The 211468-nt window shown below is 34.4% G+C and overlaps 1 protein-coding gene and 2 pseudogenes across 2 annotated transcripts; all 3 read left to right on the top strand.

Moving 5' to 3' along the window:
* The first annotated feature begins 7036 nt into the window (after positions 1 to 7036).
* Dmxl1 (Dmx like 1) lies at positions 7037 to 183033 on the top strand. 2 transcript variants are annotated; one of them, XM_076856669.1, is made up of 44 exons: positions 7037 to 7285; positions 30635 to 30760; positions 33194 to 33265; positions 37386 to 37464; positions 43255 to 43387; positions 45922 to 45988; positions 47190 to 47368; positions 50630 to 50819; positions 51966 to 52134; positions 55941 to 56153; positions 59157 to 59410; positions 59505 to 60189; positions 60278 to 60399; positions 66006 to 66095; positions 66175 to 66277; positions 69055 to 69174; positions 69471 to 69692; positions 70378 to 72060; positions 72974 to 73081; positions 81893 to 82062; positions 82561 to 82658; positions 83624 to 83789; positions 84754 to 85015; positions 87151 to 88232; positions 88944 to 89135; positions 91871 to 91947; positions 107573 to 107700; positions 108175 to 108423; positions 117631 to 117809; positions 122283 to 122428; positions 129559 to 129644; positions 130660 to 130861; positions 132476 to 132593; positions 135810 to 135872; positions 142550 to 142636; positions 152812 to 152933; positions 153298 to 153439; positions 157548 to 157608; positions 169339 to 169466; positions 174470 to 174562; positions 176135 to 176226; positions 177143 to 177195; positions 178920 to 179137; positions 180897 to 183033. In XM_076856669.1, the coding sequence occupies exons 1-44, from the start codon at positions 7199 to 7201 to the stop codon at positions 181119 to 181121; spliced, it is 9141 nt and encodes a 3046-aa protein (XP_076712784.1). In that variant the 5' UTR covers positions 7037 to 7198; the 3' UTR covers positions 181122 to 183033. The 2 variants fall into 2 exon arrangements, with proteins under 2 accessions (XP_076712784.1, XP_076712785.1); XM_076856670.1 differs by lacking the exon at positions 135810 to 135872 and having other exon boundaries at positions 7038 to 7285.
* Positions 18722 to 19653, top strand: LOC143399978 (protein zyg-11 homolog A pseudogene; annotated as a pseudogene).
* On the top strand, positions 24296 to 25357 carry LOC143399979 (protein zyg-11 homolog A pseudogene; annotated as a pseudogene).
* Positions 183034 to 211468: the final 28435 nt, after the last annotated feature.

Raw genomic sequence — 211468 nt, forward strand, 5'->3', positions numbered from 1 at the left:
GGTGGCCCAGATCCACCCACACCAGCCCGCACAGGGCACAGGCTCTCAGTAGCCCAGTTTACTCCTCCACCTGCAAGTCAGACATCCGCCAGAGCCTAGCCTCTGGCACAGGACTGCCCCTTCTGACCAACAGACTATTACTTGAGGTCAAGCCCAGTGGCCCAGATCCACCCACTTCAACTTATGCAGGACCCAGATCCAGGATGAAGTAGCATTCATTAAGGGACACCAGCAGGGTCCGGAAGCCCAATATCAAAGTGAGGTACAGACAATCTGCACAGGTTACAAAAATATAGGGAAGAAACTGTAATATCTCTGAACCATACTGCAAGAAAGGAAGACACATAGACAACATGAAAAAACAAGGGAGGAAACTACCCCAAACAATCCAGGACACTGTAATAACAGAACCCACCAACAGCAAAGTTGATGGAATGTCAGAGAAGGAGTTCAGAAGGTTCATAATTAAAATGATCTGTGAATTAAAGAATGACTTAAATGAGAAAATACACGCAAAAATTAATCAGATAAGAGAGCAAATACGGGTAGAGAAAGATTACTTCGAGAGAGATAGAGACACTGAAAAAAAAAAACCAGAAATCCTTGAAATGAAGGATACAATTTATCAAATAAAAAACTCAATAGAAAGCATAAGCAACAGACTAGATCACTTGGAAGAAAAAAAGTCAGATAATGAAGACAAAGTATACATTCTGGAAAATAAAGTTGATCACACAGTGAAGATACTTAGAAAACATGAACAGAATATCCAAGAATATGGGACAGTATCAAAAGATCAAATCTAAGAGTTATTTGGATAAAGGAAGGCACAGAGTTTCAAATCAAAGGAATGCACAATCTCTTCAAAGAGATAATATCAGAAAATTTCTCAGGCATGAAGAACGAATTGGAAAACCAAATACAAGAGGCTTACAGGACACCAAATGTACAAAATTACAACAGATCTATGCCAAAGCACATTATAATGAAAAATGTCTAGCATACAGAATATTGATAAAATATTAAAAGTTGCAAGAGAGAGGAATCAGATCATATATAGGGGGAGACCAATTCATATCTCAGCAGATTTTTCAACCTAGTCTCTCAAAGCCATGAGATCATGGAAAAACATATATCAAGCTCTAAAAGAAAATGGATGCCAGCCAAGAATCTTATATTCAGCAAAACTAAGCTTTAGATTTGATGAGGAAATGAAAACCTTCCATGATAAACCAAAGTTACAAGAATTTACAACTAGAAAGCCTGCACTATAGAACATCCTCAGCAAAATATTTCATGAAGAGGAAATGAAAAACAATGATGAAAATCAGCAGAGGGAGGGATTACACTAAAGGAAAATCTAATCAGAGGAGAAATCAAGTCATGTTAAATACCAAAAATAAAAATGGCTGGGAATACAAATCATGTTTCAATAATAACCCGGAACGTTAATGCCCTAAACTCACCTATCAAAAGACATAGACTAGCAGATTGGATAAAAAAAAAAGGTCCAACAATATGCTGCCTCCAAGAGACTCACCTCATAGAAAAAGGCATCCACAGAATGAAGGTGAAGGGTTGGGAAAAATCATACCACTCATATGGACTGCGGAAGTAAGCAGGGGTTTCTATCCTCATATCAAGTAAAGCGGACTTCAAACTAAAGTCAGTCAAAAAGGATAAAGAAGGACACTACATACCGCTCAAGAGAACCATACACCAACAAAACTTAACAATTATAAATATATATGCCTGAAACAATGAAGCATCTACGTTGATCAAACAAACTCTTCTGATGTTCAAAAGTCAAATAGACCACAACAAGATAATTGTGGGTGACTTAAACACACTTCTTTCATCACTAGATAGATCTTCTTAACAAAAGCTGAACAAACAAACTATAGAACTCAATAATATAATCAATAACTTAGACAAGTGACATATATAGAATATTCCATCCTTCAACGAGAGAATATACTTTCTTCTCAGTAGCATATGGATCCTTCTCTTAAATAGACCATATACTATGCCACAAACAACTTTTAGCAATATAAAAAAGTAGAGATACTACCCTGCATTCTATCATATCATAATGGAATGAAATTAGAAATCAATGATAAAATAAGAAACAAAATCCACTCCAACACTTGGAGACTAAGTAATATGCTACTGAATGAACAATGTGTCTGCTGTAGCAGACATCAAGGAGGAGTTTAAAATTTTTTTAGAGGTGAATGAGAACAGAGATACAACATATCGGAATCTCTGGGACACTATGAAAGCAGTTCTAATAGAAAGTATATTGCATGGAGTTCATTCCATAAAAGAAAAAAAAGTGAACAAATAAATGATTAACATTACATCTCAAAGCCCTAGAAAAAGAAGAAGACCTCAGCAGCTGGAAAGATCTCCTTTCTTGGATAAGCAGAATTAATATTGTCAAAATGACCATACTACCAAAGGCATTATGCAGATTTAATGCAATTCCAAACAAAATTCCAATGACTTTCCTCATAGAAATAGAAAAAGCAGTCATTAAATTCATCTGGAAAAATAGAAGACCCAGAATAGCTAAAGCAATCCTTAGCAAGAAGAGTGAAGTAGGTGGCATCATGATACCAGACCTTAAACTATACTACAGAGTAATAGTAACAAAACAGCATTGTATTGGCACCAAAATAGACTTGTAGACCAATAGAACAGAATAGAAGACACAGAGACTAACTCATAAAATTAAAGTTATCTTATTTTAGACAAATGCTCTTATTTTAGAGGCTATATTGGAGAAAAGATAGCCTCTTCAACAAAAGGTTCTGGGGAAACTGGAAATCCATATGCAACAAAATGAAATGAAACCCCTATTTCTCACCAGGCACAAAACTCAACTCAGAGTGGATCAAGGACCTAGGAATTAAACCAGAGACCCTGCATCTCATAGAAAAAAAAAGTAGGCCCAACTTCCATCATAGTGGAGTAGGCCCTTACTTCCTTAATAAGACTCCTATAGTGTAATAATTAAAATCAAGAATTAATAAGTGGGCAAATTCAAACTCAATAGCTTCTTCTCAGCAAAAGAAATGTTCAGTGAGGTGAATAGAGAACATACAGCTTGGAAGCAAATTTTTACCACTTGAACATCAGATAGAGCTCTTATCTCTAGGGTATATAAAGAACTCAAAAGGCTAACACCAAAAAACCAAATAACTCAATCAATAAATGGTCCAAGGAACTGAACAGACACTTCTCAGAAGGTGATATACAATCAATTAACAAATATATGAAAAAATGTTCAATATCTCTAGTAATTAGAGAAATACAATCAAAACTACTCTAAGTTTTCATCTCACTTCAGTCAGAATGGCGGCTATTAAGAATACAAATAACAATAAGTGTTGACAAGGATGTGGGGAAAAAAGCGCACTCATACATTGCTCGTAGGACTGCAAAATGGTACAGCCAATATGGAAAGCAGTTTGGAGATTCCTTGGATAACTGGGAATGGAACCACCATTTGATCCAGCTATCCCTTCCCTTGGTCTATACCCAAAGGACTTAAAAACAGCATACTACAGGGACACAGCCAAATCAATGTTTATTTCACACAATAACTAAACTATGGAACCAGCATAGATGCTCTTCAGCAGATGAATGGATAATGAAAATGTGGTATATATAGAAATGGAATATTACTCAGCAATAAAAGAGAATAAAATCATGGCCTTTGTAGGTAAATGGATGAAGTTGGAGAATATAATGCTAAGTGAAGTTAGTCAATCCCCCCCCCCCAAAAATGCTGAATGTTTTCTCTGATATAAGGAGGCTGGTACATAGTGGGGTTAAGAGGGGGAGCAAGGGAGAATTAGAAGAACTTTAGATAGGGCAAAGGAGTGGGAGGGGAATAGAGGAGCTATGGGGGTAGGAAAGATGGTAGAATGAGATGGACATCATTACCCTAAATACACGTATGAAGACATGAATGGTGTGAATATTCTTTGTATACAACTGGCGATATGAGACATTATGCTCTATATATGTAATATTAACTATAATGCATTCTGATGTCATATATAACAAATTAGAATAAAAAAATGGGCTAGGGGGCTGGGATTGTGGCTCAGCGGTAGAGCGACTGCCTTGCACGTGGGAGACCTGGATTCAATCCTTAGCACCACATAAAATTAATAAGTGAAATAAAGGTATTGTGTCCAACTACAACTCAAAAATAAAAAAGGGCTAGGGATGTGGCTCAGTGGTAAAGTGCCACTGGATTCAATCTCTAGTACAAAAAAAAAAAGAAGGAGGAAGAAGAGAAGGAGGAATAATAATGATAATAATAAAAAGCTTTTTAATTAGACTTCCAGTTTGTCTAAATGCTAAGTTAGATTACAGGTCCTTATGTATGGAATCAAGGAATAGAGCATCCTCAGACCAAATTTAGTTTAACATAAGGTAGTGTGAGTATTTCAGATGAATAATAATCAAAAGAATGCCTTTCCTTTTTAAAATATTTTTTTAGATGTGGTGAACCTTTATCTTATTCATTTATTTATATGCAGTGCTGAGAATTGAACCCAGTGCTTCACACATGCTAGGTAAGAGCTCTTCCACTGAGCCACAACCCTAGCCCATGCCTTTGCTTTTTATTAGCTTAGTTCATAGTTTTTGGATTCAGATTTGAATAATCTCAGAACTTTTGTGGCAGCCTCAAACATCATTGGGAAGTTTGATTTGGACTGAGACTGGACACTGGAAAGCCTTAGAAAGATTATGTCAAAAGGTTAGATTTATTTAGGAATAATCACAACAAGTGGAAACATTTATCGAATGCTTCCTATGCTCAGAACATTATTCTTATTTAATTATTATGATAATAATATGAGGAAAGTTTACTATTATCTCCATATTATAGAAAAGTAAAGTAAAAAGAGATTAAGTTACCTTTCAAAGAAAGTGGTAAGTATTACATTCAAATCAGGTAGTCTATCCAAAGTATATAAATCAATCTTGATTTAGGGTCTAAAATATAGGAGGTGTAGCTTGATGGTAGACTGTATGCTTAGTATGTACAAGGCCTTGGGTTCAATTTCTAGCATGAAAAACAAAATAAGGGCTGGGGTTGTGGTTCAAGTGGTAGCACGCTTGCCAGGCATGCGTGCAGCCTGGGTTCGAGCCTCAGCACCACATACAAACAAAGATGTTGTGTCCACGGAAAACTAAAAAAAAAAAAAATAAATATTAAAATTCTCTCTCTCTCCCTGTTTTTTTTTTTTTAAGAAAGAAAAATAAAATAAATTCAAAGTTAACTTAAAGCCACTTTAAGTAAACTTGAAATTATAATTATAAAACAAGTTCAGGGCTGGAATGGTGGTGCACACCAGTAATCCTGGCCATTGGGAGGCTGAGGCAGGAGGATCTAAATTCAAAGCCATATTGGACAATTTAGGAAGATCCTGTCTGGAAAAAAAAAAATCATCTATAGGTATGCTAGACCATAACAAAAAATATATATTTTTAAAAAGACAGGACAGAGGATACAGTTCAGCTGGTAGAGTGCTTGCCTTGCATGCACAAGCCCATGGGTTCAATCCCCAGGACCGCCCCCCCCCCCAACAAATTGTTCTGGCTTTCATCTTTACGAATACACCGAAATTAAGGGAATCACTTTCATCTTTCAAGTGTAAAAAAAAAAGGGGGGGGGGAGATGACTCTTAAACTTGTTTTTTAAATAACTTTAAATTGGAAGACCGAGTAAACATATACTGCAAAAGCGTTAGGAAAAGGAAATAAAATTACTAGTACCAGCCTGTGCCCTGCTCTCCACTGCCCCCAGTAGTAGTTTGAAGTTTTTTAGTGAGATGAAGTGTTTCTAATTATAGCTATTTATTTAACGTTTACTGAAGACTTACATTGAAACTGACACTGCTAAATGTTTGAGGTGCAGAGAAGAACAGGACACAATGTGCTTTTACGAGGCTTAGAGTATAGAGGGGAAGACGTATAATCTAATGTTTGTCAATAATAATACTAAATATCTGCCAAAATATAATGACACTTTTCATTTGGGGATTCTTAGGTTCTCCCAAAACAAATGCTCAAAGCAGGGCTGGCGCAATATTAGAACAATACCATTTCAAAACATATGTTAATTATAAATTTAAAAATACCACGTTAGCACTTGTCAAATGTTTAATCCTTTCAAAATTATCAAATTCTCCTGCTCCGCGAGCTGGAAAGGCGCACTCGCCCGGAGTAAACAGGACACTGCTATCAGATATTTGGAGGATCTCGTTTACCTAAGGATTCTCGTGAGTAGCCTGGAGAGTGGTGCATGTTGGGATTTGTAGTCCTAACAGGACAAGGACGCTGCAATTCCATTAAAAGGCACTTCTCTCATTGAAACTTTGTTTCTCAACAGTTAAATTAAATCCTAAACTAGAGCATAACTTGACAAGACTCACCTCTTCCTAGATTTATTAGTCTGCAGCTAGGCTCATTTACGTTCAAAGCTTAAACGGACAGTGAGCTCCTTCACAAGTCTCAAAAAGACTGGCCTGTTTTCTGTATTGGGCGGAGCTCCAGGTGGAACTGAGCTCATGATTGGCCAGCTTCTGACCAGAAGAGGCGTTTTTGTATCTACTTTGGGGAATGTCTTTTTCTATTGCACCATTTTTTTTTTTTTTCTGCTGAGGGAAATCTCGCGATATTTCGGCTAAAGGGACCCGAAGAGGCGTAGTGAGCGGCCCGGGACTGTGTGGGTGGAGGGCACCGGAGCCGGGAGGGCACAGGTCAGGCTGGGAGGCGAGCGCGTGCTGCCTGCGCCACTTGGGCTCGGTCAGGGCCGGCTGACCTGGGCCCAGAGGAATTGTACGGACAGCGCGGCCCTCCTGGCTGGTGAGTGGGCACTTGGTCGCGGCTGGTGAGTGGACCCGGAGCTTCACCTGGGCCTTCGCGCGCAGTGACAGGTGCGCCGAGGAGCGCGGCGCTCCACCGCTCGCCGACCCGCCCCCTCCGGGCCTTGCCTGCCTGGGCACGGGATGAGCCGCGGGCCCCAGCTGAGAGGCTCGTGCTTTTGGCGCCTATCACTGTCTGCGTCGCCGCGGAAGAGCGGCCGCCGCCCCTAAGGGAAGGAGGAGGGAAGCGGCCGCTGACCCCGGGCATGAGCCGGTTGCGGCGTCTACTGCTCGACTAAGGCGCCGACATGAACCTGCACCAGGTGTTGACCGGAGCTGTGAACCCTGGCGACCACTGCTTCTCAGTGGGCAGTGTCGGCGATCAGCGCTTCACGGTGAGTGAGAGAGAGTCCCGCGTCGCCCTAGACTGGTTCGCGCCCGTGAGCCAGCCCGGCTGGCCGGGAATGAAGGACCCAGGCCAGGAGCGCCTGGTCACTCCCTCCGGGTCCCCGTCACTTGGGGCCCAGGCGGACCTGGCCTTTGAGAACGAAGGTGGCAAAAACATTTCGTTCTTTGGGGTACCGTGTAGAGCCTGAAATCAGAAGTTAGAATGTGTTAGGATTTAAAATATTTTTAGTCTTATTTCCTTGAACCACAGTGGTTGCCAGAGTCATTTGTCCAAAAATCTTTGTTGAGTAATGAGTTGAGGGCTTTTTATTTTCCTTTTCCATAGCCCTAAATTGTCAAATGTAGAAGTATTTGAGATTGGTTTCGGTTTTTATTGTAAGTTAAAGTATCTTTGTAGTTGAAATGAGTGGGTGTCTTAAAACAATTACTAATTGTTTGCTATCAACCCCAGCACTGAGTGAAAGCTGCTTTTCATTTATTTTTCTTCAGATTCACTAAGGAGCAACTTTGGAAAGAAAAAGTATTTTAAAAGTAACTCATTTCTACCATTCTTTGAATTTCATATATAACAGTCACGTCTTTGAAAACTTTAAAGATTGTTCGAATTAATTACTGAAAGTTGCACTTTGTTTTTCAGTATAACTTCTTTTTGCTATGGAGTAGTAATTCCAGGTTAAGGGGTACTCAAAGTAACTTGATTTTTGTTGGTCTTCCCATGTATTATAAGGAGGACCGCCCCACATTTGCTGTTTATCAATACAGTGGCCTTTTCTGCCTTAAGTATGGTTTTTGCTATAGTTTCAAACTGTAAATCAGTGTTGTAGGTGATACCTTTTGTCTAAATATATTTGTAATGATGATGACTTTTGCTACAACTTGTGTAGATTATCTCTTTAGTTGTGATTAAAAGTAACACTTTATGTAAGTGAAACAAAGTAAATAGTTTAACAAATGCCCCAGGTTTAGGAGGCTTAAATTTCTAATCTTACTGTCTAACTTTGACTTTTTCTGTGTCCTTTGTTAGAATAAATACCCAACATTTAATATGGCTTAGGCATTTAATGCCTAAGTTCTACTTTTAGAGTTATGCTAACCTAGCATTTTGCTTTCAAATAAAGACTATTCCTTCCCTGTAGAGTGACTCATGCACACCTTAGTTTGCACTTGATAGTAGTAATTGTTGAAATTCTAATTCTAAATGTTTACCTAGGCAGAATATTCAGAGAAAGAATGAACTCTTAGGGTCTGAGCAACTGTGTTCTCCCTATAACTGGGCATTGCTCTCTATTCTTATTACTTAAAGGAAGGAAATAAGCCTCATTCTTAGGGGTTTTCCTAGTGGGGGATTATAGGATAGTAATGTTGCATTTTGTATCATCTCCTGGAGTTATATGAGCACTTTGTCCAATGTAAGATTTTTAAAAAAATTTTATATGTATGCATATATTTTAGTTGTCTATGGACCATTTATTTATTTGTTTATATGTGGTGCTGAGAATCTAGCCCAATGCCTCATACATGCCAGGCAAGTGCTCTACCACTGAGCCACAACTCTAGCCCCAATGTAAGTTTTAAGAAATTTTTAAAGAAGGCAATCAGAATCTATGTAAGTACTTTCAGATTACATATACAATAAATATTTAAGGACACATTCTTTAAAACCTTGGTGATTGCCTCTGTGCTATATTTTAGGTGAAGTCAGTTAATGTGCCAAGAATTATATGGTCATCATACACCATCATGTGGCTTGTTCCTCAGTTCTGTTTTTAAAAGTCTGTTTCCCTAAAGTAGGCTTTAATCATCCCCCTGCAAGCTTACTGCAGATTTCTCCCAGATTTCTGGAAACAAAAGCGTAAATAAGTTTATTTTTGTGTGTGTTGTTGCTGTACTGGAGATTGAACCCAGAGCGCTCTACCACTGAGCTACCTCCCTAGCCCCTTTTATTTTTTTATGGTTGAAACAGAGTTTCACCAAATTGCTGAGGTTGGCCTCAAACTTAATAATCCTTCTACCTCAGCATCATGAGTAACTGGGATTATAGGTGTGAGCCATTGGGCCTGGCTCAATAAATAATTTTTCTTTGTGTGTGTGTGTTTATTTAATATAAAGAAATTCCAGCTATCTTTAATTTGGGTGGGTACTTGAAGGATTATCAGTCATGTTTTCTCTATTGCAGCCAGTCAATCCCTGATTCTCTAACATTATATCCATGGTTCTGTTAGAAGCTGGGGTTCTTGCTCTTAATTTCCTGAATACTCACACACATCTCAACTTAATCTCTCTTTAAATTGCCCCTTTTTTCTGTTTCTCATGTTAAAATACAGAATCTATGGTTTACTCCTTGAGTATTGTTTTTAACATCTTAATTATTATCATTATTATTATTATTATTATTATTATTGGTGGTAGGGATCAAACCAGGGAGGGCCTGAATCATGCTGGGTAAGCACTCTTCTGCTAAGGTACACCCCTAGCCCAGATCAGTTGATTATTCTTTCTTTTTCTTTCTTTCTTTGCAGATAGCAAAAATTAATGGTAGATGACATGTGAAGACTAAGAATTGGTCTCAATTAAAGTTTTACTCAAGGGTAGGGATATGAAATCTTCTTGCAGTACCCCCTAGAAAATTCTTTTATCCCTTCTGGTGCTTTATGCCGTAAGATATTCCTGGGTTTGTAATTCCTCACTCTGCGTATTTCCAAATAACTCACCTGTTTTGGCTTTGGAAGATTCTAGAAGTGAGATCCTGTTTTCTCAATAAAATGTGAAAGGTTTTAAATTAAAATGAAATTGAACATCACTTACCATGTTTTCTAGATTTTAAAACATGCAATTATTAATAGAGGTTAGTGTACCTAATTTTAGATTTTTTAAAAATACTTAAACAGACATCAAACTATTTTGATTTTGCCCTTAGTTAGAAGGGTTCTAGTGGGCAGTGACCATGTATCACACTTTATTTGTACTTTTATTATATCATTAACTAGTCTTGCCTTGTGTATTTATTTGTGTGTCTGCTGTGGCTTCCTGGCAAGTACCTAGAATAATGATTGAGGGAGTGGTGATGCCTTATAGTTGAGTCATTACATGGCTTTAATTTCTAGCATGGTTCCTTATAGTTATCTATGAGCAAGTTCTTTTGCAGTCTTTTAAATTTCTTTTTTTCTCTCTGGTACAATGTGACTACAACAGTACTTACACATTGTTACATGAAAAAGTGCACAGCTCTAAGTTCATGGCTTAGAATATGTAAGACTCTTTAAAATGTCAACGTTTATGAAATTAGAGTTATAGTCATTATAATACCTTGCACTAAAAAGTGCTTGATAAATAGTGGTTGGGTTGATTGATTATATGGATAAAGAAGCCTTTCTGCAATATGATTAATAATTACTGTTTTAAAATAGCTTTATAATTTAGATTTGAACCTAAATAAAATATTTCTGTTAAAGTTTGTTTACATTTTTTCAAAGCCAATTGTTATGCATTTTATTATCAACATAAGTAAGCAACTAGGGAAGTCTTCAGTACACTAAATCAAAATTCTTTTTTCCTTGGTTATTGGAATGCTTCTTTTACCCTATTTCCTTGTTAATTTACTTCCGATTTTTTAGCGAAAATATGTGAGCTATCTGATCTTGATCTGTTGACAATTTTTGGTTTTTAGGAAAAAATATTGCTTATAAAAGGCAATAAGAGAGGCACTGTTAATTAGAATCTCTTATTTTTGTACATATTTCGAGTTGAAACTGTTTTGAATGAAATGGAAAGGGAGTTAATTACCAAGAGACAGAAAAAATTGTGCTAATATTCGTTTTCCTGATTTGGTATTTTAACACCTTAGCTATAGGAGGGAAAGGTTTCATTTAATTTTAGGCAACTCAGTGTTCCTAGCTAAGGGGACCCAGATTAGAAATCACAAGACTTGCAGCTATGTGATGCTGGTAGATAAATGGGGACTGAAACAGCATTCTCCTTTCTCAACTCTCTGTGACAGTAAGCAGGCTTTAGTTTAACTCTGTTTTGTTCACTGTAGGGATGCCTGATTGGGCATAATTGCTACATTGGGAGGATGGGAAACAATTTTTATTTTATTTTTTGGAAGGAGCCACATGAGTTTTTGTGAGTGGGGAGAATGCAGAAGGGGAAAGTTTGCTGTTGTTCATATCTGGAGAAATAAATACATTTGTGGTGATTATAAGGGCAATACAGAATTACTTTTTAAAAAATTTGGCTTTCTTTATAAAACATTATAAAATTAAAGTACCTTCAATACTAGTACTAATTCTCAGTATTTTAAAACAATAATAAACATTGATTACAACATACCAAACTATGTCCTAGTCATTTAACTAGGACATATACTAACAATAAATTCTTCAGGATCTTCACCTGATATGATTGGTTAAAACAAAAGGTCAGTGAAAAGAAAATCCAAGTATCTTACAGAAATCTAGGGTTTCCAAAATAGAATATTGACTCTTACAGTCTTGAATATTTTTTGAAATTTAGAATATTTGAGAAGATTCCCTGTCAAAATTTAAAGCTAAAAATAATATTTGATTATATGCTTGATAGAATACATTTGCCCCAGGTTTTCCTGTGCATCAAGTTAGCAAACCTAATGTCATGTGTGCCTAGTACAAGGATTTTCCATTGGTTATTAAAAGAACGTTCTGATTATAGTTGTTTTGATAGAAGCAGTTTGTGTACCAATTGTAACATAGGCATATTACTTTTTTGTTTGATAAGATAGTGCCATGTATCCTTTTTTGTTTATTTATTTATTTATTTATTTATTTATTTTTCATGTCGCTGGGGATGGAACTCAGGGACTCATTCATGAGCTACTATGGAGTTATTCTCCCAGCCACTGAACTCTTTTTCTAGTAGTTGATTCTTTTCTTTTTACTGTAGATTTGTGAGGTATTTAGATCACATCAATTCATATCATATCTGGGTTCCAAAATGAAAATAGCTATAGGGAAATCCAACCTCGAATCTTGCCCTTTTTAATTTTTGTTAGTATAGTTAGTATTACATATTTAGATTTTGTAATTTAGATAATTTGGCATGAGTTAATTTATCATCAATCTTTGTTGCAATATTCTTTAACTTACTCTTTATCTTTGCATTGAGTCTAATCAAATCACACAAACTTGATCACTTCTGTGTTCATTCTTACATCCCTGATTCTTTTTTATAAAATATTTTTCATCATATTTTTTATACTTGTACATAGATACAATATCTTTATTTTTATTTATTTTTATGTGGTACTGAGGATGGAACACCCCCCCATCTCCCCCACCCCAGGCAAGTGCTCTACCACTGAGCTACAACCCCAACCCTTTCATCTATTCTTTTTAATAATTTTATTTATTTATTTTTAAGTAGTGCTGAGGATTGACCCCAGTGCATCACATGTCCTAGGCAAGCTGAGCTATAACCCTAACCTTTTCATCGATTTTTTTTAATAACTTTATTTATCTATTTTTAAGTAGTGCTGAGGATTGACCCCAGTGCCTCACACGTGGTAGGCAAGCACTGTCACTGAGCCACAACCCCAACTGCACTTCCCTGATTCATGAGCACTCCTAGACCATGTAATAAAATTGTGTGGAAAATAAAGTCATGTTTGCCAACTTCAGATGGGACCTCAGAGCATCACAGGAATCCTCCCATCTGTTTTAACTTTAGTGTCATCTTCTGAAACCTCCCACCCCAACATTCTCTTATTTATATAAGCTTACTACCTGGAATCTGTCAGATCCTAACTCATTTTCAGTTTTAAGCTGAAAAATCCACTTTTATTAGTATCCATTCTTTCTCTCCTCCTGGTACAATTAAAGGGTTGTTTCCTGCATGTCCAGGCTTAATTCCTTTTTCTTTGTTCTGGATCTGCTCTTTTCAGTGTGTCTCTAGGACTTTAGTCCCTTCATTACAGTGTATATACTCTCCTAGAAGTTCTAAAACATGCCTAAAATTCTCATCTTAAAAAAAATAACCAACCAGAAAACTCTTGACAAGTTGTCTCTGACTTCTTAGCTATAATCCTTGAATTGTCTATACTTATTGCAACGTTCCACTTGCTTCTTAAGTCCCTAAATTCTGGCAGTGCTTGTCCCCTTTGTCACCAGCAATCACCTTGATGCCAACATGAATCAACAGGTTTTCTCCATATATTGCTTTCTCTTTGTCATTTGTCATGTTGAGCATGTTGAGCATTATGTTTCTCTGGCTTAGTTATACCATATTCAAAGCCTGTCCTGTAATTCCTTGTTTACTTGTCATCTACTTAGACTGCATTGTCTCTGGTGGCAATGACATCTTTTTTTTTTTGTTATTGCATTTCAAACAGCTGTCAGATAGGGCCTTGTACATACTGTGTGGACAATTGGAAAAAAGAACCTGTGCTGAAGTCAAAAGAGCTGCTCCATAGGTTAAGTTCGCCTTAGTCAAGGTCTGCACACCTTCTTTTGGGCTGCCTTGCCTTCCCCACATTCCCAATTTAGAATCTTCAAAATGTAAAATTTTGGCGACTTAAAGGTTTTAGGGTAGGGACGTGGGATTTTTAGCTTCCGTTCGACTTTCCACAAAAATAGCACTCTTCCTTTATTCATTATTTCATTCAGTTAACATTTATTGATGCCATTTCTTTGGGAGTCATTGTTTATTGGTAGTCAAAATTTTGAGTCAGAACTTTTTAAAAATTGAAACATAATATGTTAAAGGAAAAAAGCTAGTTGTAATACTTTTTTTGGCGGTGGGGGTGGGGGCGGGATACCAGAGATTGAACCTAAGAGTGCTTTATCACTGAGCCACATCCTCAGCCCTTTTTATGTTTTTTATTTCGAGAGAGGGTCTCGCCCAAGTTGTTTAAGGCCTTGCTAAATTGTTGAGGCTGGCTTTGAACTTAGGATCCTCCTGCCACAGCCTCCTGAGCTTGGGATTACAGGCATGTGCCAACACACCTGTCATGGTTGAGGTAATACTTCTATCCAAACATCTTCACACTTAAGTCTCTGTGATCAATTGGCTTCTGGATGGTGTTAGAGATGCAACCCAGGACCTTGTGCATGGTAGGCAAGTACTCCACTAAGCTGTATATTCTCAGCCCCAAATTTGCTTTTATAGAAGGAATAAGAACCTATCAGTATTGACCACACATAAAGTATGGATAAGAAAGATCTGCAGAGTTGAGGACCAAGGTAGACCTTACAATTTTATCCACAGTACCTCTTGCTTACCTTTTCCTTTTAACTAACTGTGGACAAATTGAATCTATGTGTACAGGTTTTCAAAAGCATAAATTAAGAAGGATTTAAAGAAAGTGTTCATTTGGAAATATTGGGTTTTTATTGCATTTGAAATCCTATTGTATACAGTGTGGGAAAGAATCACAAATAAGCTGGATTCTTGCCCTCCGGAGCTAACTGTTGAATTGCCTGGATTGCTGACTGATTTATTTCCCAGAGGAAATTTTTTGATGTAGCATTACAGTATGTATTTTTAGAACAACTTTGTTGAGATGTACATGTGCTATAAAAAGTTCACCCTTTTAAAGTTTATATTTCAGTGGTTTTAATATATTCACAGAGTTACACATTAGTTAGCACAATCTAATTCCAGAACATTTTTCTCATCCAAAAGAAATCCCCATTCACTAATAGTTACTGTCTATTCACCCCAGTCCTACTTACAACCATTAATCTTGCATATATTTCTTATTTACCTCTGTCATCTTATTGTCTCTATGAATTTCTCTATTCAGGATATTTCATATAAAAGAAATCATATAATAGGTGGTCTTTTATATTTGACTCTGTTCACTTTGCATATTAAAAAAAATTTTAGTTGTAGATGGACACAATTTCTTTCTTTATTTTTATGTGGTGCTGAGTATCGAACCCAGTGCCTCATGCATGAGAGACATGTGCTCTACCACTGAGTTATAACCCCAGCCTTGCATAATGTTTTTCAGATCTGTGTTGTAGCATGTATCAGTATTTCATTCTTTTTTATGGATGAATAATATTCCATTGTATATTTTATTTGCTCATCAGTTGATGAACATTTGAGTTGTTTCCCCTCCATGTTTATGATGAATAATGCTGTTATGAGCATTTCTGTTCAAGTTTTTATGTGGACATGTATTTTTAATTCTCTTGGCTATATACCTAGGTGTGAAACAGCTATGCATATGGTAACTGTGTTTAAATTTTGGGGGAACTGCCAAATTGTTTCACAGTTTTCGTCACTTTACATTCCATCATCTTACATTCCCATCAGTAATGTATGAGGGTTTCAATTATTCTACATCCTCACCAACCCTTGTTGTTTTCCTTTTGGAGTGTACTGGGGATTGAACCCAGGGGCATTTGACCACTGAGCTACATCCTCAGTCCTTTTATTTTTATTTTGAGACAGGATCTCACTAACTTGCTGAGGCTGGTCTCAAATTTGTGATTCTCCTGCCCCAGCTTCCTGAGTTGCTGGAATTATAGGCATGTACCCCTGTGCTTGACTATTTTCTCTTTAAAAAAAAAAAAGCAAAACAAAACAAAATTATCCTCCTAGCTATGAAGTGTAACATTGTGGGTTTTTTGTTGTTGTTGTTTGTTGGTTTTTTGTTTGTTTTGTTGTTGTGAACTCAGGGTCACTCAACCACTGAGCCACATCCCCAGCCCAATTTTGTATTTTATTAGAGACCAGGTCTCACTGAGTTGCTTAGCATCTTGCTGTTGCTGAGGCTGGCTTTGAACTTGAGATCCTCCTTTCTCAGCTTCCAGAGTTGCTGGGATTACAGGTATGTGCCCCGCATTAGCATTGTGGTTTTTGTTTGCATTTCTCTAATGAATAATGATGTTGAGCAATGGTTTAGTATTATCATAAGTTTTAATAAAAGGTAAACAAAGGGTTATCTTTTTTTCTTTGAAGTTTGACAGACTATTTTTAAAAATTTTTAAATTGATTTTTTAAAAAATAAATGATATCGGATTGTATTACAATTCTTATTACACATATACAGCACAAATTTTCATATTTCTGATATAAAGTATGTTCACACCAATTTGTATCTTCTTCATACATGTACTTTGGATAGTGATGTCCATCACATTCCACTATTCTTGCAAACCCTCTGCCCCCTCACTTCCCCTCCCACACAGCCCTATCTAGAGTTTGTCTATTCCTCCCATGTTCCCCCTCCCTACCCCACTAGGAATCAGCCTCCTAATATCAGAGTAAACATTAGGCATTTGTTTTTTGAGGATTGGCTAACTTCACTTAGCATTATCTTCTTCAATGCCATCCATTTACCTGCAAATGCCATGATCTTATTCCTTTTTATTGCTGAGTAATATTCCATTGTGTATATTTGCCATTTTTTTTTTATCCATTCATCTACTGAAGGACATTCAGGTTGGTTCCACAGTTTAGCTGTTGTGAATTGTGCTGCTATAAACATTAATGTGACTGTGTTCCTATACTATGCTGTTTTTAAGTCCTTTGAGTTTAGACCTAGGAAAGGGATAGCTGGATCAAATGGTGGTTCCATTTCCAGTTTTCCAAGGAATCTCCATACTGCTTTCCATATTGGCTGAACCAATTTGCAGTCTCACCAGCAATGTATGAGTGTACCTTTTTCCCGACATCCTCACCAACACTTATTGTTGTTTTTCTTCGTAATAGCTGCTATTTTGACTGGAGTGAAATGATACCTTAGAGTAGTTTTGACTTGCTTTTCTCTAATTGCTAGTGATGATGAACATTTTTTCATATATTTGTTGATTGACACTTCTGAGAAGTGTCTGTTGAGTTCCTTGGACCATTTATTGATTGGGTTATTTGTTTTTTTGGTGCTTAACTTTTTGTGTTCTTTATATACCCTAGAGATTAGTGCTCTATCTGATGTGTGAGGGGTAAAAATTTGCTTCCAAGTTGTAGGCTCTCTATTCATCTCACAGATTGACAGACTATTTTTTAACTGCATTTCATTTTGTATTACTATTAAAATTTTGTGTAATTAATCTGGAAATGGTGGTGCATGCTTCTAATCCCAGCTATTCAGTAGGCTGAGACAGGAGGATTGCAAGATTGAGGTCAACCTTAGCAACTTAGTGATACCCTGTCTTAAAATAAAATATAAAAAGGACCACCATTTGACCCAGTTATCCCACTCCTCAGTAGATACCTAAAGGACTTAAAATTATCATATTACAGTGATACAGCCACAACAATATTTGTAGCAGTTAAATTCTCTATAGCTAAGCTATGGAATCAGCCTAGGTGTTCTTCATCAGATAAATGGATAAAGAAAATTTGGTATATATGTACAATGGAATATTATGGAGCCATAAAGAAGAATGAAATTATGGCATTTGCTGTTAAGTGGATAGAACTGAAGACTATCATGCTAAGCGAAATAAGCCAGTCCCCCCAAAACAAAGGCCAAATGTTTTCTCTGATATGTGGATGCTAACACACATACACAAACCCAACACAAGGGGTTGGGGTAGGGAAGAACAGAAGTTCATTGTTTAGAAAAAGGGGAATGAAGAGAAGGAAGAGAGGATAGGAATAGGAAAGATAGAAGAATGGATCAGACTATCGGATGTAACTTTGGTATGTTCATATATGAATACAAGCCAGTGAAACTCCACCTCATGTACAACCACAAGAATGGGATCCTAATTAGAATAAGTTATACTCTATGTATGTATAATATGTCACAATACACTGTACTGTCATGTATATCTAAAAGAACAGATAAGAAAAAGTTTAAAAAGTGCTGGGTATATAGCTCAGAGGCAGATGCTCCTGGGTTCAGTCCCAATTACCCCCCCCCACACACACACAAATTAAAAACATTTTTGTGTAATTGGTTTCAGCCTGTTTATTTAATGAATTAATGAAAGTTTACCTAACATGTGTATAGTCTGCTATAAATATCTACTTGTTTGTGATAATGAATGACAGTGGTTGTATCTGTAACATGCTAGGTTTTTGTAGAGATGAACTGCCAAGAATAAAATAACTACTTAAGGAATCTTCTAAGATTTGTTAGTTGTTGATAACAAAACAAAACTGGAGAGAACAAGTTAATTACTCTCATAATACTGTCAGCTGTTTTTAACTTGTTTTGTGACTTCTATATAATTACAGAGGATCCTCTATCTGTACTATCTTATTTCCACAGTTGAAGGCATTGAGTGACCTGGAGTTTATGTATTTATCAGTATAATAAAGTGGATATTCATTTTGCCTTATCTGTTTCATGTGAAACAAATTGTTCGCTAATTTAAAACTGCCTTAGTTGATGCTGTCCAGCAGTCGCCTGCTGTGGACCGATAGCTCTCATAGGATCCCAGCCCCTGCTTGTAGCCTCTTCTCTTCTTAGTGCCCCATGGGCAGGGATCACCATGGTTCTGGCTCTGGCATGTGGTCCTGTCACCCTGGACTTTCTTCCTTCCCGAAGCCCAGAAAGGATGCTCAGGCTGGTGTGTGGTAAAAAGAAGCTGATTGATAGAATAGTAAGTGTTTTCCAAGGCAAATGAACCTGGAGATGGTTAATATCCCCAAAGCTAAAATCTCTGCATTTACTTTCATAAAAGCCTTCTGCCATCATATTCATTAAGGTAGATGTCACGCAGTGCACTCTGACCTTCCAGTCCCAAACATTGTAAGTAGACTTTGCAGCAGTAGCTGGATCTAGCAAAACCTCCAGTGTCTCCTGTTAGATTTAATAAGCATTTCTTAAGATTCAAGACTATTGTCCTTTGGTCATCTTACTGGTCTTCACATTTTAGGTGATTTCAGTGTTTACTTTCACAATGAAGACCTGGCTAATGTTTCTTAGTTACCAAACCTGGAAAACTTGGATATCACTAATACTCTGGTCATGAGCATATCTGCATTTCTTACCTGTAAGGATTGACTCAAGTCTCTCACACTGCACTACCTGAAATGCCTAACAACGAGCAAACCACAAATCCTTGCAGTCATCAGAGAACTTAAATGTCTGCTTTACCTTGATATTTTTGATCAAAGGCAACTCAAATCAGAGCTAGCTTTTTATTTGATGCAGAAGAAGGATATCCTGCCAAATATTTCCTTGGATATTTCTGGGGGCAGTTTCATCACTGATGGAGCTGTAGAGTTGTTTATACCACAGTAGCCCGTAATACAATTTGTGGGACTCTTAGATACAGATATTGGTTATTCTGACTTCTTTACTACATGAAGATTGAAGATTTTTGGAGAAGCCAATATGAGTTAGATTTCTGAAGCACTGAGCTGATATAGGAACAGGTCATGTTTTATGAACGAATCTCTTTATAGGTTCTTTTTTTAATATTTATTTTTTAGATGTAGATGGACACAACACAATGCCTTTATTTTTATGTGGTGCTGAAGATCGAACCCAGGTCCCACCTGCCGCAGTCTGGCTGGACACAAAATCACGAGCCATTCACAGCTTTGTAGATTCAAACAGCAATTCTTTATTCCCGATCTCACACCTGCCCTCTACAAACACATTCTGGGGAAATCCACGTTCTCTGCCCAAATCCACACCACCACTGGGCTTCTGTCTCCCAAAAATACTGTCTGAATCCCCTGAGAACTCAAGGGGAACTCAGGCAGCAGGATACGCCCTATTCCCAGCAGGAATAACCTTAAAACTGGAACCGCCCTAAACCCGGATTGTCCTAAACCGGGAACGCCCTAAATCCAAGGAGAGCTTTAAACCCTGATCCGCCCTAAACCCGAATCCGCCCTGGTCCTTGAGCAAGGTCACCTTACATGCAATGTCACTGCAAAATGTCCAAGGCAGGTCCATTTTACCACGAGTCCTTCCTGTAAGCAACATGGGGTACGCTGGCAAGGAAATTGTCATACCTACTTGGCTAATGGCTCTCAGCATCTCCCCCCTTCTGATTAATTAAACAACAAGCAATGTGGCTTAAGGACCATGCCTGGTAGGTTGTCCAATTCAACATATGGTTCTTACCCGTCATCGGAAAACTGACCTTTAGGCGTCAGCCTCCTGTCTTAGGTTGATACCACTGCAATTGGATCATACCCGTCACTGACTGCCGGTCCAGCATATAGCCATTGGCCCCCAAATTTTAGACCATCACTAGCAGAAGGGAGGAGGATACAGAAATGCCACGACACCAAGCCAATTGACGGCTCCTTTGGAAAAATTGCATCACTGGTGACACCATCAGCAAAGATATGCCAGCACTACCACAATTAACATGTGGTGCGCTGGCAAGGAAATCAAAATTGCATCACTGGTGACACCATCAGCAAAGATATGCCAGCATTACCACAATTAACATGGGTGCGCGGGCAAGGAAATAAAAATTGCATCACTGGTGACACCATCAGCAAAGATATGCCAGCACTACCACAATTTGCTGCACCAAACGATAGTTACATAGTCCAGACAAGTTCTGCAAGCAGTTCAAAGCGAAGGAATCTATCAATATGTCCGTTTCCTCCCAAAGTCCGTTTCCTCCCAAAGTAAGTTGACTCCTTGATTGAGCATTACTTGTTGAGTTATATTCATTGATGCATCAGTTTATACAGTTTACTGTGATAGCTATCATAGAAGCTGTAGTTTGGTTTTATCTTTGTCTTCACCGGCACTGAGATGAAGATAGGAATTCTGGCAATGATGCTAAAGAGACATTATCCTGAAAAGAATTGTTAAATATAATGAAAAGGAAAGGTGAAAGTAAACAAACAGATCAGTTAACCTCCTTTAAAAACAATCCTTAACAGCTGTTTACCTGATTTAAATTAAGCCATTTAAATCACGTGAATAGAAAAAAAAATAATTCAGATCCATTTTTTCATGAGCGCTCCTCATATATGATATATGGACATATGCACACACAGACATACAACACAAAACACAAATGTGCACACAAACGTACAACACATAAGACAATAATAAAGCCTTGTAGCTTTATGTAGGTGAAATCTCCATTGCAATGTTTAAAAACTCCAGTCAAAAAATAAAACTGATCAGAAAAACATTAACCTAGGTTTGTATGAGCTCAAAAATAAAAATAGAACCTTATGATGTGGAAAAATGCAATAATAAAGTAGATATTGAAAAAAAGCACCCTGGTTAATCACTGTCACAGATGTAAGAATAGCCAAGCTGGAGCTCTGGATATCAGCTGTTATGGATTTGAGTCAAATCATCTTCTTTTTGATCTGTAGAAATTGCTTTAGTTAGTCTCTCTGGAGACTAACTAAACTCTCTGGTTGCTGTTCTCCCTGTGGAAAAACACAAACAGAACCCCGACTCCAGACAATCACTGGGTCAGGACCTTTCCATTGTCCTGTTAGAATATCTTTCCAAAGTACTTTAGGCTTATGTACATTTTTTGGATACATATGCCTTTCCGCAGCACTAAGTCCTGATGAATCCAAATTTAAAAAGTTTAGAGTAAAAAGGGTTATTTTAAGTTTATCTTTGGGGGATATATACCCCTTTCCAATTCCCTCTTTTTGCTTTAATAAGTACGTTTTAATAGTTTGATGAGCTCTTTCAACTATGCCTTGTCCCTGTGGATTGTATGGGATTCCTGTTATATGAGTAATACCAAATGATGAGCAAAATTGTTTAAAAGGGTTAGAAGTATAACTAGGACCATTATTGGTTTTTAACTGTTTTGGAACGCCCACAGTGGCAAAATTTTGTAAGCAATGAGCTATAACATCTTTAGTTTTTTCTCCGGCATGAGGGCAGCCCATCAAAAATCCAAAAGAAGTATCAACTGTAACATGCAAATATTTTAATTTTCCAAATTCTGGCAAGTGTGTGACATCCATCTCCCAAATATGGTTAGGTATCAATCCTCTAGGATTGACTCCAAGATTAACTTGTGGCAAAACGTCACACAATTTTGACATTGTTTTATTATTTGTCTAGCTTGTTCCTTAGTTATTTTAAAACACTTTTGTAAAGTATTAGCATTGACATGGAACTTTTAATGAAAATTTATAGCTTGTTCTAGTGTAGAGAAAATATGTATGTCATGTGTAGTTTTATCTGCTAAATCATTGCCCAAACTAAGGGCTCCAGGCAATCCTGTATGTGCCCTGATATGTCCTATAAAGAACGGATCTTTTCTGTCCCAGATTAGACTTTGTATAGTGGAAAGCAAAGAGAAAACAGTAGAGGAAGGGGAAATCCTACCAGCATCTTCAAGGGATACTATAGCATTAACTGTATATACCCAATGTCTCCCTCTACGGCATCGTGGGCAAATACCCGGTATTCTACTCCTTTGATACCTAGTTTCATTAACCACTCCTCCTATGGGGCAATTCCTTTTAAAATGTCCTGTTTGTTCACAATTGTAGCATGTTCTTGGCCTGGCATCTAAAGCCTGTCTTACTGCAGCTGCCACAATTTGCCCTTGTTCATTAATGTCTCTGGCATCTAAAGCCTGTTTTACTGCAGCTGCCACGACTTGCTCTTGTTCATTAATGTCTCTACATAATTTAATATATGTGTTTAAATCTTCATGTCTCCATGGTCTAATAACCTCTCTGCAGCAACGATTTGCTTGGTCATAAGCCAGTTGTTTTATTAATGGCATTGCTTGTTCTGTATCCCCAAAAATTTTGGTAGCCATTTGAATTAGCCTATCTACAAAGTCAGCGTAAGGTTCATTAGCTCTCTGTATTACCTTAGATAGCTGACCTTGTAAATCTCCATGTCCTTGTAAAGTCTTCCATGCCCTAACTGCGTCTGCAGCAATTTGTGCATATATAGCAGGATCATATTCAATTTGTTGCCGCTGACCCTCATAAGGTCCTTGTCCTAACAACATATCTAGATTTCTTTGAGGATAACCGGCTGCTGCATTTCGCCTAGCTGTCTCCGCGCAAAATTCCTCATTGGCAACCTTCCATAACAAATATTGTCCTCCATTTAGCACAGATTTACACATGCTAGCCCAATCTGCTGGCGTCATGTCCAAGTTAGTAATGGACTCGACCATGCTTACCGTGAAGGGAGCTTGGGGACCATAGGTTGTTACAGCCTCCTTTAACTGCTTTACTGTTTTAAAATCTAAAGCACGGTGAATTCGCTGCCCTCCTACCTGTTCAAGTACAGGGCATGCTAATCTTTGAGGTCCTGTCTCAGGATCCCATTTATCAACTATGGGGTTTGAGGGCCACTCAGCTGTCTCCATTGGTGGGGCTGTTGGTTGAATTACGCCCTCTGGTGATAAAATGGAGTTAGTAACAGCCTCCTGTTGTGGCCTTTTTCCTAACAACCCCTTTTCCTTTAAATTTTCTTCTTCTGTCTGATTAGCTCGAGAGACCTTCTCTTTTGCTTGATCTAAAATGTCTTTCTCCATGGTCTGAACCTCTAACAATTTACTTAACATCTTTTCGGTTTGTTTTTCACTAATTTCTAATCTACTATAAAGATAACAACCCAACCCAATAAGATAACACAAAACAAAACCGAAACTGAATGAAACAAAAACGGAATAAAAAATCGTTATCAATTTTCTCTTCCTCAGGGCCGACAAACTTCAAACCATTTTTTCCAGTTTGCCTGAGAAATTTCTAGGGATAGGCAGCTTGAAACAAAAACAAAATAAATCAAAAGAAGAACACATTGTTTTTTGAAATGGTCACCCATTCTCTCGCCTTCCCTCAGGGGCAAGCAATTTCACTTACCCCCAAGCTTCAAGTGTTCCGCTTACGAGCCACCAAATGCTGCAGTCTGGCTGGGCAGAAAATCACGAGCCACTCACAGCTTTGTAGATTCAAACAGCAATTCTTTATTCCCGATCTCACACCGGCCCTCTACAAACACGTTCTGGGGAAATCCACGTTCTCTGCCCAAATCCACACCACCACTGGGTAGAGTGCTAGGCGAGCACTCTATCGCTGAGCCACAATCCCAGCCTTCTTTATAAGTTCTTCATAGAGGTATTTTTAATGCATATATCATGCCTGCCATTTCAAAGTTTGTTACTATAGGAATAAAGACTCATTAGGGATTTGCCAGTGCAGTTCACAGCCAGTGGTTGTGCTCTCAACACGTTAGGGCCTGGCTCTGATCAATGCTTGTTTACCTGTTTCCTTTTCAAGACTCTGAAAAGTTTTTCCTATTACCAACAGTTATAGAAGTGGTGTCTTCTTTTCTTAACCAGTTGAAGAATTCTTGTGGACATTCTATTTGACAGGGTTGATACTGCCAAGTTGGTTACATAAGCAGTGGCAGTGCTTATCATCTGGATTCCAGTACTGCAGCTGTCACCTGGGCAAATTGAACAACTTCAAGAAGAGCTCTTCATGGAAGTTAAGGAACTTCTAGCAATAATAAAACATAGATCACTAAGAATGTAGATGTTGTTACCCTCTTGTTAGTTTGAAAGCTTTTTATTATCTTACAGAGTTACCAGGTGACTGCAACATATCATTGAAAATCAAGGATTGGTGAGCTTTATCCAAGTTTTAGTGACTTTTTTCAGAGTCTTCAGTACAAAACAATGTACTTGGTCTTTTAAACAACATAGCTGAAGTCAAAGAGTTCTTTTCCAATAGTGACTGAAGATGTGATGAAGCAAATCAACAATTTACTTTATACCAAGGAATTAGTGAGCTATTCTGCTGTAGTCTACCTGACAAACAGCCCTGGTTATTCTTTGACTGGCAGATGCTTGCCAGGATATGCTTGCAACCATGCAGTATTGGCCAAATTCAACTTGTAAGAATGTTGGTAATGACGTACAGATCTTGCAATTCATTTTTACACTCCTTGGCAACTTCTCTCAACCAACAGTTCAGCCTGGGCATTGTGGGCTATGTATCATGTCTGCAGGAAAAACCCAAGCAGATACTTTAAAATATTAGTCGAAGAAGAAAGATTGCAGCTTTTGTATGGTATCCAGGAGCATAGTCAGGTAAACCCCCAAGTACAGTAGATAGCAATTTCCATTCTAGAGAACTGAAGGATGCATTTTATGAATTGTCAGAATCTGACTTTATTTGTTGAGCACCCTTCTTAACCTGAGGGCTTTGAAGGTGAGCTCTGTTCCTCAACTTCAAGTCTTCTTCCCTGTCAGTAATTGAATATTGAAAACAGTTGTTGGAGTTTGTGTATTGGCTGTCTCATTGTCCTTTTCTTGTTGGTTTTCTATAACTTACAGAAAGACTAGAGTTGTATGGTCACCATAATCCCTAATCACATCACAGTCATTTTGGGAAACCCCTTCAGCAGTAATTTGGAAAAAATCAAATACTGTGGACTTTGTGGGAAGACCTGGGGGCTTGTGTTGGAATAGCTGTGCCATTTATCTCTGGCCTTGAATAGTTTTTCCACTTTAGGAGTTTGTCAGGAAAATAGAATCTCTTTACTGGGAAGCGGAAGGACAGACCTACCAAGAGGACTTGGTATTTATGTTAAAATGTCTCAGTTGTTATTCCTGGTATGTGAAGCTACCAGAAAAGAAGCACATGAAAAAAAGATAAGAAATAATATATTTTAAAATGTTCTTTGGCCAGGTACAGTGACACAAACCTGTAAATCTAGCCATTTGGGAGGCTACGGAAGGAGGATCACAAGTTCAAAGCCAGCCTGGGCAACTTAATGAGACCTTTTCAGAATTAAAAAAAAAAAGAAAGAAAAGCTAGAAATGTAGCCCAGTGGTAGATCAAGCATTCCTGGGTTCAATCCTTAGTACCTGGGGGTGCAGGGGACTTTTTTTTTTTTTTTTTTTTAAGAAAATAGAACCTCTTTTGCAGGAGGAAGAAAAGATTTACTTTCTTTTATTTCCCCACAGACACCTGAATACTTTTCATTTGAGAGGTAGAGGGAATAGAAACGTGTGTGTAAATATATATATATATACATATATTTTTTTAATAGTAAATGCTACTTTATTTTTAATTTTAAATTTTTTTGTTCTCTGATCTCTATTTATTAATTATTTATTACAATATCCTTATTATTATTTATTATTTTTTCCTTACAATTCTTAATACACCTTTATACTATGATGTATATTTTTTTTCAAAAATTGTTTTTAGTATTTTCTTTCTTGTCTTTTCCCCAGCAATTTGATAAATTATACCAAGCTTGTATCAATATGCATACTTGGGATGCATGTGGCACATAGTGGGTTTAGAGCCTGAAAATGAGAGTGTTTAGAAGAAATATTATATGAGAATTGTAAATCTCAGTCCTCTAAAATTTAATTTGGTGGGATTATGACTAAAACTGGGAGGAAGAGGAAGGGCCAGAAAGACTGCTATACATTTTAGTGGGTGTTTTTAATCTAACATGAAGTCAAAAAGGGATGGCTTTTCTGAGATCCAGCTTTAATTACTGCACATAAACCCTTTTATCAACATGCTGCAACATGCTCTGAGGAATAAAGTATGAATTCCTTCCTTGCCTAAAACAGTTTAAAAATAAAAAATAAAATTGCCTTTTTCAGTATGTTGTGGATATTATGCCTTGGGGTTAGCATTAGTACAGTGGTATGGTTGAAATGAATTTTGAAATTATAGTTTCAGTAGACCCTTTATACTGTTACATTTTAAATAAGATGGGTTTCTTTTTCATTTCTAAGTTTTTCTGGATGAACCATATTTTAAAATTTAGTGAACAACTGTACTTTCCATTTTGGGAAAAAGTAAGACTAAGTGAAAAAAGTATAAAAATGACTTTGATTTTGAGAATGAGATTTTTTTTTTCTTAGGGTTTTTACTGAAGACATATTTTACAGTTTTACAGTAAAGGGTAGAAATCATAAGGACCTATCTTATTGAATTTTCACAAAGTCAGCGTCTATATGAAATGACTAAATTGATAAATAAAATATTATAATTTCTAAGAGCACTCACTTATTCTCCCTCCTAATCATTGTTCCCCAAGTAATAATTACTATCCTGATTTCTATCACCCTAGATTAATTTCACTTGTTTCTTGACTCTGAGTAAACAAAATCATAATTATGTCTTTATTTTTTAATGCATCATTGTAAAATTCATTCATATTCTTAACATTAAAAATAATTTTTTAAATTGCTACATAGCAGTGGCAAAGAGCAGTCTGTGGTAAGATCCTCTTGGAGGGTCCGAATGACCAAGTCATTTTCATAATAATGCCAAACTTATTTATTACTTCTCTCGCATGTATCCGTGTAGTTTTCCAAAGGCCCTACCTGGAGACTAATGGAATATCTATGTATTATGTTTTTTTAAGTCTTAATTTCCAAGAGTAAATATTGATAAGCTAATTCACAAAAAATAAAGCTAACGGGTGAAGTGACTGACCTCAGTACATTTCTACGTATAAAGGATTCTTTTTTTTTTTAAGAGTCCATCCTCCATCTCCTAAAACTTTAAAAACAAATTTTTTTTTAGTTGTAGATGGACATAATACCTTTGTTTTATTTATTTTTATGTGAGGCTGAGGATTGAACCCAGTGCCTCACAAGTGTTAGCCAAGCACTGTTCTACTTAGCTATACCCCAACCCCACGTAAAAAGGATTCTTGAGACTAGAAAGTTTGAGAACCATTACTTTAGAGTATTCCATTGTGTGATTATGGTACAATTTATTGTCCATTCCATTGTTGATAGTATTTGAATTGGTTCTACTTTGGCACTATTATGAATAGAGCAGTGAATGTTCTTGTACATATCTCTGGAGTACTCATGGACATATTTTGTTGAGTATTTTGGGGCAAAATTACTGGATCATAGGGTTTGTATATGTTTTCCAAAGTAATTGTACTATTTTACATTCCTGTCAACATTTATGGAGTTCCTGGTTACTTTACATCCAAATAAGGCTTTTTAATTATGAGAAGAAGTGGAAGAAGATTGTTTAATTTATACCAGTGTGTCTTTATAAGACATTATATGGTGGCATAGTAGAGGGAGTAAGCATGTGTTCAGTGGCTTTACTTTTTATTATTATTATTATTATTATTAATGGCTTTACTTATAACTAATTAGTTCTCTCTCACTCATGCATTGTACTAACTCGGAGACAGCCAATAACTCAGTCTAAGATATCTAATATTGAGCTGCACCTGGCTAAAGTACCTCCTTTCTTTATTGCATGACAAGATATTCCTAGTTCCTTTTAGTAGAGAATAATAGTAGAGAACAAGATCAAGATGCTGAATGTACTCATTGCTAGTAGAATGTCCTTGCTGCTTTCACTACATAGAATTAGCACATATCCACATCAACATGAAACTGTCAATATTTTGGAAAGTATGAGCTTATGCTAGTATTTCTAGTTGTAGTTGAACCTTACTGGCTCTATTATGCCTTTTCCACTTTCGTATCTTTGTACCTTCTAACATAGTGCAAACCTTGGCTCATTTGCTCAATCTAATAATACATTTAAAATTTAGTAATTGCATTGTCCATGCTATTACAATAAACAGGCCTACAAAAGGTTCTCAGAATTTATTTACCTCTCCCCACCCTGCTCAAGACTGAATTTCTGTGTTCTGGTCAAATTCTGTGTTCATAAGTTATTCTGTCCTTCTTGCTAGCCTTCCTTCTATGAAATATAGTATTCATTTAAAAGAGAATCAGTTTGTTTCACTTTGCTTTTAGTTATTCTTCATTCTTCCTGGTTTAATTTTTGAGTATCTGTCTATTATTATAACTAATGGATGGCAACAAACTACTGGATGGCCAAAAATAAAAACAAAAAAGATGATATAACCAACTCTACTCCACACTTCATGAGTTGATATTATGCTAGTGATTTATTCTAAATTGTTATATACGACAGCAGAATGCATTATATTTCATATTACACATATAGAACACAATTTTTCATATCTCTGGTTGTATACAAAGTATAGTCACACCATTTGTGTCTTCATACATGTACTTAGGGTAATGATGTCTATCTTATTCTACCATCTTTTCTATTCACATTCCTCTCTCTTTCCCTCCCCACCTTTGCCCTATCTAGAGTTCCTCTAATGCTCTCATGCTCCCTGCCCCCAACCCCATTATGAATCAGCATCCTTGTATCAGAGAAGACATTCGGCATTTGGTTTTTTGGGATTGGCTAACTTCACTTAGCATTATATTCTCCAACTCCATCCGTTTACCTGCAAAGGCCATGATTTTATTCTCTTTTATTGCTGAATAATATTCCATTGTGTATACATACCACATTTTCTTTATCCATTCATCTACTGAAAGGCATCTAGGTAGGTTCCGCAGTTTAGCTATTGTGAAAACCAAATGCTGAACGTTTTCTTTGATATAAGGAGGCTGATTCATAGTGGGATAGGGAGAGGGAGCATGGGAGGAATAGACAAACTCTAGATAGGGCAGAGGGGTTGGAGGGGAAGGCAGGGGGCATGGGATAATTAATGATGGTGGAATGTGATGATCATTATTATCCAAAGAACAGGTATGAAGACTCGAATTGGTGTGAATATTCTCTGTATACAACCAGAAATATGAAAAATTGTGCTCTATATGTGTAATAAGAATTGTAATGCATTCCACTGTCATATATAAATAAAAAAATAAAAAGAAAAATAAACGGATACTTGAATGTTGAAAAGAAACCAGCTAGACAAAGACTAGGCAGATAAAAGTCAGGTAAAGCACCTTGAGATGGCAGGAAGAACAAAAGGAAGGGTAGTGTAGGGACAGAAACCAATTGAGAGAAGGAAAGAATAGCCTGGACATGGATTTGTAGGACAGTAATTTGGAGTATTGACTACAATAAGGAATTTAGATTTTATTCTGAGTGAAGTGGGAAACTGTTCAAGGCATTAAACCAGGGAAAATTACCTAAATAAATATTTAAAGAAATCAGTCTAGGGGCTGGGGCCATAGCTCAGTGATAGAGTGCCTGCCTTGCAAGTATGAGGCACTGGGTTTGATCCTCAGCACCACATAAAAATAAATAAATATATTGTGTTCATCTTCAACTAAAAGAATATTTAAAAAGAAAAGAAATCACTCTGTGAAAATGAAATAGAAGGGAACAAGAATGGAAGCAGGCAATTAACAGTAGTAATGCAGGAGAAAGATGATGGTGGGTTAGATAAGACTGATAGCATTCAGGGAAGGTAAGAGAAGTGGAACCATTGGTGTACATTAGGGCTAACAGGATTTGCTGTTGGACTACACATAAGAAGAAAGAGAAAGAATTCCAAATAAAGGTTTTTTTGTTTTTAAATAAACCATTTAAAATTGGTCTGTTTAAAACACAGTACTTAATACCTATATGTTCTACATGATAATGCTTTCTTAACACTTTTATCATTTTTGTTTTATTTTACTCAGGCTTATGCATCTGGATGTGACATTGTAATACTGGGAAGCGATTTTGAAAGATTACAGATAATACCAGGAGCTAAACATGGAAATATTCAAGTGGGTTGTGTAGACTGTTCAATGCAACAAGGCAAGGTTTGTAATCTTGTGGTAATATGCAGATTTGTTTTGAATATAAGGTTTTTGTAAGGATAATCTTGAAGTATGACTTTCCTGTTTAGAGTTGCCTTGTTTCACGGACAAGGTAGCTGCAATTTTTTTTTTTTTTTTTTTTTTTTTTTTTTTTTTGCTAAGAAGCATTTTAGAGAGTCTCAGAAATTCTGTAATTATAAAATTTTAAAATACGGTATAACATTTGATTTGAGAAACATAATACTACCTTTAGAATTGGTCTAAAACTTATTTAAAAATCAATTGGATTGAGGGAAAGTAATGACAAATATTCAGTTTGTAGGCTAGGGATATAGCTCAGTTGGTAGAGTGCTTGCCTCACATGCATAAAGCCCTGGGTTCAATCCCTAGCATCATAAAAAAAAATTAAATTTGTTTATAACTTTATAATTTTTTTAAAACTATTTGATAAAGTCATTCTTTGCTAACAGGTAGTTATGTCCTTGTAACTTTTGGATAAACTTTGTGTTGAAAGGTTGATTGACTACTAAAATCTGTAATATTAATTTTCAAGTATATAAAAGAAATGAAAAACTTTGGCTGGACTTCTTTTTGCATATGAAAAGTTGAAAAGAAAACCTTGAAGGTAAAATAGCAACAGCAAAAACAAAAGAAACGGAGCATACAGATCAGGTTAAATACAATTCTGTGTAGTACCAGTATGTGAGTCCTACTAGAAGGCAATATATAAGGTTAAAAAAGCTCTATATGTTATAGATACATCCTTGTTTATAACTGGGCTGAATTTTGCCAATTCATTCCCTCCCTCTCCCTCAAATATTTAGCTACATTGTTTGTCTATTCCACTAGAATTTTTTTGGTGTGCCCTAGGACCTCATGCATGCTTAGCATGTGTTCTATCACTAAGCTATGCTCCTAACCTCACTGTAACATTTCCTGTGAAGAATAACATTTATTGTAAAAGAATCCACACCCCTCCCTTTTAAAAAAAAAAAAACTATCCTAATTTCTGATAAATCTGGCAGTTTGAAAAATTAGTATTGGGGACCTAAAAATAATCTTGGTAAAAGAATTGTGTATTGTTGCAGTTTTTACGTATTTGTTTTATTACTATTCTTTTTGTTACCTGCATCTCTTCAAGTTTCTCTCATCTTTCTCTTGTTTAGACATTTTATTATTTATTACTATATTCCAAATATGATCTTAGTTATAGAATAATAAAAATCCTTGAGATTTTTTTCATTCTCTTCATGCCTGATTGACTAGCTTTGTAATTTTGCACTTTTTATTATTGTATAAAACCTTTTTATATTATCCAGACTCAGAACTGGTTAATGTTGGAAATCTAATTTGTTATGTTCAATGAAAGCTACATTTTATGATGAACTAAACTACATGTTAGTCCACATTAGGATGAAGGAGACGCTGGGTTTTATGGTCATTCTAATAAAAGGCAAGAGTGAGGGGTGTAACTCAGTGGTAGAGTATGTGCATTAGACTCTTGAGTTCAATCTGTAGCATTCCATAATTTGTTTTTTAAGAATAACTTAAAAGACTAATAAAACAAAATGTTAAAAAAATGTATTCAGGGGGTTAGGGTTGTGGTTCAGTGGTAGAGTGCTTGCCTCTCATGTGTGAGGCACTGGGTTCAGTCCTCAGCACTATGTAAAAATAAAGATATCGTGTCCACCTACAACCAAAAATAAGTAAGTAAGTAAATAAATAAATGTATTCAGGCAATTTGCAAAGGAATAAATCTATGTTTTATTTTTTAAAGTTTAACATACACTGACAGAATCATAAACTTGAAGGATAAATATCCTTAAAAACAATTTTGAGATTTGTCAGATTCTGTATTTGGTAAGTATTACATTGATATGTTTTCTTCTAAAAGGAAAAGAATTAATATTGACTCTGTATTTTATATATGCAAAGTGTTTTACAAATGTTACTTTTAGTCCTCAAAATAGAACTGTTAGGCCAATGGGTTGGTAAACACTTGTAATCCCAGCAGTTTGGGAGGCTGAGAGACGAGAATCTCAAGTTCAAAGCCAGCCTCAACAGATTAGCTCTCACTCAACTTGTCTCTAAATAATGATAATTTTAAAAAGGACCATGTTTCTAAATAAAACATAAAAAAAGACTGGAGATGTGGTTCTGTGGTTAAGCACCCCTGGGTTCAATCCTTGGTACCAAAAAAAGAAAAAAAACAACTGTTAGAAAGATTGTTTCCCTATGTATTTTTATAATATCTATAATACTAAGGTTCAGTACTAGGATTCCAACCCAGATAGGATGGTCTTCAAACCTGACATTTTTAAGTATTAGTGAAATTGTGTGTAAGGACATATTTAAAACTATATTACTTATTTCTTTTGCTCTTTTGATATGTAAGTTAATATATTTATAATAATTTTTTCTTTTATCTTTTGAAAGATTGCAGCATCCTATGGAAACATTATCTCCATTTTTGAACCAGTTAATTTACCGAAACAAAAGAAAAATTTGGTCAGTAATTTATCATTTTTTTCCTTCAGGATTTGAAATGTCTTTAGTATTAAAAATGTATAAAATCAGAACAACCATCAAATAACCAGTATAAATTATACACTATAATTTAAGATACATGTTAAATCCCATTGCTCTTTAAAGTATATTTAAATTTTTTATTATAATATAGTAAATTATGCCAATGAATTGTCTTGAAATGCTTTACTTCTTTTTCTTCTAATATTTTTTATCTTACAATATATATTTTAAAAAGTAACTTAAAGTTTGACAGTTAATTTTATTACTCGTATCAAACACCATTGTGTAGCCTTATGTGGGACTTTATTGTTGGTTTAGATCTGCATTCATTTATATTTTCTTCTTAAAGTTACATGTTTTATTTTTAGGTTCTTAACATTTCTAGAACTTAGTTTCTTGTGCTTATTATATCATGTATATCATGTATGTAGAATATAATTCAATGACTTTTTCTTTATAAGGAATTGATATTCAGAAAAAGTTAAGAAATCTGGTTAATCAATAGTTAACAAATATTGGTAATTTATAGTAGATTTCATAGGTGCTTTAATGCTCTTAAGTATAACAAATGAACCACATTATTTTCCCTGTCTCTAGTGAAGATTAGTAATTTAAGCTATATGAAAGAAGATAGGTATAATGTAGTTGAAAGAACAGTGTGTTCAGACTCATAGGACTGGTTTCTATTTCTGCTGGTTCCTATCTCTTTGAATCTAAGCAAATCTGCTTAAGAAGTTTTTTTGTTCAACTCTGAAATTGATTAATAACTTAGGCATTTTTTTTAAAAAAAAACATTTTTAGTTGTAGAGGGACATAATAATTTTTTTTTAAAATGTGGTGCTGAGGATTGAACCCAGTGCCTCACATTTGCTAGGCAAGTGCTCTACCACTGAGCCACAGCCCTAGCCCTCATTCTTGATGTGGTTATTGTAAGGATGACATATTAAAGACTGTTTAGAAATGTAAAGAATTTGAAGATGTTTTATAGTAAAAATACCTTCAGATATTTTGTTCATTTTTATGGCATTTTCACTTAATTCATTATCTCACAAGTTACCTCTAACCTACTTTTCCTTTCTTTTTAAAAATGAGACAGTAGAAATCCAAAGAAAATAATGCGTTGACCAACAAAACAGCTGTTGAGCCAATTGGTGGCACATGCTTGTAATCCCAGCTACTCAGGAGACAAGAGGACTGCAAATTTGAAGCCTGCCTTAGCACATTTAGTCTACTCTAAAACACTGTTTATAATTCTTTCCGTTTCTATATAGTCTTTAATCTGTCATCCTTAAAATAACCCCATCAAGAATGACTAGGTATATTTGTCTTTACCTAACCAGCACTGCAGACTCCACATGTCAGTAGTTGATAATTAATATTTGTCTTGTTCTAAAGGACTGAGGTCAAATGCCCATGTTCACAGGTATAAGTTCAGATCCTAAAGATGTGTTTAAGTCTTCTGAAGTATTTTATTAAAACCAGTATCTTTAATTGCTTGAGAAGAGAGGCAAATCAACTAACTGACCCTTTCCTATGTCAACAGAACTGTGACATTTTCTTTGGGTCAGGCCCAGGGACCATTGGTTATGTAAAATAATGAAACACGAATGAGAAAATATTCAAAGGCTTGGTCATTCTGAAACCAGTTTATTTCTTGTTTCATAAACTAATTCATAAATATTATAATTCATAAGTATTATTTTTATGAAAATAAAATTACTAAAAGAAAAAATAATGCAATGAGCTCAGGAGGCTGAGGTAGTAGGATCACAAGTTCGAGGCTAGCCTTAGCAACTTAGCAAAGCCCTAAACAACTTAGTGAGACCCTGACTCAAAATAAAAAGGGCTAGGTATGTAGCTAGTGGTCAAGTGCCTCTGGGTTCAATTACCGGTACCAAAAAACAAAATAAAGCAAACAAAAAAAGACTGAATAGGTATTAGTCAGTTTCATAGTTGAATAAAAAACTGACTTGCTTAGGTTCAAAATAGTTATCTCAAAATTTAAAAAAATCTAAAAAGTCTGGGGATAGAGCTTAGAGGCAGAATGTTCCTGAGTTTAATCCCCAGTACCACAATAAATAAATAAATGAATAAATAAATTTAAAAGCTATCTGTATAGGTGTGATTACTTTTTTGTGTTAATGAAAAATATTTTCTCTGAGTTAATTGATAGCTGTCTTTAAATTTGGAAGGAGTATCCACAGTTCTCCCTGATTTGTATGTATTTTTTAAAAAATTGTTCTAATTAGTTATACATGACAGTAGTGATTTCTGTGTTTATAGATTATTAGTGAATCCAGTATTAGAGGCTCTTATAACCTTATGAATTAGCAAATTGGCAATATTAAAAATAAATTTTGAAAGTTGTTTACCCTACCCAGAACAAAATATTTCAGTAACTATATGTTGAACGTAAAAATCAGCTGAAAAACAATCAGTATTTTATGTTGAGATGCCTATATTATTAAGAGTTGAACTATGTAAAATATTCAATAAAACAGACTATTTGTAGGAAGCACTGACTTCAGAGAAGGAAATAAAAAAACTTGAGAAGGAGAGGAGAACTGGATCAAATGGAAAAATCACCACTTGAGTGGAAGATACACCAAGTCTATATATAATTTTAGAATATAGTTTCAGAGACTATACATCCTCATTAAAAAGATTATTCCATGTTCTTTATACATCCTGAAAAATTCTTTTGAGGTGCTGGTTCATCACTAGAGGTATACTTCAGAAATGTTGGTAGACAAGTATATAGATCCTGCCCTGGGAATTTTAACATCTGAACGCAAGATGTTCTTTCAGTGTATATATATATATCTAGTTGAAAGAGGGTTATGATGTTCAGGTTGATCAAGAGCCATTCTTATAATGTCAGTCCTTCATAAAAGTGTATTCTGTGTACTGCTTCATATTCAAAATAACCCAGGATGTTGGTTTAAAGTTCATGTTGCTGTGACATAAACTGGACCCTTTGAGCCTAAATTTTTGAGCATGGCTCTTGGAAATTTGATCTTTTTATAAAAATCTTAGGCTATTCTTTGTTATCCTAAACTATTACATTGAGTATTTATGGATTTTGGTCTATTAGTGGACAATGAAATCAATTTAGTAGGCCACAATTTGAATTTTAAAGGAAAATGAATTGAAAGGTCAAAATGTATATCATATGTAGGAAGGGTAACCCCAGGTTTCATATGTATATCTGTGTGTATGTGTGTGTGTGTGTGTGTGTGTGTGTATGTATGTATGTATATATATATTTACATATATACATGTGTATATATATACACACACACATCTCTGTGTATGTATATGTGTGTGTGTGTGTATATATATCTTTGTGTGTGTGGGTTTGTGTGTTCTGGTTCATGGTACAACATGTATTTTCTTACTGATTTGCAGACAAAAATAGTCTGAAGCATGCTGTTTTAAGAAATAGAAAGGCTTTGCCAGGTGTGGTGGCATACGCCTGTAATCCCAGTGGCTCAGGAGGCTGAGGCAGGAGGATTGTGAGTTCAAAGCCAGCCTCAGTTGCCTAGGGAGGCCCTAAGCATCTTTGTGAGACCCTGTCTCAAAATTAAATATTAAAAAAGGGAGGGGGCCTAGGATGTGACTCAGTGGTTAAGCATCCCTAGGTTAAAACCTGGTATGAAAAATAAAAATAAAAATAAAAATTTTTAGGCCTTATATAGGAATTTATTAAGGAAGTGCTATATGTCTTCTCAGTTTTCCCATGTACCATCATGATCTTGGATGGGGATGAAAAATTAAGAAAAGTTTAAATAGCAGAACCACAGACAAATATTTAAAATTAAACTTTTGACCATAACTATAAAAAAATAATAATTTGGTCTGAGGTTAATAAGATAGGTTATATAAGATGACATGTGCTTTATTGGTGGTTATCTAAAGAAAGAGTTTGGGGTATTCTCTCAGTAATCTCCCTCATATATTCTCTTATTCTGAATGAATTGAACCCTTCATTCTTAAAAATGACTGCATGTATTATTATAATAATAAGCCTGAACATACACATTTCATAGAAAATATGCTCATCATAATTATCTAAATGACATTTTTCTTCTAATTTTAGGAATATTATAGTCAGTGGCAGAAGAGTGGCCAATTTTTTCTGGAATCAATAGCACACAATTTAACTTGGAATCCCACAGGTAAGAAAATAAAGAGGATTAACAAAATATTGCTTGCCTGCAATGCTGCTTTTATTATTCTTATGTATTTCATGTTGTAAGATTATGGTGAATACTAAAGTAAGTTTAACACTTTGTGCCCATTTAGAGTTGTTACTGAAATGAAGTAACATTTACTGAAATGAAGTAACATTTCATATGCACTGTAATAAATTATAGGATATGATAAATACTGTAATGCTTATTGTGGGTTTTGGAAAGAAACATTTCTATCTGAGGAATCGTGGTGTCATTGAAAGGAGGAGCTTTCTAACCTGATCAGGTTTTAATGATGAGAGAAGGGTAGATGGAATAGGAAAAAGAAGAAAATTTTAAGATGAAACCATCAGGCCTATGTTCAGTTACTTTTGTATTAAAAAATCATGCCAAAATTTACTGGCTTAAAGCATCACTCATTTTATTGCCTATGATTCTGTGGATCAGGAATTACTACAGGGTTCTATGGGAATGGCTTATCTCTTGTTCCATGCAGTATCTGAAGTAGCTTGTCTATGGCTAGAGTATCCAAGAAAGTCTTCATTGATATATATGGGCCTTGGTGATTTCTATCTTCTGGAATACCTTTGTTTTTCTCGTGGCCTATTTCTTTTGCATGGCTTCTCTAACAAGGTAGCCTAGATTTTACATGGTGGCTGGATTTACAGTGTGAGAACACAAGCTGCAAGAGTTGCTAAAGCCTGGGCTTGGAAGTCCCAGAATGTTACTCCTTCTACATTATATGGTCAAAGTAAATTAAAGTCCAGTCCATATTCAGGAGATGGAGGAATAAAATCCATCTCTCGATGAAAGTTGTGGAGAAATCATGTTGCAAGGGGCATGGACATAAGCAGACATGATTTTTGAAAATGGTTGTTACCATTCTACCACAGTTAGCAAAGCACAGAAAGAAAGCATAGATATATTCTAGTATGTATCAGCACTTCATTGGAGCTGCAGTGAGCCTCAGTGAATGATGGTAAAACTATAGTCTATGATGAAAGACCTTTAAAGTCATCCTGAGGAATCTGTATTTAATTAATTAGTGTGTGCTTGTGTGTGCACACACACCATGTGCCTGTGCAGGGGATTGAGCCCTGGGCCTTGTGAATGCTAAGCACATTCTGTACCTTTGAGCTACATACCAAGCCCTATTTCTTTTTAATTTTCTAAAAACTATTATTGGGTTTTTTGTTATGATTGTGGTGGTGGTACTGGTTGTTTTGGTTGCTTATTTGTTTGGTTATTTTCTTGTAGTTCTGGGAATGAAACCCAGGGCCTCATGCATGCTAGACACATACTCTACCACTATACCCCCAACCCTGAAAACTATTACAGGTTTCAAAAGAGACAGTGCTGTGTTAAAATTTATTGTTTTTTAAGATTGGTCTATTAGCAGTGTGTTAGACTAAGGTAGGAGGAATAGGAGGCAGAGTGATCTTGGGGTAGGATGCATTCACAGTTGTCTAAATGAATGAGAGGTGATTTGTTTCAGTGCCTTACCTAGTAGGTACTCAATATTAAATGAATTAATAATGGAAGGAGCACACGGATTTGAAATGCATTTAGGCAACTGAACTGACGTTACTTGACAATTGGATTTGAGATTACTTTGAAAATATCTGTGACCACTAGAAGAATGATATATAGGTATTGGAAGTAGTGATACATAGATATTGTTTGGACATGTACAATTTGAAATGCTTGCATGTCATATGATAATAGAAACTGTAATCTAGACCATAGGTGTCTTTGGAACATAAAAGCCATAAGCTTAAATAGAAGAGATAATTTTAGTTTTTACAATATAGTAAGTGAAGCAGCTGAGAAAAATGTTGATTAAGAACCTCTGGAATTATTTTAGAAGATAAAAGATGTACATATTCTCTGAGAATTTTCATGTCATACAGCATTTTAAAACACTTCTTTGTAGGAGTTTGTAAGATTGAGTATTACTAGCTGGTAACCTGCCTGTCTTAATCCTTTTTTATTGTTGTTACGTAACAAAATACCTGAGCCTGGATAATTATAAAAGGAGATTTATTTAGCTCACAGTTTTGGAGGCTGAAAGTCCATAGTTTAGCTTTGGTAAGAGCCTAATGGCGTCATGGCTGGAGCCACTATAGAAGCGAGAGATCACAAGACAAGAAGCGGAAGCAATGTATAGGGGCCAGGCCTATTCCTTTTATAACAACCCTTTTGTGAAAACTAACCAAGGGATCTCATTAAGAGAATTAAGAGAATTATCTTAATCCCTTTTGAGGGTAGCACTCCAGTGACCTTCCACTGAGCTTCTCCTCTTAGAGTTCTGACCACCTCATCAAGGACTTAGGCATTAGATCAGAGACCATGTGCCTAATAGCCCAAATCTACATCATGTCAAATTTAGGAAGTTGTTAGGAATCAACTTCGTTAACAAGACTCCTAAAGCACAAGAAGTAAAATCAAGAATCAGCAAATGGGATGGAATCAAACCACAAAGCTTCTTCACAGCAAAGGAAACAATCAAGAATGTGAAGAGAGAGCCTACAGATTGGGAGAAAATCTTTGCCATACACGCCTCAGATAGAGCATTATTTTCCAGGATATATAAAGAATTCAAAAGATTAACACTAGAAAATCAAATAACCCAATTAATAATGGGCAAAGGAACTGAACAGGCACTTCACAAGAAAAGAAATAGGATAGGTCAACAAATATATGAAAAATGTTCAACATCTCTAGCATTTAGAGAAATGCAAATTAAAACTATACTGAGATTTTATCTCACTCCAGTCAGAACTGCAATTATCAGAAATACACGTAACAGTAAAAGTTGGCGAGGATGTGGGGAAAAAGTTACATTGCTTGTGGGCCTGCAGAATGGTGCAACCACTCAGGAAAGCAGTATGGAGATTCCTCAGAAAACTGATAGTGTAACCACTATTTGATCCAGCTATCCCACTCCTTGGTTTATACCCAAAGGACTTAAAATCAGCATACTATAGTGATGCTGCCGCATCAATGTTTATAGCAACTTCAATTCACAACAGCTAAACTATGAAACCAGCCTAGCTAGGTTCCCTTCAAGAGATGAATGGATAAAGAAAATGTGGTATATATTCACAATGAAATACTATTCATCCCTAAAAAGAAATGAAATTATGATATTTCCTGGTAAATGGATGGAACTGGAGACTATCATGCTAAGTGAAATAAGCCAGTTTCCAGAAACCAAAGACCAAAGGTTCTCTCTTATATGTGGATGCTAACTCACAATTTGGGGGTAGGGAAGAATAAAAATACTTTGGATTAGACAAAGAACAATGAAGGGAAGGGGAGGGGCAATGGGAACAGGAAAGATAGTAGAAGAATCAGACATTACTTTCCTGTGTGCATGTATGATTATACAACAGTGTAATTCTATATCATGTACAACCAGAAAAATGAGAAATTATACTCCATATATGTATAATATGTCAAAATACATTCTACTGTCATGTATAAGTAATAATAAGAGCAAATTAAAAAAAAAAAAGAATTATGACCTCCTCTACACCATTACACTGAGGACCAAACCTCAAACGCCTGAATTCTTGGTAGACAAGCCACATCCAAATTACAGCACTACATGTATATTTTATGTTCACAATAAAAAGAGGTTCAAACTGAGTTCAAATTTGTCATTTAATACAGCCTTTTGTATACAACTCTACTATGGGTAGTGTGACTTTTGTTCTGGTTTATGCTTATTGTCTTTATATAATTATGGACAGTTTAGCCTTTACCTTAAAAACGTTTTTGTTTGGATGATAAGTTATATGATTATTATGTTGTAGTAAATATTATAAATGGGTAAAGGAACTGAACACTTAATAGAAAAAGAAATAGGATCGGTTAACAAATATATGAAAAATGTTTATCATCTCTAGCATTTAGCAAAATGCAAATTAAAACTACACTGAGATTTTATCTCACTCCAGTGTATCCAATCTATCATAATTACTTGTTTACTTTCTTAAAATTTAGACAAGGGCAGAGATTCTAATTTGTTTAGTGTTTTATTTGTCTTCACAGCATATATTCAGCTCTCAATAAATGTTGACATATTGCTAGTTTTGTAATTATGAACATATTACTTAAAAATCAAGAATGGTTACCTCATAACTATATTAAAAACATTTAATATTTGAACTCAGTGATTTCTTTAAGCTTGGAATCTGTACTTGCTGTTTGTCATACTAATGCTTCAGAGGATAATATTAACATTAAATTTCTCTTAAAATCATTTTTATAGTACAGTATCTTTATTTTCTTAACATTTCTGGTAGTGGCTTATCAACAGCTTATGACTGTTGATTATCTTTTTAATCTTTTAAAATTTACATATAATAGTTCTTTGTTTTTCTTTTTAGTGGTTTGGTTGTGAAATGGGTTATTCCTATAATAAATATTTGGGAGCTCATAGTATATTAGTAATTTTATAAATTAACCTTGTACATAATTATTTATGAACAAATATAAAATATTTTAAGTGAAATTAATATTTTGGTCCTGATTAATATTTACTTATTATATATAGCATGTCAGGTATTAAGGCATACATTTTTTTTTTTCAGATAGTAAACTCCTTGTAGTGTCCCCAAATCCACTATTGCATCTTGCCTAAGTAATAACATTTTCTGTTTAAACTTTTTATCCTTTTTTTGTACTTTAATATCCACACTCTGTCTTTCACATTTTAAATCATATACCATATGTTACTTTACTTGCCTTTGTTCCATTCTATACCTGGGAGGAGGAGGATGATGATGATGATGATGTTTTTTGTGTCAGGGTCTTATTGCCCAGGCAAGGCTCAAACTTTTAATCCTCACTCCAGCATTAGCTTCCTGAGTAGCTGGCATTACAGACCTGTTCTACCACGTCCAGCCTTATTTATTTTGTACTCTGTGTTATTTTTTATTCTTTATTTTTTTGAGGTGGGAGTTACATTGTGTTGACCAGGCTGGCTTGGAGCTCCTTTTGTATATTATCTCAATGGAGGGAGATTAAGCCCATCTCTTTGTTATGACCCCTTATTCTAAGGTACAGGTACAATTATGTAAACCTTGCCCCTCTTCCTTCAAAACATTTTATTCCCAACTACTTTTAACAAAGTTCAGAACTCCTTATGAACTTGAAAAATGCTTTATAATTTCTCTCTAAAAAATTTTATTACAACCTTGTATCTTTTTCTGGCCTTAGTATGTACCTTATTTCTTCACCATACTAGATTGAGGAACTTTTGGGAATATATATTGAGTGTGTGCCTTCAGGCCTTTGTTCACATTAGATCTCCTTTCCGAAATGCCTGTCGTATCTACTACTGGTTAGTTGACTAAGGATCAGGTTGTATTTCATTACTTTTCCTGTTATTTTCACTATAGGTATAATTTTTCCCTAAAATCTTATACACAGTTCTGTCATGTTGATAATACTTTATATTGGATCATAATATTTCCATGTCTTCCTACTAGGATGTGAACTTATCATACAAAGGGATAATATTTTGTCATTGTATCCTGATTGCCTAACACAATTCATGGTACAAGTAAGATGCTTTTTAAACAAGTGATGAATTGAGAGATAGTGAGATATCTTTCTTTTCTAAGCTGTTTCAACAAAATTAAAATTCTCTTTTCCACAGTTATCTTTTTATTTTTAGAAGTTGTATTATCTTCATAGTATTTTGTGAATCTCTTGAACTCACTATTAAATACCTAAATAATACATGACGAATAATATTTTTTTTAGGTAGTCGTCTTTTGACTGGTTCGAACTGTTTGCAACTCTGGTCCAATACTAACTTGCACAAGGCAGCTGAAGGTGAAAATCCTGATAAAACAGATCTTAACTTTGGGGATTGGAGATGCATTTGGCATTGCAAGTAAGCAATTAATTAGGGAATTAAACTGATAAGCCTGTTTTATGATATTATAAATGCATTTTAGTTTGTATAAAACTGCACTAGCATTGGTATTTTTTTTTTTAGTCTGTGACATGCCTTTTTTTGTACATAACGAATTCACTGTATCCAATGTTCCAAAATCCATTAAAAAAAAAAAGTCAAAACAACTAGAAAGAAATAAAAGAAATGTAGAAGGCCTGTATGAAGATCATTAATGGGAAATTTGCTAAATTATGCAAAGGAAGCCAGACACTTTTCTTACTTTTTGAATGAAAAACTTCCAATTGTGAGGAAGTCTTTTTAAATTTTTTTTTTTTGTAGTTACAGATGGACAGAATGCTTTTATTTTTAATTGTTTATTTTTATGTTGTGTTAAGGATCGAACCCAGTGCTTTACAAAGTGCTAGGCAAGTGCTTTGCTGCTGAGCTATAGCCTCCACCTCTGGAAGTCTTTTTTTTTTTTTTTTTTTTAATATTAATCTATATATTGCTGAGGTGAAATTATACCATCTTAATCCCAGTTCAGTTAACAGTCTGGCCTGTGGTCCAAGGACGTGTATCTTTTTTCTTTCTCTGCCTTAAATTGTATACAAGATGTCAATGAGTATTTGAAATTAACCAAATTAAAATAAATGTCTGTAATGAAACTTGAAAACAAAAATCTATTTGTTGACCGTAAACCTTGTCAAAATCCCATTGGAATTTCTACTTTTGGGTATAGTTCTAAATTTCATTTGAAAGTACAAAATGGGAAAATCAAGGAAATTCTGAAAATAAAGAAGAATAAGAGTATACATTATAGTAAAGTGAATTCTAAAGCTATAGCTGTTTGAGCATTTTGTTTTTAGTATAGGAACAGATATTAGGTTCCAGGAATTGATTCAATTATGCATGCATACTCAGTATATTAATTAGCATTTTACAGTGGGACAAATTAGCTAGCTCTGTAGAGGGCAAAGTGAAATTAGAGTCTCTTATGTAGCTGGTACAAAAATAAGTGTCAGATGGAGAAAAAAATTGAATTTCTATATAATAAAACAAAAAGATGGGGGGTGGGGTGAATTTCCATGTTTTAGAGTGCCAGTGCCAGTGTGGTAGTAACTAACCACCTATTGCTATTGAACACTTGAAATGTGGTTAATCCCAATTAGGATATACAAAAAGATACACTGAGGATTTAAAACACTTTAAAATGCACTTATTACACTTAGAAACATATTTATTACACTTAGAAAAAATTATTTGTATTTGAAATGAAATGTGACAATTTCTCCTTGGCCTGCTTTGTAAATATGTTTAGTACAGATCTAGCTAAGCATGACTTCGAAAAAAGAAAACTAGAAAGCAATGATAGTGACAGGCTGTTTTGAAAAAAAAATTATATATATATATTTTTTGTTGTTGATAGACCTTTATTTTATTCATTTATTTATATGTGGTGCTGAGAATTGAACCCAGTGCCTCACACAAGCTAGGCAAGTGCTCTACCACTGAGCTACAACCCCAGCCCAGTGATAGGATTTTTAAGACCAATCTATGGGTGAGAGGGGAAGGCAGTATAAGCCAAAGTTCCTTTGAGAAGAAAAGGTAAGTATATACCAAGTAGATGGATGAAGTGGGCCAGTTGAATTCATGATTATTTCAAATCTCCTATTAACCCACACATAATTAATTAAGTAAATGTTACCCAAAGGAAGGCCAAATTCATTTTAAAATACTGGTTTATTGTTTGAAAATATATTTAAGAATATAGTGATACAGACTTTAGAAATTACATTTCCAGATTAAAAATTGAAGTAATTCTCTAAGGGCATAAAAGCTGTGACTTCTGTTTTATGCTTTAAAGATTTTGACAAATCATTACTTGTTTGATTCTTAGGGAATGTATTTTTGTTGTTAAAATCTATCCTTGGTGTTAGAGTTGTAGTTTCAGCGGTACAGCATGTGTGAGGCACTGGGTTCAATTCTCAGCACCACATATAAATATGTAAATAAAATAAAGGTCTATCAACAACTAAAAAACATTTTTAAGAAATTTATCTTAGTAACTTGTTCATATTTAGGTACACTTAAAGTGGTAGAGGGCTGGGGATATAGCTCAGTTGGTAGAGTGCTTGCCTCACATGCACAAGGCCCTGGATTCAATCTCAAGATCATCAAAAAAAAACCAAAAAAAATTAAAGTGGTAGAGCATGTGCTTAGCATGTGTAGGGCCCTGGGTTTAGTCCCAGCACTGAAAAAAGATAGTTGTACCTTTATAGCTGGGTCCAGTATGCCTATAGTCCAGGTTACATAGAAGGCTGAGGCAGAAGGATCACTTGAGCCTAAGAGTTCTGAACCACCCTGGAAAACACAGCAAGACCCAGTGCCTTAGAAGAAAATGTAACAAAATTATGAGTGTGAAACTGTATTGTCACAAAATTTTTATTTGAAGCCATGCTGAAGTATAATTTTGAGAATATTATAATTTTTCTTATTTTTTTTGTAAATTATTCGTTATCTTTAATTTTCAGAACTGCTTCCCAAGTTCATTTAATGAAATTTTCACCAGATGGAGAATTTTTTGCCACTGCTGGGAAGGTAAATCATGAAATGCTATTGTCAAATTGTGTGTTTATACTTTAATTTTAAACTTTAAGAATATTATTCAGCTTCATTTTTTTATTGTTTTAATTTGAAACATTATTTTGTATTAGAAACTAAATAGCAAAAATTGTTTAAATATAATGGTGTTAAAAGGCAGTATGGTATAATTGAAACACCTTAAACTCAGAGACAGATCTAGATGTATACTACCTTTTACCAACTTTATCATATAGGGCAAATTAGTCTCTTTGCACCTTCATTTTCTCATGTGTAAGATAGTATAATAAAACCTAGTTTATAGATCATTTAATCATAGGATTAGTTTAGACAGTGTATACAAAGTGGCATATGTAATTAATTTAGACAGTGTATATAAAGTACCTTCCACATGTTGTACAATCAACAAGCTATAGCTTTTTCTTTAGTGCACATACTTTGTTGTTATCTGTTCATTTCAGAGTAGTGTATTTTTTCTTGAAATTATTTTATTTTTAATCATTGGTTCACAGAACAGTTCATGAAGCACTAGTCGTCTGAAATTATTGTTTCCATGCCCAAAGCCTTCTGCACACTGAATATGAGACCCTGTAAAACCACAGAAAAATATGTTTATTTTTAGAGGAGAGAATTTGAACTGTTCTTTTTAATTGGATTTCTAAGTAAAAATTGAATTACCAATTAAAAGCAGCACCTAGTACTTTCTAGTCTCCCTTATTCTTTTCTTATTTTTTCAAATTAAGTGCAAATTTTATCATACATAGAGTATTTTATTTAATATTATTTATTACCTATTGTTGTCAGCATAGTCTTAGAAAATGAAGTGTTCTTTTTTCAGTTTTCAGCAGTCTTTGTAATTCTGTTGGTGATATTGCTTTCTTAGATGATTCTTGATTTAAGAGGAAAAAAGCCCCTAATTTCATCTTTCAGACTTTCCCAAATGATTCCATTTTCCATAGTATGTGGTAATTAGCAAGCATTTTCTTGAACACAGAATACACCCATTCACCCACTCCAGTTCTTAAAATTAAGGAATGCTAATAGAAAACTATCAGAATCAGAGATTTTTTTCTGTCCTGTTTAATACTTCTTCGAATCTCCAAGTTCCTGACATTGGGAAGGAAAATCCTACTTTTGCTATTTGACTTAACTTAAATTTAATTCTAATCTAGGCTTTTTTTTGGTTCTTTTCCCGTAGGATGACTGCCTTTTAAAGGTATGGTATAACGTAGAAAACTGGCGGACAGCTGTTAACTCTCCAGATGGAAGTTCAGAAAAACAATCCCAAGGAGAAATTGACTTTTCTTTTGTATATCTGGCCCATCCTCGAGCTATAAATGGATTTTCCTGGCGTAAAACAAGCAAATATATGCCTAGGTCAGTGGATTGTTCATTTTTTTCCTGTGTATTAAGAGAACTTTGTCATTGTGATTTGAATTGCTTTTCTCACTTTGAGAGTGTATAGCTATAGGAATTTTGAGCCTTTGAAGATTAGAGTACTATTACTTACCCCCTGGTATTTATACCTATGGCTATGAGTCAATTATGATTGATGCTTAGTATAAGAGCCATGTGAAAGGAGTTTAAGGTATGATAATTAGCTTTCATATTATATGTCTTAAGTCAGATTTGTGCATCTTTTCCTTCTCTGTGTTGTTCAGTTGTTACATCTTTTATTGTTTGAACTTTTTCATATTCATTTCCCCGTTTTGTGCCTTCTAGCACATATCTCCTCTGGATTCCTTTTTTTTTTTTTTTTTTTTTTAGTTGTAGATGGACACAATACCTTTATTTTTGTTTATTTTTTTTTTTTTAACATGGTGCTGAGGATTGAAACCAGTGCCTCACACATGCAAGGCAAGAGCTCTATTGCTGAGCCACAACCTCAGTCCTAGATTTCTTTTTTTAAATAGTATCTTTATTGAGAGGAGATAGCTTGAATTCCCAAGCATTTACCTGACTATTCCCAGTGTCTTTGAGGACATTCCTTGAACTGGGTATAGGTTTAACCATACAAACACACCCTAACATACACATATATACCTTTTAGTACTTCCTTTCTTTCCTGTTGTCTTTGGAAGACTTGATACCACACTGAATTTTTGCCTATACTTAATTAAGTTGCTGAAATACAGATAGAAATCCTTTTTAGTACAACATGGCAATTTTCAGCTTGGCTGTGCCATTTCACTTTGTCTCTTATTTTTTCACTGTTTTGTGAATTTTGTCATCTGTGTGCTATGTTCTATGAAACCTCCTAAGCTGTCTGTGATATTGCAGCTAAATCATTCATTAACTTTATTTCTGGGCCAATAAAATATATACCTAGACTTTTAGGCTGTAGTACAGTAGACACTGTTTTTCTTGTCCATCCCTCTGGTCTAACAAGGTATAGGTATAAGAGGGACACTCTAGGAAAAATAATAGTTCGGTTCTTAGGAAAATGTTTCAGATTCTTTGGGATAAGAAAGTGTGAACAATCTATAGTGTTAGCAAAAGCAAACTTAGCCCAGCTGTGTATGAGTACTATTGTTCTGTTACCTCTGAGACTGTTGCTTACCCATGTAAAAATGTGTTTAGAATAGTAAGGTCATGACAAAATATTAACTTAGTTTAAAAAGTTAGAATGACCCCAGTTGTTATCACCAACCCTACATTTTTTTGAAGCTCCCTGAATTTCACTTTTGAACTTTTGTCATTTAGAAAACAGCTAATCTCTGAGGTTTTTAGTTTTCATTTTTGTTTTACCAGCTTGCCTTTAAGTATATTGTGGGAAGGCTGACCCTTTCTCAAGAGAATAATGTGATTCCATCAAAGACTGTTACTTTTTCTGACATGTCATTTTCACTGGATGATACAGTTGGGTTTGTTTTGGTTTTTTAGACTGTGTGTGTTGCCCAGGTTGGCTCTGAACTCATGGGCTCAAGTTAAACTCTTGTCTCAGCCTCCTGAGTAACTGGAATACAGGTTCACATTACCATACCTGGCTTCTACCTTGTTTTGTTTTTCTATATAAAATAAAGATTCCCTCACTAATGACTAATGTATGTAAAGGGACTGATGGATTGAGAAAGAATGGACAAGTTTTTATTTCGAGCATTTACTTTTTTACTAATTAAAAATTGATAAATGTAGGGCAGGTTGAGAATTTTAATGATATCCCGAAAGAACCTCCAAGACTTGGTTGCAGGTATCAAGTTTCAAAATCATCTTAGGTTGTTGTTACATTAAAGTAAAACAGGTGTTAGGGACCCCTACTCATCACATGGTTATACCTATTGTTTTTTTTTTTTTTGTTGTTGTTGTTGTTTTGGAGGCTGCTATATATTAACACAATATGCCAATGAAGATAAGATACCTTTGTAAAGAAGTGAGGAAGAAAGATATTGCCAGGGTAATGTCTCAAACAGATCTGGGTAGTCCCACCATGCCTTTTTTATACCTCTTGCCAGTTGTTCACATTGAATATCTATAAGATATTCTGAGGGTTTTCACCTGGGGCTTCCTACACTTCAGCTTCTTGGCCCTCTCCTTGCTTCTGAATTGTGACCTTATTTCCTTGCTATTTTGCTTCTAAGTTCTTATGCCTCTTTTGATTCAGTTCTTTAATGACTACCTTCTGCTGTTCCTTAATAAGCCTTTTCATTCTACCAATTACTTATTGACAATATAAACCTGGACTTTACTTTTAATTTCATTGCCATAGTCTGTGTATATGTGAATATATTAGAAACAGAGAGGAAGGGAGGCTAGGAGAGGGATAGAAAAACATTTGGAAGCAGGGTGGGGAAAGGAAGGAGAAGCAGGGCCTTGCACTTGCTGAGCAAATGCTCTACCATTGAACTACAACCCCATTGAGTTATCTGATAAAGCCTTCTATTGATTGTTGGTTTTAGCCAGATATTTTGGAATAAGTACCTTCTACAAGGTATTATGTCTTTTTCTTTCATTTTTCTAAACTTATTGAATTACCTGGTAGAAGGAAATCTTCATTGATATGAATTCAGGCCTCTACACCTTGATGTTTAGAGGTTTTTAAAATATATGTATAATTTATTTTTATTTTGAAAGAGGTCACAGGAAGGAATGAACTGAAAGTCAAGAATAAGGAAGGCCAGTGGAGTGTTGATTTATCATGAGTGTTCTTGTTCTCAATTGCTTTAGGTATAGATAGGCAAGGAGAGAATAAATATACAAATAATTTTTGTAGCCTGTTAGTGACCAGTGTGTAGGTTCCATTACAGAAAGTCAATCCCCAGTAAACCCCCTTCCAAAAAAAAAAAAAAGAAAGTAAAACTGAAGCATTATTAAATAATTAAAGTATTATCCATCCACTAAATAAATCAGAAAATTTTATTAGATGATATAATTTTTTTGTTATCAGCTAAAGAATTATGGCTTGATCTTGGTCTTTGTTCTTTAAATGCAAGAAGAATCTTAGATTATTGAAACAAAAATTACTGAATTCTAGGCAGAAAAGAAATAGGCTGGCAAGCATTTATGGTGATAAAATCTACATATATGTTGACTTTTTTGTAGTTATATTCGTTATGTATGTTTATTTATAGAACTTTGTAGAGTATTTATGATATTGTGTGAAACTTGTATTCTTGCCTCTAAAATCTTTTTATTCCTTAGGGCGTCTGTATGTAATGTACTATTGACTTGCTGCAAAGATAATGTGTGTCGTCTTTGGGTAGAGACATTTTTACCAAATGATTGTTTGCTATATGGAGGTGACTGCAATCATTGGTCGGAACCAATTAATTTAACAAATAACTTCAAGAGAAATACTTCCAGTAAAGAACGAGTTCAAAATGCTTTAGAAGTGAGTGTTTTTATTAGAGATTATTTCCTTTGAATTTTAAAAACTTTGTACACTGCCATTTTTGTAACAGTAATATAAGAAATCTGTGTCTTAGGAAAATAATTTTCACAAATTTTTAGTTTTATCTTGTTCCAAAAACATTCTTAAGGACTTTGTATAGAGCATAAAACCAATTAATTACCGCATAACTGGTGATAACAAAAAGCTGATGATAATTGACTTAGCTGAGTTAACAAAGTAAATTAAAATAGAAGAATGCTAAGATTTAACTGTAATTTATTTCCTCTTTCTTAGAACTTGTGGTAGACTAGTTTATCTTACTCTTATCACTTGTTGTCTTTAGAACCACCAAAACTTAGAGTCTTTAATTAGTTTGGAAAGTAAAAGTCAACTTTTGATGTTTGATTTGATTAAAGATAGAATAACAAGACAGACTCATATTGAAAACAAATGGTTTATCTTTGGATCCTTTATATGATTATGGAACAATTCTTTTAAATCTGAATAGTATTCTAATATTTCCGAGTGTAAGTAAATGTATATTTCATTGTATACTCAACAACACATAGAATTGTGTATAATAATAGCTCAAAGAAGTCCTACCCTAGGAATCTGAAGAGTTTTTCTACTTTGGCTCTGCCTCTTGTTAGCTAGATGAGCTTGGGTTCTATATAAACTGTTTTATCATACAAAAGATGAGAATGACAATATTTGTAGTGTCTCCCTCATGGGATCAGATGAGATGATGTTGATGAAAATATTCTGTAAATTAATAAATATTCTAATGTATTACGGTAGTATTCAAAGCTTCCTGGACACAGGGAGTAAGCTGCGGACAAAGTTGTATAAATAAAGACACTGTTTATAGACACATTATTGGAAAAATGATTTTTTTCAGGAAATTAATTTTAAGAAAATAAACCAAATAAAAATTGCAAAGTGTTGTGTAGAGTTTGAGAAAGGAACTCATGCACTTTAAGTGTTAATGTTATTCTTCAGGATTCAAATATGCTATTAAAATATTGAAAGATGTTTTTTACAAATAAAGTTATTGGAAATAGGGTATATGTAACTTCAAATAACAGTTATGATGCAGACTACACATACAATATAGGCATTAGTTTTACTTTGCTTTTATTCACACAGGTAAATCTAAGACATTTTCGTAGAGGTCGGAGGAGATCACTTGCACTTGTAGCACATACTGGCTATCTGCCTCATCAGCAAGATCCTCATCATGTCCACAGGAACACTCCACTGCATGCGAATGCACTTTGCCACTTTCATATTGCAGCTAGCATCAACCCAGCTACAGGTAATAAAGCATAGCTCAAAACATGTTTTTGAGATTGATTTTATAACAAGTAAGCTATGCTTTTAGTTTTTGAATATATAAAACATTGGAGGTAATTGACTTTGCCAGTTTTTCATTATAGCTAGTCCACTGGTTTCTAATTATTTGCTTTTTAAGGCCTTGATTTGGTTTATGATATAAAATCTTAATTCATTATTAATTTTTCAAAAGTTGAGATTTGAACTATAGTTGTTAGTGCCACAAAAGTAATATTTTATAATTATAGTTGTTAAAACTATTGTTTGATGCTTTATCTTCGGAGTCATTTCACAAGTAGGTAAGAAACAATGTAAAAGTTATAATTGGAAGAATTACAAAACTTATCTCAATAGTTAAGTATGTATTAATAGGCAGACTGAAAGATCTAGAATATCTGGGTCTACCTATAAATTTGGAAATTGTTTTTCCCTTTTTAGTAAATAGTGTTGTCATATATAAAATCCATTGATTACAATTGAAGCTCTTAAGTGGAACTTTGGAATATTATTTAAAAAAGAATTAAAAGACTATATTTGTGCATGATAAATGTCAATTGTACAAAAGTGAAAAGTAAAAGCTTCTTTTCACGGCTATCCAAACTCCCATCTCTCTCCCTAGAAGAGAACTACTAATTTTTATATGCTGTGGAATATTTTAAGCATCAATTAAGCCTTAGTTGGAAATTACAATATGGCATTCTTCAAGGAAACATAGCAATAAGTATGATTCATTAGTTACTTGATTAGAATTTTGTTCAGCAAAGTGACAAGTGCTATGCTGTGTCAAAGTATAGAGATACTTGAAAAGTTTTTCCAATATTCTTAGCTTTTATTTGGTTAATACCAGTGGAGCTGTAAAGGAATCCATGAATGAAGAAAATGGGAGAGACTGTTGAATTTTTTTCATTAAAAAATTATATAGGATTGGGAAAGGTCATCACTTTTATCAAAAATATGTTGACAATGGATATAATACAAAATTATCTCTAAGATCAATGGAATAACTTTGAAGGTCCTTGCTGAATAAAGGGCAGTATTGGGCTGGGAGTGTAGCTCAGTGGTAGAGTGCTTATATATCAAGCACAAGACCTCAGATTCAATTCCTAGCACAGAAAATAAAATATTTTAAAAACAACAAAAAGGGTCAATATTTTGAGAATTAAGAAAGCTTAAATTCTCAGACTATGGAAAAAGCTGAGAGGTTACTGAGAAAGGAACCCTAAGTTCCAGTGTGACATCTTGACTAGCTTTTAATAAGGGAAACTCTAAAACTTTTCCTTCGATATTAGGTTGCTAAGGAAAGTGTACAGTAGATCAAATTAGTGTAATATTATTAGCAGCTAGATTGAACTTTATGGAGAATTCCTTTTCCTAAATTCGGTCTGGTGGAATGACCTTTCTGGATGGTATATTTCTTACTTAAAGCATAGCTTTTAGATTATAGTTACTTGCCCATCAATAGAAATAGCCACAGGAGAGGGTTTTGACAGAAAATGCTCTGTCTGTGCTAGATCTCATATCCTTTTGATGAAAATTTTTTATTAAAATGAAAAACAAATTATTAGAACAAAGTCAGGATATAAAAGAGGTTTGAGTTTCCTTTTAGTTAGAATTTTTCTGCTAAAACCCAGCTTTATTCCTTCCCTCTGTGTATTTAATAGCTAGGCCTGTGGTCCACAAAAGTCATTACTGATCTCATTTAGGTTGATTGTAAGTCAGATACAAGAAAATCTTACCCATAGCTTCTTGGGATTGTCCTCTCAGTTCCTGGCAGTACTTTGTATACATCCAGAAACAATAGGATTGGCAGCTCCTCTTGGATTTTTTTTTTTTTTAATATTTATTTTTTAGTTTTTGGTGGACACAACATCTTTATTTGTATGTGGTGCTGAGGCTCGAACCCGGGCCGCATGCATGCCAGGCGAGCACGCTACCGCTTGAGCCACATCCCCAGCCCCTTGGATTTTTTTTTAATATTTATTTTTTAGCTTTTAGGTGGACATAATATATTTATTTTATTTTTATGTGGTTCTGAGGATCGAACCCAGTGCCTCTTGCATGCCAGGCGAGTGTGCTGCTACTTGAGCCATATCCCCAGCCCCGGATTTTATTGAGTACTTATACCAGTGTAGAAACTAGAAATCGTGATAGGAACTGGAGATACAGTGGCCATCAAAATGGGTATCATACTTTTGTTATGAAGTATATAATCAGGTAGGTGATAGATAAATATTAATCAAGTAATTATATTAAGAAATGTATAGGTAATAAACAAAAGCTCTTGAACTGAATGTTAGAATTTGTCTTTAACTGAACAGTCAGTTCTTTTATCTTTTCTTTTACCATTTGTTTCCTGTAGTATTCTTCTGTTGGTATTTAACAGTAGACACATTATTTGAACAGATATTTAATTTGAATTATTTATTATTTCTTTAAAAAATAGATTTATTTTGGAGAAAATGGTTATATTCCTTGAATCTATTCCAGCCTTTACCATTCAGCAGGTACCAGCATGATCCAGATTTGATATAACATGATAGACTTGGATTTTTCTTTACCTGCATTAATTAGGGATAACTTGTCATAACCACGTGGATTTACTATACTTATCAATATACTTAATAGCAATTATATCAAAAGTAATATCAAGAAACTTTTTTTTTAGCTGAGGGTGGTATGTTTTGAATGCTTTCCTTATGCATGAGAAGGGAACCTCAATTTTGTACCTTCTAACTTCAGCTTGATGCTAATAAATAATATCAATCATAGATTTAGATGGTTAGATCATTACAGAAGTTAATGTGGCAGTCTGTTAAGATGTTGCTAACCAAATTCAGGGTATACTACTATAGTTCCAATAACTCAAAATACCAGCATCAGCAAGTAAGCGAGTCCCTCAGAAACTTGGTGAGACCGTCTCAAAATGAAAAATAAAAAGGTCTCAAAATGAAAAATAAAATGCCCCTGGGTTCAATCTGCAGTGTATATATTGCTGTTGAATAATATTTTATATAGGTTAACTGATATTTAAGAGGTTTAAGATAAATGTAATATTATTATTACTTTATCCAAATCCATAGAATGGTTCACCAAGAGTGAACCCTTAACTGTGTACTCTGGATGACAGTGATGTTCAGTGTGGGTTCATCAATTTTAACAAATGTAACAATGTTGATAATAGCAGAGACTAGGCATGTATGGGAACTGAGGGTATGTAACTCTTTCTGTACCTTTCTCTCCATTTCTGTGAATCTAAAAGTGTTCTAAAAAAGATCTTTTAAAAAACAAAGCAAAATAAAATTAAGTTAAATTAAAAAGCAGAGGGGCTGGGGTTGTGGCTCAGTGGTAGAGTGGCTTGCCTTGCACATGTGAGGCACTGGGTTCGATCCTAGGCACCACATAAAAATAAAATAAAGGTATTATGTCCATCTACAATTAAAAGCATTAAAAAAAAAAGTGGAGAGTCCAGGGGCAGTGGTGCACACACTTATAATCCCAGCAGCTCCAGAGACAGAGGCAGAAGGATCATGAGTTCAAAGATAGCCTCCTCAATTTATCGAGGTACTAAGCAACTGAGGGAGACCCTGTCTCTAAATAAAATACAGAATAGGGCTGGGAATGTGGCTAAGCAGTCGAGTGTCTTTCAGTTCAATCCCCAGAACCCAAAAAGAAAAAGCGGAGAAATACTTTTTCAGACACACAAAGATATGTAATAATCAAAATAAGAATTATGAATGTTTTATATGCCATTTGGTAAAAATTTTAATCTTGTGATTTTTTTTTTTATAGACATTCCTCTTCTTCCATCTATTACATCTCTGAGTTTAAGTGAAAATGAAGAGAAGAGTGGACCTTTTGTGGTACACTGGTTAAACAATAAAGAGCTGCAGTTTACTTTGTCCATGGAAGTCTTTTTACAGCAACTTAGGAAAAGTTTTGAACATCCATCTTCTGACGCCAGTGTAGAAGAAGGTAATCAAGCAGATATAAAATCTGAAGAAGGTAAAGCTTTAAAACTGAAAGTTTAGTTTGTTAAAGATAACCTTTTTTAAGATTAGGGTTAAACTATTGTCAGAAATAAACTCAAAAATCACAGTGGCATAATGCAAATATGCGCTAACTCATTTATTAGTATGGTGTAGATATTACTGTTCCAAAAGTTGCTTTTTTCATATGGTGATTTAAGAATTTAGGGGTTTGTGCTCTAGTGGATTAGTCAGCCTCCAGGACTTTACTACTTAAAGGACTTTCTGTGGAATAGCAGTATTTCCAATACCTGGGAAGTTCTTAGAAATGCATAATCTCGGCTCTGTACAGACTTACTAAGCCAGGATCTATAATTTAATAAAATTTCCAGGGGATTTGTATGCATGTTAAAATTGAGGAGTGCTAAGATCTTAAATTCCTCTGTATTCAGCCTACAGTTGATGTAGAGAGAGAAGAGAAAGGTATAACTGTTTTTCAACCTTGACTTGGAAATGACAAATATTATTTCACTCTCAATCCATTGACCAGAAATAGTTACAGGGTTCCATATAGTTTCTTACTGAATAACCATTATATGCTAAATTTAATACTAAATATTAGGGCTTTGGATGTAACTCAGTGTAAAGCACTTTCCTAACATGTATGAAACCCTGGGTTCAATCCCCATTACCAAGAAAAGAAAAAGAACATAATACCAAATACTAATATATAATGAATACTAATATATAATACTAAATACAATACTGAATATGAAAGTTCAGTGTGTATTTAGCCATCCATCTCTCCTGTAGGCTAGATTATAAATGTGTTTGTTTTTTAACAAGTTTTCTTTACATGATCATTAGAAAAAAATAAAATAGCACAGTTATAGTTTTTGCATTTTAAGTTTATGGGTGTCCTTGCAGATTGATTCTTTTCTTCCTCCCCTCTCCTATTACTGGTTATCAAACCCAGGGTCTTGCACATGTTAGGCAAGTACTTTATCATTGAGCTATCTTCCAATCCAGTTTGATTTTCATCTATGCTTCTATAAGCAGTTGGGATTTTGTTTTGTTTTGTTTTGGAGGGAAATTACTGGGATTTGAACCCTGGGGCTTTACTACTGAGCTACATCCCCAACCCTTTTTATTTTAATTCTTTAAAATTTATTTATTTATTTATTTCTGTGGTGCTGAGGATTGAACTCAGTGCTTCATGCATATGAAGTCAGCACTCTACCACTGAGCCACATCCCCAGCACCCCTTTTATTTTTTATTTTGAGACAGTGTCTTGCTTGCTAAGTTGCCTTGGGCCTCACTGAGCTGCTAAGGCTCGCATTGAATTTGTGATCCTCTTGTCTCAGCCTCTGTAGTTGCTGGAATTCGGGTGTGCACCACCATGCTTGCCTAGTTGTTGTTTTTTTGTTTTTAAAGTAGTACTATGGTTATTCATGTAAACAAAAATAATGTTTTGCAACTTGTTTTATTTAATAAGCAGTTTTCTATCTTATTGTTTGTTTTTCTGTAACTAAGAAAAAGCTTTGATTTCTTTACTGATAACTATTTAATTCTAAATAGTTTGTCACTGTATTAATTGTAGTACAGTGACACATCATTTCTTCGTTGTGTGAATTTTTCTATAACATAAACTCCTAGATGTGGAATTACCAGGGAGTATATAGATTTTAAATCTATATACTCCAAATGACCCAGCAGTAATGTTTGTCAGTTTATAGTTTCTTAACTGTATCCAAATATCCTCTTGTGCCTCCTTTTGACATTATCTTTTCATTATGGTTTTTTTTATCAGATGAAATGGGAAAAAGGGCATCCTTTTACTTTGTATTTTCTTTGATGCAAGTTGAACAGAATGAGTGAATGTATTTTGTTTTAATTCTTTTATGCCTGACTTTTCACGCCCCTTGCCCTTTAGAGTAATTTGTCATTTTCTAATTGATTTATATATCTTATCTTTATTCTAGGGGTTGGGTACTGGGGATTGAACTCAGGGACACTGGACCACTGATCCAAATCCCCAGCCCTATTTTGTGTTTTATTTACAAACAGGGTCTCACTGAGTTGCTTAGTGCCTCACTAAACTGCTGAGGATGGCTTTGAACCCATGATCCTCCTGAGCCACTGGGATTACAGGCATGTGGCACCATACCCAGCTATATGTTTTATCTTTTTTAAATCTGATAAACAGTTAAAATATTTTTTAAGGGACCATGTTAAGAAAGACTTTATATTTCTAACCAAGAATTAAGGGGAGGGCAGGGGTTGTGGCTCAGTGGTAGAGCACATGCCTAGCATGTGTGAAGCTCTGGGTTTGATCCTCAACACCACATAAAGATAAATAAATAAGATAAAGGTATTGTATGTATGTATGTATGTGTGTGTGTGTATACACACACACATATATATATATGCATATATATATATATATATATACATACATTTAATTAAGGGGAGTGTTTAAGGGCTGAAATTTTCAAAAGAAATGATAATAACAAATTTAAGTTACTAACATATTGAAGGATGTCTGGAAATTGGGTCCTGTGATTCCTTTAAAATAGTTAAGATATCATGTCAGTTACAAGTGTATATACCTAGATGACTAATGTGGCATACTCAAGTTTGTATAGATCTAATGGTGAAGAAAATACAAATAAAATAGTGTATTTAAAAATTCAGCCCCAGATTTGTAGTCCCAGTTCTAACTTTCATTTTACCATGAGTAAAACTGAGGTCTAAAGTTGTAGTGTATCTTAGTGAAATTAACCTGAGTGTTAATTGTAGAATATCTGTGTTTAGAATCCAATTTTCCACTTTTCTAGTTCAGTATTATTCCTTTTGCTCACTACTTGACTCAGTTCTGTAGGCTTTCTTATTACTCAGTCAAATTCAGTGACCTTATATCCCTGGAGCAAATTTGTTGGTAAGAGACAGCCTATGTTTGTTAATATAAAAACTATGTTTCTCTTGAATACTTTTATAAAGCTATTCTTTACTTGTTTCATGAACTCTTTTTGCTTATAGAGATGGATGATGGTATTGATGATCTGAAAATAACTCATGACAAGAAGGAATTGGGTGGTGATAAAATAGTATCAAACTCAAGTTTTACACCATTACCATCAGCTGCCATTGATCATCAGATTGAAGTACTTCTGTCTGAATGGAATAAAAATGCAGACATGCTTTTCAGTATTCATCCCATGGATGGTTCTTTACTAGTTTGGCATGTAGATTGGCTGGATGAATACCAGCCTGGTATGTTTCGACAAGTACAGGTACTATTACTATAATATCTATGGAGATTTTCTTGTTTTATAATTTCTCTGTATATAATTTTATATGTTCTAATATTTTCTTTCTTAATTATAGGTGTCCTTTGTTTCCAGAATTCCTGTAGCTTTCCCCACAGGTGATGCGAACTCTCTCTGTAAAAGCATAGTAATGTATGCCTGTACCAAGAATGTGGACTTGGCTATTCAGCAGGGGAAACAAAAACCTTCTGGCCTCACTCGTTCCACATCAATGCTTATCTCTTCTGGTCACAACAAATCATCTAATAGTTTAAAATTAAGTATTTTTACCCCTAATGTTATGATGATTTCAAAGCATGCTGATGGTTCTCTGAATCAGTGGCTGGTCAGTTTTGCTGAGGAATCTGCTTTTTCTACAGTTCTTAGTATTTCTCACAAATCCAGATATTGTGGTCATCGTTTTCATCTTAATGATTTAGCTTGCCACTCAGTATTACCATTATTACTGACAACATCACACCATAATGCATTAAGGACACCGGATGTTGATAACCAAAAGCAACCTCATGATTCTGTAAATATTGAAGAATATTCTTTGACACAACAAAATAAAAGCATTGGTGAAATGGCATTTCAGGATCCCAATGCAGTTTATAGTGAGCTTATTCTTTGGAGGGTTGATCCGGTTGGGCCATTGTCTTTTTCTGGAGGAGTGTCTGAGCTTGCCCGGATTAATTCTCTTCATGTTTCTGCCTTTTCCAATGTGGCCTGGCTTCCTACTCTTATACCCAGTTATTGTCTAGGTAAGCATTCTATTTTTATTTCACTAATTTAGATTTTTTGACATTATGACCAAGGCGTAAATTTTAAATGTTTGTAAATACTTTGTAGGTGCATACTGCAACTCTCCTAGTGCATGCTTTGTAGCTAGTGATGGACAATATCTGAGGTTATATGAAGCAGTAATTGATGCCAAGAAACTTTTATATGAGCTTTCCAACCCTGAAATTTCTGTGAGTACTGTCTTTTTAAATAGTTTAAGTGTTTAATATGATGTTTGCCATATTTTACTTCATAATTGTTGCAGATTTTATGACAGTGTGTTTTGCAAAGATGTAGGGTGTGACCATTATGTAAAGCTTTTTTAAAAATAAAAATTCTGCTAAAATTACTTAAAACCATTTATTACCAAACTGTCTTTGGTATAAGACTAGGATGCATGGAATATATGTTAAAATTTATTAGTCTAAATTAATGCATAATATTTCTTTTTGACAGTTTCTAGTCTAGAAAAATAAAAGTTAATAATTGTTAGATATGAAAATAAAAAGCCCTCAGCATGGTTATGGTTTAGGGAGGAATTCTTTTGATAGCATTGCAAAGCTTTTGCTTTATGAGAGGCCACACTTCTTTCTATGCCTAACTAATAGCAGCCTGTCAACTATATTGTCTCCGTTAAGCAAGCATTTCTACTTTTTTTTTTGGTTTTGGTGTTTTTTGAACATCCCCTGAGGCAGCCTTCAGTTCTATGTGAGCTTCCTGTTTAGGAGATCCAAGCCATCTTCTCAGCTAGAAATTAATGCACTTGTTAATGCTTGAGTTACAAAGTTGCAGTCAGTGGTCTGCCCCAATCCCGTTTCTTCTATAAATTATTTTTAATGCCTGATTTTGGAAAAGGCAAAATTTTCCAAAACAAATACATAGTGTCACAGTAGAAATATATATTTATTAAGGATTATCTGTTTGTTATGCATTGTTTAAGTGCTGGGAATTTAGTCATGAACAAAACAGATACCCTTATATTCTAGTGAAGAGAGATGGTGGTGCAGGAGTGGAGAAGAGTCAGGTAAAAAAAATATACAGAAAAGATACCATTTGAGAAAAGACCTGCAGGAGATAAGGGAGCTGGTATGTGGTTAAAGAAAGAGTGATCGCCAACTCAAAGACTTAGAATCTAGAGTATGTTGGTTATGTAAAGAAACAGCAAGTAGATCATTGTAGCTAGAATAGAGAAAGTGAGGTGAAGAGTAGTCAGGTGTAAGAGCAGGAAGTTAGCCTTGCCAGACCATGTAAGCCCTTGTAGTCCATTGTGAAAACTTTGGCTTTTACTATGAATAATGTGGAAACCATTGAAGAAAATGATAGGGTGATAGGATTTGGGTGGTATGAAATTCTGGTAACTACATAGATTAGATGTGTGAAGCAGAAGTGAAATCAGAGAAAACCAATTTGGGAAATTGGTCCAGGTGAGAGTAAAGGGACTTAGAATGGTAGCAAGTAGTAATGATAGAGATAAGAATTGAAATTCTGAATATGTTTTGAACATTGAATAGTCAGAATTGAACTGGATATGAATGAATGTGAGTAAAAAGGATGACTCCCATGGATCGTGGGAATTCAGGATTAGGTAAAGTATTCTATTCTTAAGTTCTTTAGCAGGGTACAAAGGCAACATACAAAAATCAATAGTTTTTCTATACACAAGTATGAATTCACTGAAAAAGAAATCAGGAAAAATATTCCATTCAAAATAGCCTCAGGCTGGGGAGCGGGGGAATCCTAGGAATAAATCTAAGCAAGGAGGTAAAATGCCTCTACATTGAAAATTATAGAACACTAAAGAAAGAAATTAAAGAAGATACTAAAAGATGGAACTACCCCCACCCAACCCCCCATGTTCAGGGAGAAAGGTATACTTATACATTGCTGGTGTGACTGAAAATAGGTGCAGCCACTCTGGAAAGCAGTATGGAGATTCCTCAAAAAATTAGAAATGGAACCACTGTTCGACCGAGCTGTCCTACTCCTTGGTATATATCCAAAGGATTTAAGATAAGTATACTACAGTGACACAGTCACATCAATGTTTATAGCAGCTCACTTAACAGTAGCTAAGCTATGGAACCAACCTAGATGCCCTTCAACAGATGAATGGATTAAAAAATGTGGTATATATGCACAATGGAGTATTAGCCATAAAGAAGAATGGCTTTATGACATTTGCAAGTAAATGTATGGCTCTGGAGATTATCATGCTAAGGAAATAAGCCAGTCCCTAAAAAACCAGAGGTTGAATCTTTTAGCTGATATGAGCAAGCTAATAAAGGGAGAGAGGGGAAGAATAAATATTCAGTAGATTAGTCAAAGGGGCATCAATGGAGGGAAGAAGGGATAGGAAAAGGAAAGACAATGAAATGAATCCAAAATAATTTTTCTAAGTACATACATGAATACACCATAGTGAATCCCACCATCATGTAGATCCATAAGAGTGGAGTCCCAATTAGAATAAAATGTATTCCATGCTTATATAATTATATCAAAATGAATTCTGCTGTCATGTATTACCAAAAAGAACCAATAAAAAAAGACCACCCACATTCATGGAATTAATATTATTAAATAATATTAATGGTATTAATATTATTAAATTAATAATTAACATTATAAATATTGTTAAATTAATAAACATTACTAAATAGTTTAATATTATTAAATAGCCTTATTACCAAAAACTATCTACAGATGAAATGTGATCCCCATCAAAATACCAATGACATCCTTCACACAACGAGGAAAAAGAAAAAAAAATCCTAAAATTAATATGGAAGAATAAAAGACCCAGACAGTGAAAGCAATTCTAAGCCAAAAAAGCAGTTCTTTATATGTGTGTGTGTTTGTGTGTGTGCATGTATTTTTAGTTGTAGATGGACACAATACCTTTATTTGTTTTTATGTGGTGCTGGGCATCGAACATAGTACCTCACGCACACTAGGCAACCACTCTACCTCTGAGCCACAAGCCCAGCCCCAGAAAAGCAATTCTATCAAAGTACCTAACTTCAAATTACACTATAGAACTATAGAAACTAACAGTGCATGGTAGTGACATGAAAACATTAAAACAGACATATAGACCAATGGAACAGAACAGAGACAAACCCACAGATCTATAGTCATCTAGATGATCCTTCACAAAGGTGCCAAAAACATGTTAGAGGAAAAAAAAAAACCCTGGTGGTGCTGAAAAGAAATAGTAATCTACATAGAAAAATGAGACAAGATCTCTATCATTCATATTACACAAAAGTAATTCAAAATGGGTGAAAGACTTAGGAATTAGACCAGAAACTATGCAATTCCTAGAATGAAATGTAGAGTCAACCCTCCAACATATAGACACAAGCTCCAACTTCCTTGATCAGACTCCTAAAGCTCAAGAAATAATACCAAGAATTAATAAATGGTGTGGCATAGAATTAAAAAGCTTCTTCAAAGTAAAGAAAACAGTTGAGGGGCTGAGGTTGTGGCTCAGTGGTAGAATGCTTGCCTAGCACATGTGAGGCCCTGGGTTTGATGCTCAGCACCACATAAAAATTAAAAAATAAATGTATTGTGTCCAACTACAACTAAAAAATAAATATTAAAAAAAGAAAACAGTTGATGTGAAGAAAGAACCTGCAGAATGTAAGAAAATCTTTGCTATTTACTTTAAAAAATTTTTTTTTGTACTTATAGATGGACAGAATGCCTTTATTTTATTTATTTATTTTTATGTGGTGCTGAGGATTGAACCCAGTGCCTCACGCATGCTAGGCAAGCTCTCTGCCACTGAGCTACAACCCCAGCCCCTGTTATGTACTCTTCTGATGGAAGATTAATATCCATAATATATAAAGTACTCAGAAAATTTACCCCCCCAAAAAAACCCCAATCAATAAATGGGTAAATGAATTAAATAGATACTTCTCAAAAGATAAAGTACAATGAACAACAAACATGAAAAAATGTGCAATGACTGTGGAAGTCAGTATGGAGGTTCCCCAAAAGATTAGGAATGGAATTATCATATGACCCAGCTATACCACTCGTCTATATTTATCCTGAAGAATTAAAGTTAACATACTATATTGATACATGTGTACCCATGTTCACAGCAGCACTATTCATAATAGGCAAACTATGGAATCAGCCAGTGTGACAGTCACTGGACAAATGGATAAAAATACAATGGAGCCAAATGCATGCCTGTAATCCCAGCAGTTTAGGAGGCAGGGGTAGAAAGATCATAAGTTCAAGGTGAGCCTTAGCAACTTAGTGAGGCCCTAAGCAACTCAGTGACACTTGGTGTCTAAATAAAATACAAAATGGGCTGGGCATGTGGCTCAGTGATTAAGCGACCCTGGGATCAATCCTCATTTACTAGAATAAAGAGAAAAAGAAAAAAAAAAACAGTAGAGTTTTATTCAGTCATAAAGAATAAAATGTCATTTGCAGGAAAAAAATGGATGGAACTGGAGCGCATCATGTTAATTAAGTCAGGCTTAGAAAATAAAGGGTTTTCCACATGCAGATTCTAGAGAGGAAAATGGAAAAAGTAATCGATGGAATGGGAGAGATCTCAAAAAAAAAAAAAAAAAAAAAATAGAAGGAAGACCAATAGAGCAGAGGAAGAAGACTAGAGGGTGGAAGGATGGAAGGGAAAGGGGAAATTATAGGAACCAATATTGACCAAATTATATTATTATATTGTGTCCCCATGCATGAGTATATAATAATGAATCCCACTATCATATATAATTATAATGCACCAATAAAATCATAAGAAAAAGAATAAAGACAAAGAAATACTCAGTTCTTGTCATGAGTTGAAATGAAAAATTCTACATGAGCATTTTTTTGAGGGGCAAGGAGAGTCAAGAGCCTGACTTTATGCATGCTAATTTTGAGATGCCTGTTTGACATCCAAGATACTCAGTACTGGTCTCTGGAGTTTAGAGGGAGGTGAGGTCTAAAGATATAAATTAAGAAGTTGTTGGTAGATAAATTTAAAGTTGTAGAAGTTGATGAAATTGTGGAGGGAGGGAGCAAATGATAGAAGTATTGAATGCTAGAGCATTCCATTGTTAAAAGTAGTATGAATGTGGTATATATTAGAAACCAAATGAAGAAAGTGCTTCAGAGAAGAAAATGAACAGCAGGATTACATAGATGCTTTTATGAACAGATCAAGTTAGGAATATTGACCACAATTAGCAGAGTGAACTTGACTAAAGCAGTCGGGGTTTAAGAGGCTTAAAAAATCAGCATATATAGATAGTGTGTCAACTTATTTCTTTAGCTCTGTCTTTCCCACCTCAAAATTAATATTTAAAAAGCACTGCTTCTGGGGCTGGGGTTGTGGCTCAGTGGTACAGTGCTCGCCTAGAATGCACAAGACACTGGGTTCGATCCTCAGCACCACATAAATGTAAAATAAAGATATTGTGTCCACCTAAAACTTAAGAATAAATATTTTAAAAAGCACTGCTTCATAGAACATATCCAGGACATTTTATTTAGTATTTCACATTCATGGATATAAAATATTTTCCCACTAAAAATTACAAGCAGTGTTTTTATTTTTTGTCTGTATCAATTGAGCTGTCACTGTTCTTTGTTCCTAAGTAATTCCTTTTAAGGTAAAATCCTGAATGTTGATTGTTGAAAGGAATTGTATTTAGTCTCACTTGAACTTAATTGTTATTTATCTGTTATGCCTAAAAATTCATGTTATTTGCTTTTAATTACTTTTGAATTTATTGTTTAGTAAAGGAGATATCAATTTTTTAAAAAACAGAAATATGTTGGTGAAGTGTTTAACATCGTCAGTCAACAATCAACAGCAAGGCCAGGATGCATTATTGCGTTAGATCCCATTACCAAACTTGTAAGTATTATTTTTCTGTTGCTTAGCGTCAGGTATGTGATATGTATCCCAACTTATGTTGATATTTGTTTATATTTAGCATGGCAAAAAAACCCAACTGCTTCATGTTTTTCAAGAAGATTTTATTTTGAATAATCTTGAGAGGAAAAGTCTCGGAGAAGACAGCATTTTAGCTGATACAGGTAAAGAATTTTTATATGTAATAACATATTAATATAGAGTATCTTAAGTAGTTACTAAAGATAAATTGATATGTTTTACATTGTGTATCTCAAGTGAAAATTGTCCTGTGTACATTTCTGATATTATTATAAATATTGACAACTATATATTTATTTTGAGACGGGTTCTTAATATGTTGCCTGTGCTGCCCTTGAACTCCTGGGTTCAAGCAATAATGCCTCAGCATCCGGAATAACTGGGACTATAGGCTCATGTCACTTATCCTGGCTTATTTTTTTATTATTAACTAGAAATGGAAAAAAAAAACAAAGGAATTTTTTAGTTATATAGTTTTTAAAAAGCATAATAGAAATATTTACCATTGATATTTGCATATTCATCGAATAGATAAGATCTTACTCTACATAGGATGACATGGATCCCTGGCCTTTTAGAAACCTATAATTTAAAGAAATAGCTTAAAAATTCAAGCTATGGGGTCCTTAAAGGCTAAGTGTTTTTGTTTTTGTTTTTTTTTGTTGGTACTGGGAATTGAACCTGGAGCCATGTGCATGTTAGTGATCTACCACTGAGCTACATCCCCAGCCCTTTTGTATTTTATTTTGAGACGTGGTGTCTTTAAGTTACTCAGGCTGGGTTTAAATTTGCCGTCCTCCTTCCTTAGCCTTTCTAGTAGTTGGAATTATAGGCATGTGCCACTGTGCCTGATGATTAAGTATCTTAATGTACTTTTTATACTACAAGTTTAAAATTCTTTATTAAACTCACTGCTCAACATTAGCTGTTAATTTACATGAAGGAAAATGAGAAAAATAAAGCTAAAATTTCTTGGTCTTTAATCTTAATTACAGAACCAAACCAAACTCAGAAATGATGTTCCTTAAGATTAAAATCTTATAAAGATTTATAAGTTTACCACTTATCAAGTCAGTTATCAAGTCTGAAATAATAATATTAACTACATTCTCTACTTGTTCCAGATATTTTTTTTTCTGACTTCTCTTGTACATTGTTTATTCTACCTCTTGAATATTATTTCTAACACCATTTCCATTTTTCTTCTCTTTTAAGAAGTATTCCTTAGAAGTCTCCACTTTTACATTGAACATCCAGTTTCTTACCCCTGCTTTTATTTAGTCTTCTATTATTTTCCCTGAGATTTCATGAGCTGTGAAAATACACTTTACTCATGTTTTATGATTTTGAACATGTTGGAAATACGCTAAAAATGGGGAATAAAGATGGCAAGTATAGAATAAAATATTGTTTATTTAAATAAAAAGGTTTTTATCTTTTTATATTAAAACGGCAATGTTAATTTCAAATCTCTTTCATTAAATTTTTTTAAATAAAAATTACTCCCTTGTGCTTAAGGTTATGTCTTTATCTTTCTAGCATTTTCTTTTCTAATATTCTTCAATTTTTAATTTTTTATCTTTAAGACTAATTTTTAAAAAAGTTTTTCTTAAAACATTCAGGGAATTCTTAATGACTTTTGCTCAGCAATTATCTTTATTATTAGAGCTTTCCAGAAAATACCAAGGAGTTGTTTTTATCTTCTTTTCTTTCTTGTCAAGAAGAAAAGTATTTTATGGATATTTTCATTATTGGGGCATTCTTTCTTGATAGTGAAATTATAAGAAGTAGGATTGATTTTTTTTTTTTTTTTTTTTTTTTTTTTGGTGATCATTCCTTTGTCCTTTCCTGTCTATTATTTCTTACAATTTGAATACCTAACTCAGAACACATTATCAAAGTTACCTTTTCATTTAGTTTCCTAACACAAGATGATTTAAAATATTTATGGTCATCTTTATTTTCTAATTTTTTTAAAAATAATTTATTTTATTTATTTATTTTAATGTGGTGCTGAGGATCAAACCCAGTGCCTCCTCACACGTGCTAGGCAAGCATTCTGCCACTGAGCCATAAATCCCAGGTCATAATAAGTTCTTTTGAAAACTTTTTCCAATACAAATTTAAAAGGGCAAAAACTTTGGGTCTCAAAAATAGTTGCTTTCTGTTTTTCACATGTTCTATGATTTATAGGGTATTTACAATGTAGTTTTTTAATGTCATTTCATATCTAACCAGGAATAGCTTATAGTGAAAACTTGAAGTGTCTTATAAATAAAAAAGGAATAATGAACCATTGATTTTATTATAATTTTTAGAAAACTCATTTAGTTTTTTTGAGCAACTTCGTATGTTGTTTAATCTATATAGTATGGACCAAGAAAAATTTTCTTAAATAATATGTTAGTTGATGAATACTTACATTCTGGTCATTAGATATGCATCTGAATAAGACATTCCAGTATGAAACTTTGAAAATTTTTGGCAACAAAATTTCATCATGATATATTGTCTTAAAATATACATTTTGGCATAACAGTTTTAGCGATATTGCTTAAATAAATGAAAATTTTCACTTAAAAATATATAATGTATTACATAGTTCTTGTTTAGAAATTTTCCTCTTAATAAGATCTCTCTATGAACATTATGATGATTGTGATGTATAAGTTTTTAAGCCTTTCAATTAAAAAATGAAATTTAAGAATAACATGCATATATATAGTTGTTAAAATTTTAGATTAACAAATTTATGTGGTAAAGAAGTTGAATATATTCTACAATGCCATTTTGTATTTGGAATCCTAGATAAAAATTTTCAATTTTCTTTCTTTTAAAAATAGTTATTTTAAGTTGGTTTATTTGGTATGTTGTCTCTTTTATCTGTGTTAATAATGAAAAATATCACTGATACCAACAGGCAGTTCACCTAATAGATTTTCTGAAAAGTTCTACCTAGTTGTGATAGAGTATACACAAGACAGCCGTTCACTACTGCACATGTGGAATTTACACCTAAAGTCAATTCCTGTCTCATTGGGTGAGTCCTTTATTTATTTATTCATTTATTTTTGTTGTAGCTTTAGGCATAAATATTAAAAATTACACGATTGGATAGTTTAGGACATATTTCTTAAAGTCATTCTTACGTAGTAATGATAATTATTTAGTTAATACAGAAAAGCAAAATGAGTTTCTTGTTTTCTTGCTGTGTAAAACATTAATATGCGATCTGTTTTATCTTTTGTAAGGGAGTTTTGGATTATAAAAATGTAGTAGTTATAGTATTTGTAGAGTTCCCTGTCAACTTCTTGGTGTTTTTCTTATGTTTTGTAGATGAAAAAGTGGACACGAAAATATCTGAAGCAGTTTGGCAACCAGAAGAACATTATTCTTCTTCTCCAGAGAAGATCCTGTCTCCTTTTTCACAGAAGTATCAGGCTTGCAGAGCAAATCTTCAGAGTACCAGCAAGTTGTCTTTGTTTTCCGAAATGGTGTATAGCGAAGAGTTGCATTTACCGGAAGGAGTAGAGATAATAAGTGTTAAGCCATCAGCAGGTTTGTGAATTTTATGGAAATAGTAGTTGCAGCAGAGACCCTAAAGTGTAAAATAGTTTTTACTGTCTGGCCCTTTAAGTTTGCCAAAACCTGATTTAGTAAACTAATAGTATAGCCTGAGAAAATGTTAAGTTCCACCTAAGAATCTAGTCAGCATTAGTTATATTGAAGGGCCCTACAAAGTGACCCTTTAATATTTAGGTAAACAAGGGACATTCACATTTGTATTTAAAAATATGAACAAGGAGGAGACAAGGAGTGTTGAAAAATACTTTAAAAATGTTAATATCTTTAAGATAATGTCTAAAATTAGCAGAGAGCTGTAAAATGAATGCTAGATTTAGAATCAAGATAAGAATTCGGATTTCTAATTCCTCCTTAGTCTAGTTGTTTGATTCATACACAGCATACTTAATGTGTTTGATTAGGTTGGGTCTTTACCTATAAATGCAGGAACTGAAGTAAACTTTCCTAACATTCCCTTTCTGCTCTAGGCTTTGGTGATTCATTTTTAATATATTGTTGTGATGTCACTAAATGCCTCCTACTGATCTTAGTGAGCCTTAAACTAAATATAGACTACCATGTTCCTAACAGTAGTTCATGCAAAAGGACTAAAACCTTTAGTTGATGAGAAGATAAGTATAACTAAATTTGATATTTTAATGGATTATTTTTATTGTAGGACATCTGAGTTCTTCTTCCATATATCCTGTATGCAGTGCTCCTTATTTATTGGCAACTTCATGTTCAGATGAGAAAGTAAGATTTTGGAGATGCAGAGTAACAGATGGAGAATCTGCCACATCAAATAATGGAAAAATGGATCTTGTATATATTTGGGAAGAATGGCCATTACTTATTGAAGATGGACTTCAGAGCAATAGTAGTATAAGTGTACCTGGTAGGCCTATAGAAGTTAGCTGTGCACATACAAATCGTTTAGCTGTAGCATATAAGCAGCCTGCATCTAATAGATCTTCTCAGGACTTTTTGATGCATGTAAGTATTTTTGAATGTGAGTCTACAGGAGGTTCATGTTGGGTCCTTGAACAGACAATTCATTTAGATGAATTAAGCACAGTGTTGGATTCTGGCATTAGTGTTGATAGCAATTTAGTGGCCTACAATAAGCAAGAGGCATGTTTATTCAGTAAAGAAAGTATCACATCAAACACAAAGCATTTAGTTCATTTAGATTGGATGTCTAGAGAAGATGGTTCTCATATCCTGACTGTAGGAATTGGATCAAAACTTTTTATGTATGGACCACTGTCTGGCAAAGTACAAGAACAACCTGGTAAGGAAAACCTGGCATTTCCTCTCTGGGAGAGTACTAAAATTGTGCCTCTTTCTAAATTTGTACTGTTACGAAGCGTGGACTTAGTTTCTTCTGTGGATGGCTCCCCACCATTTCCTGTTTCTCTGTCATGGGTCCGGGATGGCATTCTTGTAGTAGGAATGGATTGTGAAATGCATGTATATTCCCAGTGGCAGCCATCTTCTAAACAAGAACCTGTTATAACAGATTCATGCAATGGGAGCACTCCGTCTATACTAAGTTTACTAAAACAGAGTAACTCATCAAGTTCTGGGTTACATCCTCCAAAGAAAACGCTGACTCGATCTATGACCAGTCTTGCACAGAAAATTTGTGGAAAGAAAACTGTATTTGATCCTTCAGTGGATATGGAAGATTCAGGTCTTTTTGAAGCAGCTCATGTACTGTCCCCAACTTTACCTCAGTACCATCCCTTGCAACTTTTGGAACTCATGGATCTTGGCAAAGTTCGAAGAGCAAAGGCCATCTTGTCACATCTTGTCAAGTGCATTGCTGGGGAAGTTGTGGCTCTGAATGAAACTGAATCCAATCATGAACGCCGCCTGAGGTCTCTCACCATTAGTGCTAGTGGAAGCACTACCAGAGATCCCCAGGCATTCAACAAAGCTGAAAATATAGATTACACTGAAATAGATTCTGTCCCTCCACTTCCGTTATATGCCTTACTTGCAGCTGATGATGATAGCTGTTATTCATCTTTGGAGAAATCTAATAATGAGAGTTTTTTAAATAAATCAAGCCAGTTGTCGAAAGAAAGTTATGATGAACTTTTTCAGACTTCAGCTATAATGCCTGATATTCATGTGTTAGAGACAGATGAAGAAACTACAAAGCCCAGAGTTATTGACCTTTCACAGTATAGTCCAACTTATTTTGGTCCTGAGCATGCTCAAGTTCTTTCTGGCCACTTACTTCATTCTAGTTTACCAGGACTCAGCAGGATGGAACAGATGTCTCTGATGGCCTTAGCAGATACTATTGCAACTACAAGCACTGATATTGGAGAAAGCAGAGACAAAAGCCAAGGTAATACTAAATTCCATAGAGTATTTGAAGATATAGCTGATAATATTTTTACTTATTTTCACAGAAAAATGATCTTAAATTTTTTTAATAAAATGATGCTATGAAGACTTAAAAAAAACATTATTTCTATCTTTATAGTAGTTTTGACTTCAGTAAATATTTTATATCCCATAAATCATAGTGCCATAAAGGAAGGACACAAAAAATCATCATGACAGTCATTTTTGCTGAATATTTGTGAGTTTAGCAAAAGTTAACAGACTTTTTTGTGGTATTAGGGATTGAACCGAGGGCCTCATGCTTCCTAGGCACGTACTCTACCACTGGGAGCTACATTCCCATCCAACTGATTTTTATTAAACAATTATTTTAGGTACTTGAAAATGCAGTAATTTCTGTTGATTTTTTTCAAGTTATAATAATATAACTTGATAAATAATAAAACTAGCATAAGTAATTACTCCTACCTATAATAACAAAAAAAGCATAAGAAAATTTGATCTTTTTATCACACAGGAAGCATTTTTTTAAAAATCTCCTGAATTTATGAACAAATTTGGACAATTTCCCTCAAATTTCAGATAAGGTGTGAAATTAACTATTTAAAAATCCAGTTACATTTTAATTTAAATCAAATAAGATCAAATTATAAAGAATGTTAATAAATTCTGAGTCAGTTCATTCTCTTTTTTGTTATTTTTCCAGTTATTTAGCTATATAATATCTTTGTAATGTAAAATTATGTAGAAAAAGGGAATATTAGAAAATATTTTAGATAACCTATTTGTTAGCTTACAGTGTTTTATCACTGTTTCTGGTGCTGTGACATATGTTGATTGTCAGAAATTTTAGTATTGTTTTGCTTACAAAATGTTTTTTTTTTAACATTTTTTTTTTTTTTTTCTATTTGCAGGTGGAGAAACTCTTGATGAATGTGGCTTAAAATTTCTTTTGGCTGTTAGACTCCATACATTTCTTATAACTTCCCTTCCAGCCTGTAGAGCTCAACTCCTTCACCAAGGTGATTTGGTAGTAATCTCTTTGGGAAGAGGGAGCATGCCTGGAAGGGTAGGGTTATGGGGATGGAACCCAGGGCCTTGCACATGCTAGGTAAGCACGTGCTGTATTACTGAGCCACACTTCCAGCTGATTTTGGTAATAATCTATTATAGGGAAGAAAGTCAAGTAGAAAGAGAGAGAAACTTATGACTTTTATACTTATTTTTTTGCCTAGGCATGATAGTGATGCTGAGTATGATGTATTCTAAGTTCCCTTTATTTTATTATTTATTTATTTATTTATTTATTTGGTATCAGGGAATGAATTCAGGGGCACTCAACTACTAAGCCACATTCCCAGCCTTTCTTTTGTATTTTATTTAGAGAGGGGTCTCACTGAATTGCTTAGCGCAACTTTGCCATTCCTGAGGCTTGCTTTGAACTCATGATCCTTCTGCCTTAACCTCCGGAGTTGCTGGAATCACAGGCATGGGACACCTCACCCAGCAGTTTCCTTTATTTTTAAGAAGTTTATTTCCTCTTTATCTTCTTTGTTAAGACCTAATATTTTTAATGGTAGATAAAAAGGGCAATCAGATATTCTGCGTTTTTATTTTATTTATTTATTTATTTTTTGATTACTAGAGAGTGAACCCAGGGGCACTTAACCACTGAGCAACAGTCCCAGCCCACCCACCCCCCCCCCCTTTTTTTTTTGTTTTGAGACAGGATCTTGCTAAATTGCTTAGGGCCTTGATTAGTTTCTGAGGCTGGCCTTGAACTTGCGATCCTCCTGCCTCAGCCTCCTGAGTCACTGGGATTACAGGTGTGTGCACACCCAGCTCTGTGTTATGTTTTTAAATGTGAAATATTAAAGGTAAATTAGTATTGTTTTATTCACTTTAATTTTTTCTTTAGATTTTTCTTTTTTTTTTTTTTTTTTTGCCCTTTTGATATTCATGTAAATTGAGATCCCCCCCAAATATGAACACTTCTTTTTGAGCTGTGGTTGTGGCTTAGTTGTAGAGTGCTTGCCTAGTTATGCAAGGCGCTGGGCTCAATACTCAGCACCACATAAAACTAAAAATAAATAAAATAAAGATATTTTGTGTCCAACCACAACTAAAAAATATTTTTAAAAAAATTTATGAAATTTGTACCCCTGAAACAGATAAAATTAGCGTGTATTGCAGATACTAGTTTAATAGCATCATATTTCAGATATGCTTACGTACTATTTAGACAGTACTCTTACGGTTGAAAGTAACAAAAATCTCACTTCAGATGACTTAAAACAGAATATTTATGGACTCAATTCCTAGAAGCTTCACTCTGGGTTCCAGAGTGAATAGTATTACTGGTACTCTGCAAATGAGCCTCTATTCACTGGTCCCTGTCTCTTGTTCTTTATTTTCTATTTTGTTTCCCTCCTTGCTTTCTTTCTCCCCTCATTTTGCATTTTGCTTTGGAAATTAAAATTAAAACTTAGTTGAGATTAATTTCTTTTTTTAAGAAAAAAGTTTTATTGTAAATTGGCAATTCTGTATATTTAAGGGATACATGTAAGATATATGTATACAAAGTGGAATGATTAATTTAAGCTACTTAATATCCATCTGCTCAAGTACTTATGTTTAAAGGTGCAAACACTTGAAATTCGCTTTTAGCAATTTTGAACTATGCAAATGTACTATTATTAAGGGTAATCATCATGTTGTACAAGAGACCTCAAAAACTTTTTCCTTCTGTCTTCTGTCTTTCCTACTTTAATCAGTATCTCCCCATTATCCCTATCTTCCAGTTTCTGATTACCACTATCCTACTCTGGTTCTATGAGTTTGGTTGTTTTAGATAGCATTAGTGAAAATATGTAATATTTGTCTTTATATGACTTTCATTCTCTTTTTGTTATTTTTCCAGTTATTTATTTAGCTATATGATATCATTTGGCGTAAAGTCCTCTAGATTGATCCAGGTTATTGCAGATGACAGAATTTTTTTATGGCTCTGTAGTATTCCTTTGTGCATTTTCTTTATTCATTCATTCATTGATAGACACAAAGATTGATTTCATAACTGAGATTGTGACTCATACCCCAGTAAACATGGGATTTAGGTATCTCTTCAATATATTGATTTCAAATCCTTTGGATATGTTCAGAGAAGTAGGGTTGCTAAATATTATGTTAATTCTAGTTTTAGTTTTTTGAGGAATCTGTATACTTTTTTCCATAATGGCAATAATAATTTACATTCCCACCAATAGTGTATGACTTCCCTTTTCTGTATATCCTTGCCAATGCTTATTATCTTTTTGATGATAGCCATTCTAAAAGGTATGAGGTGATATTGTAGCATGGAGCATGGTTTGGTGGTTTCTTTGTCTCATGAATTTGAAAAATGAACTCCACAGACACAAAGGGTGAGAGCAAAGTAACAGGATTTATTAGAGTAACATAAAGAAAGCAGAACTTCTGTAGGAGGAGGAATGGAAAGAGAGGGTTGCCAGTGAGTGGTATTGTCTAGGGATGTGTGTAAATCTGTAAGGTTAAGGAAGCTAGCTAGCTCTTGACCCAATCCTGGCTAAGGTGCTTCATAAGCTCTTCACATTCCCTCTGGTCCTATCAAGTTCCTCTTTATGGAGGGGGTCTGGGCATTAGGCAACATTTGTCTCACTGTCACTTACTTTTTGTGCTTACACAGGAATGGGCTTGACCTTGATGAAGCCTGGCCTTTTGTGCCTGTAGTCTCTCAGCCTGCTACACAGAAATCTGACCTTTTGAAGGGGCCCTACCTACCTATTTAATTCTTTCTCTTGCCTCACAATTGTGGTTTTCATTTGCCACTTCCCTTATCAAGAAAAATGTGGTTTTTTTTTGTTGTTGTTGGCCATTCATATGTCTGTCTTTGGTAAATGTCTGTTCAGGTCTTTAGATAAGTTATTTGATTTTTTTTCTTTTTTATTATTGGGTTTCTTATACATTTTGGATATTCACCTCTTATCAGGTGTGCAGATTACAGATGTTTTCTCCTAATCTGTAGGTTGTCTTTACTCTCTGTGAGTTAAATCCTTTGCTCTACACAAGCTTTTTAAATTTGATGTAATCCTATTTGTTTTTGTTGCCTGTGCTTTAGGGATCTTATCCAGATCAGTGACATGGAGATTTTCTCCTGTTTTCTTCTGGTAGTTTTATAGTTTCAGATCTTAAGTTTTTAATCCATTTTGTATAGTTAACAAAAAGATTATTAAGTCATTTTGGAGAATTGATTTCTATATTATTATGCAATGCCCTTTTATTTCTGATGACTTTCCTTGCTTTCAAGTTTGCTCCATCTGAGATGAATATATGTATTCCCGATTCATTTGATTAGTGTGAGTATGGCATTTTGTTATCCATTTACTTACAGGCTATATTTGTCTTTATATTTAAATCAGATTTCTTGGAGACAACATATAGTTGTACTTTTGTTTTTTGAATCACTCTAACAGGCTCTGTCTTTAAATTGAAATATTTTAACTTTTGTCCATTCAAAGTTAACATTGAGGTAGTTGATTGATATCTGCTATATTTGCCACTATTTTCTATTTAATGGTTTTGTTTTCGTTCCTATTTTTTAATTCATGAATGGTGCTTGTACATATTTATGGGGTATAATGTGACATTCTAATGTATACAGTGTTTAATGATTAAATCGGGGTAATTGCATATATATCACTACAGTTATTTCATTGTGCTGGGGACATTCAAATCCAACTCAAATTCTGCTAGCTATTTTCAAACAATCCATTGCTGTAACCTTTTATTCCTATTTTCTTCTTCTACTCTTGAGGTTTTATTTTATTTTTTAAAAAATATTTTAATACCTTTATTTCACTTATTTATTTTATGTGGAGCTAAGGATCGAACCCAGGGTCTCGCACAAACAAGGCAAGCACTCTACCACTGAACCACAGTCCCAGCCCTACTCTTGAGGTTTTAATGAGCATTTTACATAATTTAATTTTCTCTTCTTTCTTTCTTACTGTATCAGCTGTACTTACTTTTTTTTTTTTTTTTTTTTTTAGTGTTGCCCTAAAACTTGCATTATACACTTTCAAATAACACTACACTTTTTCATGGATAATATGAGTACCTTATAACAACAAAATTGTTATTTTTTCTCTTATCTGTTGAATCATAACTGCCAGTAATTTCACTTACACATAAGCATATGCATGTACATAAAATATGCACATGTGCGTGAATAATCAAATATATTCTTATTAAAAAAATAAATTTTTACTTAATGTTTTCTTAATCCTCTTCTATTGCTTGTTTTTTTTTTTTAATGTAGAACCAAGTTTCTGACCTATATCATTTTCCTTCTTCTGAAGAGCACCTTTTTTTTTTTCTTGGTTATACATGGACACAATATTTTTATGTGGTGCTGAGGATCAAACCCAGTGCGTCACATGTGCAAGGCAAGCGCTGTGCCACTGAGCCACAACCCCAGCCCTGAAGAGCATCTTTTAAGATTTTTTTGTAGAGCATACTTATGAGCAATGATTTCATCAGTGTGTTTGAGAAAAAATTTTTATTATAATTATTATTTTTTTAAAATTTTTTTGAATCCACTGCAAGAGAAATTAGGAAAACTATTCTATTCACAATAGCCTCAAGAAAAAACAACACTTGGGAATCAACATAACAAAAGAGGTGAAAGATGTCTATAATGGAAACTACAACACTAAAGAAACAAATTGAAGAACACCTTAGAAGATGGAATGATCTCCCACACTCTTGTATAGGCAGAATTAATATTGTCAAAATGGCCATACTACTAAAAGTCTTATACAGATTTAATGCAATTCCTATTAAAATCTCATTGACATTCTTCACAGAACTAGAAAAAGCAGTCATGAAATTCATCTGGAAAAATAAGAGACCCAGAATAGACAAAGCAGTCCTTAGCAAGAAGAGTGAAGCAGGAGGCATCACGATACCAGACCTTAAACTATACTATAGAGTTATAGTAACAAAAACAGCATAGTATTGGCACCAAAACAGACATGTAGACCAGTAGTACAGAATAGAAGACACAGAAACAAACCCACATAAATACAGTTATCTCATACTAGACAAAGGCACCAAAAACATACCTTGGAGAAAGATAGGCTGTTCAACAAGTGGTGCTGAGAAAACTGGAAATCCGTATGTAACAAAATGAAATTAAACCTCTCTTACCCTGCACAAAAATCAAGTCAAAGCTGGGGTTGTAGCTCAGTGATAGAGAGCTTGCCTAGCATATTTGAGGCACTGGGTTCAATTCTCAGCACTGCATATAAATAAATAAAATCTATTGGCAACTAAAAAAATATTTTAAAAAATTCAACTCAAAGTGGATCAAAGATTTAGGCACTAGAACAGAGACCCTGTGCCTTATAGATGAAAAAGTAGGACCAAGTCTCCACCTTGTTGACTTAAGACCTGACTTGTTTAACCAGATTCCTAAAGAGCAAGAAGTAAAATCAAGAATCGTTAAATGGGATAGATTCAAACTAAAAAAACTTCTTCTCAGCAAAGGAAACAAACAATGAATAACATGAAGTAAAAGCCTATGGAATGGGAGAAAATCTTTAGCACATGCACCTCAGATAGAGCAGTAATCTCCAGGATATATAAAGAACTCAAAAAACTTAACACCAAAAAAAAAAAAAAAAAGAACTAGTCAATAGATGGGGTAAGGAACTGAACAGACACTTCACAGAAGAAGAAATACAATCCATCAACAAATATATGAGAAAATGCTCATGATCTCTAGTGATGAGAGAAATGCAGATCAAAACTACACTGAGATTTCATCTCACTCTAGTCAGAATGGCAATTATCAAGAATACAAGCTTTGTACAACCAGTGATATGAAAAATTGTGCTCTATATGTGCAGTATGAATTGTAATGCATTCTGCTGTCATATCTATAACAAATTAGAATAAAAAAATAGCGCCTAGTAGTTAAGTAAAAAAAAAAAAAAAGAATGCAACCAACAATAAGTCTTGAAGAAGATGTGGGGGAAAAGGTATAATCATACATTAATGGTGAGACTGCAAATTGGTAAACCACTCAGGAAAGCAGTATGGAGATTCCTCAGAAATCTTGGAATGGAACCACCATTTGACCCAGTTATCCCACTCCTTGGTTTATACCCAAAGGACTTAAAATCAGCACACTACAGGGACACAGCCACATCAATGTTTATAGCAGCTCAATTCACAATACCTAAACTATGAAACCAGCCTAGGTCCCCTTCAAGAGATGAATGGATAAAGAAAATATGGTATGTATACACAATGGAATACTACTCATCTCTAAAGAAAAATGAAATTATGGTAAATGGATGGAACTGGAGACTGTCATGCTAAGTGAAATAAGCCAAACCCCAAAAACCCAAAGGCCCATTGTTTTCTCTGATAAGTGGATGCTAATTCATAATGAGACAGGAGTAGGGAAGAATGAAGGAACTTTGGATTTTGTGGAGGGGAGTGAGGGGGGAGGAGGGGGTATAGGTATGGGAAGGATGGTGGAATGAGACAGACATTATTACCCTTTATACATGTATGATTATACCATTGGTGTGACTCTGCACCGTATTCAGCAAGAGGAATGAGAAATTGTGCTCTATTTGTGTACAGTGTGTCAAAATGTATTCTGTCATGTATAACTAAATAGAAAAAATTTTTTAAAAAAGGTTTTTTTGTTTTTTTTTTTTTTTTGTGGATGGACACAAATACCTTTATTTATTTTATGTAATGATGATTCAACCCAGAACCTCATACATGGTAGGCAAGTGCTCTGTCACTGAGCCACAACCGCAGCCCTTTTTATTATAATTATTAGTACATATTAATTGTACAAAATAACTGATTTTATTATGACATATGTGACATTACATGTTTTGATTGTATTCCCCCTCACTGTTACCCTTGAGAAAGTCTTTATTAACTCATTGAACTTTGAAGGATAATTTACCTGACTTTAGAATTCTGGTTTGATAGTTTTTTTTTTTTTCCTCTCAACACTTTAAATATTTCACTCAGTTCTCTTGTTCATATCCTTTCCAAAGGGAAATCTACTGTAAACCTTACCCTTGTTCCTCTATGGGTAAAGCGGTTATTGTTTTTTTATTTGTGTTTTAGCTCTTGTTGAAATTCTTCTTTTGTTTTTGGTTTTCTGTAATATGTATAGGTGTATTTGGTATTTGGGATAATACAACCTGTTCATTGCTTTCTGAATAATCTGTGATTAATTTGGGAATGTTCTAAGCGGTTACAACTTGAAAAATTTCATCTCCTTCTCTCTTGTTTATCCTACTAGTTCAATTATAGTTATGGTAGGACTTTTGCAATTAGCCTACAGTTCTTGATGCCCTGTTCTGATTTCATTCATTGAATTTTTTCTTTCCATTTCAGTTTGAGAAAATTCTGTTGTTCTACTGTAGGCTTACATGTTCTTTCCTTGACTTTGTTGAGTCTGTTGATGAGCCTGTCAAAGACATCCTTAATTTCTATTTTCATTTTTAGCTTTTCCTTTTGGTTTTGTTAGAGTCAATATCTGTTTGTCTTTCTCTCTACTTCTCTGCCTATATTATCATCTTTTTTTCCCCCCCTTGATTTTGTGGCAAAGGTATTCTTTTTTTTTCTTGTGGTAAGAACACAACATGTGATCTCTCCTAACAAATTTATAAACAAACAATACATTATTGTTGACTATAGGTACAATTTTGTGTAGCAGAACTCTAGATTTATTCATTTTGTTTGACAGAACTTGAGGATTCTTGAATTGTAATTGCACATTTCCCTCTTCCCAGCCTCTGATAACCATCACTCCTCTCTTTGATTTTATGAATTTGACCATGTCAGATACCTCAGCAAAGTGGACTCATGAAATATATTTGTTTCTGTGGGTACTTTATTTCACTTAGCATTATGTCCTCAGGGTTCAACCATGTTGTTACATATTGCAGAAATTTCCTTTTTGAGGCTGAGTAGTATTTCATTACGGATATAAGCCACATTTTAAAATCCATTCATCTGTTGTTCACGAGTATTTATGTTGGTGCCACATTTTGTCTATTGTGAGTAATGGTGCTATGAACATAGGAGTGTTACTGTTATGGGCCAAATTGTATTCTGAGTTCTTTAGCTATATTATTTTATTTAATCTTTAAAGCAATGTAATATGATAGTTCCATGATTAGTCCCATTTTATAGATAAATGAAGAAACTGAGACAGGAAGAAACTCAATGACTTGCCCACATTTATATATTTAGTGAGTGGTAAAACTGGAATTTAATGTATGCATTAAATTCTGGAGTCTGTGCAGTGCTGTGCTTAGTTCACTAAGCTATACTATTTACTTAATATCTTTTGATTCTAAGGAATCAAGTCCATAAAACAAATGTTGACCAGAGGAAAGTAAGAAGCAGCTTTGAGGAGGGAAGCATACCAATATAGAATACTGCTTAAAGTGTTTCTCATTGTCTAAAAAGGATCATGGGTAATTGCTAGAGAATGAAAATACTGTAGCACAATGGCAAGTGGCATTTGCCATAAATATCTATTGTGTTTTTTAAAAAAAAAATATGTACAAAATATATGCTCATTGGAGTGCCACAGTTGTTTGGAAAACCAAAAATAATAAATTACTCAACTTCTAGCACTCTTAAAGATTTAAGTATAGTTGTGAATCTCATAAAAACTTATGCATTTTTACTGCAAATATGGAATACACATTTCTGGTAATCGTTTTATATCATATTCATGTTTCTTATAAACATTTTTGACATTTCTTCAGGCCTGTCTACTAGTCATTTTGCTTGGGCATTTCACTCAGTAGCAGAAGAAGAACTGTTGAACATGTTGCCAGCAATGCAGAAAGATGATCCCACGTGGTCTGAACTAAGAGCAATGGGTGTGGGATGGTGGGTCCGGAATACCCGCATCTTACGCAAATGCATAGAAAAAGTAAGCATGTTTTGTTTTGGTATAAAAATAAATTGATTTATTTTGGATGTTTGTTTAAATGACAGTCCATATTTTCTCTGCTCTCAATTATTCCCTTTGGTTTTGAGAGCAACAGCATACTTTGAAATAGTCCTTATTTTTCAAAATGTTAATATAATTTTTAAAAATTTATATTTTAATTCCTAAAATTCTAGTTGACACATTTGTTTAGTGGTATATTTCTGACTTGTACAAAATAGTACATGTTTAGAAAAATAAAATAGTACAGAAGAGCTTGTAATAAAAGGAAGTAGTCCTGTTACCTCCCCTTTGTATCCTTCAGTATCATAAGTTACTTTTATTTGTTTGTATGTATACACATATATTCATAGCATATATTAAAAAGATTTATTTAACATTGAAATAGATAACATATTCCAGTCTAATATGTGAAGGCAATTATTTGTTGACTTACAACCTATTTCTGTGAAAGTTTGAACAATATTTTTCTTATTATAGGTAGCCAAAGCAGCCTTTTATAGAAAAAATGATCCTTTAGATGCTGCCATTTTTTACCTTGCAATGAAAAAGAAAGCTGTGATTTGGGGCTTATATAGGTAAGGAAAAGAAAAAAAAACTTCATTAGGAGTAAATGCATAAAGTAATATTTGTTATTGTTGATGTTGATTCATGTAGATTTTTAATTATTTTTGTGTTTAGGAAGATATTTCAAAGGAAAAAATCTTAGGTGTTCTCTGCAAGTGGGAGAAACCTGATCAGGTCACATTTGTTTGTTTTGGGATTTATCAGTCCAGAAATGTATTTTTTCTTATTTTAAGAACTTCTCAAGCTGCTTCTATGATACAAAAGCCAACAACTTGCATTTGGTGTGGGGAAGATGATGAATTGGTGGAGTCTGGAACAAGCATCTGCTGTCTGCCTCATTGAGTTCTCACGGGATAGTAGATCCATTAAAACTGCCTCCCTCCTTTGGGTGCTCATCTTATTCCAAGCTGAATTCATTTAGAATTTTCTCTTTCACTTCTTCACAGCAGGGGGAGATTACCATAAATAGTTCACCATTTGTTTTGGATTTTGTTCCAAGTGATTTGCATGACAACATTTGGGAGAAAACCATAATGTCAAATCCATTTCTGAGAGACTGGTCTTTCAGGATTGTTTTCAGTAGGGGAAATTTGTTAAAGAGTTTGATCACCAAAGTCATTCTTTGATGGACAAGAGGAAGAGGTTATTGATGAGGTTTAAATGCTAAAGTAGCACAGAAGTTAATATTATTTTATATAAATATAAATGCTTACATAATTATTATTTTGCCTTAATTTAATAATTTTTATATGCTGCTAATGCAATGTTCTTTGTAATTTGAAAGAAAAATTTTAAGTAATCTCAGAGATATGGATGGAAAAGTATTCTTTTTTCACTAGGTAAAGCAGATACATAGTAATTTATGAACTGGCCAATGTTTCTATCAAGTTCTAACTTTTAAGTCCTAACTTTAGAAGATTGTACGGATGTAGAAACATTATATTCCAAGATTTACCTACTTTCCTTTCCTTTATAGATCTCAAAAAGACACCAGGATGACGCAGTTTTTTGGACACAATTTCGAAGAGGAGAGGTGGCGTAAAGCAGCTTTAAAGAATGCCTTTTCTTTGCTAGGCAAACAAAGATTTGAACATTCTGCAGCATTTTTTCTTTTAGCTGGTTGCCTCAGAGATGCAATTGAGGTAATGAATAAAACTTTTTTTAAAAAATTGCATTATCATCCTTCTAAGCTCTTTATCTAGATTTTTTAAAAATATTTTTTAGATGCAGACCGACACAATACCTTTATTTTATTTATTTATTTTTGTGTGGTACTGAGGATCAAACCCAGTGCCACACACATGCCAGGCAAGCACTCTACCACTGAGCCACAACCCCAGCCCGTCTTTATATGGATCTTAAATTTTTATATTATAATTTCAGCTTTAGTAGATAACAACCCAAACCTAAGTACCTGAAGTAACTGATAATCTTTAATAGTGGCTTTAAAAATTTTGTCACTTAGATTGAATAGTATTTATACAGAATTAGGATAAACCAGCTTGCATTGGTTGGTTAGTAGGATAAATAGTTTATGTGGACTCCTAAAACATGAACAGGTAAACAAAAGATCTCTTTTCTCACTTTAAACATTTAAATGTTTATCTGACTCTGTCTTAGTTGATGAACCTTAGAAAGTTCTTCAGTGATTAGTTCTCTGTAAACCTTAAAAAATTATGAAAAGATTTGCCATTTCTGTCTCAAAGTATCCTTTGGCTCAGAGTCTCATACAGGAATCAAGACAACTTTTTAATTTGGAAATGCTGTACTCTGCTGGGGTGAATAGAGAATATACTCTTGAGAGTAAATTTATAAAATATATGACTTGCATTGACATTGTTTAGAATTATTTGCTATTTCCTCATTCAGCTAAATCTTTTTGCAAATAAGTATTTAGTAATAGCCAATAGATTTTGAAATACTAACATAATTCTTATCAAGTGGATTTGTTAAAACAGGCAATATATGTTTTGTTTCTTCTTTTCCTTCTTTGGTAATTTTGGAGATTAATAAAGCCTTGTGTTTTTCTAGTTGTTAGAAAGTTGAGTTTATCCTAAAATGAAAGGTGCCCATGCTTATTCATAAATAGTATTTCTCTTTTTAAAGGTATGTCTTGAAAAATTGAATGATATTCAGTTGGCTCTTGTAATAGCAAGACTCTATGAATCTGAATTTGATATATCTGCAACATATAAATCTATTTTACGTAAAAAGGTTTTGGGAATTGATTCTCCCATCAATGAATTCAGTTCTTTGCATATAAATATGCATTATGATCCTTTTCTACGGAGTATGGCATATTGGATTTTGGAAGATTATAGTGGTGCTTTGGAAACATTAATAAAACAACCTATCAGAGAGGATGATGGTAAGTCATACTTTTAAGAGGTTAACAATTACAAGTATTATTAGTATTTGCTGACTGTGTAGACCACTGTTGGGCACGAAGGGTAGTAGAAAACAAATTTATGGGCATTATGACTTTATGATTTACTTTGGGACATAGGATTATATGTATAGTTTTTCTTTTCAGAAAGATATGTCCTTTGAAAACCAAGAACATTGGATTTTATATTTTTATGAAATGGATTTATTGAACACAAATATATTATCAACACTTGAATATAAATACTTTTGAATGTAAAGCCAGTTTTATAATAAGTTGAATTTATGGTGTTTTGTGAATTATGGTAAAAGATGTATTCACATAAACAAAGTTTACTTAAGTGATGTGATTAGAAGGTCTTAAGCCGGTCACTATCTTGTTCATGAGATAAGTAATGTAGAGGGCCTTTTAAGTGTATCCTTTGGACCTCTACTTTGGACTTTTGTAGAAATTTTTTTTGCTAAAGCTTTCTTGGAGGCTAGTATAAAATGGAATTCTTTATGTAAATTCATATAAAATGATGGGCTTTACTTTGTGAATATTTTTCCAGGATTGAATTGTGTCTGGTAGCTGGTACAGTAGGTGACATGTCATTTGGAATACTAACTAGAAAAGCTTCTAGTTCATCACTTCCTGTGTGGCATCATTTAATCAGGAAATATCACCTTATAAACCTATGAGGAAGCCATGAGACTTAGTTGTTCAAGTCTCCTAGCCACCATTTAAGCTAAAAATTTTCTTGTTTTTTGAATTCAAAGCTTTAATGTTTATGGATGCCAGGAGATGCCTTTAAGTTCAGTCTGTGAGGTATCATTAGAAAATAAACATGTGAACAGAGGATACAGTTTGAATATAAACAAAATATACAACAATAAATAAATCATGAACTAAAGATTTTCAAACTGGCCTCTTTGTATTGAAGGGGAAAAATAATAAGTCATTTTCTTGTTCCTACATTTATACTTGTATAAATTATACACACAAACACATAGGTATGTATATATGTTTTGATGCTTTTAAAACCAGTTAACCTTGTATTCTTCTGGAAGAAAACACAAAAGATAATAGTGGCATGGGCCAGGGTGATTGGGGTAGAGGCAGAGATAAGTATTTGGATTTGGGATATTTTAAGTTTGGCTAGCCAAGAGTGGATTGGATTTAAAATGTGAAGGAATTAGAAATCAAGGCTAATTTCTGGCTTCTTAGATTGAACAGTAGGTTGAGCAGTAGATAAATAATATGAGGAAGTGTTTTCTATCAAGAAGCCTTCTCTAATAAGATGAACTTTGGACAGAGAATATCTAGGTAAAAAATAATTTGTGCCAGCTGGGCCCACTGGTGCCCACTTGTAATCCCAGCTGCTCAGGAGGCTTAGGCTTAGGATCACAAATTTGAGGCTAGCCTGGGCAACATGGTGAGACCCTTAATGACACCCTGTCTCAACAAATCAAAAGATCTGAGGAGGTTGTTCATTGATAGAGTGCTTACCTGGCATCTACAAGCTCTGGGTTTAATCCCCTATACAGCAAACAAGGAAAAAAGTGATTTGTGCATATGGCATGTTAAAATAGAATAGGTTCTGAGGCAAGATTGTATAAATCTAAGTGGAAATAGAATGTAGACCTTAGAAGTTAGATAGGAATTTAGATATTCAGGGTGAAGTTGGGACTAGATATAGAGATGTGCATATTATCAGCATATAGAAGGTATTTAAAGCCATGGGAATATGTGAGTTCAACTCAAGGAGTAAAATAAAGAGATCAAGAACTGAACCCTAAGGTGCTCATCATTGAAAGGTAGAGAAGATGAGCAGGACTAGCAAATCAGACTGAGGAGGTATGTCTAGGGCAACAGGAGAAAAAGAACTAAATGTTACCTGAAGAGGTTTGTTTTAGTGGGAAATCAGCATAACTTTTGTTTTTCTACTGTTTTTAGAACATTTTTATTACATTTGTGTTCTTGTTTATTCAATGCCATGGATTTGTGCGGTCAATTAATAAAAATTGGTGTAAAGGTCAGGTAAAGGTTCCATGGTAGAGAAAAGGGACAATGATATAAATACCCCCATTGAGATCTTAAGGAACTTTTCTTGATTCATGAAATGAATTTACTTTCAGATCAAGTAATGATGTCAGCCTGTAATCCTACAGTTTTTAATTTCTACAATTATCTGAGAACACATCCTCTTTTGCTGAGACGTCATTTTGGATCATCTGATACGTTTTCCACACACATGGGTTTAACAGGAAAAAGTGAACTGGCAGGAACAATTAATTTAAGTGAAAGAAGATTATTTTTCACTACTGCTAGTGCTCATCTAAATGCTGGCTGTCCTATGTTGGCTTTGGAAGTATTATCAAAGATGCCAAAAGTCATCAAGAAAACAAAACCTCTTTGTAGAGCATCTAGTTTTCTTGATACTAGTAAAGATTCTTCTCCATTAAAATTGAATACAAAGGAAGATAAGTCTTCAGCTGTTGATTGGTCACAATCACTGATGAATGGTTTTGAATCTTCTTCTGAGGGTTCCTCGGAGAAACAATCAAACTCCACTCTCTCTTTTGACTGGAGCCAACCAAGTGTCATGTTTCAAGATGACTCTTTAGAGTTAAAATGGGATAGTGAAAATGATGAAGAAAATGAGGATCTTCCTATTTCATTGAAAGAACTAAAACCTCTACAGAGAAAAATAGATAAAAAATTAGATGAACTAAGTAATTACACAGAATCTTTCAGCACACTAGATGAAAATGATGTGTTAAATCCATCAGAAGATATAATTGCTGTTCAATTAAAATTTAGAGCATGTTTAAAAATTCTCACAGTAGAACTTCGTACTTTATCTACTGGCTATGAAATAGATGGTGGAAAATTGCGTTACCAGCTATACCACTGGCTTGAAAAAGAGGTGATAGCTCTTCAGAGGACTTGTGACTTTTGCTCTGATGCAAAAGAACGACAGAGTGCATTTGACAACAATGGAGATGAATTCGGATTAAATGAAGATTCTGATGATTTGCATCATCAAATAAAAGTGAAACAACTGAGAGAAAATTTTCAGGAAAAAAGACAGTGGCTTTTGAAATACCAGTCACTGTTGAGAATGTTTCTTAGTTATTGCATACTTCATGGCTCCCATGGTGGGGGTCTTGCATCTGTGAGAATGGAACTGATTTTGCTTTTGCAAGAATCCCAACAGGTATGTAACTTCTAATCAGTCAAAAATAGACACCTCTGAAACAGTTTTTTTGTTGTTGTATTTTCTAGTTTTGAATACTAAAACTGTTGCTTTTCTTAATTATAGTTGCTTTAAGGAATGCTCCTTTTTTTGTAGCCCACCAAATTTTGAATTTTAGAGCTATGAATATATTGCAATTGGAGGACAATTCTCTATCGGGCTATTCATGACTTGCTTAATTCACACTCAAGAGTCTTTACATGACTATCTTGTAAGGTGATGAGCTCCTCTTTATTACAAAGGGACATCATTTCTCTTTTTTTTTTTCTTTTTTCTTTTTTTTTCAGTACCAGGGATTGAACTCAGAGTACTCGACCACTGAGCCCCATCCCCAGCTCTATTTTGTATTTTATTTAGAGACAGAGTCTCACTGAGTTGCTTAGCGCCTCATCATTGCTGAGGTTGGCTTTGAACTTGCAATCTTCCTGTCTTAGCCTCCACAGCTGCTGGGATTACAGGCATGTGCCATTGTGCCTGGCTGTTTCATCATTTTTTAAATATGATTGCTGGAATGTTGACCATCTCAAGTTCTAACTCTGTAAATTCTGTTATTATTTTAATTTTCAGTTGTTTGAAGTTTTTCAAAGAATTTCCTGAATTACCTAAATAATGAATTAAAACTAGAAATAGTTTTTTAATAGTTTTAACATTTTTTTCTTCTTTGTTTTTAAGGAAACATCAGAACCACTATTTCCTAGCCCTCCGTCAGAGCAAACCTCAGTGCCTCTCCTCTTTGCTTGTACAGCCAGTGCCAAAACAGTAGTTGCCAATCCATTATTGCACCTTAGTAATCTGACACATGATATTCTACATGCCATAATAAACTTTGATTCACCACCTCATCCTGACAGCCAAAGCAATAAAGTAAGTATGGTTGATTTTAAACTTTTAGTTCACCTATATGTGATGTTAAAAGTGAAAGATAAATGTTAATCATTTTTTAAAAAAAGAAAATTTGAACATCACACTAGATATAGCAGTTTTTTTGTTACCAAGTTTATATTGATTCTTATGAAAGAAAACTTCTGGTGCAGATCAGGCTTATTATGTTACTTGTACCCAATAGTATATTCAGTTTCTTTTAAATATATTTAAAAGAAATCAAAATGCTAGTTATTTAGTTTTAGTTAGTTTCATTATGATGAGAGCAATAGGTGCACATGTAGATATGTAATTCTTTAAGTAGTACATTTAGCCAAAATACTGATTGTTTTTGAAGGATAAAAACTTAATATTTTGGTATAAAAGTACTAATGGAAAGTAAGGCTTTTCTTTGTTAATTTTAAAGGATTACTTTTTTTGAGGATAATGGGGTGAAGTGTCTTGCCCCGTCATTCCTCTAGGTTAGCTGAATGACCTGCAGTGCTTATTGAGTTCTTACGTTTACTCCAAACTCATTAAATCAGTCTGTGAAAAATCCCATGAATATGTATATTTTTAAGACATTCCTCCAGTGATTCTAATGCATAACTAATCGTATCCTCTTATCCATCATTATTTCACTTTATTCATTGTGGATATCACACTTCATGTTTCATATTTACTCTTGAAATATGAAATCCTTTGGAATAGAGCTGATTTTGATTATCTCTGCATATTCCTTGGATTTTTTTTTTTTAACCTCATAGTCTATGATATGGTTTTTGCCCACCTCCAAGGTTATAATGTCACACCAATTTGATTTTCTTTTTGGCTGGGAATATAGCTCAGTTGGTAGAGTGCTTGCCTTGCATGCACAAAGCCCTGGGTTCAATCCCCAACACGCACGCGCGCGCACACATACTCACACACCAAAAAAAAAAAAAAAAATCTGATTTTTCTCCTTGCCTGTTAATGGACCCTCTTTAATAATTTAATTCTGATAATTTGATTTTTGTCACCTCTCTTCCTTTACTGCTTTGTAGTATAAATGCCTGTAATGCTTATTACATGTTTTGGAATTTAAGTTCCGTCAGACTGTGTTCATTTTAGCCAAACTTTACTCTTAGCAGCTAAGGAGGCTAACTAAGGTAGGAAGATTGCAAGTTCAAGGCCACCCTTGGCAACTTAGTGAGAATGTGTCTCAAAATAGAAAATATAAAGGACTGGGGATTTGGCTCACTGGTAGAGCACACTTGGGCTTGATCCCCAATATCATGCACGTGTGCACATGTGCACATGCACACATGTATACAGTTTAATTATAGCATAGCTATGTATCACTACATTATCTTTTGCTACCTTAAGTAGCTTTTGCTGCTCAAGAATGACTTTGAAACATTAATGGCTTTAAAAAGCTCTTATTTATTTTTTCTCATGGTTCTATGTGTTGGCTTGTCAGTTATTCTGGTTTGGCCCAGATAGGCTGATCTATGGACTGTTCATTCATCTAGGCAGCTGGTGAGTTGACAACTGTGGATGACCTGAAGTGGCCACATTGACATTTTTGTGGTTGGCAGGGCTGACGCAGGAATCTGAGTTTTCTGTGTCTCAGCTTCCTTCAGGCAAGTCTAGTGCATTACTCCAGGTTCTCCAGAGAAACAGAATTACAATAGTTTATGTAGGGGAGAGGAAAGAAAGAGAGACAGACACAAGTAAGAGAGTCCCAGTTTGAAGGTCTGAGAACCAGGAAAATCTGTAGTATAATTGCCAGTCTAAAAGCAAATGGGTTCAAGACACAAGAAGAGCTGGTATTTCAGTTTTGAGTTTAATGCAGTAGGCAAGAGGAGTTCCCTCTTATTTAGGGTTTTTTTTTTTTTTTTTTTTTTTTTTTTCAGATCTTCTAGTTGATAGGATGATCTCTACCCATATTATGGAGAGCACTATGCTTTAATCAGACTACTGATTAAGATATTTATCTCATCTGGAAGCACACAGACAAACCCAGAATAATGTTTGACCAAATGTCTGTGTACCTTATGGCTCAACTTACCTAGGTTTTTTCACCTGAGAGTTGTAGCGGTTTAAAAGCAGTAAGAGTAGAATTTGCAGGGCCTATTGAGACATAGATTCAGAACTTGCATCTTACTTCTAATGAGTCTTCTTGGTCAAAGCAAGTCATAAGGCTAGCCCAGATTCAATGAATCAAGAAATAAGAATCCAATATTGTACTGGAGAAGCTACAAAACATTATGATCATTTTGCAGCCTCCTATATTTGGTCTTACATCTTCATTTAATGTGACATTTTAAATTTATTTCACAGGTCTTATTGATAGTTGAAATAGAAAATAACAATTAGGTTTTTATTCACTCCCCATTTTTACCTACTTAAAAATAATAATCAGAGAATCTTAATATTCTTGTCTACTTTCTTACCTAACTATTCCTTCATCTTTGATTCTACTGTTATACTTCCCGTCATGCCATGTTTAGAGTCTTCCTCAAAACAAATGTTTGACTCTACTGCCTTTGAATTGCTTTGTTTTATAAATTCTGCTCTTTTCTGCAAATTTTTTGTAGTGAGACTTCTTTAGTTGGAAATGAGTATTATAAAAAATATAGTTTATAGAGGCAAAACTTTTTTCACCTTTTTGAAAATGCTAATTATATTAGGTCTTGAAAAGGATTATACTTAAAAATATTAATACTTAAAGTGATTTTCTTTGTTTTTTTTTCCAGGTATATGTAATGCACACCTTAGCAGCCTCACTTTCTGCTTGTATTTATCAGTGCCTTTGTTGTAGTCATAACTACAGGTAAATATCTTTTTGTGAAATTTAAGAATTGTTGCAGTAACCAATGAGGTTTCATATTTGATACATTATTACTTTAGAATTACATGTGGCAGTTTAAATAATGCAAAAAGCATTTAGTATATTTTCTTTCATTGTGAATAGTTAGCTTGTCTTTATGGCAAATAAATCTCAAGGGAATGCTTATCAATATAACTTGTTAACCTATTAATTATCACTGCCTTATGCTAGACCTTGTGATACATGCTGAGAATTTAAAAATGAAAAAGATAAGACCATTTTTTCAAAATATTTTTTTAGTTGTCAATGGAGTTTATTTGTTTATATGTGGTGCTGAGAATCGAACCCAGTGCCTTACACATGCTAGGCAAGTGCTCTACCACTGAGCCGCAGCCCCAACCTAGATAAGCGCATTTTTAAGGTCAGTTTAGTCAAAGACAAATATGTAAACTGAGAAATCATTCGTATTATGATTTAATACTTAAAAGATAAATACTACAATTTGATAGTAAAACACCAAAGGAACATAGAAAAAAGGACGGACTAACTTGTAATTAATAAAAATTGCACATGAGAATTGATGTTTAGGATTTTTCTAGTATTCTAAAAATAATTTTTTTTTTTTTTTTGGTATTGTCTCACCCCTCTTCTATTTTCTTTATACAGTAGAACTTGTGGGTTCATCTTAATTTTCTTTTAACTTTTATATGTTCTTTTTTTTTTTTCTATCTCTCTCTGTGTGTGTGTTTAGGGCAAATCTTAGCTTAATTTTCTAGACACTGATTCATTTTTCAGCAATGTCCTCTCTTTTAACTAGTCAAACATTACATTTTAGAAGTTCTGTTTTTCATTCATAAGATCTCATAGAATTTTTAAATTTTTTATTTTGTTGGTGCATTATAATTTTACCTAATAGGGTTGGTGATTATGTATTCACACATGCACATAATATAACAATATAACTGGGTCATTTCACTCCCCAGTACATCCCATTTCTCTTCCCTTCTCTCTCCCCTGGTCCCCTTTCTCTGTTCCACAGGTCTCCTTTCTGGTCTCATGAGATCCCCCTCACTGTTTAAAAAATTTTTTTTTTTAATTTGTGCGTACTTATTGTACATATTTGTGCAGTAATGTGTGATATTTTGATATTATATATACTGTGTATAGTAATCAAATCAGCACATGGCATATCTGTGACTTAAAACATTTATCATTTCTTTTTGGTGAGAAAATTCAAAGCTACAAGACAGTTTGTCCCTATTTTGAAACATATAATTAATTATTGGCTATAGTCACCCTGTGCTAAAAAGCACTAGAACTTATTCCTCTACCTAACTGAAATTTTGTACCTACTAAACAGCCTTTCTCTGTACTTCCCCTTATCTTTTTCTAGCCTCTGGTAACCACTGTTCCACTCTTTGCTTCTACAAAATGAACTCTTTTAGCTTCCACATACGAGAGAGAACATTGTAGTAATATTTGCCTTTCTGTGTATCTGCCTTATTTCATTTGACGTAAAGTCCTCAAGGTTCATTCATGTTGCCAAAATGGCAGGATTTCCTTCCTTTTATGAATTGACGTTAAGTGTGTATACCACATTTTCTTAATCCATTCATCCGTTGATGAACACTTTGTTTGATTTCTTCTTAGCAATTGTGATTAGTGCTGCAGTAAACATCAGAGTGCAGATCTTTCTTCAATGTACTGATTTCTTTTCCTTTCTTTTGGATATGTACCCACTATATATAGGATTGCTGGATTATATGGTAGTTATAATTTTTAGTTTTTTGAGGAACCACAATACTTTTTTTCATAATGGCTGTACAAATTTACATTCACAACTACAATGTATGAATAGAGTTCTTTATCCACATTGTTACCAGCATTTGTCATTTTTTGTCTTTTGGATAATAAGTCATTCTAATGGGGGTGATATAATATCTTATTGTGGTTTTGATTTGTATTTCCCTGGTGATCATTAGTAAGCATTTTCAAATATATATTTGTTGGGCATCTGTCTTTTTTTGAGAAATATCTATTGAGATCATTTCTGATTTTGTAATAGGATTATTTGATTTTTTTTTTTTTTTTTTTTTTTTTTTTTTTGAAGAACTGCTGAGTTCCTCACATTCTGGATATTAGTCCTTTGTGAGGAGGATAGTTTACAAATATTTTCTTCCATTCTTCAGGTTTTGTCTTTACCTTGTATTCTTTGTATTCTTGTATTCTTTGTATTCTTGATTGTATTCTTTGCTGTGCAAAAGCTTTTTAGTTCGATATAATCACGTTTGTCTATTTTTGCTTTTCCTGCCTCTCCTTTTGAGATCTTATCCAAGTCTTTGCACAGACTAATACCCTGAGGCATTTCCCTATTATCTTCTAGTGTTTCATAGTTGAATATTTTTACATTTAAGCTTTTAGTCCATTTTAAGTTGGGATTTGTATATTACGAGAGATGGGGACGGGATGGGGTCTAGTTTTATTCTTCTGCATGTATATATTAAGTTTTTCCATTACCATTTATTAGAGACTCTCCTTTCCCCAGCATATGAACTTGGTGCCTTTGCCTGTATTCTCTGTTTTTTCCCTTTAGTCTATTTGTCAGATTTTATGCCTCTACCATGCTGTTTTGGTTATTCTAGCTTTGGGGTATGTGTATGTGTTTGTGCTTTCTGTGCTATATATTGAATCCAGGGCCTTGTGTGTGCTAAGTTGATGCTCTACCACTGAGCCATACTCCTAGTTCATAATTAGTTAAGACATTATTGTACAGAATAACAGGATTCACTGTGATATTTTCATACATATATTCAGCATGTATTGATTATATCCATCCACCCCCTAGCACTTTTCTAGTTAAACATTTCTCCCATCTCAGCTTCCAAATTAGTTTTCAGTACTATAAGTGCCTACCACCTTACTTGGCTACAGTATAATTTGAAGTTAAGTATTGTAATACCTTTTTTTTTTTCAGTTGTCTATGTGTGATTTATTTAATTTATTTATGTGTGATGCTAATAATTGAACCCAGTGTCACACATGCTAGGTGAGCACTTTACCACTGAGCCATAATCCCAGCCCCTGGTTTTGTTCTTTTTGCTTAAATTTGCTTTGGTTACTTGAAGTTTCTTATGATTCCATACAAATAGTCTGTTTTTAGTGTCTGTGGTAAATATCATTTTGGTATTTTGATATGAATTATATTGAATCTCTAGATCACTTTGATTATTATGGACATTTTAACAGTTCTTTCAATGCACAAACAGGAGTATCTTTTCATTTTTTGTGTGTTTTCATCATATTTCATAAGTGTTTTACAGTTCTCATGAAAGAAATCTTTTACCTCTCTGATTAAGTTTATTTCTATGTAATTTTTTCTTTTGTTGCTATTTTAAACTATTTGTTTTCTTTTTCAGTTCACTCTTGGCATGTAGAAATACTACTGATTTTTATATGTTGATTATATGTTCTGCTACTTTATGGATTTTATCAGTTGTAACAGTTTTTTGGTGGAGTCCTTGGGCCTTTCAATATTTATGATAATATATGCAAATAGGAATTTTTAAAATTCTTCCTTTCCAGTTAAGATGTGCTTTGTTTCTTTTTTTTTTTTTTTAACACTTTTTTAGTTGTAGATGGACACCATATCTTTATTTTTATTTATTTGTTTTTACGTGGTGCTGAGGATAGAACCTAGGGCCTCATGTGTGTGGGGCAAGCGCTCTACCACTGACTACAACCCCAGCCCAAGATGTGCTTTATTTTTTCCTCTTACTTAATTGCTTTGGTTAGGACTCCAGTACTATATTGAAAAACGTGGCAAAAATTGACATTCTTTTTACTTAAAGTCAGCATACTAAAGTGATGCAGCCACATCAATGTTTATAGCAGCTCAATTCACAATAGCTAAACTCTGGAACCAACGTAGGTGTCCTTCAGTAGATGAATGGATAAAGAAAATGTGGGGAGTGTGTGTGTGTGTGTGTGTGTGTATGTGTGTATGTGATATTGGATTCAGTTTGCTAGTATGTTTTTTCAATGGAATATTACTTAGCTTTAAAGAAGAATTAAATTATGGCATTTGCCAGTAAATGGATGGAGTTGGAGAATATCATGCTAAATGAAATAAGCCAGTCCCAAAAAACCAAAGGCTGAATGTTTTCTTTGATATGCAGATGCTAATTTACAATGGGGGGCAGGGCACTAGGGAAGAATAGAGTTGCCTTAGATTAGGTGTAGGAAGAGTGAAGAGAGGGGAAGAGAAGGGATATGGGAATAGGAAGGAGAGTAGAATGGAACAGACATATTACTTTATGTATATATATGACTGAATGACCTATGTGATTCTACAACATGTTCAATCAGAAAAAATGAAAAATTATACCCCATCAATGTATGATATATCAAAGTTCATAAATGCATTCTACTGTCATGTATAACTATTTAAAACAAATTAAAAAAAATTTTTTTAAAGGAAAAAAAATTGACATTCTTGTTCCAATTCTTGAATTTTTATCATGAAGGGATGTTGAATTTTATCAAATGCATTTTCTGCATATGTTGAGATGATCATATGTGTTTTAATCCTTGATTCTATTAATGTGATTTATCATGTTTATTGATTTGCATATATTGAACTGTCCTTGAATCCCTGGGGTAAATCCCACTTGGTCACATGTCTAGTCCTTCTGATGTGATATTGGATTCAGTTTGCTCGTATGTTGATAAGGATATTTTGTATTTGTGTTCATCAGTGATATTAGTCTGCGCTCGCGCTCGCGCTCGCTCTCTCTCTCTCTCTCTCTCTCTCGTTTTTAGTGTCAAGAGTAATACTGGCCTTAAGAATGAGGGCCAGTAAATATTCCCTTCAGTTTCTGAAATAGTTTTGGGAAGAACTTAGTATTAGTTCTTCTTTAAAAGTTTGGTAGAATTCAGCAATGAAGCTATCTAGTTCTTTCTTAGGAGCCTTTTTATTATTGATTTAATCTTTTGACTCATTATTGATCTCTTCAGTTTTCTGTTTCTTCACAGTTCAGTCATGGTTGGTTGTATATATCCAGGAATTTATCCATGTCTTCTGTATTTTCTAATTTATTGACATAGTTGTTCATGAACCTCTTTTGTATATTTTTGGTATCAGTCTTTTTCATCTCTGATTTTATTGGTTTGGGTCTTATCTTTTTATTGAAACAGGATTGCTGTCTGTAATATTCTTGTCCAGCAGCCTTTTTCTTTCAGAATTTTAAATATTTATCATTCCACTTCCTTCTAGCTTGCAAAATTTCTACTAAGAATTCCACTAGTAGTCTTACAGGGCTTCCCTTCTACATAATGATTCATTTTTCCCTTGTTTCTTTCAATAATTTTTTTGTCTTTAATTTTTTGGCAATTTGATTATGATAGATTGAGGTATACATCTCTTTGGATTCATCTTTTTTGGTTCCTAGAATTGGCTCTCTATTTCTTTCCCCAGACTTGGGAAATATTCTGCCATTATTTCTTTGAAAATGGTTTCTGTCTCTTTCCTTCTCCTTCTCCTTCTGGAATGTTCATAGTATACTGGATAGTATCCCAGAAGTTTCTTTCTTTCTTTCTTTTTTTTTTTTTTTTGCAGAACAGAAATCTTTATTTATTAATTTTTTGCATTACAATTCTAAATACATCATTATACAATAATTTATCATCTCTGATTATATATAAGGTATGTTGACACAAAATTCACATCTTCATATATGTATTTTGTATAATGATGAGGGTCTCCTTTCACCATCCATGCTATTCCCCTTCTCTCTCCCTTTCCCTCCCACTCCTATTCCCTATCTAGGGGTAATCTGCCTCCCTTGTCTCCCTCCCAACCCCATTTTGAGTCATCCCCCTTATACCATAGAAGACATTTGTTTTTTTGGGATTGGCTAACTTCACTTAGCATAATCTGCTCTAATGCCATCCATTTCCCTGAAAATGCCATGATCTTATTCTTTTTTATTGCTGAGTAATATACCATTTTGTATAAATGCCACTTTTTTTTTTTTTTTTTATCCGCTCATCCACTGAAGGACGTTTAGGTTGGCTCCACAGTTTAGCTGTTGTGAATTGTGCTGCTATAAACATTGATGTGGCTGTGTCCCTGTAATATGCTGTTTTTAGGTCCTTTGGGTATAGTTCGAGAAGAGGCATAGCTGGGTCAAATGGTGGATCCATTCCCAGTTTTCCAAGGAATCTCCATACTGCTTTCCAAATTGGCTGCACCAATTTGCAGTCCCACCAGCAGTGTATGAGTTTACCTTTCCCACCCCCCCCCCCCCCCCCGCATCCTCGCCAGCACTTGTTGTTGTTTGTCTTCACAATGGCTGCCACTCTTACTGGAATGAGATGGTATCTTAGAGTAGTTTTAATTTGTATTTCTCTGATTGCTAGAGATGATGAGCATTTTTTCATATATTTGTTGATTGATTGTATATCCTCTTCTGAGAAGTGTATGTTCTGGTCCTTGGCCCATTTATTGATTGGATTTTTTTGTGGGGTGCTTATCTTGTTCAGCTCTTTATATACCCTAGAGATTAGAGCTCTACTGATGTTTAAGGGGTAAAAATTAGTTCCCAGGATGTATGCTCTCTATTCACCTCACATATTATTTCTTTTGCTGAGAAAAAACTTTTTAGTTTGAATTCATCCCATTTGTTGATTCTTGGTTTTAATTCTTGTGCTATAGGTGTCTTATTAAAGAAGTTGCAGCCTAGCCCACGTGATGGAGATTAGGGCCTACTTTTTCTTCTATTAGATACAGATTCTCTAGTTTAATCCCTAGATCCTTGATCCATTTTGAATTAACTTTTGTGCATGGTGAGAGATGGGGATTCAATTTCATTTTGTTGCATATGGATTTCCAGTTTTGCCAGCACCCTTTGTTGAAGATGCTATCCTTTCTCCAGTGCATGATTTTGGCACCTTTTTCTAAAATAAGGTAGTTGTAATTTTGTGGGTTACACTCTGTGTCCTCTATTCTGTACCATTGGTCTACTAGCCTGTTTTGGTGCCAGTACCATGATGTTTTTGTTACTATTGCTCTGTAGTGTAGTTTAAGGTCTGGTAATAGCAATACCACCTGTTTCACTCTTCCTGCTTAAAATTGCTTTAGCTATTCTTGGTCTCTTATTTTTCCAGATGAATTTCATGATTGCTTTTTCTATTTCTGTGAGGAATGTCATTGGGATTTTGATTGGAATTGCATTGAATCTCTACAGTGCTTTTGGTAGTATGGTCATTTTAATAATATTAAGTCTGCCTATCCATGAGCAAGGTAGATCTTTCCATGTTCTAAGGTCTTCTATTTCTCTCTTTAGGGTTCTATAGTTTTCATTGTAAAGATCTTTCACCTCTTTTGTTAGGTTGATTCCCAAGTATTTTATTTTATTTTATTTTATTTTGAGTATATTGTGAATGGGGTAGTTTTCCTCTTTTCCTTTTCAGAGGATTTGTTACTGATATACAGAAATGCTTTTGATTTATGGGTGTTGATTTTATATCCTGCCACTTTGCTAAATTCATTTACTAGTTCTAGAAGTTTCTTGGTAGAGTTTTTGGGTCTTCTGGGTATAGAATCATATCATCAACAAATAGTGCCAGTTTAAGTTCTTCTTTTCCTATAGTATTCCTTCAATTTCTTTCATCTGTCTAATTGTTCTGGCCAGTGTTTTAAGAACTATTTTGAATAGAAGTGGTGAAAGAGGGCATCCCTTTCTTGTTCCAGATTTTAGAGGGAATAACTTCAGTTTTTCTCCGTTTAGAATGGTGCTGGCCTGAGGCTTAGCATAGATAGCTTTTACAATGTTGAGGTAAGTTCCTGATATCCCTAGTTTTTCTAGTGTTTTGAACATAAAGGGGTGCTGTATTTTGTCAAATGCGTTTTCTGCATCTATTGAGATGATCATATGGTTCTTATCTTTAAATCTATTGATGTGATGGATTACATTTATTGATTTCCGTAAGTTGAACCATCTTTGCATCCCGGGGATGAATCCCACTTGATCATAGTGCATGATCTTTTTGATATTTTTTTGTATTCAATTTGCCAGAATTTTATTGAGGATTTTTGCATCTATATTCATTAGAGATATTGGTCTGAAGTTTTCTTTCTTTGAGGTGTCTTTTTCTGGTTTTGTAATCAGGGTGATATTGGCCTTGTTGAATAATTTGGAAGTACTCCCTCTTTTTCTATTTCCTGAAATAGATTGTAGAGTATTGGAATTAGTTCTTCTTCAAAGGTCTTGTAAAACTCTGCTATATATCCGTCTGGTCCTGGGCTTTTCTTGGTTGATAATCTTTTGATGGCTTCTTCTTTTTCCTCGCTTGATATTGGTCTGTTTAAGTTGTATATATCTTCCTGATTCAATCTGAGCAGATCATATGACTTAAGGAATTTATCGATGCCTTCACTATCTTCTATTTTATTAGAGTATAAGGTTTCAAAATAATCTTCTATATTTCTGTATTGTCTGTTGTTATATTGCCTTTTTCATCCCGTATGCTAATAATTTGGGTTCTCTCTCATCTTCTCTTCATTAGCATGGCTAAGCATCTGTCATCTGTCAATCTTGTTTATTTTTTTAAAGAACCAATGTTTAGTTTTGTCAATTTTTTCAATTGTTTCTTTTGTTTTGATTTCATTGATTTCAGCTCTGATTTTAATTATTTCTTGCCTTCTACTGCATTTGCTGTAGAAGCTTTTCTAGGGCTTTGAGATGTAGTGTGAGGTCATTTATTTGTTGGCTTTTTCTTCTTCTAAGGAATGAACTCCATGCAATGAATTTTCCTCTTGCTTTCATAGTGTTCCAGAGATTTTGATATGTTGTGTCTGAGTTTTCATTTGCCTCTAAGAATTTTTTAATTTCCTCCTTGATGTCTTCTGTAACCCATTGTTCATTCAGTAGCATATTGTTCATTCTCCATGTGATGTAGGAATTTTTCTTCCTTATTTTATCGTTGATTTCCAATTTCATTTCATTATGATTAGATAAAATGCATGGTAGTATCTCTACTCCTTTGTTTTTGCTAAGAGTTGTCCTGTGACATAATACATGGTCTATTTTTGAGAAGGATCCATGTGCTGCTGAGAAAAAATGTGTATCTGCTTGATGTTGGTTGATATATTCTATATATGTCAATTAAGTCTAACTTATTAATTGTGTTATTAAGTTCTATAGTTTCTTTATTCAACTTTTGTTTGGAAGATCTGTCCAGTGGTGAGAGAGGTATGTTAAAATCATCCATGATTATTGTGTTGTGGTCTATTTGTCTCTTGAACTTGAGAAGGGTTTGTTTGATGAACATAGCTGCACCAAATATATTGTTTGGGGCATATATATTAATGATTGTTATGTCTTGTTGGTGTATGGTTCCCTTGAGTAGTATGTAGTGTCCTTCTTTATCCTTTCTGATTAACTTTGCCTTGAAGTCTATTTTATTTGATATAAGTATGGACACCCCTGCTTGCTTCTGAGGTTCATGTGAGTGGTATGATTTTTCCCAACCTTTCACCTTTAGTCTGAGTATGTCTTTTCCTATCAGATGTCTCCTGTAGACAGCATGTTTTTGGATCTTTTTTTTATCCAGTCTAGTAACCTATGTCTTTTGATTGGTGAGTTTAAGTCATTAACATTCAGGGTTACTATTGATATATGGTTTATATTTCCAGCCATATTTGTTTGTTTTTTTTTATTTAACTTGATTTGTTTTTCCTCTTTGATTAGTTTTTCCTTTATTGTACTACCTCCCACTGTTGGTTTTCATTGTTATTTTTCATTTCCTCTTCATGTATTATTTTGCCAAGGATGTTTTGAAGCGCTGGTTTTCTAGCTGCAAATTCTTTTACTTTTGTTTATCGTGGAAGGTTTTTATTTCATCTTCAAACCTGAAGCTTAATTTTGCTGGATACAAGATTCTTGGTTGAAACCCATTATCTTTCAGCATTTGAAATATGTTGTTCCAAGATCTTCTAGCTTTCAGAGTCTGTGTTGAAAGATCAGCCACTAACCTATATGGTTTACCTCTAAATGTAATCTGCTTCCTTTCTCTTGTGGCTTTTAAAATTCTCTCTTTGTTCTATATGTTGGGCATCTTCATTATAATGTGTCTTGGTGTTGATCTCTTGTGATTTTGCATATTAGGCTTCCTGTAGGCTTCTAGGATTTGGATTTCTGTTTCATTCTTCATGTCTGGGAAGTTTTCTAATATTATTTCTTTGAACAGATTGCTCATTCTTTTGGTTTAGACCTCTATACCTTCTTGTATCCCAATAACTCTTAAATTTGGTCTCTGTATGCTATCTCATATTTCTTGGATATTCTGCTCATGGTTTCTTATCACTCTCACTGTGCTGTCTACACTCTTTTCAAGATGATATACTTTGTCTTTGTTGTCTCATATTCTATCTTCTAAATGTTCTACTCTGCTGGTGATACTCTCATTTGAGTTTTTAATTTGGTTTATTATTTTCTTCATTTCCAGGATTTCTGTTTGTTTGTTTGTTTGTTTGTTTTGGTATAACCCCTATCTCCCTGTAGAGTTGATCTTTTGCTTTTTGCTTCTCAGATTTGATTATGTAATTCGTTGTCAAAGTAATCTTTCATTGTCTGCATTTGCTGTATAAAGTCTTCCTTGAAACTCCAGATCATCTGAACCATGTATATCCTGAAATCTTTATCTGACATTCCTTCTGCTGCAAATGTTACCTTCTCTAATGTTGTATTGTCCTGCATCATTTGTGTTCCTTTCTTTCCTTGTCTTTTCATACTGCTCTCATTTCTTTCCAGCTCTGTTTGACTGTTATGTTAATGTTTTTCCCCCTATATATTTATATTGCTCTTGTATAGTTCCAGAATCTCTCTGGTCGGCCACAGAACCGCGCTGGTAGCCACACCCACCGATAGATGGCAAGTAGGGTTTTCCAAGATGGATTCCGTCTGTTTCCCGTGTAGAGTGTTTGGTGAGGTGGGGGGTGCTGGGGTGACCTTGTGCTGTATTCAGAGCTTGGTCTGGTGATCCGCAAGCAAAGCCTCTGTGTTCTGCGCCGCCCCACCTTCCGTCTGCGCAGGACCCCCAGAAGTTTCTTAAGCTATTTTTGTCTCCTCCTAACTCTTTTTTGCTGCCCCAATTGGATAATTTTTAGTAATTTGTTTTCAAGTTCACCAATCCTTCCTTCTGCTTAATCTAGTCTCATGTAGAATCCTTGTATTTAATTTTTCAGCTCAGGTATAATATTTTTCATATCAGTGATTTCTCTTTGATTCTTTTTAATATTTTGTATTTGTTTTCAGGTTCTTCTTGCATTGCTTTCTTGAGCTCTGAATATCTTTATAGTATAATTTTTAAAATTTATTTTGAATTATTTGTTTTTGATTCTCTGTTGCATAAATAAAAAATTTATTTAGGTTGGTTGCTGAGAGTTTATTTAGTTGTTTTGTTTGGAATATATTCCCCTGGCTTTTTTTTTTTTTTTTTTTAATTTTCCTTGAATCTCTATCTTGCTTTCTATGCATTTCATGTTGCAGCATCATCTTGGTGTACCCGCCTCATACAGGAGAGGTTTTTACCAATCTGATTGGCCCGAGATTTTAAGATGCCTCTCAAGTTGTTGTGTCTGTCCAGACTGCTCTTTCTGTTTTTGGAAGCATCCTGGTGCTGAGGACATGCCATGTCTTGTTGATATTCTGAACGTGATATAATCACAGCCAGAGTTTTTAACTAGTGTAGAAAGGTTTGGTGTTTTGTTACAGTGCTTTCTGTCTTCACAGTGAAGCTGAGTATGGTTATATGTCTGTCTCTTTCTTTGCATTAAGATGGGAGAAGGGCCAGGCATGTTGGCACATGCCTGTAATCCCAGCGGCTTCGGAGGTAGAGGCAGGAGATCAGGAGTTCAAAGTCAGCCTCAGCAAAAGCAGGGCACTAAGCAATTCAGTGAGATCCTGTTTCTAAATAAAATATGGAACAGGGCTGGAGATGTGGCTAAGTTGTTGAATTCCTCTGTGTTCAATAGCTGGTATCCAAAAAAAAAAAAAAAAAAGATGGGGAGAGGAGCAGGGGCTGGGGCTCAGCAATAGAGCACTTGCCTAGCACATATGAAGTACTGTGTTCGATCCTCAGCACAACATAAAAATAAAGAAACAAAATAAAGGTATCATGTCCATCTACAACTAAAAATATATATGTATTTTTAAAAAGATGGGAGAAGATCTGTGGCAGTTGCCTGTAATTACTGTTAAGCCTGAATCTTCTGATCCTGGAGATATAACTGCTAAAAGTATACCCATTATGTGACTACCTTGTTGTTTTTCTGTGGTCTTGAGTCACTCAGGATTGCCAATTCCTCTTGACTTCAAGACTAGGTTGTTAAAGAGACAATTCCTTAGGTGGGCAATGTGGATGTTGTGGTACTTGGTGAATGACCACACTCATTGCAGAAAGCAAGTAGGCCTGGATTTATTTCTGGGAGAGGTCTTCTGTAATGGCTAAGCTTTGGTTCCAGCTACCAAAAGCCTACTTAGTTTGTTTGCCTTATTAGTATCCCATACAAAGTTAGCTAGAAACTAGGCCATAAAGTAACTAACCACAGCAATTATGTGCTATATGCCTCTTTCAGAGAGAATATTAGAGCCTCACTTTCCTGCCCTTATTCTGCTCTGTTCCTAGGGTGTGCAGCCCTAGGAAGTGCTTGGACTCCCCTTAAGATCTAGCTCCTTGGCTGGGGATGTTCTCAAGAGGTAGCACGCTCGCCTGGCATGCGTGCGGCCCGGGTTCAATCCTCAGCACCATATACAAAGACGTTGTGTCCGCGGAAAACTAAAAAATAAATATTAAAAAAATTTCTTTCTCTCTCTTTATTAAAAAAAAAAAAAAAAAAAAAAAAAAAACCTAGCTCCTTGTTCTGCAATCAAGGAATACTAGTGTATGTATAGACCCTTCTAGTCCCAGAGCTACCAAGTTTAGGATGGTGTCCTTTTGTTCATAGTTTTTAAAATTGGGATTTTCAATGTGTGTATCAAATTTCCTTTGGAAAAGAAACACGATGTTACCTTGTTTTAAGCTCCTTTTCTGCACTGTTCCAGGGGCATGAAGGTGTTTCACATGCCCATATAAAAAAAAAAAATACCACCTTTCCTATAGTCTATAGAGATGTGTATTTTATTCCCTTCTCCTTCCAGAACTGGAGAGATTTAGAATGTGGTTCCTTAGGTGGATATTGTGAGAGTTGGGGCATTTTGTGTATACAGGCTTCTTCTAGACTGTCAGTGGGTTAATAATTGACTTTTTCTTCTGCTCCTCAGTGCAAGTCAATTAAAAGCAGAAAGCAGCCAGATGTAGTGGCACCTGCCTGTAATTCTAGTGTTTTAGATAGAAGTATTACAAGTTTCAAGCTAGCCTGGTCAACTTAGACACACCCTATCTCAAAATAAAAAATAAAAAGGGCTGTATATACATATGCTCAGTGGTATAATCCCCTGGGTCCAATCCCCAATAATGTGTTTTTTCAAAAAAGGGGGGAAAAAGCCAGAATTCAATAAGTGCTGCAGGGGTGTTTTGTACATTTTTTTGAAAGATGGAGAGGGAGAAACCTGTTCTCTGTACTGCTCCCAGGAGGGTGAAGTCCCAGTTTCAGCTTTTGTACCTGAATAAAACCCTACTTATTTTTCTGGGTTCTAGAAAGATCTTGTTTATCTAGTCTTCTGCTCCCATAGTTGATGAAGTAAGAAATCATGGAGATTCTTAGGATTATAGCATTATAAGTGAAGTCTAGACTCTCTTCTCCATAGGAGAATACTTGGTGTTGGACATTCCTTTCCCAATTTTATGGTGCAGTTCCCCGGGATAAGGTTCATACCTGAGTGTGCCTTGGCTTTCCCCACATGTTTGGTATGGAGATTTTTTGAGTTGTCCAGTGTTTGGAAGTCTCTCCACTGATTTCTGACTTTCTCTTAGCGAGAATTGATTGATTGATAGGTGCTTATTTTGTGTTTCCAAGGTTAGAAGGAGAATCAGGAGTTTCCTATTCTGCCATATATGTGTTCCCTTTCAGTTTCTTACTGATTTTAATAATTGCTTCTAATTACATAATTTTTTAAAAACTTCTTTGAGTATAATATACTTTTCTTAATGTTCTGATAAGTAGGCTTCTGCAAGCGAAGTTTTTTTGTGAGTTTATATCTCACATGCTATCACAGCCTTCCTTGATTTGGTTTTAGTTATCTGTTCATTTATGACTATGAATCCTACATATGTGGCCCCACTTAACTACTCTGGTTATATGTTCCCAAGATGACTTCAGCTGGATTTCTTTGACCCTGATCCTCTAAAAGTTCATTTCTTGATATTGAATATGGTTTTGTTTTCATCAGCATATTTTTTTAAACATTTATTTTTCAATTGTAGTTGGGCACAATACTTTTATTTATTTATTTATTTATTTATTTATTTATTTATTTATTTATTTATTTTTATCTTGTGTTAAGGATCAAATTCAGGGCCTCACATGTGCTAAGCAAGTGCTTCTACCGCTGGGCTACAACCTCAGTCCTTCATCACCATATTTTTAGTCATCCTTTGTTTTTAGGAGACTATTGCAGGGCGATGGGGGATTGTTGTCCCACTGTCATCTTAAAACTGGAAAGTAAAGCCAGAGAACTATTTACAAATACATCAGAATATTATGACCAGTGAAATTTGTAAATCTGAACAGATTCTAGCCAATAACTTGCTATATTTAAATAATATATTTATTTAATGTATGACATAGGAATATCTAAATTACCAGTTTCTGATATTTTTACAAAATTTTTGGGCCACTTTCTTTCACAATTATTTCATATTCTCAGATTGTAAGTTATTTTGTTCATTTATCTGTTCACTTAGTCTTAGGTTAAAATGTCATACTTGAAGAAGCTTAACCTAAATCCCCAAATGTATGACATACTTCCCTCTTTTGCCTCCATAATACTGTATGCATAGTTTCATCTTTAAGAACAATATAACAAAATTAGTGTCTATTTCCCCCACCAAAATGTAAGTTTCATGAGGACAGAAACTATTTTTTTATTATATGCCTGGTACTTGGTTTCAGTGCCTACTATAGGTTAGGCTAATCATTAAATATGAAATTGAACCTAAATTCATTTTATTTTCAGTCCGAAAAGCTTGTTTTAAAGTTCTGTAGTTAGATTTGCTCCTGGTGCTCCACCATGATCTAATCTTTTCATTTGTATGTTTTATGTTTTTTATAAATAAATAGACTTTAAAACTGTCAAATGATTTAGAAAATGTATATTTACACTTTAAAGGATATTTTATTTAGGAATATTTTTCTATTTTTTGTTTCTTTGATTTTGCAGTGCTGGGAATTGAATAGGATCTCACACATACAAGGCAAGCACTCTGCCACTTAGTTACATCTCCCTCAATATAGCCCAGTACTTTCCTTTAATATAACACTAACCCAAAGAGTACACTACTTTTGTGTTACAGCAGTATAATAAATAAATATTAGTTGTATATAAGGTAACTTAGAAATTAGATCTAAAACTAGGAAACATTACATATATAATTCATCATAGATGTAAATGTTGTTTTCTTTTCTTAGTTCATTTCAAACAAACCAGTTTACTGGAATGGTGTATCAGACAGTACTGCTTCCTCATCGACATTCCTTGAGAACAGGAAGCTTAGATGAAGCAATAACTCCCAATACATCACCATCTCAATGGCCAGGTATAAATAATTTGTATATAAATGAGTTCTTTCTGAGTCTTTTTAAATCAAATTTGGGTTGTTTTTGCCACATGATGATCATTGTTAAATTTTGCTAGAATTGAGAACAGTTGATCATTCACCACTTATGACGAATTCTGCAGTTACTTAACATTAGTATTTCCTTGATCATTATACTGAAATAACTCAAGTCTTTTGTTATATTTAAAAAAAAATTGCTCTTCTCATAATATCAAAATTTATGCCATTGAATTTTTATTTCTGATATTTGAGTCAGACTGCAGATTTTCAGTGTTTAAATTAATAGCCCAACATTTGTTTATTAACTATGATAACTTTTACTGGTTAAGAATCTAGTGAAGAAAATATTGAATCCTGATTTGGTATAATTTTTCAAGAATTAGAAAAAATACAGTTAATTTTTAACTTAAAAATTTATCATCAATGGCAGCTATGTTTGTTGTTTGTTCTTAGGAATAACTTGTCTAATTAGACTTTTGAATTCTTCTGGTGAGGAAGCCCAGTCGGGACTTACAATCTTGCTCTGTGAGATTCTCACAGCAGTATATCTTAGCCTCTTCATTCATGGCCTGGCAACACATTCTAGCAATGAACTATTTCGGATTGTGGCCCATCCCCTAAATGGAAAAATGTGGTCTGCTGTATTTGGTGGAGGTGCACATGTTCCCAGCAAAGAACAGGTGCACTCAAAAGCTTTACGCGGTGAGTTTTTAGTCTTTTTTCTTTGTTTTTTTTAAGGCTGAAGTTTTATTTATTTATCAAAATGGTTACTTTGTCAAAGGTAATTGCATTTTAATTTACTCACAGAAAACTCTTATTAAATACCATTTCTTAAAGCATAAGCAAAAAATTTTATGAGGAAAAGTGAATTAAAATCTCTGGTGCCATTTTCACTCTTTAAGATATTCCTGCACCAGTGATTAGTTATCAAATGCAATTTTATTAAGTCTTTTACTATTGAAACTTGATTTGTTTTGAAATATACTGTAACATTGGTTTTTGTTCTATCCCAAATACAGATTCTCTCTTCTTTCTTTGGCAGGAAGGCACTTTGCTGTGCCTAGTCCCCACCAGGTAGTGGTATTCTCCATGGAATGTGTGGGCTTTTCCAAAGCTCTTTCAGCCATCAGTTCTCATAGTCCTCCCAGTCTTGCAGGCAAGATATTAGCTTTAGAAATAGGCTTTTATGATTCAGCTTGCTTTGTGTTGTTTTAGAAGGGTTGGTGTAGAGTGGAACAGTTTCATTTTGTTTGGCATTTTTGGAAAACTGAGAATTTTCCTTTAATCAAGCCATATTTTTGATTTAAAATAATGATTAGCATTTTATAAAACTGTTAACAGCTATTTGTTCTGCTTTCAAATTCTCCATTTTGGATATTTTATATCACTAACCTTTAACATTTATAAATGTGTAAAAATAAAAAAAACTCAATGCTAATCATGAGAAATTAGGCTATGGCTTGAAATGACTGGAAAAAAATTCTAAATGAGGCTGCTTTTATGACTTGCATATTATAATTCTTGCCATTAGGGTTTTGGATTTCTAAGTGTTTATAGTACCATGAAACATTAAATATTTTAAATAATTATATTCTCTTTTCATCTCTAATGTTAAAATTTTATATATTACATTTATTTAAAATTTGAAACAGCAAACTTTCTCAATGTGAAAAGAATCTTCATAATGCTTTCTGACTTTTTTGTTTTTGTCATTTATTGACCCATAAGTGATAACCTTGACTTTCAAATTATGAAAATTATAGGGTATAGATTTATGAATTAATATATAGTTCTGGAAAGCCTGATTCATCCTATACTGGCATTGAATAAGTAAAAAAAAAAAAAAAATGTTAATGATTTTCAAAATCTAAGCCCTACACACACATTTGAGAAGTTCAGCAAAATTATTTCTTTATGAGTTTTAGTACACTTCTTTTCTACCATCTACATTCAACTTATACATGTACTTATGTGTATTTGTGGGCTTTCATATTTATGTGTTCAAAGTCCACACAATTGAGAATTTGATTGGCTTCATTGCTTTAAGAATAAATTATTGCCAAAATCTACACCATGATTGATAAATTATGTCTTTCTCTCCCCGCTCCCCTATAATTTGTTGGTACTTTAAACCTCATGCTTGCTAAGCAAGTAGTCTATCACTGAACTACATCCCCGACACTTTTATTAGTTTATTTTAATACAGGGTCTCATAAGTTGCTCCAGTTGACCTAAAACTTGTGATCTTCCTGCATCAGCCTTCCAAGTAACTAGAATTACAGGTGTGTGCCTCTGAACCCAGCTGCTACAATTGTTTGAATGAAACTAATATTAAAAGCTAGAAAAGTAGTTATTTTGTTAAAATATTAAATAATTATTAATAGCATTCATTATGCTTCCCCAAAGCAGTTTCCACTAAATAGTGGTCCACATCATGATACAACAAAAAGTCCTGGTAGCCAAGATTCCATTTGTCTTCTTAATTGGAAATTTTTTTTTTTAGTTACTTATTTAATTGGAATTTTTTTTTTTTCAGTTACTTAGTATTTTCTTCTTTCTAATTCAGGTTTCTTCCCCCCTCCCAACAAAAATAAATAAATAAATAAAAATGAAATCTCCCAAACCAAGCAAGGATTCTGTCCTTTATGAGATTAATACTTATAATAAAGAAAATTTATTTGTAAATTTAAGCAAAAGTCAGTCAACAGTTTTTCACTAAAGGGACCTTTTGGTATCCCCCAAGTGTTATATGCCCTTGCAGCACAAAAGCAGCCCTATAAAGTATGTAAACAAATGAGTATGACTATCTTCCCTCCCCACAAAAAAAAAAAAAAAATCTTTACAAAAATATGTTGTAATTTGGGCTCGGATCCTGGCTCAGTGGTAGAGTGCTCACCTTGCGCGTGCAAGGCACTGGGTTTGATCCTCAGCACCAAATAACATTAATAAATAAAATAAGGGTGTTGTGTCCAAATATAACTAAAAAAAAAAAAATTAAAAAAAAATATGTTCTAGTTTGACAGCCCCTGCTTTAGAAGTAGAAGTAGTTTGTCAGTGCCTCATTGGAATAAAATACTTGCCTTCGTTGTTAAAAAAAAATTTCAGTTTTTAAGAACTAAAGTTATTGTTACTAGGCATGGCATGGACTTCACATTGAATCTCTTCCAAGTATTTGATGTAATTTCAAAATAGGACTTGTGCAATAGGACAAATAGCAACAGAGAATAATTCATAATCTTTACTACCATGTCCCCTAATTTTCTTTAACAAGTTCAGGATCCAATTCAGTTTTGGCTCTTTTAAACTTCTGAAAATATACAAGGTAAATGGCTTCTTCTCAGACCTCCTAGTATCTTTCCTGGTATTTATCTGCCTACCACACTTTGCTTCCTGCTCTGATCATTATTTTCTTTCTCTGGTCCATACCCTTTATCCTAAATTAAACTTTTTTCTTCTGCCTTTTCTCCTTAAGAACTTTAAATTTCAAATACAAATTTGGCATTTTCAAATGCAGGTTTATTTATTAAATTTACCTTTATATATTAAAATAATAAAAATTTTATTTGTCATATCTCTTTTCTGGTTTTTTAAAGAATTATTTCCTGTGATTTCTATTTTTGTATCAGTTAGAAAGAAATTTCATATGAAATTCACCTTGAAAAAACTTTCACAATCTACAGGAATAAGATTTATAGGTCTATTAATTTTAGTATAAAATAATTGGTAAATTAATTTGGGCTCTTTTTTTAATTTTCTGAAAAAAAAATCCTTTAAGACTCTAGTCTTATTAATATGAAATGTTAAAAAGGGATAAATTCTTGCTAAGGAATGTCCACATGTGTGTAAAAAAACAAAGAAAGAAAGAAAGAAAAATACATTCTCATTAACCATCAGGTCTCAGTTCCACCCATTTTTGCTATACAGGGATGTATGAAAAATCTTACTCAAAGTCCAGGTTGGTCCTTGTTTGACCACTTGGATTTATTTGTTTGCTTATAGGCAAAAATACTATTGCATAAATAATTTTTCAAATACCATTATAAGTACCTTCATAATCTATATCCTACCATTAACTGAATCTCAGATAATAAAAAATATCAAGTGACCAGAAATTATTTGCATCTGTTTAACATCTTGTTTTGGGAAACATGATAACCAAATAAACATGTTTACTTAGTGGTAAGGCTGAATGTAGTCATATCCAGGTTTTGGTGTTCATCTGTCTTTGAGAACCCAGAAACTTATTTTAAATACAAGCAGTCATGCATATAACTGTAGGAGCACTTAAAGAAAACATGAATGATGTGATTTATCATTTATTTTAACCAGGGGGGGAAAAAAACATGTTTACCCATTAAAGGATAAAGCTAAAAAGGCTTGTTGAAGCTAGTCAGAGAGAAGAAAGGGTAGGGAGGAAGGGAGAGGGAATAAGTTAAGAAGGGAGACAGTGATAGTGAAGGTAGTAATGGCAATTAGAAACAGCAGTTTTGTGAAGCAGATCTTGTAAAAGCTATGGAGAGAGAATCTGACTGCTGAAAATCAAACAAGATAAAAGACCAGCAGCAGTGATTTTCAGTATGAAGTAAAATTCTGAAATCTCAGTTTTTGAAGGCATTATTACATTCTGAAAACACACCAACACAACCCTGCAGCTGATAAATTTTAGATTATATGTAAGCAGCCCTGCAGGTATGGATTATTATAAAATATAATCTTGATATCCTAAGGGTCTCATTGCATTAAATAGTGATCAATATACATTGTTGACCAAGAGGATGAAATAACATATTTAGAAAAGTGATTCTGAATTTGGTCAAAATTAAAATAAAATTTTTGGCTTTTAAATTTTATCAAATGAAAACTGACAAGTCTGGAATATTTCATTTTCCTAAAAATCCTGTTAGTATCAAAGTATTGTGTATTGAAGATGAACTACTTGTTTAGAACCCCTAAACAAACTTCTGTTTTCTAAAAAGTGTTTTCAAAAGCTTGGTACTAATACAAGAATTTGAAAGTTAGCATTTGTTTTTCCCTTCTAATATAAATTCTTTTCTTTGCAATAATGGTCTCATGAATTAAATTATTTTTTTTTCTTTATGTGTCTGTCATATACTTAATGCACCAATTATTTTAGAGACATAATATTAAACACAATCTTTGTAATTTAAGAAAATGATAAATTTTACTAGATTGTAGCTTGGCAGAGCAGAATTCTTAATGAAAATTTTAACATATAAATTAGTCTTAAGTTTAAATCTTATTTTTGTGAATTTTAAATCATAAAATTAGATTTTTCTAACTAAAGTGTAGTACAGGTGGTATGTATGTACATGGAGTTCTTAATAAGTTTGTCATATGGTTAATTATAAAGTAGAGCATTGGCTAAACAAATAGAAATTTTTAAAAAATATATTTTTGTTTTTGGATAACAGTTAGAAATCCATACTTTTGCTTTTTATTGCATACTGTAAAGCAAAACAAAATATTTTTCTTTTATTTTAATAATATTTATTGCATTGGTGATTATTTGCAATTAAAAGAATTGTAAATTGTCTTATAAATTTATAGTAATGACTTTTGTCTACAAAGTGAAGAATGAAATATAAAATGAATATTTTATTTGCAGTAAACATAGCATAAGTTTTTTTTTTAACTATGAGGCTGCTAATGACAGGTATTCTAAAGACATTTTAAACTATATTTTTAGCATTTTATTATTTATGATAAATGTAGATCAGAAAATCCGTATTTTCTTTTTCCTGTAAAACTTGTATAAAGATAAAAGTTCAGTATTCAGTGATTATCACATATTATATTCTGTATTTCGTGATTATCACATGTTGTTGCTGTCATTCCTTTAGCAAAATAGCAAAATTTCTTGACCAGAAAGGTAAGACTTCATATTTAAAATTGGTATTTAAGATACAATATCAGGGCTGGGTTGTGGCTCAGTGGCAAGTGCTCAACTAGTATATTTGAGGCACTGGGTTCAATCCTCAGTACCACATAAAACAGTAAACAAACAAAATAAAGGTATTGTGTCCATCTACAAATAAAAAAGAAATCTTTAAAAAAATACACACACACGCGCACACACACACGCGCGCACACACACACACATATATATATATAAAATCAAACATGCCAACTGCTTTTAAACTGGTGATTTATTATCAAGAACTGTTAAAAGATTGACAACAAAAGAATATGTAATTTTCCTAGGGAAGGGAATACATTTTTTTGTAAGTGTCTCAAATGTATTTTGTGTGAGGGCTGTATAATACAAATAAAAGCATTCCATTCATTAATTTTATAAAATTAGAGAAGACAAATTCTTATATAATATGGGTAGAGAAAGCACAAAGCTTGAATTTCTAGCAAATGCACAGTTCTAGACTTTTACAGAAATTTTACTCCTAAAACTAGATGACAAATCTAAGTTTTTGTATAACTTTAAAACAAAAAGAAATGCCTATCTTACCTAGACTTCATTTAATATTTCTGATACTGAACATATTATCTTTCTCCCAACCTTGTTTTCTAATATTTTTTGGCAGTCCCAACTCCTGCAGCAAAATGACTTTTATGTATTTCCTTCATTCTAATTGGGGAATGAGGTGTACTGGGAATCAAATCCAAGGCCTTACACATGGCAGGCAAGTGCTCTACTACTGAGCTACATCCCTAGCCCTAATTCTATACATATATATATATTTTTTTTCTTTAGTGTGATGTAAATTATGATTAAAAAAAACATCAAATTTGCCATGTTAACTTTTTTATGTGTATGACCAGTAGTGTTAAATATATTCACATAGTTGTGGAACAGATCTTTAGAACTTTTTCATCTTGCAAAATCTGAAACTATATCCATTCAACAACTCTCCTTTTTGTCTTGCCCCTGAACTTTTATAATCATCTTCTAGTTTCTGTTTCCAGAAATCTGTCTATCTTAGATAATGCATATAAGTGTAATTATACCGCATTTTTCTTTTTGTGACTGGCTTATTTTATTTAGCATAACATCCTCAAGGTTTATTCATTTGTAGCATGTGACAGAATTTTCCTCCTTTTTAAGGCTGAGTAATATTCCACTGAATGTATAAGTTCCATTCGAATTTTCAATAAAATTTGTTGAGTTTGAGCTGAAATCTTACAGATAAAACAATATTGTGGCCCTTGGAGTGATTGAAAACTGAGTAACACTGTAGAACAGTGATCTCTGGACTTCTAATTACATAATCCTGACCACAAAACGTTACTGAGCAATCCCCTAATGTATGCATATTTATATGTCATATTATTGGTCTGATATGAAACACTGACAAAATATTTTTTTTCCTTGTTTTAACACTTCAAGGTAATGTACATGTAATGATTCTGGGAAAATCCTGAGAATCAAACAAGCTTTCTAGTATCTGGATAGTATCATATGTTAGACTTTTTTTTTTTTTTTTTTTTTTTTATGTCATTAACCTTATTCTTTGAAGATTGAAGAATACCTTTAATTCACTGCTTCTTTAATCTTTTCTCTTTTGAAATCTTTGAAGTTTACTTGTAAAAGTGTTATACATTTAATTTTGAGGATTTGTTTTTATACTTAATTTGTGTTCATATACATTTATACTTACCCTTTTTACCTGAAGTGCCCCAGTGATAAAAGAAAGTGAATATATATCTTGAGATTGAGGATTTAGACTGATTTGTTTTGTTGAAAGCAAGGAATGAATATGAAATCTATTTTATCTTAAACTTTAACTACATGACATTTATATTGTCTATGTCTGTTTTTCTCACAACATAAAATATTTTCAACCATTAGTTAAGTAATTTACCTTCTCCCTATCTATTGGGGCTATATTTGAAGGTCCAGGATGATATGCCCCCTGAAGTTTCATTTACCTCTCACACTCAGTAGGATTTGATTGAAAAGTAGAGAGTGAGATGGTTCTGCTGATTAAGTTCAGTTTTTAAAGAAACAATATTTGAAAGTATAGTCAGAATATTAATTTCATTGTGTCTGTTTTACAATAGTAAACTGAAATTAGAAATATTGACGAAAACCTTCCTATTACGTTTGAATTTTAATCACAGTAATATATGTGTGTTAGTGAATCAAGTAGTACAGTAGAACTTATTACAAAAAGCAGCATTATCATTCTTATTTGTCTAATACTTCTCATTCCCATTCCTTGAGGAATCTTTCCTTAGACATAGCCTCTTAATCATTTCTCCATTTCTGTTTTCAGGTTTTTTCAGAGTTTCTTTTACTCTGAAAAAACCTCAAAACAGTTCTAAGAAAAACAGTATAGAATGTGCTGAGGGTAAAAAAAAATTCTTAAGGGAAGAAAGGTATATTAGTCTCCATAGTCTATAATCTTGACCTGAAAGCCTGCTTTTGGAACTACTTTCTATGTACAAAAGCAACTGAGAAATGCACTTTTTAAATTTATGTCAGAACTTTTCTTAGTTGTCTGACATTTCCCCATGGATGCCATCATTTTTCTTTAGCCACTTTTTAACCTCTCCATCCCCCTTATAATTCATAAACTCTACATACAGGTTCCTCTTCAGTTTTGTTTTTAGGATGTGTGTTAATAGGTATATTGGAAACTTGATTTTGATTATCAGATATTAAGAACAAAGAAAAATTTACACATTTAATATGATAAGTATTTTTAAAGTAATTTGAAAGATTAAGTAATAATGATACCACTATTTATATTCTTAGAATACTAACTTTTTAAAAATCTTTCTTGTTTTCTGAAATAACCAAATTACTGTAGTAAACTCAGAGTTTGACTGTAGCTTGATATATTTGCATGTGCATGCTGTGTCTGCAAGCTGAGTAGCTTTAAACAATAAAACATTGTATTACAGTACGAATTTTATATCCCTGTTGGGAGGTAAGTTAAATCTCATTGGAACCATTGAAGAATATTGGTATGCCTATAATGTGAATTATTTGCTATATGTTACAAAATACTTGATTCTCTACAGGTTATTTGCCGCTTGTGTTGCGGATTGAACTCAGGGCCTCTTGCATGCTAGGCAAGAGTTCCACCACTGAGCTACACCCCTGGCTGGGCAGTTTGCTACTTATGACTTAGTGTTGATTAAAAATTTGTCAAGACTTTTTTAATGCTAATGTCTTTGGGATTCTAGAGTAGAATACTTACTAATTATGAAGAATGTTCAGAAAGTAAAACAGTAAAGATTGCATTTTCTCTTTATTCTTTGTATTTCCATTGAGTAGAAAATTCCATCTCTGAACCATTTCCAAAGGTGTGAATCAGTTTAAATAAGTAATCATGATACTCAAATTTTTAATTTTTTTTTAGTGAAAAATGTAGTTTTATATTAGATATAACACCAAGTGATTATTGAAGATCTCAAAAATGAATTGTTGCCTTTAATTAATATTGACATTCCATCATGTGCTTTAAAAAACAAAGTTGTGGCTGGGGAGCGTGGTAGTTCAATGGTAGAGCATGTGCTTAGCATGCATGGGACCCTGGATTCAATCCCCAGAAAGCCACCCACTTCATTCCCCTTACACACACCAAAAAACAAAAAAACAAAACAAAACAAAAAACCTCCAAGTAGATGGGTATAGTAAATTTCCTTCCATGTTTATAGATAAATTGTGGACCTGCTTACAAATAGACATTATATCCTATTATCCTATATATATACAGTTGAAAAGTCAGCATTCAAAAAATTTAGATAAAAGCAGAGGTTTCTATACAAAGATTTTTTTGGCTCACTTCCCTTACCTATTTTCTTATCTGCTCTGTACTTTCATAATCATATCTTGGTGTTTTTGGTATATGCTTATTTGTAGTTACACTTAGGTGAAATAACTACAATGAAAATAGTACTTACTTTAATAATACTTTTTCTTCTTAGTTTCTTCACTAGTTGAAGAAGGAGAAAAACAGAACAAACGTTTTAGGCCATCAAAAATATCTTGCAGAGAATCTGCTCCACTGACCTCCTCCTCACCACCGGTAAGCCAGGAGTCATTGACAGTCAAAGAGAAGTTCATCCCACCTGAACTCAGTATCTGGGACTATTTCATTGCCAAGGTAATAAAAGTACTGTCTAGATCAATAATTACATGATGAAATGGAAATAAAGGTATTTAAAATAAGTATACTTGTTAGTGCTTCCAGATATCTTTCTACAGTGCTTTAGAAGATCTTTTTTTTTTTTTTTTTTTTTGTATCAGGCTACACTAAAAAAAAATCCTAAAATACTTATTATAATGTTTGTTTTATCTATATGTGTTTGTGTATAAATAAGTTTGAAGGTGGTTTTTCATAAATTATGATTTCAGTATTTTAAATAAAATAAAGTTGTTAAATAAAAAGAACTTAGTTAACACTTCATTGTTAATGTGATTGATAGGGGTTTAAGAACAAAGATCACGAGAAGTGCCCTGATCATCTATCATCATGCTCATTCTTTTCTTTTTTTTTCCCCAGTGATGGGGATCAAACCCAGGATCTCCTTCATGCTAGGCAAGTGCTCTACCACTAAGATATATCCCTAGCTCCTCATTCTTTTTTAATATTACAGACACTCCCATGTTGTTTTGACAGATACAAATTTCAGCACCAGTGTTGAGCTGAATAACATTACCTCAATAAAATGATTCAAATTTAATTTACAACAGTATGAATAAATGAGAATAATTGCATGAAGTATAAATTCTCCTGTTATCTCTTTATTTCACCAAATAGTATGTAAATAACAGAAAAATCTCATGATCAGGAAACAGTCAATTCAATTCTTTTGAATTTTGTCAGTGATTAATCATTTAACACTATTATTTAGTTCACACATAGCACAGTATGTAGTTATTTTTTTTTTGTCTCCCAAGATAAACTCGTGATATTTTACAAAATTAGATAACAAAGAGGGAACTGATCAACTGAAATGAAAGTGAAACAAACGACAAAAAAAGAGTAATAGTGCTGAGAATAAAATTCAAATTCAACATAAATGGAATTATAGAAAATATAAATAGGGGGGCTGGAGTTGTGGCTCAGCAGTAGAGCTCTCGTCTAGCATGTACAAGGCGCTGGTTTCGATCCTCAGAACCACAAAAAAATAAATAAAATAAAGGCATTGTGTCCAACTACAACTAAAAAGAATATTTAAAAATAAAAGACAAGAAAATATAACTGGAAATGTTGACATTGCTGCCATTTGAAAGAGTGCAGATATACAGACAGGAATTTAGTGAGGATAAACTTATCAACATAAATATAGGAAGTTGTGAGGAAGGATGAAAATGTTCCAGAGATAGTAGTGTTGACAAAAATAAATAAACCAACCAACAACAAACCCCTTCACATTAAAGAGATATATAACATTAAAAGTAGAAAGAGTAAAATACTAGAAGCTGACACAAACTTATAAATATGACAATTTCTAAAGTATAGAAAAGATGGTTGCTTTATAAGTTATAGAGTTAGAAGAAGGCAAACACTATTCAAACTATACTATATATATCCTTGGGAAGCTTTTTACATATGAAACACTTCTTAATATTTAAATTACAATTTACTTAATGCTTTCCAATTTTATAAAATGTTTTTTATACATATCTACCCAACAGTAAGAACTTTTAGTGTTTTGATAAATATTTTTAAAGGTCACAGAACACTTGTGATTGTTCCCATTGATTTTTTTTCTTTAAGAGAGAGAGAGAATTTTTAATATTTATTTTTTAGTTTTTTGGCAGACACAACATCTTTGTTTGTATGTGGTGCTGAGGATCGAACCCTACATGCCAGGCGAGCGTGCTACCGCTTGAGCCACATCCCCAGCCTCCCCATTGATTTTTAAGATGTATTGTATGATTTCTGTTTGCATAATATCTCCCACCCCTAACCTGGATACTGGGGATTGAATCCAGGGGCCTTCTACCACTGAGCTACACCCCAGCCCTTTAAAAAATTATTTATTTTGATACAAGGTCTCACTAAGTTTGGAGGCTGGCCTCAAACTTGTGATTTTCCTGCCTCAGTCTGCCAAGTAACTGGGATTATAGTTGTACACTACCACACCCAGCATACAGTACTGTGTTACTGTACAAAGCAAGGACTACCTACCTTCTACCTTTCATCTGATTAGACAAATTCTTCATGTCTTAAACTTCTAGATGTTCTTTTTACTGCCTTGTGTTAATTGCATCTAACTATTCTCGGATAACACTAAGCCCAGGCCACAAAACCTTTTATTTTATTTTATTTTTTATAGCCAACATGATTCAGGTAATGAAAGGAGTGTTCGCCTCTTTGTTCTTCATTGCCTTTTGCAGAGTCATTTGTTCATTGAACAAATGTTTAGAAAGCATTTTATCTGTGAATGTCTTTATTTCATTTTAATTTTTGAAAGATATAGGATTATATTTAGCAAGACTTTATTTAACTATCTTGTTCCTGGATTTCCTTGTTAAATTTATGGCTGATCTGCCCTGTTCCGGTCAATATTGCAACCAAAGGCTAGTTGAGATGTTAATCGTCCCTAATTATTTGATTCTGAGGTATCTGCTGTTTTTGATAATGCCCGTGGACATGAAATTTTAAAGCTAACCCCATCTTGAGATGAAAAAGGAGTGGTTCCTGACCAACATGCCAGATTCTCTTGCTTTTATTCAGATTTAGTAGATTTTCTTACATCTTCTGTGTACTATGTGCATTTGGTCAATTTGCTGTGCTTGTTTTTGAAAACTTCCTTCCTCGGCTATTCCAGAAGTTCCACCCTGCATGCTGTGTCGCATTTCCCTCAAGCCAATAACTTTTAAAACTTCCTACATCTCCTATTCCATTCTCTTCTTGCTATCTCCCACCCACCCCAGATGGTGCTGAAGATTGAACCCAGGGCCTCAGAAGTGCAAGTTAGGCAGGTGCTATATGACTAACCTAACTCTCTAGTTCCTCACTCATAATTTGCATCACTTTATGAGTCGTTGAGAACCATGGAATCAAACTACACTGGTTTACCATCTTTTCTTTTCTCCTATTATGATGGAGGTAGAGTCCTTCCTATCAAAGACCATTTCCTCCAGTTTTGTTCTGAATCCTATTCTTTTTTTTCTCTGTTCTCACATCTTCAGTACTTCTGTTCTTTATTGACTCTTTAACCATCAGAATTATGCTATAGTATCTATACTTCCAAACACCTACTTCAACCCTAACACTGTTTCTGCTACTTTGCCACTTTCTAAAACAATATACATATTTTCTTTTCTACTGCCTTACATTATTTCCTTTTTGTAATAACTCATTGTATGCTTTCAATCCAGTTACCACATTGAAACTGTTGTTGTGGAATGGCAGGTGACATCCATGTGAAATATAACAAATTTTTTTTTCATTATCATTTTATCTGACTTATTATTATTAGCGACATTTAACCAACTTATCACTTGCTCTTTAGAAATTCTTCTTTCCCGTTGCCTTGAAGTCAGTCTCATCGAGCTTTGTTTCTCCTAAATCTTCATCCTTAAAGTTGCTCAAATTAGAAGCCCAGAAATCATTGTTTTTCCTTTTTTCTTACTTTCCAAATCTGTTGAACACATCTTGAGTCTGTTATTTCTCTACAGCTCTATTCCTAATACTTATATGTGAACTGCCAATTCTTGGATTAGTTGCTGTTGTTTCCATTTCTACTCTTGCCATTATTATTTTTCTCCTAAGAGTGTAGTCATAGTGATATCATTAGATTATAAGTCTCAATTCCTGTTCTCTGCCTAAAAGGCATTAGTGGCAACCCATTATACTCTTTTATTGTGACCTACAAGACCTTGCCAGAGCTGTCACCTGCTATTCTCTTAAACCTTTCTTCCAACACTTATCCAATTGCTTAGCAGCCTTTGGTGAAACTGCTTTTGTTCATACCAACTCTTTCACAAGTACAGCCTTTCTAAGTGGTATTTCTGCTACCTAAAGTGCTTTCATTTTCTCTTATTATATGATTTATTCCTCTTTGTTTGTTAGGCCAAATTTAAATGCCACTTTTCAAAGAAGTCTTCATCTTTCATGATCAGCTTATGTTCTCCATCTCAATTCTTTTTTCCTTTTTTTTTTTTTTCTTTGTGGTAATGAGGATTGAACCTGGGCCCTTGCACCTGTACATATTAGGCAAGCACTCCACAAATTTTTTTTTCCTTTGTAGGGCTTAATATAATTTTTACTTAGTTTTCTGTTTCTTCCTTGTCTTTACCACTACAGTGTAAGTAAGCTCTGTGAAGACATTGAAGCATCTATCCTAAAAATTTTTATACTATCCTATTCTTGTACTCTTTTAAATCCCTGCATAAATCTTTAATGGGCACATATGTATACTTAAAAATTTTTTTGTTGATTCGATGAGTAAGTAAGGAAATTGTGTTAAAATGATACCACATGCATAGTATTGCAAATACTAGTGACTTATGATGAACTATCTACAAATGGGATGAATTGTTACTATTAAGCTATATGTTTGAATGTATTAAATAAGATATTTGGTTAACAAATTGTGTGATTTTTGTTTGATTGTTTCAGCCTTTCCTACCACCTTCCCAAAGTAAAGCTGAATATGATTCAGAGGAGAGTCTGGAAAGTGATGATGATGATGATGATGATGATAATGATGATGTTTTAGCTTCAGATTTTCATCTCCAAGAGCATTCTAATTCAAATTCATATAGGTATGTAATGTTACATTTTAATCTTCTTTTAAAAATCATCCTGGCTTATATGATATTTTTGAAAATAATACATGTGCTTTATAAATTAGTACACTAACACATTTCTATAATTGTGGTTGAAATTGTTAAATTGCTTCCCTTCAACATAATTTATCAGTTAAACTTTTTTTTTCTTTTGGTACTAGGGATTGAACCCAGAGGTACTTTACCATTGAGCCACATCCCCGGCCCTTTAATTTTTTTTTTTTTTTTTTTTTTTTTTTTTAATTTTGAGACAGGGTCTGACTAAGTAGCTTGGGCCCTCACTAAGTTGCTGGCTTTGAACTAAGACCTTTTGACTAAGCCTCCCAACCACTGGGATTACAAGCATGCACCATCACAACCGGTGTCAGTTAACTTGACTTTACATGAGGAGACCATCTATAATTTCATTACTCCTCACAGATCTTCTCACATTATCCCTTGCTTTTGGGTTCCTGTGTCCCACAATTTTAGCTTTGAAAATCTATTGCTTTTTCAGGAAAACATTAGTACTATGTCAATAAGTACTGTCTTAAAAATGTTTTCAAATATTATAAAAATCATAAATGTTCAAAACACTGATTCTTAGCTCCAGTGGTGCATTATTCATACATTCATGAGTAGCTAGTGTATTGTCTTGTTTCTTGATGTGTTGCTTACATCTGAAATATATATATAATTTATACAGACAAAATATGTTAATATAAATCTTGAAAAGAAGTAAATGTGTCAGGGACAGTGAAATACTTCTTTACTTTTCTCTTATTTCTATATTTTATTGTATTGAAAAAATATATATATACACAAATGCACACACACTATATATATATGTAAGTATATGTACACATACATATATATATATATAAAAATTCTGGAGTTTTTTTAATATATGACAGTGGAATGCATTACAATTCTTATTACACATATATAAAGCACAATTTTTCATATCTCTGTTTGTATACATAGTATATTTACACCAATTCGTGTCTTCATACATGTACTTTGGATAATAATGATCATCACATTCCCCATCATTTCTAACCCCATTCCCCTCCGTTCCCCTCCAACCCCTCTGTCCTATCTAGAGGACATCTATTTCTCCCATGCTCTCTCTCCCTATTCCACTGTGAATCAGCCTCCCTATATCAAAGAAAACATTCAACATTTGGTTTTTTGGGATTGGCTAACTTCACTTAGCATTATGTTCTCTAACTTCATCCATTTACCTACAAATGCCATGATTTTATTATCTATTGCTGAGTAATATTCCATTGTGTGGGCTGGGGATGTGGCTCAAGCGGTAATGTGCTCACCTGGCATGCACGGGGCGCTGGGTTTGATCCTCATCACCACATAAAAATAAAATGAAGATGTTGTGTCCACCGAAAACTGAAAAATGAATATTAAAAAATTCTCTCCCTTCTCTCTTCTCTCTTCTCTCTCTATATCTTTAAAAAAAATCCCATTGTGTATATATGCTACTTTTTTTTATCCATTCATCTATTAAAGGTCATCTAGGTTGGTTCCACAGTTCAGCTATTGTGAATTGTGCTCCTGTAAACATTGATGTGACTCTGTCCCTATAGTATGCTTGTTTTACGTCCTTTAGGTATAGACTGAGGAGAGGGATAGCTGAGTCAAATGGTGGTTCCATTCCCAGTTTTCCAAGAAAGCTCCATACTGCTTTCCATATTGGCTACAACAATTTGCAGTCCCACCAGCAGTGTATGAGTGTACCATTTTCCCCACATCCTTGTCAACATTTATTGTTGTTTGTATGCATAAAAGCTGCCATTCTGAGTGAGGTGAGATGAAATCTTAGAGTGGTTTTGATTTGCATTTCTGTAATTGCTAGTGTTGAACATTTTTTCATGTATTTGTTGATTGATAGTATATCATCATCTGAGAAGTGTGTATTCAAGTCCTTGGCCTATTTATTGATTGGGTTATTTGTTTTTGTGGTGTTTAGCTTTTTGAGTTCTGTATGTACCCTATACATTAGTGCTCTATCTGATGTGTGAGGGGTAAAGATTTGCTCCCAAGATGAAGGCTCTCAATTCAACTCACAGGTTATTTCTTTTGCTGAGAAGAAACTTCCTAGTTTGAGTCCATCTCATTTATTGATTCTTGATTTTAATTCTTGCACCACAAGAGTCTTATTAAGGAAGTTAAGGCCCCACATGATATAGATTAGGGCCTACTTTTTCTTCTATTAGATGCAGGATCTCTGCTTGTATTCCTAAGTCCTTGATCCATTTTGAGTTGAGTTTTGTGCATAGTGAGAGATAGGGGTTTCATTTCATTTTGTTGCATATGGATTTCCAGTTTTCCCAGCACCATTTGTTGAAGAGTGCCGCAGTCTGGCTGGGCACAATTCAGGAGCCACTTGTCAAAAGAAACTAACTTTATTTTTAGAACCACACACGATAAACAAAACAGCTCCTCAGGAAAAAACCCTCAGAGCCCAACTGCCACCACCGGCTTCCCACAAGCCACACACCCCAATCACCTCTTCCTCCCACAATCCTCCTGCTCTTGAGGCCCATTGGCTGGGTCGCATGGGCGGAGCCAAAAAAGTCCCCCAATGAGCAGCTCCGTGGTCTGAAAGGGCAGGGAAACAGCCCAATGAGCATCACCGCAGAGGAGCCAATCAGCTAGATGTTGCTAGATGTTGCTGGGGCCGCTGTGAGCCAATCATCAGCTGATAGTCTGAAAGGGCAGGGAAACAGCTCAATGAGCATCTCCACAGAGGAGCCAATCAGCTAGGTGTTGCTGGGGCCGCTGTGAGCCAATCATCAGCTGGCAGTCTGAAAGTTTGCTGGAGCCCCTTCGGCTGTGGCTCTCAACAGAAGAGGCTATCTTTTCTCCAATGCATGTTCTTGGCACCTTTGTATAATATAAGATAATTGTAGTTTTGTGAGTTAGTCTCTGTGTCCTCTATTCAATACCATTGGTCTACCAGTCTGTTTTGATGCCAATACCATGCTGTTTTTGTTATTATTGCTCTGTAGTATAGTTTAAGGTCTGGTATAGTGATGCTACCTGCTTCACTCTTCCTGCTAAGGTTTGCTTAACCTATTCGGGGTCTCTTATTTTTCCAGATGAATTTTATGATTGCTTTTTCTATTTCTATGAGGAATTCCATTGGAATTTTGATCGGAATTGCATTAAATCTGTATTGTGCTTTTGGAAATGTGGTCATTTTGATAATATTAATTCTGCCTATCCAACAACAAGATAGACCTTCCCATCTTCAAAGGTCTTCTTTGATTTCTTTCTTTAGCGTTCTGTAATTTTCATTATATAGATCGTTTACCTCTTTCGTTAGTTCGATTCCCAAGGTTGTTTTGTGTGTGTGTGTGTGTGTGTGTGTGTGTGTGTGTTTTTTTGTTTTGTTTTGTTTTGTTTTGTTTTGAGGCTATTGAAAATGGGGTAGTTTTCCTTTCTGAGGATTTGTCACTGATATACAGAAATGCCTTTGATTTATTGGTGTCGATTTATATCCTGCTACTTTGCTAAATTCATTTACTAGTTCTAGGAGTTCTGGTGGAGAGTATTCTAGGTATAGAATCATATCATCAGCAAATAGTACCAATTTGAGTTCTTGTCTTCCTATGTGTATCCCTTTACTTTCTTTAATCTGTGTAATTGCTCTGGCCAGTGTTTCAAGAACTATGTTAAATAGAAGTGGTGAAAGAGAGCATCCCTGTGTTGTTCCAGTTTCTAGAGGGAATGCCTTCAATTTTTTCTTCATTTAGAATGATGTTGGCTGGGGCTTAGCATAGATAACCTTTATGATGTTGAGATATGTTCCTCTTATCCCTAATTCTTCTAGTGTTTTGAACATAAAGGGGTGCTGTATTTTGTCAAATGTTTTTTCTGCGTCTATTGGTTCTTATCTTTAAGTCTATTGATGTGATGAATTACGTTTATTGATTTCCATATGTTGAACCAACCTTACATCCCTGGGATGAATCGCACTTGATCATGATGCAGGATCTTTTTGATATGTTTGTGTATTCGATTTGCCAGAATTTTGTTGAGAATCACGTATAGGGGGAGATCAATTCATGTATCAGCAGATTTTTCAACACAGACCTTCAAAGCCAGGAGATCATGAAACAACATATACCAAGCTCTGAAAGAAAATTGATGCCAGAATCAATTTATAAGAATCTTATATTCAGGAAAGCTAAGCTTTAGATTTGATGATGAAATGAAAACCTTCCATGATAAACCAAAGTTACAAGAATTTACAACTAGAAAGCCTGCACTACAGAACATCCTCAGCAAAATATTCCATGAAGAGGAAATGAAAAACAATGATTAAAATCAGCAGAGGGAAGGATTACACTAAAGGAAAATCTAATCAGAGGAGATACCTAGTCAAGTTAAATACCAAAAATAAACAAAAATGGCTGGGAATACAAATCATATCTCAATAATAACCCTGAATGTTAATGGGCTAAACTCACCAATCAAAAGACATAGACTAGCAGATTGGATGGAAAAAAAAAAAAAAAAAAGACCCAACAATATGCTGCCTCCAGGAAACTCATCTCATAGGAAAAGACATTCACAGACTGAAGGTGAAGGGTTGGGAAAAATCATACCACTCACATGGTCTGTGTAAGCAAGCAGGGGTTTCCATCCTCATATCAAATAAAGTAGACTTCAAACTAGAGTTAATCAAAAAGGATAAAGAAATACACTACATTACTGCTTAAGGGAACCATACACCAACAAGACTTAACAATTATAAATATATATGCCTCAAACAATGGAACAGCTATGTTCATCAAACAAACTCTTCTGAAGTTCAAGAGTCAAATGACCACAACAGTAATTGTGGGTGACTTAAACACACCTTTTTCATCACTAGATAGATCTTCCAAACAAAAGCTGAACAAAGAACTATAGAACTCAATAATACAACCAATAACTTAGATTTAACTGACATATATAGAATATTCCATTCTTCAATGAGAGAATATACTTTCTTCTCAGCAGCACTTGGATCCTCCTCTGAAACAGACCATATACTATGCCACAAAGCAACTCTTAGCAAATATAAAACAGAGATAATACCCTTCATTCTATCAGATTATAATGGAATGAAATTAGAAATCAATGATAAAATAAGAAATAAAATCCAATCCAACACCTGGAGACTAAATAATATGCTCCTGAATGAACAATGGGTTACAGAAGACATCAAGTAGAAGATTAAAAAATTTTAGAGGTGAATGAGAACACAGATACAACATATTGGAATCTCTGGAACACTATGAAAGCAGTACTAAGAGGAAAGTTCATTGCATGGAGTTCATTCCTTAAAAGAAGAAAAAGTCAACAAATAAATGACTTAACACTACATCTAGAAAAAGCCCTAGAAAAAGAAGAGCAAATCAACACCAAAAGCAGCAGAATACAGGAAATAATTAAAATCAGAGCTGAAATCAATGAAATTGAAATAAAAGAAAAAATTGAAAAAATTGACAGAACAAAAAGTTGGTTCTTTGAAAAAATAAATAAAATTGACAGACCCTTAGCCATGCTGATGAAGAGAAGGAGAGTGAAATACTTCTTTATGAAAAATTACTTTGATATATTTATTGGTATATTCAATTTTTTTATGCTGTTTACTTTTTCAATATGAAAAACATTTGCATGACTCTGAAGTCAAAGTATAACTCAAAACCAAAAAACAACCCAATTAAAAAATGGCCAGGAGCTGGTGTTGTGGCTCAGAGGTAGAGCATTCGCCTAGCATGTGTGAGGCGCTGGGTTCGATCCTCAGTACCACATAAAATACATAAATAAAATTAAGATATTGTGTCCCCCTATAACTAAAAAAAAAAATGTATTTTTAAAAAAATGACCAAAGAATTGAATAAACATTTCTCCCAAGAATGACCAAAAAACTCATGAAAATCGAATGCATGGTAGGACACCATCTTGTACTCATTAGGATAGCTACTATAAAAAATATCCAAATAATGATGTTGGCAGAAATGGGGAGTAATTAGAACCTTTATTCCCTTCTGGTAGGAATATAAAATAGTGCAGCCACTGTCAAAAATGGAATAGTAGTTCCTCAAAAACTAAAAAATAGAATTACCATATGATTCAGCAATTCCATTTCTGAGTATATACTTAAAAGAATTGAAAGCAGGCACTGAAGCTAATTTTTGTATGTCCATGTTTATAGTAGTATTACTCATAGTCAGACAGATGAATGGATAAGCAAAATTTGATATTGTACATATAGTGGAAAATTATTCAGCCTTGTAAAGGAAGGAAATTTTAACAAATGCTACAACATGGATAAATCTTAAGGACATTATGCTAAAATGAAATAAACCAGTCATAAAACAGTAAATAGTGTATGATTCTACTTACATGTTATTCTTAGACGAGTCAACGCTTAGAGACTGACAGTTGGAGGTTATCAGGGCCTGGACAATGAGCAGGTATTGTTAAATGAATATAAAGTTTTAGTTTTGTAAAATGAAAAGAGTTTTGAAAATGGATGCTGGTTGTGGTTGAACAACTATATGAATGTACTTACTGCTGTTGAACTCTACACTTAAAAATGGTTAAAATGGTAAATGTTACATTATATGTTATTTTACCACAAAAAAATATTTAAAAGTGAATACTTTAAGAAATAAGTGTGTTCCACTTGAACCCATGGTAGGACACTATCTTGTACTCATTAAGATAGCTACTATAAACACTTCTTTTATAAAAAGTCAAATGAAAAGTCTCATATTTTTAAATTTCTTCCTTGTACCCTCTACAGATAACCACTTTTGTTAGTTTTCATTTGTTAATACTTAGAGATCCTTATTTATTCAATTTTTATGGTTACCCTAAAATTTCACACTTCAAAATCGTCATTATTTAGCCAGTACAATTTGATTATTATTACTCCTCTGCTATTGTAGATAATCCTGACATGAGTAACTGCATCTATTAAATTATTTTGGTTTTGTTGGGGTACACCTTCAGGGTAAATTGTTAATAGTGGATTTCTGGTCAAAATGTTGTGCCCTTCTAAATCCCTACACAAATCTTTAATGTATCCATTTTTGCTTTGTTTTTAGTTGGTCATTGATGCGATTGGCAATGGTGCAATTGGTTCTCAACAATTTGAAGACATTCTATCCCTTTGCAGGTCATGATCTTGCAGGTAATAAATATCTTAATGTAAATGAATGGTGCCGTTGCTTTGGTTTACTATTCTGTATACTTTTTTTAAATAGTGGAGAAAAGGTTAGACTTCCTGTTGTGAAAAAACAACCCTCTATAAATGTACCTATCATGCAATTAGGTGCTTGAGGAGGGCTATGTCCAAGAAATCAGAAGCACTGAACCTGATATGATTAACTATTATGAGACTATCTTATAGCTCTCTGAATGTTGGGGGATTTAATAATGGTAACAATGTAGAAACTAAGCAAACACAAAGCTTATAAACTACAAAGGAAGAAATGGTTGTGTAGGAGAGAAAGGGGTATGATAGTATACCAAATGTTTCAGCTGTGAAAAGTATTTTTCATTTATATATGTGAGATCATATATTAAAGACAAGTATATATAAGATAAATATGTATTATATATTACTTATGTGTAATACATAATATTAAAATATTGATTTAACCAAATTTTTATGATGTTATGATAAGGGGAGGAAAAGTTTATTGTCATATTTTTTTAGTAATAAATGAGTAGATCTTTTACAAAATTAAAAATCATGAGCACACAGTATAAACACGTTATATAGATATGGAGAGGTAAATAACAGGAGTAGTTAAAATAGGCTCAGGACTCAGGAATATGGAAGTTTAGAAAAAGGTGCTGAGTTTCTTGGTAAGTATTATTTAATACTTTTGTGTGTATTTTTATTTTCTAAACAAATCTTAAATTTATATGCCATACAGAACTGATACAAAGGTTTAAAACAATTTTCTCTCACACATATTTTCCTGATCTTCAGATACATTTTTAATGTGAAAAAGTCAGAGACAGTAAAGTTGAAATGCTTGTACAGATTTCTGACATCATTTTTTTCAACATCCTGTATTTCTATGTCTATATCTCACATGTTGACATGTGCTAATAGCTTAACTCAGTCTTTCCTACAATTGAATATGGCATTTTACTGCAGAAGATAAATATAAGTCATTTACATTTTCCCTTTTTAGAACTTCCAGTCAGTTCACCTCTTTGTCATGCGGTTCTGAAAACTCTTCAATGTTGGGAACAAGTTCTTCTTCGAAGACTTGAAATCCATGGTGGACCACCTCAAAATTATATCTCAAGTCATACCTCTGAAGAGAGTTTGTCTGCAGGTCCTGCTATTCTGCGCCACAAAGCTTTACTGGAACCTACAAACACTCCTTTCAAGTAGGTTTTCCTATGGATAATATTTTTTTTAAGAGAGAGAATTCTTTAATATTTATTTTTTAATTTTCGGTGGACATAACATCTTTATTTTATTTTTATGTGGTGCTGAGGATCAAACCCAGTGCCCCGCACATGCCAGGCAAGCACACTACCGCTTCAGCCACATCCCCAGCCCCAATGGATACTATTTTTAAGTATGAGTTTTCCTAAATCAGAATGTTGTCAGGTAGTATTTAGAGAAAGAAATATTACGATCTATCTAATTTTCTGTTCTAGGCTCATATGAGTGTCTTTGTGTAATGTCTACAGTAGTTCAGAAGTTAGCAAACTTTTCTTGTGAATGTTCAGATAGTAAATATTTTAGACTTTTAGGATGTGCTAGTCACAATTACTTAGCTCTGCCATTGTAGAGTGAAAGCAACCATATACCATACATAAATGTTTTGATTTGGCTATGGTCCAGTAAACTTTTTTTTTTAAATGGGGCAGGCTAGTTTTGGCCTATGAGGTGTAGTGTATTGATACCTACTTTAGAGCAATACTATTGAAAATAACCACTCATCAACTGTTTTACTGTCCATGAGATGAGAAAGAACCAAAAGATAAATCATTTCAGTGCCTGTTTTATCTAGAAAGTCTTACTACAAAAAATATTTACTGAACTAAACAGTGTAATGTTTACTGTTTACTTAATGTTGTAGCTGGTTTATGCTCTTGCACAAGCTCTTACCTTATTACTGATCCGTTCCAAAGAGTTGTGGGTGGGTATGTGTCCATAGACAGCACTTTCAGTCACTGTTTTTCTAGTTCTTGTCTGGTATGCATACCTATTTTTGTTATCTCTTGTGTCCCTAGATTGGGGGTCAGCAAACTGTGCCCAACCCTCTGCCCAAATTTAGCCCTCCTCCTGCTTTTTAAAATAAAGTGTTATTGGATCACAGCCATGCCATTTTCATTTGCATATTATAGGTTGAGTATCCCTTATCCAAGACGCTTGGGGCCAGAAGTGTTTCAGATTTTAGAATCTTTTGTATTTTGGAATGTTTGCTAGACTTTACCATTGAACATCCCTAACTCAAAATCCAAAACATCTAAAAAGTTTCAGATCTCAGAGCATTTTGAATTTTGGAGCATTTCAAATTAGAGCTGTTCAGTCTGAATGTTCGGCTGCTTTCCCATTATAGTGACAGAGTTGAGTACTTTTGATAAAAACCATATGACATACAAACCCTGAAATATTTACTGTCTGATGCTTGGTTGGCTTGTCACAATGATGCACACCTGTAGTCCCCTGAACTTTGAAGGCTGAAGCAGGAGAATTGCAAGTTCTAGGCCATCTGCAGCAATTTAGTGAGGCCTGAAAAAACTTGGTGAGACCTTCTCTCAAAATAAAAATAAAAAGTGCTAGGGGTGTAGCTCAATGACAAAGTTACCCTGGGTTCAATCCCCAGTATCAGAAACAGAAAAAGAAAAAGCTTGATGGATGCTTCCCTACATCATAGGTGTGGTTCTAGTTAATTTATTATAATAAGGATTCATATAGCACTGAGGAATTTCGGTCAAGTTAATTAGAAATGTCTGAAGGGGATAATTAAATTTTCTATCTCTGTGTAGATCCAAACATCATCTGGCATTATCTGTGAAGAGGCTTTGGCAATACTTGGTGAAGCAAGAAGAAATTCAAGAAACATTTATCAGAAATATATTCACAAAGAAACGATGTCTAAATGAGGTCTGTAGAAGTTAGAACCTCTTTACTATTTTATTACAGAAATCTTTTATATTATCATTGAGACCTTAAAAATGAGATACATTTTATAGTTTTTCTAAAACACATTTTTGTATCATAAATATATGCAATTAATGCTTAGTCAAGTGATTCAAAATGAGAGAGGCAATTATTTTCATCAATCACTTTAATTTACAGTAATTAATTTGTATGTACTTAGGACTTTTTTTTCCTCATAGATATTATTTAAGATTCTGTATCTCTTGTTTTTCTGTATTTTGAGTTATAATAATCACTTATTTACAAAACAAGGTAGAAATTCCTTTGATTTTCATGTGATAGTTTCAGCTATGTTAGAAGTTTAACTGAAACTTGGTTTTTGTACTGAAAACATTTTAAATATGTACTCTTTCTTATTTTTTAGATTATGCTTAAATAAAATTTTACAAATTCAAATTAACTTATAATTATACTGTAATTGGTTGATTATACTTTGATATTATCATCATAATGGTTATTTTTTTGTCATTTAGTTCAGTGCTACTAAAAGTACCAGTCTGATAATACGGGGGAACTTGCATCTGAATGTAAATGAACATCTTGCTTCCTTCATTGAGAAAGTTTCGCTACTAAAAAATATCAGGTGAACTAAATAGTAGACATAGTTATGTAGTCGATTCTTTATCTCCCCTAAACCAGTAGCAAAGAGTTCAAAACTGCCAGGCATGGTGGTGTACACCTGTAATCCCAGCTACCTGGGAGGCTGAGGCAGGAGAATCACAAGTTCAAGGCCAGCCTCAGCAGTTTAGCAAGGCAACTAAGTGAGACCCTGTTTTGAAATTAAAAATAAATAAAAAGGACTGGGGATGTAGCTCAGGTAAAGTACCCTGGGTTCCATCCCCTTCAGTGTCCAAAAAAAAAAGAGTCTATAGACCACATTTTGAGTAGCACTGAACTAGTCTGAAAGTAAGCTTTAACAGTTTTTAAAATGGAAGGAAAAAAATAAGGAAATAGAATATGACTTTACAATAGACAAGTAATCAAAAAGCAAGATGACATCAAACCTTAAATAAAAGGAAAATCACATATATTCTGTCGTCTTGCAATTTAAGTACTAATTTGCAGGAGGCAACTGTACGTGCTATTATTTACTATTCGCCTGATTTTGTAAATATATTCAAATTGACCATGCCAGGAAACAGAATATTATATAGTATTCTTGCTGACTTATAAGACTTTTCTTATGAAGTCTAGTTAAACAGTTTATTTTGTTATTTTTGTTTATTTTGTTAATTTAAACTTATATGAAATATGTCTAAGATGTTTAGTGTGTAAGTTTACCATTAAAACAGTTCAAGAAAATGTTTGGATAAATAAAATTAATAATGGATGTACTAGAGAAGAATATAAGACTAAGTAAAGATAGGTTTATTGGAAAGATAATGTTTTATTTTAAATTTATCTTTTTCTCAAATAATGTAAGTTACAGCATTCTGATGTGATATATAAAAGCACTGCTGCATTGTTCTGTATAAAGTCATGTTTGCTTGCTACTTTCTCTAGTGCACTTTTTAATATGAATACGTAAATTTAGATTCAGGACTAGAATTATTAAGGGTTCAGAGTAGTGTAACCAAGCCAGAATGTATAAGAATAGCAGGTAATAAATACAGTTGCACATATTTAAATTTATTATTTTATTTCTAGTTTTCTTTGGATCTTCATTATTACCTTAAGAAAATTTTAAAATTACTTTTATTTCAATTATTTTAATAAAAGCATGAACATAAGTGTTGAACTGACAGCTTTGTAACTATCAGTAAGCTACATATTTTCTCTGAATTTTAGGGTTTTTATCTGCAAAGTGATTATTTCATCCTATACTTTGCAATGTTTTTGAACAATAGATATAATTGGCTCAATCACTGTAGTTATGAGAAATTTGTTGTTGTTGCCTATTCTGTTATTCTTGATTGTGATAATCTTGAAGAGACATTTTTGTTGTTCTTTTTAGATATACATGAACAGTAGAGTATATTTTGACATATAACATGGAGTATAACTTATTCTAATTAGGATTGAAGAAACTTTTGATAAAAGGGAGTGTGAAAAGAAAAAAATTATATAGTAAAACAGGTTGGATGGAGTTAAGTAGGAACCTAACTTTATAGGGATGGTATAAAATTATTTAATCTTCTCTGGAAAGTTGAATAGACTATTTTTGTTATTCACAAATTTACATTCCATCTCTTAGTCTCATAAAATAGTAATTACATTAAAGTTATTGTGACTTTTCAACTGTTTAGGAGATAAATATATGAAAGGCCCTATATTTTGGTTGCAAGATGATGGGAAATATTTTGAGACTGCTGCTGTTTTTTTTAATTCCTTTATATGCTTCTTTATCTGACCTTTTCTTCATCTGACCTTAAAATCCTGGTGTATCCTGAGATCTCTTCTTTTTCCTATATAATGTAGTTTACTAGTGCATGCATTTTAAAATAGAATCCCTTCCCTATTTGTTCTTATTTGGAAATTAAGTACAGATGACTGCAAATATTCCCTACAAAAATTTGGAACTTGACAGCTGCTATCTTTGTTCCATTCCTTTTTTCTGTTTTCTTTCATTTTCTGAAAAGAACTAAAGTCTCGAACCTTTTATCACTATTATTATTATTATTATTAATGTGCTAATACCTCCTTTTAATAATGATATGCACCTTTAGCAACTTCTTGACTCTTTCTGGCTAAATCAGTAGGCAACAATTAGAAAAGTAAAACCAAAATTTCCTAATCAGAAGGTTTCCCCGAGATAACCATATTTTATGAAAATAAGACATTAGCGTCTGTAAAAAGAGTTTGTTTTTTTAATTTATAGTAATCTGGAACCAGTAGTTCAGGATTTTTAAATATAAATTACTTTAGAATCAATTTTGCTCAAATGTCAGCATTTGAAGAGCAAGTAAAAATTTTAATGCTGTAGGATAAAATTTGTAGTGAATGTTAATGAGTTATGAGCTGCTAAGTTTTCCTGTTCCCTTTCAATGCACATTCACACATACTTTTTTAAAGTGTATTAAATTTAAGAATAACAATGCAGATTCATGTCCTTCTCTAAGTAAATTATATATATATATATAATTTTTAAAAATATCCCCAGTATTTTGCAAGTTACATCTCATCTTTACTTTGTCATGTGATTATTCTTTCTTGATGAAGTCATTAGAGGACAACAATGAAACCATCAAAAATTCTATGATGGAGGAGCCAAACTTCAATAAGGTACAAATATCATTCAACTGAAATTAGAAATTGCATTCTTAGCTAGAAAAACAAAATATTTGCATTTTAGTTTCCAACTGAACTTTGTTCCCAATGGAATGAAAGTATTGTTTTTTCAAATTATTCTCTCATTTTAGCAAGTGATAAAAATGCTTTTTCTTTTGTTAATTAAGAGAATGCAATTTTAAAGGGAGTTGAATGTATCCTATTTGGCTACAGATTTTTCTGAGTACATATAACTGAAGTTCTTAATAAATGTAAATTACTCTAGCAGTTGTAAAAGCATAGTAGGATTGTACCATTTTTTAATTAAAATTTCTCTCCAAGGATATTAATTCCTAAAAGTATAGCAAATATTATTATATAATCATTTATTCTACAGATAGGAATAACATATAGCACAATGCTTTCTGCATAGTAAGTACTCATAGTACTTAAGAATCAAAGCAGAAAAGATGACTACTAATTCTACCTTTATTTTTTTTTCCAGTTGTAGATACACACAATACCTTTATTTATTTATTTCTATGTGGTTTCTTACACGTGCTAGGGTAGTGCTCTACCACTGAGCTACAGTCCCAGCCCCCTTTTATTTTTTTTCAAAGGAATCTTTTAAAATAGAAGAAATAATTTTATGCAATTAATAACGAAGACTTAGTTGATACAAGTGTATGTCATAACTAAAACTTTAGCAAAATAAATGTATATAACTCATACTTTAAATTTTTCTAATGTTTTTTGGAAATTTTCAGAGAATATAAATCAAATTTTTAATTAGTTAACAATTTTTTTTGCTAATTGTTTCTACTACTCCCTGTACATTATCAAGAATTTTTATCCAAAGGTTTTTCTTTTGATCCTGTTCATAAAATGTTAATAATTATACTGTTATATTTCTGAAATCATCATGTTACATAAAAATGCAGTCATATTGTTTGGTTAACATCATAACCATTTTGCAAGAATTTTTAAGCTCTTTACTATACGTTTTTTAAAATAACTTATTAGGTATGCTTGATCTAAAATAACTCCACATATTTAAAGTGTAAAACTTTAATTTTGGATTGTGTGTTTGTGAAGCTATTACCTGAAGGTGATGCATTTATCCACCACCCTCCAGACTTCAATCCCTCCCTTTTTCTTTCCTCTCCCCTCTGTCCTTTTTCTCCCCAAACAACTAGAGATCTGATTCCTGACATTATAAACTAATATGCATTGGAATTTTATGTAAATGGAATTATATCATTTTGGTTTTTACCTTTTACTAAGCATAATTATTTTGAGATATCTCCATGTCATTGTATGTGTCAGTAGTTCATTCTTTTTCATTTCTGTTATGTGTGCATTATATTGTATGGACATTACCAGTTTATCTGTTCACATATCATTTAACAGTTGAGCTTATTCCATTTGGGGGTTCTTTCAATAAAACCTGCTTTAAAAATTCATGCATATGGCTCTTTTATGGACATATGCTTTTATTTCTGTTGTGTAAATAAATGCCTATAAGTAGAATGACTGGAGCATATGGTAGGTTTATGCTTAACCTTTTTAGGAAACTGCCCAAGTGTTTTCCAAGGTGATTGTATCATTTATACTTTTCTCATCAGTGGTTGAAATCTCACTTACTTCATATTCTTCTTCTTTTTTTTTTTAATGAAAAGCCTTCTTTGGGGGCTGGAATTGTGGCTCAGTGGTAGAGCATTCACCTAGCACCAGCTGGACCCGGGTTTGATTCTCAGCACCACATAAAAATAAAAGCATTGTGTTGTGTCCATCTACAAAAAAGATTCATATTTTCTCTCTCTCTCTCTCTCTCTCTCTCTAAAAGAAAAGACTTCTTTCTTTTTTTTTTAATACCTTTGTTTTATTTATTTATATGTGGTGCCAAGGATTGAACCCAGGGCCTCGCATATGCTAGGCGTGCTCTCTACCACTGAGCCATAACCCCAGCCCAGTTACTTCATATTCTTATTTATACTTTGTATAGTTAACTTTAGCCATTCTAGTTTAATGATAGTTCATCATGGTTTTATTTTATACTCTTTTTATTCTCTTTACAATGTCTTTTGTTGAAGACGTTTTCCTTTCATCCATTGAATTTCCTTTTCAAAAACCATTGACACAGATGTGTAGGTCTATTTCTGGACTCTTCTTTGGTCTATCAATCTGTTTTCCATCTTTATGCTAGCTGCACAGTTACTTATTACTATAGCCTTATAATCTTTATGTGTAATGTTGTCCTTCAGATATATCCTTCTGCAAACCAAGCTAGCTAGCTTGCTTACTTATTTGCTTACTTTTTCTTTATCACATTGACTACAACTTCCAGTCCCACACTGAATAAAAATATTGAGAATAGATTCTTGTTTTTCATATATTAGAAGAAAGCATTTAGTTTTTCTTTTCTTTCTCTTCTTTTTTTTTTTTTTTTTTTTTGTACCAGGGATTGAACCCAAGGATGCTTAACCATTGAGCCACATACCCAGCCCTTTTTTATATTTTATTTAGAGACAGGATCTCTCTGAGTAGCTTGGGGCCTTGATAAGTTGCTGAGGCTAGCTTTGAACTTGCGATTCTCCTGCCTCAGCTTCCTGAGCTGTTGGGATTACAAGTGTGTGCCGCCATGTCCAGCTAGCATTTAATTTTTTTTTTATATTCTATCTATATAAAATATCCAGAATAGATAAATCTATAAAGACAGAAAGAATTGGTGCTTGCCAAGTTCTTAGACAAGAGGGGATGGGAGCTGAATGCTTAATGAGATTGATTTTTGGTACTAAAAATGTTCTGGGGGGAGAAAGAGATCATAGTTGTATGTTTAGGTTTTTTTTCTTTTTGTTGTTGTTATTTTATCATGAGGTTACCTGTAGGTTTGTTGTAGTTGCCCTCATAAACTTGGAGAAGTTTCTTTATATTATTAGCTTGCTGAGAGTTTTTTTAATAACAAAAAAATATTTTACTAAAACATAAGATTTACAGAAGATTCCAGACAAGTCATACTATATTGTCAAAAGCTTTTTGTTGAAGGGATATCTATACTTGATAGCACAGTGACAATCTTCTTAGGGAGGGTTGTGATATTTGTTTAGTGTCAATTCAAACAATCATTCTTGTTCATCTATAGGATTTTAAAGTAAACACTCTGCAGTTCACCCTGATAAACTATCTTTGTTTACCATGCTTTATATTTACTACACTGTGCTTTATACTTTATCTTCACATACTATGTCCCCCATGACTAGGAAATGAATAAAAGCAGTTTCACTACTTTTAAACTTTTCCCAACAATCCATGTTCTAGCATCTGCTTCTGCTTTACCATGGTGAATTGAGAAAAGAGATAGATTTGATAATGTGCATTTAATCACCAAAGGACTGAAGATGTCCTAACTTTTATTCTGTAATGTTTCTAAGACTGTTGTGTCCATTAAATGCAAACAAAAAGTGAAGACAACTTTATAGAACAGAAGTGATGCACATTTGATGATGTGCATTTGGTAATCAGATTGATTTAAATACTACTTGTGGCAGACAACCTAGTCCATGTTTCAAGTATTTCTGTGACTTGAACTTTGTTGGTCTCTCACTGCTGTACTTCATCATTTTCTAATAGATCCTCTGAATTAAGAACACTTAACAAAGCAAGAGTCAATAGCAGAATTATGGGAAGCGGGTGCTGTGGACCACTTATCTTTCAGAATACATAACAGATTCTTCCTGACCTGTCTACATTAAGAAAATAAAGTTTGGTCATGAAATGTACTTTAGGTGCTGCCTTTGGGTATTCTTCTGGAAGGAACAATTAAAATCCCCTCCTCAAAGTTGGAATCCTAGAGACCAGCAGTGACCACATGAAAATAATGGGTATTGCTTTTATCTGGTTCTGCTTTGATGCCAGGAACCACTTCTACCAGCCAATGCTGGCTTTCCTTTGATGATTTTTCCAGGCAGCCCAGTCATCTTTTCAAATTCTGAATCAGCCTACTGGTCTTTTTTCCCCATTTAATCAGGAATGGATGTTGGATTTTGTTGAATGGTTTGTTTTTTTGGGATTTTGTTGTTGTTTTGCTACTATTGAGATGATCACATGGCTTTTCTTTTGTTAGTCTGTTGGTATGGCTAAATAAATTTATGGATTTTTTTTAAATGTTAAACTAGTCTTGCATTCATGGCCCCACTTCAGCCTACTTGGCCATGATGTATTATCCCATTTCAATATTGTCAGTTTTTATTTGTTCAAATTTTAAGAATTTTTGCATCTATATTCATGAAGGATATCGGTTTGTAGTTTTGTTATACATTTTTTTTTAGTTGTCAGTGGACTTTTATTTATTTATTTATATGTGATGCTAAGAATTGAAACCAGTGCTCACACATGCTAGACAAGTGCTCTACCACTGAGCCACAACCCCAGCCCTTTCTTATACATTTTTTGCTTTATGTTGGTATTAGATTTATGTTAGCCTTTCTTACAGTAGGTTGGCAAGGATTCTTAATATTTGGAAGAATTTATATAGATACAGTAGTATTATTTCTTAAGTGTTTGGTAGAATCTTTGAATTTTTTAATTACAAATTCAAATTCTCTAACAGATTAGGGCAATTCAGGTTATCTATTTCTTATCTATTGGGATAAGCCACCATTCCTACTCTCCTAATTCAATCCACCATTACCTCTCAGTAACTTAAGCCACTGTAGTAGCTTCTTCATTGACTTTTTGGCAGCCATTCTTATACCCTTTATGTTTTAGCTCACACCAATCAGAAATTTCGAACTCTTCCAGTGGCTTTCTCAGCCCTAATATCTTTCCTCTTTATTATAGCTTTTAAATTCCTGCATGAGCTTCTTTCTCTAGTCTTCTACATGTTTAGTCATTCTCAAATTTAGTTTGCCTAAAACACTTGAGATGTTAGGCACCATTGCTTTGCCCTATGATTATAGGATTCTAAATATGCATCTGACATAGAGTTTAGAATCTTTGTATTTTAAAAAGTCACCTCATTTCATTCTCATGCAGCTCAGCTTGACACCATGTTATTGAGAAATATTATTTTTAGATAATAGAAAACAAGAATGTATTCCCACATTTAGAAAGCTTTTTGACATTTACATCTGCTTGAGCTTTCCTTCTGCACTTGGTGGAAAAAGCTCCCCAGATGAAACTGATATATTCCCCTCAATCCAATAATTGCCAGCAAATAGTAGATCCCTCTGTGCTGTGGAAATATCTCTCTGCCTCCAGTTTCTTCAAAACCTAATAATAGACACTTAAGAGTATTTTAGATATCAGGCAGATAGATAGGTAAATTGGGATTTTTATCATGAAATCACAGAATTTGATTTGTCCATTCTTGCTGGGCCAGAGGTAAGACATTCCTAGAAGACAAGTTGATTCTCAACCCGAATGTTCAGCAAACATTACTGAAATATTTTTGTTTGTAAGCAAATCATATTTTAGATTAGAATATATTTGACATTAACATCTAATGACTATGGTTTTCTCTTCATAGTGGTTATTTTGATTTGGTTATTATATAAATCTCTCTCAGCTCTGAAAATGAACAGTCTGATGTCATTTAAAAAAATATTTTGAACTCTTATGAATTCTGTTGTCAGCAGGTAGGCATTAGTGATATTTTTATCTAAATTTTTCAGGAAATAAATTTGTTATGTGCTAATTACAAATTAATATTTTCTGCATTTTATAGTAAGTGGTGAAGCATTTTGTAATTCATTTAAAAAGATTGAAGGTTAGGAAAATTAAAATGAAGTAATACCCTACATTAAGCAATGTTTCATCAAACTCTTAATAATTGTTTCCACATTCAAACTTTTATTTATTTTAATAAATTGATTTTATACAATTTCTTCTGAATGTAAAGATGTTGTATACACTTTCTTTAGGGTAAAGGAATGTAAGATATTTTCCCCTTGTGTAAACTACATTGAATTATGGTTTATTAAACTTCTACTGACTTAGAGGAGTTACCATGTCTTCGGGGTTTCAGATTTTTCCTCTATAAATAGAAAATTATTTAGACCAGAAGTCAGTAAACTATACATACCTGGTCAAACCCCACCTGGTTTTGTATAACCCATGAGCAAAGAATGGTCTTTACATTTTTAAAGCATTGTTTGGGGTGGGGGGAAAAGGAATGTGCAACAGTAACCATTTGTGGTCCACACAACCTAAAATATTCACCATCTGACCATTTAACATAAAAATATGTAAAATACTATTAAATGGCTGGGGGTATAGCTTAGTTGGTAGAGTTCTTGCCTTGCATGCACAAGGCCCTGGGTTCAATCCCTAAAACCACCAAAAAAATAAAATACTATAAGAATTATAGTACTGAGAAATTTGGTAAATAAATTTTAATTAAAATGTTTTGGTTCTCTAAAGTTAATTCGTTGTAGCATGGGAGTATAATCAATTAATGAAGTTCTGAGTTGTATCAACTATCTTTTTATAAAAATGTGAAAAAAACAAGTTTGAAAAAAATTAAATTCCCCTTATCCAATCAATTTTGTCTTAGGAATTATATACAATAGCACCTTTGAAATTGAAATATCTAAAAAAAAACTTTCTTAAAATAATTTATGCAAGTATCAGATGCTAGACTAGCATACTATTTGGCCTATTCTTAAAGTCATATTTTATTTTCTTCCTTGTAGATAGAAGCAGATTTGGGATATCCTGGAGGTAAAGCAAGAATTATTCATAAGGAATCTGATATCATTACTGCATTTGCTGTTAATAAAGTAAGTCTATAGATTTTTTTCTTTTCTTTAATCATTACATGTTCATAGTTGAAGAATCAGTAAGTTTATTTTATTTTATTTTTTTAATTAATTTTTATTGTAGGTTATTCAAAACATTACATAGTTCTTGATATATCATATTTCACACTTTGATTCAAGTGGGATATGCGCTCCCATTTTTACCCCACATACAGATTGCAGAATCACATCAGTTGCACAACCATTGATTTACATATTGCCATTCTGGTGTCTGTTGTATTCTGCTGCCTTTCCTATCCTCTACTATCCCCCCTCCCCGCTCCCCTCCCCTCTTCTCTCTCTACCCCCTCTACTGTAATTCATTTCTCCCCCTTATATTTTTCCTCCTTTCCCCTCATTTCCTCTTGTATGTAATTTTGTATACCCCTGAGGGTCTCCTTCCATTTACATGCAATTTCCCTTCTCTCTCCCTTTCCCTCCCACCTCTCATCCCTGTTTAATGTTAATCTTCTTCTCATGCTCTTTGTCCCTACTCTGTTCTTAGCTACTCTCCTTATATCAAAGAAGACATTTGGCATTTGTTTTTAAGGGATTGGCTAGCTTCACTTAGCATAATCTGCTCTAATGCCATCCATTTCCCTCCAAATTCTATGATTTTGTCATTTCTTAATGCAGAGTAATACTCCATTGTGTATAAATGCCACATTTTTTTTATCCATTCGTCTATTGAAGGGCATCTAGGTTGGTTCCACAGTCTTGCTATTGTGAATTGTGCTGCTATGAACATGGATGTAGCAGTGTCCCTATAGTGTGCTCTTTTTAGGTCTTTAGGGAATAGACCGAGTAGGGGAATAGCTGGATCAAATGGTGGTTCCATTCCGAGCTTTCCAAGAAATCTCCATACTGCTTTCCAAATTGGCCGCACCAATTTGCAGTCCCACCAGCAATGTACAAGAGTACCCTTTTCCCCACATCCTCGCCAGCACTTGTTGCTGTTTGACTTCCTAATGGCTGCCAATCTTACTGGAGTGAGATGGTATCTTAGGGTGGTTTTGATTTGCATTTCTCTGACTGCTAGAGATGGTGAGCATTTTTTCATATACTTGTTGATTGATTGTATGTCCTCCTCTGAGAAATTTCTGTTCAGGTCCTTGGCCCATTTGTTGATTGGGTTATTCATTATCTCATTGTCTAATTTTTTTAGTTCTTTGTATATTCTGGATATTAGGGCTCTGTCTGAAGTGTGAGGAGTAAAGATTTGTTCCCAGGACGTAGGCTCCCTATTTACCTCTCTTATTGTTTCTTTTGCTGAGAAAAAACTTTTTAGTTTGAGTAAGTCCCATTTGTTGATTCTAGTTATTAACTGTTGTGCTATGGGTGTCCTATTGAGGAATTTGGAGCCCGACCCCACAGTATGTAGATCATAGCCAACTTTTTCTTCTATCAGACGCCATGTCTCTGATTTGATATCAAGTTCCTTGATCCACTTTGAGTTAACTTTTGTGCATGGCGAGAGAAAGGGATTCAGTTTCATTTTGTTGCAAATGGATTTCCAGTTTTCCCAACACCATTTGTTGAAGATGCTATCCTTCTTCCATTGCATGCTTTTAGCCCCTTTATCGAATATAAGATAGTTGTAGTTTTGTGGATTGGTTTCTGTGTCCTCTATTCTGTACCATTGGTCCACCCGCCTGTTTTGGTACCAGTACCATGCTGTTTTTGTTACTATTGCTCTGTAGTATAGTTTGAAGTCTGGTATAGCTATACCGCCTGATTCACACTTCCTGCTTAGCATTGTTTTTGCTATTCTGGGTCTTTTATTTTTCCATATGAATTTCATGATTGCTTTCTCTGTTTCTACAAGAAATGCCGTTGGGATTTTGATTGGCATTGCATTAAACCTATAGAGAACTTTTGGTAATATCGCCATTTTGATGATGTTACTTCTACCTATCCATGAATAGGGTATATTTTTCCATCTTCTAAGATCTTCTTCTATTTCTCTCTTTAGGGTTCTGTAGTTTTCATTGTATAAGTCTTTCACCTCTTTTGTTAGGTTGATTCCCAAGTATTTTATTTTTTTTGAGGATATTGTGAATGGGGTGGTTGTCCTCATTTCCATTTCAGAGGATTTGTCGCTGATATACAGGAATGCCTTTGATTTATGCGTGTTGATTTTATAGCCTGCCACTTTGCTGAATTCATTTATTAGCTCTAATAGTTTCTTTGTAGACCCTTTTGGGTCTGCTAGGTATAGAATCATGTCATCTGCAAATAGTGATAATTTGAGTTCTTCTTTTCCTATTTTTATGCCTTTAATTTCTTTCGTCTGTCTAATTGCTCTGGCCAGTGATTCGAGAACTATGTTGAACAGAAGTGGTGAGAGAGGGCATCCCTGTCTTGTTCCAGATTTTAGAGGGAATGCCTTCAGTTTTTCTCCATTCAGAATGATGCTAGCCTGAGGCTTGGCATAGATTGCTTTTACAATATTGAGGTATGATCCTGTTATCCCTATTTTTTCTAGAGTTTTGAACATAAAGGGATGCTGTACTTTGTCGAATGCTTTTTCCGCATCTATCGAGATGATCATATGGTTCTTATTTTTAAGCCTATTGATGTGGTGAATAACATTTATTGATTTCCGTATATTGAACCAGCCTTGCATCCCAGGGATAAATCCTACCTGATCATGGTGCACAATTTTTTTGATATGTTTTTGTATCCGGTTCGCCAGAAGTTTATTGAGGATTTTTGCATCTAGGTTCATTAGAGATATTGGTCTGTAGTTTTCTTTCTTTGAAGTGTCTTTGTCTGGTTTAGGAATCAGGGTGATGTTGGCCTCATAGAATGAATTTGGAAGTTCTCCCTCTTTTTCTATTTCCTGAAATAGCTTGAAAAGTATTGGTATTAGTTCCTCTTTAAAGGTTTTGTAAAACTCTGCTGTATACCCATCCGGTCCTGGGCTTTTCTTAGTTGGTAATCTTTTGATGGTATCTTCTATTTCCTCAATTGATATTGGTCTGTTTAGGTTGTCAATATCCTCCTGACTCAATCTGGGCAAATCATATGACTTAAGAAATTTATCGATGCCTTCACTATCTTCTATTTTATTGGAGTATAAGGATTCAAAATAGTTTCTGATAATCTTCTGTATTTCTGAAGTGTCTGTTGTGATATTGCCTTTTTCATCCCGTATGCTGGTAATTTGAGTTCTCTCTCTTCTTCTCTTCGTTAGCGTGGCTAAGGGTCTGTCGATTTTATTTATTTTTTCAAAGAACCAACTTTTAGTTTTGTCAATTTTTTCAATTGTTTCTTTCGTTTCGATTTCATTAATTTCAGCTCTGATTTTAATTATTTCTTGTCTTCTACTTCTTTTGCTGTTGTTTTGCTCTTCTTTTTCTAGGATTTTGAGTTGAAGTATTAGATCATTTATTTGTTGGTTTTTTCTTTTTCTAAGGAATGAACTCCAAGCAATAAATTTTCCTCTTAGAACTGCTTTCAATGTGTCCCATAGATTCCGATATGTTGTGTCTGTGTTTTCATTTATCTCTAAGAATTTTTTAATTTCCTCCTTGATGTCTTCTATAACCCATTGATCATTCAGTAACCTATTGTTCATTCTCCAAGTGATGCATGATTTTTCCTTACTTCTTTTATCGTTAATTTTCAATTTCATTCCATTATGGTCAGATAAGATACATGGTATTATCTCTACTCCTTTGTATTGTCTAAGAGTTGCCCTGTGACATAATATATGATCTATTTTTGAGAAGGATCCATGTGCTGCTGAGAAAAAAGTGTAACTGCTTGATGTTGGGTGGTATATTCTATATATGTCAATTAAGTCTAGGTTATTAATTGTGTTATTGAGCTCTATAGTTTCCTTATTCAACTTTTGTTTGGAAGATCTGTCCAGTGGTGAGAGAGGTGTGTTGAAGTCACCCATGATTATTGTATGGTGGTCTATTAGACTCTTGAACTTGAGAAGAGTTTGTTTGATGAACATAGCTGCACCATTGTTTGGGGCATATATATTTATAATTGTTATGTCTTGTTGGTGTATGGTTCCCTTGAGAAGTATGTAGTGTCCCTCTTCATCCCTTTTGATTAGCTTTGGCTTGAAATCTATTTTATTTGATATGATTATGGACACTCCTGCTTGTTTCCGAAGTCCATATGAGTGATATGATTTTTCCCAACCTTTCACCTTCAGTCTATGTATGTCTTTTCCTATCAAATGCGTCTCCTGAAGGCAGCATATTGTTGGGTCTTGTTTTGTGATCCATTCTACTAGCCTGTGTCTCTTAATTGGTGAGTTTAAGCCATTAACATTTAGGGTTATTATTGAGATATGGGTTGTTCTTCCAGCCATATTTGTTTATTTATGTTACTAAATATGGTTTGTTTTCCTCTTTGATTATTCCCCCCCCTTTACTGTACTACCTCCCGCTGTTGGTTTTCATTGATATTTTCCATTTCCTCTTCCTGTAATATTTTGCCGAGGATGTTTTGAAGAGATGGTTTTCTAGCTGCAAATTCTTTTAACTTTTGTTTATCATGGAAGGTTTTAATTTCATCTTCCATCCTGAAGCTTAATTTCGTGGGATACACGATTCTTGGTTGGAACCCATTTTCTTTCAGTGTTTGAAATATGTTATTCCAGGATCTTCTAGCTTTGAGAGTCTGTGTTGAAAGATCAGCTGTTATCCTGATTGGTTTACCCCTAAATGTAATCTGCTTCCTTTCTCTTGTAGCTTTTAAAATTCTCTCCTTATTCTGTATGTTGGGCATCTTCATTATAATGTGTCTAGGTGTGGATCTCTTATGATTTTGCACATTCGGCGTCCTGTAGGCTTCTAGGATTTGGGATTCTGTCTCATTCTTCAAGTCTGGGAAGTTTTCTCGTATTATTTCGTTGAATAGATTGCTCATTCCTTTGGTTTGGACCTCAGTACCTTCCTGTATCCCAATGACTCTTAAGTTTGGTCTCTTTATGTTATCCCATATTTCTTGAATGTTCTGCTCATGGTTTCTTAACAGCTTTGCTGAGCTGTCTATGTTCTTCTCCAGTTGAAATACTTTGTCTTCATTGTCTGATGTTCTATCTTCTAAGTGTTCTACTCTGCTGGTAGTATTCTCAATTGAGTTTTTAAGTTGGTTTATTGTTTCCTGCATTTCCAGGATTTCTGTTTGTTTGTTTTTTATAACCTCTATCTCCCTGTATAATTGATCTTTTGCTTCTTGGATTTGTTTATGTAATTTATTGTCAAAGTGGTCGAAGTGGTCTTTCATTGTCTGATTTTGCTGTCTAATGTCTTCCTTGAGACTCCAGATCATCTGAAGCATGTATATCCTGAATTCTTTATCTGACATTCCATCTGCTGCAGATATTACCTCTTCTAAAGTTGAGTTGACCTGCATTGCTTGTGGTCCTTTCTTTCCTTGTCTTTTCATATTGATCGCGTTTCTTTCTGCTTGGTGAAACTGTTGTGTTATTGATTTTTCCCCCTATATATTTATATTGCTCTTGTATAGCTGCAAAGTCTCCCTCGCAGGCTTTGGCGGTGGTTCTGCCCCTCCTCCAATTGAGGCAATGTGTCTACCACGCCGGGAGGCCGCTGTGCCTGTACTTTCGATGGGCCTGTTCTTTCGGTGGTCACAGGTCCGCCTATCTTGCAGGCGTGAGTAGCGGCTTTGTCCCTCCGCTGGCCACTAGGCCTGTTCTGTCTTTCGGTTGCAGGTCTGTCTACCTAAAAGGCGCTGGTGGCGGCTCTGCCCCTCCCCCAACCGGGGCGATGTATCTGGCGGGCCACTGGGCCTGTTTTGTCAGTGGTCACGGTTCCGCCTACCTTGCACGTGCGTGGAGCAGCTGTGTCCCTCCGAGAGTTGCTGGGCCTAACCTGCCGGTGGGTGGCAAGTGCGCCTACCTTGCAGGCCCGGGGGTGGCTCTGCTGCTCCGCGGGTTGCTGAGCCTGATATGCTGGTGAGACGCAGGTTTGCCTACCTTGCAGGCGCCTGGCGGCTCTGCCCCTCCCCCAACCGGGGCGGGCGATGTGTCTGGCCGTCCTCTGAGCCTGTTCTGTTGGTGGTCAGGGTACTGCCTACCTAGCAGGATCGTGGGGCAGCTGTGCCCCTCCGCAGTTTGTTGGGCCTGACCTGCTGGTATGTGGCAAGTGCGCCTACCTTGCAGGCCCGGGGGTGGCTCTGCCGCTCCGCGGTTGCTGGGCCTGATCTGCTGGTGATTTGCAGGTTTGCGTAACTTGCAGGCGCCCGGCGGCTCTGCCCCTCCCCCAATCTGAGCGATGTGTCTGGCAGTCCACTGGGCCTGTTTTGTCGGTGGTCACAGTTCCGCCTACCTTGCACACGCGTGGAGCAGCTGTTTCATTAGTGCCTGGGCACACTCTCCTTGTTTGCCTCCCTCAGGCCCTAAGTTTGTAGAGCTTGGGGCTGAGAACCCCCAGCAAATTTGCTTACCTTCTGGTAGCCACGCCCCCGTATCTGATGCAAGAGACCTCAGTTGTCAGCACTGGTGGGAGCGATAGCCGTGAGTCCCACGCCAAGGCGAGTCGGTGCAAGAGACCTCAGTTGTCAGCACTGGTGGGAGCGGTAGCTGGGAGTCCCGCGCTGCGCGGTTCCTGCTGGCTCCTGTGCCAGCGCCGCTGCTGCGGCTCCCGCCGGTTCCGGCCGGCTCCCGTGCCGCTGCCCCGGCTGCAGCCGGCTCCCTCGCCGCAGCCGCGGCTGCCGCCGGCTCCCTCGCCGCAGCCGCCGCCGGCTCCCTCACCGCAGCCGCGGCTGCCGCCGGCTCCCGTGCCGCCCTCGGTCTGGCTATTGCGCTCACAGGAGAGCTGGGAGGGGCCCTTAAGTTTTCCCCGCTGATCTATAGCTGAAAGAGCTGTGATCAGTCAAAAAAAAAAAACAGAGATGATGACGTCAGCTCTCCAAGATAGTGGCCGCTGGCTTCCTCTGTGGTCTGACCTATGTGGAGAACCGAATTGGATGGCTTCCTTCCCCGTCTCAAGCCCAGAATTCAGCTCTGAGTACAGTATTTGCACAGCTGGCGGGAGCCTGCAGAATCCGTAGCGCTGTATCTTTGCATTGTTATCTTAGCAGAGCCAGAGGGGAATGGCGGGAGCTGTCTGTCGGCCGGGCAGGGACCCTTCTCGCCGAGTAGGGCCGCCGGCGGCGCTTGTAAAGCCGGGGCGGCTGCAGCCTCGTGGCTAAGAACCAGGCGGGCGGGGTGGCTGTTTGCAGAGCCAGAGGGGAATGGCGGGAGCTGTCTGTCGGCCGGGCGGGGACCCTTCTCGCCAAGCAGGGCCGCCGGTGGCCGCTTGTAAAGCTGGGTGGCTGCAGCCGCGTGGCTAAGAACCAGGCAGGCGGGGTGGCTGTTTGCAGGGCAAGAGCGGGGCCGCCAGGGTAGCCGGGATGGCGGGAGCTGTCTGTCGGCTGGCCAGGGACCCTTCTCGCCGAGTAGGGCTGCCGGCGGCGCTTGTAAAGCCGGGCGGCTGCAGCCAGTAAGTTTATTTAATGTCTCTATTTCTCTTTTCCAAAACTACTTAACACTTCTTAAATTATAACCTGAATCAGTTTTCTTTATTTTATAAATTGATTATATTATTTGGTAATGTGATTTTATTAACATATAATTTGGGAAATGTAACTGATAAGATTTTTTTATTGCTATAGAGAAAAGCATATAAATTATTTATATATACAATAACTTTAGAATTTATGTGAGATAATAGCACCTAAGACAAAGAAAATATTTTCTATATTTCTTATGAGTATGTTAAATATAATTCTTACTATTTGATTAAATTTAAGCCTATATGTGGCTTATAAATTCTCCCACTACCAGTAGTTTCCCAACTAGTATGTTTTCTTTGTTTTCCTTAGACTTATACTTACCATCCTCCTTAGAGATGTCTCTAAGTTCCAATAGTAAAGGTAGCCTTAGATATAATCGTCCAGTGTTGAAATTTGTCTTAGTAATTTCCCCCTTTTATCTCCCTTCATTGCCTTATTGAACAGTTTCTAGTCACTTCTTTTGTTTTGTTTTCTTTCCATTAATTTAAAGATAAATGTTATCTTTTTTCTTGTATTCCTAAAGGATAAAGAAGGCATATGTGTGTGTACAAGTGCATGCATGTGTGTTCATATGTTCCTAATTTGCAATAATTTTATGTAATTTAGATATGTATTCTGTGGAATTATTCATTCAGAAATTCTTACACCAGTTATTTCTTCATCTTTTTATGCTAAGCCTGTCTTCTCTTTGATTTCTCCTACACAGTTCCTTTGTCATTCTGTCCTCTTATTTCCCTGTATCTTTCGTCTCATTTTTCTCAGAAACTTGAACAATGACTAACTCTGCTTGAAGCAGGCAAATTTGGAATTAGGTCCTTTGTCAAGCAGTTCTTATATTGTAGTGTGTTTATAACATGGTATACATATGTCAAATATAAAATTTTTGTCTGTACCCTACTCATCTGCCGCCTTCTGAAGAAAATTTTATTTAAAATAGTCTATCCAATACAACTAACAAGCTTTTTTCTTTTGGGGGTCTGTATATAAGTAACTAGTAATGAGTAATCATTGATACATTTAAAGTGTGCCATTCACTTATAAGTGTATGCTTGTTTAATTATTTCTCCAGATTTGATATTTTTATATCCTTGCTAAGTTATAATTGAGAAATAATATTTTTTGCTTTATATTTCTTTTTTGTTGTTGTTGTTAATATCATTGAGATTGAACTTTTCCCTATTTGTTTAGTTGGGAACTATATCAAGAATTGTGAAGTTTATGAGATCTGACCTTATATTCAAGCTAACAAGTTAACTTTCACAGTTTAATGGATGCTGTTTGAAGATACGGGAATCCTGAATCACAGACAAAAGAATTTATTTCTGACAGCAAGAGCAGTAGCGAGAATATCATCATTTTCACACTGGTTCTCTGAGCTATGATTCTCACTGAGAAACAACAAAAGGGAACTATATAGAAACAGTACTTGCACATGCAATAGGTCATGTTATAGGAGAGGATCACTCACTTTAGTGAACCCAGGTCTTTTCTAATGGACAGTAAGCATACCTGACATTTGCTCTGGAAGGAGAAAACTATCACTGTATAAACATCCTGGGAATGATCCTACAGGAAAAAAAGGACAGTCAGTGATTCACAAGACATTCAAAATTGGAGAGATCCATGGACAGTCATCTTCAATAGTCTAGTTATCCTTTTCTTTACTTATTAATGCATTAGCATTTCACATAATAATATAGTAATCGTATTTTCTCTTTGCCGTCGGTATCTTTCTGTTTTCTGTTTGAGATGTGTTTATTACTTTTTTTTTTTTTTGCAGTGCTTTTGATCAAACCTAGAGCTTAGCTCATGCTAGGCAACTGCTCTACTACAGAGCTACATTCCTGAAATGTGCATTTTTAATTCATAGATCTTTAAAATTTTACATAATTTAATCTGACCAACTTGTCAATTGTGATTTCTTCTGGCATACTTCTTCCTCTCTTTTCTTGCCCATGTACTTTTTCTCTGTGAATCTTTTCTACTTCTGTTTTTCTTGCCTGAAACTGAAAGGTTTTAGGAGAGAGTGATATTATTTTATTTAACTAATTAACCATATGTCTTTAGAGTTTCTTATCTCCCTACTTTCTCTAGTTTTCAGAGATTTTATCTTCTTTAGTATCTTCCTCCACATTTGGGGGTTTGTTGTTGTTGTTTATTGCTTTGGGAATTTTTTTGGTTTTTGGTTTTTGAGATGGGATCTCATTGTGTTGTCCAGGTTGGCCTCAAACTCCTGGGCTCAAGAAATCCTCCCACATCAGTCTCCTGAGTAGCTGGGACTACAGGTGTGTGCCACTACACCTGGTCCCTTCACAGTTTTGAGTTGTGCAAACTTTTGGGGAGATTGTAGCATACTAGCAGACTAGAGAGAGTGAGTACTGGGAGAGCAAATATGCTGATACATGTACTACCATTCATAGTTGGCTTTCTGTTGGATGTACTGGAATTCTAGAACATAAACATATATCGAAGTTCAAACTTATGATTATTTCACTAAAAGTTTAATTGCTTAAGTTAGTTTAAAATATTATTTTTAGGGATTATTTTCAGAAGTAGCCAGTGTATCTATTGTGCTTTCTTATTTAAAAATTACTGTATGATTTATTTTTCAGGCAAATAGAAATTGCATAGCAATTGCTTCCAGCCATGATGTTCAAGAACTGGATGTTTCTGGAATTCTGGCTACACAGATCTATACTTGGGTAGATGATGATGTAGAATTGGAAACCAAAGGGTACGCTTATATTTTTGTTTTTATTCAAAAATGTTATATTTGGGACTATATGTGCTGAACTATAACCTTTAAAAGTTTTTTTTTAAAGAAATGTTACTAAAGTATAAGCAGAGTAGAACCCAATGTGGTAAAAAGTAAATAATGGGTGGCAGTAGCTTCAAAAAGGAAAGTAAGAGTTAGGAGAGAGAGAGAGAGTAAGTGAAGGGAATGGAAATTGAGTATGAAAGTCATTATGAGTTAGGAGTAAGAGTTGAAGAAAATTTATTTTAAAGGGAAATGGTCAATGTTAGAGCTCTCAGATGAAAAAAAAAAAAAAAAGAAGGAGCGATAGGTTGTTTTCATTCTGGTTGACATTCCTTTATAGATCAGAAGATTTCTTGGTTATACATGCTCATGATGATTTAACAGCTGTTCAAGGCACAACACCATATACACATAGTAATCCTGGCACTCCAATCAACATGCCGTGGCTTGGTAGTACACAGACTGGCAGAGGAGCATCTGTGGTATGTAAAGTTAAAGATATTTAGGTTTTTGATAGCTCTGCCATTTTGGTTAATGGATAAAAAAGGATAATTGAAAGTTTTTTTAAAAGTTTATTTTAAAATAAATTTTAAGAATAAGCATACATAAAATACATAAAATTATTTTAAAAGTATGCTTTGTTTTAAAACCAAAGAAGTATATTTTAATTAATAACTTTTTGAAACCTAATGGTTCAGAGCAGGTTTAATCATGGTATGGCCCATAGGATAGATTAAAACGTGCCCATAGTCTATATTTAAATAGCTACATCACTAAGAGCAATGCTTAATTTTTTTTTTTTTTTTTTTTTTTTTTTTTTTAGGTATTTGGGGGTGTAACCCATGGCCTTACACATGTTAGACAAGTAGTCTAACACAGGCTGTGTTCTCAGTGGGTCTAAAAAAAAGTCATGCATTTTGTGGTTTCATAAAAATTTCATGAAATTCTATTTTAGTGTACATTTATGAATAAATTTTTATAGGAAAAGCCAAGATCCTTTATTTATATTTTTCCTGTGGGTGCCTTCATGGTACAGTGGCATTATTAAGTATTTGCAACAAAAACTATATGCTCATAAAGCTTGATACATTTATTGTCCAGCACTTTATAAAAAATGGTTTGCCAATCCCTGGTCTAGAAAATATCACTTAACAGTAAAAATGGTCCCTTTTTAGTTGTAGATGGACACAATGCCTGTATTTTATTTATTTATTTTCTTTATGTTGTGCTGAGGATCAAAGCCAGTGCCTCACATGTACAAGGCAAACACTCTACCACTGAACCACAGCCCCAGTCCTTTTCTTCATACAGAGACAAAATATCTTTTTTTAAACAAAAACAATTTTTTTAAAAAAAAATTAAGCAAAATGTGATATAAATATTAATGGAAACAGATTTTTTCTGAAGTGAAGGGGGAATCTATTTGAAACCTGATCACCTAATAGGTGATCCATATTTATACCTTCAAGATTTTTCTTTATTGATACTTAAGGTATAGGAATTGATTCATAGAATCAAAGAAACACATGTTGTTTCAGTGACTTTTTAAGTGGCAGGGGTTTTTTTTGTTGTTGTTGTTTTAAAATTTTATAAGTCCTGTAAAATATTTTCCCTGACCAAAAAAAAAGTTTTATCAATTAGTTTGGGTAATTGTTCAAGGAAAGGCTCCATCATCTTTAATAATACTTTTTAATATTTGGTACTTAATGCAGTTCTTTATAGCTAATAAAACCATATAATTCTTTGCATTATTTCTTGTAGCTATTTTCTCCTTACTCATTCATCCTTACTCATTCATCCTTACTCCTTACTCATTTCATCCTTACTCATTTAAATGAAATTTGAGTTTTAAAAAAATCAAGTGTTTCAATTTGTCACTATGTTGAATTTGTGGTAGAGCTCAATATAAAGCCCTCTACTCTTCTTAATTTAGTGATTTCAGGAGCCACTGTTTTAAGGATTAAATTGAATTTGAAAAAGCAATTTAGTAATTATTCAAATGACATGACTTGGTTAATATAGTTGGATTTTTTTCAGTTGACAAATATGTTTAAACTTGTGGAATTTAATTATAATATTTTAAAATCAAATTTAAAGAGAATATACAGAAGATATGCATAAAAATAATAGACTCTTTTATTTTTTTTCCAGCTTCAGAAAATACAGTACAATTCCTATAACAGCTTTCTTGCTGGTCTCTTACACTCTGTTCTATACAGAGCAACAAATGTTTCTAAAGCATCAATCAGATTATTGCTCCCCTCCTTAAAAATTCAACTTTTTTTTTTGTAGATGGACATAATACTTTTATTTTATTTATTTTTATGTGTTGCTGAGGATCAAATGAATCCAGTGCCTCATGTGTGCTAGGCATTCACCCTGCCGCTGAGCTATAGCCCCAGCCCTTTCCTATACAACTTTAAAAGAACAAGTCATTAACATGGCCTCTAATACATTAAAAATTTTAGCCCTTGCCTGCCTCTGCAGTCTTGTCTCCTTCATTTGGTTTTTCTTGTCGTATTTACATTGGCTTCTATTTCTCAAACTCATTAGTCTTACTGCCATGTCAGAACTTCTACTTTGTCTTCTGCTTAACATGCTCTTTTCCTCTATTTTACCATTTAGATCTCAATTCATATTCCCAGAGATTTACCTGACTTCCCTAGTAAAGATATCTGTCCCCCATCACTGTATCCCCAATCATCCATTATTATCTAATTTTATCATCTTTATAAAAGTACTTATTAATTGTTGAAATCAGCAATTCATCATTGTTTAGTTGTCTTTTTATACCCTCTGGTATGTAAGTTCTTTTAGAGCTTATATTCTGATTGCCTTATAGACTGATGATCCCTAAGAATAGTGTTGGACATATTGTCAGTGAATAGAAAAATTTGTTTATACTCCAAATCATTATAAATAGAAATTATCTTTGAAATTTCTGTTAGGGTTGAATTTTTTTCCTGTCTGCATCTTAGGACAGCTTTCTAGTTGTGGTTGTCATGATTTGTGAACATAAATATTGGGATTGACCCATCCTTTTTTCAAGAAAGCAAGGCCAATAGAATAAGGTCCTTCTCTTTTATATGAATTTCCCCTGGTAGTTAATGATTCTTTTTTCTTTTCTTTCTTTCTTTTTTTTTTTTTTTTGTCTTACAATGTTCAATATGTGTTTTCAGGAAAAAAAAAAAATTGCTCCTTGGCACACATGGCACACCCCTGTAATCCCATCGGCAAGGGAGGCTGAGGCAGGGGGATATCAAGTTTAAAGCCAGCCTCAGCAATGGCAAGGCACTAAGCAAGTCAGTGAGATCCTGTCTCTAAATAAAATACAAAATAGGGCTGGGGATGTCACTCAGTGGTTGAGTGCCCCTGAGTTCAATCCTCTATATCCCACCCCCCCTCCCCCCAAAAAAAAGATGAAAAAAAGAACAGGAACTTTTAGGCATCTTTAAGAGCATAGGATTTAAATATGAGATTTAAACAAAAGTGATACTAATCCATTTTTCTTTTTATCTGGAGAATTGACAAAATATTTTTTAATCCTATCATTCTACTGACTTATGAATACTAATACAAAAAAAGAGTATATTTGTTATAACTAACTTCTGCTGTTTGGGAGTATGATTGCATTCATATATTTTCTAGTTTTTCTATCCCTCACCAGTTCTGCTGACCTAGTAGTCTCTTTTTTTCCTACCAACTCCTCATCTTCTATACAGATTTCAAGCTAATTGAACAATTTAATAGCCCAAAGCTCAACAACAAAAAATCTACCTGAGACTTAGAATATCATGTAACTATAATTATGATGCAGTACAAGTAAGAAGTAGTCTACAAATTAAAAATTCCCTTTAATTTTGTGTATGTTTAAAATTCTTATTTAACAAGCTAGTTAAATCATTCAAAGCATGATTTTAATCATGGTGTGTGGCACATGACTTAATCCCAGCAGCTGGGAAGGCTGAGGTAGGATGATTGCAAGTTTGAAGCTAGCCTCAGCAATTTAGCTAGTCCTAAGCAACTTAGCGAGACCCTGTCTCAAAATATAAAATAAAACAGGGCTGGGGATGTGACTCAGTGGTTATTAAGCGCCTCTGGGTTCAATATCTGGTACTATAAATAAATAAATAAATAATAAGATGAGTTAATTGTCCCAAACTATCAAAGTGTACTTGAATTTCTGTTTATCTCTTTTATTTTCACATGCTTCTGTCTTTTTAACTTTATGTTATTCATGAATATTCCAGTAAATTTAGTACAATCAGAGAATTGGCAGGAGCACCATTAAACTTCTTAATATTAATCTTAATGTTAATATGTTTAGTATTCATAATGGAAGTTGTAAAGTCATATAAAAATAAATAATTGACTTTCCTGTCACAATGTAAATTATTTTACTTTTTTATCTTATTGTATTTATCATCTTTTTTTTTTTTTTTTTTTTTTTTTGGTGTTGGATATTGAAACCAGGACTGCACATATGCTAGGCAAGAGCTCTACCACTGAGCTACACCCCCAGCCCTATATTAGAAATTCTTAATCTTTTTATTGAAACTGTAAAATAATTCTTTTTTTTTTTTTTGCCAGATGATTAAGAAAGCCATTAATAATGTCAGAAGAATGACTTCACATCCAACTCTTCCTTACTGTAAGTTGACAATAATTAGCAATGATTCTTAATTTTATATGTAGTTTTGGCATTTTTTATTATAAGAAATTTATGGAAAACTTTTAGTTTCAATTGAAAGACATTTATTCTACTTTGATGGAGAATATTTGCTAGTGAATAAATAAAATCTTCACTTGAAAATTGGATAAAAACAGAATAAAGGTATTTTAATGAATTAATAGAGAAAGCGAGCTTAGTGCAGTAAATTGGGACATTTTGTCTTTTTAACATTTTTGGGGTTCCTTAGTGTTAAATTGTAGTTGATAATTATTGTTTTAATAAATAAGATTATTGCCGTCTTTCATTACACACATCTTTACCAGACCTTGGTCATTTATTGCATGATTATAATCAGTTTGTAATTTATTAACTTTTGTTAGTTTCTTTTATGAGACACATTTATAGTAACATAGAAAATGGTTATTAGTCAACTCCTATATGGTAAGGTAGCATATGTATTTTTTTTTCATTTTTTTCTTCCTAAGTATCTCAAAATTTCTCTTTCATTAGCCAAGAATTTAACTTATGGGGAACTTTTTGGAGGTATTAACTGGTGGGTTAGAATTAATACTCATATTGTTATGTGAGTATTTTAAAGTATGATTTTTATGTATAAATGAAATTGTCCTAGTATATCCTAACAAGAATAGGATATGTAAATTAGGAGTTATTCATATGGGTCTAGGTGTGTGGCTCAGTGGAAGAGCACTTGCTTAGCCACATGTGAGGTACTGGTTTCAATCCTCAGTACCACATAAAAATAAATAAGTACAGTAAAGGTTAAAAAAAATTCAAAACCCCTATTGAATAAAAGCCTATCATGCTTATTTTTTAAAAAGAGGTATTCATGTACCTTCAATTTAATAACCTATAAAAATTTGTACCACTTTTTCTTATAGTAGATATTGCAATAACATACAATTGGCAAAATCAGTATTCTTTTCTGCTAAATTATCATAGTGCTGTTAACATCTATTATCAAAATTCTATGTTTTCCTCCCAAAAGGATCAAGAGAATCATATATTTTAAATGAAGAGAATAACTTCAGATACATACACTAGAAATATAAAATAGTTTTTCCTACCTTTCCAAAATAATTTAAAACATTAGTCTGTTTTCATATTTAATTTATTTAATATTATATATTTATTTATCTATGGTTTAATAATGTGAACTAAAAAATAGTCATGAAGCCTATAGGGTAAGGAGTCAAAATGTACTTTATATATAGAGAAAGCAAGAGATATTTGCCATTGCTTAAAAGTATAGTACCCTCTGCAGTAGGGTTTGTAAGTTTCCTGAAATACTGAAAGGACCTGACCTCCTCTCACCCTCATAGCATGTATCCTAACAGGTAAATAGCTTGCAGTGAATATTTTCGACTTTGGACCCCATAAAGTTAGATGATGAGACCCCTCATCTTCAAAGGCAATTAGTGTACTTATTTTTGGAAGTATTAGGTAACACTAAATCACTGTTATCTTGAGAGGTAAGTATTTTCTGTGTTTAGACAACTACCATAACTGGTAAATAAGAGACTTGAAAAATTAAAAAATAATCACTGGACTTCCCCACCTCCGCCAGCATTATCTCTTCATGTCATGAACAAGTCCCATAAGTAGTAATTCAGTTCAATAATGAGTGCTTTTTATGTAATGGAAGTATTAGGAGACAGGATGTTTTCCAAAAAATCCTAAAATTCACATACTTCAAAATAGCTCTTTTCTTTCCCTTGAAATAGATATTTAATTTTTTTTTTTTTTTTTTTTTTTTTTTCTGGGCTGGGGATGTGGCTCAAGTGGTAGCGTGCTCGCGTGCAGCCCGGGTTCGATCCTCAGCACCATATACAAACAAAGATGTTGTGTCCGCTGAAAACTAAAAAAAAAAAAAAAAAAAAAAAAAAATTTTTTTTTTCTTTTGGTGCTGGGGATTGAACCCAGTGCATGCTAAGTAAGCTCTCTACCACTAGCTATGCCCGCAGCCTAATTCTCAAAATTTCTCTTTCATTAGCCAAGAACTTAATTTATGGGGAATTTTTTGGAGGTATTAACTGGTAGGTTGCAATTAATACTCATATTGTTATGTGAGTAACATAGCATAACTCCTTTTTCTTCTGCTCCAGAGAATTTTTCAGAAATTAAACTAATGCATTCATTGTTTCCTGGATTGGAAAGCAACTGTTTCTCTACGTATGAATTTTTTTTCCAACCTGAGCAATTATACAACTCTTTTAATACCAGTGGGGCGTCTTTTAACTCATCTCAATTAATGACACTCTCTACTTAGAGTCAGATTCTATCCGTTAGGGACTTGGCCCAACAAGACTGCACTCAGTTACAGATACCCATCACAGTATTGGCTTTTTGCCTATACTGTTCACATACTGGCTATAAGTTGGGAGTCCTATGACTCAATCCTTGGGTTTGATTAATTTCCTCCTTAGAGGAGGAAAATTTTATTTTGGTTTATGGTTTCAGAGGTTCAGTCTGTAGTGGGCCAGTTCCATTACCCTGGCCCAAGGTGAGGCATAACATCATGGCAGAAGGCACATTGAAACCTACTCAGCTCATGGTGACTGGGTAACAGAAAGAAAAAGAGGAAGAGGCTGCAGGGAGGAGGTCTCCAGTGATGCACCTCCCCAGACCATCCCCCCACCTGCCTACAGTTATTGTCTAGTTAGTCCATTTAAAGTAGGATGGACCGATTATGTTATAGCTCTCATAATCTAGTCATTTCACGTCTAAAATTTCCTGCATTAACACAGGAGCTTTTGGGAGACACCCTCAAATTCATAGCATTTTGCCCCTGGCCCCCCAAAATTCATGACCATCTTACAATGCAAAATGCATTCAGTTCCTCTCCAAGAGTCCCTATAGTTTTAATAGTTCCAGCATTGCCCAAAAGTCTAACTCTAAATTCTCATCTGAGACTCAAGCTAAATTCCAAACCCCTTTACAAATTATAAGCAAGTTACATATATGCATGTGCAGTAGACAATTGCACAGAGTAAACATGCTCATTCCAAAATGGAGGAATGGCAACATACACAGAAGGGATAGGGCAAAATCAAGACCAAAACCCACCCAGGCAAACAGGCCTGGTAATTCTGCATATAGCTTCTAGGACACATGGCAACAAGGTATTCTCTGCACTGGACTGGGACGGCCCTGTCCTTTTGGCCTTGCTATTTGCAGGGCACATGTGCTGTCTTTTAGACTGGTTCTTTCTGCAGCCAGCAGCTTTTCTCATTAGGCAGTTCATATGGCATCTCTTAATTCCTGGAGTCTCCATTGACTTTACTTTAACACCTTCATATATCACACTCTTAGGGACAGGTGCAGGGACACAGACTCTGCTATACTTTGCCTGGCTTCTCATTGCCTTTGAAATCTGGTAGAAGCCTCCACATTCCCTTAACTTAACTTTAGTATCCTGCATTCCTGCAGAACCAGCATCATGTAAGTGTTGCCAAAGTTTGCCTCCAGCTTGGAGCTGTAGCTTGGTGCCCTGGAATCACAGCTGCAGCAGCCTCTGAGTACCTGGGCAGCTGAGCATGGAGAAACAACTCCCTAGGACCCCAAGTGTAAGCAGGTTGCCCCTAGAATCTGTTCTCAAAGGATTTTCCTTTACAACCTTGAGCCTGCAGTGGGTGCGATCTTGCAAATTCCTAAAGGCCCTCAAGCCCTTTTTTTCCTATTGTGTCTTTGTAAAGTTCGTCTCTTTAGTAGCTATGATCTCTTGAACACTCACAACTTTCTTGACTTAAGTTTTCTTTCACTGTTCTGGCCAAAAGGATTTTTTAAAAACCCTTGGGCTCTTCTTTCTGCTCCTGATTCTCACAATAAACCTAGCAAGAAGCTGCCAGCAAAATCTATGCTACTACCTTAATGCTGCGCTGCCTTGAAATTTCTTCTACTGGGTTTCTTCTATTACCTTTAAATTTGGCCTCACCTAACATCTCAAGACACTAGCAAAATGTGGACAATTTCTTTGCCAGAATATAATACAGATGGCCTGTAGTCTGATTCCTAGTAGAATCCTCATTGAAACCTCAGAAGTACAATCTTTATTGTGTGCATTCTTACCACGTTCTGTTTTGAGCTTCCACTGGAATCTCCCAGTATGCTCTGTTTACGACATTGGCTTCTCCAACCTCCATCTTTAAACATATGCAAACCTCTCCTGCAAACCAGGTCCAAAGATTTCTGAACCACATGGTTAGGTTAGGCATAGCAACTATGCCACTCATGATACTAATTTCTGTATTAGTTTGGTTTTTGTCACTGTGACCAGAATACCTCACAAGAACAACTTAAAGGAGGAAAAGTTTATTTTGGCTCACAGTTTCAGGGATTCAGTTCATTGTGGGCCAACTTCACTGCTCCAAAGTGAGGAATAACATCATGGCAGAAAGGTGCAGTGGAGGAAAGCTACTCAGCTCACAGAAGCCATGAAGCAGAGAAAGAGGAAGGGGCCACAGGAAATATGAACCCTTCCAGGGCACACCCCCTAGTGAACCATCCCTCCAGCCATGTCCCACCTGCCAATAGTTACTACCAAGTTTGTCCATTCAAAGTAGGATGGAGTAATTAGGTTACACCTCTCATAATCTAGTTATTGCACTTCTGAATATTCCTGCATTAATTTAGGAACATTTGAGAGACACCTCATATTCAAATCATTATGATTTTAAAAGAATATGATAAATTATACTAAGGAAGAGATATGTAGAGCAAGATACAGAAGAATCCCGAGGGCAGAAACTTCTATTCCCTTGGAGCTGGGGTAGAAGGTACCACCTTCCTAGCATTTGGATACATTTACCAACCAAGTAGCTCACCAGGTCTTGTTCAGGAGTTTTTTGTAGAGTTTAGTCTTCATATAAGGACTATAGCTTATCACTCTAACAGCTACTTCCATTTTTACTAACAATAATTAGGACCAATTTATTTGCAAAATAAACCTAGTGTCATTAAACTTGACCTGATTATTTATATAAGTACAGCAAGAATAGACTGATTGCACATACTTTTTATAAAGTCTGCTTTGTAGGAACACTAACAAGGAATCTTGGGGCTGGAGATACAGCTCATAGGTATTGCACTTGCTTAGCATGTGGAAGGCCCTATGTTTGATCCCCAGCACCACACACAAACACTAAAGTATAGTAAGGCATCTCATATGAGACTTCAAAAACCTTTAGAGGTTAGGAAACCAACCCGAGGACTTTGCCTTCAGTTGTATACATTTGGATGAATCCCTCTCTTCTCAAGGTCCGAAATATCCTGGGATTCCTACCCAGAAGTGGTAGTCCTTACTTACCTGTAAGGCAACCATGTCAATGAACTATGTACACACAGTAGTAAGCCAGTGTGTGTGTGTGTGTGTGTGTTATTTCAAATTGCTTTAAAATTATCTAATCATCTGATTCTATGCATTCTCAATGACTTGTTAATATAACGAATGCTTTCAGTTTTCTACTGTTACAAAAAGACATCTTTTTTCCCAGTGCTAGGGATAAAAAACCCAAGGCCTCACTAAGCAACCCTCTGCCAATGAACCAGCCTCAGCCCCAGAAGGAAAATTCTTATTGAACCTGTGCAAATATCTATATTGCCAAGAAGATAAGAATACTCAATAATACCTTTCAAATTCTGGAGGGATCATGTAGGGAGAAAACATGACTTTTCTTATTCATTCACAAAAGTATACTATACAAAATTTCTGTAAACTGTTAGTACCCTAAAGAAAAGAAAGTATTCCTGAAAACAAAACATTTAAGAAGAAGAAGTGTTGCAAACAAAATAAATCTTTAAAAAACAAAGTTTTTTTATTTGATTTTTCAGTCCCATGTCATAAATTCTTGATCTTCATTAGCAATTTCCTGAATCTTCAGTTTTTCCTATTAGAGTTCTGGACATTCTCATCTACTCTAGTGGTATGATCTTAAAGTTACCAGGAATATGTATGTTTCAGAAACTTCCATGAATCTCCTTGAAGACAGACTACTTAAAAGTTGTAATTGTTTGTAAAAGCTTTCAGGAAAGCATCAGGGTAAAATAATTAACTGTTTCTCAATGACAGAAATCATGACCATCATTAAAAATTCGATGATAAGCAATTTATTACATTAATAACACAGTTGACAAGGAGATTATTTCTATGGCATAAAATATTTTAATATTACTGAAAATATGAATGAAAACATTATACCAGGACATACCAGGTTTCTAGGAATTTCATAAAATTTCTAGAATACTTTGTAACATTTACCCAAGCATAAGCTAAGATTAAACATCATCTTTATTTGACAGTGCTTCTCGAGCAATTTTACATATTAAATCAGCCTAATTATTTTAATATCACTCTTTTTATAGGACAAGGGAACAAATCTTTCAAGATGTTCCAGGGACCCTCAAAATTTCTAAAGATACTTTGAGGCCAAAAGCTTTAATTTAGGGTTTTATTTGGAAAAGACTGTCAAGAATATCAATTTAAAACACATAATTAAAATAGTATCACAGGTTGCTATGAGATAAATATTCATTTAGACAAAATAGTAACTAAAAGATTTTAAAGGCAAATACAAAAAATTACATAGATGTAGAAAAACACCTCAGCTTTTTAATATTGAGAAGTTGTAGTCTTACTAAAATCAAAGACCTAATAAAGACAACATGCTGAAGCACAGGAGATTATCTTGATAAAACACACAATCTTAATTTAGCCAGGTTTCTAAAAGTTGAATAAACCAAGGGCTGGCGTTGTGGCTTAGTGGTAGAGTGCTTCCCTAGCACGAGTGGGTCACTGGGTTCCATCCTCAGCACCACATGAAAATAGATGAATGAGGGGCTGGGGTTGTGACTTAGTGGTAGAGAACTTGCCTAGCATGTGTGAGGCCCTGGGTTTGAGTCTAAGCACCACATATAAATAAATAAAACAAAGGTTCATTTATAACTAAAATAAATATATATTTTTAAAAGTAGATGAATAAAGTATTGTGTCCATCTACAACATAAAAATATGTTAACAAAAAAAAAAAAAGAATAAACCAAGCCAGGCACCATGGTGCACACATGTAAACCCAGCAGCTCGAGAGGCTGAGGCTGGAGGATTTCAAGTTCAAAGCTAGCCTCAGAAAAAGCAAGGCACTAAGTAACTCATTGAGACTTTCTCTCTAAATAAAATACATACAAAACAGTGCTGGGGAATGTGGCTGGGTGGCTGAGTACCTCAGAATTCAATCCCCAGTGCCGGAAGAAAGAAAAAGAGGGAGAGAGAAGGAGAGGGGAGGGGAAGGAACAATAAACCAACAATAATTAAGAAAGAATTGCACTAATAGACTTTTTGATCTCATTATTCCTTTAATAAGATAAAGTAGGGGCAGAAGCTGTGGCTCAGCGGAAATGCACTTGCCCGGCATGTGTGAGGCACTGGATTCCATTCTCAGCGCCGCATAAAAATGAATAAAATAAAGGTCTATCAACAAGTTAAAAAAAAAAGATATTAAAAGAAGATAAGTAATGTATATAAATACACTCAAATCTTAGCCAATTTGACTATACTAAAATTCCTTTTCAAATTCTGCTTCCCCAAACTTTTATACAATGTTCTTGTATATATCTGAATATGTACCCTATATGCCTCCTTTTTTTCTAATGTCTTCTCAACTTTAAGATAAAAGTTATTCTCTCCTTTAGCAAAAACATACTTGTCATAAATCAGAGCTTCATCTACCAAAAACATGTCATACTTTCTTTACACAGAATTGTTGCTTTTATTTTTCTTGGTAGTTTTAATTACAAATTAGAATTCTTAACTTTTTCCAGTAAGTTCTGGTAAAAACTAGGAAGAACATAATTTTGTACAGTCACAGAAGCATTTTATAGTTTGGTGAATCTGTAAACCACCCTTTCATACTGTATAGAAGCACGTTCTTTCTCATAGTACAACTTTTCAGTATGGCACAGGACATATTTACTAAAACCTCAAGATCTGTAGTTCTATAATAAGAACCCAAAAATTATATAAGCCTAGGTAAAGCAATTAATGTTTTAGTATTTCACCTTATATAGGTGATCCAGATATTCAGTAAATATTCAGCAATTAATTTCACTTAAAGGACGTAAGTTGCCAAAGGATTTTGGGAAACTCTTTGGGGTAGTTTTAACATCAGACAAGGACAGCTATTACCAAGTTATTTTTCTTGCTGACAAATTTTGTAACAAAGATAACATGAACTTATTTGACTAATAAACCCAGGTAAAATAAAATTTGAATATCAGATTACATTTAATGTTGACAACCTTGAAGATGAGTCTTTAATCTACACACTTAAATTATCTTTTATTTGCCAAAGATTATCTATGGTCATGTGAATTTGAAGAACACTTGAGTCAGTCTTTTTTTTTTTTTTTTTTTTTTGTAGTTGCTGGTAGAACTTTATTTTATTAATTTATATGCAGTGCTGAGAATCAAGCCCAGTGCCTCATACATGCCAGGCAAGTGTGCTACCAATGAGCCACAGCTCCAGCCCATTGAGTCAGTCTTTTTAAGAGTTTAAGGAATATTTAACTTTTATAAGAGCTGACTATTATTAAAGGCACTATTACAGATTAATTTTGGGAAGATCATCATCTGAAGGTAGAAAAAATAACACAATTTATGAAATACCTCCAGATTTACATACACATAAAGGAAGAACAGATCCTATAGCATTTATTCCAAAATTTTAGCCATTTGCCAGATACAGACCCACTAAAAATTTATGGAAAAAAAAAAGTAGTTCATATAAAGAATAACTGGGAACTGGGATATGTTCAGTGGTAGAGCACATTCTTAGTACATAAGGGCCTTGGTTTGATTTCCTATACAAAATTAGAAAAAAGATGTCTCCTTTGCTTTTTTGCCTTTTATAAGGAATTTTTTTTTCCGAAAAGCAATCTCTGATTCATTCCTTTCAGTGGTTTCTGTGTTCCAACCAAAAGGTACATCCCTCTGTTTCTAAGGCATCAGGGATCCCCTTTTTTCTAGTGTGCCCTATAGATGAACAATTTTGTCTTTGTTAAAACTTACCCATTATGGCCACCATAATTCTAAATTGTCTTTCATAAGGTGTATGCATTTTTCTAGAAAAACATAGGTTCTCAGTTCATTTTTCTTCTACATAAAAGTAACTAGAATTAGAAGTGGAGGAATTCTAGACTCCTGAATTCACATGAACACACAATTCCCTGTCTTACAACTTTATCAACCTGAGGCCTCCTGCTGGACCAGAACAGTTTATATCACACTCCATCTGTCTTATAGACCTTGTCTAGAATAGAAGTGCTTAAATTGGAGAGCCCATGATGAAAGTTGCAGAGCTCAGATCCAAAGGGCTGTTTTAGTCAGCTTTTTCACCACTGTGACTAAAGGACTTGACCAGAAAAACTATAGGGAAGAAAAAGTTTCTTTGGAGCCTACAGTTTCAGGGGTCTCAATCCAAAGACAGCAGACTTCATTCTTCAGAGCTCATGGCAAAGAGTGTGGCAGAGGGAAGCAACTCACATGTTGATCAGAAAACAGAGAGGTCTCCACTTGCCAGATAGAAATATATACCCAAATTCCCACTTCCTCCAGCCACACCCTACCACTTCAATTACTCTATCCATATCATGGGACTAATTCACTGATTCGGTTAAGACTTTTATAACCCAATCATTTCTCCTCTGAACCTTCTTGCATTGTCTCACACATGAGCTTTTGGGGGACACCACATCTAAATCATAACAAGGGCCTACAAATGTGCAGCAAGAAGCAGTGAGCAAAAGGGGCTTAGTAGAATCTGTGCCTCAGTAGAATTCATTGTCCCTGGGGGTCACAATCAGGGAATCTCCCTGGTATTTCCCTTTTGACACCAGAACTAGTAAAAGATAAACTTAGGCACATTAAAATGTTAACAAGTTTACTTGAGCATTCAGCTTAAATTCATGAATCAGACAGAACCAAACCACAGGTGACTCAGGGCTTTACTGAGATGAGGGGAAATTTTAAAAGTATTTGAGGAAGCAAAGCAAAAATAAATTTGGTTGATTAAAATGCAGAGTCCTTGAGGTTAGTTGGCAGTTTTTATTTGTAAAGCCTATGGTTAGAGATTTACTTGAGTTTTGTTTAATTAAGCTTAAGTTTTATTTTATTGTTGTATATTGAATTGGGTTTCAGTTGGCTCATTCAGGAACTCAAGGCTCTACCGCCATCTCAGCCTGTACGTTGTTTATTTTTTCAACACTATAAATAATGCTAGAAAAATGTAAGTGCTTTTTAAACATAGCTAGTCCAATTTTTAAAATTAAGTTAATCAAAACTATTAGAGAAACAGGGAAGAGTTAATATCACCAGTCTCAAGAAATTCTGTCTATGCAAATTAAAACTATACTCAGATTTCATCTTACTCTAGTCAGAATGGCAGTTATCAAAAATATAAGTAACAATAAATGTTGGCAAGAATGTGAGGGGAAAGGTACATTCATACATGGCTGGTGGAACTACAAATTGGTGCAACCACTCTGGAAAGCAACATGGAGATTCCTCAAAAACTTGGAATGGAATCACCATTTGACCCAGTTATCTCACTCATTGACATATACCCAATGGACTTTAAAATCATCACTACAGTGACACAACCACATCAATGCTTATAGCATGCATTTCTCAATGGCTAAACTATGAAACTAACCTAGGTGACCTTCAGTAGATGAATGGATAACAAAAATGTGATTATACACACACACACACATATATATACACACACATACATATACATATATATGTATAAAGAAAATGTGAAAATGAAATCATGGCATTTGCCAGAGAAATTGATGGAACTGGAGACTATTACACTAAGTGAAATAAGCCCATCCCAAAAACACAAAGGCCAAATGTTCTTTCTGATATGCAGATGCTAACACACTTTAATGGGGGGTGGTTTGGTTCATTGGCCTAGACAAAGGGGAATAAAGAAAAGGGATAGGGGTGAGAAAGATAGTAGGATGAATCCTAAATAACTTTCCTATGTTCATATATGAATACATAACCAGTGTAACTCCATATCATGTGCAACCATAGTAATAGGAAGTTATACTCCGTGTATGTATAGTATGTCAAAATACACACTACTGTCATGAATATCTGAAAAGAACAAATAAAAAATTTCCTCAAAACTAAAGAAAAATGATAATTCTTTGTATTTCTATTGTTAAAAGTTCTTTTTTTTTTTTTTTTTTTTTTGTCTCCACCCTATCACCCCTTCCTGATGGTAAAACATTTCAAACCAGTTAAAGTTTATTTATTTTAAATGCTTGGTAAAGAATTAAAGAAAATTAGCTAATAAATGTGACTAGCAAAGTGCTAGATATCTTTATATACATTAACATAATTTATCACCCTCCTGTACCACATTAATACTGATAATTATAATTAACATAAATTGGGTTTGATAATGTATATTTCTGAGTGCTTTATATAAATGATCTCATTTACTTCTCATTATCCAATTAATTCTATTAATTGTGTGAATTAAATTTCATATGAAGATAAATTTATATAAATTGACTATGATTTACTTCCTAAGTTTTTCTTTGATAAAGATTTCTTGTACTGGATTAAAAAATAAATTTTCCCAAAGATTCTTAAAATAAACTTGAAATTTTTGTCATCTTATAATACAGATCTGACAGGTGCTCAAGATGGGAGTGTCAGAATGTTTGAATGGGGCCATTCTCAACAAATAACCTGTTTTCGATCTGGCGGCAATTCAAGAGTTACAAGAATGAGATTTAACTATCAGGGAAATAAGGTAGTGTGTAAAATGGAAATGGGAAAAGAGGCTTGATTGTGTTGGGGGTTTATAAATATCACTAGTTTGAGTTTCTGAAGAGAATAACTCAGTAAGTCAATAATAATGCTTTAATCTTATATGAATTCTTTGTTTTTTAAATTCTAGCCAAAAAGTACATTTAAATTTATTTGGTTCTTCCTGGATATATGCTGTAAATATGTCCACTAAAATTAAAAGTTGCCTTAGGACCAATGATTATAGGCCCATCGTATATTACACATTTTTTATTTATTAAATGTTGATTTCTTTATCCCTGGTAATCTACTTCAACTGTGAACCAGCACCAAACAGCAAGTTGCATTTGGGAACTTGGTAGAAGTACATTTTACAGGCTCCTCTTCAAACTTACTGAATCACCATCTGCATTTTAAATAGATACTTTTGTGATTTGTATACTTATTTAAGTTTTGATTTGAAAAACACTGCTCTAGAACCAAGGTATTAGCAAACTGTGATCTAGCCATCTATTTAGTAAATAATCTTATCACAGTTAATCCAACTATTGTTTGTTTTCTTTGGCTATTTTCCACTGTAACAGCGGAGTTCAGGAGGACAAAGACTTTCTAGTGGGCAAGCTAAAATATTTTATTATATAACCATTAAAGAAAAAGTTTGCTGAACCTGCCTCCTCTAGAACATCCCTTACCTTCATTTCCCCCTTTCTCTGCTTTCTTCAAATTGCCTCTCTGCTCCTCATATCTCAGTTGCACTTTAAATAATCATTATAAAGCAAATCAGCCTCTTCTTTGTCTTTAAGTCCGTAATCCACTAAAAATTACTCATGTAGACCCTAGCTGATGGTATATCTACTTTTCTTTCCCCTAAGTCTCTCAATCTTTAACCTTCCTCACATGTTGCTTGTATAATTATGTGCTACAACCTTTTGTTTGCTCTTTGTCACATAGCTTTATTTCCATTTTACAAAAGTCAGTATTGTTTAATTTAGTTGTGAAATCATATTTGGAGAGCTTATTTCTTAATGCCAATAAGCAACATTCTTTGTTCCCTAGTGGGAAATTAAAATCTATTGTAGAAACCAGTAGAATTTGTATCAGTTAAGCATTGCTAATCTGAAATCTGAAATGTTCCTAAATTTGAAAGGTAATTAGCAACAAATGAGCATTCCTAATCTGAAAATCTAAAAATGTGAAATGCTCTGAAAGTACTTTTGAGCACTTTAGGTTGCTGGTAAAGTTTTGGATTTAGGAGCATTTCGGATGTCAGATTTTCAGATTAAGGATACTCAACTAGCATAATCTATGCAAATATTCCAAAATCTGAAATACTTCTGTTCCAAAGCATTTTTGATAAGGCATACTCAACCTGTATTCTCGTTTGTGTTCCTTATCATTATTCTTTATATATTCATAATTTTACAATTTGTTGTCAATACTACATTATTCCTAATAGTCTCTATAAATAGATCATCTTGTCAACAAAATTGCATAACAAGCAGCATAGTTACCTAACTACAATATCGGTAAGATCATATTATTATTTTTTTTAAGAATCCTTCAAGACAACTTCATGTCAAAATCTTTAGCATGATATTTAAGACCTTCTAAAATCTTATTTTTCAGCTTTAATTCTCAGTGCAGTCTTCCACATGAGCTATTTTAAGGCTTGACATGCAGAGAACTTACTGTACATTTACCTCCATCATGAATCCCAAATACCTAAGCATCCTCTCCATTTGATTGTCGACTACCAATAGAAATAGACAGCCAAACTTCAACAAGGACAGTAGAACAGAGAAGAATTCTTGGAAAATTAAAAATATGATTCCAAAAATTTGTGTTCAGTCATTGAACTGAATCTAAAGTATTATGTGTAAGAATGTTTAAAGCAGCACATTTTTCTTTTTTAAAATTTATTCTCTTTAGACATACATAACACTAGAGTGTATTTTGACATGTACATACATGGAGTATAACTTCCCAATCTTATGGTTGAACATGATGTTGGTGGTGTGTTCATATATGAACATAGGAAAATTATGTCCAATTCATTCTATTATCTTTCTTGTTCCCCTCCCCGATACCTTCATTCCACTTTGTCTAATCCACTGTACACTGCCCCACTTATTGTGGGGCATCTGCATATCAGAGAAAATAATCGGCCTTTGTTTTGGGGGGATTGGCTTATTTCACCTAGCATGATAGTCTCCAGTTCCATCCATTTACCAGCAAATGCCATAATTTCATTTTTCTTTATGGCTGAGTAATATTTCTGTGTGTGTGTGTGTGTGTGTATGTAGGTACCACATTTTCTTTATCCGTTGCATCTGTTGAAGGTCATCTAGGTTGGTTTCATAGCTTGGCCATTGTGAACTGAGATGCTATAAACACTGATGTGGCTAAAGCACCTCTTTTTGTAATGGGATAAATTGAACTGTTTATAAGAAAAAAGCAACACAGTTCATTGGAAGAACTGAATAACACAACAGAAATAGTTAAAAATCATGTTTATGGGTCTGGGGTTGTAGCTCAGTGATAGAGCATCTGCCTAGCATGTGTGAAGCACTGAATTTGATCCTCAGCACCACATAAAAATAAATAAATAAAGGTATGGTGCCAATCTACAATTAAGTATATTTTTTTTAAAAATTATGTTTATGGGGCTGGGGTTGTGGCTCTGCGGTAGAGCACTTGCTTCACACATGCAAGTCACTGGGTTCAATCCTCGGCACCACATAAAAAATTTTAAGTGAAATAAAGGTATTGTGTCCAGCTGTAACTAAAAAATAAATATTTTTTAAAAATCATGTTTATGATTGGGAAGCACAAATTAATAAATTATCCTATGATAAAAATGTCTCAGGAAATATTCTAGAAGAAGAAGAAAAAAACAAAATAATGAAGGAAAAGCAATATTCAAAGAAATAAAGAATAATTCCCCAAAGCAAAGAATAGAACTTTATAGGAGAAAGAGCCTGCTAAGTACTATGTGGGGGGGAAGTATTGAAAAACAACATATATTCACATACATCCTGGTTGTTTTGTTATTGGATTTTTAAACTGAAGGACAAAGAAAAATACTATAATAAGCTCCTATGACAGAATAGTGGTATGCATAGTTATTTACAACCTCCACCTTTCAAACTAATGGCATCAGTTCACTCAAAGATTAATCTGACCATAGAGCATTATCCACAGAATTCTCTGATAAACAAGAATGGGACCTGAATTGAAGTCCATCCAAACTATCAAAGTTGATGACTAATAATACATGTGTCCTCTCTCTGAAGAACATACTTTATTTATTCAGAAAATAGAAAAAATAAGAAATATAAATCCTGGAAAAATACTTGTAAAATACCTGTAGAAACTATGGGTTAATATTCCTAATTTTAGCCCTATTAATTTTTTAATGGACCAGTAATTTAGTAGAGATATAGACTAACAATAGGAATAATTTATGAAAAGTCTGTGCATAGTCCATAACCTTCACTAACAATTGAACTCAAATTAAACTTAAAGGTTTTTTGTACAAAATTGTCAAATATTTCAAATTTTAATACTATTTAGTGTTACCTAAGAAAAAAATTGGTGTGAATTCATATTTCCACTTAGAATTTAATTTTGCCTTCATCTCTCAATTTTAAATGACAATTTTTGACCAAGCCTTCCCATTTCTGAATAGCTATCACATAGTTATGAAAAGGCATATCTGATTGATTGTATATTATCTTCTGAAAAGTGTTCAGTTCCTTGGCCCTTTGTTGATTGGCTTATTTGGTTTTTTGGTGTTAAGTTTTATATATTTCCCAGATGATGGGCATGTGGTAAAAAATTTTCTCCCATTCTGTAGGCTCTCTATTCACCTCGCTGATTGGTTGTTTTTCTGAGAAGAAGCTTTTCAGTTTGATCCATCCCATTTGTTGATTTTTAAAATTTATTTCTTATACTATAGGAGTCTTATTAAGGAAGTTTGGGGCCTAATCTGACATGGTAAAGATGTGGGCCTACTTTTTCTTCAGTTAGGTGCAGGGCCTCTGGTTCAATTCCTAGGTCCTTGATCCACTTTGAGTTGAGTTTTGTGCATGGTGAGAGATAGGGGCTTAGTTCCATTTAGCTGCATATCGATTTCCAGTTTTCTCAGCACCATTTGTTGAAGAGGCTGTCTTTTCTCCAATATATGTTTTATAAACTATAAGGGGAAAACACAGAGCTAGATTTGTCTTGACATGGAAATATAATAAATGAAAATGGAACTGTGGAACTATCTATTACAATCCCATTTGTTATTTAAAAATGCTGTATGTAAATGTTTAAATATTCATAGAACGAAATCTTAAACAACATCAAATGGTTGTAGTAGGTATTAGATCTGGAAGGAGGAGAGGACAAGGGTCCAAAATAAACATGTGTTTTACTTATATACTTTACATAAGCATAGACAATTTTTACAATCTAAATAAAAAATATTTTAGCTGTCTTACTCATCCTGGAAGATCTTTACATACTCCTTTATTGAATTATGTTAATGTCTTCCTAATTATAATTACTCCTAGGCTCCTGTAGTAGAATTCTTTTAATGTGACAATCCTTATTTCACTTTCTACTCTTAACATGTTTTCCTTGTTTTATGTTTCTGAAAGTTCTTATTTTGTCCTTTTCAGAAATGTTTTCTGTCTTACATATGACTTAAACTTGGTCATATATAAGTTTAGTAGTAATGTACTTCTTTGGAATATTTATAGAGAATTCTTAGGTGATGCTTTGGATTACTATAATTAAAGGGGTATCTGGTGTTTGTTTCCTTTTTGTCTACCCTGATATATTTTTTAAGCAGAAGCTGAATGTTGTTTTTGAGCTAGATTCATGCATAGGTGAAGTAAAATTTTGAACAATATTTCAGTTTAATATTTAAGCAAAAGTATGACTGTCACAGTTAAGATAAGTTTAAATATGTGCTTTTGTATTAAACATTTAAAAATTTTTAAATATTTTTTCTCCAAGTTTGGAATAGTTGATGCTGATGGATATTTAAGTTTGTATCAAACAAACTGGAAATGTTGTCCAGTTACTGGGAGCATGCCTAAGCCATACCTGGTAAGCCAAGACTTCCTACCTATATAATAAATTTGAATTTTTATTTTAAAGAAACCAAGAATGTATTTGAGACAAGATATATTCAAGAAATAAGTAAAATCTGTGCAGTTTTATGTACTCCAAGTCACTTTATATAGGCTCCTGTCCTTGTATTATGTTTAAATTGTTCTGTGAAACATAAAAATCCTTTGTCTCTGGTAATTTGGAAAGTTAATATGTACAGAACTAAATGGTACCTTCAGAGACCCATGCAATGTATATATTATTGGAGCCCTTTTCTAACTCATTAAGCTGCAGTAGATTTCATACCTACATGGAATGATTGTCATATCAGTGCATCTGATTTTTTCCTGCAGTCCTGCTTCTCCACAAAGTAGAAAGATTATATTGTACCTTGTTTTTCTATCTCCCCTCCTTTTTTTTTAAATGAAATATTGAGGTATCTCTATTCAGTGCTATGTAGACTTAATCTTCTGTGGCTTCAAAGAACACTGTAATACATTCTTCAGTAAAGCCCTTTACAGAAGTAAACAATACGTATCTGGAAGAAGTTAAGAATATAGTTATGATTCCAGTAATTCATTCAAGGTTAAGTGCTAGAATACAATGTTAAGTGAAAGTAAGCAAGTGACAGTTGGTTAGGATACATTAAAAGAACTTTAGTTTTGTTTGTTTGGTTTTTTTCTTTATGTTTTTACTAAGCCAACAGATTTAAATTTTGCTCCTTAAAGAGTCTGCCTTTCCTTTTTTAATTGATTAAACTTTTATAATTTATCAAGTTATTACTTGATGGAATATTGAGAACTACTGTAAATTTTCTAATTTTGGTGATTTAGTAATTTTTATTCATAGATTTGAACAGTTTTTTATAAGTTTAAATATTTCTGAAAAATATGTGATGTCAGGTTAACAAAGGTTAATTCAAAGCTAATCTAAAATCCTGGTTTCTATCTTTTCCTAAGACAGAAAAATTCACTAAATATACCAGAGGAAATATTTAAAGTTTAACATCCTTATGTTTACCTTTGAAGTTTTGGTCAAACAAAAGTGAAGGGCTTGGGTTTACAGTGTAGCTCAGTGCTAGAGTGTTTGCCTAACATGCATGATGTACTGGGTTCAATCATTAGCACCACAGGAAAAGTAAAAAAGTGAAGGGCTTCATAAAGTATCGTGACATACAGTCTAGTTAAATGGTGCAGGAAAAGTGTGCATGTGTCTGTGTGTATCTGCATCTGTGAAAGAGTAAAAGGTCTAGAGGGTGTAGCTCAGTAGTGGAACAATAACTTGCCATGCACAAAACCCTGGGTGTGATCTCCAGCACCAAAAAGAGAGAGAAATAGATGGATAGATAGATAAGAAACAAATGTGATAAAATGTTAAAAATTGCTGAATCTGAGAGAAGGATATGTGAAAGTTCTCTGGGCTACTTTTACAACTTTTCTAAAGTTCAGAGGATAAAAAAAAAGATTTAAGAAAGCCATAAACTACATGATCACTTTTTGACTAATACATCTACCTGGTTATGAAATTTTTAGTGACAACAGTAATATTTATTGTTTATAACCATTCCAGACTTGGCAGTGTCATAACAAAACAGCCAATGATTTTGTCTTCGTTAGTTCCTCTTCTCTGATAGCCACAGCTGGTCTTTCAACTGATAATCGGTAAGAGATGATAGCTGAAACTGAATTGTATATGTATAGCTGATTTTATTATTGCTCTATGTCCTTGTGCCTCAAGAATAATTATGCCTTTAGGTATTTTTTTATTAAAAAGACTATTACTTAGAACATTTTTAATGTCCTACTTGTAAAGTTAGGGAGAAAATAATTTGGTTATTAGTAGGATGTACTTTGTATTATTTCCTATGTATTTAAAAAGCTTGAGACAAAAATAGACTCATTATTTATTGGTCATGTCATTTAGTTAACTTAGTTAATCCACCATGGTCCTATTTGGTAGATAGATATGACTTTCACAACAAGAAAATAGGACTCAAAAAGACTCAGTTTTCTAATATCTAATCCATAGCAGCCCACTTCCCTTCACCCCACCTCTACAAAAAGCTAAATTCTCTCCTTTTCACCTAGAACAACTGAATTCTGAGGTCAAGGCACCCTGAGGTTACTGAGCTTTTTATATTTATCTGAAAGGCCTCAGTTTTCACTAGAAACTGGTTTTTAGGACTGTAGAGTCTTCAGCCTATCTTCCATAGAAATTCCTTACATATATTGATGACTCTTTATATCAGAAATTTTTCTTTGTGTTCAAGAAAGTCAGTGTCTTTTTGCCATTTGTTTATGTCATTTCACCTGATAATAAAAGTAGTTTCTATATTCACCCTTTATTTGATATTAATGTAACTACCTGTTAAGCTAAAGTTACGTAGTTTTATAAAATGATAGTTTTTAGTTTTTTTGTAAAACGATTATGTAAACTTGTTGGTTTGTGTTTGATACTTTTATAAATTTAAGAACATTCTTTGAGAGAGTCATATGTTATTTCATTTACATGAGACATACTTATTTTTTATTCTGTTAACTTTCTATGTCACTCAAAAAGTAATCTTTTTTTTTCCAGAAACATATGTTTGTGGGATACTCTCGTAGCACCTGCCAATAGTTTAGTGCATGGTAAGTTTTTTAGTTGTGGGGGGTTTTGTTTTGTTTTGTTTTGCTGTTGTTTGTTTGTTTGTTTTGTGATGCTGAGGATTGAACCCAAGGCCTTTTGCATGCAAGGCAAACACTCTACCAACTGAGCTAGATCATGTGTTTTACAACTTTTAAGGTTTATTTTGCTCATGATATCAGGGTTTGAAAACAAAAAGATATACATAATTAACTCTACCTGATACCTTGATGCATAACAGTAGGATACAGAAAATATAAAAAGCATTTGTCCTTATTTTGAATCTGATAGCCATAGATCATTATTATGAACATCAATTATACCTAGTATTATGTCCCCTCTCACCACTCCTATTCAGCATTGTACAGGAAGTCTGAACAGTAACACAAGAAAAGGAAATAAAAAGTATATAGATTGGAAGGGAAAAATAAAATTGTTTTTATTTATAGATGTCATGATTCTGTAGAAAATTTCAGTCTATAAAAGAAACTTCTAGAACTAATGTGGGAATGTAGCAAGAATACAAGGTCAATATACTAAAGTTAGTTGCTATAAAAATAGTTCCTTAGGGCTGGGGTTGTAGCTTGGTAGCAGAACACTTACCTAGCATGTGTGAGGCCCTGTGCTCAATTCTCAGCACAGTATATAAAATAAACGTCTATTAACAACTAAAAAAAAAAAAAATTTAAATAGTTACTTAGATCATGGAACAGACATACGTACACAGTAGACAGAACTTTGATGAAAGCAGAAAGGCAACTTAATGAAGAAAGAATAATTCTTTCAACAAGTAGTTCTAGAAGAATTGAATGTTGAGATGTTTTTAAAAACGAACCTAGAGACCTCACATTTTACAAAATTTAATTCAGAATGGATCATAGGACCTACATGTAAAATGCAAACAATTAAACAGATGCAAAAAAATCTAGGTGTCATGGGTTTGATGGTGAGTTTTTAGATACATCACTAAATACACAATCCATGAGAGAAATGCTGAATACAGGACTTTTTAAAATTAACCTCTTCTCAATATCTGAATGGCAAATAAGTATACAAAAAGGTGATCATCATAAATAATCATCAAGGAAATGCATGCTGAATTTGCTGTAAGGCATCACTCTATACTCAAATGGCCAAAATTAACTAACTTGAGAATATTAAGTGTTGACGTGGAGGCAGAGAAACTAGTAACTTTTCTACAAGTATGTTGCTGATAGAAGTATATAATGAAACAACCACTTTGGAAAACTGGCAGTTTATAATAAGTTAAATACCTAGTATGTCCCAGCTGTGGATACTGTTGCATATATACCTAAGAGAAATGACAGTGCATATCTATAAAAAGCTTGTACATTAACGTTTTTAGCAGCTTTCCTTATATAATAGGTGAGAATTGGAGACAATTTTTCCAATTGGATGTCCATGCAAAAACTTTATATAATAGAGTACTATTCATCCACTATGACTGGTTAGATCAGATCAACTTACGTTCCCTCTCATTGTGCCATGGCCAGAAAACTTTCTCTAGGAAATAAGCTGGGGCAGTTGTATGGCTTGTTTCCCATCTTTCAGAGATGGGAATGCCCAATGATGTCCAATCTCTCAAGTCATTTCTTTTCCTTATATTTCATTTGGCTCTTAAATTGTTTAAGGCAAGAAAGCAAATCTGGTCTTATGCCATCTTAGCCATATTATTAAATGGTTTTAACAGTTTTCTTTTAACTTTCAGCTTTTACCTGCCATGATAGTGGAGCCACAGTTTTAGCATATGCTCCTAAACATCAACTACTAATATCAGGTGGCAGAAAAGGTTTCACATGTGTATTTGACCTTCACCAACGACAACAAAGGCAACTTTTTCAGAGCCATGATTCCCCTATTAAAGCCATTGCTATTGATCCAACTGAAGAGTACTTCGTTACGGGATCTGCAGAAGGCAATATAAAGGTAAACATGATTGATACCACAGTATCTACAAAATGAAAAAAAAAATTAAGAAATCTTAGGTCTTTAATCGCTTTGACAATACCAGTCTTAAGTAATAGTAGTATTATTTCAAAAGTGCTAATTACTTTTTAAGAAATCCTTTGATAAATTACATTTGAAATTTTTTATTGCCTTAAAATATGCTTAACTCATGCTTAAGAAGTAACTTTTCTACAAGTATAAACATATCTCAGACATTAGAACTTGTCTTGCCTCTATATTCTTGTGTTGTTTAATTTACTGGATTCAATTTTCAGGTACTGAGTAATATACTGACATTTTCTTTTATCCCACATTTGTCCCATTTTTTTAATATAATAAAAGTATCCAACCACTCAGTGTCTGAGTGAAGAATTCTGAATGTACCTGGATAAGCCCTGTGCCTAGTTGTCCTTTCAAACTTAGGTTGTTTAAAATGTTAAGCAGCCTTGTTAAAAATGTTAAGGAGATTTATTAAAGGTACACATTGCAGAAATACTCAGTTGTGAAGTCCAAGGTTCAGGAAAGTGCATACTTACTGGGGTTTTTTGGAGGGTCCTGTGGCCCCATTTGGAAATGGATAAATTAATTTAGACTAGTCTCCATGTAAAATAAGTGGTCAGCAACCCTACACCAGGGATCTGGTATTTTAGAATTCATTAAGCAATTAGCATATTTAGTGCAATAAGATGGACTTCTAATTATTAAAACTGGTAGTTTTCATAATTCTCGCTAGAAAAAAAACAGAACTATAGAAATTTGAAAAGGTTTTTCTTAGAATCAAAGTAAAAAATTAAAAATATAAATTGCATTCAGAAACCATAATTTAATAAATTCATGTACAGAGTAGTATGAATTAACACATTTCTGAAAGTTTTTTTTTTCTAACGATGACAATAAAATCAGGAAATAAATTAGTTTTCTAAATCTAAAATCATTGTTCTACAGCTTGGGAGGCTAAAGCAGGAGGATCACGAATTCAAAGCCAACCTCCGCAAAAGCGAGACGCTAAGCAACTCAGCGAGACCCTGTCTCTAAGTAAAATACAAAATAGGTCTGGGGATGTGGCTTAGTGGTTGAGTACCCCTGAGTTCAATTGCCAGTATCAAAAAAAAAAAAAAAAAAAGTAAAAATAATAAATAACATAGATGTTCTAAAACTATATAAGTAATTCACATAAATGAAGATACTTATAATTTAAAAAAAATTTTTTTAGTTGCACATGGACACATCTGTATTTAGTTTATTTATTTTTACATGTACTAAGGATTGAAACCAGTGCTTTATATGTGCGAGGCAAGCACTCTGCCACTGAGCCACAACTCCAACCCTGATACTTATAATTTGCTTTAGAAATAAACACATTTATTTTGATATGGGCTGAAAATAGAAAATCTAAGTAAGTATTCTGAAGTTTTAAGAGCTGATGTTTGTCTTGTAGTTAAAGCATAGCTTTACCAGGATGGAGAGCCTCTAGGTGTTTTCCTCTTTCCAGCATTCTGATAGCTAGGTACTCAGTAGTACAAAAACAGGAGTATTCCACTATACATCTAGAGAGCAAAAGCTCGGCTAAGAAATAGAAAATTTTTATATTTTAGTCTCTGTAATACTAAAAGTTTCTGTGGCATTGTACACTTAACCTTCATATAATTAGGTTTTCTCATCTCCTATGCAGGGTTAATACCACCTCATTATAAGATACTATCAACCCAATTTTCATTTTGTTCATAATGTTTTTCAGATTTGGAGTCTTTCTACTTTCAGTCTTCTCCACACTTTTATCAATGAACATGCTCGGCAGTCCATTTTTAGAAATATTGGAACCGGAGTGATGCAAATTGAGACAGGACCAGCAAATCACATTTTCTCTTGTGGAGCTGATGGAACAATGAAAATGAGGATATTGCCAGATCAATTTAGCCCTTTAAATGAAGTGTTAAAAAATGATGTGAAATTTATGCTGTAATATTTTTACAAAAAAGATGTATAATTTATTACCTGTTTGGTGGAAGTTGCCAATAGATGTCATGTACAGTAATCATTCTCTATACCACAAATAAGCTATTGCTTTATTATTTTAATGTTCATTTTATGGAGCTTTGCCCTTGATGCACTGATGCCTTAAAAATTAACAGAATCATTCAGAATTAGATTATATTGCCTAAAGTAGAATGTGTAAGTAATGCTATAATAATACATATTTATAGTATGGTGTAGTGAGTATGTCATAGAGTTAAAGGAGTTTTGTTTTCTTATTGTTGATAAACTCTTCTGCAGATCTCTCTGCATGAATTGAGAGTAAAAATACCGTTTAAGTAATGGCAGTTGCACATAATAACTCATCACTTAATCCACCACACTCTTACTTCCTTTATCAGACATATGCATCTCAGACTCTTTTCCTCTTAATGATAGATTGATATTTGAGTAAGAACTCAATAACATCTCTTAAAACTGTCATTGGAACATAAATGATAAATAAGCCAAATGGCTCATATGTTAAGTTTTCATCAATTTCCCCTCTTAAAGCCCAAATTGTGTGTATGTAGATGTATTTGTGTGTATGTATATGTGTATATATATATGTGTATATATATATATCTTACATATCTTAGTTGAACTTCATTTGTATGTATATAAGAAAAAACTACATATATTTTCATGTGTTTTGTGCCATAACAACTACTGCCACCAGAATAACTTTTTTTGCAACTGTTTTCTTCATTTAAGAAAATTTTTTTGAATTCCATTCTCATTTTCAGATAAATTTCCAGATGACTTCTAAGATTATTTTAAAGATTACATAGAGTCAAGTAAGTCTTAGCAGGCAATAAAGATTCTGTGTTGGCACATGTAAAACACTTAAAAGTTTATCATTTTGTCAGAAGATATTTGAGTATCTACAGAAATTTTACTTAAATTTTATCTTTATTTCTTATTTTTAGGTGCTTTTTAATCTTAATATTCTGAAAACCTTATAGCAGTGTTTTTAGAAATAAATGTGAAAAGAGTAAAATTAGTATTTACAAATGTAAAATACCCTCCAGACCTACCATTAATAGAAAATAAACTAAACCTTATTATTTTATTATTTTTGCCAAAATACATTATTTTATTATAAGATATGACCAAAATATTTAAAATGCACTATACTTATGTATGCTAATCCTATTTGTTTCATGCTATACCTTTTTGACTCAGAATTATAGAAAACTTGATAAATACTTGATTTTAACCAATGAGACAGGAGGCAAAGGGGACTAAGTGTTTAAGGGACAACTGTATAATATTTAGCTTAAATTTATTTTGTTCAGTAGGAACTATAAATTAAGAGCATTTTTATGTAATGAGATATGGACAACTATTATCTTGGAAATTAAACAGTCAAAGCAAAGAAATGAAGGGCTGGTAAAATGAATTTTGTAATATCCTCAGGATACTTTTATCATAAAAGTATATTGTTAAAGATTTTGTAAATTGTATTTCATAATTTTAAATGTATTGAGCAAGTTGCAGTGAAACACTGTTATTATGTAGCGAGAGTTTATAAACCTGTTCCTATAAATTGTGCAATAACAATATATTACTATTTTGCCATGGAGAAATCTGTGACAACCTTTGCAAACAATATTATTGTTTGGTGTAGTTAAGCATAAGTTATTTTCCAGTCATTTCTTCACAAATCAAGATTCAAAAGGCTATAAACACTTTCAGTGAGATAGAAAATTTACTATTGTGCTTATTAGAACAAAAGGCATTGGGGATGAACTATTAATAGTATTTTAATTGAGGGTTTATATGAATAACCATAAATTATGTAAGCCCATATGTATTTACAACCAGAGTCATAATATTTTAAATAAACAATCATGCAGTGACTTTTTTGGCATGCTATTGTTTTAAGTAATATTTGTGCCAATTTAGTTGACTTTAAATATGTAACATTTTTAAATGGAGGATTTATATATTTACATGTGATTAATGTAGGGAGGATTGAATAACCTTCTCAAATACCCTGTTCTTCCTTTTCTACAATCATTTTCATCTAATAGGAAAGCATTTATCAAGAAAGATGGGAGGGCTGGGGATATAGCTCAGTGGTAGAACAGTTACCTTGAATGTGTAAGGCCCTGTGTTCAAACTGCAGTATGAAAAAGGAAAAAAAGAAGAAGAAAAGAAGAAGAAGGAAAGAAAATATGGGAATAAAAATAGTTAAAAGGGACATACGTATATGTAAAATTTTATTATCCGTATATGTGAAATGAGAACTCAAAATACATTGTTTAATTCTGTTTTATGAGAATTTGGTTCTAACATTTCACAATACTGCAAGTCTTATTTTCTGGAAGGTAGGACTTTTCTTATCTAGCACCATGAGATAGTCACCTTCATCCTCCATTTTGGCCACCCACTTTTTTAAAATATTTTTTTTCTTAATTAAAGAAAGTTTGCAGAAATTTCTCAAATTGGTCTCAGCAATTGAAATGATACAAAGATACACATTAAAAGAAAAGCCTTATACAAACTTAGGGCAGGAATGATGTTTTAACAGGATTATAAACCCAGGCAGACATGTTTTACTAAACATAAAAATGTCATATGACAGGAGATCATAGTCAAACTTAAAAGAAAAGTGGACCAGAAGAAATATTTTAGAGTGATAGGAAATGTCAGTGGTCCTATATACAAAGTAACTCGAATTTTTTGGAGAAGGGTCAAACTGTGAATAAGTATTCCCCAAAACAGGACCTTGAAAACATTTAACAGTCATAAAATGTGTTCATTCTCATTAATGGTTAATAGAATGTTAGGGGGAAAAAGCAACAATGAAAAGGCATATATTACTTTATTGCACTTTGCAAATAGTGTGCAAAAATTTTTACAAACTAAAGTTTTGTGGTAAGCGTGCATTGAGCAAAGCTATTGAGGTCATTTTTCTAATGATTTGTGTTCAATTCATCTCTCACATTTTAGTAATTTTGTAATATTTCATACTTTTTTATTATATCATGGTGATTAGTAATCTTTGATGTTAATATTATAATTGTTTTGGTACACTACAAACACACATATAAGACTGCAAACTTAACCAACAAATGCATTTCTTCTGATGTTCTACCAACTCTATTCCCTTGTCTCTCTCCTTGTCTTCAGGCCTCTCTGTTCACTGAGCCACAAGAGTATTAGGTCAGTAAGTAAACATGCAGTGGCCTTTTTAGTGTTAAAGGAACAGTCACTCACCTTTTCCTTTAAGTCGAAAGCTAAAAGTTATTAAACTTATTGAAGAAAGCATAAAAAAAAAAAAAAAAACAACGTGGAGCTAACCCAACAGCTAGGCTACTTGTGCCAAACATCCAAGTTGTGAATGCAGAAGAAAACCTCGTGAAGGAAGTAAAAAGTGCTACTCCAGTGAAAACCTGAATTTTAAGAAAGTAAAACAGCCTTATTACTGATACAGAGAAAGTCGTTTTTCTGAATAGAAGATCAAACCAGCCACAACATTCCTCTAAACCAAAATCTAATCTAGAACAAGGCCCAGACTTCAATTTTATGAAGGCTCAGAGAGTTGAGAAAGCTGCAAAAGAAAAGTTTGAAACCAGCAAGGGTTGCTCTGTGAACTTTAAGGAAGCCATCTCTAGCAAAGTGCAAAGCAAAGCAACAAATGCTAATAATAGAAACCGCAGCAAGTTATCCAAAACATTTTGCCAAGATTGATGAAGGTGGCTTCACTAAACAGATTTACAGTGTTGATAAAACAGCCTTATATTGGAAAAAAAGATTTCATCTAGAACTTTGAAAGCAAGAGAGGAGAAATCAAATGCTTGTCTTCAAAGCCCATCCTGATTTTCCTGTTAAAGAATAATGCAACTGGTGGCTTTAAATTTAAGCCAGCGCTCATTTACTATTCTGAAAATCCTAGATGGAACTCTTAAAAATTATACCAAATGTACTCTGCCTATGCTCTATAAATGGTACAAGGAAGCCTGCCTACAGCTCATCTGCTTACAATATGATTTACTGAATATATTAATCCCATTGTTGAGATTTACTGGTCTGAAAAAAAAATAGGCTTTTCAAAATGTTGCTACTATGCACCTAATCACCTAGGAGCTCTGACAGAGTTGTATAATGCTTTAATGTTGTTTTCATGCCTGCTAACACTATATTAATTCTGTGGCCATGGATCAAGGAGTAGTTTTGACTTTCAAGGCTTATTATTTTATAAAACACATTTGTAAGACTATAGCCTCCGTAGGTAGTGATTCCTCTGATGGATTTGGACTGGGCAAAGTAAATTGGGAATCTTCTAGAAAGTCTTCACCATTTTAGATGTCATTAGAATATTTGTGATAAGAGATCAAATGTCAACATAAATAGGAGTTTAGAAATGGATTCCAACCCTCATGAATGACAGTGGTTCAAGACTTCAGTGGAGGAAGTAATTGTAGGTATAGTAAAAATAGCAAGAGAATTAGAAGTGAAGCCGGAAAAAAAAAAAAAGTGGGTGAATTGCTGCAGTCTCATAGTAAAATTTAACAGATGAAAAGTTGCTGCTTATAGAAGAGGAAAGTGGTTTCCTGAGGTGGAATCCAATTCTGGTGGAAATGCTATGAACATTGTTGAAATAAAAATGGATTTGAATATTACACAAATTGAGTTAATGATACCAGTGGCAGGGTCTGAGAGGATTGACTCTTGATTTTGACCCCCAGGTTCTAGTGTGGATAAAATACTATCAAACAGCATCACATGTAACAGAAATCATTCATGAAAGAAAGAGTTAATTGACACAGAAAACTTTATTTTTGTCTTAAGAAATTCCTGTCAGATATGGTAGCTCTTGCCTTTAATCCCAGTATCTCAGGAGGCTGAGGCAATAGTGTTGCAAGTTCAAAGCCAGCTTCAGCAACTTATCAAGGCCTTAAGCAACTTAGCCAGTCCAAAATTCCTACAGCTACCTTAGCCTTCAGTAGCTGCTACTGTGATCAGTCAGTAGCCACTGACTTCAAGGCAAGACTCTATCAGTGAAAAAATTACAACTCACTGAAGAAGCAGGTAATTAAATGTTTTAAGATTCATCCATTTTTATACAATGCTACTACACAATTAATAGACCCCGTTATAGTATAAACATAACTTATAGGCATAGGGAAACCAAAACATTCATGTGACTGGCTCTTTTGTGGTCTGGAGCCAAACCTGCAGTTTATCTTAAGTATGCCTGTAATACTGTTTTTCATTACACTGGTATAAGGTCCTAACAATGACAGCATTCATTTTGGTGAAGATGCAGGGAAATGGGCACACTCAATACTGCTGGCAGAACTACAAAGTGGTACAAAATTGCATGGATGTGTATTAAAATTGAATACACATCTGTCAGTGGACAGCCTTCTTTTGAGAAATTATACTATAAAAAAGCACTTATTCACAAAATTATATACACAGATATTTATTGAAACATCTGAGGGAAAACTAGATATAAACTAAATGATTACCTGTAGGTAAATGATTGAATTGTGGTACATCCATATAATGGAATATTGTCTCAACACTAAATGACCTGAGAAAAGTTTGGTAAGAAAAATAGATTACAGCACAAAGTAAAAGCTGTAATATCCCATAATTTTAGGGGATTTTTGGTGTATATTTATGTTGAACAGAGAAATGTGTCTGGAAAAATACAACACTTATTTTTGTGTTGTTTTGTGTTTTTTCTAGTACTGGGGATTGAACCCAGGAATGCTTAACCACTAAGCAATATCCTCAGTCCTATTTTGTATTTTATTTAGGAAAGGGTCTCACTGAGTTGCTGAGTGTCTCACCGTTGGTGAGGCCAGCTTTTAATTCCTAATCCTCCTGCCTCAGCCTCCAGAGCCGCTGGGATTACAGATGTGTCCCACCATCCCAGGCCAAAATACATTTTTTTTAAGAGAGAGAATTTTTAATATTTTTTTTTAGTTTTCGGCGGACACAACATCTTTGTTTGTATGTGGTGCTGAGGATCGAACCGGGGCGGCACGCATGCCAGTCAAGCGCCCTACCGCTTGAGCCACATCCCCAGCCCCCAAAATACAATATTTATAACAAATGATGGAGGGAACATATTTCTAAATTCCGTTCAGCCTGTCTCAGTAAAGCAACACCAAAGACAGTTTGTGAGTATATGTTAGGGGGAAAAAACTTATATTTTTTATATCAAATAGAATTTAATGACTTTGGAAACTGTTCAGTTGACTAAAATGGTCTTGGATCAGAAACACTTTTGGATCGTTGAAATATATTCAATGCTTGAATTTAAGCTGAAAGGTTAAAAAAATATTGCTCTTGAGTAATTGTAAAAATTGATCATAAATTATGTAAATGTGTTGGTTAGTCTTTTAGAAATATAGATTTCAACACCATTTTCAAAGCAAAATCTTATCTTTGAACTTTTCAAGACATCATTTTCTGCTTGGTCTTCTCTACTATGTTTTGATGTATAATTCAGTGAGCTGGATGCTGAGTTAGAGCATTGCAGGGGTTTTATAAGACTCTTTCAAACAAAAACACTTTCTTAAGTTCTCCCACTGCAAATACAGATGAGTCATAGAAATGATTGTCAGCAGGGTGTGATGGCAAATTCCTGTAATCCCAGTGGCTCCAGAGACTGAAGCAGGAGAATCGAAAGTTCAAAGCCAGCCTCAGCAAGTTAGCAAAGCCCTAAGCAACTTAGTGAGACCCTGGCTCAAGATAAAAAATAAAATGGGCCGGGGATATGGGTCAGTGGTTAAGTGCCCTTGGGTTCAATCTCTTGTACAAAGGAAGAAATGAAATGATTGTCTATTCAATGTATAGGTCTATTCAATGACCTATGTAACAATACTCAACTAGTGTATTGTATTGGCCCTGGACATGTGCTAAATATTACTTTTTAATTGTTTGTAATCTACTTGGTATCATATCTAAAGATATTTTCTTTTTGAAGCCATACCTCATTTTCAGTTTATTCTGTACATGAGGAAAAATAATTTTTTTTCAGAACTTGGAACTGAACTCATGGATGTTCTACTACTGAGCTCCATCCCCAGCCCATTTTTATATTTTGAGACATCTTACTAGGTTGCCCAGGTTGGCATCAAACTGTTGATCCTCTTGCCTCAGCTTCCTGAATTGCTGGGATTAAGACATGCACCACTGTGCCCAGCTAAGAAAGATAATTCTTAAAATAGCATCTAGTTCTGTGTATTTTTGTTTTAGTCTGTTTTCTAGAAAATGCACCAAGTTATTATGGTCATTCAGACATGAAGATAACTTATATAATTACAATATTTTTAAAGACTCCATAAGGACTCTCCTAATGAGAACCTTGATGGGAATAAAATGCTCCAATATTTACCCTAGAGAAAACTTCATGTGTAGGTGGTAGAGCTCTACAAATGAGGTACCTCTTTTGAGAATAAGTTCCACCATACAACACAGCTTAGCAAGGGAATTTAGAGCTAGATTTTAGCCCACACATTCCATTGTACTATGTGTGGTACATAATTGCACAATCATTTACCATTGCTCTGAATCTTATAGTCAAGTCTTAAGATTCTTGCAGAATAAAGAGAGCCACCTAAATTTCAGATATTTTACACATCACTACCCTCAGAAAGAATTATTCAAAGACCATTTCTAAGCATATTAATTGACAGAGAATGCAGTAAGCCCTAAATTGCACATATTTAGGAAATAAAGATCTATAACCCCCAAACCTCAACTTCAAAAGAAAAAGATTGCTTGGAAGTGGGATACACAGTAGTGCTGACAGGTTCTACTGTAGTGATACAATATGAACTTGAATTCAGCAGAGGGTCTCATTTTGAATGGTGAAACAGAAGAGGTCATAACTCTGGCTACTATAGAAAATAAGGACTTGGGGGCTGGAGTTGTAGCTCAGTGGGAGAGCACTTGCCTAGCACATGTGAGACACTGGGTTTGATTCTCAACACTGCATATAAATAAATAAAATAAAGGCCCATCAACAACTAAAAATATATATATTTTTAAAAAGGGGCTGGGGCTGAATGGTAGAGAGCTTGCCTTGCATGTGTGAGGCACTGGGTACGATCCTCAGCACCACGTAATAAAAATTAAATAGGGCCTGGAGTTGTGGCTCAGTGGTAGAGAGCTCACCGAGCATGCACGAGGCACTGGGTTCAATCCTCAGCACCATATAAATGTAAAATAAAAATATTGTGTCCACCTAAAACTAAAAAAATAAATATTTAAAAAATAAATAAATAAAGATACTGTGTGTTCATCTACAACTAAAAAATATTTTAAAAACAAAAAGAAGGGCTTGGGAATTTTACATCTTTATACATGAAAGTTGAGAAATTAGCTCTGAGAAAAAGGGAGGCATCAAAGGAAGAGATAATGTTCCTTAGAGGCTTATTGATAAAGGGGAAAAAAAGTGAATATAAATAAGGGCCCTATTTATCAAGTCAAACCCAAAAGAGACAATTAACCCTTCAAAGGTACTTTAAAATAAATAAATAAATAAATTGATCTTTATATTACGAATAAAACATTGTTCTCCTGAACTAAAAATCAGTAACATCCCCCCAACTCATCTTCTTGTGTATAGGAATACATGCTACTGTGATTACATGTATAGGATTTGCACTGTGGTGGTGGGGATTCATCTCTATACAAATTTACTATACAAACATACAAATATACATTTATTATACAAATATACATCTCTATACAAATTTTTTAAACATGTAGAGCCACTCCATAAATAAAGTAATGAAATAGGAAAATGGTAACTCAATGCATTCCAACTTGGATTAATATTAATGAAACTAGCAACTGCATTAATGAAAGACAGGAATTGGAAATTTAAAAATTTGTAGGAATGGACAGTTGGAAGATGTATAACAGGACCTGCATGAATTCAGGAATGACACTGAAACAGGTAAACATCTCATAAATTAACATGATTATAACAGGCCCAAGGGAGAATAGATATACTAGAAGTACATATTGAAGAAAGAGGATAAGAAAAAAGAAAAAAAACTTTAAAATATTGTAAAGAAAGTGACAGGTATAGAAAAAGAAAAAAAAACTGTTTATTGAAGGGCAGATCTCTAGATAAAACCCAAGAGCTACAAGTGAGGGAAGCATAACTTTGAGCCAGGATTATGCTCAGGCCTTGAAACTGAATGGAATTTGCTCTGCTGATTTTTGAAATTGCTTTTGACAATATCTAGCACTAGAAAATAACTAGACATGAGAACACAGAAAATGTCACTCATACTCATGAATATCAGTCAAAAGAAACAGACTCAATAATGACAGGCATAATTGAATTAATTTTAAAGGGTGTGGTACTTAAAACAGTAATTATTATAGAGGAACTAAAGGGGGGAAAACAGTAAAAGAAGATGCTAAAAAATATATATATATATGGTCAGTCCCAGACTTATCATGATTCAACTTGTAAGTTTTCATCTTTAAAATATGTATTCAGTAGAAACCATGCTTTGAAATGTGAACTTGATCTTTTCCCAGTCTAATGATATGTGACACATTACTCCCTCAAGATTCCCAGTTGTAAGCTAATCAAAGTGTCCTGAAGCATGTTTCAGGAAGGCTGAGTTAAGCTATGATATTCAGTGGGAGACATGTATTTAATATGCTCTTTTTTAGTTGTTGATAGACCTTTATTTTATTTATGTATTTATATGTGATGCTGAGAATCGAACCCAGTGCCTCACATATGCCAGGCAAGTGTGCTACTGCTGAGCCAGGCCACAGCCCATTTAATGTGGTTTTGATTTATGGTATTTTCAACATAAGATGGGTACAGCAGAATTTAAACTTATCAAGTTGAGGTGCAACTGTATATTGAATTTATAGAGCTGAAAATACATGAAATTAAAAGTTTGCGGATAGGGTAAATACTAACTTAGGCATTCTGGAAGACAAGATCAGAGAATGTAAAGACATGGCAACTGAAGCTATCCAAGATAAGCAAAGAGGCAAAGATTAGAGGAAAAAATACAACACAAAGTAACATTGATCTGTTAATGGTGCTATAATATCTAGTGGTATGAGTCATATAGTTTGAATTGCAGAAGAGTAAGAAGGGGAAGAAAAAACAGGTGAAGCTTAAAATTTTCAAAATGTGATGATAACTAAAAACCTGGAAATACAAGAAGCTCAAAACCCCTAATACATACATCACGACCAAGGCATATTATAATCAAGTTGCTGAAAATCAGTGTTAAAAAAAAAAATGAGAAAAGCTTAAATTCAGCCAGAGGGGCAGGCGAAGGCACTGCCTTGGGGGCGGGAGGAAACACCAGTTTCTCTGAAACTATGAAAGCAGGAAACAATGGAAAAACTGTCAAACAAAAATCCATATTCTGCAAAAGTATCCTTTGAAAATTAGGCAAAATAAAGCTATTTTCAGACAAAAAAAAAAAAAAGCTAAAACATTCAGTTTCAAGAAGTTCTGAACTACAAGCAATATTAAATGAAGTTCCTCAGAAAAGGACATAAAACACCTGATGCAAACTTGGTTCAATAAAAATTTGTGAACCCTAAATATAAGAAATAAGTGGGTAAATATAAAAAATGCTATCCTGTTTTAATTTCTTCCAAAGACAAACGCTTAAAGCAAAAAAGTGATTTTGGGAGAAGGTAGTTAATTGAAGTAAGGAATATGACAATCAAAAAAAGGGTATTGTTTCTAATACTCTTCACAGAGGTCACTGTTATGGACTGAATTTTACTTCCTCCACACCACATTTCTATGTTGAAATCTCAACCCCAATGTAAATGTATGGGTAGTGCCATATATTTTATTGGTCAAAAAACTCAGAGCCTATCCAAATTCAAGAGATGGAGAGCTACAGACTCCACCTATTAAGGGAAAAAGTGTCAAAGACCTTTTGTCCATTTAAAATCTACAACAGTTCACCCTATATTCATCAATTTTTTTATCCCACATGTAAGATATACTTAGTGCCTCTCCAGAACTCCAGACTGTTACTGCATTAGAACATCAGGATCCCATCATTTAAATCAGGTCCAGGTAGAAATTAGGCTCCTTTAATGAGTTTTCTCAAGTATGATACTTCTCAATCTAAAGACCTGCATATTAAGGAGACAAGTTATGTGCCCTCCTTATACCAAACATACAGTGGCGAGACAGAGATAGGATAGCTATCTCTCATTCATAAAAAGAGAAAATAAGAGTTACATAGTAGTCCTTGGTGCATAGAGATTCTGTAATTTAGACACATGTCATCTGTTTCTCCAAGAATCCTATTCCCTGGAAGTAATTCTTCTTTTGGCTCCACCCTCTGAAACATCCTTTCTTTTCCATGACAGTGAGTGGTCCATGTTCCCAAACGTATAATCTTTTCCACCTATTTCCTGGCCAAAGTTTAAAGGTTCAAAACCCTTTTTACATTTTATGCTGCTCCCATCATTTAAAGTTCAATCTAGTAAGATTGCTTTTAAAACTTTGTAAGTTTCTTATATATTAAGTTATAATCCACTTCAATAGACAAAAATCCATACCCATATATATATTTTTTCCCTGAGATAAGCTGTTCTCTACCTTGGCCTGCATGCAATGGTATATACCTGCTATAGTATACAATCTTAAGATTCTTAGAAATCCTAAGCTTCATGTGGAGCATGACTGTAGACCCAGAAATTTGGGAAGCTGAGACAAGAGGAGCACTTGAGCCTAAGAGTTTGAGGCCAGCATTGTCAACATAGTAAGATCCCTATCTCAAAAATATATATAACATATATTCTTAAAAAGCTTTGGTATCTCACTTAGAGGATACACCTGATACAACTTTAAATTTTTTGGAGATCTTTTAAAAGTAGGGGATGGGACTAAATAACCACCACATTAACTGTACCTTTACTCCAAAATGAGTTTTAGTCCATGATGACATTAAATAATTTAAATTAAAAAAAAAAACTTCAAAAGCCCATTGCTATGGAGAGAGCTCAGACATGAAAGTAACTACTAAACTCACACTTCACTCTGAAGATTATTAATCAGAGTAAAAGAAGTGAGGCTACTAAAGGAGAACAACCTGAAAGAAGAACATACCAGGTGAGCATGCTGTGCTTAGAGAAACACAGGATGAAGATGGGAGCCTGGCTTGCTTAAAATCAAGTAAAGCATTTCCAATTTGGACTAGCATTTTTATGCATCAAAATACAAAAAAAAAAAAAATCTTTCAACAGACTCAAGAGTTTAGGCCATATTTATAAAAAAAATCTTAGGAGATGAAATTGTGCATTCAAAGATAACACCAATCTGAACTCTATTGTATTTAGAATAGATTCATGTGAGGCTTGAGATAGTCAAAAGGACAAAATAGTTCAGGAAGGAAAGAACCTATGTAGACAGAGTCCATTGGTGCAGTGGTAAAACAAAGGTTCTACCTGGGGCAACTCTGTTTTTGTGAAAGAATCACTTAAAGGCTGGCCATCTGAACATATCCAGAACCTAGGTGGCTGATGCAGACAATAGTTCTAGCAAGTTGTCTTGGGAAGAGGTGTGTTTTAGTAACTGTGTTACCACAGGAGGTAGTAACTCTGCATAATAAATGAAAAATACTCCATGATGGACGTATAGCCACTTCGTGATATGCAATAGCCAGGACTGGGTGTTGCTGTCAATTAAATAGGAAAATACCATTGACCTTAAAACCTTGACTCTTCCTCTACCCCAGAGTTTCTAGTTTGTAAGACATTGGACAATTCTATCCTACCTGATCTGTACCTTGACTTCTCCTAAGAAATATATCTGTACTTTACCTCATCCATATGGTTACTTTCAGGACAAGATTATATGTTATGATGAGTCTTCAAACCTACGTAAGGCTAGAAAGAAAGAGTTGAAACTTTGAACAATCAGATCATTATTTTAGAGGATAAAGTTACAGCCATGCTTTAAATCAGACTTGTTCATCTCCACACTCCCGCAAAAAATGTAGCTGAAATAAGAAATGCCACATAGACATTTCTATGGGCTGTGCATATTGCACATCCTTGTTTTAGTACTTTGCACCCTGCCACAAAGTGTTAAACCATATCTTTTTGTCTCTTCTCCCTTCCCCTGGAGTGCTTTTCTCTCTGCCTGGCAAACTCTAGTTTAACCTTTGTAACTAAGTTGGATGGATCCTCCTTTGTGAAGTCTTTCCTGTTCCCACAGAGAACATGAGTCACTTCCTTTCTCCTTTCAGAGAATGTGTGTGTACATTTTTTATCACTCGTATCATGGTGCCATGCAGTTATTTTTTATACTCAAAAAGGTTGTCATTACTGTCATTGAGGAAGCAAAGTAGAGGCTTGAAGCAAGAGAGAAAAATACACTAAAAAATAAGAAGAGAGAAGGGCTGGGGGCTACAGAGACACTACAAGTTTACAGGGTAAAGACTCTGCTGCTGAACTAGACTCAGCCAAAAGATAGTGCACCTTGCTCAACATACAAATTAATGACACCTAATCTCCAGCTATACTTTAATAGAATAAAAGAGACAAAACCCAAGCTAATGACCAGGCTTCCAAATAGAAACACTAGGGTTGGGCCACCAGGTTCCGCCTACAGAGAGCTTTGCTATAGCAAAAACAGAGAAATAACACAAAGCCAGTGGATACCACACCTGTAGGGAAGTCTCAATCCAGATTACTCTAGGACACTTTGGCAAAGTGAAGACTGTGCTTTACAAAGGTCTGCACAAAATAGTGGAAGATAAGTCCCTTTCAACAAATGCATAAAACCCAACACATGAATACAAGAAATATAAAAAAGTGAGCTAACAGAATACTTCCTAAAGGTCATAATTCATCAGCAATTGACCCCCCAAATATTGAAGTGGATTAAATATCAGATAAGAAATTCCAAAGAATAATTATAAAAATAATCAATGAATTCCAAGAGAACACTGTCGGAGTCTAGCTCTGGCAGGGGGTCTCAGGTGAGGAGTTGGCAAAAGGCGGCAGAGAAACAACACAGACACAAGAGTGAAGGTGCTGAATCTGATTCTTTACTTGTGAAGTTAATCATATATACTTTTCATTTTGGCAGGCGCACAGTATTTTGTGGTTACAAAACAGGAATCATTATTCAAAGAAACAAAATTTTACGTAGCTACAATTAGATAAGAAGAATGTATCTTGGCTTATGCATAAGCAAGCATTTTTACTTTCAGTTTGCATTTTGCTTTGAGCTGTTTCCGCTTAGATAGCTTTTAATAATAGTTAGAGATGTCCCAGACAATTGGCCTATACCTTGACTATTCTTTCTTGACTTACTAACTAGAACTGGCACTGTGGTTATGACAAGTGGTTAACTTGAAAAGAGAGGCTACTAATTTTAATCAAACAAGAGTAAGAGCACCAAACCATTGTGCACAGGAACAAGAACAAGTTGCCCAGTACCAAGCACTAATCTGCCTTCTTAATATTAATTTTTCTTCTCTATATTTTTTTAATATTTATTTATTTATTTATTTTTAGTTTTTGGTGGACACAACATCTTTTTTTGTATGTGGTGCTGAGGATCGAACCCGGGCCACATGCATGCCAGGCAAGCGCACTACCACTTGAGCCACATCCCCAGCCCTTCTCTATATTTTTAATTTAATTTCTCAAAAACTTCCTCGACTGTTTTTCCTACAAGGGGTTTCTCATTAAACATTAACAATTTACATTCCACAGCTGAATCATTGCATTTAGAGCAAACAGATTTATTCTTTAGAAGTAGTTGCATTAATTAGGAAAGCCATGTTTTTTTCCTTCATACTTAATGGTCATATGAGAAGTCGCAACAATACTTATTAACAGGAATACAAAAACAAACCAGCCCATTCCCAGAAACATGCTGCGCTTCTCCAGAGGATGGACGCCTTGCGCCATCCACCTCAGTAGGGCCTTGCCTTTGCCTGAGTCAGGGGAGGGGCGCAGCAGAACACAGAAAAACAACTGAATGAATTAAGGAAGTCAGCTCAGAATATGAATGAAAAATTCAATAAGGAGGTAGAAGCATTGAAAATAAATCAAACAGAAATCTTGGAAATGAAAGACACAACAAATCAAATAAAATGTTCAATTGAAAGTCTCTCTAATAGAGTAGACCAACCTCAGAGTTGAAGACAGAACCTCAGAGTTGGAAGGGGTGAGACTTGAACAGTCAGACAGTATTTAAAAAAAATAAATAAAAAAAAGCAATGATGAGCAGAATACACAAGAACTCTGGAGCAATGTGTAGAGACCAAATATAAGAATCACTGGAATTGAGTAGTGTTAATGGGATAAACTCTTTTTTTTTTTATTTTTAAAATTTGTTCTAATTAGTTATACATGACAGTAGAATGCACTTTTGACACATTGTACACAAATGGAGCACAACTTTTTACTCCTCTGGCTGTACATGGTGCAGAGTCACACCAGTAATGTAATCATACATGTATATAGGGTAATAATGTCTGACTTATTCCACCATCCTTCCCATCTCCACAGCCCCTCCCTTCTCCTCATTCCCCTGTGCACAATTCAAAGTATGGATAATCTCTTCAGGAAAATAACAGAAACTTTTCCAAAGCTTCAGAATGAGATGGATATCCAGATGCAGTTGGCGTTTAGAACCCCAAGTAGACAAAAATCAAAAAAAGAACCTCTCATTACACATTTTAAAAGCCTCAAGAGAAAAATGTCAGATCATATTTAGAGGCAAGCCAATCAGAATCACTTCTGATTTCTCAGCACAAACTATAAGCCAGGAGGGCTTGGACCAATGTGTTCCAAGTCCTGGAAGAAAATAACTGTTAACTAAGACTGCTATATCCAGCAAAACTAATATTCAAAATTTAAGATTAAATAAAAACTTTCTAAGATAAGTAGAACCTTAAAGAATTCATGACTACTAAACTGGCACTATAGAACTTAAAGAAATACTGCACAAAGAAGAAATAAAAAACAAATTTCAGAGCTCACAAAAAAAGTCTCGTACAAAGAGTGGCTAAACAAATAAGAAACAGGACCAAATTAAACATGATAAATAAATCAAAATGACAGGAATTAATAAACATCTCTCTATAATAACATTGAATGTAAATGGTCTCAACTCTCCAATTAAAAGACATAGGGTGGCAGAATGAATTAAAAAACAAGGCTCAACTTATATTGTTTACAAGAGATACACCTTACACCAAAGTTAATCAGAAGAGACAAGGTCACTTCATATTGCTAAAAGGGACATTTCAACAAGAAGATATAACAATTATAAATATATGTCTCCAAAGTAGGTGCAACTAATTACATAAAAGAAACACTACTCAAATTGAAGTATCACATAGATCCCAGTACAATAATACCGGGTGATGTACCTCTCTCACCATTAAATAGGTCATCCAAACAAAAATTCAGTAAAGGCTCTCTGGACCTGAAAAAATATTATAAATCAAATAGAACTAATAGACATCTATAGAATATTTCATCTAACAATGGCTGAATACACTTTATTCTCAGGGATTCAGAAAACCTTCTTTAAATTAGACCATGTTTTAGGCCACAAGGCAAGTCTTAGAAAATTTTTTAAAAAAATGATAATTCCCTGCACTTATCAGATGATAATAGAATGAAATTAGAAATCAACATGACCAAACCCTAGAGGAACTATCGAAACATATGAAGATTGAATAATACTCTTTTGAATGATGGATGAGTGATAGAATAAATCAAGAGAGAAGTCAAAAAATTCATAGACTCATGTGAGAATAGTGACACAATACACTAGAACTTCTGGGACACTATGAAGGCGGTTCTTAATAGGAAAGTTTACACCTGTGAGTGCCTACATAAGAAAGTCAGAAGGTTCCCAAATAAACAACCTAATGATGAATCTCAAGGCCCTTAAAAACAAAACAAAATAAAACAAATCAAAAAACATAATAAGCTTATAATTAAGATCAGAGCTGAGGGCTGGGGTTGTGGCTCAGTGGTAGAGCACTTGCCCAGCATGTGTGAGGCACTGGATTCAATTCTCAGCACTGCATATAAATAAATAAAATGATGGCCCATTGACTACTGTGTGTGTGTGTGTGTGTGTGTGTGTGTGAGTGTAAAGATCAGAGGTGAAATCAATGAACTTGAGAATAAAAAAAAAATAACAAGGATCAATGAAACAAAGAGTTGGTTCTTTGAAAAGATAAATGAGATTGATAAGCCCTTAGTCAAACTAACCAAAAGAAAAATAGGGGAGATCCAAGATGGCAAGCTAGAGGGAGGCTGCATTCTGTGTCACTCCAGGACCTGGAATTCAAGTAATGGGAATACTGTTTCTCTGTGAGTGATTACAGGACCCCCGACAGCTGCTCCTGTGCAGGAATCATGGCCAACATGCCACACAGTTCTCCAGGCCTCAGCGTCAGCGCAGGACTTCCACCATTCCTCCAAGTGCCCAAGTAGAACCACTAGCATTAGCACCCATGCAGGACAACTGGCCGCAGCCCATATGCAGGAACTCTGGCCGCCACTCCTGTGTATGCCCCTATCTACCAACATGGGGCTCTTCCGGTGGCCTCCATCTTGGGCCACTGCAACCACTGCCACAGTCCCTTACATGTGGTAGCCTACACTTGGGGACACGGCCCTGGGTGTGGAGACAGCTGCCAGCCACAAAACTGCATGCCACAGGGCTGCATCTCTGAAAGCACAGCTCAATGCCACAGCCCAGCCCCATACCACCCAACACCTCATAGCTGAAAACTGCCCCTCCATCTTGGAAAACCTTTGTGTCCATCTTTAGTCTGGACAACTTCCAGCTTCGAACACTGGCTGGGGCCAAAAGTCCCTAACTCCTCCTTTCTATGGCAACCACTAACCAGGCACAGTGCCTGCAGCTATGTGGCTGGTCTTAGCTTGCAAAAATAAGTTGCAAAACCAGGTCCTGAACTGCCCAATATAAAATAGCTGTCTGTGACAGGTGCACAGCCCCCAGAGCACAGCCCACAAGACCCTCGGAGAGAAGGGTACTTGATTGGGAAATAGAAAGGGAGGGAGTGAGTGATATGGTTTGCAGACTAGTAATTACAAGGTCTACAGATGATATAAGGAGATAAGACTAGGCACCCATATCTCACAAGCGGGCCCCAAAGGAGATCCTTAGGGGGTAGTCTCCCATCAGGAACTGGCAAGTGCTATAACCCACCTCCAGGAGGTACACCCCCAAGACCAACCCTCCCACCCTAATAACTTTCACCAACCTGAGGGTGGAGACACCAGCAAACATAGACAACCCCACCTACTGGATGAGAAGGGAAGCAGGAAAGACACTGATCTCCAACAAAAACACTCCTTGTATCTTCCTTCGACATTTTTTTTTCTCTTTCTCTCTCTTTTCCTGCCCTCACATCCCCAAAATTTGTGAAACCAAGTGCTTTTCATGAGTGAGGTTACTGAGGACTGGGATGTCTGAATAGTATATTATAGTAGTGCTGTATATTCTTTTATCTCCTATTTTTGCTTTTCTTAATATTTATGTTTGTTGGTATTTTTGTACTCTACTGTCTTTCTACTTACTTGTCTCCCCCAAATCACTTTCTCTCTCTTCTCCAGCTACTAACCAACTTCTTGAGATTCCTCTTTCCACTCTCTAAGATCTAATAACTCTATATCCTCACCTCCTACCCCCTCAACATCCCATCCTACACCTCACCCTTGTTCCTTGTCCACAATCAGAAACTGTAGACACTTTTGCAAACCTATTGTATATATTGTAGATGATTGAACTCACCATTTCGGTATATGGTGACAAAACCATAAACATATATTGTTTGTATTGGGATCTGTTCACATTGTTCTCTCCCTTAAAGGAGAGGTATTGGAAACCTGCAGGGACACTATAAGCCTATATGCTGAAAACTGTAATGCCTCGGATCCTTACTAGAAAGGAAGACACACAAACAACATGAAAAAAACAAGGAAAGAAAGTGTCCCAAACAAACCAAGATATTACATTATTAGAATCATGGTCAGCACAACAGAAGAAATGACACAGAAGAAGTTCAGGATAGACATAATCAAAATGTTCTGTGAATTAAATAATTCTGTAAGAAAGCAAATACAGACAGTAAAATATCATTTTGATAAAAAGCTACATAAGCAAATTCAGAAATAAAAAGATTACTTCAATAAGGAGATAGAGATTCTGAAAAAAACAAACAGAAATCCTTGAAATTAAAGAAACGATAAACTTCATTAAAAGCTGAATAGAAAGCATCACCAACAGATTAGACCACTTGGAAGACAGGACCTCAGACAATGAAGACAAAATAAATAATCTTGAAAAGAATGTTGACCAGACAGTGAAGATAGTGAGAAACCATGAGCAGAACATTCAAGAATTATGGGATAGCATAAAAGAGCAAATTTAAGAATAATTGGGATAGAGGAAGGCATAGACTTCCAAACCAAAGGAATTAACAATCTATTCAATAAAATAATATCAGAAAAATTTCTAAACATGAAGAATGACTTGGAAAATCAAATACAAGAAGCTTATAGGACACCAAATATACAAAATCACAACAGATTTACAACAAGCCCTATTATAATGAAAATGCCTAACATACAGAATAAGGAGAGAATATTAAAAACCATGAGAAAAAGGAATCAGATTACATATAGAGGAAAACAAATTAGATTATGTGCAGATTTTTCAACCCAGACCTTGAAAGCTAGAAGATCCTGGAACAACATATACCAAGTTCTGAAAGAAAATGGATGCCAACCAAGAATCTTATATGCAGCAAAATTAGGCTTTAGATTTGATGATGAAATAAAAACCTTCCACAGTAAACAAAAGTTAAAAGAATTTATAATTAGAAAGCCTGCATTACAGAAAATCCTCAGCAAAATATCCCACAAAGAGGAAGTGAAAAACCATGATGAAAATTAGCAGAGGGAGGTACTACACTAAGGGAAAAACTAATCAAAGGCAAAACAAAGTCACATTAAATACCAAAAATAAACAAAAATATCTGGGAATACAAATCATGTCTCAATAATAACCCTAAATGTTAATGGCCTAAATTCACCAATCAAAAGACAGAGACTGGCAGATTAGATTAAAAAGTAAGACCCAACAATATGCTGCCTCCAAGAGACTCATTTCAAAGGAAAAGACATCCACAGACTGAAGGTGAAAAGTTGGGAAAAATCATACCACTCACTTGGACTGTGGAAGCAAGCAGGGGTTTCCATCTTCATATCAAATAAAGTAGACTTTAAGCCAAAGTTAATCAAAAGGGATAAAGAAGGACATTTCATATTGCTTAAGGGAACTATGCCTCAACAAGACTTAACAATTATCAATATATATGCCCAAACAATGGAGCATCTATGTTCATTAGTCTTCTCAAGTTCAGGAGTCAAGTAGAACACAACACAATAATTCTAGGTGACATTAACGCACCTTTTGTTTGGATAGATCTTCCAAACAAAAGCTAAACTAAGAAACTATATAACTCAATAATACAATCAATAACTTAACAGACATATACAGAATATTTCATTCATCAACAAGTGAATAGTTTCTTCTCAGGAGCACATGGATCCTTCTCTGAAATAGACCATATATTATGCCACAAAACAACTCTTAGCAAATACAAAAAAAAGTAGAGATACTACCCTGTATTCTACTAGATCATAATGGAATGAAATTAGAAATCAATGATACAATAAAAAATAGAAGCTACTCCAACACCTGGAGACTAAATATTGAATGAACAAAGGGTTGTAAAATACATCAAAGAGGTGATTAAAAATTCTTAGAGGTAAATAAGAATACCGATACAACATGTCAAAATCTCTGGGACACTATGAAAGCAATTCTAAGAGGAAAGTTTATTGCATGGAGCTCATTCCTTAAATGAAGAAAAAGTCAACAAATAAATCACCTAACATTACATCTCAAAGCCCTAGAAAAAGAAGAACAAACCAACACCAAAAGCAGTAGAAGACAGGAAATAATTAAAATCAGAGTTGAAATCAATGAAATTGAAACAAAAGAAACAATTGAAAAAACTGACCAAAACAAAAAGTTGATTCTTTGAAAAAATAAATAAAATTGATAAACCCTTAGCCATGCTAACGAAGAGGAGAGAGAAAACTCAAATTCCTAACCCTTGTGATGAAAAGGGGAAATATAGTGACAGATACTACAGGAATACAGAGGATAATTAGGAATTATTTTGAAAATTTGTACTAAAAAAACCCACAAAATATCAAAGGAATTGATCATTTCTAGAGTCACATGACTTGCCCAAACTGAGTTAGGATGATATACACAAATTAAACAGATCAATTTCAAGCAATGAATTAGAAGCCTACCAACCACAAAAAGCCCAGGACCAAATGGATACAGTTCTACAAGACCTTCAAAGAAGAACTAATACCAATACTCCTCAAATTATTTCATGAAATAGAAAAAAGAAGGAATGCTTCCAAACTCATTCTATGAGGCCAATATCACCCTGATTCCAAAACCAAAGACACATCAAAGAAAACTTAAGACCAATATCTCTAATGAACATAGATAAAGAAATTATCAATAAAATTCTGGCAAATCGAATAAAAAAATGTATCAAAAAGATAGTGCATCACAATCAAGAGGAGTTCATCCCAGGGATGCAAGTTTGGTTCAACATATGGAACATAATAAATGTAATTCATCACATCAATAGACTTAAAGATAAGAACCATATCATCATCTCAAAAGATGCAGAAAAAGCATTTGACAAACTACAGCACCCCTTCATAGTCAAAACACTAGAAAAAATAGGGATAACAGGAACATATTTCAAAATTGTAAAAGCTTTCTATGTTAAGCCCCAGACCAACATCATTCTAAATGGAAAAAAAAAAAAGCATTCCCTCTAAAAACAGGAACAAGACAGGGATGCCCTCTTTCACCACTTCTATTAACACAGGTCTTGATACTCTAGCCAGAACAATAAGACAGACAATAGAAAGTAAAGGGATACAGATAAGAAAAGAATTATCACTATTTGCCAATGATATGATTCCATACCTAGAGGATCCAAAAAATTCCACCAGAAACTTCTAGAACATATAAATGAATTCTGCAAAGTAGCATGATATAAAATCAATACCCATAAATCAAAGGTATTTCTGTACATCAGTGACAAATCCTCTGAAAGAGGAACTAGAAAAACTACCCTATTTACAATAGCCTCAAAATAAATAAATAAATAAAATACTTGGGAACCAAGTATTTTATTTATTTATTTAAAAAAGGTGAAAGACCTCTACATGAAAATTAAAAAACACTAAAGAAAGAAATTAAAAAATACCTTAGAAGATAGAAAGATCTCCCTTGTTTTTGGATAGGCAGAAATAATATTGTCAGATGACCATACTACCAAAAGCACTATTCAGATTTAATGCAATCCAAATTAAAATCCCAAGATATTCCTCACAGAAATAGAAAAAGCAGTCGGAAAAGTCATCTGGAAAAATAAGAGACTCAGAATAGCTAAAGCATCCTTAGCATGAAGAGTGAAGTAGGTGGCATCGCTATACCAGACCTTAAACTATAATACAGAGCAATAGTAACAAAAATGGCATGGTATTGGCACCAAAATAGACGTGTAGATTAATGATACAGAATAGAGGATATAGAGACAAACCTACATAAATACAGTTATCTCATTGATGTCAAAAACATATATTGGAGAAAGGATAGCCTCTTAAACAAATGGTGCTGGGGAAACTGGAAATATATATGCAACAAAATCAAGTTAAGCCCCTATCTCTCACCATGCACAAAACACAACTCAAAATGGATAAAGGACCTAGGAATTAAACTAGAGACTCTGTGCTCAATAGATGAAAAAGTAGGCCCAAATCTTTATCATGTCAGATTAGGCCCCAACTCACCTATAGCACAAGAAGTAAAATCATTAATCATTAAATGGGATGTATTCAAACTAAAAAGCTTCTTCTCAGCAAAAGAAACAATCAGTGAGTGAATAGAGAGCCTACATAATGGAAGCAAATTTTTACCACATGCACATCAGATAGTGCACTAATCTCTAGAATATATAAAGAACTCAAAAATCTTAACACCAAAAAACCAAATAACCCAATCAATAAATGGGCCAAGGAACTGAACAGACACTTCTTAGAAGATCCTATGCAATCAATCAACAAATATAAGAAAAAATGTTCATCATCTCTAGCAACTAGAGAATGCAAATTAAAACTGCTCTTTGGGCTGGGGATGTGGCTCAAGTGGTAGCGCGCTCACCTGGCATGTGTGCGGCCCCGGGTTTGATTCTCAGCACCACATACCAAAAAAGATGTTGTGTCCGCCAAGAACTAAAAAGTAAATATTAAAAAATTCTCTCTCTCTCTCTCTCTCTATCTCTCTCTCCCCCTCCTCTCTCACTCTCTCTTTAAAAAAAAAAAAAACTGCTCTTTCTTCTCACTCCAGTCAGAATGACAGCAATTAAGAATACAAACAACAATAAGTGTTGGCAAGTATGTGGGGAGAAAGGTACACACATACATTGCTTGTGGGACTGCAAATGCGTGCAACCAATATGAAAAGCAGTATGGAGATTTCTTGGAAAACTTGGAATGGAACCATCATTTGACCCAGCTATCCCACTCCTCAGTTTATACCCAAAGGACTTAAAAACAGCATGCTATAGTAATGCAGCTGCAACAATACTTATAACAGCTCAATTCACAATAGCTAAATTGTGGAACCAATCTAGATGCCATTCAGTAGATAAATGGATAAAGAAACTGTGCTATAATACACAATGGAATATTTACTCAGTATTAAAATAGAATAAAATCATGGCATATGCAGGTAAATGGACGGAGTTGGAGAATATTATGCTAAGTGAAGTTAGCCAATCCCAAAAAAACAAATGCCAAATGTTTTCTCTGATATGTGGATGCTGATCCATAATGGGGACATGCTGGAGAGCATGAGAGAAATGGAGGGACTTTAGATAGGGGAAAGGAGAGGGAGTGGAAAGGAGGGGACATGGGATTAGAAGGGGAATGAGATGAACATCATTACCCTAAGTACTTGTATGAAGACACGAATTGTGGGACTCTACTTTGTGTCCAACCAGAGACATGAAAAATTGTGTTCTAAAAAAAATCAATAAAAAATTGAAATACATTGTGTTCTATATGTGTAGTATGAATTGAAATGCATTCTGCTGTCATGTATAACAAATTAGAATAAATAAATAAATTTTAAAAAAAGAAAAAGAGAGAAGACCCAAATCAATAAAATTTGAGGAAAAAAAATGGAAATCATCACAGACATCTTAAAAACCCAGCAGATCAGTAGGAACTATTTTGAAAATCTTTACTCCAATAAATTGGAAAACCTAGAAGAAATGGATACATTTCTAGACAAACACAATCTGCCAAAACTTAATTAAGAGAATTTATAATGATATACAGGCAGTAATAAAAAAGCCTTCCAACAGAAAAGCCCCAGGACCAAATGGATTCTCAACTGAATCCTATCAAACCTTTAAAGAAGAATTAATGCCAATATTTTTCAAATGATTTCATGAAGTAGAAAGGGATGGAACACTTCTAAATTAAGCTAGTATGACACTCACACCAAAACCAGATAAGGACACATCAAGGAAAGAAAATAATAGAATAATAATGACAGAACCACCATATGTTAGATGGAAAAATACTTAGTAAAATATTATTGAATCATGTTAACAGCATATCACAAAGATTGTACACCATGACCAAGTTGGTTTTATTTCAGAGATGCAAGGATGGTTTAATATATGCAAATCAATAAATGTGTTCATCACATTAATAGAACCGAGGACAAAAATCACTTACTAACCTCAATAGATGCAGAGAAGGCCTCAACAAAATTCAGCACCAATTCATGATTAAAAACACTGAAGAAACTAAGGATAGAAGACACCTCAACATCATAAAGGACATATCTGAAAAACTCAAGAGTCAACCTCATAGTAAATGAGGAAAAACTTAAAGCATTTCCTTTAAAAGCTGGAATAAGATAAGGACCTCCACTCTCACTACAATTTAGTGTAGTGTTAGAAATTCTAACCAGATCAACTGGGAAAGAGAAGGAAATAAAAGGGATTAAAAATAGAAAAGGAAAAAGTCAAATTATCACTGTTTGCAGATGATATGATCCTATATCTAGAAGATACAAAAAACTACACTAAACGAATGCTAGAGCTAATATCAAATTTGGCAAAGTAACAGGTTACAAAATCAACATACAAAAAATCTACACCTTTTCTATATACCAACAATTAGTTATCTGATAAAAAAGTTAGGAAAACAATTCCATTCACAATAGCCTCAGAAAAGAAATATACTGAGGAATAAATCTAACCAAGGAGGTGAAAGGCCTCTATAATTAAAAGTGTATAACATTGAAGAGAGACATCAAAGACGGCCTCCGAAGAAGGAAAGATCTCCCATGTTCATGGATAGACAGAATTAATATTGTTAAAATGGCTATACTACCTAAACAAGATACAGATTCAATAAAATTCCCATTAAATGCCAATGATATTCCTCACTGAACTAGAAAAACAGTCCTATAATTCACTTGGAAGAATAAAAGACCCAGAATAGCCAAAGTGATTTTAAGACAAAAAAGCATTATTGGAGGCATCACAATACCTTTTATCAAGTTAAAACTACAAAGGTATAACAACAAAAACTGCATGGCACTGGCATAAAAACAGACACATAGACCAATGGTACAGAATAGAAGACACGAAACAAACCCACACAGATCCAGCCATCTGATCCTTGACAAAGGGGCCAAAAACATACATGGAAGAAACGACAGCCTTTTAAACAAATGATGCTGGCACAACAATGTAGGAGAATGATGCTAGACCCTTATATCTCACCCTGCATAAAAATGAACTCAAAATGTGAGTTCATTTCACACCAGTGAGAATGGCAGTCTTCAAGAATGCAAAAAATAATAAATGCTGGAGAGAATTCAGAGAAAAAGGAACATTTTTACACTGTTGATTCATTGGACTGTAAATTAGTACAACTACTATGGAAATCAATATGGAGGCTCCACAAGAGACTAGGCATGGAACCACCATATGATCCAGCTATACCTCTCTTCAGTATTTACCATGAAGAATTAAAGTCATCATACTTCAGTGATAACATGCATAACCATGTTTATAGCAGCACAATTCACAATAACCAAACTATGGAAACAACCTAGGTGTCCATCAATAGATGAATGGATAAATAAAATGTGGTATATGTACACAATGGAGTTTTATTCAGTCATAAAAATGGAAATATTGTTTTCAGGAAAATAGATGGAACTAGAGACCATTGTGTTAAGTGAAATAAGACCAATTCAAAAGTTTAAGGGGCTGTATGCTTTCTCTCATATGTGGAAGATAGAGAAGAAAAAGGAAACCAAGGAGGGGTGGATCTCCTAAAAATCAAAGCGAGATCCTTACTGAGAGGTAAGGGACAAAAGAGTAGGATATTGGTCAAGTTATATTGTTATATTGTGTGCATGTGTGAATATGTAATAGTGAATCCCATGAATATGCAGAACTATAATGTATCAATAAAAGAATATGAGAAAAAAGAATACTAGAAATTTTTAAAAACTTCATGACTTTATCTAGAGTGAGTTCTTTTACATTCAACTGGGCAGAAGCAATAATAGAAGGCACACACAGAGTCATTTTTGGCATGCATCTATAGTAACAGCTAGCTCTACTTCATGTGATTTATGGGGTCTGTTCCCCCTCCCCACCCTGGGTCAAAGGATTCATCAGTCCAGATATAGCTACAATTATTTAAAAATGTATTTCACCACTGAATATTGAACTCATTGTTAAGAGATTCTATATTCTAATATTTTTATGGCCCCAAATTGTAAATATGCAAGTGCTAGTTTAAGAACAAAATGGACCAAATATCTATTGATTCAAGTAAGACAAGAAAGTGAGCTATTCTGCTAATTTCTGAACCTATGTGATAATGAAATATCACATACATATGTGATACACACTATGAAATAAAGTCCTATGTTTTTACCCACATAAGGGCACTCTCCATCTGCCACTCTCCATGCCCCTCCTAAAGTAGATACTGAGGGACTGGGGTTGTGGCTCAGTGGTAAAGCACTTGCCTGGCATGTGTGAGGCCCTGGGTTTGCTCTTCAGCACCGCATATAAATACATAAATAAAATAAAAGATCCATTTACAACTAAAAATATTTTTAAAAGAGTAGACACTGAGGGATGAATTCTCTTAATATATACAAATATATTAAACACCTGTGGTTTTGCAGGTCTAAATGGTCCTGCTAAAGTGGGTCTAGCTGAGAAAAGGTATTAGGGTCTATAAAGAATTTTAAGTTTCGTATTTTTTAAATTTTGACATGTTTATGTCCTGCAGGAAAAGTATAGAAACCAAAAGATTGAGGATAAAAGGGAAAGAATGATTAATGAAGTATGGTCCCTGTAGGTAGGAGGGAGAGGGCTTGCTGGAGGGCCCAGAGAAGTCTTGGACTGGTTTATTCTGAGTCATCTAGGTAAAGGAAGGGAGTTCAAGATTAGCATGGAGATAGATGGTATTTTGGGTGGGTGAGGCAGGTCATTGGGAAAATCCTCTCTAGATGGTTTCTATATCTTCTATGAACTAGGAGGTGAGATCGTCTCTCAAGGGCCGAAGGATGAGGGGGATGGGAAAGAAGTCTTGAGGACCTGGTAAAAGTTAACCCGCCCCCTTTCCCTTTCACTATGCAAGAAGATATCTAGGGCTGCATCAAAATGTAGATGTAACATCTTGATGTAGATAAGGTATTGACAAATATCCTCACTTTTAGGCATTCAGAGATGGTTTCTAATTATTTGGGGGAGGGGAAGCTGGAAATGCACAAACACTTTCATTCCTAGTTTAATTGCATCACTGTAGACTCCAGAGATGTTTAGAAAGTATTTGTCTTTGTTCCTGCCTCCTCAGGGTGGCACTACTGGGGAAAAAGGAGACTGAAGTCAAGCCATAGTGAAAGTTACTAGAACTGAGTTTTCAGACAATAGGACATCCTGGGTGAGTCACAACAATCATGCACATAGGGCTCCTTCTGTCTCACACAGAAGCAGCCAGGTATCTTTAAGACAATGTGTTTTGTCCACAGTCACTCAGCTTACACTGGGCAGATCCATTGCTATATCTCTCAATTAGTGTTGACAAATATCCTCACGAGAATTCAAAGATGGTTTTTAATTATTTGGGTGAGGGGAAGCTAGGAATGCACAAACCCTTTCAATCCTGATTTAATTGCATCACTGATAGACTCCAGAGGTGTTTAGAAAGTATCTGTCTTTGTTCCTCCCTCCTCAGGGTGGCACCACTGATGACATCTGCCAATCCAGAAACCTTGAAAAGAACCTAGATGACTCCCCTGGCCCCCACTCCATCAGTAACTGTTGTTACATCTTAAATCCATCTTCTTTCCTTCCACTTAATTTAGCCTGTCAGCATCTGTATTAGTTTCCTATTACTACTATAACAAATCATCACAAATTTAGGTGTTTAAAATAACACAAATTTTATAGTTCCATGGGTCATAAGTCCAGTGCTGGTCTCTCTAGGATAAAATTGTCAGGAGAACTGGGTTACTTCCTGGAGGCTCCCAGGGAAGGTCCATTTCACTTGGGTTATGGGTGGGATTCAATTCTTGTGGTTGAGGAATTCAATTCTTGTAGGATTGAGATTCCTTTTGTTGTTGTTTTTGGCTGTTAGTAGAGGCCCATTCCTAACTTCTAGAGGCCCAGGTTGAGTCCCTGCCACACTTTGAATCTCTCTGTCCCACCAGGCTTCCACTTTAGGGGACTCATGTGATTAGACAGGGCCCACTTAAATAATCCAAGGTAATAGTCCCATCTGAACAGCCTTAACCTTAATCACACCTGCAAAATGCCTTTTGCCATGATACCAGGGTCACAGGATTTGGGGATTAGGGAATGAACATCTTTCAGGGGGTCTTTATTCTGCCCACCCAGGTAGCTCACCCTGACATATTTCCATAATTTCTCAAATATTTACCTGGCCTTGGGATCTTCTGTGTTGGTTTCAAATTAGCCTTTCTAAAACAACATTTGATACCTCTCTCATGCTTATAAGCCTTCTGTTTTCCTCTCAACCAAAGATCAAATTAATGTCCTTAGCTCCTATAAGAAGAAAGCCCTTGGGTTTGGTTCTGTTCTACTGTTTAAGCTTCGTTCCAACAAGCACTCCATTTCTCCAATCCTTCTTAGTGCTGGGAAATGTTTATTATGACTTTTCTCTACCTGTAGCTGTTGTAAGCTCCCAATCCTTCTTCCAAATTCACCCTCTCCAGGAGAATCTCCCTGGCACCTTCTCCCTATATCTATAATCACAGGACATTGTCATCTTTTAAAATATCCCGTACTTTGTGTATGGTCCTATCTTTGGTATTAAACCTAGATGTGTTGTGACTTCGACTATTCCACCTATACAGGGTAACTTTCCTGTCTCCCAGACAGGCTCTGCCATTTCCTCAGACTCCTGCATAGAGATACCACATAGCAGGTGTGTGATTAATGTTTTTAGTACGATGGATTCAATTTAACTCCCACAAAGTTCCGTCGCCCTTGTAAATAGGTGCTAGGGTAAGGGCTCTTGAACGGAAGGAAGCCCAGATTCTGTCTCATCCTTGTGGTCTCTCTGGATCTGGAGAACCCTGGTTCCTTAGGTAAGGACAGTCACAGTGAAGTTCCCAGGGTGGTTGACATCTGCTGGCTTTCCAAGAACCCATGAGCCTTTGGCTGCGTGAGGAAGCCTGACATCCTTCGCTAATGGAATCCATGAATCCGGAGCGCTTTGGCTATCTCTGGGTAGATTTCAGGCCATTAGAGGCCGAAAACAAACAAATATATAAAAACAGGCAGCATTTAGGGACTTTCTCGGATCTTTATCATCATAATAAAAATGGCAGCAGACGCTAACATTCACGTACACTGTTATTTGCCAGGAAAGATGCAAGTAAGTAGGGTCCCACTTAACCATTTCATCGCCACTTGTTTGCTATCTCTCTTTTACAACTGACGCGGAATCCGAGAGGCCTAAGGGATAGCAACTTTCCTGTGTTATCTTCCAAACAAGTCCTGACCCCCTAGCGCCCAGAAATCTGTGCCTCCCTGATCCGGTACAGGGAGGGTCCAG

Source organism: Callospermophilus lateralis, chromosome 5, assembly GCF_048772815.1.
Source record: "Callospermophilus lateralis isolate mCalLat2 chromosome 5, mCalLat2.hap1, whole genome shotgun sequence".
NCBI classification, from domain to species: domain Eukaryota; kingdom Metazoa; phylum Chordata; class Mammalia; order Rodentia; family Sciuridae; genus Callospermophilus; species Callospermophilus lateralis.

What these genes read in the sequence shown, in the direction of transcription:
- Dmxl1 (XM_076856669.1), top strand. Translation starts at nt 7,199, where the DNA reads ATGAACCTGCACCAGGTGTTGACCGGAGCTGTGAACCCTGGCGACCAC. An exon ending in TTTTGCAAGAATCCCAACAG is followed by an intron (nt 88,233 to 88,943) that starts GTATGTAACTTC and finishes TTTGTTTTTAAG; the next exon opens with GAAACATCAGAACCACTATT. An exon ending in TCTAATTCAAATTCATATAG is followed by an intron (nt 122,429 to 129,558) that starts GTATGTAATGTT and finishes CTTTGTTTTTAG; the next exon opens with TTGGTCATTGATGCGATTGG.